Here is a 288,358-nt window from a genome sequence, read left to right on the forward strand (position 1 = left end):
GGATTCTCTACCTACCTACCCCAGCGGTGTAAGGGGATGGGAAATGGGGTTTACGGTCAGTTCATCACATGTTGTCTCTGCCGCTTCATCCTCTTCAGGGGCAGGACTCATCACACTCTTCCCCTGCTCCAGCTCGGGGTCCCTCCCATGGGAGACAGTCCTCCACGAACTTCTCCAATGTGGGTCCTTCCCACGGGCTGCAGTTCTTCACGAACTGCTCCAGCATGGGTCCTTTCCACGGCGTGCAGTCCTTCAGGAGCACACTGCTCCAGCGTGGGCTTCCCATGGGGTCACAGCCTCCTTCGGGAACCCACCTGCTCCGGCGTGTGATCCTCCATGGGCTGCAGGTGGATATCTGCTCTGCCATGGACGTCCGTGGGCTGCAGGGCGACAACCTGCCTCACCATGGTCTTTACCACGGGCTGCAGGGGAATCTCTGCTCCAGCGCCTGGAGCACCTCCTCCCCCTCCTTCTTCACTGACCTGGGGGTCTGCAGGGTTGTTTCTCTTACATGTTCTCACTCCTCTCTCCGGCTGCTGTTTCTGTGTCCCCCGCAACTTTTTTTTTCCTTCTTAAATATGTTATCACAGAGGCGCTACCACTATCACTGATTGGCTTGGCCTTGGCTGGTGGCAGGTCCATCTTAGAGCCGGCTGGTATTGGCTCTGTCAGACATAGGAGAAGCTTCTAGCAGCTTCTCACAGAAGCCACCCCTGTAATCCCCCTGCTACCAAAACCTTGCCACACAAACCCAATACAATGGCATATAGAAATACATGCTTTGTAACTTACCCAGCACAATGATTAGAGCTACTCATACAGGAATAATAGTTCTTGCTGAGACAAGGAACATGAAAAGGTTCTGAAATTGCTAATGGGAATCTTGGAATTGGATTTCTTACAGATTCCTTTAGTCATCTTAGCATTTTATTTTGTTATTGCATACTGAAGCTTACTAGGAAATTAGATTATATATGGATTTTATTTATTATACCCATTGTAATATAATTAAATTTGTATCTGATTCAGTTTGCAAATATAAAATGGTTTTTTTATGTTATTTCAGTTCAGAAAGGTATTAAAGTGAGTGGGAGTGAATATGAGAATATTACTTTCTTTTTTTATATGTACTGTTATCCAGTAATTTTCCTGTCATATTGATTTTGTACATTAAATTGTACATTTAACTTGGAGCAAATTACCCTGGCAGTTAAATGACTCTGTGGATATGAAGCTTTCAAGCCCTTTATTTTTTTTTAAATTTACTTTACTAAAAATCTTTACTAAGATATTTCAGTTTTAACTTTGTTGTTCTCTTCAGCAGTATCGCATGTTCCCTTAGATGCTGTATAAGTATTTATTCTCTAGCATAAATGATGATAAATGTAGTAAAATACTTGTTTTTTCTTTTAATCATTGGTAAAGACGTATTCTATTCAAAAGACACATACTAAGAACATGTCTTTTGAATAAAGACATTTTTATGAGGCTTATTTTTAGGCCACTGCTTTAATGTCCGTGCAATAGATCCTCTGCTGGTGTAAATCAGTGGAACTATATGAAATTACATACTCTGGTGATCTAACACTAGGACCTCCTACCACATCCCTTGAAGATCAGAGAAGAGTAGTTGTACTTTTAAGACTTATTTAACTTGACATCTCAGTCCTTCAAATTTACCCATTATGCTTTCTCCACTGTAGACCTGTGCAAAATAATGATGTCGGACATGAGAAATTAAACCTTTGTTTGTGTCGTGGTTTTTCCCTGGTTTCATCCATACATGACCAGTGTACGTCACATATAGCCAAGGTAATCTAAGGTGTAGCAAATGTGATATTTGATCCAGTGTATCTCACTCTAGTGCCAAATTTTAGCTGATAGTTGGTTTTGTGTTTTTGCTGTTTTTATTGAAATCTACAATGTTTGCAAGTTACAGGATAATCAGAACACGCTGGGAATATACGGGTGTAGTTATAGGAGAAAGACTTTTATCTTCAGTGTCTTTACTACTGCCAAAACAAGTAAGACTGAACACAGCCCAAATTTCAGATCTTGTGGCATTTGCTGGGTTGGCAGTTATGGGATAAAAGTTGTGTTGTTTTCACCGGTGAACCAGACAACTTGAACATACATGTCATTTGCACATGTTGTCAAGACAATTTCAAGGTAGTTCTATGCACTAAAAAAAAAAGTATAATATTTCACTGAATTCAATTCAGTTTACTATTTTTATGCTTAATGTATGAAATAATTATTATGAAAAAAAATGTTTTCCATGACATGAAATAATTTGCTGTTGTGCTTGACTTGCACAATTTAAACACTTTTTTCATTACTCTGTCTTTTTTAGTGATTTTCAATTCAACTGTCTTTATCACCTACTATTCATAACTTTTTTGTCTGAAGGAACTCACCTTGCTTTAGAGACAACGGCAATTGTCTGGTATTAATTCTAACTTTTAAACAAAGTCAAACGGTAGCACTTCTGCTACCAAAATATTATCAGTATATTTATTGTATGCGGTAGGAAAGCTTCAGGCTTGATCTGAAGCTATATTCTGCAGGATTATGGGTATGCATATGCACACCAAAGTTAATCCTACTGGAAATAAAAAAAAAACAAACACAAAAGCAAGTCTTCACATCTCTACATCAGTCTGTACAGCTCAAAGCAAAAATTTACGTTGATATTTCTGAGAAGGTATAAAGTATTTAGATTTTTTTTTTTTCCCTTTTAATGTTAGCTACATGTGTAAGGGCTAGACTGAGTATGGGGCTAGTTTTGCCTAAGAATTAAGTCCTCAAAGCAGACTCTAGACATCAGGATAATTTACTATAAAATACACACATCTTGAAGAAGGGTCAGAATGAAAGGTTTATATAAATGGGCTGTAACAATCAATTGGCTATCATCTTATTCCACCATGTAAAACATATCCTTTTTACTCAAAAAGAGAGCTGGAGACATGCTAGATGCTGTAAAAGCTGAAGCTGAAAGGAAGAGATGCATACTTGAACTCCCATGGTTGTAGGAGAGATTTGATTGTTATACAAATTCTATATTTGATCACCTCCATGTTTTCTTCATTGAAAATGGAAGTTGCAATAATCATATTTTTCAGGAGTCAGATCTTGTTATTGTATGTTAGACAATGTTCTGAATCTGATGACTGAATCAAATGTCAAAAGGTAGAGGACAAACATTTAATTTCTGATTCCTAATTGGGTTTAGGTGAAGACTGCATTGGAAGTGACCAGGAAGCTGCTCTGAACTGTGGATGTTCTAGAGCTGCGCAGATACAAAATTCTCTCACTTGTGTCAATGCAAAAAACGCTTTAGTTTCAGCAACAAAAGTGAGTGTTTGGTATATCAGTTTGAAATTTGAATGACACTGTTTCATGCAGTTCTTCCACAGGCCTTGTGAGCTTAGCCTTAATCCTTTGTAGGACTCTAGAAAATTGTAGTTACTTATTAAGTTTAGCTTTCCTTCCAAGTAACCATACAGTCCTAAAAAGGCAAAGATGTGATATGACGGGTATTTTATTCCAGGGATAGCTACAATTCAGGACAATGGAGGACTTCACTTTTAAAAAATGCCTTGAACAGATTCCCCTGCTTCCTCCTATCTCCTCCTACCACAATCCTTTCATATGCTGATAAATATGATTTTTTAAATGGCAAAGAAACTATAACATTCTTGATCATTATTTGTTTTTTTTTCCCCAGCTTTATAATACATTAATATCACCTCTTCAACCCAAATCAGATCCTAAAATTTTTCTCTCTCTTGTTATTTCTGATTCTAATTAACTTATCATTTATTCAGAATGTGGAGACTTCCATTAAGGCGTTACAGTTGTCATGTAATTGAGGAACACTACTTTTCAGATATTTTGTCCAATAGATAAAAAGTATGTGACTATCTAATACTCAGCTGCAAAGCAATGGAAATGTTCTTTGCTTTTGATTATAAAGTTTTGGGCTTTTGTTTTGGCAGGTTCCTCATTGATATATAAAAGATCTGTAGCCTTCACTGATGATCTCACCAGTGACATATGTCTTGTCCTATTGCCCATGTTTTCTTGTTTTACTTCATCAGTTATGTCATTCTTTGACGATTTTCCTATTGCATTCTCACCACTTTTCTTATCTCTTTCCACATTTGTTTCCTTGTGGCATTGCCTCATTCAGTACATTACATGCTCCAAGTTCCTTGACAGCTTCTAGATTCATTTTTTTTTCTTTTATGTAAAGGTTTTGTTTAGCCTTTGATTTATTTTCCTCTTGTGCCAGTTCCTTTCCTGCTATTTCAGTTGTACAGTGCTCTTTCAGTGGTATTAACAAATCCCTGTGTTTACTGGATTGCACACCATTAGGATTTTTCATAGTCACTTTCTGGGATTTTGTATTCTTCTGTTTCTAGCATTTGTTATTACATCTGGACTTAAATTCTTGTTCAGCATTTGATTCAGGACATGCATGAGTTCTAAATATACTAAGTGAGTTCATCTAATCAAAACTTATTTTTCCAGTAATTTCTCAAGAAAGGTTTATCTGCATGCTGCTCCATGCTCTCTTTCTCCAACCCCCCCCCCATATATGACTTGTCCCTTCTTAAACTGCTTTTTATCATTTCTTGAATTCATATATAAAAAGAAGCATAGTTTTCCGTACCGCTAGTACTTTTATCATCAATTATTGTCAAAGAATAATCTTCTACTTTCTTATGCTTCCATTTCCTCACTCTGAACATGTACTAGATGAGACCAGCCATGGCTACAAATGACATTGAATTTGGAATCTCTACTACAGTTCACCCAAGCTACCCTGAGTTTACATCCTTTCATTAGAAAATGTGCTAGTTTCAAATTCTTCATTGCTTTAGGTAGAATTAATACTTTTTTCCAGAAATATATCTATCTTCTGCAGTGTTAATTTTACTCTCTTTGTATTTTTGTGTTTGTATATTTCTTTTCTAAGTTTTGGAAGAGGAACTAATGATTTTATTGCTGCAAAAACCAAACTGCAACAACTTTTATGCAACAATCATGTTTGATTTCAATGTGGCTGGTTTTAGCTTTTGCCATTTTTTCCATTGTCATTTAGTTTTGACAGTGGGAGGGGGGACTATACAGTAAGCTATAACTCCAAATCCTATGGAAAGGCGGGGTAGTAAAGGATAAACACAGTATCCTGTTAGGAAACACTGCTTTGTAGGCAAAAAAAAAAAAAAAAGTTCTCCTAGATCAATATTTGACGAAGAAAATTTGTTGTGCATGTGTTTAAAATCAGTTTCTAGCAGCAGGAGCACAGTTCACTTGTTCCTGCATTGGGCTGTATCTTGTCATTTTACATGCTGATCTCACATCAATTTCTATTAAATTTTTCATGCATGGCAATGAAGTTGCATTGGCAGTACTTAAATTTGCAGGTGTGGGCATAAGTCAATTCTTCCCTACTCCAAGCTGTAGTTTCTAATGACGGGAAGCTTGTGCCCTGTGATGCAGGAACCTTGTATAGTCACAGAGGTGCAGGTGAGAAAGCAGCTGGATTGGTAGGACAGCAGAGCAAGCAATAAGATGTATGCAAAGGTCAGTCTAACTGCAACCTGAGAATCCCTGTTGTGAATGAGGATTGACCCTATTTTCTTTCGCTCTGCACAAAAGAAAAACTCTTGCCTGCATGCTCTTGCAGTCTAAGAGAACTGAGTCAATACTCTGTCAATGCAGAGGGACCAACAGGAGCCATGTTTCCTGCCTGAAAGCCACAGTACTTCTGAGGTCGAACTGGCTTCGTGCTGAACCCCTGCAAGGCTAGTCCTTAATAGGAGTATCTGGCCCAGAGAAAATATTAGGCACCACTCCACTGCTTTGGCTTTTGCTGTGAATAGTATGTCAATTGTAAGAAAAGCTGTTGTTTACACCTCTATTAATCCCCTGAACAAGGATTTAATGAAAGGTGTTAATTGGAACTTCCTTTAATTTTAATGAGATTTCCCATTGGGAGTGCTAGCCCCAGAAGACACTAGTATCTTTAATGTGCTTGTTCTAATGTTTCTTAAGGCTACTGACAGGATCCATAATGGAAATATGTTAACAGCAAGCAGGATTCCCATGTATCTATAGTAAGCCTGAGGGGTCCATAATCCTTTTCATGTTCTCAGTGTAGGCAGGAAGGCCTTGCTTAGGGTTCATATGAAGCACAAGTAGACATGCTCCGAAGAAAACCAAATAATGAAGACAATTCTGAGAACGTGTTCTTGAGTGAATTTGACTCTATGTTTGTAATATCTGTAAACATGAAAGGATAAAAGGGAGTGCCTGAATGAGTACTTTGTTAGGAAAAGCAAAACTCACTGCAGAATAGGAAAAAACAACTAAAGAACTAAAACAAACTAAGAAACAAAGGGTAAGCAGGTGCAGAACCTGGAAAAAGAAAAAAATTAGGTCTATTTAAACATTTTAAAATTTAAATCCAGAGATTTAAAAGTAAATCTCTGTTTCCTTCTTGTTCTGAAGAACAAGAATATAATGATTTACTCCCCTCCTTTTTGATGCTTCTAACTGCCAAGTTGCAACTGCCAGTGATTCATTTTGATGATGAGAGGGTCAATTTTTAATTGTCTTGTTTTACTTTGCATACCTCTTACATGGGTCTCTACTTCTTCCTTATTTAGGTGGTGCAATAAGGATTTAGGAACTTTATCTATTGTAGGTTTTAGCCTTAAAAAATGAATACTCTGATGAATATGTCCATTGTTATTAGTAAAACAAGCAAACATTTAGAAAACCCAAACTAAAATCAAAGCCATGGGGGAGCTAGACATACATATATAGTAAGAAAGTGCTTCTGCCATGAAGAATTTATATTTTGAAGGGACCAAATAATAAAAGAAATGTTATTATCTCATTTCAGATTGTGGGATGAAGAACAGAGCAATGAAGTGACTTGCCTAATGGTTTAGGACTGAGCTAGGAATAGAATCCAGACTGCCTGACTCCACAGGCAGGTCATTAAAACAGATTGCCCTTCTCTCCTCTGTGAACAATAGGTGAGGAGTACCTGTTTAACAGCCTAGATTTGATGAAATATACACTGTATATTTTGCTTAATGAATTGTGTTTTATCATAATTTTTAAGGAATTAGTGTTGTAACTCATTAATGATAAATTATTTTGGGGTTCAATGTGTCACTGCTGGAATGATACTTCTTCCTAATCAAAGTGACTGTATCATGTCAGAAGACACTGGTATTTATTTTTCAGGGAGTAAGTACCCGAAAGCGCTGCACAGGATGTTCTTTCCTATGCAGCCCTTGTTAACATCTATCCCTGAAACACATGGTCTAAGTCTGAAGGAGTGAAAATAAATCTGTCACCTAATATGGTTTAGAATACAGATGCAAAAGTCAGGGTTTTTTTGGAGTTAGTATTGTCTAGTGTGTACTGCAGAGAACTCATCCTTTAAAACCAGCCACAGTGATATAGCAATATATGTCCTAAGGAATGTTCTTACAATTTACCTCTATAAAATAAATTCTCCAATTATGAATTAGAAGTAGAATTAGAATTCCAGCCCTGCTGGAGGCTGAGTTGGGTAGATTTTAGCCTGAGAGATACAAAACTTGGAAAAACCTGCCTGGAATGCTGTCTTTTTCAACTGACCTTAAGGAAGGTGTGTCCAACGCAAAAACAAACAAACAAAAGACCTAAAATTAAAAATGAAACTAAACAATGTTTAGAACACACTGGAACTCACAGAAGAGAAGAAATTTATTACCTAATTCCATAGAAAGTGTATAGAAAGGTGAGCTGCAAGATATGTAGAGACTGGGATTTAATTGGGACCTTCTTTACTTAGTACATAAGTATCATAAGTATGATAAAAGTTGGAGTTCGCACACTACGTATTCCCAGATATGTCCTTAAGCTGTCTTTAATGAATGCCATTCTCATTAATTTAAATGTGACTTACATGTGGATAGCAATAAGATAATTGAAGAAGTTCTTAATTTAGAAACAGTTTATATGGTTATTCCACATGAAGTAGCATTGCTATAAATTGGTAAAATCAGGACAGTGATATGAATTTTCAGAGATACATTTAACAGCAATAACTGCTACTCTCCAGTGGTGAGTCATGGCTTTAATTCTGAGAGGGTCTTTGTGGGGGTGGGGCGCAGGGCAGGAAAGGAAGGGAAATCCTCACTGTTCTTTAAAGGAGGAAAGTACCCCTGGTTTTGAAGGATTATGAATTTATTTTCCTAAGGCCTACTGACTTCCATCAGAGACTCCATCTGCATGGTAACTAAACCTTTTGGGGCAGGAGCTCTCCTTTTGTTTTGTGCTTGCACAGCATTAACCATAGCAAAGTTCTGGAGTGCCGTAGCAATAAAAATGTGGGATAATGGTAATTCACTGGGAAGGACATTGGGCAGACTATAAGATATATGAAGCTAATATATCCTTTCAAGGACATTATCTCAAAAGAGAAAAATCCTTCCTTCTGCTACTGCTGAGTTCAGGAACTTTCTGTATACGTTGTCAGGACACCTGCCATCCAAAAATTAGCTTTGCGCAAAGGGTTACCTCTCTTCTCATTCATTTGGATAGTTTTCCCTGGGTTCATTCCTGAGTTTGTTTTCAGTTGCCTCTAACTCCCATTTTAATGGTTATGTCTGAGTGACCCAGCATTGCAAAGCAACTTCTGCTGAAATAGGGTTTTTTCCCCATTATCATGTAAAAACTTTTAGATGCAGAGAAATTCTCAGACTTCAATATGAAACCACAAAACCTGTTACTGGAGTTTGTTCCAAAGCATTATGAACTTAAGATTAGAATTTCTACCAATATGGAAGCTGAACTTACCTGGTTTTGGCTTTGTGGCATTTTATGTCAATCTCGTAGAGAAAGCATTAGATTTGTCATTTTGAAATATTTTAGCAGAAGGAGCCCTTATTATAAGTAACATGAACAAGTAAGATCTGATAATGGATTTCTAGCTCTGTCAAAATCAGCAATGTAGTGACCTTTTTTAGAATGTTTAAAATTAGAAAAAAATCTGGAACTTCTTTGCTTTAAAAACAAAAAACCCCAAACATTTGTAGTCTCATTTTGTAGTAAGGCAGGAAAAAGAGTTCCATTTATAGTTTATTGTGTAAGTGTAAAATAACTGAATTTCAGCAAACCTGGCTTCTAGCCAGGCTTTGTATGACCATATTTGTCTAATACAAATAATTCAATGTTTAATATTGTATTGGAACTACATTCTTAATTGTATAGTTCTTTGCGTCTTTCAGAAAAAAAATCCCAACTCAGAACAAATAACTTTGAACAAGTTAGGCATCAGCTTAATGTCTAAGTGTACCGAGACTATGGGTAGCAAACTGAATTTTCAAAATACTAGAATATGTAAAGAAGCTCTCATCACCGCCATCTATACCTAAATCTGTTTTTGAATGTTCTGTTTTTTCTTAGGAATCTAGTTCATCATCTGTTCTCAGCCAAGCACTGCCAACTGAACATTGTATGTGCACATGCAGGTGGGTACAACTTAGAATGTTATAAATGGATTTTAAATATGACTGCAAAGTTTTACTTACACCATGATGGTAATGAAGAGGAGAGAGATTTCTGTATGTTATTTAATGTTACTGCAATGAAACGATCTACTTAAAACATACTTCTGGCCATCCCTCATGATGTTCGCTGCCATTGAGAGAGGAAGGGTCATCCTGTAACAGCAGAAGTTTCACTCAGTGTTTAGTTGGATACTTGGTTGTGGAACCAATGAAAAAACAGATGTGGAAGAAGGTTCTCAACCAGCTAACAGGAGGGAGAAGACCATCAAGTTGTTAAAGCTGAGTCCTTGATGTGCTACCCAGTTTTGTCCTCATGCACTGGAGAGGGAGGATGTGGGTATTTGTTTGAAGAACTGGTGTAAAGACTATTTTGCAAACTGCTCTCTGTGGTCTTCCTAATGGCGTTAGCCAGAGAGCTACTAGTTAGGAATGCTCTCTCATGCATGCAGACTGTATAGAATTTAGACCATATTAGAAATATATTTGCAGTAGTTGAATTTTGATGAAGTTGTTATGTAAGTCCAATTTCTCCCCTATGCCACCAGCTCTTTCTCAAAGAGGTTTTCTCTATTGTTCAATAATAGGTATTTTTGTTGTTTAGGATTATTCAGTAAAACCTTGAGTTTATTTATATGACCTGACAATGGTAAAAATTAGTAAAGACCTTTATGGGTATACTTTTTTTTTCCAGTCACACCTTAAATATTACTCTCCTGAGTAGACAAATTTAATCTGCAAAGTTTTATATCTCCTTTGCATTTTTTTTTCTTTTTCAGTCAACCAGTGGCTCCAGTATAGTTGCTTTATTTGTTTCCTTTATTAAAAATAGACTTTCTACTATAGCTTTTTTTGGTTCTAGTTAAGTTTTATAAAAATTAGTTTGTTACAAATAGTACATATGTGGCTTCATTGCAAGAGAGAAACATAGATAAATTTGCAGTATAGGAAGGGTAGATAGAACCACCCATCGTATTAAAGTTTCCTGATAACTCTTCCTATACAATTGCATTTTCTGCTGCTTATAACTTTACAAAACTCTGATTTGGGGGATTTGATTTCATTAAAAAATACAGCCAAGATGTTTTAGACATTTCCAAGGAGCTGGAAAGATGTGCTGAATTCCAGAAGAATTTCAGATGTCCCCACTGAGTTTGAAATTTCTTCAGAGATGATTGCTAATATTGATGAAATGGCAGGTGGTTTTTTTTTCTCTTCACAACTCAATGAGGTTTTAACTATAGTCAATTCCAGTAGATGCCAAAGCCGTGTTGTTACTGAAGTTAATATTTTAACAATTGACTAATTACCCTGCGTGCCTTCTTTGTAGCGTATCCAGCCTGAAACATTATTATTATTACTATTTTACGTTTCCATTATGGTTGCACACATAGTCTTCAGCTGATTTGTGAGTGTGCTCTGCTGAATACAGCACAAGTACCAGCAATCAGTGTCTGCTGCAAAGTATCATGAAATTCTGAATGTACGTCCTAAGCCCTCTTAAAAAACCAAGCCTTTTCACAGCACCTCAGGGAGAAATCCCCTAAATTGTGATACTTAAAATTACTTCCAATGCTATTAAAAAAATCAGAGTAGTTCAACTATTCCTATTGTTCTTTCAAGTTTTTCAGGTGTAATAAGAGACCTCATGCATTCTGTATTATTTTCTTTAAGTACTATATTTATAGCAGTGGTGATCAAACCTTCAGGGTTCATATCTGTTGTTCCAAGTTATGTTTACCTCTTATGTATATATTAATACGTAACATGAGCAGGAGGAGTCACCTTTGGCTTGTTTTATTTCTTTTTTTTTTTTTTTTTAACAATTCTCTTGTTTTCAGCAGCATATGAGTTCCTATGAGTTTTCCAGTAATTTTAAAATTTTAACTTTTCTTAAAGATGATGTGAAGAAGCCTCCTACACAACTCATGCAGTGGGACATAGAGCTGCTGCTGTAAAAGTTAAAGAACTGAAGAAATCAAAACAGCCAGGGAAATGCTATCTTATACTGACAAAGATTGAATTGCAATACGTTCGTGGTTTTAGCCACAATTTTTGTGATTAAGTTCTTAATCTGATGTAAATCAGGTAACTGCAGTGGAGCTACACTGACCCAAACCAGCTGTAAATCTTTTGGTGATTTCCATATCTTATGCTCTGGCTTCCAAGCCCTCCTGGTGTTAGTTTTATAAATCAAAGCCCAACCAGTGAGGTTTGGCTGTTCTGAGAGATGGCATCATAAACTCTTGTCACTCCCAAAACATCTTACACTGAGCAGAGAGGTGAAATGTATTGACTGAAGTATATAGAGCAGCTTTCAACACTTTTATTGGATATCTAGGATCTGCTCTCTCTTTCATTGTGAAATAGAAATATTCATACATTTATGGAAACTCTTTTCATGATTTTTGCAAAGTGGAACAGTTTCAACAAGCAAAATTTACCCCTACTCAAGGGATAATATTCTGAGAGCTCTGTACATTTCTTACAAGTGGAAAATACCTTGAGATTTATTCAAGGTATTATGGATTATAGCAGAAAGAAGCAGGGGTTTGTTGCTAAAGAAATTGGGTCATCTGTGATCAGAGATAGTCAGAGATTTCATGAGAGAGAAGCATTTATGTATCTGAGTTGCTTTACCAAAATTATATTATGAACCTGTTGTAACAGTTGCTGTAAACATCAGGATTGTAGAGAAAAGGTTTAAAAACATAAATTATTTGTAAAGTAAAAAGTAAGAAAAAAGAAGAATTGAAGTAAATGAGTACGTTTGTATATTTAAAAAAAACAATTTTCATGCATGTATTTGCAATATTTCATAAATATGCATGTTCAATAATAATATAAATAATAAGATGGATGAGCCTTAATTTGATTGAATTTCAGCTTTTACGGTTATCCTAGTAGTAGTTCACATTTTTTGATCTTCAGCATTTTGGACCCATTTTTATAGTCTTTTCCACACTAGTAGGTAATCACTTTAGCAAATAGTTTTGTTGCTGGTGTCAATAGGATTAATCATTTTAAGGATATGCTCAATAAAGAGTTCCAAAACTGAGGCCTTCAGCTTGTGCCTTCAGCACTGTGTGTGACTAGGGAGCTCTCTTGTCTTCCCTTTAAAGAACATTGCAAACTTTTACTAATTTGCTGGGAAAACACTGTTCAAAAACCTAATGCATGTAATAAGTAAACAAGGAAATGTTAAGAAAACAGAAGAATGTTTGTAGAACTGCCAAGCTATTTTAAGCTTTGGAAATGATCTCATAATATGGAAAAATAAAAAGGAATGTAAATTACTTATTTAGTAAAAGGTGAAAAATGACAAGTTGCACCGGTATAATTTTTTTTCCTGATAGAATTCCCAATCTTTTTGATGAATGATTCAAAGGAAAATGTCGTGCTTATCATTTAAAATGACAATCAATGATTAATTCTTTGATTTTTTGAGATGATGTTGTTAGCAATTTTCTCATTCTGGTATCAATGTCTGACAATATTCTGTCTGACCCACCGTACATTTTTTGTGTGTTTGTGTGTGTGTGTGTATTTCAGAGTACAACTCCCGTCCCCACTATCAAAGCATGAGATCACCTTTAACTCCAATCCCTTGTTTATCACTGTGGGTTGTTCCAAACAAACCCCATCTTTTCTTCCTTCCAGCATTTGAAGCCATTTTCATCAGCTACCCTGACAGTCAGATTACTAATCTGAGTCCTATTCTCCCTACATCTATGGTAACTAATTAAACAGTAAATTAACACATATATTAATATATGACATGCCTTGGTAACAGTGCATGAAATCCTGTAATTCTTTTTTGTACCTCTGTTCTTCTTATTTTTTATTCATTGGATTACTTACCAACTAAGACTATAAATTTTTCTTTTATTGTTATCAGAAAAAAAATTTATTGATCTGGGGAATTTATTGCTTAGTAAAAGCAGGAGAATACTCAGGAGAATCAGTGAAGAGAATCTCTTTTCCCTGAGAGTGATATGTTGGATAATTTTGAATTTCAAAAAACATAAGTATCATCTCATTCCTGGAAAAAAATCTTGAGATGTTACAAATTTCTTCTTCAGCAAGCAGGCAAAGTTTGAACAAAATCAAAATGTTTTTGATGAAGAGAAATGAGTCCCAAAGTTAAATTGCGAAGTTTGAGAAGCATATGTTATTAATATAACAATTCTGCTGTTAAAGCAAATAGTGAAATGATAGGTTAGATATCATGTTTTTTGCACAGCCTTCCTGGCTTCTCTTTTTCTTCACAGCTGGCTTCCAGTTGGTTTAGTATTTGACATCAAGTGCATTTCTAAATGAATTCTGAAGAACGACTTGGGAATTGTCAGATGATTGAAGATCAGTCTCGGATGCCCTGAATAAATAGCAAAAAAAGCTTGCATTTGATGCTTTCTGAAATACAGGTATTGGCTGGTAGAGCAGAATTACATTACCATATCAAAATGTTCCAGGTTAAATTTTCAAAGACATAAATGATACCACATAAAATTATATTTTCTTGTTTAAGTAGGATAGCAAATGAAAATTCATTTTGACTTTTGTTCAGTTGGTCATATGTCTAAGGAAAAATTCACCTAAAGTACTTGAGATTTAAAAATCTGGAATTCAGTTGCTAAAAAGTCCATTTAGCAAACTCTACTGCCTTTTGTCAAAAAATGGGCTGAGTGTTTTATATGACACGTAAAGCTCTTTTTTTACATTGGATAACTTGGTGAGTTTCCCATAAAGTCACTAAAAGCCTGTGAAGGTTCAGTAGTTTTATCCACAACACAGTTACAAGGGACACAGTTTTGAAACTGATGCTCAGAATTATGTGTACAGTTCTTTGTCATTCTTTGACAGAAATATTCCATGCCTATTTTGGATATCTTATGACATATTGAGCACTACATATATTTAGAATCAAATCCTTTGGAATCAACATGCGAATGTAACAGGGTTGACATAAAGGCACAAACTCTAGCCTTTCACAACATGTCAGTTGGTAAGATCAGCTGATCAGTAAATTTGATCCAAAGCTTTTAAAGTCACTTTCCTGGACATTTCAAAGCAACCTATTTTTGCACTTACATTGTATAACAACAAAGCTATTTTGGTGTGATTCATATCCTGGTGTTTATAAATAATGTGATTATTTCTGCACCAAATGATGTTTCCACTAAATGCGCAAGAAATGAACAATATATGTTCTTAAATACCCTCATGTTAACATGGTGTCTTGAAATTCAGTAATTGAGTGTTTACCATTCTAACTGAGATCAGTCTTTTATCACTCTCCAGTTAAAGTAACTCACCATCATACAGTGCTGTTATTTTGTACTGCTCTGTTGATTTCACAGACTTTGCAAGGCAGTGGCTACACAAACCTATGGACAGATTACTCTGGCTGCCCTAGCCACCCTAGTTCAATTTGTGCAAAATATTGTCAGTAAGACAATTTACTATGCCCATCAGTCAGACAGTATCCTTTTTCTCGCTTCTTTCTTTCTAACCTCTCGAATGACTCTGTTTTTCAATATATTTTGCTAACATACCTACAGGCTTTTCCCCTAAGGCACGTTATCAACTCATTACTATTAACTGGAATACAGTAACAAAAATTGCTTACCTTATTATCAGGTAGAATCTTCTGATTTTCCTGGTTTTTCTTCAGTTTGGTTTTGGAGGTTTTTTGTTTCCTTGTTTGTTTTCTGGTAACACTGTAAACTCTTCAGCCTAAAGGCAGTGTCTCTCCAGATTCCTACAGCAGGTAGTCCTGATCTTTTATGGAGTTTTGAATATTACAGAATAAAAATAAATGGTGATAATAAATAATAATCTACTCATTTAAGCACTGACTATTACTATTAAGGTGGAGTTAATAACAGTTTTGTGTTAGTTCATTCTGGATTAAAAAAACCCCTAACAATAAAAAGCACATCATCTGTTACTGCAGCCAAATATTTGTAAACTGAAGTTGCTGAGAGCTTAAGTGGTAACAGTCATCTTGCAAACAGATGGGACAGTCCTGTGTTTGTGAACTTTTGCCCTGGGAAACAAGAGGGTAAACAAAAGGAGGGAGGAGAAAATAGAGTCAATGCTCAGTAATTATTACTTATTGCACAGTATTACCTTGCAATTTTTGTTTCCTTCAGGCACTTGTGTATAACAAATCTCTATAGATAGTCTCAGCATAATTCAGACATTGCAGGTAGGTATCATTTTGAAAATTGCCATTGGATGTTTGTATGGTTGTTGGGTTGGCTCCTTTTTCTTAGCCACAGTAAACAAAGTGACAGAGTGGTGTGCTAGACTATTAATGATGTCATAGGTTAAATTACATTCTATAAACAGAAATTTATACCCTGTACTTTCAACTGAACTGAAAAATTGTTTAAAATTCGAAATAAAGAGTCTGTACTTTTTATGTCTTTAAATCTTCTACTTTGAAGTCTAAATCAATTACATTCATAGGGTTTGTGAAGGAGTCTTAGTGTGGCCTAAAATTTAGGTGAGAAGGTAATGTATTTAAGAATGTTGTGCCATAATGTTAAGTGCTCCTCTACTTTAAAGAGTGAACTTAGTTGCAGAATATTTTCGTTTTTTATGTTCTAGAATTCCCTATACATCTTGGATGCCATTAATGCAGGTTGTTGATATTCACTGTTAGTTTTATATTTTACATCCTGTTTCATAACTGGCAATGCCACAGTTTTATGCACAGTGAAATTGTTACCACTTTCAAATCTGGTTTGGTAGGAAATATTTTCTACAGACATTCGTACATGAAATCTATGAGTGGTTTTGTTCATTACCTTATGCTTTCTGAAATATACTTTATTATTTTGCAGCATCCTAACATGCTCATCATATCTCTCTCAAACTCCACGGACACTATTCCTCCAACCAGTACAAACTGTCCACAGGCTATCACCATAACCAGCAAGACACATCCAGTACAAGTCAGCTGGGAACAATCTGAAATTAGTGCCAACAGCAGAGATGCTTCTATATCCAATGCCTCCTGCTTCCAGTACAGGACTTGTTGGGTTCAGTATACAGCCCATGGTGAAGCTGGAAACACAGCCTTGTGCCAGTTTAAAGTAATCATCAAAAAGTAAGTGCTATTTTAGGATAAGGCTTAACAAATTTGACTTGATACTGCTGCCTCCTTCCTAGTTCGGTTTCCAGTGCAAAACTCAGTGTCTGTGTTTGTTTCCATGCACAGTTTGATATTGGGTCCACTATACCAAACAGCATAAATATTTTTAGGTTTAAAAGTAGTTTTCTGCCTAAAAATTTGATGCTAGTGAACCAGGTCTTTTCATGGAGTATCACTTTATTAGTTCAGGGAAACACTTGTTTACTAGGGAATATTTTTTACAAAACCTGTTATTTTACCATTTGCTTGAGTCATAATCAGTTGAGGGCTTTGGTGACCAGTGACCTCTAGTTGTCTTCACTGCAGTCTGATCACTGTGCTTGATGCTGTGGACAGGCTTCTGTAATGTTTGTATTCTCACTAATAAACCCCTGCATTTACACAGTGAGACTTTCCAACATTTTAGAATGCTTCAATGAAATATGCTGAGCAATAATATGATGATATACTCTCTCAAACACACATTTGCTTGGAAAGCTATTGCTGTTGTTGCAGTCCCTCTGTGGAGCATTCTGCTCATGTGGATGCTCTCTTTAAGCACTTTGTTACAAAGGCTGGTCACTTGTTCAACAAAGGTAAGTTTAAAGTAGTTTAAGCTGTGTAATGAGACTCAGACTTTGTGCCAAAGTGACTGAGGTATGCCTAGAAAGGCCATTATGCCTTTCTTCAGCAGGAGAGGGCCAAGAGGGTGGGAGATTTGGTAAAGAACATTACTAAATCTTATTATAGAATCATAGAATCATAGAATCATTTCGGTTGGAAAAGACCTTCAAGATCATCGAGTCCAACCATTAACCATGCCCCCTAAACCATGTCCTGGAGTACCCTGTCCACTCGCTTTTTGAATACCTCCAGGGATGGTGACTCAACCACTTCCCTGGGCAGCCCATTCCAATGTTTGACAACCCTCTCAGTAAAAAAATTTTCCCTAATATCTAACCTAAATCTCCCTTGCCTCAACTTGAGGCCATTTCCTCTTGTCCTATCTCCAGGCACCTGACAGAAGAGACCAACACCCACCTCACTACAACCCCCTTTCAGGTAGTTGTAGAGAGCGATAAGGTCTCCCCTCAGCCTCCTCTTTTCTAGACTGAACAACCCCAGATCCCTCAGCCGCTCCTCATAAGACTTGTGCTCAAGGCCCCTCACCAACTTGGTTGCCCTTCTCCGGACACGCTCTAGCAGCTCAATGTCTTTCCTGTAGTGAGGGGCCCAAAACTGAACACAGTACTCGAGGTGCGGCCTCACCAGTGCCAAGTACAGGGGAACAACCACCTCCCTGCTCCTGCTGGCCACACTGTTTCTGATACAGGCCAGGATGCCGTCGGCCTTCTTGGCCACCTGGGCACACTGCTGGCTCGTATTCAGCCGGCTGTCAACCAGCACGCCCAGGTCTTTCTCTGCTGGGCAGCTTTCCAGCCACTCTTCCCCAAGCCTGTAGCGCTGCATGGGGTTGCCGTGACCAAAGTGCAGGACCCGGCACTTGGCCTTGTTAAACTTCATACGATTGGCCTCAGCCCATCGATGCAGTCTGTCCAGATCTCTTTGTAGAGCCTCCCTACCCTCAGGCAGATCGACCCTGCCTCCCAACTTGGTGTCGTCTGCAAACTTACTGAGGGTGCACTCAATCCCCTCATCCAAATCATCGATAAAGATATTAAACAGAACAGGGCCCAACACCGAGCCCTGGGGAACACCACTCGTGACCCACCGCCAACTGGATTTCACCCCATTCACCACTACCCTCTGGGCTCATCCATCCAGCCAGTTTTTCACCCAGTGAATAGTGCACTTATCCAGGCCACAAGACGCCAGCTTCTCCAGGAGTATGCCATAAGAGACAGTGTCAAAGGCCTTGCTGAAGTCTAGGAAAATAACATCGACAGCCTTTCCCTCATCCACTAGGCGGGTCACCTGGTCATAGAAGGAGATCATGTTGGTCAAGCAGGACCTGCCTTTCGTAAACCCATGCTGACTGGGCCTGATCCCCCTCTTATCCTGGAGCTGCCGTGTGAGTGCTCTCAAGACAAACCGTTCCATAATCTTTCCCGGTACCGAGGTCAGGCTGACAGGCCTGTAGTTCCCTGGATCCTCCCTCCGACCCTTCTTATAAATGGGAGTCACATTGGCAAGCCTCCAGTCCTCTGGGACCTCCCCTGTTGACCAGGAATGCTGATAGATGATAGAGAGTGGCTTGGCAAGGACCTCTGCCAGTTCCCTCAGTACTCTTGGATGGATCCCATCAGGTCCCATAGATTTGTGAGTGTCCAGATGGCGTAGTAGGTCCCTAACTAACTCCTCCTGGATTAAGGGGGGTATGTTCTGCTCTTCATCCTCACCTTCCAGCTCAGTGGGAGGAGTACCCTGAGGATAACTGGTCTCCTTATTAAAGACTAAGGCAAAGAAGGCATTAAGTACCTCGGCCTTTTCCTCATCACTGGTTGCTACGTTCCCTTCTGTATCCATTAAAGGATAGATATTCTCCTTGGGATTCTTTTTACTGTTAACATATTTGTAAAAACATTTTTTGTTGCCCCTTACGATAGTGGCCAGATTTAGTTCTAGCTGAGCTTTTGCCTTTCTAATTTTCTCTCTGTATGATCTAACAAGATCCCTGTACTCCTCCCAAGTTGCCCGCCCTTTCCTCCAGAGATTATAAACTCTCCTTTTTTTCTTAAGTCCTAGCAAAAGCTCCCCATTCAGCCAGGCCGGTCGTTTTCCTCGGCGGTTTGACTTGCGGCACATGGGAACAGCCTGGTCCCTGAGCCATTAAGATTTCCTTTTTAAAGAATGTCCATCCCTCCTGGACCCCTTTGCCCTTCAGGACCGTCTCCCAAGGGACTCTCTCAACCAGTGCCTTGAAGAGGCCAAAGTTAGCCCTCCGGAAGTCCATAGTGGTGGTTTTGCTGACCACCTTCTTTGCCTCACCAAGAATTGAAAATTCTATCATTTCATGGTCACTAAGCCCAAGACGGCCTCCAACCATCACACCTCCCACCAGTCCTTCCCTGTTCGTAAACAACAGATCTAGCAAGGCTCCTCCCCTGGTTGGCTCACCCACCAGCTGTGTCAAGAAGTTATCTTCCACACACTCCAGGAACCTCCTAGATTGTTTACTCACTGCTGTGTTGTATTTCCAGCAGATGTCTGGAAAGTTAAAGTCCCCCACAAGGACAAGGGCACACGATTCTGAGACTACTGCCAGCCGCTTGTAGAATGACTCATCCGTCTCTTCAACCTGGTCAGGCGGTCTATAACAGACTCCCAGCACAATATCTGTCTTATTGGCTTACCCTCTCATCCTCACCCATAAGCACTCCACTTTGTCATCAGAATTGTGTAGCTCTGAACAGTCAAAACATTCCCTAACATAAAGAGCCACCCCACCACCTCTTCTGCCTTGCCTGTCCCTTCTGAAGAGCTTGTAGCCATCCATTGCAGCACTCCAGTCATGGGAGTCATCCCACCATGTTTCCGTGATGGCAACTAAGTCATATCTATCCTGCTGCACAATGGCTTCCAGCTCCTCCTGTTTATTGCCCATGCTGCGTGCGTTGGCATAGATGCATTTGAGCTGGGTCATCGAATCCACCCCTAACATCAGCACGCTGCCCCCAGGCTCATCTCTGGTGCACCTAGTTTTATCCCTTGCCCCCTTCGAACCTAGTTTAAAGCCCTTTCTATGAGCCCTGCCATCTCATGAGCAAGGATTCTCTTACCCCTTTGAGACAGCTTGAGAGTCTACCATCTCCAGTTAACACAGAAGTTTTTAAACTAATTTAAGAGTGTTCTCATAAAGGATTGATAGCTTTTAAGCATTAGATTGACTATCAATCCTATTTGTGTAGCTAAGCACTCTAATATGCAGAAAGAGAATGCTTTCTAGTCAGTAGAACTTTTGAGAAGGTTTTCAAGCTTATTGCTCTAAATTCAATGAACATTTTAAAAATGTAACCAAATGTTCTGAATTAAGGTCATAACATTGAAAATGTAGTTACTATAAAAGCGAAAAAAAGAAAGCTACTTCCTCTGGCTTGGTTTCTTATAGAATACAAAGCATGACTACAAAAGTTCATTGACATGATTGCAGAACATTAAAGAATTTTATTGAGGATGAGAACTACCTCCAATAAAACATCAGGAATGGTTTTAATAGGACTTCCAAAGAGCTTTTTCAGATGTTTGGAGTTTGCATGTTCTCTTTGGTTTCAGGTGTATTAAAACATCCTACAAACATATTTAGCACTACTTAGCCTTATATTCTATAGATATCATCATTTAACCTGCTTTTTAAATTCTGTGGGAATAGTCTTATGCTTATTTCATTGTGAGTTTCAGATGGAAGTTGTGGTTTCTTGGGGTTTCTTATATGTACATGTATTTTAAACATATTTTATGAAAATACAATTTATTACCTGCCAAACTTGAGCAGGACTTCACTTTGGGGAGGAAATTAAAAACAAAGGTTAAGGTGACAGTGGTTTGCTGTAAATGGTTTTACATCTTTGAATGTAGACATCTGAATGCTACAATAAATTCATAATGTTTTTAGTTGGCTTGTACACATTGTTTAGGAGTAAAGCAATAACATAGGTTTTCTTAGTCAGAACAATACTGCACCGATTATGAACAGCCAAGCTGACTGGCTTATTCAAGTTCACTCATTTATTTTAGAAAACTAGTTTGGCTGCTTAACAGGAAGTGACTTCAGTAAGGAAACACAGTAATTCAAACACTAATTATCAAACATATAGTAAGTATCAAACACTCCTTTTTCTAACTCTTCCAACAAAATGCATATGAACTCAATGTAAGAAAAACATTTATTTGCAGTTTTTTGTCTTTAGTAACTCATGTTACATGCAGCATGATTCACCCTAGAAGGTTTATCTGACATGGGGGAGGCAGGGGGAAGAATGAAAAATTCTAAGAGCACCTAAAATATATCATTCAGTTGTAGGCAGTGATACCGTTTCCAGGTGAATTAGCTCAGTCATCTGTTTGGAGGAAACTCCTCCAGCCTCTGGGCCTTCTACCCTTTGTTCCTGATCATCCTGAGACAAGCAATCAGAAGATCTCTAGTTTAGGGACCGTACTGCCCCCAGGGCTGCTGTTGCTTTTTGTCAAACATTGAATTTGGATTGCTGAAATTGCAATGTGTCCTCTAAAGATTGTTGTTAAGACGTTTTAAGGAATTGAAGTAATGATAAAAATTGGAGAGCATTCAGAGCAATTTACAGTCACTGTTCAAAGTTCACACTCTTTTGCTGTCAGTGAGAAGGAAAACAGCCATTAAAGAGTGAATTCACAAAAATACATGACAGGCAACAGAAGTATCTTTCTTAAGAGAAATTCTAGCTTTGGAGAAAGCTTCTGATGTCTACGGGTAATTTTATGTTTTTCCAGTTTTTACTTTCTTTACTTCACACATATAAATTAAAAAAAAAATATCCATACTATGGGTTGAAAAAAACCAGTGTCAAATTGATCTGTATTTTCATTTTGGTAGACAAGTCATCTTCACTCTACTTTCAGTATTACGCATGGCTTCAACATACAACTACCTAACCTCTATGAATAGTGTGACAGATAAGCTCATCCTGTATCTTTGAAGTTGGAAAGAACTCATTTGTTTTATATCCATTTAAAGTATAGCGACCATCTGGGGGGTTTTGTGACTATGAATACATAGCCTCACCAATATGCTTTTCATGCGTGGTCAGCAATGTGCCAGCAATTTTTGTTAAGTATACATTCTGCAGGTAACGTGAAGAAAGCTGTAAGCAGAGCCTAGCACTCCTGTGTCCATAGTTGGATATTTGTCATTCTGGGGAGAAATAGAGAGATACAATAATAGGCACTTTGTTGTAGGGGAGAACAAAAACATCCAAAGGGCTGTGTTGTATGAACAGAGTAAAAATAATTAAATAAATAAGAAAGGGAATATTTTCACTTCTTTTAAAAAATATAATTTGAAAAATAGCTATGTCAGGTATTTTTCCAACAGTTGGTACTTTTCTGTGCTAATTTAAAGAAACAGGCAGAATACAAACCTGTGGCCTTTCGGACTCTCCATTACAGCAGGCTACAATTTGATGACTTCTCAGTGCTTCAAATACGTAGCTGAACACAAAGCAAATGTAATAGTAAAAAATTTCTATTGCAAAAATTATCCTAGCAAATTCTTCTCCTTTCCGAGAGTAGACAGATGAGTTTTTTCAATACAAAAGCATGATTTGCAAATTGAATATAAACCTGAAGTGGTTTACGGATTTGAGTGCACTGGCTAAAAGGACAAAGCCCAAAGCATCTGTTTGCTTTGTGTGGCATCAGAAAACATGAAACCATCCCATAGTTGTCTTATTTTGCCTAAAATATGAATGCTATATTCAAGATTTTTTGATAAAATCTCAAACTATTGCTTATGGTGAGAAACTCCACGATGTTATTAAAGATGTTAAGACAGTTTGCTGTTATATCTTGAAGGGTGTTACATGCATATCATTATATATGTTAACTGTTATCAGATTAAGAGTACCATATAAATTGGGAGAGGTGTTTGTTTAAAGCCATTGAGGAGGTATGTATCTTCCTTATTATCAGAAATTAGATACATTTAAATAACCTGTTTAATTGCAAGTCTGTGTACTGTATAATGTTAAAATAACTGAGACAAACTACAAAGTAGGCATTAGCTGCTTTTCAGCTGAAATGGGACAGGATACTCACTAGAAGGAGTTAACCAACACAGTAGATCTGCCTTGTTATATCCAGTGCATAAATGGAATAGCACAGAAACACTGATAATATGGTTTTGCTGCCGAGAGGCCAGTGTTGTGGGAGGACAGTCAACTTTGTGAGGGCAGCTGGGGCTGGAGCTGTGGGCAGTAACATGAACTACCGAGACAAGATTCTTTAGAGTTCATTCAACGCTGCTGTTAAAGACTCATCATAAAGCTTAAATAGTGGTTTGAAGGAAGTTAAGAAAAAGAAAATCTATCCAAAGCCTTTGAAAGATGGCTCTAGAACATGAGGAAAACAGCTGGTAGGAAAGTAGGAGTCTGGATTTAAAGCAGATATGAATGGTAGATAGGGCTGTGTTATAAGATAGATTTACACTGCTATCAGGGATTTAAAAACAGGGATCTGCACCAGCAATTAAAGCATCTGTGATGAGAATACCTTTAATCTACCAAGTCTGAAATGATATTACACGTTGACAAGAGGAAAATGTCAGGGAAAAATAAACAAGGTATGTTGGCTATAATGACAAAAGACCAGAGAGAAAGGAATATGGGAAATTTTAGCATTGCAGAATTTTGCTTTTTGAGTTCTGTGTTTTTTGATGAGTGTTACATATTTTGATTTTGTGTTCCATATTTTATCATAGTGTCTTAAAATTAATGACCACCTCTCCCGGCAAAATCATTTCTTAGTGAATAACTTCAATTTGTTCTAAAAGTAAACAATTCTTTCTTTCACTATTTCCTCAATATTTGGAAACTGTCATGCAGTAAATAACTTTAAAAAAGATTAAACAGATTAATTTATTAGAGGGGAGTTTAGTTCCTCTATTTCTTCTGGAGTGATGGAAATGGAGTTTAGTCTGTAACATTTGTTTTATTGCCATTCAATTTAGAACCTGATCTTTCATATACTAACAAACCTCTGATGGAGACCCCAGCAGCAAAATGAACAAACAGCAGCAATTCTGCATCCTGTTCCATATGAAGGGCACTGATTTCTACCAGAGTGGAAGTCTGGCATATTTCTATCAGACTTCTTATGTGACATATTTCTCTCATTTGGATGAAGCCTGACAAATGATAAAGCATCATATAACAGAAGCTTGCACAGGTAAGGCAGTCTTGAAAATTTCAAGGGATTTAATTTCTTAGAGTTTTTTGCTGATTGAAAGCTTGTTGATTAATGCATTCAGTTGCTGTTATAGAAAATCATGTTGAATAAGTATGACCTAAATTTAGAAAAGAATGCGTTTGTTTTTTTGCCTCCAAGCAGGCTGCCTCTTGGGTGAAGATTTTGATGTCAGATAGATACACTGAAGTATATTGAGTTCAGAAGAGTTACACGGGAATAAAGCCAAAGTTACTGGGGAATTGGCTTGAGTATATAGCCTTCTTTAATGCTCTTGCAAACACTGGTTGCAATTTCTGTGCTTTTGTGCATTCGTAAAATACACATACACCTACACACAGATTTTTAGTGACACAGTTCCTGAAGGCTTAAATATAAGCTTTCTGCAACATTTTTCTCATTGTGTCTTTCAGCAAACCCAGATATCGTCACTTTCTTTGTCTAGAAAAATGAAAAGCTAGTACAGTACATTTTTACTATCAGTCATGGCTATTTGCTGAATGGTGGGCCATACCAGATACGGAGTCATGTAGCAACTGTACAAGAACAATAATTTTTAGCACAAAATTATTAAACAAAGATTCTTCAAGGACCTAATATAGGGTATGCTGATGTATAGATCCAAGATATGCCCTGGAGTCTTGGAGAGCCTTATATTTTTCTTCCCCATTAGCTACTGATGGGCTGACTGTGCTTGGAAATTTGCCAGAGTAGATATTCCAGAAAAATTATTTATAGTTAAAATGTTTTGTTCCAACATGAGTAAAGCAAGCTAAGAATAAAAACATACAACCCTCTCTTATTCTGGAGGAACGGTGTCCACAAGGGGAGTTCTGGAATGACTAGTCTGGAATAGCTATTGTGGTAAACTGCCAGTGTATGAAGCACTTGCTGATGGGTACCGTAGCGACTTTTTAAAAAAAGACATTAGATGTTGAAAAGAACATCTTGGCTCTTAGAAGAGAGCCAAGATAGACTCAAAGGAGGCAAGAAAACTAGATAAACTAAATATTTAAACAAAAGAGGACCAGAATATGTTTGACCTTGTTCAAATTCACATGAGAGCTGGAAGTCTCAAGGAGCTCTTCTCTTGCAAATATTCCTATATGGCTTACAGGAAAGAATAGGAGGATAATCCAGCACCAGACAGTGTCAGCTAAAAAGGATACCTGAACTAGTTTACTGTCAAGATGGCTGGGTGGTCACAGACCTTCACTGAACTGACAGGTAAAAATGGATCTTTTCCTAAGTATTTAGTGCTGAGAGTTCAGGTCCTGCCTACGGCTTTCTGGAGCTCTGGCAGGACAGGTGCACCTCTGTTGCACTCCCATTGCAGGCTTCAGGTCTGAGGCTCACATCTTCTTGTGTTTGCAGACTTCAGAGGCAGTTAAACTAATCTGCAGATGAATTGACTTTGAATCTCAAAGCAAAGCGGAATAATTTTAATGGCACATAGTTGGAGGGGATATAATATTGTAATTCCCTATCACATGGCCACGCTAAGTATTTACAGATGATGAAGAAAGCTTGCAGAAATAAAATGACAAGTTCAAAGCAAGTGGGGAGAAGCAAGATCTTTTTTGCTGAATTGTGCTTTCTGCCATCACTGAGATGTGAACATGCTGCTCACACCATCTATTTGTTACTGAAGAGATCTCATGTTCTCAATTTTTAAACAGCTATTTATACTGAAAGGCAATACTATACATCAGAAAAAGTCTGTTTGGCCTTTCTCTGCATTCAAAAGAACATACTGGCTCATATTTCACCTATCTTTAGTATATCCCTTGAACTGCATTGTTTGAAAAATAGAGCATGAAGATGATGATACAGTAATATCTGCCAGGATTGTCCTTTAAATTTAAACATCATTCTTGCACAATGAAGTGTAATCTTGAACCTGTAATTATCAAGCAGCAGTGCAATATCTAGACAGTTCAAAGTCACACTGGGTCCAGAAAAGGAGATTCACTACAGTATCCTGAAGATGACTGCAATGAGGCAGCAATAATAAAAATCCTCTAATTTTAGCAACAGTGGAACCCATTTTTGCCAGGTACCCGTCTGTTCTTTCCAGTTGCACCCTGAAGACAGATGTACATATAGTGATTTTAATACATCACATCTTTCATTGTGATGAAAGTTCATTGTGGGCCTGGAAACATAATACAATATGCCTGGAAAAGGTAATAATTTGGGTGTTAGTTTTTTCTGAAAGCACTGTTAATTTGATTTTTTATTGTGTATTTTAATGTACTTCAGAACACATTCTCTCCCTTTGTGGTAACTCACATTATCCAGTAAATGTCAATTATTTGCGACTTGGAAGAAAACTATGATTCTTTAAGTGTATCTTGCTAAACACACAGCCTGTCCATCAGTATGCACAACTATCATGCCCTTGATTAGAGGACACACTCCTATTGTCAGTTTTAAAATCTGATGTTTTTTCTGTATGTAGGTGATGATAAACTTTCAGCGGCTACTCCAAATAAAGGCTTTGGAAGAAATGTATAGGACTTCAAACAAAGATAGTGCAGAACCCATAGGAAAGTTATGAAGAACACAGAGGCTGCAGGGTCAGCTGGTCAAATGCAATTGAGTGCATTAGTTGAAATCTATGGTCTCATAGTGGTTGTTAAGAAGTTGGTGAATGGAACGTGCCAAGAAGGAGTTCCATGGGTAGACTACATAGATGTTGCTGATTTGTGAATGTGACAGCAATACTAATTCAAGGGCTAGGTGGAAGCAAGCAGGGAAAGCTTGATTTTTTTTTTTTTTTTATTTAATGATGCACATCCACATGTATTTAATCCAAATCCATACAATTTATGTACGATTTAGTTACAGTTCAGTGAACCATTTTTAGACTAGTCGTTCTTATTATATTCTTATATTGTTGTTTTCAGCTGCAACCAAAGGAGACATTATTAAAAAAGAAAGTATTTTCAACCTTTAAAAAGATCGTGCTCACTTCTAGACAGTTAGGCTGATCTAGACATCTTATTTAAACCACTTAAAAGTCTATGGGAACTTGTCTAGAAACAGGAGATAGTATTTAAACTCTACAGTAAATACCTTCAACAGTAAATACTGCTTTAACAGAAATAGGGATGATTTCTTTATCTTGGCACCCATTGTAGGGCACTGGGCTGGATGGCTAAGGAGTTCATAATGTAGAATCACTGTAGTTAAAGCCAGATGATATTATGTTGTGAATAAAAGAAGGGGCCAGGGGAGTTGAGGAAGGAAAAGGAAAAAGAGATGAATGTGTAAAGTTGCTACCCTATCTTCTCTTAAGGGTATGGATCCTGCCCACTGATGCTAATGGAAGAAGCCTCAGGCTCCCTTTTAACTTTTCTTTTCATCAGCATGCATGTGCTTGGAAAGCAAGTGAAGAATGTCTGTAAATAGAGGGATATGCAATTTTCTTCTGAAGTACAATTCTTTTGCAATGTTAGGAGACTCTTTTTGGAATTCTTAAACCACTGACAGTCCATATCTGCACAAGTTGTTTGGGTGGTGGGTTTTTTTTTTGGTAGCACCACTCTATAGACTTTGCATGCTAATATTGTCTTTGTGTATTTGCAGTATTGCCACTGGCTCACAGAGTGTTCATACCATCTATGCATGCTTAGTAATTCTATGCTTTATTTATTTTATGCTTCTGCTGGATTAGAAATATGATGAATTCTTAGATTTGCCTGGCTTTCAACTTGCAGCTGCTGCTGGATGTAGAAATTGATGGGGATTCCTTCTCCATTCAGTTGTTTCAACAGCATTAAAAAGGCATAAACAAGGAGTGATTGAGGAGAAGGCCAGAGATTCCACAGCACAGTGAGGAGAGTACAGCCAGAAAACCAGCTCAGTGCATTCTTCCTTGCAGGAAGGCTCAATGCCAGTTATTCCCCAGTGCCAGAACAACTTTACTGAGGAAATGGGTGTGAGTTAAAGACTCTCTGAGGCTTTGCTTCCTTCATTCCTCTGCCAAGTGTACCTCAACTGAAACGGAAAGACAGTGAGTGCTAGTGACTGGCCTACTGCACTCCTTCTGTGGTCCCGGCGCAGCTGGTAGGATTGCAAAAAAGATGCTAGCCTGAAGCAGTATTACCTCCAGTTCCCAAGACCTTTGGAGAGAGCTGGTGGAAGGGAAAGTATCTTGCAGGGCTGTGGATACCCGCTGGGTGCTGGTCTTTGGTGAATACTAAGAAATGAGGGGAGGATTTTATTTGGAAGGAAAAAAACCCATCATGCCAATGCTAGTGAAGTACTGAGGTCTGAGGTGGTGGGAAAGAGAGTAAGGTGTCAAACTGAAAATATTTTGCTAGAACTCACATAAAAAGTGTATTTTACCACTTTAAGCACTCTTATTTCTAAAAAAAACACATTACATGACTTTTAAAAAAAAAATCTTTTTTCTGTTATATAATGAAATAACATAACTATGTAGTGCTGTTATTGTCTGCAACAAAAACACGTTTCCAGGATTCTGGTGTTAAAATGTTTCCATTTTTGCTTTTGATATTTTTCTTATTTCTGTGAAAGTTTCCTGATTCAACTGTCTTCATTAACAATTTCTGTATTTCAATTACAGATCATTCTAATCAGCTTTTTAATTACAGCTAGGGCAGGCTATTTACAGCACTCTTGACTGTTATAAACTAGTCCCTGTGGCAAATAATAAGAAAAAAAAGAGGTAATTAGCTTTAAATGGAAATGAAAAATAGCTACTGTCATTTTCCACTGTCAAAAAGAAATGGAAACATTTTCTATACCTTGTAGCAAATACAGACCTGGGCTGGAAAGGACTGTTTGGGTCAGAGTCCAAACCTTGAAATTACCTGAAATTGAAATAGTTTTACCACAGGTAGTTGCTATGAACATTTTGAAGGACTTGATATTCTAACTTTCTAAATTCTTGTAGTTTGTCCACTGCATCATCTGGATGAATTGTATCACAATTACGTTAAACTAAGATGCTTTTTGTGAGAGAGATGTGAATATGAAAAGCAAGGCAGTATCACTGTACTGTATTACAAACCACAGAATAGTAATACAACTTTATTATGATTTTGCAAGTCATCTCACTGTTAATTTTGCTCTTGTCACAGGTTCTGAAATATCCATGGTGACTATCTATCTGCCCACAAAATACTGAGAGACCCTTGAATAAGGAAACTCATACTGTCATCATCTGCCCAAAAGATGACGGAAGAAGCCAGTGCTTGAAGACAGCTCCTGGAGTCCATTAGGTATGACAAGACAGGAGTTCTTTGTGAATAACAGAAACAAATTGGGCTATGGACACTATTCTGTGGAATATATGGCCACAGATCCTTCTGGGAAACCTAGCCAAATGTGCTTTTGAGCTCTGTTATATGCACAGATTTGGCTCATATTCAAGGTTAGCTAAGTAAAACATGATCAAGTATTTGTGTTCCTAGCTTTTCACTGATGTTTAAGGTCTTATATCCAGTGAAACTTAGGGGACAAAGTCATTATCATTAGTCTAAGTCTACAAAGTTATGAAAGGTAAAAATACTCTGATTTTAAATCTTTCTGTAGCACATTTATAAAAATAGGCACAAAATAATTCATTCTACTTTTTTTTCTTTACTTTAAATCCAATATACCCATCAATGTTTTTCTCATCATGTTTGTCATTGTGTTTAAAATTAATCTCTTTGATAGGTATTTCTGTTCAGTGCAATGTACTTTTTGTAACATCAGAAGATTGTTGTTCCCTACTAACTCAGTATTTTGTTTTCTTATATATTTATATGCATGTACAATGGACTGTCACAACATGGAGCAACAGTCTGTGACTACCCTTCTTCAGAAGGAATAGACCTGATGATCATGGACTTCACTGCACTCTGTCAAAGACACTGCCAGTTTAACAGCAAACCCCATCCAATGCATGGAGGACCTTCAGAAGCCCTTTCTCTGCTACAGGCACATTTGTCAGGTTTCATTTGCAAATATCAAGGTAAGGAACTAAGCAACTACATACCTGTATTCAAGCTTATTTTCTACTTCAAGAATTTGTGCAGTCCTTATGTATATATTTGCTGTAGAACTTTAGGATTCATTCCTAAACTCTGCCCCAAACTCTGGCCACAGGCCCACTGGCAACTTCAAACCATTTCTCTACATAGAAGAGTATGCTCTTCTAGGTCAGACAGAAGAGAACATTGTTACCTTACGCTAAGAAGCAGGAGGCTTGCATTCTTGGGCAACTCTATCTTGTGCAGAGTGAAAAACTCAGTTTAGATTGCCTGCATCCCAGGTGACTGCACTTACCATTAAAACTTGCTTTAACCAGACAGCACCAGGGACCCCAGCACCCATGTTCACCCGTTTGTGGCATTTTTTGGTTTGTCCCTGATTGTGCAACCTGAATTTCCAGAAAACCCTGATCGTCTTAAATTGGGAATTAACAATAATGTGCAAGCACTTTTTCAGAAAACATGCTTTAGAGGCTTTGATTTTTCTGTATTTATATTCTGTTAAATTCACATTAAAAATTGTATTAAGCTTTATGTGAGTTAGCACTAATCGGAAGACATTTTCCCGTTGTAACAGTTTTCATTTAGAAAGTGGTGAGGTTTGTTGAGGGGAAGAAAACTTTGAAATAGTCATTAGGAATGGTAGTTGCAAACATCTTTACAATTTAGTGTGCACATTTTTATTTTGGGTAGTGATAAAACTGAGTTTAATTTAAAAAGCAATCCTATATGTCATTTGTCTCAAATGAAGCATGAAGTCCACGTGGATGAATCTAAATTCTTCATTTAAGCAGTAAGTTGTAAAAGTTATTAAAAATATACAGCTGTGGGATGATAGATAATAATTCTAAACAGGGGGCTGTCAGCTCTGAACTTCCAGTCAGGCTCTTGTTACAGTTTAGAGACAGGCTCCTGAAAAAGAGAATGTTCGCAGTGTATAAGGATGAAGTGACAGGGGAAAAAACTTTTGCTTTGTTTGTTGATTATTATTTATAGGAGCAGCATATGTAAAAATAGACCTTACTCAGGCTTTTCTGGGAGATTTGAAGGGGGCTAATTGGCTTTTTTCTAAGTGTCCAGACCTGTGTTTGCTTATGTGTTAAATGCATTTTGTACATTATTGCTATTTTAGTATAAGTAAGAATTATCCTGTGGTTCCTAAACTCGTTGCTTCTGGCTTGGTATAATAGCTAGTGTCATAGCTCTACATAATCTTCATAGCAGCCTTCAGCAGCCACACGCCTGTAGCCTGTGTAATGTGTGTGTTGGCACATCCACCTGCTTTCTGCCGTCCTCCACTTGCCTATTGTAGTTTCAAGTATGGGTTTGAACACAAATTGTTGTCCCAAACAAAACGTGATATGATGCAGAGCTTTGCATTTAGTTTCAGCTTGTCCCTTCTCAAAAGGTTGATAATGACTCTCAACCAATAGAGCCCACACTGCAGTCCAACACTAGCTACAAAGGAGCTTACTCATGTTCACTAGGGTTTTAATTTTAATTCTGTTACTTTTAATTCCGTTAATTTATCTTTAGTGTGCAGTAGATCAGTTTGCAGGCTTAATGTTAACAATGGGAATTATTCACTTTGGCATGTATTTGGTCTACTAGTTCAAAGTTAATTTTTTATTTTCTTTGCACATTTTTTTTTTTTTTTTTAGAATCTGCTAACTATAAAAAGCTAAAACTTTGGATTGGAACTTTTACTTGATAGTGACTGCCATGACAAGACTGTGTAAGATATACTAGTATGAGTACTTGCAATATTTTCAAAGGACGTAATCTTCGTATCTTGCAGAGTGTGGAACAGTATTCTGTGGCAATAGATGATAGGAAATTGGTTGGGGTTTTTTTTGTTTTGTTTTGTAGTGTATTTATTGGCACGTCTAAATGTTACAAGGCTAGTTGTGCTGTAAGAGCATTTGCTCTTTTAAAATTATGTATAAAATGTAAGAATTGCTGTTTACTCTTATCTACAGAGGTTAGGATGCTATGTTTCATTCTTCTTTCAGGAGCAAAATACTGTGTTTACATGCTTTTAGGCGCATATAGTCCAATTGCAAATGCTACTGTGGGTATCATTTGTGTTACTTTTCTACTGGTGGGCATAAGGACAAAATGTTGTAGGCAGTAACATTTGGATCTGGGGGGACTGGCTTTACTTCTACTACTATTTAGATAAAAGTATAAAATAATTGTTAAATGTAACAGTTTGAACTCTGTATATGCAGATACAGAGAATCTGTATCACTGAGCAGCAGTAAGTGGTATTAGTAGGTATTGGTAGAAAAGAGTAAGCCATATGCTTAGCTGGAGTAATAGACATAAATTAGTATTAGTAGAGTCTGTAACAATTTCCACTGACTGACATTTGGTCCTAGGAACTAGAGATCAACCGAATAACCTGGAATTAAAAGCTCCTGCTCAAAAGTCAGGAATGGGAGTTTGGAGATTGTGCATTTGTTGATTGGACATCAGCACAATTTAAATATGGGTATCATACATACGGTAGTATTAAGACCCTGTATTAAGATCTTTGTGTGTTCAAATATTGCTTGGCTTAATTAGGCATTCTTATTTTCTTTCTTTCTTGAGTACATTTCTTTAGCTTAGGATTGCTTATATATACACCTTTGCTGAAATGAGATTTCAGAGTGAAGTTGTTTTAAAGGCCCAGGACAATGATTTCTTCCTCTTCTCCACCGTCAATCACTACCACACATCCTTTCCTGACATCTAACCTCCAACGGATTCTGTCTCAGTTGAAGCAAACAGAGGCACAGTTTTTCTTCTTTTTTTTTTTGTTTTAGGGTTTTAAAAAATACTGTTCTTTAGCTTACCGAGAAATAGATTGAGTCTGATACAACCTTCCCTAATTCAATTTCCATATTATTTTGAGCATTTTTTAAAAGTCATTCTCTGTTTTGTACATATCTTCCCTTCTAAATTGTGAAGTGACCTTTGCTTTGTTGTCTTCTACAGGGGTTAGAGCTCTGTGTGCAATGAAAATATATTCTCCTTTCTATTATTTTCTTTGTCTCCTAAAACTGCCACCCCACGACTCCCTTCAGCTCTGTAGTCTTTAATGGTTTTTAAAAAAATGGTAATAACCCATTTATTTATTCTTCTGTTTGAGTACTTATTCCCTCTCATACTTTCATTTTCCCCCCAAAATAAATATAGGAAAAAAGTAGCTTTTTTCTTTTTTTTCTTTTTTTTTTTTTTTTTACCCCTGCAGAACTGCCAAATAGCTGAGGTCCAGCCATCATTCTGTGTCCTAAGCACAACTTTAATCCATCAACTGGACACAGGCTACATCCCAACATTATCACTGGTTAAACCCCTTAATCCATCTTTCAGCTTTTTCACATGGACAATGAGGTATGAATTATTACTGCTATGTGTAAAGAGTTTGAAAAGCTTTAGATTTCAAAAAAAGAATAAAAAGTGCAGCGTACTTACCAGCACTTATTTGCTGTTTTGGTATATAATCTATACTGAAGTAATTTATGCAACTTGGAACTATATAAAAAATACCTGAACTAGTCAATCATAGCTTATTCCAGTTATAACTATTGTATCACAGCTTAACAGAACTGAAATTTAATTACCAATTAAGGTGAGATTTCTAGCTGTATTTCTGTCTGTTCTGGGTTATATTACCTCCAATTTGGAAAAAAGTTAAGGGTGTAGGGCCATGGCAACTCATACTATAGCAAGGCCTTTCATAGCAATAGCCAATAAATTACCAAGTGTTAGTTTGGTGGTTTTTTTGCCCTCAGTTGAAGTTTTTTGTGCTATCTTAGCTTTTAATCTTGTATCACAAAGAAACTGTGAATAGAGTCATCATATGTGCTCATTTGTAAACCAAATCTCTGAAATGAGGAAATACAGGCTAAGTGCAGCATTGAACTGCTTTTCATGGCTATAAGCTAGCAATGAATATAGCAAAGAACCATTTTGTTTGTTTACCTAACTAAGACTTTTAACAATTCGAGATTTCCTATACGCCTTTTAATAAAAGTCTGTTGAAGGAGCGGAGTTTGCTGGCACTCCTCGAGCTGTGATCTACACCTTCAGTTCACCCAAACTGAGATGAAAAAAATGCAGACAGGTTATGGGTTATTCTAAAGTTGTTTTGCCAGATTTTTTAGCAGGTATGATAGAAACTCACTCAAACGAGTTAATAAAAAAAAAAAAATTTAAACAGTGTGTTTCACTCGGGAAGCAGGTATAAGCAGTCCAGCTCTAAATTTAACAGGGTTTGCTCAAAGACATAAAAAAACAACAACTTCCCAGTTTTGGATGAATGAGCAAGTTAAACAGAATTCCTGCAGATTGCACTTGAAAAGAGATGCCTAAATTTCTTGTGTCATCACTGTAGGTAGAAGTATACTTAACCCGGTCAGTTTATGAAACAGACCTGCAACAGTGTAGGGAGACCGGTGTGGACCCAATGTAACTACAATTATACTTCCCCACTAGAGCTGCTACACCCATATATTGCTGTGGCTAGTGCCTGTGCAGAAGGGCAAGCTGGGTAAGTGATAACTTAAGTTGTAGATTAAATGCCCACATACTTTGGCATTTCCCCTATCTGTACTAGAGTGGTTTGATCATCAGCTGATACCATTCAAAAGTTTAGCAATTACATGCTGGTAGGCATCTCTCTGAAGTCAGATAGGCTTCAGTATTCAAAGAACAGACTCAATTCTACAGATTTAAAACATACCTGTCATTCATAGCTTTTGTGCAGATGCTATCAATTCTCTCAGGGGAGAGGTGTGGGGGAAATCCCACTCATTTTTTCTATTGCCTTCTTGTAGGTCTTGCAGATCAAAACAGCTTCTGCACACATAAGTCTCTTTGGTTGAGATTTGGTTGAACACCATGTTGAGAGAACTCCACCTAGACTGATGGAATGAAGAAGATATAGATACAATTACTTTAGTCTCTACTCTGCTGTCAGCTCATGATGGAACAGAAAATTTGGCTTCCTAACATAAGTAAGTATAATAACTTTTTATTAAAAGGCAGATTCAGGAGAGAAGAAATAGGAATATGAAGCTTTTGAGTAAATAATTTTAAGTGCAGCCCATCTTGTATTAAGTCACCTATGCAAGCTTCCTCCAGAAATGCAACACTCTACTATGCATTAAAAATGTAAGTATTAACTAAAAAAAACCACTTAAAAGCTGAATAATTGTTAGTAATTCTATGTAATTACCTTCTCTGTGGGCTAATATTTAATTAGAGTCATAGAATCATTTCGGTTGGAAAAGACCTTCAAGATCATCGAGTCCAACCATTAACCATGCCCCCTAAACCATGTCCTGGAGTACCCTGTCCACTCGCTTTTTGAATACCTCCAGGGATGGTGACTCAACCACTTCCCTGGGCAGCCCATTCCAATGTTTGACAACCCTCTCAGTAAAAAAATTTTTCCTAATATCTAACCTAAATCTCCCTTGCCTCAACTTGAGGCCATTTCCTCTTGTCCTATCTCCAGGCACCTGACAGAAGAGACCAACACCCACCTCACTACAACCCCCCTTCAGGTAGTTGTAGAGAGCGATAAGGTCTCCCCTCAGCCTCCTCTTTTCTAGACTGAACAACCCCAGATCCCTCAGCCGCTCCTCATAAGACTTGTGCTCAAGGCCCCTCACCAACTTGGTTGCTCTCCTCTGGACATGCTCCAGCAACTCAATGTCTAATTAACACAGTTAAGACATCTGTGAAAGCCTAGTTTAGACCAGCTTTGTTGTTTCCATGTTACAGCACAAGAGATCTGAATAAATGTAGTAATATTTTATTGATCACAAACGTAATAGTTCTTTCAGCAATTAAAATGCATGATGATTCATATGAACAAAGTGAAAATAAAGCACAACCAAAAAATTTCACATTTTTTCCCTTTCATTCTTAGTGTAAGCAATAAATACAATGCTATAGCTTCTATTTATCTTATTTACATAGTACAATACTCGATGTTGCCTGGTTTCCAGCCCAAAACTTTCATGACATGAAAAGGAGTACATGTTGCAGCATTTCTACAGCCAAATACTGTAGTAGATCATCACAATGGAAAAAATACACAGCAAAAATGCTAACATTAAAACTAACAAACTAACAACAGAGAGGACCCTGCAATGGAGCATTTTATTAACTGAAGACACAGTAGCATGAAAAATAGACATTCCCTCTCATAGAATGCTAACATGCTGGTATTACAGATACCAAATATAAGACAAGTATTGCTGTAGCCGCTGTAGATTGATACAATAAATCCTCACTAAACAACAACAAAAAATAAAGAGCAAATAATAACAGGTAACTGTTTGCATGTTCAAAGAAATCTCACAGCCCCACCAAAACAGAGTTTACTTCCATCCCAGAGAATACAGATAAGGACTACAACATTCTGTAAAGTAGAAAATAAGCCATGAGAAATCAGCATAAGGACTTGAATTTAATTTATTGTGACAGAAAAACATTTGAAGAAACAGACCCTTCCCTTGCTTTTGTAGGAACTGAAAAAGGCGAGGTAGGAAGACAAAACAGGGAATTTATATTTTCCAATGCAAAATAGGAACTAGCCTCCTGAAGATGGGGGAAATGTAGCTCTCCTATGCCATGTAAACCTCCACAGCCGCAAACATTTTCTTGCACATCCAGCTGGATGTGTGTTTCTTTTCCAAAGTGAAGACAGATGTGTGCCTAGAAGCATGCTGTGATTGTCCACCTAGAAGTAGGATGATTTCTGTGTAAAAACAATTTTCCCTTCTAAATTACCATTACAAAGTTTCTCTAACAGAGGACAGGGAGCAATTAGCAACTAGTACTTTGCATTAAATGATAAAAATTTATAGGCTATTAAATTTGAACTGCCTAGCTGAGAGGGAAGCTTAATTCAAAATCTAATATTGTATCACACTCTAAACTGTCATATAGGTTTTAATTACAACAACCCACCAGGTACCATTGAAATCATTGTCTGATAATATGCCATAAAGGACTTCAAAGCACTTTTGAATGGACAGATATCTGCCTGGGCTTTGATTCTCAGCTGGTACGCATTGATTCTGAAAATGGAACTCAAGAGAGATTTATACCAGCTGAAGATCTGGTCCCTCAAGTGTAAAGCTGCTATAGCAGAGCAGGGATTTTCTGCACCACTAATATTTTCAGAACATTGCACAGATTTTAAGTAACACTACACAGATGAGCAAGCAGAGCTGTAAGTAACCTCTAATCATGTTGTAGCAGATACCCCTACTATATTCTTACAATTTAAGAGATTGTGACATCTGATCGCCAGATTTCACACTATTCTAAAGTACAAAATCCAACCAATTTTTCAAATCATTCCCATCAATCAACCAGACAGCCTTGCAGAAGAACAGAAATCTTGATAATAAAACACTTTAAGTTCAAACTCCTGACATAAGAACTGTAAAAAAACTACAGAAATGTGTAAGTGGTGTGAACTTACTTACCGCATCCTCCTAATGTTTTCCTTCTAAATACAAAGCATTTAAAGCCTTATGAAGTCAAACCAATAACCACTGTGACAGCAAATTAACTAGATGCTAATGAAGCTTACAGAAAGGCTACTGCCAAAAATGTTTGAATGTTAAAATCAAGTTGTTCATATACAAAATTATTTAAAACTGAAATGGTCTCAGAAAGAACTGCCTTTAATTTTTTTCACCAGCTTACATGCACCAGATGTGCATTAATTAGCATAATAGTCTATCAACTCCAGCATCTACTTTTCTTCTACTTCATTTTGTTTTTTCCCCACTTGAAGTAGACTTATCTGCAAAGTAAACCAATAAAACCTTTTTCTACTTTTGTGATTTTTAGTAAGACTTTTCTAAACTCATATCATGCCCTTATTCTTGAGCATTTTTGTCATTTCACTTACTTAAGAAAACTACTCTTTCTGTAAAGCATAAAGATTTACAAAAACATAGATTGCTATAAATAAGCATTTTCTCAAGACCTTCCTGACAACCTCCTCATTTTCAGTGAGGCCTTTATTCAGCAGTAGAACCAAAGAAACAACTTATGAAGTACTGTTCTAAGCTAAGTAACTGAGATGATAGATAGATAGATAGAGATTCAGAGTCAAGCACTCCAAAATAATATTAAAATTCTCAATCCATAATGTTTTGAACTTTTATAAGACAAACTTTATGGTGGATTTTCCAAATACTGACATTTACTAATTTGCTTGATTAGTCTGAACGTCATACACTGGCTTTAAATGTAGTATGCTATTTGCATTGTGTTCAGTCTTGCATGCTTTTCTTGACAAAAAAACACCCCACAAAATTAATCAAAAAACTTTGCCCCAAGAATAAAAGAATAAATTATCAAGCATATGGCCAGGGAAATACTTAAAAATAAAACAAAACAGCATGACTACAACAAATTCTGTACATGATCTTGAGTAAATTCCTTAAGCACACAGTGAAGTTCCATCAGCTTCAACTATGTGTTAGTGTCTGGAAGGATTTACAGTTACACAGGTTACTACTTTTCTTTCTGGCAGTAAGGCCTCTTTGATCTTGTCTGTGTTAAAGCCAATAAGAAACTTCCATTAACTTGAGGAGAAGGAGACACTCCCGTATATGCAAAAATAGTTTAAATAAAATTGCTCAAAGCTTGCTGTAAAATAATTACATTGCAGTACAGAAGTAGAGTCTCAGACTTGCACTGGTGTCTCTATGCTTGGTTTAAAATAGTGGAGAAAACAACCTGACCAAACCAAACCATCAATATCTTCGAGTCTGGTATCTCAGACTACCTGTTAGGCTTTTCTGACAGTCAAATACTGGACACAGAATTAACCTGGACAATCTACAGTTATCATTGCACCTACTTTAACCATTTTCCTTTGTTCTATTTTAGGTTGAATTAAGACCATACAGTATGGTATTTACACTCCAAGATTCTATAGGCAAATGAAGTGGCTTCAACACAACACAGTCTTATACAAACTTCCAAGAAAATAAGAAATCCTCCATTGATTCCCGTTGTACAAAAAATTGCCAACTTTGTCTACACAGTAGAAACTGAAGAGGCAAAGTTTGTATCCTTATATAAATGCACATACATATATAGAGAGAGATATATATATGTACAGATGTCCATACTATATAGATACAAAACCACAAACATATGTATATATGCATATATATACATACATAAGAAAAAACACATTGGTTTAGTTTGCATCATTCAGGAGAATAACATATCCCAAGTTAGGTAAAATCTTCTGGCCAGGAAGCCATTAAATCACGCTTGGAGTTCACGAGGGTAAGCACACTGGCATATGCCGAACCTTTGGCAGTCAACCATACAGCTTTTCAGTTTTTAAAACAACACTCTCCATGTCATGGTAGCCCTTCCCATTTAAATGTTCACTGGTGCAGTCGTGATTGTAGCTGTAGCCTTGAACATCACTGATTGACGATACAGTGTAGGAAGCGGTGCGCATAGCATCCGAGTGGCTGAAGCTGTGCTCAAATTGGATTTTGTACTGATTCCAATGTCTTCTCAAAACAGCTTGGACCTATGCCAAAAAACAAAAAGTAATGCATATAAAACACTTGGCAAGATATCACTGGACTTCATTTTTTATGCATGAGTGCCATAATAAATGTGTCTAAGCAAATTAGGGAGTAAGGCTCAGTAATCCTGGAATGTGGGGGTACCTACATGTGATCTGTCACATAGGAGGTTCTGAAAGATTTACAATTTAAGTAGGCATTATTCTTTGGTAAATTTGGTGTGAAATAGTTACATTTTACAATTGTAGTGTACTAGTTGGTCAGGAAAAGCACAGGTTACCCGAGGAGCAGCAGCAACACAGTTTTCTGCTTTCTCCCCTGTGGACTGAAGCCCAGTGTGGACAGATCACATTTACAGGTGAAAAAGGTCATTTCTATTTAGCCTTATATTCAAAAAGCCACATCCTCAGCAGGTGTAAATTCTTATACTCTCAACAAACCATAATTTACATTTGCTATGGTTCTGGAACAAGAAAGCCTTTCTTGATTTCTGACCATACCTTAATCAAATGAATAGAAGAACAATTTCCCAAACTCCGTATTTCCACCAGCGTTAAAAATAAAGCTGATGATAAAATAGCTGAAGGCCCCAGCTGGTTTACATGTCTCCACTGAAAGGATGTTATGTTTATCATAGCCTTCCTCTCCTACAATATGGTTAAGCACCTGTGCATATTGGATTGATGAAGTGCCACATTCATGAAATTCACATGGAATTACTCTTGCAGTGCAGATGCCAAGTGAGGAATGCTAAGAATGGTAATAGCTATTGTTGTTGCTTTTTCAGGAGATATTTTTTTTTTTATGTTAAAAAAAACTGCCCACAGATCATGAATATTTAATTTCCTCTTCAGCCAAACTGTACACAAAGTATTCCTGTGTTGACTGGCAAGGCACTGACTTTCAAGAAACGCTGAGGGGGACATCGACACATTTATGCAGCAGTGCACCCCAAATCACAAGCCTCATTCACAAGCATGACCTTTGTTTCACTTTGTTACATACAAAAGAACTAAACAGTGAACAGTGATTCCCCCAGTTAAATGTTGATATAGTGGGTAAATATTTTTAGGATTTTCCATATGTCTTCAGGGTTTCTTTTTTGTTTGCTTTACATTTCCCTAACACAATGTAGTCTTTTGTCTAATTTTACTCTGGCTTTAATTATGAAAAATAAAAATAAATAGAAGAAAAGGGATGTAATTTTTAGACTTCCTGCAGTCTGGTATCAGAATCCTCTGTTTAAAGGAGAGCTTCATATTTCTCAAAATCCTTACAAAGAAAATATAAAAGGGTAAGGGAAGAAGGATCAACTGAGTAACAGAAGACATTAGTATTTTAGGGCAAAGGAGATGCTCTTTTACTGTTCGTAAAACCATTCCAATCCACTCAAAACATCTAAACATAAATCTACAAACCCTGAAGAGAAATCAAGTTTCTTAATACTTCTGAGTATCTGATCTTATCACTCTTCATATCAAAAGTCTGTATTTCTTCCGAGTCCAAATGGAGAGCTCTTCGTTCATCACAGGAAGGGTTCGATTAACTAATTTGCATTGCATAGCAAGATATAGCCTTAAATCTTCATATGGGTTGAATCCATTTCCTGTAATCCCTCATAAAGCCAAGAGAAGATGCATATTCAAAATTCCATCTTCTCCTAGAAGGAAGCTTGGAATTTATTTTTAAATCATATCAATCAATCTGTGCACATCACTAAGCTATGCTCCATTTGTTCTCCCTTCCATAGTCAATTACATCAATAAGGTTAGTGTTTTCCTGTACACCCCCACAAAAAAAATTACATATTCAGTAATTTTCACTTTAGACAACACAGGCCTGAGATGGGAAAATGTCAGCAACTGCAACTAAATGGCTTAACCCAGGTCAAAGAAGTCTATTGGCAGAGCTGGGGAATAAACTAGACTTGCCAAGTTGCAAAAAAGCCTTACACTCAGGTCCTCTCCCCCACTTCCTCCAGGTTGCTTCAGCAGCACTTATTTGTTCGTCTTATTTTCAATTGTTAATAATATTTGTAAACCAGTCCTAAAGGATATCAGTCCCCATAGCTCAAGAAAGCCATCAGTATTCCTGCAAGACAAGTGCCTTTGGGCTACTTCTAGGGAGAAAACAGTCTGTTTAGCTTGCTCTCTGGCCAGTGACATATTGCTATAAATAGGGCTTCCTGTATGGGCAAACACTGTTTCCTCTATGCCCGCCTCAGTGCCCATCACGCACTCTCGGTGCATTTCTAAGCCATGTATTTCTGGCACTCTTCCCAAAGCCTCTCTGTTACTGCTGAGTCAGTATTTCACCTCTGTCCTGCTACATGTCTATTCTTGTAGGGTGTCGCATCCTTTCAATAATTAGTACTGTCTTTCAGTCTTCTCTAAACCATCCAATCAATCATTTATAGAAGAAGATGGGAAAAAAAATCAATGCGACAACTAATTTTCACCACTAATTATACTCTGTTTAACAATATGCATGTCTAGCAATGAAGGGAAAACAGATCTTTTAGCGCTCTTTCCTCAGCTTTGAGCAGTTGCACAGAGCTGTAAATTCAACTTAGGAGGGGCAGCAATTTGTTACTTTGTTATAAGAAAGGGTATTATACAATGCATTTAATGAAGGAAAGTAATGTAATAAATGTAATTGCATTTCTCAGTCATTAATAGAGGTGCCCATTCCAGCTAGAAGATTCTTGCTTTCTCACCTTATTAGGTAGTAATGGCTCTTTTTGATGAGTTTTCATAAAGGGTCCTTCCAATCAGCTCTTCAACATACTAGTAGCTTGATGTTCAACATGTCACTAACTAAACAGGCTCAGTAGCCAACAAGGAGAAAAAAAAACCCACAACACAGGCTCGCCTGTTGAGAATGGGATTGTATAATCCTGCAGACCAGAGACCACAATCTTTACTGCAACATTTCTATAGACCAGTGGAAGGAAAGAAAAAAAAATCCAAACCCCACAAAGCTTACATGGATAATGTAGGTCATCATTATCACCTGTTATTCATAGCTCAATGGGAATCTTTCTAGTGATTTATCAGAGATCTGGGACAAGCTTGTCCTCTGACTGCAGCCTGTGCCACCCCCCAAGGCCACTCTAGTCTAACTCGAACTGGAAAACCTGATGTGGTAGTCAAACAGCATCTTTGTGGGGTGCTGGGACATAAGCAAAATGTGAGCGTCCTTAGGGAAGCCCTGCCACAGAAAATAAAGATGAAGGGTTTGCATGTACGCCCTTGTATGTAGGAGGTTTGGGACAAACAGCTGCAGTGCTTTTAGTATTTTTAATTGTTAATATCCCACTGGAAAATTTTTGCCCCATTGTCAGTGTCAATTCCAATATCAGCATTCACCTTTAAACCACAGACTTGCTGCGGACAAGCGTTAACACCACACTCTGATGCCTATCATTTTGCAGAGTCTCTAATGAGCTGTTGCTATGACAGGTGATGATAAAGCAGCAGCATCTACACAACAGCAAAGCCGCAGTTGCAGGCTTTGTTCAGGCATTTGGTATGACAGCAACAGACTATAATGGCAACAGAACACACGTGTGCCTGCAGGCTCGCATGCCAGGAGCAGAATCTTGAAGTAGAGAAAGGAAACCCTTTTTTCTGTGCAGACATTTTTTCCTAACTACACCGTCATTCTCCCCATGGATTTCCTTACTGATATAGTTGTTTATAAAGCAATAAGTCCCTTCTTGAACAAGGTGTAATTAAAAATAAAAAGTGAATAGTGGTCACTGAAGCACTGAACACAAAACTGGTTTAAAAAGCATAAACTTCCACTCTAGAGAGAACAAATACAGACATGTATGTTTAACTGACAAAGTCAAGGCATAGGGTCTAAAAATGAAATGTCTAAATTAATAAATGTTCAAATGGCTAAACCCCCCTTTTATCATTTTCCTGCTGGCAGATGTGCAAGAAGTGATTCATCTGTCACCACTTGTAGGAGTTGTGGAAGAGCTCATCTTTTACCACTGATCAGCCCATGGTGAATTTAGGATACTGAATTAGTGGGATGACTCAGGTTTGCTTTTCTTACACAGCAGAAGAGAGCATGTAAAAAATATGAGTTTGTAACAATGGAATATTAATAGATACCATTCTTACTGATTGTATCATATTTTAAAATTAGGGTTTTGACTTGTTCAAGTAACAAAGTAGCCTCAGAAGATCCACAAGGATTAAAGAGCTGAGCTGAGAAGTAGACAATGTTGTTTCATAGAAACTGCAGAGATTTCAAGCGTTCTCCCTCTACCCTCCCATTTTGCACTGGAGCAGAACAAATTCTGTTTGATTTCTTCCAAATATCTGTTTTTAGAAGGCATTCTGAACTATAAAATTTAGAACAGAAAGAGTGTGTGAAATATCAGTGCTGAATGTGGGCAAGTGATCAAATCAGATCCAGAACGCTTAATGATGTGTTCTGCTTTGAATCAAATACATAAGCAGGGACTTGAACCTGGATCTACTTTTTATGTTAAGATCAGATCAAAAACACTGCTCCATGCCCACTAAACTGTGAGAAAGCCTATCTTCATCTTTTCTGCCTCCTTGGCAAAAAATCGTTGAGATGCTTACATTTCGGGGGGGGGAACCTTGAAACCCCATGGTAGTTTCGTTGCAATTCAGTCAACTTCGGACTTAGGAAGAGGAGGAAGGGAGATCTGCATAAATCAATTCTAGTATGAGCCAAATATTTACCTGTACGTAAATGTTACAGTCCAACAACATTATATAAGCACACTGATACAATTTTATAACATCTGATGAAAGAAAATAAGGGTTGACTCACATGAAAACATCTGGCTACTCCCACATATCTGCTTACAGCCATATACTGCAACTGCACTAAATGTAGAACAAATGAACAAACAGATGTGTAGGAATAAGTGTAGGACTGTAATTTTTCCTCTGCCAGAAGTGTTGGAAAAGTACCAGTTAGTTTTTTGGTGAGGTGGTTTTAGTTTTTGGGTTGTTGGGTTCTTTTGCAAGCAAGAGCCATATTAACGATTTTGTATATATATTTTTTTAGCCTTTCTACCACTTTGATCTCTGACACTGTAAGGCCCTCTAAGTGTACTCTCTACAGCTTGGGGGCCAGAGTTCCTAGAGAAAAGTCACTGTGTGCACTCCAGAGTTACAGGACCTTGATCTATTCAAGATAACAGCAAAGCTTGTTAGCTTCAACAGGATCAGAACCATATATTACTGAAATATGGCACAATCCTCTAACATAAGAATAAAAAAGTTTGTTCTTGGAATTGACTGATGATGATTCCTTAAAAGTGCACTTCTTATTCAACACACATTTCTGACCCAAGCACGATAAACTATTAAGTTCTGATTGTTTGAATGGTATTTCTCAGCAGTGCTAAAAAAACCAGTTTTCCAAACTTCAGCCTAAAATTTTCCCAAAGAGCTGTCATAACACGACAGTACCCCAGCAGAGCAACATGTACGCAATATGCTCTATTCCTGCTGCAGAAAGACCAAATACAGTGATTCTCCAGGACAACAGATGCTGTACAGCTTCTGAGACAGACAAATATACCATCTGGGTACTGAATTACATTTTACTTTTACATTATATTTATTGAGAACTCATATCAAAGCGACAACTGTCTTCAATTCCTTATATAATCAAGAGACATGTATATTGCTCAGCACAAGAGTGTCAGTCCTAAAGAACCTAATGATGCCAGGAATGATGGCATAGTCTTTCCCAAGCTCTGCTCTTGGCAGCCAGATTAGTTTTTTAAATTATTTTTTACCTCACAAATTTAGATTTAGAAATTTTTTTAAAAATTACTTAAGAATTACCATCTCTTTAATTGCTGAAACAAACCAAAAATATATAAAATAGGAAAAGTATTATAAATGTATTAAAGACTGTTACTCTACCTCTCCATTAAAGAAGCAGAAAATTGTAGCCACCAGTAGACCCTGTAAAACAAAAATAAAAAAATTCTGCTTTATTTCACATGCATATGGATTTTTCCAGGTTTGAGATAACTAGAGGTTCCTCATAAAATTCAGATATAGATAGCAAAGAAAACATAGTACAAATGTAAACTTGCTGAATTATTTCTAAAAATACGTTACTAAAAAGTATTGGTCCAGCTATCTACCATGATGTTTCTTTCCTTTAAGAAATGAAAATTCAGCATAATGAGAAAGTTAAAGTCATTTATAAGAATATTGCATGAAGGTCTTTAAAAATTAAAATAACAAGATCATTTCTCCTTTATTTGCTTCAGATGCCAACTGCTATCTAGCTTAAGTGAGCAAAAACTGTTTAACGTTTTCTACCTGGTAGTGCATAAGGATGTGCATCACATAGTCATACACTTCCTCAGCGATCCGGCCTTCTGGTCGCCATGGAAACAGCACAAATTCAATGCCAAGTAGTGGAACAAGAATCAGGGTAGCTCTCACTGCTTTCATGTACAGGTTGGATTCTGCCTTGTGGGTGTCTTTCAGCTTGGTTATGAGAACACGAACGATATTTAGCAGGAAGAAAAGATTCACCTGTCATAAAAGAAAATGACACTGAAGATAGTCTGAAAAATAATCCCCCACACCGTTTTGTGATACTAAAAACCAGAAACTCAAGAAAACTCATACTATGTGGATAGCATGGTGATTGTACAATAGACATGAGTTAAAATTCTTTGAAAACACCTTTAAGTAACTGAGAGTGGGCTCTAACATCTATTGCCCATGTCCATTCCTCTAACTTTTTAAGCAAGTGTCCATCTAGATAAATGTCCATCTTCCAGTGTAACAATCTACGCACCTTTCTCTCTTCTATCACAATAGCAGTACACAGGTGAATGATTAGGTTTTTTTTACAATGATAATGTCTTTTTAGGTTGGTCAAGAAAGAGGATGACACTATTCCCTCTTTGCATTTAAATATGGTTCTTCAAAAGGCTGCTTTTTTATTTTTCAAATATGAATTGGACAAATTTATAGAAAAGAAACAAATGAGATTTTTAAAAAATAAAAAAATAAAAATTGCAGTCAAAATGCTGCTACAAGGAACTGTATACTCCTGTAGACAAACAGCAGATTTAACATTCTTACAGTGGTCAACGTTTGACTTTTGGATCAATCAGCAGAACTGCAAATGGGGCAAGCACTGAGATGATGCTCTACATCATTCTCATGCACTACTGAACTTGATTATTTCCATAGCTGTTAAGGCTCTTCTTGCTAACAGAGGTGCATATCTGTTCATTCAGTTTCACAAAAAAAAAAAATCCCAAACTGAAATCACGACTATGCAGACTTTATCTTTCAACATGTAAGCACTCATTGTAAGCAACCACCAAACTAATACACACACACACACACACACACACACACGCGCGTATATGTGTGTGTATATGCATGCACACCCCCCCCCAACAGCCTAAGGATGTGAGCAACCAGAGCAACAGCAACGTTAGGGATGATTACACCGTATTTTCATCTATCATGCAATAATGGCAGCCCCTTATAGAAACTAGAGCTAGAAGAGACCTTGAGAGCTCAGCCAGTTCCATCACCTTGCCCAAGGGCACAGAAGCAAGACAATGCTGCTTAGGGGACCCACTATGGAAGGGACAGACCTGGTCCTGTCTCTTCTTCCAGATAATTATCTGTCCTTGTCAACAACTATCTAGAGACAAAAGTAGGGAGCGAGGGAAGAAGCCAGCAGACAGAGAGACAGACAACTCCCTTCTCAAAAGACTAGGAATTCCTCTTCTAGGGGGAGGTCTCTGTCTTGCTGTAGGACAAGTGCAAACAGGGAAGCCATTTCAGACCATGTGTGCCACCATGTTCTCCACAACCCTGGCGGAATTCTTTCATGTCAGTTAAGGTTTTCATGATAAACAGCTGCGTATTGTTACAGCAACAAGGCCCTTGACAGATATGTGATGCTATTTATATTCTACTTACATGCTATTTAAATCATTTTAACAGGAAATTGTTTTACATAGGAAACTACTGCATGAATTTCTCCTGGAAGTCTCCAGCTACCTTTAAGCTTTGTTTAAGCAACCAAGGTCTTCTGATTTTTTCTCAAGGGATTTATTTAGATTTTATGCAGCCCACGATCCTCATCCAACTTCCTAGAGTACACATAGACAATAAGTCCTTCCTCCATTTCTAAATTTAATCCTTCTCAAATCTACTAGTTCAACATCAGCATGTCTCAAACACAGAGTTTTCAGCCCTCTCGTGTTTTGGTAGCATGGCCAATTCCTATAATACTGTCCTTGAATGCTAACTGAAGATGAAAGTTGCAGCAGCCAGGAGTGAAATACCACCCAGCAAATTATTTCATTTACAACATGCTGAAATGCACAGAATTCTTCTAATTGTTCCACTTACCCACCAAAACCAAAAAGCACAAAAATAAGCACACAAATAGTTTGCAAATAGGTATTAGTGTAAACAGAAAAGATGAATGAGGCAAAGCGGAGGACAGAGAAGAACTATGATTGTCAGTAAAAGTACGCAGCACCAATTTTTGATGTATATCTCCTCTGTCACACATACAGTGAGATCAGGATGAACTGAATTCTTAAAGTGATGGAAATAGGCCTTGACTTTAGCAAAGTAGTGAGTAGATTTTTACATTTCAGCAAAAGAAGGCCAGTGGAACTTCTTGCACATATGTTATCATCAAATTGACTGCGATGGTTTGTAAAGCCCCAAAGGAGTCCTGTTGTGCTAGCTGCAGTATGAACACAGAGTAGAATACCAGCAGCTCCACAGTGACCTGAAAAGTGAACTGGGCAAATGAACAAAAATGGAAACAAAGGCAGAGGAGGCAATCCTAGATAAAAAGAAATGTTGGCACCTGTACTGGGAACTTAGTAGAATTTAGGTTCTGCCTTAAGAGTGGCTGCGAACTTACCTGAGCTTATAAGTCAATAGGTGCCACAGTTCTTGAATTAAACTCTCCTCAGGTCCCTGATATTTCTACTTCTCTCCATGTTGAGTTTGTGCTAAGCAGTATAGTAATCCTTGTTAGCATGTAGGTTTAAATTCTGTTTAAATTCCTTCTTAGGATGATATAAACAGACCATTCTCAGCTCAAGAAACTCAGATATTCTTAGATACTAGCTGGTAGCCATTGCGTGGCTTTTAATATAGTTATGCAGCTTCAGATCTTAGCCTGCTTGAGCCTGGCTTGCTTGGGCAGAACATCTGTATGTGCTCATGAAGAAAAGTTTTGTACCTGGCCTGTGGATGTTCCCAAGGCCAGGCACATGAATGCTAAGCCTTCAACTTATAAACTCCTAAGTCTTGTATTGAGTCCAGCTTGAATTCATTAAATAGGTCAGTGACAAAGCTAGGAGCTCCTGAACTTCCTTCTAGTACATGTTCACTGAGTACACTTACTTCTTCTGCTAAAACAATTTGCATCTATAAAAGCCTGTCAGTCTAAGACACTAATACATAACATTATTATAGGGCAAAAAAACCATCTCTGTAATATTATTTATATAAATAATGGCATAACTAAATCAAAATCTACTCTTTCAGTGGCACCAATGCAAACTAATTCAGTAGTGCACTGGCACATCTGAAATCTACACTGAATTCACTACTGTTTTCACTAAAATTCAAACCCATTGCTTTTTTCGCCTCCTGCATTTTGATCAATATTTGTCTAGTGTAAAAACTACCATCACACTCTACTGTTCCATTCCCACACTATTTCTTTAATTGTGGTTGCTTAGGTAAACGGTTGTAATTCAATGGTCAACTGAAGACAATTCCAATCAAAATTCAACCTATGTCTGCTCCCACTTCCAGTTTCTTTGGCAGGGATCTGACCACAGTTATGTAATAACAGGGACTGTAAAAGCAGCGTTATTGTTAACTTTATGTAATTGTAGGTTTTTCAGTGATGTACAAGAGTTACATTCCCATTGGCTTCTGCCAATTCTCCCTGTCACCCACTTGACAGTCCTCTTCATGTTTTTTGAGATCTTGCTCCTGAAAGTAGAAACAGTGTCTTCTCTCTTGTTATCTAATTTGCAGTTTAATATTGTTGCTTAAATGTCTACTAAAGCAGGTCATGCTTAGTAAAGTGTGAAAATTTTATCTGGCAAGCAAGCTGCTTAAGCAAACGAGGGTTCTGTTCACAAAGCCTAAACACATGCATTTCATCTAATGTCTTTATCCCTGGCTTGTCTTTTCCGAATTGACATATTTTTTTGTTATCCGAAAGGAAAGCAACTCCTTTAAGGTATTTTCACATCACAGGCAAGATGTGTAGTTGTGTTTAATCTTTATTATTCCTACATGGTTTTCAAATAAATTTACTGATGGTACTGAGGCAAGAAAAATGAAAGAGAAACGCCTTCAGTCAGCTCATGAAAAATACAGGAATACCAAAAGGTATACATATTTGTAAACTGCAAAGAGAATGGACACAGATTCTGCCCAAACCAACCCCACAGAGGCGATCATTATGCCCCCAGTAAAATCAAAGGACATTCTTAGTGTTGCCTTGAATGGGGAGAACACTTGACAGTTTGGGGCTGATCCAGTACATTTGAAATCAGTAGGAGTCTTGTCATGGTTTTCAATGTGACTTTGTAGAGGCCACTGCTGGGAAGGAGAAAATGATCTTACATCCTAAAATGAGGTCATTTCATGGAAGATGGTACAGTCTTATAATTTTACACAATTTTTTTTACTGTTGTTATTTAAGCAAGCACTAATACAAATTATATTTCAGCTTTAAAGAGCTTTACTTAAGTGATATATCCATGAAGAGACACCTGGACAAAGGAAGTAACAATCCACAAGGCAATGCAGAATAGCATACATATTCTGGGTGAAATACAGCACCACTGAAGTAAGCAAAAAACCCCTATGCCTTTCTGTGAAAACAGGAATTCACCTTCTGTGTAAATTAGAGAGAAGAAAATTTAGAAAGGATTTAGAAATGGTTTTAAGTTTACAGATTAGAGCACTCATTAAAGTGTCTTTACATGAACATATATAGCAGACCTGACTAACAGGTAATCAGACATTATCAGTAATAATTCACACCCCATGGGCCATGGATCTCAATAATTTCATGGGGACTGCCTCTGGCTTCCCATACAGAGGGCCTCAGGGGTGTCATGATAGCAACACAATCTTCAAAATATAAGTTCACCAGCTAATTTTATTGTGAATGAAAATGGGAGTCACAAGAACCACAGGATTTATGCAATGGTCTTCAGAGAGAATTCGCTATGGACAGAATGCCCTCTGCAAGTATTCATTAACAATTTAACAGAAGAGGAAGTTCATGTAGATCAGAAAGTGCAATTATTTCCAAAAAGTTACTCAATGTTTTCATTCTTCATGAATTTCCTTGGATGAACTGAAAAGCCGTAAAAAAAGTCAGCAGACATGCATACAATACTTTTGCCAGATGAGCTTGAAGTTTCTGCTACAGTAAAAGAGATGACTGTAGTATATAGCCAGCAGCTAATTCTGGTCACACGTAGAATGCCTCTACACAGCAGCATTCTCTACATTATGCATTCATAGATATTAATTATCTGGATAGTTGTGTAAGTAGGTACATATTAGTATTTTCTTTTATTATGCACCTATTTCTATTTAGCAATAATCTACTGACCGACTTTCATAGGTTAAATTCAGTCCTAGAATAACTGAAGTACAACACTGATTTTTATACAGTGGGGTCTTGAGCAAGTTACCTAGAATTTAGTGTCTTCAGTAGTAAACATTTGGCTAATAGAGCTGGCATTAACTTGAAGTGTAAGACAGAACACTGTGCTCTGAGTTCATGAGCACTAATGAAGCAGAGGAGTTGCAATACCCGGGTGGCCAAAGCACACATTGCTAGATTAGTATCAGAACAGGGGCAGTCACACTTACTTGCAGAACTATTTCCACTGGTTCTTTCCCAAGGGTCTGCTCTAGTTTCTCTCCATCCTGTGTTCCCACCCGCAGTCAGTCGTGACATTCAAGAACCCTTGTTCTGAACCTCAGCGAGGTCCAGTCTGGTAGCTCTTCGGCCACCTTAGCACAGTGACACAATGATGCTTGTAATAGGGTCAACCTGGTAAATGGCCTGGGCAGTGAGAAAGCACTCTCAGCTAAAGGAAGGATTTGAAAGTGGCCCTCCAGTACTCCAGGTAACATTTAGTCCTCTCCTTGTCACTAGCATTTAAGTGGGATGATAATCAATATTGCAAAACCTGAGTTTCTCAAAGGACCAGGGGTACAGCTCCTTAATAAGGCCAGGACTTATGTATCTGGTGCATCTAAGGCACCAAGTGTGTTAAGTGAGAGTCCTGTGAATGACAGTGACCTCTACATGTTAGCTGTAGGCTCTTTCCAACTTTGTAAGTCCCTGAAGAACAGCCAGAAAACAAATATGAAAAACAAATTATTATCTGAAAAATGCCTACCAGCAGAGCAGCACAAATAGGTCCATGGATGATGTACAGCAGGTGAGTATCAGAGCTGATCCAACAACTAGAGAAAACAAACAGGAAAAGAAAAAAACATTTGGCATTTTATTATCTGTTGTATTCCTTTTTTTTCTCCCTTAAAGAAAACATAACAGTTTTGCAAAGCAAGTTGAGATGCCACTTACTTGTCATTATAATATAAACTTCTAGCAACGGCATGTATGCAGGCAGGGATCAGTGGAAATCCTGCGAAGAAAAAACAGTGTTTTCTTCATATATAAACCTGGCTAATAACTAAGTAAACTTGCATCTCCTGCAGGAATCTTCTGTATTTTCACCTCATCCAAACTATATACCTGCAGAGCAAATAAAGTAACAGGGACCAATTCCGTTTCTATTTTCTCAGATTTCTTTCCGAGGGGCGTATGGAACCTTATTCCCACTGTCTTGCCAGGAACTTCATCATACCAACATATAGAAAGAAAAGGCAAATCAAATTATAACTTTTTAGAATGCAACAATCAATCTTCATTAACACAGATGTTTATCAGCCTGCAAGCTGCAATAAGGCTAAACAGGTAGGTAATATTAAAAAGGTAATTGTATACGTGACCATAGCTTTAACAGTATGATTAACAATGTTGATCATGTCCTCACTCATACTTGCTGGGTATTCAGAAAACAAGGTCACCTGCAAAACAAACTTGAAAACAGACTCTGGAAACCAGGCCCAATTCAAAATTTAAGAAGAATAGGCAAATTAGTTATCTGGTAGTACCTAATTTTCAGAAACTGCTGAGCACCTATGATCTTTTAACCACATCTCAGCTGTGTCTGTAGCTGGACAGCTAGTGACCCAGGTACCAAGTCATGTTATAGCTGAATGTGCCAATACACCGAAGCTGAGGAGAATGCCCTCACTTGCACTTTGTGAACATGCTGTCGTACATTATCTGAAATGACCAGGTTTAGCTTGTTAGTTTTGATACCGATATTACCTGAGACCTTCAGCTACAGCTATTCTGTATTTGCTTAGTGAACAATACAGGTCAAATGGAACTGCTGGAAAAATAAATCCTTGGCCATCTCTAACTCAGTTCTGACCCTCCACCCTAGACATGGCAAGACTTCTCTGAAAACAAACATTCATTCCTGAATAAACATCTTCGAGATGAGGAACAATGAATAATTACTTCTTAATGTCTTTTTTATAATAGGAGACTATTTTCTCTATACAAAGGAGGAGTCGCTTCCTGACTCCAGAAATGCATAATCTCTCTTTCAGCAGACAGAGGTACATGCAGCTTCCTACGTTAACGTTTCTAAGCCTGTTAAAACACTACAGACAAAGAAGAGGGGCATGTCATCGTTGTTCAAAGCTACCAGCTCAGAGAAGCAAAGGTACAGATGTTCGAATTCTCATGAAAAGGAGGAAGAGATTGCGTTGGCCTGAAAATACAGAACACGAAATTGCATACCCCAGCCAAGAAGGTAATACCACATCAAGTGTTGTTTCTCAGCAAAAACAGCCACCACAATGAGAGTATGCAGGTAAATGCCTTCACACAGCATCCAAAAGTAGTTGCAACCCATTAGGTACAGGTAGATGAACTGTGACACTTTGCAACTAACCTGGAGAAAAAAGCAGAAGACAATATAAATTTTTAAGTTATAAAAATCTCAGAGCTTTATTTGCAAAAGGGAAAAAAATACTACTCAAGTCAAACATTAATGTTTATTCTGTTTTTCACTACAATCACCTTTTTTTATTTAATAGCATTTTCATGGAATTACTATTCCATACTTTATGGTGATAAAAAAGATGGTAACCAAGTCTGTATTTTAATTATTCAAACGTGAGGACCTCGAGATCCTCAAGCATGATGGCAGAAAGCTGTAATGATATTTTCCCTTACTGCAAACTTTGCCACATTTGATCATTTCAAACAATAGGGAATCCTTAAATTATCTGATGGTAACTGCACAAGAAAATGTACTGTGATGAGGGTAAGCCCCTCTCAGTTTTACCAATCACAACATACAACTACTCCAGAAAACGATTTATGTTTTTAAAATGCTTACAATACTTCCAATTTTAACCTAGCCATAACTGCACGTAGGGCCTGTTGAGAACTTGCATAGTAGGTTCTGGAAGGAAGCTCTCTTGTTGGCATATATTTATATTTAGCTTCATTCAAAAGATATTCTTCAGTTGAAATGTTATAACTTATTGTGAAGACTAAAATGTGAGGTTGTGAAAAAGGAGCAATAGTTAACTTGCAGATTAGGACACAGTAGATCCTTTTTTTTTTTCCTCCTTCTAAAACTGCTGTGTTTGATGGATCTATTTCTGGCCCTTAACTTAAAACAAACCAAAAATCAATATTGTTTTACCATGTTCTGCTACCTAACTCACTTGATGATGATTATTAGCAGCTATCTCAAGCCTGTTTTCCAGCACTTTGATGAGCTTTTACAGGAGAAAGAGAATTTATCTTTTTACTTGACTCAGCTTCTGGAGTTTTGCCCCAACTTTCACAGAATTTAAATTTATCTTCCAGGCCTACATAAAAATAAAGCCATAGTTAGGGATTTGTTTGTTTATGTATTTCATTTTCAGGCTCTTCCGTTGCTATAACTCCTAGCCTTTTGGGAGAGGCTACTGATTCACACTTACCCCAGTATTATCAGGAAATGAGAGGGGGAAAAATCAGACCCAAATGGATGGCTTTTTTAATTTTGCTTTTTACTTTTAGAATATAAGGGTCAGCTTTAGATCCTTTCAGGGGGATTAAAAAAAAAAAAAAAATTTCTTCTCATTTCATCTGAAGATGGCAAAGTTAAAGCCATAGGAAATTTTCTGGCATCCAAAATACACTCCAAAGCTTTATTTACTGCTTTTCATTAGTGAATTCAACTGTCATAACCTCACTGACATCATCTAAAATAGGCTACTTTCTTGCAGTTTTTTCAGTGCAGAAGCGATTTGTACAAATTCAGAAGAGCAGTTCAGTATGCTCTGTCTCTTAGAGTGTTTTTACTATTTTGAAACCTCAAATGTGAAATGCCTAAATCATTGTTAGACATCTGTTGTACTATGTAACATGGATACATCATTACTGAACATTTTAACCTAGCTATATACAACATTTCATCAACTATTCATGTCTCATTTATCTCTTCTGTGTTGCTGAAGCTTTTCACGTACAAATCAACAAGGCTGCCAAATATACTTTCACTTACTGGATTAGTTGCAACTAACTCCTGATTGTTGGCAACTGCAGTCAGTGAAATTATTGTTACAACAGAGTTGCAAACAAAAGAGAAAAATAGATTTTTATGCAGGGTAATCCTTTGGCAACTCAAGCTCCTAGAAAAGAGAAACAAGAACAAATGAATACACAGGGGACAACTGTGTGTACTTGGGGACAACTCCGAAATTTTGAAATACTAGAGCTCTTTATTTTATTAAGAAGTCTTACATCAACGCTTTCTTCAGCTCCAGTCCAAATTTAATAGAATGATGTGAAAGGTAACACCTTCCCTTAAACGCCAACAGGAGGCAAAGCAAGTACATTCAGTTTCAATATGCTTACAGTGAAGGATCTGCTTTGTAGTGGCTATCTAAAAAAGATTTGAATAGCGATAATATAACATGTTTCAGAAGACGCATACCTTTATTTTATTGGTACCTGACGAATTTCCCAATTCACTATCACACCTGAACTTGAAGAAGCTGTCTTACCCTATGTTTCCATTTACCCAAACCTGTAAAGATTTTTTGAGGATAATTCCTTTACTCACATTCTTGTCATTTTTCTCCCTTAATCCTACAGCTAAAGAAATACCCAAATAAGTAAAATAACACAAATCTTATTTTGACTTTTGTATATAACTAAGTTATAAACAGTATATACAATACCATTATAAAATGCAATATATAACTGCATTTAATTGTGTTAATTTTCAAGGTTTGCTTTTAATCTTGCAATAAAATTAAAGAGAAAAATATCTTTGGAAGGGCTTGCTTTATTTTAAACAGAGGTTCAATAATATTAAATAATACTAGAAGTTGAACATAGTTGCAGCAAATTTCTATTTGTCTGTCATTCTAGAGAAAGCAGGTCTAACTTAGTGCCATTCCAAGAGGCAGGAGTGCTTCTCATTCAAGTTTTTCCAAAGAAATTCAGCTTTAGAGACAAACACAAAAGAAGACAGAAAGCCTATATGGATATATAAACAATTCAGATCATTGAGATATTAAGGCTTGACGCTCCAAATTCCCAGAAGAGCAAGTAACATCCATTTTGTTACGAAAGCAGATGATGGGTTTACAAAGTTGGGTAAAAATGATCCTTTCAGATTTAAGTTAGGGGGTGCGCAGCACGCACGAGCAAACTGACTCGATCAGAGTCATATGGCATGTAAGTACCAGCAGTCACGAACACAGCCCAGTTTTGCAGGGTTAGCTTTGCTCAGAGAAACCTTTCCCACACGCACAGAGAAGTGATAAAGACTGTGGTACTGTGGTCACTCTCAGGAAATGCTCTTTGGTTACTTCAGAGAAAGCATCTACTGGAGCCTCAGCTGTAAAGAGTCTGTGCTTTATAACCACACCTACCTACCTCCATTTAATAGCCAGCAATATGGAGTGCAGCTGATTGACAAAATGAAATGACTAACCGGAGGAAGAAAACCTATCACTTACACATGCAACTGCTGTTCACTGTTAGAGAAATCAGAAATATATTGACAAGGTCAGCAAGCGACAAGTCTAAATTGTCACACTGGGGAAAAATAATCAAGTTTTCTAGCCTTCTCAAATAGCCCACCTGGAAGGAAAGATAAAGTATGGACATTGTAATTCATTTTTATTTTGGGAGGGCAAGACAGAGAACTTCATATTTTAACTGAAAAATGCAGCTATGGAATAGTCACAAAAGCTGGGAGAGTATACTGAAATCCATTGAGAATGTGACAGACGAAGCAAGAAACAAAATGACCCCGCTGAACAAGAGAGACAGTCAAAAAAGAGTGGCTAGAGGTGACTGCGCTTCTTGGTTGCATTCTTTGGAACTGTCACAAGAGGAGCGTATGAAGCACCCCACAGATACATGGAGTAGGTTAGCAGGTTCAGATATGCATAGTGCAATACCATGAATCAGGCGGAGTTTCTGCAAGTCAAGCCTTGGAGCCCTGAGACATTCTAAGCCTCATGTCCCTAAACATGGGAGAAGGAAACCACTCTAGAAACCAGTGCTGTCATGCAGCGCAAGGAACTACCCTACATGAACCTCTGGTTGCCAAGGGTTATTTGTCTGAAGAAAATAGAAAAAAAAAAAAAAGTCTGAAATACAGAACACAGGTTTGGATATGAATTAAGTGATAAAGCATATTCCATTAGGCTTTTTTAAATTTTATCTTTGTCTTTTGTTTTAATGCCCCAAAATGCATAAAGCTCTGTAATACGCAGTTTTTAATGTTCTTTGAAAAATTTTTTTTTTTTTTCCTATATGGTTTATATATGAAAAGAGAGGCAACTCTAGATTCCAGCTAAGGGCTTTGTGTAAACAAGTCCTGAAGAACTCTGGAATTCTGTCTGCTTATTGTTAAGTTTCAATGCACAGGCAAGGAAAAGCACGTACAGCTAATGGGGCCATCTCTCAGGGTCATCCAGCAGCTGTTCCTGTTGAATATTCAAACACACCCATCCACACCCACCTCCACCCATGCATAAAAGGATTGAAAGGATCACCGGACAAGAAACAAGAAAGCAAGACTGATGACATTTAAAAACGAGGACTGCTTTTGGTAATAAAAGGATTTTTTCCTAAGCCTCCCCACCCTCCTTTCTCTGTTACCCTTCCTAGATTCCTTTTTCTGACTGTTTTTCTTAATGACATAATATCCTTTAACCACTTAATTCTCATAATTATGTTCTAAGAACATTTGAATGACCTACCCCTGGACTGAAACATCTGCAGTAAAATAAAAACAGACCTCCTACTAAATTACCTATTTCCCTTCCTATATTGACTTCTGTATGTCTTGGGCATTAGGGGAAAAATCATTTCTCCAAAAGAAAAAAGGTAACATTTCCAAAAGCCCCCAGATGTGTTTGAGACCTAATTTTTTAAGGTATTCAAATACTGCAAAATTCGACCAGTGAGATCCTCATATGCACCTAAGGGGAATTAGCCGTTCAGCTGAAATTAAGGTAAAGTGACTTAGGAACCTCCTATCTCTCTATCATCTATCATTCAGTTGTTTGCCCACTCTTTAAGTGTAGTGTTGCTATCCTCTGCGAGTGCTGTCAAGTGATTTGACATGATGCTTGATCAACAACAACTCCTTTATTTCAGGTGGGGTTTTTTTGTTTGGTTGGTTTGGTTTTTGTTTGGGTTGGGGGAGGGCATCTTTCAAATTATAGCTCCCCTTTCTCTGAATTCACTGGTTTTTTAAGTTTTTTCTTGCCTTGTTTTTCTTTCTTTATGAAAACCATACAACTATTTTAACAGAAGATTTATAATAAACACATGTACAATCTAGAGTATGTAACAGAATGAGAAAGCAGAGCCACCGCAAGAAGTTACATTTATGTGTCATAGATGAATTTCCAGAGGGGAAGATCAGTGTTCCAAGTTTATAGCCCATTTTATGCTATTAAACCAAGAACTCCAATCCACTTGGGGAACACAAGTCACAAACTGGGCAACTATTTCCAATGAGACAATTTTCTGAAGAAAAAACAGAATTTCAAATGAAAAAATAAAATGCACAAAAACATTTTAATCTTAAAAAAAATTTCATCTAAACACCAAGTACTTGATATTTGAGAAGCAGAAGATATTTGAAAAAAACTGTCATTTTTCCTATAGAGAAAAGTACCACTTTTTCAGTCAAACTTAAAGATATTCTAATGGTCAGCAATCCAGCAAATATCATCTGGAAACTATCAATCCACTACCAGAATAAATTTTTTGGAAACATGACAAATTCAGAGGCACCCCCACACAATAGCAAAAAGAAAGTCCACCTGTTAAAGCTATGAATAATTATACAAGCTTCAGCCGATACATAATACATCCTGGTATTAATCTAGATCCTTAAATACCCTTCTGGTACTAAAAATACTTTAGAGGAACTGTACATCCCAAGAGAACAGCTTGTAGAGGACTTACTTTAGCTTCCTTTAAATTTTCTAATTTCCTTTTATATCCCAACATAACCACAGTCTAGAAAATGTGGTTTGTGGGTCTGGATTAATTCCATGTGGTTCTCTGAGGAGAGATGATCCTTCTACCAGAGGGAGAAAAAAAATCCCCGGAGGGTTAGACAAACATGACATAACGGTAGCAAAACAGATCACCTGCTTTTGCAGCAAGTGCCACAAGCCAAGATGAAATTGGCTTGGTTTTCGTATTATAGTAGAGAAAATTCATGCTTTACTGTCTCTGAACTTTTAAAATCATATCATATTCCAAACCTTTTTGTTTACTCCTGAGAAGTCTATGTCAAAGCATTTGTCCTGCCACATTAGATATTTAGTCTGTTAAACTTTTTGTGACATTTATAGCAACGGTATAGCTCTTAATGCAAAATGAAGCTTCTTATAACGACTCAGAGCCATTTCACATGTTGATTTTGTGGAGGGAAAATTAATTTGGAAATGGTAAGCATTGTTTTCACAGGTCATATGCAAATAAATTGATTAAAAACCACAAATGTTTTGGTTTGTCCTCAAGAAAAGAAGTCAGAAAAAGCTGAAAAGTCATCTTGAATATTGGATTTCATAAAGAGAGGCTACAAAGTTGAAACACTCATTTGTTGGGGACTTGTGGAAATGTTGTCCCAGAACCTGGGGAAATAATGCATATCTAAATTGGAAACACTATATTCAGTCAGATGTGACTAAAAAGGATAATTTTTTATCAGATATCTGCTACTTCTACCTAATCAAAGTCCAGAGCATGAGAAAAGAAAAATCTGAGCTAGCCCCACAGTTGCTAGTGTATGTGCTATTCATATTTAAATGTTAGGAAAAAATAAAAGATGGAGTGAGACAGTAGGGTATAGTGGTAAGAAATAGGTAAGATCATAGAGCAGATCTATATTATCCAATGAAAAATGATGCAGAAATGATTAAACTAGTGCCAGTTAACAAGGAAAGCCTACACTGTGCAGCGCAGCATTTGGCACAGATAACAACTTGTCTCTCTTAGCTCTGCTTATGTGGCAACACTCATGGTTTCACCTTTCTACTAAGCCTCAACAACTTCGTTAAAAAAAAAAAAAAAAAATCTTTCCTGGGAAAGAAAAGTACTTTCACAAAATGTGAAATAATAAGACGACTAATTTTAAAAGACCTGTGCATTATATTACAAGTTGTTGTGACACTGGCAATACACTGCTCAAACTTTCTCTCAAGAAGGTTACATCATAACTGTTAGTCAGTGGATATGACATAACTGTCATAGACATAATTAGGTGAATAAATTAAAAAAAAGGATTATTTTTATTATTCCCATTCCTACTATAGCTCCTAGACTTACTTTCTTTACAGTTTATCATATTTTGTGGCTACCTACTTTGGAATGTTACTGTACCTACCACATGTCAACAGTATTTTTGGTCTCCATTTGCTCTTTGGTTGATGCCTGGCATATCCACACCGTAACTTATTATTAAAAAAAACAAAAACCAAACCACAAACCCCAAGCAAACAAACAAACAAAACTTTCTCATTTCCTATTTTCAATATATTCTACAGGGGTTTTTTTGCAGATTTGGGATTTTAGGTTTCTAAGAAAAGAAACCTAAATTTTTATTACAGTATAATGTTCAAAGCCAAACCAATATAGTGACTTTCTTCACCTTCTTGCTCCATCTAATTTCATTGGGATGGCTGGTCTTTCAAAGTATTGGAACTAGGATTGTTGCAGCCACTGATATTTGGTAGAGGATTTTAAATATACTTACTTAAAATAAAAGAATATGCCAAGAGAAATCAGAAGTGATGCAATTGAAAGACCATGTCCAATGATGGCCAAGTAATACAAATTCAGAGCAGTCTGCAATACAAGAACAAAACCAAGCACCTGTGATGCATACAGAACTATTGTTGATAAAGCACATACTTATACATCTCTTCTGCATATAAAATGACTATAATAGCATTAAGAAAATAAAAACATTACAGATAATGATGAATCAAGTCTAGAATCCTGCAAATCAACATCTTACTAAAACCTCTTTCTGTAAGATACCCAACAGATTTGTTGAAATCATCACTAGAACTCACCTCTTCTTAGTTAAAACATTGGGTTTCTAATATATACTGCTATGTTTTTTTTGACCATTTACATAAATCTGGCTATTTATGCTACTGCACTGGGTAGATTCCTGTCTGAGGCTTGATTCATCTATTAACACAACTCTTAAAGTAAAACATGTGCTTCCTATGTGAATTTATGTATTTTTTCCTCATAGGTTTTTTCTTACCATTTAAAGATACTTCCTTCAAAGCAAGCTGTAATTATGATATTGGAAATTTAGTTTTCATTTGGCATTTAAGGAAGGGCATGAAAAAATTAACAATGACTCAAAAATAGTGAAGACTAAACAGTCTTGTTAAATAAGCCTACAACCAAATTACAGAATTATGAAAAGCTGGGTAGATATAAAAGGTAAAAATGAGGAACTAGTAAATTAGTATTTGGAATATATACAACATGTTATCATTAATTCTTTGAATTAATAAATATATTAAATTCCACCAGTAACAAACCCCTGCTTTCAGTCATGGAATCTGCCACACAAAATTCCACTTGTTGCATTAAATGTAAGATTATCATTTTGCACATATGGAAATGAAGATTTTCAGGTTGAACCTTAGACTATAACAATAAAGCATAACTATATGGATTCTATAGGAAGAATTAGAGCATACATACAAATGCTCATGTACTCCAAACTGTATGTATCCTCTGAACTTATTCCGATTTAAGATAGACTAACTGCAGCTTACTACATATATTGACTTTTGAAATAATGTAAAAAGATTCCAGGTAAAGCTTTAAGAAGGTTGTAAGATGAAACAAGGGTACCTCTTTGCACATGCTAGAATTTTTCAAATTATCATTATTTTTAATAATGTGATAACTTAAAAAAAAAAACAACAAAACAATGCAATAGGTTTAAGTGAAACTTTCATAAAAATTCGGAAGCGAGAAAAAACAAGGGTCACCGCTGAAACGCTAAAGCTTGGCTACATATACATAATGACAGCCTTTGTATGACGGGTCCATATCCGATATCACCACCTCATTCAGTGACCAATTTAGGCAAAGGTGCACGGTAAGGATTTAGAAGATTTCCACAAAGTTTAGAACTGACACAAAACAGTGGTACAGCAGGGACTGCTGATGAGGGCAATAACAATAAGAATTGAACAATGGACAACAGTCACATTTATTGTGCATTATCTAACCCACCTTCTGAGCAAAGTGAAAAGATAATGTTGTTTAATATAACAAGACATAGAACTGTAGCAAGCAGTAAGGCTTTCTTCAGAGCTATTATTCCATTTAAACAATAGCTTCTGATGCATGACAGAGTTGAAATATGCTGGCAAAGCAGCCTGAGGGAAACTAGCTCATTATTCATAAAGAAGGACCTGCGTGGATCTGCTCCTGTCTGAATACTATTCTCTCAGTTTCCAGCCAAATATTAGCAAGAATCAATGAATTATAGCGTTTCTGCTAGTAGAATTAAACTGCCATTAGCGTATTCAATGTCTCATGATTTGAGAAAAAGCAATACAAAAGTACCTCATTATCATCTATTACCACCTTTTCTCAATATGGTTTCTAGGTAAATACCCTAAAGCGCTCTTGACAGCAATAATGCAGGCAGTTAGGATCTCTACTAGATGTCAGTATTCTTGACACAGTCTGCTGTTATTGAGCTCTTTTCCATGAGGTCCAAATTAATTTACAGTCTATCCTGACCTGCATTTTATATTCCTAGTTCTTGGGCATTTGCAGTTTCAATTTACTGCTTCATCCCATGACTGAATGTTTCATAAACATAAAGAATATTAGTGGACATGCAGCTGGGGGCGGGGTGCAGGGGGGGCGGGGCAAATATGCAATTATATCCTCACATATCAAAGAGTATCTCAGAAAGAGGGCATTTGGAGATTTACCAGATTTTTTTTTTAATTTTTTTTTTAAATCTGTTAATGGATGGGCAATTTCAAGATAAACTGAAGTCTATAAAAATAGCATCTATACATATACCCACATGGGTATGCGTGTGTGCATAGAGTCTATCTTTCATATATAGAAAACAACTCTCTCAAAGCATTTTGCTGCCTGGCCTGAGATAATTTTGGATGCTTGCAAAATTTCACTTAAGTAAACTTGAAGTATAGGTTTTCCATTCATGTGAGCAGCTTGGTATCTCAGAAACTGAAAAAATGGCACTTGGGAGCCAGGACACAAGATATAACACAGGCAAAGGATCACAATGAAAAACAAACCCTATCTAACACTTCTCATCATTTACTTCCCTTTAGCCTCCAAAGATCCCGTGGTGAATCCATTCAACTACAGCTTGTCTACACTTCTGTAAAAAAGAAAATATTAGCTCTGCTTTTCACACTGGGGCAAAAAACTCAACCCCAAACATCCAAACTCTACTTAAAGCTACCTAGAATACGTATTAATCCCAAGTAAAACTTTGGTTGTGCACCTGCTGAAAATCTGTCACTGTAAGTTAATTGGATAAACCCATGCTCTCAGCACGTCTTCCAGAGATGTGCAAACCTCCCACAGTTCTGCTGAACTTGGACCCTACTTCAAAATTACAGAGCAAAACTTAAAGGTCTGCTCTTATAAGGCATGCACTTTGCTTACCAGTAGATGACTGTGGATGACCTAGACAAGTACTAGTACCTACACATTTAAAATACCCACAAACAAAAATAGGATCATATTATTCAAGCAGTTGAAATCAGCTGTAAAAGACAAAGCAGGTGGGCTGGGTTTTTTTGAGTCTGTTTTGCACAATTCATCCTTTTTATTCAACATGCTTTCTTCTTTTTGCATTTTGATGTTGCATCAACTGCCCTACTATTGGAGTTTTGAAACTTGTGAAATTTTTCAGATCAGTTTCTTGACATTGCTAACATGCATTTATTCCTTTCCTACCTTCACTTTTTCATGTGTATAAATATTACACTGGGTATAGTTTGTCCACGTCCTGTTGCTTTCTGGATGTCTAAACCAATTCCCACTTGGATCACAGATCTTCGTAACTTTTTCTACAGTCAAAGTAGATGGAAAGAAAAACAAAGAAAGAAAAACAAAAGAAAAACACAACAGTCAGCACTGAAGTTCTACTTCCTGATGCCTAGTATTTAATGAAGAAAGATTGGCAAACAAATGACAGCTTTATTAATATGACTAGAGAGACATTGCTTGTTACTATGAATTCTGAGAAACTAGAGACCATTGCTTTTGCTTGGCAAGGGCAACTGATGATTTGTTTTTCTTAAGAAAACAAATAGATATCCCTCCTCCAATCCAGTAAGTATCAAAATATATCAAACTGTTAGAGAACTACCAAGTGAAGTGACGAGAATATTTAAATGGCTTGTTTAACATCCAAGATCTAAACTGAAGTCTGACATCCTACCTCTGTAAATTAGGATTGGACAGGCAGGAAAACATCAATAGAGAAACTGTTCAAGAACCAAACTGGAAAATTTCTGGGACCGCATAATGATTTCTATCTTCAAATAGAAAGAGGCATGAAAGGACACTGGGAAATACCAAAAACAGCAGAAAGAGACAAGAGTGAAAAATCTATGACATTTTCCACATGCTCAAAGATGCAAAGTTGAGCCTACAGAAACAGGAAAAGATTCACTTGTGGGAGAAACTCTTGTCAACTTCAATTGCTAAATTGAGGTAAAAGAATAAGTCATATTTCTGCTTGTGTGTTAGAAAGAAAAGCTCATCCCTAAGAGGAAAAAACTGATCTAACTTCAACTTCTATTTCCTAATCTACAGAATCCCTCAAGGACATATTTCAGAAAAGAAAATAAGTAACTTATCAGTTTTCTGTGTGATAAAGGGAAAATGCAAATAATGGGTTTGGAGTTATAGAAATTCTGGAGCATTAGTGACTTGAGTAGGGCAAACAGGAGGCATCAAGCACCCAAACCCTCATTTTATTAAGAAATATGTTGATGTAGAAGCCCATGCACACTCACCTGATGGGTTGAAATCCTGAAAGTAGTCAGGACAACGCTGTACTGACACAGTTCCGGCAGCAACATCACTCCAGCACAACCAGCCATCCCATGTCCTGTTACAGTAAGGACCTGCAAACAAGTAGAGACCTGGTAATAAAATAACAACCATTCTTTCACAACACTCTTTCAAAAGTAAGATGTAAGACTGCATAAAGTAAGTTTCTCACTTGCAGCAATGAGAAAAAAAAGAAAATAGAAAGATTTAGGCAGTAGTTAATTAAAACTCCACTTCATAGAAATAGTTCCTTATACGTACATTTCTTCGAACACATTTTAAAATCCATCATCATTCACCTTGAAATGGTCTGCATCTACAATTTACAAACCTCAGATCCAGAGCACAGTAGGCAAAAACCCCTAAATCAATTCAGACCAAATAATGTACATTAACAAAGAGCCTTAAGCTTGCAAAGACCGTTTTACTGAACTAACTTACATTTTGGATGTATACCAAGCCTATACATAGGTTTATTAGTTCACTGAAAACACAGTGGTATCGTAAAAGCCATCAGAAAGGCTGGCTGGGAGGCAGCCACAGCTCCCCTGCCTCAAGCAGAGCTAAGCCTGCTTCGGTCATCATGGACAGACAGTTCTCTAAGTGCTCCAGGGACAGGGAATCCACAGTGTCCCTCAAGAGCCTGTTTCAATGCCTCACTGCACTCCCATGAATGTTAACATCTAAAATAAACCTCCCTTGAGAACAAGCTGGGGTTTTATAAACAAATCCTTTCCCAAAAGGCACACAGAATGACTGACCCTCTCTACAAATTTGAAGATGTTTTTAGTATGTTCCTTCAGTTTTCTTTTTAAGACTTAATAATGCCCCCATCTCAAAGGCTGCATTTTTCAAACATCATGTAATTCCTCCTCATCTGAAGATTTTCCAATTTGTCCAGATCCTTCTGAAGCTGTGATGACCCAGGCTAGACGTAAGCTTACACTGTCATACTCATATCCATTTCTGACCTCCAGACATTCAGTTCCTCCAAGGAATCATTTCAGAAAAGAAAAAAACTCATTGTAAAAGAATGCAATTACCTCTTCTTGCCTCAAAAGCCATTCAGTGTTTCCAGAAGTTATAAAGTCAGAAACAGTGAATGCAGTGACAGGTAGAGCTAGTGAGGTTAGCTCAGAATGAGTTATCAGAAAAAGCATTAATGATACTAACACAACCCTCAAAGTAGGGAAATTGTGTGTATCAAGATACTTTCAATTTTTAAAGGCAGATGTGGCCAGGTAGAGGTATTATAAGAACATGAAATGTAATAAAGTGGTAAGATTAATCAGTCATAATTTTTTAATCTGGATATCTATTTAAATTAACATTTTCTTATCTCATCAGAAATAAAAGCTTTGTGTTATATAAGAAGTGGTGCTATGGACAGGTAATATAACATATTACTTTATGTTCATGAATCCCAAAGTGATGTTTCTAAAAACTCGTACAAATACAGTTACAGCCTGAAAAATCATTGCTACCAAGACAAGAAATGAATGTAACTTAAGGGATCCTGAATTACTGTAATCATGTCTGTGGACCATTTGCCTTTGTAAAACCTTATAAGAAAATGATCTCTACCTTCTTTCCTATGAATAGGATCTTGCATAATTTTCTGGTAGCATTCATACTGTGCTGTCATAATTTTATTCCGTGTAACACTCAGTTGAGCGAAGTCCTCTGTCATATTCTGATGCCCTTCAGATGGTATAGCAGTGGCAAAAAACTACGAGGAAAAAGACTTTTTTTAGCAAGCCATGTACAAACTCCAATATAAACTTCTTAAATGTCAATCTTTTTAAATACTATGTTTTAAATATTATTTTACTGAAGGAAAATTATCTTCAAATCTCATTACTGACAATATGATTTTATGTTTTTCTGGTTAATTTAGCAATTCTTCTTACTACTGAATCTTGACAAATATCTCCTGAATGAGCATGGGGGAGTAACTTTCTGCAAGATTTATAAATAATAATGGAAAAATGCTTAGAAAGCACTGAGACAGTCAGAAGCATATAAACAGCTTTTACAAAATCCAGTAAAATATATCGAAGTTACATTAGTCTAAAAGGCATTTAAATCAGGCCCAAAATGATCCTTTATGAAAAGAGACTTTCCATATACCGTATGCGCTGAAGGTTTTGGCTTGTTCAGAGCTATTTGGTTTCTCTATAGTCTTGCAAACCATGAAGTCAACCCTCAATACAAAAAGGTATTCAAAAGACATGACATCCACTTTTATAGTTAGTAGTAGTAATAACAATAACAACAATAACAATAATAATAATTTAAGAAAGTGGATCTTGATCCAAACCTGAACCTTTTAGGTACATTTTTAAAAGAAGTTAAATATTTTATGGGAAGCTACTAAACTTCACGGAAAAAACAAAGCTGCAGATTGAAATACTGTACCATTGTCATACAAGGGGTGAAATTAAAAGTTCCAAGGATGTCCTCTGCATAGTGCTGCTTATATGTCACTTGTCAACTGTTACTGTAAAGTTCTCTGCTAGCAAAGGATATGCTGGGTTCAGCAGAGGTAAATACTATTTCTGTTCCTTTACCACCAGAATTAAAAGGAGAACAGAATGTAGATAAAGATCCTGCTGTGCAGAAACTACATTTGAACACAAGATTAGTTGTTTCTGCATTTCCATATTAATAATTTCTATGGTATTCTGTACACAGCTGTTAAATCTGGAAGTGATTTAAAAAATCCGTAAGACTCACCATAGTAACTGATAAGAAGAACAGCAAAGATGTGATCCAGGTTTTTGTCATTTTTACATCTGGTGCAGCGAATTTATATTGTAGTTGAATGAACTCAAACTGCCATGGAAAAGAAAGTAGGAACAAATTTAGTAATTCATGAAAGCCAGAACTGATAAAAGACTTCATATTTTCTTCCTGAATTAAGACAAATCAATGGAGGTCCTCTCAATTTTCATTCATGCATAGCGGCGCTGTGTGATATACATGGAGATGTACAATATGATGTCAAAAAAAATGCGCTCAATTCACCAGCAGTGAATTCCAGCAGCAGGGTTTTTCCTGCCCTGCTGCCTCCATTGGCTCAACTAAGACCAATTCTCCGGAGGGTTTGGCTCAGTCAGGTAGCTGGTATCAACTCTAACAGATGTGTAGCAATTAGCCCTGAGATACGAGTTGACTCCTGGACATCTCTGCCTTTGGGCAACCATGGCAAACTGCAGTTCAGTTTCCTCTAAAGTAGACTTAGACTTTCACAAACACACACACACACACTATTATTTCCTGTTCTCTTCACACCAACTGATTTTTGATTTTGCCATTTCTGCAAGAACTGATCTAGTAAGTTAGCCACTTCATCTTGAAGTTACAACTTTGCAAACATGACAATGGCAATGCAAGAATTAATTGTGAGCTGTAAACTAGTTTCTGTATCTGCAGTAGCTGTAAACTAGTTTTGTTATCTGTAGTTTGAAGAAAACAGAACTACCCAAAACAGCTATAATCACCTTACAGTGAAGACTATTCTTGGAATTGATTCTTGAAGTGTAAAATGCACCTAAAACATAAAATATACAAAATTATTTATTAAGCACCTAGACCATCTATTAAGCACAACCCTGCTGCGACAACTCCCTCAAAAGGAAGGGAAACGTCTAAGAGATTTCTCATGCAATATTTCATTGTGTCCTGAGGTTGCCTGAGAAGATCACAAAGCCAAGCCTGGAATTGAGGTAAGAGCTTCTCTTCTGCTTGTGTGGTAGCAAAAGTCCTCTCCACATTTAGATTAAGTTGTTACAACTAAACCACCTTTCAAAATCTAAGTATCTCACTGTACTAGCATCAAAGAAGCTATTACCAGCCAAAATAAAGGGGACCACATCTGAGTGAGTTTAGCTCCCTTGTACAGATGAATTCACTACAAATAATACATGGCTACTTAAGACATAAAACTCACATACCCCAAAGGTCCTTCATATACCTAGCTCAAAAATCCCACTGCTACCGAAGCAAGAGGGCTGTTGGGAGCTGAGTACCTACATGCAAACCTGTCTTCTGACCCAAGCCACATTCTCCCTTGGATCACACTTGCTCTTGTCTTTGGAGGTTTTTCTTATCCAGCAGTCATGTCCTACAAGAGACCAGTGGATGACAAACAACTGATAGTACATTGGCCAGCAAAAGTAATTTTACAAAAAGCCCATCCTTTAAAAAAACCCCTGTCTTAGTCACAAAAAGCAAGCATTCTATATCTACTTCTTTCCTGCTTTTACACTGAGACTAGGTCCTCTTAACACAACAATAATACAATAAAGAGCATTTTGTAGGATATACTGACTACAAAATATGAGATCACTGCTGTTTATTGTACAGCTTAAAGCAAATACAAGAAATGTGTTGTAAAATCAGTTACTGTTGTGCCTGTTTAACCCAGGCTAAAACTGTATCAGTAATCTTCCCTCTATTTTTACCACTGGCATGCAATCCTCTAATACTGATTGCTGGAAATTGCACAGGTAATTCAGCGAGACACTGAAATTCAACTATGCTGTTCTGAAGGCTCTTAAAACACTAACAGGAAGACCAATCAACATACGTGAAATATATTCTCAGTTTGAGCTAATACTTCTCTGGAAAATCCACGTGATGAGAACTACAGTGAATAGAAAATTGTAAAAACCACTGTTAACTAAAGAAAAATCTAAACATCTAGGTGTAGTGACTAAAGATTGACTGAAAACCAAATACAAATGAAGATATCTAAATAAGCAAAGAGGCAATACGATTTGAATTCTGCATGATAATTGGGGCAAGGGAGATTAATTGAAACCCATCACAAGTTTCATTCATTTATAGTTGTGTCTGTTTACCTAGGAAGAGGAAAAAAACAACACTGGCCTTCTAAGGAAATTGGAATTAACTACTTGGTTGTAAAGTAATTGAGTAATCTTCTCTCTTCAAAGTATGCCAAAGCACGTCTGCACAGGTTTAAAACCCAGAAACGATGTGCACTGGACAAGCGAAGAGACCAATCAAGTAGAACATAGCAACCATAATTTAGTGTCTCTTTTTCTGTATATATATACAAGAGTTCAAAATAATTTTCTCTATAATAGTTCCCCAAATCCTTATGCTAAAACAAATGTTGGATGCCAAATTTAAAATGCATATTCAAATATTGCCCTCGCTTAGCCTTGCTTATTTTTATTTACCTAGAAGATACAATATCATATAAACAAAAGCAGAATTTATCTGCTTTGATTCAGAGTCCATGATTATTTCTGTTTCACAATATCAAAAGTCACCCTTTAGCGCAGTTCCTTTAATGGTCCAAATCTTTTCATATCTAGTGGTTTTGTAGACATTTCCTATCAACTATTCCAGTATCCACTGCTAAATTATTAATTCTTCCCAGGAGATGAAAGATTAAGTCAAGTCTATAATTCACTCTATGCTTTATGCTCATTTCTCACAGCTGCTAAGTGCAAAAAACCCATATATATATATATATATATATAAAAAAATATAAAATCCTTTTTTTAAACAGCACTACTTTTGGACTTAATTACAAAATGCAGGATGAAGGTCATTCAGATGCCTATTTGAACTTCAGGAAAGCATTTCTTTCATCACTACATGAATTAATTAACTCATTATTTATTCCAGTTAGTTTGGACAAGAACTTTCACAGGAAGATTAAAAACTTTCTTAAGAATGGACAGCAGCTTAGTCCGTTGATTGAGGTAGCAAGCCAGTACTGCTGAGAAAGTCAGGCTGCTTTTATTAATCATCTGTTCTGATGAAATGCAAACCAAATGTGATTCTCAGAAAGTTCTCTCCGTCTCAGAGCTGGGAGGTATCAGATGCACAAGGAAAAGAAATTAATAATAAAAGAGACCCATTCGTAGATTTCTTTAAATAATAATGCTTCCCAAGTTGTTGTTCTGCTATTAAACATCTTTGACAATTCTACTGTGGGGGAGAGAGGACAACTGTATTGGATTGAGGTTAATTTTAGTGTACTGAATGTTAGCTTCAGGGAAAATATGGTGGCAGCTTAGACAGAATCCTCTGACTCCACTCTGTGACAGTGGGGATCTGAAAAAAAGCCAGCAGGACTGTGATTTTCATGATAGGTATTGAACGATACTGTAAGTCAGTGGACACAACACCACAACTACCAGCAGTCCTCTGGCTTAAGTATTTTCCCAGTAAAAGGTATCATCAGTGGGAAGAGAATGGGGTATTGCAATAGCAAATCAGATCTTCAAAATCTCATTTTTATTTTTAGTGCATGTTGAACTGAAGACTGGGATAACTTAAAAAATAAAATAAAATGGAACTGCTTGTTTTTCCTCTTTATTACATTCTCTGTTACCCAAATTAGTGACACTCCAAAGGCCTATATCGTGTTTGTCATTGATATCAGTGACATCTACTGAAGAAGAAGGAATTCAAAAGGAACTGCAAGCTTAACTTAGCCAAAATAGTCACTGGTATAGCTTTAACAGATGTTCACATTTCTCTTCCTCCTGCTTTCTCCACAGAGCCATCCTGCCTCATCAGCTGTTTCTACTTTTAACCTTTTCCCATCCTCCCAAGAATAAATGTCATCCTTGCTGAGCTTCAGACACTTCCTACTTCAACGATACAGCAAAAGGGTTAGCAAAAGTAGTCAGCAAGAAAAATCATTTTTTTAACTTCAATCACCTGACCACATTTAGTACAAAAGAAAATACACAGGCAGCTTCTACCTTAAGCAGTTGCCCTTAAGTCTGACTTTAAGTCAGAATGCAACTCTGTAGGAGTGGGATAGGAGGGAGAGTCTCATTATGTCATTGCATGTACATTCATACACACGCACAAATGTTTTTCACTAATTGGCAATCTTTGATTTTCCCAGGAAAAGAAAAAAAAACCCAAAACATTTTCAGTATAAATTACATATCTTGCAGTCTGCTATACTCTTGCAACACTAAAGTTGAACATGTGCAAATATAGCCGTATAGCCTTCCTCTCTGACTGAAAATGGGGGCCAGAATGGCTATTTTCTTGACCACCACACCCCCACCCCCCCAGCTGTTGTTCTAGCACTCCCTGATTTTGTTTTGTTGACATATCTCTTAGAAATGGCTATACATGCTATTTTGTTATTTCTGGTTCTTTTTAGAGGGAGGCATACAACTCAAAGTATTTAAAGCCTCAGGCAACGTTTGGTTGTTTCAACCCAATATATAGGCAAAACCAAGAAGCTGGAAAATGCCCAACCCTTTTCAAGCGTCCCTAATTTGAATTGCTGTAGTACGCTGTTAGAAAAAAAACAGTAGTCTCAAATGGAATTACAGATAAGAGTCTTTACTGACGCAGATTCTCTTCTAACTAAAAGGGTTTTGCAAGTGGGCAGTACCAGCCAAACATTAATACATACCAGATTCATTTAGTCCTGAAAGCAGACTACAAAATCTCCATACTTACCTTAGAGTGCAATGCAGGGCAATTTGAAAATCTTCCTAATCAGGTAAAATGCCCTTATTTCTGAGTGAACCACTTCTGCCAGGACTTGGACCAAACTGCTCTGGTGGTATCACATAACAACTCACAGCTGTATGTGTGGGAATTACTCCTTCCTCCTAATAATTATGGAGTTAAAAAGGCTCAAAAATCATAGTTATGGAACAAATCTAATAAACGCTGGGTAGTACAGTTTCACGACACTAGAATTCCCTACTCACAGCCACTCTGAATTAAGACCCAGGCATCAGCAGTTACAGACTCCTAAAACAGGTGAGGCAAAAGATCAAAAGAGTTTGATCCTCCCTGAGGCAATTTTTACAGTACAGAACCATAAGCACTTCACAGCTTCCAACAGATTTCATTGCACTATTCTCTTCATTCAGTTAGTGACAGGGCTTGTGTTTTTTTCAAATATAGTCTCCTTCACTTGAAGGAAGTGGTATATACCCAAATATATCAGAGCTGCGTGTTGCTGGATTTTACCATAAACAAAATTTGACTTACTATCCTGGTTTAAAACACTGGTACAACTCAACTGTGATGCTAATGGAACTGCTATAAGAAGGCATTCCTATCCTCACCGCAGATATTCTTTCAAACCCCCAGTGTGACCTCCTCTCTTCAAATGAGATGGGGCACAGATCAGGAAAAACCGAACAACAAAAATAAAAAAAATGCTCCCAATACTATTTTGAACTCATTAGGAGTACTATGATGGAACGTTGTGTATACCACCAACCGGTAGCAAGCAGCATCATAAAGACAGAAAACTGCGAAGAGCTTTTCTGAGAAATGCAGTGGCTTACAAAGGGATAAACTGAGATCCCTTCTTGCACTGCAGAATCAAGAGGCTTACAGGCTACATGACCTCCACAAGTGAATCGATAATTAGGAAAAGATTTGCAATATTCATATAACCACCATGAAAAGTACTATAGGAAATAAACCCCAAGTTTATAAACACGCCGAGTTTCTTTAGACATCTTGTTCTCTGAACCCACAGCATTGCTCACATGCATGGAGACATTACAAAAAAATGCCACACTGAAACGTTCCTCCTTCTACCTTTCTTTCCAGGAGTTTTTCCTAGGGAGCCATTGTGGCACAATGGCATTTACTCTCTTCTTGAGGATTAAAATAAATAAAGAAGAAACAGAGCAGTATATCTCAATTTTACTGTTCTAGTATTTATTTTATAACTTCATCATGCATTAGGTGGTGGTTAGGCTCAGTATGAGAAAGTACTCACTGTTTATTTCTTGGGCCACATGCTATGCACGTCTCAAGGTCTCAGGCTTATTGCAAGTAGAAAATTAGGTCTAGTTCGCAGAGATGTTTCACATCTTTTATTCTCTCTATTAGCACGCAGATTTTTTGGGGTTTGTTTTTGCATCAGTCTAGTTGCTTGCCAGAGGCCTTGCAGAGATTGCAGAACCATCTGCAGATAAGATTACATGGATTAAAGTACTCCTGTGTATTTTTTTCCCTTTAACAGCTTTTGGCTACCGTTCAGCTAAATTTTGTCTGCTGCACCCAACAGACATTACTAGCAGTAATTGACAACACTCTTGGCCAGTTCTAAATGCCTAAAACCATAAGAACCTATCATAGAGTGATGGTGGTGCTAGTTTTTCTCAGGGAGGAGGGAACCCTCACTATTTTGTAACACTTTTCTTCTTCAGTCCACAGGTTTGGATGACATTGTAAATTATCCTGAGAAGAAACATGGGCTATGGAGGCCCAGTGAAAAACCAAACCAACCAACCAACCAACCACCAGAAAAAAACCACTACAACAAAACCCTCCAAATGAGGGTTTGGATGAGGAAACGTCCACAACATTGTTCCTCTGGAATATTCTGCAATTTCTGCTCTTGAGCAATGTTACTCCTCTCCATAAAGCAGACTGCAGAGCTGACATGTTCTTGTGTCTTTGTCCATCACACCAATTTTGGCTTTTCAAAACAGAATTTCCACTGATGAAAGGTAAGAGTATTTCCTCCTTGCTTTTACATAGACAGGTCTTCTCTCGGCCTCTTTGCTTTCAATGTTTTTCCTACCATTTAGGAAGGCTCTACCCCTCTTTCTCAAATATGATGAACTTTCTATTGACTTAAGAACATATGAAGCCAGCAGTAGCAAATGCTGCAATTGCATGTGGAAGACAGACAAGGACTCAATTAGGGTTATAGTTACAATTAGGCAGGATATCTAACTGTGCCAAATAAATGCATCATATGAATGTTAAAAATATCAAAGCAAAGTAAAATTATTTAGGTTAAGTAAGAGACACAATACTCCACACTTCCAAAATCATTTTGCAGTTTTCCTGGTTATAGTATTTCCTGCCTAAAGTACTGATTATTTCATCTTCTAAACAGAAACTTCTATCACGAGTCTGATAGCGCAATACAGTAAAACTTTCTCATTTCTAACCTGAAATGAGAGAGCAAGAGGTGGCAGCTAGCATAAAACCACCTTTATTGCAGAAATCAGTTCCCCAGTAACACACTTCTTTACATATTTTATCAAAATACAAAAAACTCTGGATAGTATATCCCCCACTACTTACATTTTTAAAATTATAGTATTTTTAACACTGTCTTATACAGTGATACTAACACCCAAAATGCTTCCTTCTTGAGGAACTAATTGTTAAATGAAGGCAACCAAGATTCTGGCAAAGTAAATCTTTACCAACAGACTGACAGGGCTTATTCTCAGAGATGCAACTGTGATTTCCAACAGTTCATAGTTATTAATGCCTCCATATTTTTCAGTGAGTGTATAATTCTGTAAGCACTTGTTATGCTTACTTTACAAACTTAACCCTTTTCACCCCATAGCCCTAACCCAAACTGTACCTTGATGTCTAAAACCAAACAACATAGCTACATATGTTATTAGGCATAACTCACCAAGTTCAGTTCAATGTTCTCTAAGCCATGGCATTTAAATTCTGTAGTATTCATTCAAGCACAAAGAAACTTAGAAGGAAGGCTGCTCTGCTGAACAAAGTCATTTGTAAAATGCTAGAGTGGCCACTATCAAACACCCTAGAAAAGATTATTAATGGAAATGAAGATGACAGCAGAATAATGAATGATTAAATTCCAATAGCTGATTGATTAAGATGATTTAGTGCTGGTACTTCTCTTTTTTCTACCATATTGATTTCCTGCTATAGTAATTAAAAAATGTAGTTAAAAACCTATTCAGTAAACTTTCCTGAAATTTCTCTTCCTCCAAAGGAACTGTTATGCTGTGGCAAGGATGTTCCAATTAACATGTTATTTTAAATACAAGGGGATTGCTCATGACATTCTTTCTTTTCCATGGATTTCACACTATGAAAAAGTTGGAGAGCTCCCACAGTCTTACTAGGTATATTTTAATGCCTCATTACCCTTTGCCAATCTGTATTCCTCACGTGTTCAACAAAAAAACGCCATAATTGAAACTGGGGCAAGATATCCACAGACATACACAGCAAAACTTGACAGGCCACACCCCAAAATTCATAGGGATGGTGTTATTGATGTGACCTCAAACCCAACCACACAGTATAGCAAGGCATCGCAAGTATGCCACTGGAGCTATTGAATCTTCCTGCCTGAGCCCAAATTCTATTGCTTCATTCCAAATGCATACTAAAACCAGTGAATGTCTTAAAGATTTTAGGAGAGGCCTTCAGGAAATGCTGAAGGGTGTGGGGGCAGCCTGTCACTGAGAGCAGACACTTACTTCTGTGCTATGACTTTAAGAGAGAGAACAGAGGACCCTAACCACATGCCCCAATTTAGAGAAGACAAAAATGTTTTCCATCTTGCTTTCCTCAGTATGCAACAAAAGTGTAACCTGGAAAAAAAAAAATGAGTATAGTTACCTAGATACAATTTTATATATGGATGACGCTCTCAGTCATACGATTTAGTTTTAGGCAGTCCTGCGAGGAGCAGGGAGTTGGACTCAATAATCCTTATAGGTTCCTTTCATAGAATCATTTAGGTTGGAAAAGACCTTTGAGACCATCGAGTCCAACCATCATGCATGCCCACTAAACCATGTTATGGAGTACCCCATCTACGCGCTTTTTGAATACCTCCAGCGATGGTGACTCAACCACTTCCCTCAGCAGCTTATCCCAATGTCTGACAATCCTCTCAGTAAAGAAATTTTTCCTAATATCCAATCTAAATCTCCCTTGCCACAGCTTGAGGCCATTTCCTCTCGTCCTATCTCCAGGCACCTGACAGAAGAGACCAACACCCACCTCACTACAACCCCCTTTCAGGTAGTTGTAGAGAGCGATAAGGTCTCCCCTCAGCCTCCTTTTCTCCAGACTAAACAGCCCCAGTTCCCTCAGCCGCTCCTCATAAGACTTGTGCTCCAGGTCCCTCACCAACTTGGTTGCCCTTCTCTGGACACGCTCCAGCACCTCCATGTCTCTCCCGTAGTGAGGGGCCCAAAACTGAACACAGCACTCGAGGTGCGGCCTCACCAGTGCCGAGTACAGGGGAACAACCACCTCCCTGCTCCTGCTGGCCACACTATTTCTGATGCAGGCCACGATGCCGTCGGCCTTCTTGGCCACCTGGGCACACTGCTGGCTCATATCCAGCCGGCTGTCAACCAGCACCCCCAGGTCCTTCTCTGCCGGGCAGATTTCCAGCCACTCCTCCCCAAGCCTGTAGCGCCGCATGGGGTTGCTGTGACCGAAGTGCAGGACCCGGCACTTGGCCTTGTTGAACTTCATACGATTGGCCTCAGCCCATCAATCCAGCCTGTCCAGATCTCTCTGTAGAGCCTCCCTACCCTCGAGCAGATCAACCATCCCTCCCAACTTGGTGTCATCCGCAAACTTACTGAGGGTGCACTCAATCCCCTCATCCGGATCATTGATAAAGATATTAAACAGAACTGGCCCCAATACTGAGCCCTGGGGAACATCACTTGTGACCAGCCGCCAACTGGATTTAACTCCATTCACCACAACCCTCTGGGCTCGTCCATCCAGCCAGTTTTTCTAATCAGCGAAGAGTACAACTTTCAACTTGAGATATTCTATGACTCTATGATACATGTGAAAAATATGGTATATTCCTCCAAAGAAGATTTCTCTACCTCCAAGCAAAATTATTACTGTTCTGAATTAAAACAATGGCAGTATGAATTTATGATTTCATCAGATAGACCTTAACACTTGTATAAAAACCCTTGGTCAGATGTCTGAAGTTTTTTTTTCCCCAGAGACTGCTGCTTAAAGGCTGCAGAGAGTGAACTGCTGCTCTGTGTATCCCTTTCAGTCAGTGTTTTTATCTGAATGACTCTGTTTAATGCTGGTTACCAAGTAATGACCCAAAAGAGATCCGAAGGTTTCTTTGTGAAAACGTTTACAGCATGAAGTCATTTTCTCGACTGGCTAAGTTTTAAAAGTTTCTTATTATTTCTTCATTGACACGTGCTAATTTTACAAGAACAGTATTTCCACAGTTCAAAGACTTTTCTCAAGGTCAGAATAAGGCAATGGGAATAGGAGAATGGGTTAACCAAAATACATCAGGACTTTTGGTTTTTTTCAGAGTGTAGCACTCAAGCTTTTTCTCACTGGCTGCAGCCCAGTTCAGCAGTTAAGTGTATTCTATGAAAACTCAGAGGTTTTATATCAGTTTCTTCTAGATTCACATTTAGAAATCAGAATATTTACAAACAAATATACACAAACATGCTCTCATTCAGTTATAAATAATTCTTTATAAAGTTTTAAAATACAATTTTTTAATGACATTTTTAATTTTAAGGTGAACCATGCCACACCAGCAACTCATGGCAGGATGGGGAGGGAGCAGGTGGCCAGGAAAGGGAACTGCTTATGCCAGCATAAACACAGTGCTGCTGCAGCCACTGCATCAGAACCGGTGTCCTAACTTTGGGTTCACCATTGGTCAATGACTTGAACAGAACTGATGAACCAAATAGAGATAAACTCTCCATAGAAATGTCAGAAGCACTATGGTCTTCTGATTTCGTGTTGGATTTCTTTCTTTTACTTTTTTTTTTTTTTTAAATATAATACAAAGAACTAAAATATCCCCTAAGCAGTTTTCTTTTCACGGGCAATAATTTTGGTCTGGCTGAGAATGAATTTTCAGATGGGAAGTTCATGCCAAATATCAACATTTTCTCTCACGGGACATTTCTGATGCATTTACTATTCCAAAAAAGTTCAGGTAAATTTAAGGCAGCTTTAGAAAAATTCAGCTTGGTATACTTATTCAAAACAAAATAAACCACCAGCTACTTCAAAGCCTTTACCAGGTCAACCTAAGTTACCACAGTTCAGAACATTTCCTCTTAAATTTAAAATTTCACATGCCAAAAGTCAAAAGTGCAAGATCTGGAATATTTCACCCTTTGAATATTAGACAATACATGTTATACTGTGCTAAATTATCAAAACTACTAATCCGTCCTGTAGCAAAAGCCAAGAAGCAGCAGCAGCCAAAACCAACCTTTTGAATTCTAGTGGTCTGAAGCTTGTCTCCTTTGCTTTTAATTAGCTACAGATATTTCCCATATTTCCCATGTTTTTCCATCTGTTATATTCCTAAAATGGCATTTCAGCAGCAAATGTTTTAAATTGGGCTCACACAGAGTATGCTAGTGATAAAGGAGTTTGTGAGACTCAAGAAAGTTAAAAACCAGTAGTAGTTAATCTCAACAGTATGGAAAGAAATTACCTTCTATAGATTTTTTGAAGTCTATAGCTGCATATTGGTATATGCACACCTTCTTGAGACCCACAGAGACACAGGTCTTGGCTTCCAAGACTTCCGAGGGCCTATACTCAGTACAGTGAAGAAGAGCAAAGGCTTGTGGATGACTTCTAATGACAGAAAAGAATGGACACACATACTCAAAGGACAGATTAAAAACACCACAGTGACAAAGCTTTTGTCTTTACATTTATAACCAGAGCTTTTCTTTTGATGTATAATCCTCCTTCTCCTCACAGACTAGGCACAGAAATCACCTTAAGGTAGCCATAAAGTAGGTAGAGTGATAAAAGGTTTTTCTATCCTCTACCTACATCTCCTTCAAGTGAAGACATGTACCAAGATATTGCTACGGCCAATGATATTTTACATTAACATCATTCTCTGTCAATCTGGGTTAACATTATTGTTGACAAATTGAGGAAAATATCATTCATCAATGTTTCAAAGTCTTCTAAATGGGAATTCCCTTCAGCTTCATCCACACCCCACCACACCCATAGGAATATTGACATAAGCACAACTCTGACACAGACTGAAGCATCCAGGAGTGAAGAAACACTTGTTTTGCTAGCATTGCTGTCAGTTTAAAAATTAATTACAGGATCATAGCAATTAACTAACCAGCTTAACAAAATGAGAAGCATTTGTTTGAACAAGAAGCAAACTGCTACAAAGTGACTACACTAACCTCACTTACAGCATTTGCCCTATGCATTCCTCATGCTTATTTGAAAGTGTACACGGAGAACAAAAAACAACCGACTCCAGTATAAACACAAGAGTTTCAAACTTTTCTTGTGTCACATACAATCCCCCAAAAGGCAGTGATGACTGTTTGGACAGCTAAAGCCATATTCAACCAACTAGAACACATTTATGGGGTGATCTTTATCAATTATCTTTGACAACGTGCACTTACTTTTAAAAGAATAATTTCACTTTTACATGAGGACAGTCTTTTAGTCTGAATATGGAGTGTATCTAAGTAGAAATCTTTAGCACTAACTGAAATAATACATTTGTATACCTTTTCCAAAATACGACTTACATAAAATGTCTTTCACCTGAAATTGTATACATCAGTCCTTACCTGAAAGTGAGAAACTAACCCTTTTCTAATTTTCAAATTTGTCCATCAATTGTCTCTTGCAAAGTCTTAACTCTTTTTTTGAAATACTAGAGATTAACAACAGCTGAAAACTGGACAGGGCCAGGTCTAACTGGCCTTATATTTTAGTTGACACCCTATTACATTTTCATGCTGTTAACAGAAATGTGATTCTGTGCCATTGACAGATTCTACTTGCAGAGCTTATGCTGCTGGGAAAGATGTTAAAAGTTTGGAATAGCAAAAGCAGTTGGTGGGTCATCTAACAATTTAGCTGGCATGCAATCTGTAAACCACACACATATTTGATGGTCAAGCGCTGCACTATTTCACATCCTCTGAATGAGGACTGCAAGAATGACCATTACTAGGATTTTGATATTATTGCATAATTGCATTGCATATTACTGTCTTTTTACAATGCATTCCATCTGTTTCTGTATAGTAACACTGCAGAAGAATGAAATGTATCATTGCACATTATCACATAAAATCCTCTGCTCTTTGTGAAGCAGAGATTTTATAGACAGTGCCAGCTGCAATCTGTAGGAAGCAGTGTGAATGTTTCCATGAATTCAGTTAAAGATCATATGCTCAGGGTGTGGCCGTGGGAAAGACTAGTGTATCTTACACACAGTCCCTAAAGTCCAATTAGTGTTCCTTTAATTACAAACAGACTTTTCCATATCCTTTTGCAGTATTCCACCCTGACTTACCTGAATGCAAACCAAAATAAAATATTAACTATGAACATTAAAAATATTACATAAATTGGACACAAAAATCACTGCCTTGATAAACTTGAGTGTCACTTGGCCAAGGTACTTCATGAAGATGAAATATTACATACCAAATGTAATAAAACATTACAAGCACTATAGCTACAGCAGAGGAATGAGAATCAAGCACAGCTATTCTGGGCATAAATTATGTATAAATGTTATTTATATGTAATTTACACATTTAAGCACATTATCTCCCCTCCAAATGTAAAAATAGTAATAATAAAAAGGCAGAAACATGTAATGGAAAATCTCAGTTAAACCTTGTCAAAATTGCAAGCAACTGAAAATTTACACTGCAAGCATGGAAAATATTAGGTGGCATTAATATAGGTGTCCATATTTTCTGCACACTCACATCCTGCATTTATTTTCCTGAAGAAAAAAAAAAAACCCACAGAATTCTCATACTGATTTCGCACTCCATTAAAAAAATCCCTAGCAGAAACAAAATGCATGGAATTTGATGGGATGCTTTGATAAGGAAAATGTCTACCAAAAGTAAGTTAAAACATATTCAGTCGAGTTTGTAATTCTGCAATTCTCAATACTACAGTTCCTGCCATTGGTCTGCCAGTGTCTCAGCTGAAACTGCAGTACTCACATTCACTAGTTTTGCTAACTGACTTTATAGCAAAGCTTGGACATCAAACTTTCAGGCATTATTTACGTCAGACTGAGGTACCAAAAGTCACTACGAAAAAAATAACCTTTGCATGCATTTTTTTATTCTTTCCTGCACCTTTTAACTTAATAAGACACCTTAGAAGTCTCATCCATTTCATGCACATGCATTTTATTCAGAGAGTCTGGACTTGCACCCCTCAACTGTTTCCCTCTCAAAGCTGTATTTGTGTATCCTGTTCCACAGAGCATGCAAAACTTCAAATTCATCTTGCTAAGAAATTTTGTTCACTGCTTGGCAGGGATTTGGAGGGGGGGGGCGGGGGGAAGAATTTTCCAAGTGATGGGGAAAAACAGTACAAAACTTTCATCATCAGTGGCCTTGACATTGCTGGACCCAACGGAAACAACATCATCCAACTGATCCCATGCGAGGGAACCATTCAGAAACAAACAAACAAAAAAATCTGCATTTATTTCTATCAAGGTAGCTTATGCCAAGCTTCCTTTGGTGAAATCCAGATTTCTCCTGCATTGGCTTCCTCCTGCTGTTGACAGAGCAGGATATTTGCTGAAACACAGCAGGGAATGAATGTGATATTCTGAATTAATCAGCATATATGATGGAGAAAGAACTCTGTTCTCTTCTGAAGCTGTAAAAACAGCTATCCCCCCCCCCCTTTTTTTTTTTCCAGAGGAACTATCAAGTGCTTTATTGGTGAGATGCATAACTAGGCCAAGAGCAGACATAAAATTTCTGTACTACTTCTTAACTGGATGCAAGTCTTGCTGACAAATGAATTCCATAACAGGTACGTGTCTTACTGACCCTGTAAGTGATTTTTTAGAAATAAAAATGCTTGGCTATTGCTACAGGTCTACACCACACAAAGAAGAGGTGACATTTAATGAGCTAACTTGTCATTGCCCTAACATCTCCAGGTGTCTCAAAAGAAATAAAAATTTACAGGAATAAAACCTGGTTGGTTTCCTCCCCACCCAGTAAATATATTTCCCTTTCTCAGAAGAGTATTAGAAAACAACTACTGCACTAGCATATTTTATAACTGCTCAATGCTGAGGATAGTGTATAAAAATCACAAAATTATATTTATTCTTCACTTTCTTTTGCAAGATCCCAAATCTTTACCAAGTGTGCACTGCTGAACAGTTGTTGCACATCATTCCAAAACTAGTGGTGTTTTAATGATGGCATTAATTGTTCTGGATATCATATAAACATCTTATAGACTAGGAAGCAAAGTACTTTTTGCTTTGTCTAAGCAAAGCATAAAATGGATCAGATACAGACCCTGGTCAAGAGGGACACCGATAACTTTAGCTATATTTGGCTCGTTCTATTCTAAAAGACAGATATTAATTCAGTAAGGCGTTGAGAAATCAGCAAGCATCATTTGCAACCACCAGACTAAATAAATTCATTCCCATGTTGTTCCTATCAGACAACTTCTAACTTTGAAGTCATTATTGATCCTCAGGCTGTGTCATTATACCACTTTACAAGGCTACAGAGAAAAGAAATAAACCTTTGATGAGTGTTTTTAGGGAACAGAGAACTTTAAATCTGAAGTGGCCATCACCCAGGGATATGAACTCTGAACCCCATTTGGCTGGTCATCTCTGAGGGTCAGACATTACAAGGAGGATGACCCTAAAACATCTGTTGAAAATCAGACTACCAAACTGATGGGAAATTCAGACTAATCCAAATGTGGGAGCCAAATCAGCTACTGAAACTACACAGTGCTACCAAATGTAGAACGATTACACTGTGAGGAAAATGGGCTCAGTTCTAAAATCAAGAAACAAATTAAAAAAACCCTTTGATGTAGTTTTTCCTTTAAGGTCATAGAGAAGCACCAAGAAAGAACTTAAAGGGAAGATGAAAGTAAGATAATTAAAAATACTGATCCTGAATCAAAGAGTTGAGAGTCAGTTGCTATCTTCAGTAAGGGTTTTGTGAAGGAATTCTTAAGCAATGTCTGGCTCTTAAAGACATACCTATTGTGAGAGGTATTTTAACCAGCTTAATATCTGACAGACAGTCCTGAAAATCTAAATGTCTTTCAACTGCTAATACAGGTATAATTTTCATTCATATAGGAGAGAATACCAGTGAGAAGTGTAGTGTTTAGAATCAGTCTATTCTGATTTACAGTATTTGAGAGGCCTACAAAAACTTGCAGATAAATTTTGAAGGATATAAGGAATATGTCCTGATGTGTCTGAGTAAAAAGAAAAATAGACAGAAAGTGATTTGCCCATCACCACATTGCATGTTGTGTCATATCTGAGGTTTAAATATCCACTCAGCAATTAGCAGTGGATTTACCATTGATTTCTGTAGGGATTGTCATCAAAGGGACTGCAAAAAGAGTTAAAGTCCTTGGACTAAATAAAAGAAAATCCAGACAAATGAAAAGTCAGGAAAATATAACCCAATATTTCTGCTAATAAATTATCAGTCATTTATTTTCTACAGCAGTCTTTCATCTGTAACTGTACTTACCTGTCTGTAAGATGGTCTCAGACCAAAAATCTGTTCTCAGGCTATGGTTTGGACATTAATGTCTGTGGTATCGCTAGGGCCACTTCAGATGCTGAGTTTAAGGGAACATCTCCCACAAGATATTCCCAGTGTTAAGAGGTACTTGAGTGAGACAATCTACCTTAATATTCTCTTTGCACCTAAGAAACATGAAGTAGGCTCTTCCCCATGCAGCGAAGTGAAGGCATAATCATTACCTTAAGTGACCTCCTGCGTCCAGCTCTATCCCTTTCTAATCTCTTGCTACCCATTCCAAGCACTCACCCTACAGATTGAATTGCATATAGTAGCACTGTGGATGACAGTTTTTTCAGCCATCTTAATAATGGTTAAGTGATGTGCCCCAATAACCAAATACACCTTCACATTGTGTACTACTTGCAATTTTCAACTGATAACTCAAGACTACCTACTTTGTAGTAAAGTGTAATGAAACACTAGTGCTACATTCCACTAAATAATGGTTACCTGCAATATACAGGCATTAATAAAGGTGACTTAAATACCTGATTTTAACAGTCTGGCAATCAGTCACATTGATTTTCATGATTCTTTCATTTCTCCCCAAAAGCCCTAAGAGGAATTAGAAATCTATTCCTAGACACATAATCACAAAGGAATCGCAGCTGTTCATCAAGCCATCGTGACCAATGAGAATACTGAATGCAGCTCTACAGCACCCCAGACAAAATAAAAGCACCTGAATTACATTAGGTTTTAAATAATTCTTGATTTTTAAAGTGATAACTTCATGACAGCAGCCAAACTCATTGTCACATTATTATTACTAAAAATTATACAATTATAATGCCAGAATGAACTATGGTGAATTAGTAGTCTGACCTGTTAAACATGTGTCAGAGGACAAGAATGTTAAGAAAGGACAGGAACCATAAGAAAATTATTATTACTTGAATAAGAACGTATTCCTAGATTAAAAATGCAAAAAATATTACAATGTAAAATAGAATACAATTTACATTAAAATAGTATGCATAATATATGTAAGAGCTAGATATCCATGTTACACCCCAGGAGATTCAAAAACTAGTATCTGATAATTATCGTTACCAAATATCAATTTTAAAAAGCTGCAGACATAAGATTCAGATCTTTATTTAGATTTTGAAGCACTCTCACAGATTAACAGTGATTTTGAACAAGTCTACAGTCCTTTTAGTTGGGGAAATTTACTCCTAGTGCTGGCAATACACCAAGGATTTCTCAAATCTCTGCACTCAAAACAAAACAATAGAACTCAAAGGGTGTTAACTTCAGCAGCTAATTATAGCTTTTTAAGTACCAGCACCATTAACAATTTTACTGTCCAAAAAATACCCTGGGGACATTCACAACACCTGCGGTGCAGTGGAAATGGACCTGCCTAGCTAATCATGATCACCCTTTCATTTTTAATTGATCTTTTACAATAGCAGAAGGTGAACAATACATATGAATATTGTAGAAAGTGCAAAAACATTAGAAATAAAACCACTACCTCCCATTTTGATTTTTCTACAAACTGCTAGCAGCATAATCAGTCCCTAGTATTAATTCCATTTATATCATGGTTGCAATCTGCAAACACACAGATGTAACTAAATACATCCTGCATCTTGCTAACACTACTCCTCACATGTATAGGTAATGAGAGAGATCGAGACCAACGGCTAAGTTCACTTGCCCGCACATAGGCTCCTTCCTAGTGCCCTTTGAGATGCTGTGAGGGTATAAAAGACATTTGCTAAACCTGGCCCCAGTGTCTCTGGGGCATCCTGTATGGAGGCAGCCAGGCCTGGTGGGCTTCCCAGGCAGTGGCAGATGCCTGTGTACTGGGTAATCACATCCCACCCCAAACACGTAACACTACAAATCCTTCCCCTATTAACGGCTTCCCTATAAACAGCTTAGCTGAAGGAGCAGGAAGAAAGGAAAAAAAAAAAAAAAAAAAAGAAAATGCCAAAAAACCAAAATGAAAATTTGATGAAGAATAAAAAAAAAATACACAGTATGTTTATGTTTTGGGTTTCCTAGCAGTTTCACTAAAGTCACTAAGTCATGACATGCCCGGAGCAGAATGAAACAACTCAAAACCAAAGGTCGTGCGAAAAGGGGGTCACACTTAAAGACTGGATCACCTCCAAAGACTGCAAAGAAAGGGCAAATTGGCAAGTAAAATTTTCAGAGAAATCCCAACAAGATCTAGAAGAGCACAATGAAAATTTTGGGTAAGATCCCAACAAAGAGTTGAAACATTGTCGCGGCATGGTTGTTAGAATCCAGAAGACAGCTGGAGGAACGTTGCAAATGCAACTTCTGCAGTTTTCCAGCAACTGTAATCTATTAGAGTCACTAGGGCAGATGAGTACTGTAGGCTGTGTTTAATTTGTCCTGTTTATACAGGCTTTTTTTTTTTTTAAACAATGTATACCAGAAACATGGGCAAATGCAGAAATACGGAGTCATTTTTGCAGGAAACAGCTCCTCCCAGAGTTTAAGTGACCAAAAGATTCAAATGATCTTGAAGTACAGAGAGGAGGTGGAGATAAGGGTGGTATCCTTTCACAACAAAGATTATTTCTACTTAAGTATCATTATCTGTTGAGCTTAGACACTTGCTTCTGTGATTGTAATTGACACTGCTGGGCTTTGCCAAACAGTTCTAGAAATGGCAGCTCTGAAGGTATAATCTTACAAAAGCAGTACACCAGCGCCCTTCTCTACCTCCCGAACGAGCTCAAAAGAAATATATCTTCATAGAGACAATATCTAATGAAGATATATATATTCAAGGAGAAGTGCCATACTTTGCTGAAATAAGACCAGGCTGTAAATCTAGATAGTCCCATGAACAATTTGTAAGTTCTCTCAAATAAAGTATTTTTACCACAGAAGTAAGAGCTGAAAGGACCAAACAGATCTAGCATAAGGAAAAAAAAAAAAAAAAAAAAGGCAAGCATCCGCATTGCTGTATTAGGTCTAAGTTTTGCTCAAGGTCTCTTCCATGGGCCTTTGGTGACTGTTCAGCTGGAAATTAAGGGCCCAAGAGATTTTTCTGAAAACAGTAAGGGATATCCTGAGTCCCAGCCAGCAGTCTAACAATACAGCTTCCAACAGCCAAAACTGTGTGAATTGTGTTATGAACATCATTCGTTACTGCACTGTGTGCTTATGGAGCCTTCATATAATTGTATTTTAACTATTAAAAGTGTTTTATTTATGAAAGATGCTACACTTCAAGTAATAGGTTCCTACTCCATAAAAATCAAAATATGATTTTGAATTACTTTTTGGTTTTCAACATATTCAGGTAGTCAGCTTTGAAAGCCACACTGTGTAGTTCTAATGTATTTCTTGGGAACAAAAAATTAGGCTGTGAAAAGTCTATTCCATACTTCACTTTCATATCATTTGCACTCTCACATCTGACCAGTATAATGTGGAATTTTCTTTATGATAACCTGTTCTAGCCTTCAAGAAAAAAAAAAATTCAAGACCAAATCAAAATTAGAAAACCCGCCTGGTTTATATTAAATTCTCATTGAAAACCTATGTATCTCCACTCTTTACCATAAAATAGCTCAAGTGCATTTCTCTAAGCAACATCCTTTCTCTCCTACAGGACTGTGACATAGGTGGAGCTGATCACTGTGGGATTGGATTAGTTTCTTGGCAAAAGTTGTTATGACGTACTTGCTGCTACATCCTAAGGTTTGTTAGCATTCTTCGTCCTAGCTGTATCTACCACATCCCATAGGGATAACTAAGGAATCATTGCAGAAAGCTATTATCTGAGCTATGGATTTCAGTATTTTGTTCCTCAGAGCCGTGCTTTTGTGTTATTAGCTGCATTTATGTCCAAGGGATGCAGTGCTTCAGTAACTTTCAGTGTTATTTGCACATTATTTCTTGTTTGTACTAAAAACCATGGAAGTAAGAAAGCAGAACTGCTTAAGTTATAAAAATCTACAATTTCTAAAAGCAAGTCTTAACACTCTTAACATAATTTATCTCCCACACAACTGCTAAAGAGCTATAAGCTGTTTAGAACTGTGAAAATCTGTTTGTAAGTCCTGTCATTTTTTGGTACATCTGACAGTTAATTTGGATTGCGGTCTTCTGATTTAACTGCAGAGACAGACTCGTTGAGACACCTACAAGTGTGAGTCTTCACACATCTATCATTCTCCTTGTGCTACTTCTCTCCTCCTCGCAGCTTGATTAGATATTGGAAATCAACTGCTCAATGTTATTTCTTCAGTGTTACTCCCCTTAAGTCTTCTGTGGCTTGTCAGCTCTCTCAGCCCAGGAAAAGCCTGGGTGTGATCATGACTCTTCCCTGAAAAGCTTTTTCATTACAGGAACTGTGATTATATTTCTTTTACTCTTCTCCATGCTCCATTGGCCCTTACTCCATCATGAGAGAAAACAGTCATTGAAATGTAACTACCATGTTGAGGGTGTCAGAAATTATTAAAATGCAGAATGCTCCATGCTCACATTATTAATCCAACTCTCTTCTCATGTTGATGTTGGAAGGAGCAAGATTAGAGTAGCTGGTGAGTATCGATCCTGTCCTCAATACCAGTTGCTCAAATGATCTTTGTACACATGTTTCATTACCATTCTTGGAGAACTGAAGTTGTAGTCTTAGCAAGCATACTGCCTAGCTGGCAAATATGAATTTTGTCACTATGACAAATAGCATTTATGAGAAAGTAAACTTTAGAAAAATAAAAAAGGAAGTTAGGGAGCAGTGGTTGATCAAGGCTTTAAACAAAACACAAGCATGCCTTCCTTTCTGTGCTAATTCTAGGAGAAGGAAGTCAATACAGTTAACGGTAGATAATTATAAAATACCGTGTTACTTTATATAGCCCAGCATATAGCTTGCATAAACACTAAAGATCTTTCATTTAACTGCTTTCAGTCACTGGCCGGATAATACTATACTATCTTTGTTAGCTAAATTTGTAGTTAGATAAAGATATGTGAGTTTCAGATTAGTAAGTAGTTCCCAAGACCATCAAGGAGAAATTATTTTTTCTTTAGGAAAAGCATTGCAAAGATAAATTCAGTTTCTTCAGGTGACGCATACAGTTTTTTCATTTCAGGAAGCACCATGCACAGGGTACAGACAAAAGTCAAAAGAAGGATACTAAAGCTCACTGGCCTAGACCTGATTCAAGACGGGAAATCTTCCATTCTGAGTGTAAAGGTTCCAGTTCAACTATACCTGTGAAACAGCAGTAAGTATTGTAAAATAAATTAAAAGCATGAGTTGGATTACAAAAATATAATATCCCTGTGATATTCCAATCCCTGAAAACAACATGTCACTGCTAACAAATAAAAAACATCTGTTTCCACAATACTAATGAGCAATTTGTTGTGGAGCCAAAATTTTAAAACCTTAAAAAAAATAATCATCAGGATTGGAGAGAAGGTGACAGTGGGAAAGAGAGAGCTCCATCCCAGTATGTGTAAACAAACTTGCGCATTTTCTTTAGTTTACCGGAGAGTTGGTATGTTTGTCAGTTTTACAACATTTCTCAAGCTACAGTTACAGTTGCAAGGTACAAATATGTATACAATACAGTATGAATATATGGTATGATTATATACACACCATCAGCACCTTGAAACTCCTTAAGCCAGAAGATTTCTGGTCCTTGTGTTATAAAAGTCATAGAATCATAGAATTATAGAATCATTTCGGTTGGAAAAGACCTTCAAGATCATCGAGTCCAACCATTAACCATGCCCCCTAAACCATGTCCTGAAGTATCCCATCCACTCGCTTTTTGAATACCTCCAGGGATGGTGACTCAACCACTTCCCTAGGCAGCCCATTCCAATGTTCGACAACCCTCTCAGTAAAAAAATTTTTCCTAATACCTAACCTAAATCTCCCTTGCCTCAACTTGAGGCCATTTCCTCTTGTCCTATCTCCAGGCACCTGACAGAAGAGACCAACACCCACCTCACTACAACCCCCTTTCAGGTAGTTGTAGAGAGCGATAAGGTCTCCCCTCAGTCTCCTGTTCCCCAGTTCCCTCAGCCGCTCCTCATAAGACTTGTCATCCAATAGCCACTTAAAATTTGTAAAAACTAAGCTATTTACTCAATTAGGTTCAAGAACCAGGAGCAAATTCACAAATTAAGAGCAAAGGAAAACAAAATCAAGTCTGTCAGCAAATATAAGCACATACCTAAACCATCTCAGAGTTGAGAACAGACTATTAGTAGCAAGTCCTCTCTGACCTGACTTATTCTGGAGGTACGTGGTTTCCATTATGCTGTTTTTACTGCAGCAGATCTGCACATTAAGGGGACAGAAAAATTTTGTACAAATTTATACAAGGTGGGGTGGGAGGGTGCTGAGTCTGAAGTCCAAGGATTTGGAATTGATGAACAAATTCAGTTCATCAAATAAGTAGCAGCATAGTTGGAGAAGCCATGCAGCCTTCTGTATACTTAATGTTCTTCCAAGCACAAGCAAGCTCCTAGTTCCTCCATATTATTAACAGAGTGCACACAGGCACAAAAATTTAACAAGTACAATTTTGAAACTAAACTCATCAATGTTTGCTGAACTGAGGGTGATACAAAGATGCTAGCACAGGTCTGTTCCATGCAAAAACCACTAACAGTCTACCAAGAGCTGGATTCCCCCCCCGCTTATTCACAGTGAATACATTTTCATAAGTCTCTCACCTAATAGAGGATTTTATGAACAGTATTCCTATATGCAAATATTTCCTCAGAGCAGCTGCAACAGTACATAGGTGCTAGAGAAGTACATTTTCCCCAGAAAAATATATGTAACTACATAATGATAAATTCTAAAAGAACACCCTAATCCATTTTGTAGTCACAAGGTGTGCTGACCAATGTTTTCTCCCTCACATTCATCACACACGTAAAAAGGTTTTCCTCCTAAAATGCAAATTAATTTAAGCTTATGTGATCATCAAACTATATTTTAGGAGAATATGGATGCTAATGTCATAAATAAAATTTAAACCACACATATCTTACTAGTTTACCTATTATAGAATAAAGGAACCATAAACAGGAGTCACCACTGCATAATATATATTTATCCATATATGTAATGTATGTCAAATGTGTTTTTCTTTGAATGATTATGTTTACAGATTTATATCAGTGAAAGACGAAAAACATTTCCAGTGAGCTCAATCCTACTTCCCTGAGAAAAAAACAAAAACAAGAAACAGCACCAGCTGCTTGGCAGGGCTCTGCTAGAATGATAACATGGTCTCTGAGTGCTCTTGTTCAAGCAATGGAATTAATTACTGATGAATACTAACACAGCAATAGCACTGACAACTGCATCACCTATACCATGTAGCAAACAAGCTGTTTGCTCATGGTGGCCTCTGCTTTAATGCAGAGCTTTTCCAGAATTATTTTTTTGCATTTATTGTACTTCTGGAGTAATATTTGAACTAAGTAGTCGACTGTGTCTAAAACTATGAAACATTTACATCTAGCAAAGATTTGGTAGTAAGGAGAATTTGATATAGCAATAGTGTGCAAACTCATTCTTAAATCTACCTGAAACTAAGCACAGAAAAAACATTTCCTTAAATAATATCCACCCACTAACGAGAATGGAGAATGATCAATCTGAATAAAAAAACATTAACAAGGGAAGGGGACAAAGGAAGTTCTTAAACAGCTGAGAAGACAAGAGTGGAAGAACAGAAGAGTTAAAATTATGCAAAAATCTTTATATAAAAAGTGACAAAGGAAAAACTGCAACCAAAAAAGACCCCAATCCCCAAACCAAACCACCACCCCCCCCAAAACCCCCAAACCAAAAACCACCATACCAAAAACCTCAACCACAAGCTCTGCTGTAATTGTGTGATTGTATAAGTGTCTACACTTTTTTGGATAACGTTCCAGATTTGTTGGTCTGGAAATTTGGACAGGAATCTCATGAGAACAAGCTTTCTGATGATGTTTTAGATACTCCCAGGTTATAAGCCTGCCAGAAATAATGCAAGAGCAGCCTTTTTCCGTAGTATTTTGGTACTTAGATTCCAATTCCAGCAAAAGAGTAGGAACTGCAGAGGTGTGTGAGCTTTAAAGAGGGAATGATCAGTAATAAAACTCTCTTTCCCCATTCCTCACCAATACACAATAAGGTACAGCCTGAATTTTGGGGCAGACATAAGAGGGCTCTGATTTCATTTGAATCACTTCACCCTTTTCTAGTTTTGAAAAAAGTATTAGTTGGTGCTATTTAAAACAAACACCTGACAGGAGTCACAGCTTTATTCAGTTTGTTACAAAATGGTTTTCTAATAAAGATCAAGGATTTCTGTCTTTCTTGAGCATTGTGTTGTGACTTCACACACAGGATTCCTGCAGCTTACAGATATGGCTGGTAAATAAAACAGGATGTTACAAAGGTTACCTTCCTTACACAAAACAAGGAAAATGGTTAATTCATTGAAAGACTGTGAAAAGGGATCTTCTATCAGTAACAAGGATAACATGCTTGCTACATTTTGAAAGAAAAAAACCAAAACCAACAACTCTGATTTTGTGTTAGTTATCCCTTAATGCTGGCTACAAAAATAGAGGTAGTTACATTCCTGCAAATGATCACATAAATAGAATTACTGCACATATATCTTGCACTTCTTTAAAGAGATGCAACTTAGAAACAGGTCTTCTGATAACCATGCTCTCATGCAATCAGGATAAAGTAAGTCAAAAGGTCTACTGGGGAAGAAGGTTTCTGGCTCAATCATCCTTTGCATTATCCATATAGGTTTGTTGAGCAAGGATTATTCTATGCTTTGTTTTATTACAACATATACTCTCAGGCTATATGTGGAAAACACAGAAAGTTCTTCCAGAGGGTTGCAGAGAAGTGAAAATCCTTATCCTAAAGATTTGGGGATAGAGACAGCTTTGGAAGGGCAGCAGTCCAAGACTCTCAGAGCACAGAAAAAGAAATTAAGATGTATTTGGTTGCTCCACAGAGATTATGCTAGATGAAAGAGAGTCCATAGGATCAGATGGAACAGAAAGGAAATGAGAATGAAAAGAATTACACTTCAATCTTTTTTTTGCTGTTTTTAGCTACAAAATAAGGTGTAAATACTGGCAATTTCACAGGAGCAGCACTGTTTTCTCTTTGAAAGCTGAGGTTCTCCAACAGTGGGGCAGGAAAGGCAGTTGAATCTCTTCAAACAGACGGCAGTTGCTTGATAACTTGGTGACCTTCCTGTTAAGCCCAAAGGGCCACAAACACAGAGAATCCATATGACCCGTGACATCTTCAAACACTGGAAGTTGTTACCAAGTGCCCAATGTCAGGAAACAACTGTCTGTCTGTGACAAGCTGAATTCATCCCCCTCTGTGGGACTGGAACTAATTTATTTTTACTGGAGTATGGTTACAATCTCTCTCTTGAGAGAGTCAAGAGAAAGATTTTCAGCAATCCATTGCAGGTTACCTCATTGGAAACCCAACAGAAATAATTTTTAACCACACTTGTGGTCCCTTTCCTGGCATGACATACACCCAAGAAACCTAGTGCTCTTTCAAATGGTCACCCTCTAAGAAAACCCAGCTGATTTAAAAAATCACCACATGCAATCCTTTTGACAGGTTCAATGCTCTAAGCATTTAAGCGTTCACTTTTTAAAGTTACAAATGGATTCTGGAAATCCACATGTATTTCTTGGAGCTTCTTCAGTTCAAAAAACTGCTTACATCCATGCACATAAGATTACATGGTGTTTTAGGAGGAACACATTAACAATTGTGCTGTACTTAATGTGACAGAAATATTGTTGACTGGTATTAATTAGTTGCTTTATTTTTACATTAAGCAGTGCAAACTCCCCTTCCTATACCAAGTGATATATTAATAGTCTTTGTTAAGAGGATACAAATAACATTAGGCATGGTAAATAATTACTGAGCACCCTCTATGTCTTCACCTTTCAAAAGGAGCAGTGGTTTGGGCCCAATGGACAAAAGACATTTTCTCCAACACATACTTTGTCTTCAATATTTTCTTGCCAGACACTAGCTTTTTTTCCCCTATTTGTAACTCCCTTTAAATTGTTGCTGGTTTTGCAAACCCTTGGCCTTGTTTTGTGCTCTGCATATCACCCATATAGTTTCACTAAGTATGTGCAAATGTCTAAGTACACTACTTGTGACTTGAAGTATTTTGTAGGATTGAAGACTCAAAAGCCAAATGGAGTCAGAGAGCTGAAGAAAACCAGTTGGTCTCTAACACTTCTAATGAGCCATTTGTCAAACTGGACAAAAGCTGTACAGTTTGAAAAAGCTTTTGATGAGCAGCATTCATTCAAATCTCATCCACTGACACTTCATGTCACTTAATACCTTTCTTATTCTGCAAGAACCAGACTCACATGTATATTCCTGTAGTGGCCGATTCCCCCACGCCCCTTGTCCTTGCATGCAAAAGGCAGCAGCACTGAGACATGCTGTAGGATACGCAGCTGCCAGACTTCCCCCTCACAGTTCTGCTAACCTCAATACTGACCTACAGTACCCTTAGTTTTCCATTCGTTAAACTCCGTTACACAAATATAGCCCAGTACTCCAAATTAGGCTGTGTTTATTCCAAGAACACAAAAAAGACCATTTTCACATTTAAGAAAATGCTGTGTCTTGATTAATGATTGAGACATTTTCATACAATGCTGAAAACATATACAGTTTTCATCAGCATCCCAAATCCCTGTGGATTGGTTTCTAGTCTATTCTACTAATCCCTGGATCCCAATCCCAAATTCATGTCTTCCCAAATTCGACTGAATCCTCTTGCTTGAACTGCTTAATTCACATCAGCTGGAAACCTTCTTAAATGTTTGCAGCTGTGCCCATTAGTGGGTGTCCTTCAGCTACAGAGTTGTTAATTTAATCACACATCACAGAAACAGTCCACAGTTGCTTCAAAGGCCTACTAGGTGCTATTTCTTATCATCACCTTTTACATCAGACGGACCCTTTGGATTCCAAGTGTTATAAATTGCGGAAAAAAAACCCTGTATGTCAAAAAGCAGCACTGCGAATAAGCTGTTTTCTTGTCAAACTTTAAAAGCAAAATATTTTTCTTTTAAAGGATCTATCTAGACTTTCAAATTCAACAGCCCATCATAAGCTTCTGTGACTTCATTTTGCTAAGTTGACTAGAGCTAATCTGCAGTTTGATAGTGAAAAATTTACTGGCTCTTTTTCTCATTACCAAGGATGATAAATAAATACTGAATACTTACAAAATATATAAATGTATTATAAATATTGAAAAGCAGCTTTCCACAGAGCTATTAGATAAAATTTGTATTTCATCAAATTGAACTTTGTTAGAAAATGGGCAGTTCATAGCCTTACAACACTAATAATAGGGTGCTGACAAATGAAACAAGCTGGTAAATATAAAGCTTGTTCATAACAAGATTGCACAAGAAAATATACTGTAATGACCCTGTCTTGAACATCCTGTAATAGCCCATTGTTCCTCTCTATTACTCTCATTCAGCAATTTTTTTTTAATAGCGGATGCATCTCAGCAAAGGAACCAGTGTAATGTGGGATTGCACGTGCACAAATCATGCTACATAAGAGGTGAGGAAAAGACCCTGGCACACTGAGAGTTTTGAGTGGGCTATTAACTGGACGTGGAGCCTTACAAAACCACCCCACATCTTTGCATAACTTGAGTAAGACAAATAAAAATATTTACCTATAAATGCCTGAAGGATTTGTAAACACTGAGAAGGTAGCAGAATCATTATACCTATGAAGGGCAACAAATTACAAGAAGAATGGGAATGAAAAAGGAAAATCATACATTTAAATTCTGAGAGATCATGGAGTCTTATAGTCAGTACATTCAAAGTTAGCATGGTAACAGAAATAGGAAGAATCCTTCCCTTGTACAGATGAAGAAGAGATGTGGTAATAAGTATCTTCCATGTGTGACAACTGGATGTTTCACCTTCACTCTGTATGAGAAACGATGAGCTAACATCACTTAACGAGATCATGTACTGAAACCCAGCATCTGCTTTTGTTGCCAAATTAAAATACTGAATTGACAATTAATTTAGCCACCCTACTGTGAATTCATTCATACACATAACTCCAAATACAGATTTCTCACCATCGAAAAGAATCCTTCAGTTTATCCAAGTGGCTATGCACGTAAAGAAATGGTTTTTGACTGACCACAGGATACCTGACTCAGCTTTGTCTTTGCAATTAGAAGGTCATGCTAAAGACAGAATCATTCCATTTACTGATTTGTTCACGGCTTACTTTCCTATGGGAACTACATTTTGAGGTTCAGATTTTTTTTTTCTTTGTGCATTTGTCTTTCCTTCCATCATTTTATCTTCCTTGCTTTCTTGCTACTAGACTTCATCGTTTTACTGTTACTTAGTGCTCAAGAAAGGAGGAGTTGGACAACTGTCCTGTCTAGAAGCTGTAAATGTTTAAAAATATAAAAGCTTGGAAATCTAGGAAACACAAGGGCTAAAGAAATTGCAAAAATAAAATAAAAACCCCAAACCTCTGGCTTAAGAAGTCCCACACTCCTGCATGGTATAATGCTATTTTTTAACACTTTGGTTTGGCAAATGTGCGTTCCCTGAGGAAGCTGAGTTATCATGGATAACTGTCTATCTTGCCAGTCTGTCTTCATTGGACAAAATGTATTTCAACAGTATCTTTTCTCCCCTTGCCTAATCTGACTTAGAAAGCTTATTGCAATCAGTCCCTAAATCTGCTTTGAATCTGGGCTTTTTTGGTGCTGACTTCACCCTAACTGTATACACTTAATGTTACACATGGCAGTATACATTGATGTGCTCTGGTACCCCAGTGCCCCCACAGAGACAGCACAAGTATTTTGCCATCCTTCCAACAAACGCTGAATTACTGCCATGTCCTTCACTGGGCTGTAATGTGACTCTAGGAAAAGCTTAGCATGTCAGCAGACTATTTTATCTCTGTAACTCTAGATAAAAAGCGTCCAGTTAAACTACATCGGCTGAATTCTACCCTTGGATTGCATGCACAGTTTTTAGAAGAGGGATCTTCTCTAGAGAAGAAACTCTACCTGTACAACCTCTCCTGAAATAATTGGGGAAGGAAAAAAAAAAACCAAAAAAGAAAAAAGACCTAGGTCCAGCAGCTACCCCAGTGGTTCATGCTAAGAAGTTAAAAACATCTGAATGATGTTTTTCTAGTGCATCCAGCATGCGGGGTGGGGGGACATAAAGGCTCTGGTAAGACTGTGCTGTGACTTCCGCAATCAATCTAAGAATGACATTATCAAGATTTGAAGACTGCTCAAATCCCCTCCTTTAGTCAGAAATTAAGCATTTTCAGTATGAGAAACTAAACACAAATTTAAATGAATACCCAGTGATTGTACTCCAGATAGAATTGTTTGATCTTCCAATTACAACCATTACTTGTTTTATATAAAACCTATATTGTGATAGCAAATAGAAATGAACAAATTTTCTATTTCTACTTTGCTTACTGGTGTGTAATTTGTGTCAATGTTAATTACAACACAACACACAGAAAATGATAGAAGGGATATAACCTTTCAGATCTCCCTTAGTGAAAAATGATGGAGTATGAGATTTCCCAGCTCTGCGAGGTAGGGAGAACACTGCAATAGCGGAGTTTAACTTGATGGGAGTTCTTATTCTCATTTGTGTATTGGTTTCCAAAGTTGCTCTTCTCTAGGACTATAATTTTCCCTGTTTGTTTTCAGCAGAAAGGCTTTTATTTCCTGATGCACATACACGATTAACAGATTAGAAAAGTTTTTTTTTTTTAAATCCTTCTTTACCCACTCCTTCCAAAACAGGGCAGGGAGGGTGGGAACCAAAGGAAAAAAAAAAAATAACAAAACCCCCACAAACCTCACACTACACTGGCATGCACATAACCACAACAAAGGCTACAATTTAGTTCAGCGTTTAAGTGCCCACTCAGTGTTAAGCATGTGCTTTTTCCGATTGCTGCTAGCTACATAGAAAAAAAGCACAATCCTGGTGGCCTTCTTTCAATGTATTATGATGCAATAAACAACACATTTAATAAAAACATGAAAAGTGCAGAATGGTGGCCATGCAGGGAGTACTTGAATAGCACTCAGGAAAGAGCCTTAATTTTGGCTTCCTGAATTTGTTTAAACTAACTTCTTCCCGAATAAATACTAAATCAATTTTTAAAAGTTTACTGATCTTGATACTCTATTACGGTACACGCATCTGTTGTTCCTCTTCAAGGAAGATGACTACGAATTTCAACATATAGTCATTTATGGAAAGGGTTCTTACCCCTGCCTCCCCCTTCCAAGAAACTAGACCTGTGAAGACAGACATTTCTCTTTGAGAGGAAGGATAAGGCAGAGGTTAATTTCATCTGCATGAGCCAGTGTAGGATAAGCTTTTGGAAACATTGTCAAGCCACATTCTTAATGCCTGGCAAAGTGACTCATTCAGAGTCATCACAGGAAAGGAAGTTGAATAGAATAAAAAAACGGAACAGGATGGGGGCTTGAACAGGAGAAAGAAGTGAGAGAAAGGAAACTGGATTGTTTAAAGTGGCCTGAGGTTACAAGTTCTATAGCGAGATGATTTTTTAAAAAATATATGTGTAAAATATATCTATACACATGTAAAAAAAATATATACACATTTATGCACATATAAAAATACATGTATGTATGCACGTATTTATGTAAAACAACTTCTTTCTATTTGAAAAGAGACTTGTATGTGTGGATTGCCTTCCAAAGCTGCCTGCTGAGGTATTTGTTTCAGTACAAGGTGGCATTAACACGGTACAGGAAATAAACAAGAATCACCTGTAGAAACCCACAAGTTTTAACAATTATGCTCCTATTCCACATAATATGGACTCCACAGATTATGGAGTTATACACTCATGTGAAAATCCACCAGAATGCAACACACACATTGTCATACCATGCACTAAAGAAACACTCTGTGCAATAAACAGGACTTTTTTCTATTTTTTCAAAAAAAATACAGCTTGTACTTTCTTGTACTAGCAACAGTGCAACGTGAAAAAGTTTCTCTTCTCCAAATATTTTTACTGTGAAACTTTCGATAATTAGCCACCTATCGTGTCAATTTTAGCTAATTCAAACAGAAAACAATATGTAGACAGTTTCAATAAATACATTCACTTACAGCAGCCTACTGCAGAGCACCTCCTTGGATTCAGTGTAACTGAAAACACATTACTTGTGCAGCTAGAATTTCCAATGACAAAGCCAATAATTTTGGTTCCCAGAGAAGATGACAAAAGCATTTTTTAAGATCATAAAGGCAATATTCACCTGATTCCCAGCTCTTTATGTTTCAAAATTGACACCTGTGAGTAAAGCTTCTCATTGTATAGTCCAATAGTAACTACTGTGTCATTTTTTCATGTTCAAAGGGATACACAGAAAGATGAATACACCTGTTAAATCACGTAATTAAAAAAAAACAAACTTAAAAATTAAAAAGGCATGCATGGTCAAAAAATTATCCAGGAAAAATGTATTAGAATAAATACTTTTAAATTCTACATCTCATCTCCCAAACAAATTTATCTCTGTTTGTGATATAGTCCTTATTTAATCCCCAGAGTGACACCTGCTGGATTTCACTAACAGAAACAAAAAGGCAGATATCCCCATTATACAGAACGTTTCAGGATAATCATTGCAAAAATGTGCCCTTTTAGTCATAAAAGGTTGCACAGTATCATATTTTTTGCTCCGTTTAAGGCACTAAAAATCAATACATAAGTGTGACCATGGAAGAAAGAAGTATTATGTCCAAAGCTCTTATTGATTTCTGAAATATGCATTTTCAAATTTCTATCTAGGAAGGATTATAGAGCACAACGTTGGGAGACAAACTACATTCATGTCTGATAATATTAATAAGAAAAATATTTGTAAAGCCTAAAACAAATGAGTTTTGGTATAACAAATACATTCTTAGTACATCTTTTGCTTTACTTCAATGAAACTCTACCAGCATTGCCAGTATTAAAATAATACAAAACTTATTAAAATCAATTTCCAAGATCTTACCACGGTAATGGAGGAGAAAAAAAGTGAGGGGAAAATCTAATCTACAAAGAGTGATATATTATGCCCATACAAGCATCAAGATTGTGCAGTTTTCAAAGTCAGAATCATCTAAAGAATATGTGGAAAAGATGATATAGTTTTTAGGAACTAGAAAGATATTCAGCCTAAACACATCTGATGGTTTACCACAGTATATGAGGTAGCTGCTCTGAACATAATAATAATTAAAAAAAAAAAAAAATCATTAATCACTGCGTTTTGCTCCTTGTCCTTGGTATTATATGGGAAGTCAGACTGGTACGGGCTTCATTAAACAAAACTCTGTCACTAATTTTGTTTGGGATATTGTTTAAATAAGGCCTGCATGATTCAGCCATAAATCCAGAAATACAACTTTGTTTTATTTTCTAAAATTCAGTTAGTATCTTAATGGTCAGCTACAGCTTAATAGTGGCTAAAACTGTCAGAAAAGTCTTGGGTGACATCTATGCTATATTAAAAGGTAGCAGCTTCAGAGACACATGCAAGTTTACACCAGCTGAGAATCTGTTTTCTTTTCTTGAAGTACTTTGCTTCTCTCATGGAAAGTCTTTTTTTAATGCATTACATTCAGTTAAGTGCATTTCAAATGCATCTTTCCAAGGAAAAGCAATTCCAAATAAATCACTTCTGTTCTTTTGGACAGCATAGACTGCAGCAATGATTGAAAGTGTTTGCACAGAACTAGGGCAGAAAAAGAATGACTTTGCTGGGAAAACGTAAACAGTATAAACAAGCTTGGGAGACTAAGGCAGATATGCATGAGAGAGAACTGTGAAAACAAAACTTTGAAAATGTGAAAGTTTAGCCTTCCAGTTTTGCCCAGATTCTAAAATAGGACGAAAACAAAAAGTATTGCTAAAAACAAATGTTCTAATGGAAACAAATTTAATAAGAAGATCTTATATTGTACTGCACTGGCTGTGGAATTCTCCATTAAGATAACAGGTAAGTAATAGGCTAATTTCTGCTGCTCTTTGTGCAAGCGTATTATACTGAAAACATCCGAATTGCCAACGTGAGTACAAAAAAGAAAAAAAATGGATTGTGAACACCCATGGAAAACTTTCTCCTTTTTCTTTTAAATATTAAAAGGAAACAACATTCAAATGTATTCAATTTAAAATATTAACATTCACGACTAACAGTTTTCTAGACACACGATGAGGTTTAGGACTAATTTACTTTGAAAGTCTCTTTTAAAATGTACATGTTCTCTCTTTAGATGCATTAGGAATAATAAAAGTCAGCATGATGTAGACCCACATGTATTGTGCATATGTACATAGAAATAATATATTTTATATATTATTATATGTCTAATACACATAAACACATACACAAACACACTTCCAGTTTTATGTTACTGCTTAAAAGTTATTTGTTTGTCAACTCACATCTGTTTTGGTAAAGGAAGCATTCAACGCTTCCTTGGCACAGCGGTATCAAGGATATAGTCAATTCCAGAGCTCTGACAATTTGCTACACCAAAGACTTAAAATATTTTCCAGTAACAGAATAGTTACATGAGCAACTAAGAGACTGTTTTCCATAAGCGTAAAGCTTAACCGGGGAAACTACTACATATGAAACCCAATGACATAGCTACACATGCTTTTAGAACAGAGATGACTGTAGCACTGAGGTAATGCCAATATTGTGTACACACTCTGTAGGAATGACAGCTAATCAGAAGCACAGAAGGAATTTTGCTAGCAGATCAAGAACACTGTAAACACATTGGGAACAGATGGGAACAACTTCTTAAAGAGAAATTCTATTTTGTTTTCCTAACTGTAGACTCGGTCTTCTCATTGGAGAAATTCCTTCAATTGCTTTCATAAATAGCTTATGTTATGTTTAGTATTTACTATAGAAGTGACTAGATATATAATGTTTAAATATCACTGTGTGCATGTTATTATTAAAAACATACTGATAACAATAGTTTCTTCCAATTGACTGTGGACTGGTTTGAATCTTTTATCTGCATGATTTCATGGACTCTTGTGGGCCCAATCCTACCCAGCTCTTGCATGTGCCAGGAATGCTATTGGAAGCAGCTGATTAGTTTGAATGCACAGAATATACAACTAAGGTAGTAATTACATCGGTGGCCAAGGAAATGTATCAGTGTGCTTTCTTCCCTCAGTTTTGTTCTTAATTGTACCCTAGTCTAAATCTGGATTGCAATACCCAGACAGCCCACAGAACAATAATGCATTCCTGGAGCAGGTCCCTTTATTTAGCCAGATAAGACATTAGTCACCAAGAACGAGACATGCAGATTTGTGGTTTTCAACCTGAGCATACGAACATTATAGAAGCTGTCAAAAAACAGCTGCCGACAGACTGCAGAATGCAAGTGACTGGATGGGTGGTGTATATATAATTCCTTCAACAGAAAAATACCCACGTTGAGGAATATCTTGCCCTTTGAGAGTCAGTGGAAAAATTCCCACTGGCTCTTAGTGGGCCAGGATTTCAACAGTTGTGTTGTATCAGGAAAAGCCAATTCAAAGGGACAAACACTACGTTTCTTAACGCAGAGCAAGACTCCAGCTGATCAGGAATTCAGAGTACGGTAACATTTGAAGTTGACAGGACATACATCATGCAATTCTTGAACTTGCAATGCATGTTGTGTATTCAGGTACTTAGTTTTGTCCACTAAAAAGTGCAGTCACATTGTTCTACACTGCTATTCTGCCACTGTCTTTTTGCATAATCTGCAAATAATGTAGATTCTGGCATTGAACCTGTAAACACATACATGCCTGACACTTCTGTGTGGGCAGTCCCACCACAACCTAAACCAGTTACTTGAGAAGAGCATAAATTAAGAATCTAAATCATTTAGCTGAAATACTTCTGAAGACAGTTGTTCCTACTGCACTGATCATTAAAACAGCATCAAGACTTTTTATCTGAAGTGTCATCTCGTCTGATTTAGTATCACCACGTGCCTTTTGTGCTGGAGATTTTCAAAGTCAGATAAAGACTTTGGGATTGCTCCTATATGCAGTCAGGTCAGTGAAAGTTTAAGCAGGCTACAAAAGTAAATACTGTGAAAATACCGATCATTATTCTTAATTGAGAATTTCAGACCATATTGCAGCATGCGTACTTGGAAAGAAAACACACGGATTCAGATCTGGTCTTACTCATATTTATCCAGATCTAGCGTGTCTCCTTTCAATGTAGGGAAAGGACCTCAAATTCAGAGCACAACAATCGGGCTTTTAGCACATCACTGATCAGAACGGGTTTAAACCGTTCTATGCATTATCACTGCAAATGAATGACAAGATGCCCAGTATGCACAATATGACTGGAAAGACTCTGCGTTGGCACAACTGTAAGAGCAGGAAAATCTGACCCCAGGGTATCTGGCATAAGTTTATTAAGGTAGAGAGCAAAAAAACCCCTCAGCTATTTTTATTATTATTTCAATCTCAGCCCCTATAAAACGTACGGATGACTAAATGAATCATTGTAGATCAAATCCAAGTGTGATTTATAGCCTACGCTATTTCTTAACTATCCTTCAGAAACAGGATTTCTTTTCCTGGTTCTGCAGATCCACTGCTTACACACACAAGCAAGTGACTAGATGTAGCAATCTCAGTAAAGCAACCGTATTTGTAAAAACAGAGGATCTCGCATCTCTTTTGGAAAGCTGAAGAAGTGGCAAGACTCTTAACTATCTCTCAGCTGATACTGGAAGGCACAGAATCACACACTCCCCACTGTTTCTGAAGGAAGTGAAATAGCGGACAATTACCTTTCAATAAACCAGTTCGGTGTTTGTGGGAAAAATCTCAAACAGTAACACCCTGGCACGCGTACAAGCTTCAAACTCGAGCTAACTTTTTGTCAAGCGAACAAAGTCCAAACAAAACAGAAGCTTTATCTTTTTAGTTGTGTAATTACAACACAAAACCTAATTATGAAATAACTCAAGTGTGACCTCTTTCCGGTACAATAATGTCAATAAGATTAAAGGAATATTTAGTAAGAAAATCCACACCACTTTATCACCTAATTCAGCCTCTCTTGAAAGAGCTCCAGGTGTACTGAATTAGTCTTAAAGACCCTTTTCAAACCAATGAGCCTCTAATTCTCTCCAGATGCAAAGACAGAAATTCGGTTAGCTAATATTAGAGGTTTTAGACAGAATCCTTTAAGTGCTGCTCGGGGTATTTTTATCTCCCTTTCTACCTATTTATTGCCGATTGCTTCCTCAAGGCTGTACTACAACACCACCGGTTATAGAATCAGCTCAACATTTCGCTCACTAAAAATAAACGAAGCTTTTCCTCACGCCCCTTTCTCCCCGCAGATTACATATCACACGCTGAGGTTAACGCAAAAGCACGCACACACGCGTAACCGCACACGCATTCAGACGGCGCAAAAAGAGTGTTCCCGGGTTAAAACAATGAAACCGTTTCGATCACTACTCACCACGCTGAGTTTCTAGGAGAGCTGTTCCAGGATAAATCAGCTGGAGCTCCCTTTTCAGCGAGGCAGAAAGGAGCGATGTTTCGTTCCCTCCCGCCCCGGCCAAGGAAGAGACAGAGCTACGCGAGCCTGATCCTCCCGCCGGCTATAATCCAGTTACCGAGGCCGGTGGCTGCAGGGGGAGAGGTGCCCCGGCCGCGCCGCGCCGCGCCGCGCTCCGCTCCGCCGAGAAGCGCTGCTGCGGGCAGCGCCGGCAGCCGGTCAGATTGTCAGCGACGGCCCCGAAACATCAGCGCTTCCTGTGACATCACCCTGACCCCGCCCGCAGCCCGCGCTAAGTTACTCTTCTTTCCCGAAGGGCACGTCCCGGGGAAGCCGGGCTGCTCGGGTGCTTCCAGGCAGGAGAGCGGAGCTGCCCGAGCCCCCAGCGTCGCCGTCTGCTCCTCTCGGGACGCGGCCGGCCCGCACCTTGCCCGCGGTCGGCGGCAGCTCGCCCGCCCCGCTCCGAAACCGGTCGGAAAATAGCTCGCTCGCTCGCTCGGCTGGAAAGGAGGAGACCACGGGACCTGTCTTTGCACGTATCGAGCCGGTGCGATTCGTCCTCCTCCTCGAACTAGACCCAGAAAATAAATCACTTTGGACCTTTACTCAGGGACAAGTAATACACAATAGCTGCATTCCTCCTTAGTGGCACTGACCTGACCCACCTCTGCCAGAAACTGCAGGGGCTGCGTTACGTCCTGTACTCTAAGTGCTGAAAAGCTCTGCGGAGAAATACTTTCGTTCCTCAAACGTAAAACTGCATTAAAGGTCAGAATCAAATTCGCAAATTCAAGCAAGAGCATAGGTTAAAGCGCCGCTTTGTTTTACACCCGAGAAAAGACCCTGTATTTAAGTAACCAACTCTTTGAAATACCAAGGGTAGAAAAAAGGCAGCAGGAATATCACTATTGCTGCACACATCTCTAGGCTGCATTTTTTTCAAATGCCGGTGATTCGAAAGCACAAGTATGAGCTTCCCAGTTTGAAAACCACCATAACTGAAGACAAACCAAAACTAATGGCGGTCCTTCTACTAGCTTCAAAGAACTTTCTATCGGGACCTAAAAACGTTTCTTTGAGAGCGTTTACCACTTGTTCTTTGCACGATTGATACCTGTCCTACAGACGGAATCTGGGCTCTCCGAATCAATAGACAGTCGCTGCGTGCACAAGACAATACTATGCTGAACAAATAGGGAGCTCACGGAGCATTAAACTCAAATACTATTAACACCTCTAACACCGGTACTCCTTAAGGAAGGCCATAAGGACCTCTGAAAGGTCATGGTTTCCTAAGTGCTTATCAAAATTATAACCACTTAATTCGCTTATGAAATAAGATAAAGTATTCTGCTTTCTTCTCACTACCTGTTGCTCATCCACCTTTTTCACCAGCAGAAACATTTGTGGAACAAGTTGTGAACTGGATAAGGGAATTCATCTAGCCATTGAAAATCTTTCCTTCAAAAAAACCAACCAAACAACAACAAAAACCAGCAAGAAACCCAAAACTAAGAAAAGAAACCAACCTAGAACAAAAAACCAACCACAAGCCAGGGTCAGGAAAAATCGGAAGAGGGGAAAGAGGGGCAGGAATACTTTAAATCCATACGGCCACTGGATAATATGAATTGTTAAGTCACACTCCAGGGTCAGTAAAAGAGCAGGCATATGCCTTTAATACTCATTTGGCATATGCGATTGTTGGTGCTTCTAGGACCTTACATCAACGGGAGAACGTTTGAATTTTATAATCAGCGAAGAACTAAGAACTGGCACTCTAAGCTTCTAGGCAACGTAAACAGACAAACCCCGGGGATTAGCTCTGATTCTGAAGAGTGATAGAAATTAACCTCTCTGAAATAAGCGATGTCAGCTCAGGTAGTAGAATTTCATCAGAGGTGAGCCTGGTTGCATTATTTTAGAGCAATTAGGTCTAGGCTATAGGTTACAACATGGTATGTTACACATTGTAACCCGGAAAATAATCCACGTATTCCAGCCCAGCGCACACGTTCAAGGCAGGCGTCTGAACTGGCTGGAGAGATTTATTACATAGGCCATGTTTGATTTGGCATGTCAAATTCAAGTGGAGTTGGGTGGGGGTTTGGGGTCTTTTATTTTAGTTCCAAAGTCTTACACTCTACTTCTTTAGCTATCATTGGAACTCTCCTACTTCTACTCTACAGGTATTTGAGACATCTCAGCTGGTGTAATTTGCACTTCAAAGACGCAGAAGGCCCCCACGCTACTTCAGCTACCCCTCCTTCTGGCTGAAAGGCACGTAAATTACACCGATACAGGCTGCCCTGGTTATCAACAGCGTGGGTGTGAGCGGTTCAAAAGGGATCTAAATGAGCACAACTGACCGTGCTTTAACCAAGGAAAGCTTAAAACCACGCAAAGGGGAAAAAAACCCCAAAACCCAAACTAATTCCACCTCTTAGCACAAATCTCGACCTGATCCGAAAAGTTCAAGGATAAACACGGTTTTGCAAATAACGAGACCGCTCCTCCTCATCCCCACGGTCGGCTCCGAGAATCCCTCTCTCTAGCGTTGCAGCTGTGACAAACGCCTGCCGGCAAGGGGACGGCCGGGGTCGGCTGGCTCCCCCGCGCCTCTTCCCTCCGGACAGGCAGTCCAGCCTCGGCCGTGCCCGGGGCAGCGGGGGCGCTGGCCGCCGCGTTTCCCGACCGCGTTGCGTTGCGTTGCAGAGCCCTCGCTGCCCCTCTCCGGGGGTGCCTTGCCGCGCCCTCCCCGCCCCGCACCGGCGCCGGCGGCGCCCCCGCGCGGCGGTCGGCGGGGCAGCGCAGGGAGCGAGCGAGCGGGCGGGCGGGCGCGCCGCGGCCCGTCTGCGCCCGCCCGCGGCCCGTCTGCGCCCGCCCGCGGCCCGTCTGCGCCCGCCCGCGGCCCGTCTGCGCCCGCCCGCGGCCCGTCTGCGCCCGCCCGCGGCGCGGGGCGGCCGTCCCCAGTCCCCCGCCGCCGTCTGCCCCCCATCGCGGCCCGGCGAGTCGAGGAACCGGGAACACCGCCTCGAGGCAGGGTGCCTAACTCACGCGCGGTCAGTGACAAAAGGGACACGTGAAAAAAACCAAAACGTGACGCGCGACTCGCAACGTGGCACGGCTACAGGTTCACAAGAGATCACGGGAGAGACAAAACCAAGGGAACTCCTCGTGTTTGGCCTACGGTATAGTATTGCCTATGAACAAAATATTTAGGCTTCCCGTATAAACACTCCATAACCGTAAAATGTATATGCTGCTTTACCTGAACCTGGCTCTTTCTCGAGAGAAGATGGCACCGGAAGCAACCAGTTACAAAATATAATCCTCGTGTCCACTTTAATATGTTTGAAAGGTAGAATCTAGAAAGGTGAAGACTTTCTCAAAATGTAAATAAACGTACCAGTTCTGAAACACTAGATGGATGGGAGACGCAGGGAGAAACGTTGGCTCAAATGAACGGGAAAGAAAAGAGAAGCAGGGGACAGAAAGTAAAAAGGAGAAAAAGGAGGGCATACCAGTAAAAATGTGAGGGGAAAAAAAGAACAAATAAAAAGACTTTAAATTCTTTCTCAAAGACATTTTGCTTCATCACCTCTGTGGACTAAGGGCACATACCACGTTATTGCAGGTCAGATGATACAGGGAAGCTCATCAAACCTCTGTAAAATTGCTTCCGCTTGTTGGCTCCCATCACACAAAGTGGGAGAAATTTCACACCACCCTGCATATTTCCTCCAAAGCAACCGGGGCAGATTCTGGAATGAAATGACAGGGTGAATGGACTCTAGTTAACTAGAAATGTACAGCCATTCTAACACCTTAGCATAGCTTCATTTTCTGACCTCTTTACCATTCTGCCATCTGATTCCCTATCTTTTCCCTGTGTTGTGGCTCAATTATCCCCCCTTATACATTCACCCTTTAATTACCTTTGAGAAATGCACAGGTCTTTTTATCTTATTCTTGCATTTGGTTGTTCTGCAGATATTAGCAATACAGGAATGAAAAGTGGTGAATGAAGTAGAAGGGCACAAAAGAAACTTCTTGTGGAGTTGATGAAGATCAGATCACATTGCAATTTGGACTTTTTAAGGGAAAACTAATTCAATGCACTGTAGAGCTATAAAAAAAAAACCAAGATAGGAAGACAGCTGGATAACTGGTATGGTGGCCAAACCTAGGACACACACCAAGAAGAGTGTGCGCTCTCAGATCAAATCTCCAACTGTAATCAGATCAGTTTTTATACAGTCTACAACATTTCAGTCTTCATTCTCATTGGACTAAGTAACAAGCCTAAAAGATGAATCATTTTGTAATGTTTTCTTAGTCAATTGAAGTAGAGGTACTGTTGAGATGCTATAACTATAAAGTCTTTTCCTTGTCTCGACAATGACGTAAGAGATCCCTCAATGGATCACTTTTTAAATCACTGTTACTACAAAATGAATGCACGAGAACTTTCTGTGGTATAACGTAAGTAGGGGGTGGCAAAGTGTGGGGGAGTACCTGTTAGTCCTGTCCTAGCTACCACAGTCCTGGAAGAAGAGAAGACCTCACAGTCCTGGAGAGCGACTGAGCACACTCAGTGAGGAGACCCTGTTAGTTTGCGAGAGAGCTCAGCAAGCAGGAGATTTAGAAGGCTGAGGAGCAGCCACACAGCCAGGTTTCTGCAGGGATGGAAAGGATGTTTTTTCCTAGACTTCCAGGGTGGATTTTGTAGGTGTTGAATCTAGGCAGCCAGGGACAAGTCGCTGGACCAAGAGGGAGCCTGAAGGAGAGACATTGCCATGAAATGACACAGGGATCACAAGGCAATCTGTGTACGAACAAATGCAACTATTCTTTCCTAGCTATCTTTTATATCTATTGTCTCATTCAGAATATTCTGTATTAGAAAGTTCATCATTCTAGTTTATGATCTAATAAAACTTAAGAGTTTACAAATCCTTGTTAGTGTTCTTGGTGGGACAGCTTTAAGAAACACCATGGGCAAACCCCTTCCCCTTCCTCCCAACCCCTGCAAGGCTCTGATCAGAGTCCCATCACAACTGAAAACACCACAGTCACAGCTGGGCAGAGGACACTGCCTCAGAAACAGCTCTGTCCCCATCACCTTTATTTGGGCTTGATGCTGAGGAAAAACTCTCCTTAAAGAAACACTGCCCTCAATAACACAGATTCATATAAACACTAGCATTATCTGAATGTTGCACTCCTGCTGCTGAAAAATGAGTTTCATTCTCTTTTAAGTGACAGCTCTAGAAGATGTTTTAGTTTAATGTGAATCATGGTCAGATACCTCAGAATCATGCTAGGGAATACTGCATTTCTTTATAAAAGGATTTTAACAGGGTGTGTAGGATAGTACTGCCTATCTGTCAGACATCAGTGACAGAAGGCAGGTATTGCAAATGTGTTACTTACCCAGCACATGACGCTTTCTTTTTGCTTTAATCTGAAACCATAGACTCAGAATGTCCTTACTGAGTCACTGAGCTGCTGGAGAAGCTAAGTTGCACATACCTCAGCTCTCTCTCCACTCCGAGGTACATCACACCATCCAGCAGTTACGTTAGTTTTAATACGGGCAGCCCAGGGGAAATTATTACGACCAATAATGGAAGATTAGGTATTTTTACTGCATTCACCATAAAATTTATACAAGAAAAGGTGCAGACATTTGCGCACTCACCTACATTCCTAGCCAGGCAGACACAAGCCAGTGTCAGTGTAGAGGCGGGGTAAATGTGGCATTAGTGGAGTGTTCAGCCCACTGGTAAGTCCTGACTCCTGTACCTAGGGTGCCTAAAGCAACTCCTGCTTTTGGCGGCCACGTACACTACTGTGCTAAGGCAGTTGCTATGCTACAAGCAGAAAGGCCTGGGAGCAGCTTAAACCTTGGGTTCTCCACTTGTCTGCAACGACAAGTTCCAGCTGGTCCAAGTATTTAGCCTACTGCTCTGCTCCTGCGCAGTGCAACCCACATCTACAGACTCAACTCCTCGTGCGTGGAGTACAGATGATACCTGGAGAGTAAGGTCAATAAAAACGATGAACTAGAATGAGAAAATACCAAGCTGGAAGTGAAACTGGCAGGTAACAACACACCAAATTAATTCTGTGTAGAGAACTGATGTTACTACTTTTCACCAGTCTATGGAGTTCATAGGTTTCCTGCCAGAACTGCACTTGTCTGATTTATATAGTTATTGCATTGTGGTGCTCATACATTTTATATGAGAAGACTCTACATAAATATTTTCTGATGTACATTTAGTTCAAAGTTCATCAGGCGTATAAAACATAGGTTTTCTGAAATCGCACGTGCAAGTCCTAGTGCACAGGCAAAGGCAGCTTAGTCCAACAGATCATTTATTATTCTGTCATTGCTGTCCTTGCTCCTCGCTGTAGTGTCTCAGCCCCTCACATCTATTTCAGCTACTTATTTCCACACCACCTCTCACAAACAGCAGTGTAACTATCCTTGGTGGTTTTAAGCATAAAAAGAAAACATGTGACACATTAAAAAAAGATTTACATCATCAAAGAAGGTAGGAAAGTTTCAAAAATATCCTGCTATCTTTTGTTTCATAGGCAGCAAGGTGCTTCTAAAAACCTTAATAGGAAACCAACTACCTTTTTTTTTTTTCCTTTCCTTTAAAAAAATCTCATTATAAAAGATTTACCTAAGATCAGAGAAATGCCTTGCAGAAGGGTGGGAACTGTACCACTGTTTCATGTCAGTCTTAAAAAACCCCACCAAAATCCAACTAAAAAACCCCTCAAAGTCAACTGGAGAGTAAGCATAGTGTTATCTCTAAAGCAACTGTATTTATTTCCATGAAAGGCATTCCTTCTGGTTTTTGTAAAAATTTAATACATATTTCTGGAAATTATTAACTTGCTAGCCATGAGTATAGTTCAGTAACAAGGGTAAAAATCAATGATCCCAGCAAATGTATTTTTAAATCTTTGCAAATATCTGTCACATTGCTTCACACATTTACAACTTTAACATTCTCTTCATGGTTTTTGGTGATTTTCTGATCTCACATTCATTTCACAACAGTGTAATTATATGCACTTTGATGGAGTTAAATCTAGCTTGCATAACCTAAAATAAATCTGATTAAAACAAACCCAGTGTCTATTTCCTTTTTATAGCAATAGACCTATCTTTTAATCTATGATTGAAGCAATCATGCTTGACAAGTGATTACTCTTTGACAAGAATTATGCTTTCTTTAGCACAAAAATAGATGTCAAAAAAGAATGGGGTAATAAAGTAAATTTGAATCTTGTCTACTTTTTAATTATTATAAGTTATACACCCACACAGTCTGTTCTGTCCTGTTTCAGCTCTGACAATTATATACAATCAAGCTACAATTTAGGAGCCTTTATCAAAGTAAAAGGTGATGTTTATTAACATGAATGAGGAATACATAATGTAAATATAAGTGGCTTAATAATATGTAATCAAAATAATCAGTACAGTAAATACATTTAAATGTTGTACACTAAAGGTTTGCATTCACAGGTGGATAGTAGTTTACCACACATTTCCATAAAAATCAAAGTTGTATTCTTTCAGGGATTATTTCCTCGCCCAGAGCCTTTACTGACTGTTTCTTTCTTTTCTTGTTGATTTTTATTAATCTTCTTTCGCCTTTTTTTTTATTGAATCCTAAAAGGTAAAATGATGAAAGAAAGATTAGATGCTGTGTGAGTGACACATCCAAGATTATCAGAAATAAGAGACAAGTCTTGTTTTTAAGAAATATTCTTTAAAAAAAAAAAAGAACAGAGAACACTGTCTTACCTAAAGTCTTCATATGCCTGACCAATGCCAAGTTGTCTTATTTCTGTTCTTGTACACTGTATTTTACTGTCCATCTTTCTCTCTAGCTCTGTCTCTCTTCTGATTTCCATTTTCACTTTTCTAAGACTTTTCACTATTACATTTTATCAGGCCAATGCTTAGTACCAAAAGTTTCAAGAATGTTTCAGCCTGCATAATATTTACCTCTTACGGCAGTCTGTGGCTGTATCACTACCCATACCTTTCTTGCAGATCCTCAGACATGACTTTCTGGAGGTGAAATTATTTTCATTCCCACCACAACCACTGTAGCTAAACGGGTGACATCTTCCAGTTGAGTAGTTGTAGAAAAATCTTAACTCTTTGGCTCTACAAAGCCCTCTGTCCATAGGGGTCATGCACAAGGAAGGGATAGGAGGTGGTTCTAGAGATACAAAGAAAAACAAGGTTAGAGACAACACTGCAGTTTACCAATTTTCTGTTATATTGATATTATATATTAGATTTGAAGCTCACAGAACTTTGAAATTTATATGAAATTTACTGGCAAATTTAATTCTGCCCTCCTGAAAATCCAGGATACTTTACATAAGCATCTGTCTTTTTATGATTACAAAAAATACCACAGCAAATGTTACTCTCTCTTTGAATTCCAAAAGCCAGCAAAAGCTTACCTGAAAGTAAGGTTCATTTCCTATATATTTAGTGATAAAATTGGTATTTCTGTGATAGAAGATAGTACGCGAATTCAATTAGAGAAGTTTCAAGGGAAGTATTTGTAGGAAGTGAAGTGAAATAAATTAAACTTGGACAGCTTTAAAAATACGGTAAAAATTTATGATCATTAATGAAGTGAATTTTCTTAATTGCTGCTAGACATTCTGTAATCAGTAGAAGGTAAAAGTACCCAGCATTTCCAATGTAAGACTCAATACCTTAATATTGGGTTTGTCGTATGAATACAGAAAGCTTGACCTAAGTAATAGAAGTCGGTCTACTGGAAAACACTGAGCAATTATCAAGAAATAGATTGTAACTCTCAGAATAACAAAGGACTGAATGTGAAGAATAAGTGCACGAAGTGACTGAGATGCTAGTGCTTTAGTGCTGCTGTCAGGTTTTTACCATTCGAAGGAGTAGGCTCATGGTTTGTTTCTTCAGTGTCGCTGCAAGTGATAGTACGAGAACTGAAACACCGGAAGATGAACCTGAGGTATCCGAAGTACCTGGGCACTGGAACAAGTTGAAGCAGCAAATCCGTGCCAGAATTCCCAAACCTGGAGAAACTCCATCATCTATCACCCTGGAGTGACTCATATACAAAATTAGAACTGACACAATTGCTGCACAGGATGCAAGAAATGGGAGCCATTATATCATCAGTTACGAGGGATCTAAAGGAGCGTCATTTTTATTCAAGAGTAGCAGAATTGAGATAGCTGAGATCTGAATGCATAAACGGAAACTTGAAGCTAGTCAGATGGCCTTCTTGAAGTTACAAAGCCAGGTAGAAGTGGCTCAGAGGAAAAACCAAGTAAAAATTTTAGGGAATAATTTGGGTTATAACAGAGCTGGGGACATCCTGTTGTCACAAAAGTAGGAAGCAGATGAGTTGCTGAAAGCAAGAAGTTATTAAGAAGAATTAACCTGGGCAATTCAAGAGACTGACAAGAAAATATCCAAAAAGAACATGGACATCTTACATGTCTTACACATATTACACCTGCTCAGAAAGGTTCATCTGCCAAGTATAATAGCTGAACTGGAATGGTGAAAGACTATGAAAAATTGCTAGGAAAGAAACAGAACGGTGATTTATGGAGAGCTAAGACAGCAAAGTGAAATTAATGATATATTTGAAGCTGTGTTAGCAACATCATACTATTTAAAAAGAATCCCGAAACGCAAAAACCGAGTCATAAGTTCATTTTCCAAGATATATTAAGTTAGTTTCAGCTTATAAAGCAAGCACTACTTAATTTCTTCTTATGACTGTAACATTATTGTAAGAGTAAGGTTCACTCTGGATCCAGAGTAAGAGCCCACAATGTAATACAATTTATATTACATCTACTGTTTTATTTATAATGAAGATGGTAGTTAAATTAACTAATGCAATACTTTTGGTACCACTCTGAGAAGTCTTATGCCTAGAACTAATGTAATCTCTCTCTAGCTAGAGAGGATCTTAGCTTTCAAAGCATATGTTCAGCAACATTAAAAAAAAATGCTTACCTAATTTTAAACTGATAATTTCTGAACCTAAAAAGAACAAAGCAGAAAGGCTTGCCAGTGATGAAAGGGCCAAATAGCATAGGTTTGTTAATTATATAACAGAATTTAAAGCTACACTTTGTAAAGTAGATTACTTATCTGGTATGTAAAATTTTCCAGAGACACTCCATAGGCGCCTCATGAAGGAGTTCTCACAGCAACTGTAAGATTTAGGGGAGCCATGGAGCCAGTGATGTGGTTACTGGTGAATAAGGACTACCTATGTACATACAATGCAACTGGCAGGGTGGCAAACAAATGCTTTTTAGAATCCCTCTTGTACTCTTTCTAAAAATTGTGGTGGTGTTTGTCTAGCTCATTACTAGACAAATGTCCCAGATACCAATCACTATACCTGTTCATCCTCAAAATATCTGCATATTCTTTACACTCACAGAAGCAACCAGCCCATGAAGACAACCTCTTAGTTTTGCCATATCAAAGCCATTTTTTTCCAGCAAAACAGTATATTAAAATAAAATGACATAATTTCCTGTCTGTTGAGGATCATAAAAAATATGAATTGATTTTAATATACTGATCACTAAGACTTGTTAACTTTCAGTTACTGTAAATATAAAATATGTACTGTGTCATGCCCAGCCCAACATCTCTATTGGCAGGACAATCTATAAACCTGTGAGGTAGTATGTTAACACAGTCACTAGGAGCATTAGATCCAGGTAAGTTTTCTCTGTTCAGCCCCAGCTTCTAATGCTGTACTTATGTATATGATGTTACAGTAAGTTTAGATATTATGCCTGTTCTTGAGTTTCTCAAATGTTTTGGTTTTAGAACTTCATTTTTCTGAGAGTTGTTGAAATGTTTTATCTCCTGCTTTTTCTATGGAGGAAAAAAAGAAGAAAGAAGCAAATCCCATAACCTGCAAAACTACACAGAGGAAGGAGTACACACTGAAAACAGTAAAAAAAAAAAAGCAATACATGTCCCACTGTCAGAATTATGTTCCCTAATCTAGTCATTAGAGGTCTATGAATTACAGATACCAACTGTATTGAGAGACTACTTGAGATAGAAATGCTGTTTTTAACTCTACTTTTTTCTCAGTTTGGGTTACCTTTTAGCAATTTTTTTCACAGTGCAAGTAGCATTACTCATTACATTACATAACTCATTACATGTTAACACTAAGTGGATTGTATGAACCTAAAAATTAATAAATGAAACACTTTCTAACTTTCTTATACATGCAACTACACGGCCCATCCTATCGCCTTTGATGCAATTTCTACAGAAATGAACTGGTTATTTACATTGACAGCAATAAGCCTTAAGAATCTGGCTTCACCCTTGTGTTCATGCTATTCTATTTATCCAAAATATCTGACTTAAACAGGTTTTCAATATCCAATAGCATGCTCATAAACTTGGAGTTGCTACGTATATTATTTGCCAAAAATACGCCATATAAATCAGGTCATGAAGAGGCATGGGAAAAAAGAATTTACAATTCATATAGACAAAGGACAAATGAAAGCTTCCAAGCTGAGTTAGTCAAACATTTCCAGGTGTAAAGTTTTCTTCTGGAACATGCCAATACAATGCAATACAAAGTGTTCCTCAGAAACGTGCCAATTCCACCAAAAACTTTTGAAGGAAATTAGAGCTTGGAACCCATCTCAAGTGGAGCGTGGGAACTAGAACTCCTGCCACTAGCTCTGCAGGAGCTTCTCAAATGGGTTTCAGGCTTTACAACAGCAAAATACAGCACAGATCTTTCTCTTATCTTTCTGGTACTTCTTTTTCTTGATGATGCAGATGTTTGGACTGATTTTGTTTTGGTGAGAGAATGAGAACCAAAACTGCAATATTTTGTTTCTGAAAAAATAGGTAAACTAATTATATGAAATAAGCAGTAGATAAAAAATGCTATTATTCTTACCTAGAAAAAGACTACTGTATCTTACCCTTCACTGCTACCTAAACAATCTTTAAATGTGTATGGTTTAAGATGTAATTCTTGTAATACAGCCTTTTCTTGAATCCCAGACACCACTCTCTGTGGTGTGAGCAGATGACACGATCATACTTCAGAATGTCTGAAATATGCATATTCAGATATAGACTCATATTTATAAAAATAATCCCAACCCTGTATTGCACCAATAATTGTTATCTCTCAGGCTTAGCTGGGCTTGTGTGACAATGAACTGTTAATTGATCACAGTACAAAAGAAGTTTGAAATGATCTTGGTGAGCTGGATGAGAAACAATGCTTACTGCATTCTCTTTTGCTAGACATGGGTGTGTGACATTCATGAAGCTTCCGATTTATTGCCAGATTTTTGATATATGCAGGCTTCAATATCTCATTTCTGATTGCAGCAAAGAGAAAATAAAAGAATCTTCAAGTAGACAAGCTATTACAAAAATAATGAGTCATCTGCACTTAATGGTACTCTGTAGGTATAAATTGGTGCAGATCCATTATAGCAAATGGAACTATGTCAATTTATATCAGCAAAAGATATGGCCCTGACTTTGATAAGTAATAACAGCAACTGCCTGTGTGCCATTCCACATTTGCTGAGTTGAAAATTGACTTTTGATCCTGCATCCCACTTAGATCTCACAAATCAAACATAGGGTATAGCACTCATAATTTCCTATCGTATATCACTTTGTATAATCTGAAAATGAAAGGTTTGATTCTTGGATTCACTTTCTCTTAACTTTCCCAGAATAAAAGTTATTTTAACTCTTGCAGCAGAGTAAGACCAGAACAATCTTCATTGTCTGCAGAAAGTTCATTGCTGAGAGATAGCGCTGGAAGTTTCATGTTTATATGCAGAAGAAAAAAATTTGTTTTGTTTGGCCATAGAAGAGTTTAATTTTCTAAAGATCAAGAACTTTGTTGGAAATCTATTAATCCGATATTGTTACAGAGTTATACATACCACCAATAATTTGTATTTTTTCTTGAAATCAAGATGAATAGCATTTCAGTTGTGAGGTAAGATACAACTCCTTGCAAATTTTTTTTTTAATGGTGGTCATGTATTTAAAAAAAAAAAAAAAAGGATACATAGCCAGGCCAATATATATGCAAAATAGATGTTACAGTGGCAGACCAGCTACTTTGCCTGTGCTTGAAAAGATGGGCATCAGCCACTCCATCCCAAACAGTCCATCTTGACCTCATATGTGCACAGCCAGATTTCTGTCCCTCGCTGAGGGCCATGGGGAGTCACAGTGCATGTTTGCGTGAGATGGCTCTACCTTGCAACTTCAGTTTACACCTCTGCCTCTAGTATTAGCAAGAATGGAGGCTATGTTCTCCACATCTCTGTGGAGAAATCAGCTGTCAGTTTTGGCCCTACTCTTTCCTCCCCCTTTAGTGGGATTGCACAAAAGCACAGGATTTTAGCCCACCCCAGCAACCTGAAAGGTACAGGCTGATAAACAGAATGGCAGCAGGTAGCTGCATGGGACAGGCTAGTGTAAGGCAGACAAAGGTTATATAGTAGGAAGAACCTGTGGTGTCTTCAGACTTTCCACTGAAACACACTGGTCCTTCCAAGGTCACACTTCTTACCTGACCCATCCAGCTACACTGACTCCACCCACCCTTGTTCCCTGACCCTTTCTTCCACCAACCTTCAATTCTTCTCTTTCTCTTACCCTCACCTCTCCCTCCCAAAATCTGCTCTAGCAGAAAATTCACAATTGCTGACACAAGCAAGAACCCCTCCGTTTCCTCTGAGAAAAACATAGTGAATCATGCCCCTTTGCTTGTATAGATTGCTTGTTTTGGGAATCTGGGGATTCATATTATGAATAAAAACCTTCAGGGAACATGTATGCTCTTATGTCCCTAGACTTATTTCCAGGCCTTCAATCATTCAAATATTTTTCAGTAAAATAACTTGCCAGAAGCTTTACGGTTTTATATTCAGTCATTTTAATAACAGAGTGTATTGATGCTCTGTATGTGGTAAACAAACAATCCAATTATCACCAAAACTTACCTCAACCCGACAGCACATGTGGATCACAGTGCAAGGAAAAAAAATACAACACACATTCAAGCTTTATTAGTCATACCGTTCGAAGCAAAGAGCACAGGAATGTTATCCTACATGCCCATTATCTTGCACATTGTATAAAACACAAAAACCTTAATGAATCTGTAAGCCATCACTCAATCCCCAAAAGTACAAGGAAGTGTAAATACAAAAACCCAACAGAAATACTTGGTAAGAATGCTCAGGCTTTTTCCAACTGTTTCTTGTTTCCTCTTGCATAACTGTGGATCATAAAAATGACATGCCTCAAATTCAATCACCCTTTACAGTGTGAGCAAGTACCAGCAATCTATAGTGGACAGTGTCCAGCTACAGCAACTGTTAAAAACTAGCCCTCTACAGTAAAAGTACAGATTCTCATCTGCATTATAATACATAGCGCAAAAATACCTTGAAGCAGACAAAATTAATTCACACTCACTTTGATTATACTCAAACCAAGAACTGAGTTTAATATGGTCTTAGTGAAAATAAAAATGTATTATGACAAATATACTGTGCCATATTCCAAAATCCAAATATTGTACTTTTTTAATGGGTAAAAGGAGCTTTAAATTGGCTGCCAATTAGATCCCCACAAAAATATTAATTTGACTAAAAGAACTCTGCATCACTGCTTCTGCTCTTGGTCCTTAAATTTTTGTATTTATCAGACCTACAGGAAGTGCACAGTTTCAGAAGAGGACAGGATGTGGTCAGTCTTCCACTTTCTGATATTTATGGAAGGTCTGTAAATAGCAATATATTTCTTTGCTTTAACTTTCTCTACTTATCAAAAAATTTGACATAGATGTAAGCCCATTCTTTAGTCTCAGACATGTTGGAAAATGGGTGGAAATGGAAAAGCAATCCAGAAGGCATATAAAAGACTGAGAGTTGAGAACTGCAAAAGTGAATTCTTACCAAAAAAAATGGGAAACTGGTTGCGCTCCTCCTTTGGGGAGCTACTGTTCAGAGTATTGGACTTCTCGTCATTTGGAGCAGTTGGCAACAAATTGACTAAAAGAAAAAAAAAGGGAGGGTGAAACAGTAAGTGACAGGTTATCTAGACACAACAAAGCTCTGAAAATAAGCTATGATTAGTACTCATTTGCCTTGCTCCATGCCAGTATTAATACCACAAAAAGGCAGCATTTCTTCAAGTCCCAAAGGCATAGGAAACTGATGTGCTGAGGCAACTTTGGGATGGATTCCTTTTTCTTCTTTAATTTTACTGATGTAAGATTTAAATCAAACATGGTTTGGGAAGGTTATTTTTATATTACTAGCAGACATTCTAACCTTTGCAATTGTAAGCCTTTTTCGAAATACGTATTACTGACAAGCAAATGGCTATGAAGCTAGTTTTAATGTTACTGACTTCACTGTGCTTATGTATTTCAGCTAACATGCATATCTTCAAATAAATGGGAAAATGAGTGGACAAGCCAAGGAGTGTCTGCATTAAAAAAGGATAACTATAAACAGCAAAAGCAAATTCTTACCAAAAATCCCAGGGAACTGGTTGGGTTCTTCTGCTGGGGAACTACTGTTCACAGTGTTAGGATGCTCTTCAGCTGGAAGAATTGGCAATAAATTTGCTAAAAGAAAAACAAAGGGAAAACAATAAGGAAAAAACACAAGAAACAATTGGTATCAATGTTTCAATATCACTAAGGTAAAAACTTTGATCTATTTAAACCATGGCAATGCCCCCTAATTCTCTCTTTCTTCTTGGGTATTCATACAAATTTACATAGAGGTGTTATTTCAGATTAAAGTCAGAAAAAAAAAAAAACATTCTGCAACTTTTAATCCAGAAGGTAAAAGTAGAATAGGAGCCCAGGAAGAAATGCTTCGGCAAAGGTAGGGGAAAAACACATCGCTCTGTATGTATATCTTTTAAAAAAAATATTTACAAAAGAACTATAGTGGGTCTTTCCTATTCTAAATGTGAATACACTCAAGTTCCCCTTGCCAAAATGACAGATTATGAAACAGTCCTGGAAAAAGGCCCACTAGAGACAAGCAAGACAAAAGGATCTGGAGGGTCTGGGTGGGAAAATATATTCACCCTATGAATAAAATGAAGTATTTTGTGAAGGGGAGAGCAGTTATGAAGGTTGCTATATTCTGATATAGAACAATTCATAGGAAATAGTAGGATGAGGAAGTAGATGAATGATCTATGGTGTTGTGGTTTAACCCCAGCCAGCAACTAAGCACCACGCAGCTGCTCACTCACTCCCCCCCCCCCAGTGGGATGGGGGAGAAAATCAGGAGAAAAGAAGCAAAACCCACGGGTTGAGATAAGAACGCTTTAATAGAATATAAAAAGAAGAAACTAATAATGATAATGATAACACTAATAAAATGACAACAGCAATAATGAAAGGATTGGAATGTACAAATGATGCGCAGTGTAATTGCTCACCAGCCGCCAACCGACACCCAGGTAGTCCCCGAGCGGCCATTCCCTGCCCCCACTCCCCAGTTCCTATACTAGATGTGACGTCCCATGGTATGGAATACCCTGTTGGCCAGTTTGGGTCAGGTGCCCTGGCTGTGTCCTGTGCCAACTTCTTGTGCCCCTCCAGCTTTCTCGCTGGCTGGGCATGAGAAGCTGAAAAATCCTTGACATTAGTCTAAACACTACTTAGCAACAACTGAAAACATCAGTGTTATCAATATTCTTCACATACTGAACTCAAAACATAGCACCGTACCAGCTACTAGGAAGACAGTTAACTCTATCCCAGCTGAAACTAGGATATATGGTCAGTCTGAATGGCTGCCTAAGATGCACAGCCAAATCACTCAGAAGTGAGAGACAGGTTTCCCATAATTCTTTGGTGGGAAGCTAGCAATGCACAACAAGGAAACAGTAAAAACAAGTAAAATCAGTAAAAAGTCTTGTGATGAAAAGAGGTGCCAATATAGGAATGTCAAGACTTGGTTTGAAAAGAGTATATTCAGATATACAGGTTAAAAAAATAGACATTAGCATTTTATGATATTATAAACCCAAACAGCTGGCAGATTTTAGATTAACTGTCATGAGAAAAGTAAAAAAGTAGGAGTCCTGTAATATTCATTAAAGTTAATAGTACTTGCAATTTTTTTAATTTATATTTTTCATTTTTCTATTTTTATTTTTAAAAAACCATGTAATTACTGTTAATTTCAGATACAAATTATTGGCACCTCAGGGTACCTACCCTAAGTTGCCTTTTTTTCCATGCAAGGTATCTTCAAAACACAACATTGTTTATACAAGAATAAAGCTAAGAATAACGAGGACAACAACTTACAGTTGCCTTGGCAGGTAGTCTGGCATTCTTCCAAATCCTTGAAGTTGTTCTGGTTTCCTAGGCACCCACCATACTTGAATACTTCACATGATTTTGTCTCTTTGTTATAGAAATACCTGGAAAAATAGCCTCGGCAGATTCCAGGGTCTTTCTTATGAAAGCAGAAATTGGGCTTTTCTATGAACAATGGTAAATGATGAACAGGGTGGGGGAAGAAAGGAAAAAAAAAAAATCAACACACATTCCAAGACAACAATAGAACTGAAGGAAGTTTATAAAATAAACCTGTAACTTTGGACTAAAGACCATACAAACTGCTGCTTTATTGTACTGCTTTTGTTCTATATATAACACTGCAATATTATGCTGGAGCATTAAAGGGATATTTTTATTGCTTTTTTTCCTTTTCAGGTAGCCAGTAAATTATATCTTGGAAAAAGAGGACTAATGATTCCTTTAAGTGTCCTCCTACATAAGCTCTAAGATGAAAATCAGTTTTTACTCTGAATTAAAACAAGACTTGATTCCCAGCTGGATCATTTGAACTAAGTACACATTCTTGTCATTTATGTAGTTGGTTTAGTCAATGTTAGTGTGAATTATACAGAAAGCAATGTTAAAATAGGAGGAAAAAGGAAATAGTTTTTAAAAAAGAACAGAAAAAAGAAAATCTAACAACGCATTTTGTCTGTGACAGTCTACTGCTATAAAAGGATACAGGAAATGGAGACAGAGCAGCTATTCTAACTATCATTTTTCAGTCCCAGTTCCTAGTTTGCAATCAGTAACTATAATATCAACCAAGAAAAAGTTAACAAATGAATACTGCATAATTTGACTGAATATCAAGGCATGATATCATGGCTTCTGGCAAGGAAGAAAAACACATAGCCGTATAATAATCCCCAAATGTCAATTTCTCACCATATTTAATTTTTCCCTCAAAATTATATTCTTAAAAGAAAATCATGGAAACAATAATGAAATATATATGGAGGTATTCTCAAATTCTTGCTAGTAGATACTTTGAAATATGATTCTTGAGTGAGCTGACCTGCAGAGAAAAGTATATTTAGCCATTATATAAGACAATCATATCAGATGTCACATATAAAGGCCTTCCTTACCTGTGAAACTTATAGAATATTGAGACTAAAACAGTGTGCAGAGGGCTGCCATTTTAATAAAAATGGCTATAGAACAATTACTTTGAAGTCCCTAACATTTTTGGACTAGATTATGGCGTTGTAAGGAAGTTAATCCTATTACAGCTATTTTAGCCAAGTATCTATTAAAAATCATGGCTAGAATAAGAATATTACTAAATTCAATTGATGCACATCATATATTTATATAAAACATTATAATAGCTCAAAATTAGTGTTTTTCCAAGAAATAATTGTCAATATCCTGTATTTCAATTGTTATAAAGCTTCATGGACAGCAAAATGTCATTTTCAGAGATCACATGTAGAATTAAAGCATTAAAATGTTCTTGCATAAAGTAACAAAATCAATTATTTTAAGCACTCCTGGATAGCTTTTTGATTTTTCACTACAAATTTCATTCTCTGCCAGTAAGTGTATGTATTCTGCAGTTCAGATATTTCACGTTTCTTACTATTCAAAGGCAGCACCTATTGTGTTCACAGATTTACAAAACTAAGTTCACAAAGACCAACAAATATGAAAGGTATGGGCAAGGCATACGATATGCTTTCAGCTGAGAACAGAAATGAGACAGTTATGTAGACAGGTAGCAGGCAAGAATCTACCAGAGTGGTATCTATTCCATATATCATCTATTAGGAGCTCACAGATAACAGGAGCTACAGAAACAATACTTTGATCAAACATTGCAAAATATTGTGAAATAACAGAAAAAGATTATTAGATAGATATTAACTGAGAAAGGATGGCAGATAATAATAAGGGTATGTAAAGTAGTCTGCAGGATTATGACTGATTCTTAAAAACAGCTGCTCTTAATTTAGAAAATCCTTATATTAAAATGATTCTTGCAGAAAAAGGAAATAAAGTCCAAAAATGTTGAGCTCACAGCTAACTTTTATAGCCACTTTTGAAGAAAGAGGTCACGAAGGCAATATAATCCTAACTATACAAACTAGTATTATACTTTTAAATGCCATGTCTTTCTTCAGAGACTCAGTATTCAAAACTACATTACTGGAAACAATAGTAAACATGTAATGACGTTGATGACAGCCACGAGCTGCATTTAACAGGGTATGTTCTGTTTTGTCATTAAAAGCAGGGAACTAGGGTCGGACCTTAAAGGAAGTAGTGCCAAACGTCTGCAGCATCTGTGGAAAATCAACTTTAGTAACTTCCATAGCATAGAATCATGATTAATTTTTTTGTGCATTAAGAATGGAAAAGACAGTAGAAAACAGGAAAAGAAAACCATCATCTCAGTATGAAAATATTCCAAATACCATTCTGCAAAGATAAATTATTTAATTAGTCTATTTCAAAATGTATCTGCAAATATTGGTATTTCTGTGAGGAGTTAAATGCACACCAATTCAAGAGGAAGCAAGTAGGAGGGATGAGGGAGGGTAAGCAGAGAAAGAGGAACTGACTTGTGAAAAAAATTTACTCAAGCCTGTATTCAGGCAACTCTGGCTACCAGCATTTGGGCCCAATCCAGATAAGTCTCTAATGTGGAAAGAGGAAGAGTAGAATAAGTCTTCACAAGCTCTATTGCAAGCATCAAACTTAAATATCCTTGTTAGGAACACAGGTTACCTTAAGAGACCAACAGTGTTTCAGACAAGTGATTCTCAGTGCTTAAGCTTTGGCTATTTAGGAAGTCTGGGTATCAGGCATTTAAATTTCTGTAAACGGTTTGCCCCTTCAGGATTGGGAAACTTGCCCCCTTGCTTAATGTGTAATTAGGGGATCTGCCCTAACCTCTGCTAGGTGCTACACAGGCAATGCTTGAAAAGTTCTGTTTCAGATTGATTTTCTCCTATTTCTGCTAACAGCAGAGGAAGCATTTAAATTATTCTCAATACACACAATAAGAGTTCCACATCATGGCTAATTATACAATGCTTGAATCTCTGCAGAGTCCTTCTTTTCTCTTTATTGAAAAAAGAGAAAAAAAAGTGTCATGATGTGTTTATTTTGGCGAGAAGAGATTGCAGCTACCATCTTCAGTGACCACAACTGTCCTCAAAGTCTTTGATGAATACAGAAGAAGATTAGGAGTAAGAACTCACTTCAGTCTGACATTGCTGGATTTGTTAGGAGATAGGTTGGAACAACACATAAAGAATTTATCAAAAGAAGCTAAATCCCTTATCATTGTATAAAAGTCTTAGATTACTACGTAAACTTAATTACCTTTCTTAATTTTTGCTAACATCATCTTCCGAGGCAATTCTGCAATATAAATAAAAAGAAAAGTATTTAGCAAAAGCAGACATGTTGTCTCACCTGTGACACTAGGGTGCTTAGCAGTGACGATGAGCACTGAGGAGGAAGAATACAGCATCTCTTCCCCTTCTCTCCTCTCTTTATTAGGGGAGCAGCACAAAAGCTTGTTCTGGAGGACAGAAGTATCATTTCCTTTGTATGAGACCACCTGCTATATTGGAAACTTGAGGATATGAAAGTACTGGAATGAAATTATGCCAATATTGAATTGAACAGAGAAATTCCTCTTCATGTGACTGGAACAATAATCCTGTATTATGTAATCGTAGTCCTCAAAAGAGGAGTAATTAGCAGACTAACTTAACCCAACTGCTGTAGCTACTGGTACTGCTAATAGCTTTCAAGCTGATCTAGTTAGCAATAAAGACCTCTCTCATGCTATCCAATTCTTTGCTATGCTATGTAGTGTCTGAGTAAATTTTTCATTATGCTGTTTATGATATTAAAGCCCATTCGGCCAAGCATCTACAACTACCTTTAGGGTAGTACAGATGACAAACTTGTTTGCACTGTTCTTTCAGTGCATGATCAGCAGTGATGAAGTTGCTATTGTCATTTGTAATGGAGGAGCCTGGGTTTTATTGTACTTGCTCAAGAAGCTGGATATCTGAATTCAACCCCACATTCCATTTCAGCAACTGAAAACAAACCTTCTTCCCCTTCTAGGAGACTGCCTAATCATAAAACTACAAAGGAGTCCAAGGGGAGACTGGCTCAGCCAATGTGTAATAAAGGCTGAAAATTTTTCAGCAGCTGAGAGAAGTGGCCAAGAATAGCTTATACATTTTCTATTACAGAGATATTTTGCAAAGCACATGAAATAGCAGCTTCTGGACCTCACCTAAGTCATCTTAATCACATTGCTTCATAATTCTTGTTTTGTACTTGTGCTTTTCTTAATAGCATTATAAAATGCTAGTTTCTCCTTTGCCTACTGAACTCTTGCATATGAGAGAAGGGATAGAGTGGTACAGCTAATGCTTTGCTTGAAGTTGTCTGCTGGAAAGCAAATGCAATCAAACATACTATAATGAAGCAGTACATTTGCCTGACCTCAGCCATCTTACTTAGCTACCACAGCCCCCCTTAAGAAGACACCAATTCCCTATAGTACATGCCAAGAGTACCAGTTCAGTAGCAGAAGCACGTTACAACTACTTTGTACTGCTGACGGCTCTTCCTGCATCAGTGGATACACGTCTTCCAGAGACCTGCTCATAAAGCCTCAGTGTAACCCATGGTCTAGCCTTCTTTGAAATATGAAATGAAAGAGAATTGAAAGGGAAGGATGGATTTTAATCTGAATTTAAATCACATGCATTAGTCTCTCATGCCACGTTTCCCAGAAGGCCTTTAAGTCATACACCTAAAGGACATCACTACAGCCTGTCTGTGACCGTGTGTGAGATACAGTTGCTCTGCCCAGCTGGCAAAGGTGAGGGATACAGGAGTGCTGTGCCCTATCTCAGCTTGGAGGTACCTACTAGCAAGACCTCAGATGAAAACAATTCATGCTGGAAAGTAGAGTTGCTGCTGTGCCCTTCCTTGTTATGGAAGCAGTAACAGAAGATACATGACCCATCTGTATCCTCACCTTTTCTGTAATTTGCAATTTTAATAAGGTGTGACCCCACACACACTATTTATAACAATCTCTTCACAGTCCAAAATTGAAAGGAGTTTTAGCAGTTTATTCTCCACTCATTCCAGAGCAAGTGTTTCTAGCCACGCTTTATATAGTGATATACCTTTCGTGGCTCCTATTTTAAGAGGTGCAGATGATGACTAATAATATTTTAGCATTAGCTGTACTGCCTTGTGTGCTATAATCCTACTGCAGTTTTTTCTTTTTCTTCTGGAAACATGCCTGTGTTATATTTTCAAAGCAAATCTATCTGGTAGAAATTCTGTCATGATACATTTTCCTTGCATCTCTGGGACAATGCAGCTGGCATCCTTAAACAATATTATTTAAATACATGACATGCACTTTAGAGTGACATATCATTTGTTTGAACATATTTCCAGTGCTTCCTATTAGTAGGAGGCTGTGCCTTCAGCATTTAAACCCATGACTTAAAGCATGGCTACTAACATCAGGCCATTTTACTAATTTCACTCAGCTGTCCCCTTCAGGCCAAAATTAGCAATCATACTTTGGCATATGATCTCTACTCCTCTAGCACAGAACAGGAAGAATTTATTGTGAGTTTATGCAGGCCTAGAATATTTTAATCTTACTACCATGTCAACAGTGTCTTTTTGCTTCTCTTTTCACTCAAAAAGCCAAATCCACAGCTGAGTTAATTTCTTCTTTGTAAACAAACTGTATTTCTGAGTAGATCTGCTGTGTAAATAACAGACATTAGAATTGCTGTCACGTCCAGAACCTTTTATCAGTAGGTTTTTTCCCATGTTAGAAGCTTAAGTAGCCTAAGAAATATATTCACTGCCTTGAAAATTAGGATCTTTGTGCTACTGATGACATTTGTGATTCTACTCATATCCAGTAAACAAGGGAGCATATAGGCAAACTCCTCTTAAAAGTAGCAGCCGATTTCTAGGAGACTTGAGTCAGAACTAGGCATCCTGAATCTGAACACTGTCTTAGAGAGTCTTGGAGTGGCCACCTGTAGTTGGGCTCTTTGAACTCTCTTGTACTGGCTTTAGTCAGTTCTGGGAATTACTTAATTCTGTCTTTGATGGCTTCTTCATTCACAAATTTAAAAAAGTTTTTCTTATTTAAGGAGCCTGGCAATTCACTCATGTTGGCTCATTTATTCTTGTGTTTGTGCTTAATATTGGAATATCAGACACTTTGACTATTCATATTATATCTTCTGAATTTGTATGTATATCGCATAACTTCCCTTCAGCTTATTTTTAGCAATCTTGACCTTCACATTCTTCACAGTGATAACTGAGTATCTCTTAGATTTTTCTTTATTTTTAAGCATCTTCCTATCACTCATACTCTCTTTTTAGTCTGATTTCTAGAGTTACTAAATAGTGATCTTCCTGCAGTAATAAATACTGGAAACATTAAGTAAGATGAATATAACCATATACTACAAGATTGCACAGACAGAGCCAGATTTAACAAAAAGAACCTACTGAATTATATGGTTTTTTACTGAATTATGTCAGCAAAAGCAGGTTAACTTATTAGTTTACTTTGTTTTATGGCTGATGGTCAACAGCATACTGTGCGTGCCACCAAACCATTTTATCTGCTGTTACTCATTCAGAGAATACACAAATAATAAGCCTTTATTGCTCCAGTTCCTCACAGCAGATTCAACACTTGCAGAGTCCTGGATCACTATTATGCATACACCAAATACTGTACTTGGGCGGAGTACCAAGTTCTCATTTTAAATAACTTTCAGTTTTATTCTATGGAGTTACGCCAATTATATGCCAGTACAGGATTTGGTCTAGAAGATCTGTTCCAGATATTGATCCAACATATATGTCAGAATCAAAATAACAGTATTAGTCAAAATAGCAATGTTAGATTGAAGAAATAATTTTATAGATCTTCACTCATGGCACCTGATCATGACTTTTGGGCACTTTTCATTCCAAATTCTGTATCTATCAACCCTGCCTTTTTCAGTTTCGCCCCTGTCTTAGCCTTTAAACTGGAAATTAGGACAAACACTCCAAATTACCAGGAAGTTGCGTGGTTTGGATGAGATACTGGCAGCTGCAGTCCTGCAAACAACCTTGCTCCAAGCATGGCAAAATGCTGTGGGTCCAGCTGAAACCCAAAACCAGATATGAGATGTAAAGTACCAAAAACCTGCCCGGTGACAGAAAAAAGAAGAGCTATCTTCACATCCTAGATCCCAGGTCTTTCTGAAACTGAATGCTAATCAAGAAAAATAACTTTCCATTTTTGATCTTGAAAGATTGTATTCATTAAACTTTGTGGACCCATAACTAGTAACAGATTAATCACAATTTTCTCAACAAAACACTGTAGAAGTGAAGAAAATGCCTTCTAAGGAAGGTTTTTCTCTTAGAATGACATTGCGAACATTCATTTTAAAACTTTTATGTACATATTAACTGTGGAGTTTAGCAGCAGGCGTCATTAATTTCTGTGCTGAAAATTCAATAAATACAGAAAGAAACTTTTAAGCTGGTTGTCCGGGGGTGGGGGGGGGTGGGGAAGAATAGAATTTAAAACCACGATACAACTTTATGACTCAGGGAAGCCATATGACAAAAGGAAGAATTTTAAGTCTAGAAAGGCCATTTGTCAGATAAACAGACAATTATGATGCAAAATATTAATGCCAAAATTTGAATAATTTTTAACTCTTTAAAATTATATTAATCTGTCTTGAATGCTCACAAAAACATCATCATTCAATTCTGACAGAGGTACATCTTCTGGATAACCATACAGAATAATTAATATTAATTAATACTCAAAAATCTGCCCAGGCTGGGTTAAGTAGAAGGACATCAGTTTCTTTAGTCATAAACTTTTACAGGGGTGATGACTACCAAATGCTAAATGTAAGTCTTTTATACCCAGCTTGGTTGTTGGCAACCTTCAGCCGAAATTGGAAGCAAGACTGCCTTTTAAGACTCAAGCACTACATCCCTGCCTTCTCTACCAACAAGTACTAAAACGGGCATATTCTGGTCGGAGAAAATGACCCAGATATAGAGATATCAGAATTATCACTTAGGCCTTGACACAAGAAATCTGAAATGCGTTACTGATTGTAAGCTGTGCTATAACCAGCACAAGGCTATTTGCTCTCCTTAAATATTGTAGAGTTCAGTTCCTGAACAGGATGAACAGCTAGAACTTTTGATAGGACGATTTGTAGAAATGTAAGAACAAAGCATCAGAGGTAGAAAAGGAGCAAAATGTCATTTTTCTGTTAGTTTTGTATACTGGTCAAGCACAGCCCTGATGTTCTATTCCTTTGTAATGAATTTCTGCTTTGTTTGATTTTCTGCCAAGAACTTTCATCCAGTAGTTTCTTATGAAGATTTAAAAACATATTACTTGAATTCTATCTTACTTTTGTATCTATTTTTTTTACTCAGGTATGAAGAATCCAAGACAGAAATAGTATAGTCTGGAGAAAGAACAATATTGTAAACAGCTTTTATCCTAACTGATTTCTAAAGAAACAAATACAGCTACATGAGCACCAAAATAGTAATCTGCACTTCTAGTAGTATCTGAGACTTCAACATTAAAAGAAACCAAATCGCTGATCTAAAGATTCCCTCCCTTCTCAGCCAGTTCAGTAAGAGTCGGCTTAAGACCCATTTCAGATCCAAGTAGGACAGAGTTTCATCGACTTTGTGTGTGCTTGCATTTAGGGCAGGATGTTTATATTCAGGAAGATGCTTTTCTCTATATCTTTTTTTTTTTTTTTTTTACTTGAAATGCTAGATTACGTTTTTTACTAACTAAGGAATTATGATTTCCATACAATTTTTCCTCAATGGGATGTCATTTCAAGATATACCTTATTTTAATATCATTAGCACTACATTTACCCATATATGACTCCTGAAAACAGAGTGAGATTGTGACTGATTCTTGCCACTTCTTCCCTGGTGCACATCTGGTCTCTGAAGCTCATGAGTGGATCTTGCCAGAAGCCATCAAAAGATAAGTTTCAAATTAATCCTTAAAGTAAAATGCACCAAAAAACTGCCATTCACTTAAAGAACAGAGTGATCTGATCTTTTTCACTTTGAAAAGTTGTTAGTGAAATTTTGAAGTGTTTTTTCAATCCTGATAGAGATAGTTTTATAAGCATGCAAATGTTTGAAAGCAAAACATAATTGGTCAGAAAAATAACTGAAATCTGCTTTCATTCTAAAATTTAAGGTTCATATATTTGGTTTTGGTTTTTTTGTTGTTTTTTGGGGGTTTTTTGGTTTTTTTTTCCCCAAGTGGATTGTCTGTAGTGCCAGATATAACGACAGAAACGTCTGGTGGTGCCCGCAGATCAGAAAATAGGCGTGAATGGTAAATAATGCCTTGACTTAGTATTTAGTGAGTAAATAAAATGCATGCAGTCTCCTTGCTGGAAAGATCAAAGGGATGAAGACCAGGGATACCTTTTAGGAAGGATGGGTTTTCCTCTGTTAGCTGTTCTTCCAGTATCTTCTTTATCAGTGAAACTTTGCTCATGTACAAGACTTCAGGTTAAATTTTGCTGTTATTGACACATACAGTCCCATTGAGGCCTTGTTCCACTCAGCCACACTATTCTGGCTCACTTTGTGTAGGTAAGAAAGCTGACCCGCTTTCCTCTGTAAATCGTAAATGCCATTGGAAATTGTCATGCTAGAAGTGCATAATAAATGTGTATACTCGTATTCTTTCCCTTTCTGTGTCTGGACTGAATACAGAGGGAGAAAATTCTGAGTCAAAGAACTGAATTACAGACTTGAGAAATTCGCAAAGCCTATGCTGGACAATGACATGTGTTGCTGTTGCATTGGTTTGTATTCAAACAAATTGTTCTATTACATAAACACATCTCCAAGGAAATGTCAGCTACCTATACCAGTAACTGAAAAGTAGTACAAGGAAACACAGAACATGCAAAAGCTTTTAATAATTTTTCCTTTCATTTTAAACACCTGTAACTATTTGCAAAACTTGATCAACCTTGTGGAAGTGTAAATAGGTATTAAGACTATATAGTTCATACAGACAGAAGAGAAGAGATTATACCTACTAGTCGAGTAAACGCCAGACACCCTGAGCTGTACTCCCTGCTCTGATTGTAGGACAGTCTGTTACCTTACTACCTTTCTTTTTCTGTCGCTAAACGGGAAGAAAAAAAATTAGTCATTTACAATACGTGGCTTATTCGTAAGATCAGTTAATGTTTGCAGATTCTAAGGATTAGAAGCTTTATAACTAACCAACATTACTAAAATATTAATTAGGGTAACATGCACATCAGCCCCAGCCATTACTCTGGCACCAGGATGGGAGACAGACACTTAATTTGATGTCTAGAATAAATCTAGTGACACAATTCATGGTAATTTCTGTCAGGAAATACACGTGTTGTGAAACAGACAATGTAACAGATTTAAGGCCTGATCTAAGTACTATGCAGATGTGAATTCTGGAAGGGATGGGAGGTGGGTAACAGACATTTACATTTATCACAGACAAAGCACAATGCTATAAATCAGCTTGTCTTATATGTATATATAGTCTGTTCGGGTCAGAAAACCCAAAAAGGAGCTTCTGAAATAATTTTTCTAATCTGAAATTTCTGGCAGTATTTTTTGTAACATACATAAACTTGCTGTGCTTGAAAGTGACCTATGTTAATTCTAGAAAGTAAAAATTTATATCCTGCAAACCAGCTCAGTGCCTATAGCACATCAGCAGATTTTCAGTTCTATGGAAAGGCCCAGGGCTAGAATAAATTATGAAAATAGGGCAAACAAAGTGACACATACCGAGATCTGCATAGAAGTAGAATGCTGCCAGGGCACATCTCTAACAGGTGGGAGAGACTAACAATTTTAATCTGACTGTGCTGCCCATCTTCAGAATAACCTGTAACCTGTTCTCTACTGCAGGATTGGCCAGCATCACTGTCCTGAGCTCAGTAACACTTAATGACATATTTTGCTGCTGGGCAAGGCATATGTGACTGAAAAGTAACTTCTGTTGAGAATGAATCCTTCTATCTTACCTCAAAATGTAAATAAATCAACATCCAATATATGAATCCACTTGGGAAAAAATCCCCATACAGTTCGTATACTATATGAGGGTTATCACACACCTTTGAGGAGCTCTTGATTCTGCAATTTTCTTTCAAATTCTATTGTCCCGTCCCCCCCCCAGTACCTCCCTCACTATCACTTCCTGTTTACACAGCCAGACACATTCCATCTAACTCCCATGAAAGTCAGATCTGTATTAGGTATCCAGAGGAAACTGTCAATAAGGCTTGAATTCCTTCAGTCTCTAAAAATACAAACTTGTCAAATTTCTAGCTCCACTAGCATTAACTTCCAATTTGAAGAATCTTCTAACTTTCATACACTCCTGTGAGGAATAGGAGTTGGTTACTTTCATAAGGTTGAAAGCCTTAGTTAATTACAAGGATCATTTTTAATAGCAAAACCAGCATTCACAAGGCACTTTCTGCATATTCTGCTGTGTATCATATTTTGGATCTCAGTTTCTCTTTCAAATTATTAATTGATGAGGTTTCAACAAAACAGATCTCCTATGACAAACAGCTATAACTGACATTTTTAATGAGAATTATTTACTACTGTAGTTCTAATTATGTCGAATCCTAGCAGATGTCCAAGATTTTGGACAGCTTCTATCAGCTTCTCAAGTGAAGGAGAAACCTGGGATCAAAAATTGGGTTACATACTCTGAAAGCAATACAGAACATCTGTGCTGCCCACCAGCTTAGACCAGCCTCAAAATCAATTTCACTTTAAGAACTCATGCAAAACAGGGCTCTAGCTAGAAAATAAGCTTTCTTGCATTGGTCTCTCTATTCCACAGGTCCACTAAAAAAAGTCACACTTATCTTTGCAAATCCTGAATGTTTGCTTGCACAATGTAAAATAATTCAGATGACTACAGCATAAGATAATACCTGGGAACATAATTAGAGGCATCACATTACTATATTAATAGGAACTGAAGAGGGCTTCTACTTCCAAAATTCATACGGTTTGTGGATGAGAAATAACAGAAAGAAGAACTGATAAGAGGATAAGAGAATGGGTACTGGCCTGTTACCACACACTTCTTCTGACATTCTTCCAGTGTTAGAAAGTTGTTCTCATTGCCACGGCATCCACCATATTCAAATATTTCACACTCACGGCTTTGAATATTGAAGTAATAGCGCAGGTGGATTGCTTTGCATGGACCTTCATCTGCTTTCAGGGCACAGACTGAATGCCCTAGTTTCAGTGGTGGCAAAGCAGCACCTGTAATACAGAGGAGAAGCAGAATAACTGATATTGAGTTAGTTTGCTTCACTGCACATCATAGCTTCAAAAACAGCTTGCTTGTGTCTTCTGCTAGAAAGGCACTGCATAACATCTGGCTGTAAAGCTCAGAACACACTAAACATAGATGTAAAAAGAAAATAATGATCTGCAATAGAAAACAAATTCCATTCAAACCAAATGTGCGGTTTCAATTTTCACCAAACCAGCTCATATCATAAACTACCTCCTCATCATAGATGTCTAAATAGCTATGGATAGTGCCTTAGTCAGAGGAGCTTGTGAGCAATTCTGAACAACAAATACATTGAGAAAATCCTAGTAGCTCCCAGAGACACAATGACTACCCCTGCATAAAAAAGGCAGAAAGCAGGTTCCTTGTGCTCTCTTCCAAGCACTTCTAATAGTGAACATAGCTCACAAAGACATCTCATAGCAGTGTGGGATGAACTAAGCAAGACAGCCCTGCAGAGGGCACCATTCCCCTATCAGATTACACTTTACTGGTACATAAACCCATCCAGTACAATTGAAAGGTCACCACAGTGTCTTATTTTCTTTGACCCCACTATTCTTGCATTAGAGCTTTCAAGAGCTAAGACGTACACAGCTAGAAAGTTGAGGTGAAAAGAAACCGTATCTTTTCAAATCGTGCCATTTCTGTTTTTTTCAATATACATTATTACGTCAGGGAATGTTTTGTAAAAATTTTCACCTAAATTGTGAAGAACGCTAGCAAAGTTTACACTGTCAATGTCTATAAGGAAATTCTAACTGACCATCCAGTTTGTGATACTGTTCCCTTATAAATATATGGTTTAATATCTTTTTCTGTTTTGCTTTTCCAAGGAACTATTTTACCCTAGAGGATTTTGAAAGCTTTACAGAGTTTGTGTGCTTGCAATAGCAGCCGGAATAACAGACCTGAAATTTTTCATTCATTCTCCCAGAGCTAATCAGAACATTGATGTCTCTTAACATGTATATGCAAAAGTATCTATCAGTGCTCTCTGCAGTGGCCCAGGAAACAGGAGAGAAGAAAGAAAGAAAGAAAGAAAAAAAAAAAAAAAAAGGATGAGGACGTGAGTTTATGTGATCATTGCACAGCTTCCTACTACTAACTGGATTAAGCTTCCAGTTTTAAATAAAAGAATGCACAAAAATCAGGCTTTATGGCATGGTAAAACCAAAATTTTTTGTAACTACTACCTACCTGCTCTGTGGATATCTAATGTTAACATATACAATTGGCCTTATTCTATAATCTTTAAATGAAATGTATAGCTGAGACAAATCCTCATAAGTACTGAGGTCAATGGAATTTTACTAATTTTATTCCACTTAAGCCGCTTATAACTATTAAACCTACAGGTAAGAAACAATTTTCATCACTAAAATATTTTAACTCATAGCATTTAAATCCTTGAAAAATTAAACAACCTTTATTACAGGTTAATTACAGGATAATTACAATTATCATCAACACAAAAATTGTAGCACATAATTAGATCTTCCAAAATTGGACAATTCGGTGTTAAAATATGGATTAAGATGACTAATTTCAAAATTCTTATTAAATATTCAGTCCCTAAAATAGTTTGTGACTGTTTCCTCATCAGTGAAATTATATTTACAGATTTCAAAATTAGGAAAATAGATTTGAAATATTATTGAAGACTGTTTAATAGGAAATGTGGATGAATGAAAAGAAACATTTTTAAGAGACGTTAGATTCAGTAAACTTTCTACGGAACTCAGCTTGCCAAACAGATTTCTGAATTTTGTTTCTTGGCAGTTTCCTTATCTGGGTCTTCCCGAGTCCATGAAGAATTAGGATTTAGAAGTCACAAGGGATTCCAAGTTGGACCTCAAAGGTCTAACCTTCTCCAACAGGTTTCAGAATCCTTTGGAAGGGATTTAAAAAGGCTCAACTTGAAAAGTTGAGAGGATACTGCATTGCGAAATGAAACTTTGGAATTCCCCTACTCAGTAATAGGGAAAAAATGCCTTCAAAACATCAAAGTTCTCAGTAACTTTTGGAATAACTCCTGAAATGGTAAAATCAAACATTCAGAGCTCCACAGAAACTGATCCAACTCAATGCGGTTGGGGTGAGGTCTGGCAGCTGGTTTTTAAACACATTATTTTCTTAGCACACGAGAAATGAGGTCTCTACGTGACCTGTGTCAGTGACCCAGTTCAGTCTAGAAGAGGTTGTGAAAACTTAGAAGGTTTCCTAACTACTGGAATTTCAGACATAGGGTTATGTCAGCTGATTTTGCTTGCTACATTATGCCACACCGGTGTTGTGGGCTATCAAAACAGAAACAGTGTGCAAGCGTAGTTGCAAAACAACACAAAGATGATGAACAAATGGCTTAGTAGAGTTTATCTGAGGAACTTTCTGGTCTCAACTTCTAGCCTAATGCCCATCAAACCCACAGAACTAAATCATTGTTTTGCTTACCTCTTAAGGCCTTTCCTCTGCAGTCACAGTGACACTGTTACCACTGTCAGATGTACTGACATCTGCTGCAAACATAATGACTGTGTCATATTTTTTGGCAATCAGACATATATTTTCTTACGAGTGCTAGAAAGTTACCATAGACAAAAATCTGTACCCTGTGAAACCTCCAGGGGCCAAACCCTCCAACTTTGAACAATAACCAAGTGGCTCTGAAGAAACAAGGCGCAAAGGGTTCCATGGGAACTGATCATTCTTGTGTCTGGGAACAGTGAAAGAATTTTTCCCCATTATTTTACACCTGGGAACACTTAACTCACACAGATGGTATAAAATTAGCTTTCCTTCTCAGATTAGAGCAGCAGATGAGAAGGCAAGTGTGAGTGTTTGGCCAGTAGATCTGCCTTGATACAAATCTGCCTATACTCATTTCGTATGTCACATGTGGAATATACCTTGAGAAAACGAATTCTTAGTACAAGGCCTCCTCCTCTGCTCTTCAACACTGGAACGAATTGTTCCTACTCTGTTTTAGCTCCTCTGTGAAGAGCACAGTATGTGGCATTTAAGAAAGATGTCTGTCAGGAAGGTCAGTGAACATTCTTCAATAGAAACATGGGAAGTTAAAACTGGATGGAATTTTAATGGAGTTTCTCATTCAATTTTTGGCATATTTCTATGGGATAAATACCTTAAGACCTTTTCTGACAGATGTCCAAATTGTTCTTAAAAAACTCCAGTGAACTAAAATTCTCAGCAACCTGAAGCAGTCAGTTCCAGGATTTCACTACCCTTCTTACAAGACAGGTCTTTTTTGTAATATACAGCCTAAGTATTCTTTATTGCATATTAAATCATTTTGTACTTCCTTCAGTTCATAGAGAGAATAATTTAAAACCATATACATATAGTAAATTTGTTTTCATTTTCTAATCCACCATTCATGTCTTGCAATTCCAGACTGCTGCAGAAGAGAAAGTTGCCTCTTGCACTCCCAGCCTTTACTTGGGGCTTTCCAGGTTCAGCTCCTTCCCAGGCTGCTTGAAGTGTTCGTGGTGCAGCAGCCCCCTGGCACTCACTGCGTCACTTCAGTAGCCCACCTCTGGTCTACTTTCTTTCTTTCAGAAGACTATTGTCTCCTCTCAATTATCTCTATACTAAACAAACTCCTTTCTTCCAATCTTTTTATTGGCCTTGCTTTCTAACCCTCTTACAACTCTCCTTTGGATCTTTTCCTATTGGTCTGGATTACTGTTAAAGTATGCTGCCCAGAGCTGAACATAATCTTCTACCTGAGGCATTATCAGTGCCAAATAGAGTGGAATAATTATCCTTTTTTTTTTTCCTTAATACAGCACAGTTACTTGCCATCTTTTACAACAACATTGTATTATTTTTGTAATGCTCTGCAACTTCCACTTACTTTCCAGCAAATACAACCTTGTTATACAGGTCTTCTTTCCACCTTATATTTATGAATGCATTGATTCTCCTTCTTAAGTATAGCATGTTGCATTTGTCATTTTAAAAGAAAATTAGTTTAATCCTCCACATTGGATCTGGCCCTGTTGGATATTTATTACTCATCCAGTTTAGGCATCTGGTCCAAATAAACTTAGAAAATCTATAGAATTATAGGACTGTACTATCCTAGACCAAGAAAATTGAGTTTGTTTTGCTAGAAATACATTAAGTAATGGTTACAGCTGATGCTCACTGTCACAAAAAAGTTATTACTTGCCATAGTAAAACCAAAATAAAGCAAAGCAAACCCTCCTCTCCTCTCCTTCTTCTCCTCCCTGCCCCTCAATATTTTAATTTAATGACTTCATTACATCAGCTACACAGGTTTTCATAACAGAAGGCACTAAACATCCACTGCTCTGTCTTAACAATCTTTCCACTCCATAGTTTGTGGTAAGTGCAAAGTAATGCTGATGAAATGGCTTACAATGAGCACAAGTTTAGTGCAGATATTTTATGTCACTACCTTCTTCCTCCATTCCTTCAGTCTTCCTACTTTTGGCAACTGTCAGAAACAGGATACTGGCCAAGACTGTTCCTACACAGCACAGCCTTTCCCACGTTTATTGTCATTCGCATGGCAACTTTTGCAAGTCAAGACATGGCAGTTTAACACATGAACAGCCACTATTAACTAACATGCAGTAATTTCACTGAGAGCGCTCTAATAATATGCAGATAGTCATGCTGTAGCCCTGAGCACATGGACCTTATGTGATCAATGCACAGCACTGTTGTCACATTACTAGTAATCGGTATAGTATTACAAAACCAGAAGTGGTGAATAAAGTGTCTAATCCTCTTACATTAATACAGATAAAAACAATACTTTTACCCCAGCTGTAGGCATAATAAAAGACTCTAACTTGACCTTCACGCTCTTAAGGAAAATCTGCAGGGCTGGTTGCTAAAAATACATACTTTTAAATAGAAAGTGAACCCATTTCTGTATTATACTTACAGCACAATAAATATGAAAGACAACAGTATTACTGCAGAGTTGCTTTTCAGAACAGAACTATATAAATTAAATTGGGAAAATAAAACTTGGTCAGGAACCTTCCTGACTTTTTATGTAAGATACTTTCTGGTTTTGTTTGCTCAGGTTATGTGTTCTCAACCTTGTATGAGTTTCTGTGGTTATCCTTACTTATAAAGATACACTGTCATCTTGCCAGGCTTTCTTGTAAATGCCTCTCTTTGATAAGTGATATCAATACTAAGCACCTTGTCACTAATGGATAGCTGTTTCTCCTCTCTCCATCTTTGTCAGTTTGACAGCTTTCCACCCGCATGCTGTTCAGTGCTCTTCCTACCCATGTGTTTCCTACCCTTTCTTTAAGCAGTCACATTTATTCTTGATAAACTTTCACATACGAATAAAAAGCACATTCAACTTGTGAGTCATTTTCTTCAGGCTTTGGAACATCAACTAAAATGCTCTCAACCACATAAGGTATTACTGAACGATATGCATAAACTAGTTATTTTTATATCTTTTATTTTTGTTATTACCCTTATTTATTGGTGGAAAAATGATAGGTTTTGCCGGAAGAGAATAAATTGAGAATCCTTTTTTAACCCATTCGACTTGACTTGCAACCTTAATTATTACTGTAATTTAAATACTAATAGACAAAAAAACCCTCTTAGATTCAGAAAGCACTTGTCATACTTTTGGATCGCATGGGGTACGTTACAAGTAATGGATGCACACAACTTATTTTATCCTTTAATACCTGAAATTTATTGAATTCTAGGGTAAAACATATCAATGTTTTATAAGCATCTAACTCAGAAAATAAATGCTATCAGTGATATTGCAGCCTACAAAATTGCTACAGTTAAAATCACTGAGACCAGAATTTCACTCTTAAGAAACCACAAATATAATTTTAATTAGTACCAATCTAATCATTTTATAGAAACAGAGTACTGCAAAAATATATATTTTTTTTAAACACTGTAACTGAGTCTTCCATAGTCACAAAAACAGGGTCCTAGTTTAATTTCTAAGTTTCACATTTGGTTGTTTTTCACTTTGGAATACAAGCCCAAAAGTTCAGAGCTGATCCTCATACTAAGTTACTGGTTGTATAATCTTAAATAACTGGTTGTAAAATAACCAGTGCAGTGATAAAATAATGCCCAATAAAAAGACTATTTAATTTTCTTGAGATTATTTTCTTATTGTCTTTTATAAACAAAATAGAGGAAAAAAAAATTAATCCTGCAGATTTCTTGTTCTGGTGACAAAGTGTGTTATTTTAACAGGCAAGACAATTCGGCCTTCATGAACTGCAAGCTTAGGCTAAGGATTTTTATAAAACTAAGAGTGGCAGGGCAGAGCAAAGATAAATGTGACTTTGCCCTCAAACAAGAAGGGCATTTATGTACTTCAGGGTTAAAGAGAAAAAAAATTTATTCTATATGAAACAGTCTTGACTACACAACCAATGCAAAGCATATGCTTAATGCAGAACAGTACATATCTTCAATTGTAGTGATTAATTGTGACATGGTTCTAAAGCACTACCTTCATTTGTAGTATGGTTGTGATTATACACAATTAATATTTTTGTATCAAGGAACGCTGCTGCAAAAGTCCGATAGAGAGAAATAATTTGGATGGAAATCAGACAAGACATGGGCAGGTTAAGTAGAGTGCCAACATGAAAAAAAGGTTCCCCTTAGCTGCACTCCCAGTTAGGCTTCAAAATCAGACCTGTCAAATGGGAGAAGTATCCACTGCATAGTTCTCTGCAGGTTAAGAAAGACATCACAATTTCAAATCATTTTCTCAAAGGAAAAAAAAAAAGTATTTTAGTACAGCCCCAAAAGTGTATTTTTCCCTCATCTGGTTTCTCAAAATTGTTTGGGAGGAAATAAAAATATCTTTTACAATGACACCCAGTATAGAAGTTTAATCCATCTTATTTCATTTCAATGAAGTGAAAGTAAACAATGATCTTACAATGGTAAGAATCTGAGAACCTCCCCAGTTCTAACAGTCATGCTTCTAACTTTTTTTTTTTCTTAACAAAAATCTCTAACTGGTGAGTTTTTATTTACCCAGCAATATCAAATCACCTGGGGCTATACAAAGAGTTTCTTCAACACCCAGAAAAACAACTAGGGTAGTAACTGCATCATCTTTAGACCAAACTTTGCAAATTAACTGTGACTCAAGAGAGCTGTGCACAGGACAGAGTAACATCAGTCTACAATGTCATTCATCATGTTTCTGCTCTATTTGTATGGGGAGATAAAACCTGAGTTTACTAGCTGTATGTTCTTTTCCCTAAACATTGAAATTTTCCATGGGTCCTAAAGCAGAGCTTGAAGGGAATAATCTTGATATCTAACACAATGTTTGATTAGGATTAGAAGTTCCAAAAAGCATGGGAAACAAGGCTTTATAGAAGACAATTTTGGTAGAGCTTAATGCAAAACTCTGAGCATCTCCCTGTTAATTAATCTCCCTGTTTTCTAATTAGAAACCAGTGCATTTCAAAAGTTTCCCAGAAAAATTCTCAAGTACAGAATTACATCTACAGTGCATTTTAACATAGTGGGTTTTGTTGTTTGAGATAGATTTGTGTGTCATTTTTGTAACCTCTTACCCAGAATATCCTCCTCATCGCTGTCATGTAAGTCAGTAGTTGCATGTCCAGTGATACAGACGAACAGCAAGATAAAGGTTAAAGGTAAGGAACACCCTTTCTTTCTTCCTTTCATCTTTCCTGTATAACATATAAATGACAATACATACTTAAACCAAACTCCTTGAGTGCGCTGCAAAAGTCATTAACAGGGTAGTGCGTAGCCATATGGGTACATATACAAACTGGGAGCTTTGGAAATAACATGAGCCATGTTAGTATAATTATATTGCAAGCACAATGAAAAACAAGACAAGATTTATAGATGTGCTCAGTTGACTGCAAGTCTCCTATCCCACCTCCAGTACAGATCAGAGGCATTGCTATTACTTTTATTTTATTTTAAGCCACAGTTGAAATCACCTCCCAGAATACATAATGATATAAAATGTAACACTTTGTACTTTTCATGTCCTGATCAGTTTTACACAATGTATAGTTAGCTGGGATGTCCAGTCCTTCCAGATAAGTTTTACTCTGTCTGCAGACCCTAGATTCATTGCCACAAACATAGGATTCTATTTTTAACAAATATTTCACCAATTTATAGTTACCAAGTTCCTGGACTTTTGCATAAGTTGCATTTCACAGGAGTCAGTAAACTTTTTGCAACATGAACATCAATGCTTTAAGAAGTATTTTGTATCTTGTAGATCCCTTTAATATTGAAAACCTCACTTAAGTGCAGATCTATTATTTTTCACATAGGATCAGTGCAACCGTAGTCATTCATACAAAGAAAACACTTGTATTCCATGGCAGCTGGCATGTTCAAGTTTCCAAAGATGAGGCTACGCATGCACATATGACAGTACCTCTGGAAAACTTTTCCTTTAACTTTTTTAGAAATACATATTTTCCAACTAACTAAAAGTTCCTTAAGGGTCTCTGAATTCTAATCAGAGAATAGGCTCAATATCTCCTTTAGCTACCAAGAGACAGATAACCTAAGATATCGTCTTTTCTTAAAGTATGATACTAAACTTTGGCTAAGTTAATGAATATTAACTTAATAGAAATTAAAGGTCAAAAGACTAGGAAGTTCCTAGTCTTCAGACACTGTTTTGTCTTTAGTGTTTTTGTTTACCTGCCTGCGAAGATAGCATGTCTGCATCACGTAAAACAGTGGGGGCAGGAAGGGCTATGGGAGTAGATCAGATGACCTGTCACTGTGCTTGGGATACAGCTTTATAGCAGGAAGGCTAAAGAGATGATGCTGAAGTGGCAGGTGACATAAATAGAAGTCATCTTTAACAGATTAAACTTTTCTGAGTGACATATCTTTGTCTATGAAGTTAGAAGTAAATCATACCTATGGTATCTAAGAAAACATTAGCAAGCAACGATGTCTCAGAAAAGTTAAATCCTCACAGAAATTAACCAATTTGACACAGCCACACTGTGCCAGAGCCAGAAGGTGCAGTTATATCTCCAACACGAAATCAGAGCCAGAATTTTCATTTCTCTCTTGACAACTTATCAATTTTTCCCTCCTGCATAGTCAGTGTTTTCCTAACTTGCAGCATAAGTAGTAAAAAAGAAATGTGTTCTTAAAAATAAGTCTTGGTGAAATTACAGACCAGACCATCAGTAGCACTAATTATTTGGATAATTTTTTAAATTCACCATTCCCTTTAGAAGTCTTCAGTATATATTGTAGTGAAAAACAGAGATTTTTTTTTTTCTTTTTTTTTTTGTAAAGGAACAGAATTTTGGGATCAAAGGAATTTCTATTTTAGCCAGAAAATATGACAGCGTTAACTTTTTCATCATAATGCTTTCCTGCTAAAATAAAGAATGCATTTGCCTTTCATTCATTCTAATCTTAATTTCTACACTGACAAATAAAATCCTTTGTCCTCGTAAAGTTGGCAAAATGTTTGGCAAAAAAATTCAGACCTCATTTTGCCCTATTAGTCATGATTTTTTAAACAAACTTTCCTCAAAGACTATTTTTTACTTCCATGAACAAATTCAGAAATTTCTGCTTTCTACTAGAGACGTAATAGCTACTCTTGGAATAGAAACCAACTTGTTACAAATTCTGAAACATTATGTAAACTGAGAAAATGTGCAAGAGCTACAATCGCTCATTTTCAGGTATTTTTCAAAGAAATAGAAGTAGTGTCCTTCTTCATGTTTCCAACTAGAATTCCAGTTTTACATTCCTATATTATTTTACATATTAAAACTTAATCTAATAAGGTATTATTTTTCCCCTTTCCCCAGTGACAAATTACTAGTGATCCGTTTGCTCCATTCAGAGTGAATAATCCATAAATAATTTTTCCCCAACCTCTTTACTGGAGGAATTACTTATGGGCCTCTTAGCTGACCACAGGATATCCCTACAGTATTGCTAAAACACACGGGGAAAAAAAAACATGGCACTGTGCTATGGATTTATCAGTTATCAGTCCACTCTAACATGCCAGACGTTTAGACCTAATTACATTCATTAATGCTACTGTCTACATTTACTTGTGTACCCCATCTGCTCTCATTTGCCTTAATTTTTTGTCAGTCTGTTTGGAAGTCTCTTGTTTATATGTGATAATTATATGCTAGTTAATTATTTCAATTTTCTAATGCCATCCTCTTCCCAGCTGTTGTCCCAATGTCATCTCACCACTGAGTTTTTAAAATATTACATCATTAAAGGAAAGGAAGAGTGTTTACTGAAATGCTCATTGCTACCCACGGAATACTTTTGAGTTACAGCATCCAACATTAGCATTAGCGTACTCTCTCTTTGGGATATTCTCAGTATTTTGTGTCATTATTCAGGTAATTTTCAGTTTTCCAGTCAATCAGAGAACAGATACTCCCTCTCCATCTTCTTCTGAGTACAGTACATATTATAACTTTGAAAGCAAACTAACTGTTCCAGACCAAGGGCAATGGCCAACCTTGACATTACTGTCACAGTTTCAGGAAGTTTGCCCTGAATTTGATCAGCTTCTGTGAAAGTGGATGAAGTTTAATGCCAGAAGATCCACAGAAATAGATCTCTTTATACACTACCTGGCAAAAATAGCGTCTTACACTTCAGATGCTAGAAATAAATCATGTATGTAATAAGCAAACCTTTTAACATAGCAAAATAATACCACGTAAAACACAAATCCAAAATAAACCAAGAAAACATCTTTAAAAGGAATTCTGTTGACTATATTTCGGCACAAAGTGAATAGAGGTAACAATGTTTCTTTTTAGCTTTCATAGTCCATTCTATGATTTCCAGAAACAGACTACCTCTTATGATGCACTTGGCCTAATACCAGATTTTCCTCCATGCAAAGCTTTGTGGTACATGGCCTTGGAAGAATTTTACTTTTTTTATCCAAAGGTTAGTGAAACAGTTACAGCAAATCTTTTTATTCAGCCCTCATAAAAAGTCCAGTCACGCTTTAAAGGAGGAAGAAGAAAACACTGTACAAGGTAACTGCAAGTTGTCTAAGATTGTCTTTACGATTTGAGAGACAACTGAGTTATGATGTTAGTTTGATATTAACTAAAATTAAAATAAATCCACAACTAACAAAAATTGTATGGGCAGAAATATTAAATAAAAAAATTCAAACTGCATAAGAATAAGTACTTAGCATCATAATGTAAATAAAGGTGGTGATAGTTTGAGATCATCTAGGCTGAATAAAAGCAGAAATATCATCAAATATTCAGATTTGATACTTAGTAATAACTTCCACACTACGCCTGGCTCCTGTGAGCTCACGGGAACAAAAAATTACAAAATATACTTTCAATTTTAGTTTAAATGACATGGGAAAGGGGAATTTTCTAAGCACATTGTTTTCCTTAGACATTTTAATTTGTAATCATTGGCAGAGTTGTGACCCTTCATAAAGGAACCCGCAAATTATCCACAACCTCAGTTGCCCATGGATTAATTCCAAGTTTGCCCCTGGGCTCTCATTTTCTATATTTGAGTTTTTCAAACATGATGGCAAAACTCTCACTAGTTCAGGAAAATTCTATTTGAATTTGTTTTGGATCACTCCAGTTGAGGCCTTGGTTCCTTCTTCCAGGAATCTGCAGAGTATGGATTTAGATTGCAAAATATAGTAATCCATTTTTACTGAACCATCCAATATTCCCAAAAGCTTGTTTCCAAGTAGAAGAAAAATATAGGAAACAATCAGCCAGAAATGGAAATACTCAATAAGTTTCTTTTTTTCATTTGAAAATAGAATTTCGTATATCACGAGCTACCATATATAATTGTCACTGTGGGGTTATGAAGATAAATTAGTGCATTTGTACAGAGAACAAAAATTTTACCAGGGTACAGTATTTCTATTCTTCCACTCAACTCCTACATTTCCCTTAAAAGAGTATCTTGTCAAAAATAGGGCTTCTTGATGCTTGGGCAATTTCCCAAGAGGAAAAATTTAGGCTGTATAACTGCATGTCTGTCTTACTGCAAAGTCTACTGACAAAAGACAATCTCCTTTATCTTCTTGTTAACCTTCCCCCAAGGTCACACGTTCCCAGAACATTGTGTCGGGTATGGGTGGAGGTGGGTTGAAGGGGGTGAAGGTGTTAGTACTGAATTGCTTAAATCCTTCTGTAGTTTAATTATTTCTTATAATTCCTAAAGGAAAAGTGAATCCAAGATCAAAGTGAACTTGGCACTGCTTTTTCAATTAAAAACCCCAAACCCTCTAGAAAAGTCCAAGATTTCTGATTTAATGTTCAGCTGTCCAGTAACAGAACTTTAAAGCTGTAAGCCTCTTATGATACTGATTTTATTTCCTTTTTTTAATGCACTGTTTATTTTTTATTGTATTTATATGGAAAGCACAATTCTAATTTAGGAGAGCCAGGAATCAGTCCAGCATTAATACTGGCTTTTCTCTACATCAAAGTGTCATTAATGCAAATTCCAAGAATTCCTAAGACATTTCCTTAGGAACTGCACTCTACTGCTACCAAACTACCTACCTTTCAAGTCAGACCTTTTTATATCTATAACAGACAACATCTAAGTTACTTGACAAAGGAGATCAAAGGTCTATGGGTAATAACTGGCACTGATTTATTTACTGGTTTAACTAAATGCTTTCATTTGTGAATAATGCCATTAGCTTCCCTCAAGCTGGAATATAGGTAGACAAAGCAGACCACAAGCAATCAAGGAAGTTCCCTGTAACAGATCCTTATTACCTGGTCTTATAACTAGACATTTTTTATCTTGCCACCTAAACACAGAAATACAAGAAAGCTCTCAAGGCTTTTTTTTGCTGAAGACAGACAAGTATAAAACTCTGTGTGTTCTCCATGCAGTTTGCAGCCTTTGGAGCCAGATCTTTTATATGTGTGTGTGTATATATATATATATATATGCATGTTTGGGGTTTTTTTTGTTTTTTTTTTTTTTTTTTTTACTTAGCAGTCTCTTCAACACCAATTTCTATAATTACCAGAACATTTAGAGGCAAACATTTCTTCGCACGGTATTTATCTCTAGCTAGCTAACAGGAAAAAGCAAAATAAAAGCTAGCATTTCCAGTAGTAGCCAAAACCAGACAGCTTTAGAAAATGGCATAAAGTGGCATTGTAATGACTATAAAAGTGACTCATTCACACTGACAGCCCAGGAAATGGAAGCGCACATACAAAAAAAACCCCCCAAAACCGGCAAAGGATATCAGCAAATAGAGGAATGAATAGCAGGAGATAGGATGTGCATAGTCAGAGGCTGAATTTAGCACAGCCTAAAATTAAAGATATAAAGGTCTAATTAGTCAGGATTATAGCACCTCTGATGTAAAACCAGACCTTTTTCAGTTCACTATACTTCAGAGGCATTATATTTGCCCTATGATATCTTGTACTACCTACTAGACTTACAGAGATTTAATTAGACATACCTGTAAGCATTGTCTCCCAGCTGGCAGTCAGTGAGTTCCCTTAAAAAGTATTTTACTACATGTGCTATTTTGCAGCTGTTTGAAGGATCATGTTTTCTCATTTACTCTGGAGTAAGTATGAAGAATGAAGTAAATAGGAATTCTGTCACCACTGCTCTGATGTAAACTGAACAAAGAATGATGATACATGCCCTAGCTTTCTAAGTCCCAGAGTCAGTGCTGGTCTGTCATTCAAACCCGCTTCCACTAGAGCAAAGTCTTACAGTGTCATGGTAACTTAATAAAAAGGGAGGCAGTCTACTGTGGGTCATCAGCACATAAACATTACTGATTGAAAGCATGAGCTATTGGAATTCCCCCCCTCAACTTATCTCCCTCCTGTGCCCTACAGTAGCAGGCCTAATAGTGTCTATCAGTTCTGAGACCAGAGACTCCATCAGATTCCTCCAAGAACTTCAAAATTCCTTCTTGTTATGGTAGAGAATTTCGGTTGGTTACCTACCTTTCATCATTTAACACAAATGTTGACTTGCTGCTGCACTATTCCAGTCTCTTAAATTCCCAACTGAAAACTGGGAAGTGAAAATTGGCAAGTGAAAATTTAGAAAAACACAGGTCTTCATTCGCTTTTATGCTGAAAAGTTGTATGACCTGATGTCACTGTTTCAGATTTAAACTCCCACTTTAGTTCTGTTTTTATTAAGGTTGTAAATGCTGCTTTGCTAACACAACTGATGAACGAATTTAAAAAAAAACCTTGCTATGTTTTGAAATTGAAACAAAAAACCCCTTTCACTTGTGCTTTAAAACTGTTTTCCCTCTTCCAACTTAGCTCCAGAACCTATTTATTCCCTTCTACTAGTCAGCTCACACCTGGCACCAGGTTCTTTTGCCATCCTGTCTCCACTCAATTTCTCTCATGACACAGCTCCAGACCCTTATTTCCTCCTCCATTGAGTTATTCTTCTTACCTCGCTCAGTCAGGGCCTCACATCCATGATATCCATCACCCAAGAGCTGGGAACTGGATATATTGTGGGAGGCAGAGTGATGGTGACAGTATGTCTTGGCAACAGTAGCTGGCGAGTAATTTTCCTAACTCCCTGATCATGCAGTGCAGACCACCTGATGCAACAGTCCAAGTGAATTATAAACTCTGAAATTAAGAGTGTTTTTTTAAAATAGCTGCACTTTTTACAGGAACACTGGATTTGCCTACATCAAATCATATAACTACTAGTGATACCTTTATGGAGAATGACTAATTATTTTGTAGCTACTTCTACTAGCCATAGGGGAAAAAAATAACCCAAAATAAAACACATGGCACAAGATCCAACATTATGAGCGTATCATAAAGGACATACTGAGAACATTATTTAAATTTCAGTTTCCACCTCACAGAAGACTGCTTCAAACAGAAATAAAGAAATAAGCCAGTTATTTATTTAGATGTGGCAACTGCATCTATCCAACTTGCCACGCCCCAACCTGAGGTAAATCTCTACTCCATGTATACAGCCTGTTTTCATTGTGACATAGCTTTCAACAGGGAAAGGAAATATTCTTTTGCTCCCACCAAAACATTTTTTAAATGTGGACTAAAGCAAATTACAAGTTTACATAATTTCATAAATCTTAAAAAGCAAAACACCAAACCCACTGCACTCAAACCTGTACTACTTGGGCACAAACTGCCTGTTTCTAGCAAAAATATACGTCATATAATCCTATTTTCAAAGAGCAAATGCCTTCAGCATCCTAATAGCTACTCTCAGAGCACAAAAGCCACTAACAAAACAGACAAGCAGCAATACTAGTTATGGTTTTCGGAATCCAGCATAGCAGTCCCACATGAGCATTATAAAACCTCTAGCCTGTTTTTTTTTCCTAGCAGTTTGGACTGGAAAAGTATAGTGTATGTTTTCAAATCTCAGCTGTACTTATTGATAAATAGTCACGTATTTAGAGGTCAGTTAACTTACCACAGCCTTCTTTTCTAATGGAGATGGTCATTTCAGTGCTGTATATTTGTTATCAACCCAGTTGTGTGTAATTTCACATTGTACACACTAGAGAAACACAACTACTCAATTTCACTAAAGTGAAGCTGTCAGTTACTGAAAATGTAACAGGCAGGCACAGGAGGAAACTACTTGCCAGGCTGATGCTTCTTCTGACTGATTTTGACCATACCTATTAACCTTTTGCAACCTCATCATCACACAGATCACATTTTGCACACATACCAAAGATCAAAATACAAGTTTCTTCACTTTGTCAAGCAAGTTTAGCCCCCCCTGTCTATCTTCCCAGCCAGAGACACCACATGTATTGTTACTGCAATGGATGTACAAGCTTTGGATCATCACACAGCTCAAACACTGTAATTGCCATCAGTGGGAATACCCCCAGATTCAGACTGCCTCAGATTATCACCCTGCAATTACTTAAAACCAACATAAAATAACACTGCCATAGAAAAGAAAGGGTCGTATTCCCTTCATCTCCCACCACAGCGTAGATCGTCCTGCTTATTCTGGTAGCAGGGCCAGTTTCTGTGGACCTACAGCATTCATCAGATGAGTCTCAGAGCACAGTAAACTTCAGCCTCATCTTTCTACACTACCTTTTCTGTGACTGATGAAAGCATAAATCATTGTCCAGAACCTCATTATGTTAGAGACTGTATGAATATAGAGGAGAAAGACTGCTGCTTCTTTGGCATATTCTCAGCCAAAGTAGAAAATGTTTACAGCAAATGCTAATACCCTTCTGCAGACATTTCTGTGTTCATAAAAACTGCACCAGCTAAGTATTTCCTTCATACAGTAGTTGTATTTCTCATTTACTTGCTGCAATTGCTATTTTCAATATAATTGTTTTAAAATCAGTTCTCTTGGAATACTCTATTTTCTGGAAGAAGGTTGAACTTTCTTGTGTCCAGATCATATCCTGGTCAACATGTTCAAATGCCTAGTTTTATTTTTTTCAGTAAACAGTAAATCAGGTGAACCAATTAACTTCAGAGGTATACTTAGTTATGAATGGCACACATCAGGGAAGATAGCAATAATACTAAAGATGGAAAATGAACAGCTGTATTAACAGCAACAGGAAATAATTAAGGAAACTGAACAAAGGAGTTGTGAGAGAAAATTAAAAGGACTAAAAATAAGTCTATTTTGCTGTGAAATAACTATCAGAGGAAAGGAATTATACAGTTCCCCATATGGTTTTGCTTCATTCTGCCCCCAGGGGCACTCTGTCCCTGTTGTAAAGTAAAAACAGTTTCATAAGAGAAACACACAGAAGTAGGCAATTTGTCCCTGTTTTTTAAGACAGTTCTCCCTGGTTTCACTGTGAAGAAGAGCTTTAGATACGAAGACCCCATCAGCTTCTCCTCGTTCTTAGAGAGAAAATATGACTGTTGAGAATGTAGCCCAAACAAAGAGCAATAGTAAGTACTGGAATTAGACAGATTTTAAACAGTTTGCTCCAGAATTGTGTATATGAGAGTCATGTAATTTTTGAGGCTATTAAGTGCTACTGATGTTCTATTTTTTGGTTTCAAAATTTCTTTTCTTGTTCCTATACACATGCTCTGATTCCCTCTGCCAGGCATTCTCAGAACATACTGAATGCACACCAACAAAATCATGATAGTTAGAAAGCACGTCAAGCAGCTACCACTTTATTTTAAAATGCAGAAGAGAGTTATTGCCAGAATCACCTTATTAAAGTAAATGTAGATGCTAAAGCAGCTTCCCAGAATGTGAAAGATGGTGCCAAAGTCTCTTTTTTTCCAGAGAAGATTTAATATTCATGTTTCCAGAAACTACCTTAATCCCATTGATATATCCATGAGAGCAATCTGTGTTCTCTGCCCTAAAAGTAATTCAAGATCCACAGAGTCAGAAGAATAGCATAAAGGATATCAGTGCCTCTGTACTGCAGAACAGACAATCTGAGTGCTAGTATCTGCTCCTGTTTATGCACTTGGAAGGGTTATTGGAGAAACATGTAAACAGTCCTTGAAGCTAGATCTGGAATCCAGTAGCTCTCCTTCTGCAACTGTGGGTCTGGTCTAGCTAGAGGTGAGATTTCAAACTCACTAAAGGCTCTGGACGCGTTCTCTGAAAGCCTGTTAGGAAGCTTGTTATTTTACACCTTTGCTTTGTTTCCTAGACACACTATATCTTGGACCACTTTTCCCCCAATCTCTTAACATTTCCTCTCTGATAGAAACTCTCCTTTTTGTACACTGTCCCTCATTGCCCTTCAGATCTGACACTGAACCCTAAAACAGATACCAACAATTTATAAGTTTTTACCATTAGACTTTCAAATTTAACTCTCTTTTGAGATTAAGGATAAATTCAATGTCATTAATTCTTCTACCTGTCCTGAGCCAAGAAGATCATAAAAGTTTAACTTACAGTTGTTCTGCATTTAGAATATTAGCTAGATGCATAACAATTCAGTTTTCATTAGCAATATTAGTAAACATGGGCACTGCACTAAGAGGCTAGATGCCCTTTAAAGGTCACATAACTACACCAGACAGTTGAAATGCATTACATCACCAGATTACAAACTATGCAATGCACAATGTAATGATAAACAAAGATTACTGAAAGTCAATTTAAAGTACACTTGGAGATTCTCCAGCATAAAAGTTAGAAAAATTTCAAAGAAATGGTTTTATCAAGCAATTGCCCACATGACTACTTTTTAATGAACGGTTTCACGTGGGACGTATTTGACAGGAGAAAAGGCTGGAGCGGAACGCGTTTTAATCATCTTTACCTCCTCAACATTGCCCTGTGTGCACTACACACAAAGTAAACTTGATTACAATTCTCAAGTTAATCTTAAACAATAATTCAGATAAATTTAGTGTGGATATAGATACTTGCTGCCTTCACAATCACAAACTCTCTCCTAGTAGAATTAAATAATGAGCCGATTATAAAGGGAAAAGGCTGACATTTTTCCAAAGTAGGTGCCTAGCAATTCCTACAGCATGCCTTTGCTGTTTGTATCTATACTGACAGCTGGACTTCCTGTCTTTGCGTCTGTCCATAAGACATTCAGGAAGGAAGCTTTATATCTTTACATGTTTTCCATGAAGTCCTTTGATGACTAATTTCTAAAGTACGGAGTCACACTGACCTTTCACATACTTCCCCCCATCCAAATTGTTACTGTTCTCCCTACTCCACTTTTCCCATTGTTACATGCCTTCTCCTCATTTAAACAGTATTTAGATTTTCTAAAACATAGTTAGCTAAAATTTAATTTTTTTTTTAAATACAGGCTAGTATCACTGTTTTTCATTACACAGTTACTAAAAATGAAGTTTATGTCAATTCAATTTCAAGTAATATATTGCAAAAATCACCAATAATATTCTGGGTTTTCGAGGGCTGGGGGTGGTGTGCGTTTGTTACATTGGCACTACTGTAAGCCTCATTCACTACACTCCTCATTGCTCAAGGGTTTTTAGTTTCTTGAGAATTTCAGTATACATTGTGAGTGAAATTGGCTTATAGTAGCATCAGCTTAACTTGATTCTCCTAAAATGTTCTTGTACTTCTCAAAATATTAATTGCTTCAAATGTTACATGCCTTAGAAAGATTTGAAATAGCCTGGCAGACCACTCTGCCTGAATCAAGCCTCCCTTGGAGCTACTGTAGTGGAGAAATTGCTTTAAAAAACAAGAGCTTTTTTCCAAACTCCAGCTATTGATCAAAATTAACATATTCACCTTTAGGATGGTTTTCTTTCAAAGAACTGTCTTGGAGCTCAAAATACCTTAGTCTGAGATTCTGACAACCAAAGATTAGTTATATTAGTAATCATAAAAGTATATTCATTGTCCTACTGTTTCAAATTTACAGAGAAAGAAAGTCTCCCTTTTTGCAGCACTCATTGCTGGACTTTGAATCTAAACATCTTACTACTGCATCTACCACATTCTAAAGAAAACATACCAGTAGACACTCCTTTCTGCCAGCTAAAGAAAAAAAAACCAAACTCTTATGTAAAACTGAAAGTCTGTTATACTCACCCAACTCCTAGCAACAGTTGTTGAAGAAAGAAAGAATTCCTGAATATGATCCTCCCCTACTAATTCACGTTGAAGGGGTGTGGTGTAAAACTACAAAGGCAGGATTGCAACCTGATCTTCCTAGAGCAGGCTCCTGCCTGCGGATTAATCAGTTAGTCCTTGTTCTCGCTTTTTGTAGAGCACATGCGTTCACTCTGGGTAGAATTCAGAGATCTGCAGCAGCTGCAGGGACACTTCCTGTCTGAAGTTTTCTGATCTCCCTGCAGTTTAGAGCAACTGTTTTCTAAACAGCCCTAGCTCAAATTAAACGCGCTTTTAAAGAATGAGAGACAGTCTGGATGATATTCTATTCATTATACCTTGCAGGCTTTGATATGGCTCCTGAGGATGCCATATCAATTGGCTATTTAAGAAAGATATGTTGTGGTTTACTGTTGGTTTTTGTTTGTCTGTTTGTTTTTAAATAAAGCCATGCTATTCACTCAAGATCCAGGCTGCATTCATCACAGTATCTGGAGCTGTAGTACAAAGGCTATTCTGCCTTCAGCTAGAACATACCATCTATTTACAAATCATGCTATTATGTACTAAAATTAAAGTTAAGCATCATTAAGAGTACCATGGCTGAATACAGGGACGGGGACTCTAGGTGTAAGACTGAGACCTTATAACTTGTGGATGTAGAGACGATTGACCAGGATCTTAGTCCAGGACCCACAGGATGAGAATTTCCCAGATAAGGAATTAAACAGCAACAGAGGCAGAAGTAACAGCTGAAGAACAGTAAACTTAACACAGTTAGTAGCTGTAACTAATTGCAATTATTTCTGGGCAAAGACAAACAGGTGAGTTAAATCACTTTCACTGAAGATTTACATTCATCTGCTCATCACCATCCTGAAACAAATTGGAAGTTTCTCATAGTCAGTTAACAGGTTAACTATCTCTTAACACAAACCAAAGTGCTCCTGGCAGCTAGAAGCACTCACAAAGGGGCAGTTTAAATGCTGGGGGTGGGGTTCTACCATACAGTTACTAATTACCAACTCCTAGCTCAGATAAAGCAAGGAGCAACCCAGCTCAGGAGAAGTCAGTTAAATGAAAATGGTCAGCCTGTCATCTGTATGACACTAAGCCTCTGAAAAACAAATTTTGGGGGCCCATGTGTTAAGAATTAGTATCTATCAGTACTATCCATAAATCTCTTCAAGGGTCACAAGTAAGACAGCCCAAAACAGATATACAAAAATGACACCACGATTTAAAGAAATCTCAGTCTGTACATTTACAATAGAAACAAAACCAACTAGAGTTCCAAAAAATGACATAATTCCTCATTTTGCTTTTCTTAGAATGCATCTATGTGGATGAACAGAGAGTTTCAAACTTGCTCCACTCTACAAGTCGTTCACAGATGAGCTGCTTTATTTTTAGCCATACCAGATGCTGAATGGTCTAAATTTACTAGTCCATGCAAATATATTCTGCATCTAGGGACTCAACCTGGTCAAAACTTCAAGTGGGCTTTTTTTGGGTTTAATAAGAAATATGTATTTTTTTAAATGAACATAAAAGAATTTTCAAAGTTTGTGTCATAATGTGTTAGCATCATTCCTTTTTTTCTCACAAGATCTCACTCAAGTCACTCAGATTTGGTGTGCAAAATAATAAAGTAATTCTGAAAGAAACAGTCCACACAGACATTAAAAAAAAGAAAATGCTAGACTTTTAAAAGACATTTTTCTTCTTATGGTCAAATAGGTTGAGAATCACATATAAAGAAAAGTACTTTGGGGAATATATAAGAGAATGAAACCCCTTATTTTGATTAAAAGTTAGATTAAGAAATCTTTGGTAAATAATAAACCAGGACAAGAGTAAAAATAACACCATGTGCATGAAGAACACATGTCCAAAAGAAAAATTCAAAGGAAACAGTATTTCATTTTAAGATGAATATTTTTGCTTTCTATTCTGTTAATGTCTCTCCAGTTCCCGCATGCAATCCTCCTAATTTAGTTGTCAGGAGGGTCTCTGGACTGCTTTGCATTATACCTATAACATAAAAGGCTTCAGCTGAAACTGGAATCAAACCTTGAAGACAGAAACAAAACTGTTTTGGACCTTTAGTGGGATCAAAGAATTCCATTCAGCTATGTCCTGGCCTAGGCAATCAGACTAACCTCTGGCTTGCCCTGAAACCTGCTGATATCTTAAGACAGTTGTCAATAGTTACAGGTCCACAGTGAAAGAAGTCCCTACAATTCTAAAAAAATATTTTTTGTGCTTTTTAGAAGCGTCTTTCAAGTTAAGCAAGATGAAATTTGTGAGCTCTAAAACTAGTCACTGAAAAGCATTTTTCTAAGGTCCTACGGGAGTCTAGAAACCTCTCAAAAAGTAAAACTTGCAAATCGCAAAACTCACCAACTTGGCTTCTCCTTAAGACATCACCTAACTGTGGTTATTTTTATTAAGCTTTGTTGCTGTTCTGAAGAACCCAAGAATACTTACTTAGGGAATTTCTAACCTTTGAGTACGTGGCATTATCATTATGTTCTCTCTTCATGTTTATTTGTCACATATGCTATATGAATCAATTGCCAATACAAAGATTACAATTTGGAAGATTGCCGTTTCACATGACTTCTGAGGTCAACCCACACAGTCAAGCTCTGGCCAGTTATGTAGTAGGAGGAACTGTACACATTATTGAATCAGTGTGAGAAAAGACCATTTATAGTACCTGTATCAGCAGGCTAGCTACCAAATTCTGCTTGTTTTTCATAGATTACACTGGCATGCAGAAGGGGCAGTACTAGCCTAATATTCCAGCCCCCTTTACAAGCTGCTTTCTGCTGGCCTGTTTTGAAATGACTCATGTTCGGCAGTCAAAGGCAAGTCCAGAGACCATTTACATGATCTTTCTTCTGTAGCTCAGGAATTACAACCCCAGAACATCACAGATTGGAGAGGGGCAGAAGAGGCCCAGAAGAAAGGTCTGAAGGTCAGTAGACAAGACCAGTACTACTGAATGCATTCCAGATCACTCACATCACCGAGAACTTCCATAAAGAAATTTGACACGAGCACAGTTTATACTGCATTTCTGTCAAAATAAAATTGACTTACAGCTCCATTTTTCATGACCTCTATACCTCATTATGTATCAGTAAGCAGATATATACACAAGTACAACTGAAGTAAACTAAAACAGAGAAGCCATAAAAAATGCCTTGTACAAATTCTTGCAATACTCAAAGGTACTTTGGCTCTGGAGAGTTCAAAGCTGAGATGATTAGATTTTAGCCATCTGACAGTACATGGAATTGTTACCCACAAATTGGGACATCAGGGAATAATTAAAAAAAAAAAAATGGGGGAAGCTTTATGCAAGAGGTCAGCATCACTACAAGCCTGATGAACGAACAGACACTGCTTGAAAAGGCACACTGGCTGCCATCTGACCACAGGAAAAATCCTTCAACTCCATGTTCTCAACTTGTAGCTCTTACTGTGGAGCTCTTTCTGGTGATTTATAGCCCCACTTTTTCCAACAGCAAAACCAGGAGAGAACGTGCCATCCCAGAATACCCCCTAGCTTGGAGCTCTGTCTTGACTACTGGTCTGCAGAAGGTAGGCGAGGATAACAACCCTAATGGTAAAAGTCTTAGGATTTGAAAAATGCTTACAACCCACAGGTCAAAAATGACTGACTCTTTCTTGAGTCACACCAGTGACTTTAGGTCAGATACTCCACCCTCCTCACTCCGTCATCTGCCATGGTACTACCACAGCCTATGTTTCCACCACAGTGTGGCAAGCTATTTATTACTGGTTTTACACTGGGAGTATTGTTAGTGCCAGCAAGACATCAGGAAAATGGAAGACAAGGGCTAATAACTAACCTAATAGTTTCAGAGGACTGGGGCAGAATCACTGTCCCCTGTAATGTCTGTCATCAGTTTGGGTTGGTGGTCATGCTGAGACTGAAAGGGATGGAGGAAAAGACAGTGAACTTTAAATTCTCCTATACTGTGCATCTTTGTTTGTACAAAATGGATGGGCTTTAGCAGAATACATTATACTTAAACATAGTGCTAAATGCACGGTGTTCAGAAATGAAGATGATGCACAAGTGTCCAATCTTGTTATTGTTTTACTATACCAGAGCAGAGATAAAGCAGCACAAAACTATATGAAGTTTTGTGTGTGCATATATAATATATATACATTATTTTTTTGAGCTCTATCGTCCCTGAAGCAGGATTTACTACATACCACAGTTGGAAAAACACATAAGCATTTGCTTACACAAGCTGTTCTTCGGGTCATAACACAATTGCCTTTCTCAGTGAGGGTGTGACATTACTTGATCTTTAACATAGAAGTTTGTGATCTTTTGTTGCCCCCTAGTGATGCCATTTCATTTTTTCCACTGCTTAGTTCTTCAAAAATTTTCAGAGGCAAGAGCTTCCCGTCTCCTGCTATCAACAAAATAAATCATAACAATACTTCTACATGGTGCTTGAATTAAGTGAAAAAGCATGAGTATTTCTGAAACCTCATAAGGAACCAGATAGCAAGCTTACAGGAAAAATACCACCAGCATAGTTGGCTTGCCCCAGTGAGCTTAAAGTCAGAGCTAAGATGTAGCAGTCGCTGTCACCACATAGGGTAAAAACTCCCAAAGGCCTTTTCCTCAGCACAGACACTAGTCTTCTGGTTCTGCAGTCAGCTGATGCTGCTGTGCTTGCCCCTGGAAAAAGTTTGTATTCTTAAGTTATCCTTCCATCAAAACCAGGACTAAAAAAAAAAAAAGTCCTCCTTTTATTTTATTTTTTTAAGCTGAACACTGTTTATCTTCTATCCTATAGAAATCCAGTATTGGAATACTAGCAGAAAATAACATTACTTTGTGGATACCACATTAAGAGGGGTTAAATACACAGTATTTTTAGTAACATGAAAACTGCTTAAAACAAGCGGAGAGAAGCAATGCAACTGTGACTAAGGCTTAAATTTTTCTTCTTTTCCTGGTACCATTAGTCAAACCATTGCCTCTTACCTAAGGACAAATGTGACAAACTTTCACATTTCTTATTTTGAGCTGGGTAGTTGTTTCCTTTCCAATTCTTTTAATCAGTTTTTCTATGCATTTCTTTTTGCTTTTGAGCTTATGTAACTCATATACTTATTTCTTCATTCATCTGTTTCTTAACAGTAAAAAAGTGAGCAACTTGGAGCATGCTTTGAAGTTGAAATACTAAAGAATTAGTTCCTATCACTACCTTTTTGAAAAGCCCAGAAATAAGCTACTTGTGTAGTATGATTACAATAATCGGAAAGTACAGAATGTATCATGTAACATTTTGAATAATGTGGAGATTCCAAGACCCGGTTCCAATCAAAAACCTTTCGGATAACTGAGAAAGTAGGGGGTCAGGTCAGTACCAGATGCTACTAATTTTTAGAGCCAGAAGCTATATGAGGTCTGAATTTCATTACAAAGCTCACACTGACTTCAGCCAAAAAAGAATAAGGGACTTCTTACCTTAAAGGGCAGTAAGCATTTTGTCAGCTTCCCTACACAAGGAAGGTTTCTTAATTCTATTTGGTCTTTTTATTTCATTAATTTGATAAAAATTGAAAGATTTTTTCCATCATACAGCTTCATTTAGTTCTGAGCTAGATCATATCTGAAGCAAAATATAATACAAGTATTACCTACTGAATTCTGTTGTTATTGTTAAATAATAAAAAAAGAGTATGAAATGCTGCGTAGTCTTGTTAAACAAATTGCCTCACTGGACAAGGCACTTGGTTTAAAATAATTTATTCCTCATACAGCTCAGCAAATGTCTTATTCTGAAACAGATATGGATTAAACAAACATTTTACAATTTTTCTAGATTACCTATTTATCATGTTTTGCATTCTTACGCAGTGTCTGTTTATCCTTTCAATGAGTCCCGTGCTTCACTAAGGATCTTCGTAAATAAGCCTCCCTTTCCATTCATGTCCTTTAGCATCAATTCCAAATGCAGATCAAGTCTAGAACAAACTGGCTTAGTCACTGGATGTCACTGTTGCAGCACTAAGAGCTTAGGTATTTTAACAAAACAGGATGCAAGTATACTTGTATGTATTTTATTCCTTCATTATTATTAAAGGGTTGCATTCCTGCTCAGGTTGAAGTCAATGTGAGTTTTATTACAGGTTTGAGTATTTGGAAGTGTGAAGCCTGAGGATAATTTAGGCTTTCAGGGGAGACTATTCTACCAGTGGCTTTTCACTTAAGTTTTAAAACTCTGTTTCTACTTTAACTTAAAGATGTGCCTTTTCTTAGTTCTTTGTTTCTGCTGCTCTAATAAGAGTTTTATTTCTGAATGTTTTAATATATATGCGGTGTACATAATTCTGGTACTACATATACACACACACACATATATACCTACCAGTACCAGAATTATATACATATTAATGTATATGTATGCACATATAGCATCAACATAATATTTCTAAAAATATTCCAAAACTATTTTCTTGGTAGGTTCATGTAAGCAATAAATTTAAATGATTAATTATTGCAAAAATAAAACACCTACCCTTTGCCTTAACAAGCCTGAGGGAAAGCTTAACAGTAAGAGAAACACCAATCTACATGTACATAATTTTGAAAATTGAATAACTTAAGCATGTGCGTAAGTAGCTTACAACGTCAGAGTCTTGCTTCTTACCGGGGCTTTTCCAAAACCACTTGAAATGTATTGTGTCAGCACCAAAGTTATCAACTAGAAATATACTATCACAGTATTATCTAACTGTTTCCAACTCTCATTTAAATGAAACAAAATGAAACTAAATGGAACCTGGTTTTAGATAGACAAAACAAGCAGAATTTCCTATCCATTGGACTTTCTACTGACTTCTCAGAAAGCTCTGAGCATGCCTGTACTTCCTTTGTCTTGACAAAGGATGAATAGAAGTGAAAGTTATCTTCTCTACAAATTTGACTGGGAGACACTAGTTATAGATGCTCCTACGAACAGAACTTAGGTCACCTTCTGTGCTGTTTTGGTTTTTTTAATATGCCAGCTTCTCACAGGTTGAATCCTCCTCTATGGTATGGCTGGGAAATAAGGAAGGTACAAGAGATGCTCAAACCATGACATAAGGAACAACAATAGGAGTTTCACAATATGCTTTCAGAAAAGTATTTTGAGAGTATGAGTAAGTGAAGGAGATGGCAACTGAGGACACCACCATCTGGTGCCAGATCTAGGAAGTCTGAGGAACTAGTAACGAAGCATTTACTAGCGGACGTGCCAAACCTGTATCCACCCCTTAGCCCCTGCTGCTGCAGTGTCAGACCTGCTTCCTTCTGTTCACCCCACCTCAACACTGTGCCGTACCCTCTTGCCAAGAGTGGCTTTCAGCATCGCTGCCCCAGGTGTCATTTCTGATCTATCACCTGCTGACTCCTAATGTCTAAACCAGACATAGAAAGGCAATCCAAGCAAGTAAGCAGGAAACCTGTTTCCCAACCCTACTGGGCTGCTAAAAAAGAAAACAAAGCATTACCAACAACTACTGTGATAAAGACCTGCACTCTCTGGACCTGGATGCTTCCTCACCAACCCACTAGCTTGCAGCCTGCCAGTTGTTTATTTGGAGAAGAAAAGGCTTCTCTAGGAGATACAGAGAGGACAAAAGTTGTTTGGGAAATGCCACATAAGCTTTGGCTGTCTTCAGCTGCTACCCTGTATCTAAGACAACATCTCTAAGCTCAACAAGCTCCTAAAGTGTTCTCATGAGAAGTCATTAGACAACTAAAACCAGCCAGTTGTTCCTGTGTGACAGTTATTGTAGTGCACATGCTTACCAGAGAATGGAGGACAATTATTTACACAGTGTTCGTAACTCCTAGAAGGCACAGAACAATTGTCTGCCCTTTGCCATGTTCCTGCTCTCCAAGAAGCTGGGAACAAATTCCTGTTTCTTTCCCAGATGACAGAACACTAATCCATCTTCAGCAAAACTCATGCTGCTTAGCAGTGAGAAGAAAAATCCTGTTTTTTCCAGTATTATTACTATTTTTTCAGTAATAGAGGATAAGTAATAAAGAATGAGCAGATTAGACATAGGTAGGAAGTCTAAATATCAGCCTGTACTTCAAGAAAGGGGGAAGTACTGGATTCAAACTGCAAAAACTAGAGCATGGTTGAAGTCCAGTATCATACTGTTTCAAAGCTAATCATTCAAGAGAAGACTATGCCAAACATGGAATATTTTGTACACTATAATACTGAAATTCATGATGCGATACTAACAAGTTGCTTGTCACAGGTCCTGCAAGACTGCTCTAGGTGGGAGACCCCTTCCAAACTCATTAGGTAAGAGCTACCTTAGATGACTGCTATACATCAAATTATTCACTAGTAATATCATTTGCTCCTTCCTTTAGTAGCAAAATGACTTCAACTAATACACTGGATTCAAAACATCTCTTATGTGCAACAGTTTAATGGCGCACACACAAAGCAACAAAAAGCCAAAACAGATCCTTTGCAAGATTGCCTGTCTCAGGAAATAGGAAATGGAACATAACGCCTTTCACAAGAGTCTTGCATTTGGGCTTGATCGTTTCAAAATGAAGAGTAAATATCTGGGATGCTGACCAGTCAAAACCACTTAAGTGTGTGCCTAACTCTAAACACGTAAGTAATAACGCTGGAATAAGGAAGTACTTTTAAAAGGAGAAAAACACATAAGAGGTTGCTACAGAAAATTGTACTTCCTGCATCATTCTTGCCTGATCTATCAAGGTCAGACAAGTTGGTCTGGATGAATGAATCAGCTGAAACTGTATCCATAATAGTTCTTTAATAGAATGACAGTTCATGTGTAACATTTACTAATAGTACTACCAGAGAACAAGACAGATAGGAAACTGAGAGTGTAGTCTATGGAAGATTGACAACAATGTAATGATCTTGTTTCACTCATTAGAAAAAAACAGTATAGGTGCTTCCTGGGGACTAAGTAAATCCTTAGTACAGCATAATTCAACACAATTGTTCAAAGTACTCACAAAAGTTGTATTTACAATGTATGGAAACCTGTATGGCTTCTATGGAAAAAATCCAAGTTTAATTTCTGTAAAATCCTAGTTTGATGAGTGGCAAATTTTTAAATGGCAAGAATCTCCCACTACAATATTCTGATGACATTTCCTGAATGAGCCCATTTTTAATAAGAAAACATAGGGAGAACGAGGATTTTTCATAAAGGTCGTGTGCTGTTGGTAAAAGAAGATTAACAATTACTCAATATTTTCCTTTGATCCTCTGCAATCTCTTTCCAGCACCACACAAATCTCCTCTAGATTTTGGCAGAAGCCTGACAGCTTATTTAATTTCTTTTCTGCATGTAGGATAGCAGGGGTGGTATTTTTTGCTTCTTTGCACTACAGGGTAACAAAACCTGCCCAGAGCCAAGACACTGTAATACAAACACCCTGCTCTAATACACTGGATAACTATTCTAATAGAAGCATACAAATTTCTTTCACAGAATAAGCCTCATACAGATAAGTTGCAATTACTCTACACCTATGTTTCAAGGAAGCGCTTAGTACAAACTACTTCCAATAATTCAAACACTGAAACAGTTTCCTCTCAGTAACTAAATGTAAGCTGAACAAAGGTTTCTTACAGTCACCAGAGCACTCTGTTGGACCATATTTAATTAAAGATATTTAAATATTCCCCCAACAGACTTTTTTCCTTTTGTTTTTTTTAAATTTTGTTGCTTGTTGGAGAAATAGCTGATATATAGATACAAGATATATGTTTATGGTGGCTTTTCATCATATCTAGAAATTCACATAAAATTAAACCAAATTTTTTTTCTTCAAATACTTTGTAATTATAGAAAAATTTAAAAAAAAACCACAACAAAACCACTTACACAAAAATACTACAATTATTTAAATAGAATAAGGAGCTTACTTGGAAACTATATGCAAAAGAAAGTATGTTACTATTAGATTGATGGAAAGATTTCCAATTTCAGATGTTTTTGATGGAAAGCTAAGTTTTTATTATATACTCTTCGCCCTGTGCCCCACCCCCACCCCCCACTGAAATTCTGGAATACACTGACATGCACAGATTTCAGTCAGGAATGAAAATTAAGAGACAAGCTATGTATTCAGAGAGACAGATTCTGAATACCAACTTCCTTTAAGAAGGCTCTGTTCATTCTGTTGTTTCTTCCAGTTTCATTTTACAAAAACTAGTTGTGAAGTAAGGTCTTGTCCATTGTGCAGATGGGTCAGAATCTAAACTGGGTTAGTAAAATAACCAGCCAGCCTGTGTGATCTTCAAAGCAGAATATCTCAGGTTAATCTTTCTTAGCCACCATTTGCACTACAACATGACTCATGCTGGTAAAATTAAACTCAATGGGACACACTGACTGAGTCTGGAAGATTGGCACTTGTCTCAGCAGGTCAGTTCAGCAAAGGGAATGTCAACTAAGGAAGCATAACAAATAGCTGAGCAAGTCAATTGAGAAAAGCACCAAAATAAATAAAAAGTGTGAAATTGGAAGCTAACTGGCACCACTTTTGCTATAAAGGTTACCACCTCCAGCAGTGAGAGGTTGGCTATATGCTAATACATCTGTTTTTATGAACAGAGATGCAACCTTGATCTGCTGTGCAGAAATACAGCAGTCAACTAGTACATGTGTTTCACATCACATTTCTTTTTATGCACATTCATGTTTGCATATATGGATGTAATAAAAGGGCACATCAGACACAAAATGTGAATTCTTTCAGCTCTGAATAACTTTTGTTGACTATGTTTTCTTGTTAAATGCCTACTTCTGTACATGCAGTTCTGCGCTCCTGAGTTCTTGTACAGACTAGAAGTGCCAGGTAAGTACTGGGAAGAGCATTGTTGCAAGTCATTGAACACAATGACGAATTCAATACACTCGCCTCTGGGACACAATGGCGATTGCAGTATCATTCTGTACTTAGAAAGATGTCACAGATCTGTAGCATATGAAGCATTGTAAGGATTGAGCTATAATAGTACGCAGTGTATTTCCTACTGGTCAGGACAGAAGAACTTCAAGTTTTAAGGGCGAATCATTCTCAGAAGCTCTTTAGGTTAATTTTGCAGACTATTGGCATAAATATATCAGTTATGCTTTAAAGAAATAATTGCTCTCCTTTTGTATCCTGCAGAAGGGAACCAGGTGATCTCTATTTGCGCATAAGTACAGAAATCTTGTAACTGCACTCACTGCTCTACCATTTCATGTATCAGCTCCACAAAGTATCACTCTGATCATTTAATTAGAAAGGTGACAAATGACTACCTGCTCTCTTATTTTTGTTTCCTTACTACCGAACTGACAAAATAGTTAGAAGTGTGGATGCTTTGTAAATAAAAGAGACTTGAATAGGTTACAGACCCAGAATAGTGTTAGAAGTGTTCATACACTGAAATGCAAGAAGAAAATGAAGTTTTTCAGGACTTGTTCCAAAGATGTAAAATGACGTGTTGTCCTGGGTTCAGCTGGGATAGAGTTAATTTTTACAGGAACCTGGGAGGTGGGGGGGCATAGCCGGGGCAGCTGACCTGAACTAGCCAAGGAGCTATTCCATACCATGTGACCTCATGCTCAGTATATAAATGGGGAGCGGGCCGGGGGGAGGGCTCTCGACTTTCGGTGGCAGAGCGTCGGGTTCCGGGTGGTGAGCAGTTGCACTGTGCATCACTCTTTTTGTATATTCTTTCATTAGTACCGTTGTTGTTGTTGTAACCTTTTTTTTTTGTGTTGTCCCAGTAAACTGCCCTTGTCTCAACCCTCGAGGTTCCAGGTTTTTTTTCTTTTCTCTCCTCCGTCTCCTCCCTATCCCACCGGAGGGGGTCAGGAGGAGTGAGCGAGCGGCTGCGTGGTCCTTTGTTACCGGCTGGGCTGAAACCACGACAGTCCTTTTTGGCGCCCAACGTGGGGCACGAAGGGTTGAGATAACGACAGATCTGGCCAGAGCGTGTTGAAACAAATTTGTCATACGCATTTCTTATATTAGATAAATAGATGTTAGTCACAATGTTGATTCATTTGTTTACATGGTGGCATTTTGTAAGTTCTTATGTGCTCTATGTATTGCCTGTAGTTACGTTTCTCACCTCTGGGAGAGTGATTGGGATTATCATTTTGCTGTACTGGGCAATGTTGACTTGTGAAATGATTACATCACTGGTCATGAGGTTAAGCTGGTATCTGTATGAGGCAGTGATATCATTTCCATACTTCGGGCACCTTCTATCGGATTTTATTGGTAATTACACTCAATCCATGGGGAAGTTAGGGGGGGATACTTCCCCCCATCCGTTCGCCTCCCTTCTCTCCTTCCGACTAATTACAACAGCTTTTGAGAATTTTGAATATCCTTGGGATGCGCAAGCCAGTGTGCTGTTAGTGCTATGCCTCCTGAATATGTTTCAGGTCTTGTTTAGGGCTACAAAAAGGCTCTTTAAGAGTACCACCCAGAGATCTGCCCCAAAGCTGGATATTCATGGGTGGCACAGCATGTGGGAGGATATGGGCAGGTATCTAGAGAACTTCTCACCTCCAGTGGCTTGGAAGTTCACTCCTGAACAACTACAGAACCCTCATGAAGTGGTAGAATATTTGAAAGAAAAATGCTGTGGCTATTCCAAAGACGTACAAGTCACTGCACTGTGCTGGGCCCTGGCCAGTATCTACCAAACACTACTTGATATTAGGCAGCACCCTCAGGGGGAAAAGGGGGAAAAGATGGAAAACAGGACAACAGGCACCGTGGCTACCCAAACCCCGACAACAGGCACCGTGGCTACCTCAACCCCGACAACAGGCAGTGTGGCTACCCCAACCCCGGTGACAGATACTGCAGCTAAACCAGAGAACCAACCTGTGCCAGTATCAGTCGCCCCTGTACAGAAAAAGAAACACACAAAGAAATCAGTTCTCTTAGTGAGAGATGAAGATGAACCAGGGTCATCGCGAGAACAGGAGGAAGAGGCAGAACCTGAAATAATTACCCAATCTCTATCCCTGAGTGAGTTGCGTGACATGCGAAAAGATTTTAGCCGCCACCCAGGTGAGCACATTGTTACCTGGCTGCTCCGATGCTGGGATAATGGGGCTAGTAGTGTGGAATTAGAGGCTAAGGAAGCCAAGCAGTTGGGATCTCTGTCTAGGGAAGGGGGCATCGACAAGGCGATTGGGAGAAAAACACAAGTCCTCAGCCTCTGGAGGCGACTTCTGTTAGGTGTAAAGGAAAGATTCCCCTTCAAGGATGAAGTTACATGTCACCAAGGCATGTGGACCACCATGGAGAGAGGTATCCAGTACCTGAGGGAATTAGCCGTGCTGGAGGTGATTTATAATGATCCAGAAAATGCACAGTCACCCACAGATCCAGATGAAGTCCAATGCACACAACCGATGTGGCGGAAGTTTCTACGAAGTGCACCACCAACCTATGCCAACTCATTGGCAGTAATCTCCTGGAAAGAAGGCTATGGACAAACGGTGGATGAATTGGCTGTCCAACTCCGGCAATACGAAGGAAGTCTCTCTTCCTCCCTATGGGCCTGTGTCTCAGCTGTAGAGGAATTGTCCCGAGAGTTCCAGCAATTCAAAGTGGATATGTCCTCCTCCCCACCTGTACAGGCCCGCATCGCAGCTATTGGGAGTAAGCACTCCTCTGCCCAAGAGAGAGGAGAGAGAAAGTACACACGACGGGCTAACCTGTCGTTTTACCTGCGTGACCATGGAGAGGACATGAGGAAGTGGGATGGAAAACCTACCTCAGTCCTGGATGCACAGGTACAGGAGTTGCGAGAAAAAGCAACCAGAAAAGAGGATTCTTCTTGGAAAGCTGCTGCTCCAGTTTCCCGTGAGCAGTCCCCCAGACGCAGTAGACGGGCTGATCCCATTTCTGATCCTCTTGAAGGGACTTCTGATTCACGTGTGCGAAAAGTGAGTAACGGATATTCTAACCAGGATTAGAGGGGCCCTGCCTCCAGCCAGGTGGAGGAGAGGGACAACCGAGTCTACTGGACAGTGTGGATTCGATGGCCTGGCACGTCCGACCCACAGGAATATAAGGCTCTAGTAGACACTGGTGCACAATGCACCCTAATGCCATCAAGTTATAAAGGGGCAGAACCCATCTGTATCTCTGGTGTGACAGGGGGATCCCAAGAGCTAACCGTATCGGAAACTGAAATTAGTCTAACCGGGAATGAGTGGCATAAACACCCCATTGCAACTGGCCCAGAGGCCCCGTGCATCCTTGGTATAGATTATCTCAGGAGGGGGTATTTCAAGGACCCAAAAGGGTACTGTTGGGCCTTTGGTATAGCTGCATTGGAGACGGAGGAGATTGAACAGCTGTCTACCCTGCCTGGTCTCTCTCAAGACCCTTCGGTTGTGGGGTTGCTGAAGGTTGAAGAACAACAGGTGCCAATTGCTACCATGACGGTGCACCAGCGGCAATATCGCACCAACCGAGACTCCCTGATCCCCATCCATAAGCTGATTTGCCAATTGGAGAGCCAAGGAGTGATCAGCGAGACTCACTCACCCTTTAATAGTCCCATATGGCCCGTGCGGACATCTAATGGGGAATGGAGACTAACAGTAGATTATCATGGGCTGAATGAAGTCACGCCACCGCTGAGCGCTGCTGTGCCAGATATGTTAGAGCTTCAATATGAACTGGAATCAAAGGCACCTAAGTGGTATGCCACAATTGACATTGCTAATGCATTTTTCTCCATTCCTTTGGCAGCGGAGTGCAGGCCACAGTTTGCTTTCACTTGGAGGGGTGTCCAGTACACCTGGAATCGACTGCCCCAGGGGTGGAAACACAGCCCCACTACTTGCCATGGACTGATGCAGGCTGCACTGGAAAAAGGTGAAGCTCCAGAGCACCTGCAATACATTGATGACATCATTGTATGGGGCAACATGGCAGAAGAAGTTTTTGAGAAAGGGAAGAAAATAATCGAAATCCTTTTGAAGGCTGGTTTTGCCATAAAAGAAAGTAAGGTCAAGGGACCTGCACAGGAGATCCAGTTCTTAGGAGTAAAATGGCAAGACGGGCGTCGTCACATCCCTATGGATGTGATCAACAAAATAGCAGCTATGTCCCCACCGACTAATAAAAAGGAAACACAGGCTTTCTTAGGTGTTGTGGGCTTTTAGAGAATGCATATTCCAAATTACAGTCAAATTGTAAGTCCTCTCTACCAAGTTACCCGGAAGAAGAACGATTTTAAATGGGGGCCTGAGCAACGACAAGCCTTTGAACAAATTAAGTGGGAGATTGTTCATGCAGTAGCTCTTGGGCCAGTCCGGACAGGACAAGATGTTAAAAATGTGCTCTGTACTGCAGCTGGGGAGAATGGCCCTACCTGGAGCCTCTGGCAGAAAGCACCTGGGGAGACCCAAGGCCGACCCCTGGGGTTTTGGAGTTGGGGATACAGAGGATCCGAGGCTCGCTATACTCCAACTGAAAAAGAGATATGGGCAGCATATGAAGGAGTTCGAGCCACCTCAGAAGTGGTTGGCACTGAAGCACAGCTCCTCTTAGCACCCCAACTGCCAGTGCTGGGCTGGATGTTCAAAGGGAAAGTCTCCTCTACACATCATGCAACTGATGCCATGTGGAGTAAGTGGGCCGCACTGATCACACAACGAGCTCGCATAGGAAACCCCAGTCGCCCAGGAATTGTGGAAGTGATCACGGACTGGCCAGAAGGCAAAGATTTTGGAATGTTGCCAGAGGAGGAGGTGACACAGGCTGAAGAGGCCCCGCTGTATAATAAACTGCCAGAAAATGAGAGGCAATATGCCCTGTTCATTGATGGGTCCTGCCGCATTGTGGGAAAGCATCGGAGGTAGAAGGCTGCTGTATGGAGTCCTACATGACAAGTCGCAGAAACTGCTGAAGGAGAAGGTGAATCGAGTCAGTTTGCAGAAGTGAAAGCCATCCAGCTAGCGTTAGACATTGCCGAAAGAGAGAAGTGGCCAGTGCTCTATCTCTATACTGACTCATGGATGGTGGCAAATGCCCTATGGGGGTGGCTACAGCAATGGAAGAAGAGCAACTGGCAGCGCAGAGGTAAACCCATCTGGGCGGCCGCACTGTGGCAAGATATTGCTGTTCGGATAGAGAAGCTAGTGGTAAAAGTACGTCACGTAGATGCTCATGTACCCAAGAGTCGGGCCACTGAAGAACATCAAAACAACCAGCAGGCAGATCAGGCCGCCAAGATTGAAGTGTCTCAGGTGGACCTGGACTGGCAACGTAGGGGTGAGCTATTTATGGCTCAGTGGGCCCATGATACCTTGGGCCATCAGGGAAGAGATGCAACATATAGATGGGCTCGTGATCGAGGGGTGGACTTGACCATGGACACTATCGTACAGGTTGTCCATGAATGTGAAACATGTGCTGCAATTAAGCAAGCCAAGCGGCTAAAACCCCTGTTGTATGGAGGGCGATGGCTGAAATATAAACAGTGGGAGGCCTGGCAGATTGACTATATCACACTCCCACGAACCCGCCAAGGCAAGTGCCATGTGCTTACAATGGTGGAAGCAACCACTGGATGGCTGGAAACATATCCTGTGTCCCACGCCACTGCCCAGAACACTATCCTGGGCCTTGAAGAGAAAGTTTTATGGCAACACAGCACCCCAGAAAGAATCGAGTCGGACAACGGGACTCACTTCCAAAACAACCTCATAGACACCTGGGCCAAAGAACATGGCATTGAGTGGGTATATCACAACCCTTATCACGCACCAGCCTCCAGAAAAATCGAACGATACAATGGACTGCTGAAAACTACATTGAGAGCAATGGGGGGTGGAACTTTCAAACATTGGGATACACATTTGACAAAAGCCACCTGGTTAGTTAATACTAGAGGATCTGCCAATTGGGCTGGCCCCACCCAACCAAGACTTCCACATACTGTAGAAGGGGATAAAGTCTCTGTAGTGCACATGAGAAGTATGTTAGGAAAGACAGTCCGGGTTAGTCCCCCCTCAAGCAGAGACAAACCCATCCAAGGGGTTGTTTTTGCTCAGGGACCTGGGTACACCTGGTGGGTGATGCAGAAGGATGGGGAAGTTCGATGTGTACCTCAGGGAGATTTGATTTTGGGAGAGAATAGCCAGTGAATTAGGCTGTATGATATTTAACTGCTAAATAACCTGCCAATGTACGTCATTGTATCTATGGTGTCTATATGCCATATCAAGGGTATTACTGTAAGAATTACCCAAATGACTGAAGGATGGACTTTGAAACTAAGCCAAGTACAACAGTGATAGAACTTGAACTGGCGCCCAGCAATTTCCTCAAGATCAGCCTCTTCGACCTGCAGGCGAAGGGTGTGGGTTGCACCAAATGTACCGGCCACAAGTTCCAGAGGCAGCATACAACAACCTAACACCTCACACCATCTCTCTTATCCTGAAGAACTGTTACAACAGATGGAGCCCCAGAGTCATGGACTAAATAAAATTGATGGACACATTGGAGGGATAGCCCATCGACTAAGGGAATACTATTTGTGTGTGTGTGTGTGTGTGGGGTGTCCATATACATATATATATATAAGACAAGGAAAGTGGTAGTAGTTGATTGGAAAATGTAAGATCTGGGCATGATGTAGATGGTATAGAATAAGGGGTGGATAATGTCCTGGGTTCAGCTGGGATAGAGTTAATTTTTACAGGAACCTGGGAGGTGGGGGGGCATAGCCGGGGCAGCCGACCTGAACTAGCCAAGGAGCTATTCCATACCATGTGACATCATGCTCAGTATATAAATGGGGAGCGGGCCGGGGGGAGGGCTCTCGACTTTCGGTGGCAGAGCGTCGGGTTCCGGGTGGTGAGCAGTTGCACTGTGCATCACTCTTCTTGTATATTCTTTCATTAGTACCGTTGTTGTTGTTGTAACCTTTTTTTTTTGTGTTGTCCCAGTAAACTGCCCTTGTCTCAACCCTCGAGGTTCCAGGTTTTTTTTCTTTTCTCTCCTCCGTCTCCTCCCTATCCCACCGGAGGGGGGCGGGAGGAGTGAGCGAGCGGCTGCGTGGTCCTTTGTTACCGGCTGGGCTGAAACCACGACACGTGTACACAGGCAAAAGCATTTTTAAAATTCAAGGTTTTTCTTCATTTCTGTTAGTGTGGTGCAGGGAATGGAAGATGAGGTCAAGTTTAACAAGAAAGCAAATTGGAGTGTTCTTCAGAATAATCAGTTGTTCATGAGAAAAAACAAATACTTTGTAACATATGCACAAGAACATACAATAATTTAATTAATCATTTTCAAGCTAGGCATCTTTGACTCTACTACACGATTTTCTTTCTTAGTATGAAGACCATTAGTTCAATCAGTGCTATTGATCAGGATGTGGGTTTTTTGGTTTTTTTTTTGCAGGTTAAGTCAAAATTTCAGAAATAATGAAGAATGCAGGCATTATTATGATTGCTTTGTTCCATTTAAAACAGAAAAATCTTACTGGTTTTTGAACTGTGCTTTTTGGATACAAACTGTAAGCAGGTGTACAGGCCAGTTGGAAAGCAGAAGAAAAAAAAATTAACCCAGAAAGAAGTTACAATTGCTCAAAGCAAGAGACACATTTATTTAAAGATTAGTCCCTAGGGAGATTTTGTAAGTATTTTTGGAAATAAAAATATTCATGCTAAATTAGGTCCTCCCTCAGTAAACAGCATTTTTTTTCTGAAACTAAATTGCTTTTTGCTAAACATAGCTGATTCACATCAACAAAAGAAGGCCCTTTGATTTTTACAGAGAATATTCACTTTTCTTATCAAATCTCATTCTCAACTATTAATCCTTTGCTCACGATAGAGAGCAGAAAAATGATTAAACCAAGTATCTGTGTGAATAATGGGCTACCAGTTCTTTCTGCTTATGAAATTAAGGGGGCACTGAATAATCAATTAAGTGATCTATTGAGTGGATACCTTGCCTGGGCATAAAGCATATCAAGGGGCATGTGCTTAAAATACCAAACATTAAAACAGTTTCTCGATGATTTATTACTGCTTTTTGGTAAAAAGAATGAAACTTCACAGTATTTAATTTGATTACTTGTTAATGATTTTGCAGAATTATTTGTGACTCAGGTGGTAGCTTTTACTACCATCAAAGAGGGAAAATGATATTTCTTCCTTAATTGTTGCATACCAACCTACTCTTTGTGTCTTTGAAATCAAAGTAAGTAAGTGCAGCTCTGTAATAATAAACATGTCTATACAGAGTACAACGAGCCTGGAGCTTTCCTCCTAGCTTGCAGATGGTCCTTTATGCTTTATGCTAATGCCTGCAAAGTGTCTAGAAAGAACCTATTTACCTTTTATTTCAAAATGGACTAGAAAAGAGACACTCTGCTCAGTGTAGCTTTATCATTAGGTAAAAAAAAAAAAACCTGCTCTACTAGAATATACACATCTAAGGTTAAACAGTGGAGTACGTTACCAGATGAAAATAGGATTTGTGATTTGTTTACTCACTGTCTGATGTTTGCAGATTTTCTGTTTATGTACTTTGATTTTCAAAAAGATTAAAAAAAACAGAACTGTTTCTTCAGATTTACTTTAAAAAGTTGTCCAGCTATAAGTGACACAGCAAATATTCTGTATGTGTGATACTAAGCAATGGCTGTGGAAAAAAAAAAGTCACTTCTCCACTGAGTATAGGTTTGTAAAGTATACATAATATGAAAGAACCACACTAGTACTCTGGTATTACAGTGGCTACTTGTGAGACCATCTCTTCCTCCAAATTAACCAGAGTTTAAATAACGCTGAAATCTGAATATTTACCAGCTCACAGGCATGGAGATACTCCAACCTCCTCAGGCAAATCTCTGCATGTGTTTGGCTCCGGCAGATTTTCAAGTCCACTGCTCAGAAAAGCAGCTCAGCCACTAGAGAGTGAGGAGGTATTCCCGAGGGCTAGGCTATGCTAGTGCATGGTCAGTATCTTATGCAAATCATTAACATCACAGTTTTGTAGCATTTGCCCAATACTTTAAAATTTTTCATCTGCATATCCTATAATTTTTTGGAATTAAACATATTTATCAAATTACAGGGGTGTTTCAGTAAACTGCACCATATAGAAATCCGCAAGGTACAACTTCTCTGTAGATATAGACTTTCCTATTAATCCCAAAGTATGCAGAACTTTGCCAGTAGCCAGTATTTACAGCACAACCATTTTTTTCTAGAATGACACAAATAATATAACCTGACAGGGAACTATGTTTTAATTACTGCCATTGGTATAGCGTTTGAAAACATAATCAAAACAAAACCAAAATTAAAACTTGATGACTTGGTATCTTGGCAGACTTCAGCAGTAAATAACTCACAATTGCTCTACGCTCACAGATGCTCTCCTTAGAATTCTGGAGCACTCAAAAATATATTGACTGCTTTAAAAAGTTTTCTAGAGGAACTTCTGTACCTCTTTAGAAATAAAGCAGTTACTACTTTGGTCACTATCACCAAAAAATTCTCCCTTACTCCTAAATTTGTCTCTACATTATTATTAAAGTCTTTGCAACATAGTTAATGCTTTCCACACAGTGCAGTCTCCAATCTTAACAAATTCTTCTGACTATACATACTTAATCTTTGGAATCTGCCACAGGAAACATGTATGATGTCATGACTGACTTTAAAACCAACCCAAATTATAATTCATGGGTCTTAAAAGCACAAACAAAAATGCCACATATAAAATATCCACCAGTTCATCCAACAAAAGGGGTTTTCTACATGAACATCATTTTCATTCTGCAAAGCACTTTTTGCAAGATCATTTTCCATGAGCTCTATGTGCAAGTTTATACATGAAAACCCAGTATTTTAGGACCTCCACTAGCATGGATCATTATGTTTAAAGGTCATCTTCAGCCAGAATGCTGACATGTCATTTCCTTAGGACTTGTTCTTCCTATTTTTTTCCAGTATTAAGAAAGGTTGTCACCAAGAGTCATCCATCTAGAATGACACACATACAAGAAAACTCCGTTTAGGGAACAGATATTATTTGAGAATAAGAGAAATTCCGGAAACGCAGGTTCTCCTCACAAGGTCCTATCTTCTGTAATTTTGAGAACTTATCACCAAACCTTTAAAGTAATTCGAAGGCAGAAGAGAAATGAAGATGATTCCACATTTCTAACATCATATTTAAAGAAAATGTGTGAATTGATTTTACAGTTTTTCCTACCCTGGAACCAGTTGCAGAATTAGCTCAAGGAGAAGGCATTCCACCACTTAGCTTCAAGTATGTTCTAGATTTATTTTTCTAGTTCACTGCTATATTCTATTATCTGTTCTATTCAATCACTAAAACTGCTTCACAAAGAAGCAGCAATCATTCATTAGTCTAACGGTAGTGAATAAAAGGTTTTGTCTGCAGTATACTTTTAGGCAAATTGCCCTTGTAAGATGGCATTCGGCTCATTTAAATTGAAGACAACAGAAAGAAAATTCTAAATGAATACTGCAGCTAAGGGGGATATAACCCATTCGTGTTTTGCAGGATCAATCCACAGGTCACTACTCAACTTGCCTGTACATTTCGTGGCTGACAAAGAGAAACATCTTTCTTCTTAGCAGAATGACTTTTGCTAACTGTTCCTGCCTATAGTTTTAGATCTGAAGAAGAGGAAATAAATACCTGAAAGAAGGAATCTTTTTTTATGTTATATGAAATGCCCTGTTTATCCATGGCTGCTGCAGCATAAGAAGCAAAAAAAACCCCAACTCCTTTGTTTGATATAATCTATTTTCTTAGGATAAGCAATGGATAAAAGATTTAACTCTATTTTCTACAATAAGAAGGTCAATGGATTCCTATATTCATATTACTATCAATTCACTTTGAAAAGTAAAAAGAGGTGATTGAGGAATACATTTCTCTGATTGCTAAGTCCGCACCCTCCCCCTGCCCAGTCGCTGTATTTTTTGACTGGGTTTTTTTGTTTGTTTATTTGTTCAGGTTTTTTAAGTCTGAATTATAACCATACAAATTCCCTGGTTGGGACTAAGTCAGGTCTTAATCAGTTATACTGAGTAAACTTCCACAAAAGACAGGCCTTTCCAGACAATCATAGAAAAGGGAAAAAATAAATAATGTAATTGAAAAAGAAAAGCAGTTATGCAGCAGATTAAGCACTTAAGAAGCAGCAGATTAAATGTATCATTAAATTAGAATCCACTTTGATTTATTCATGTTGTTTATATTCAAAATGAACTCTGTAAGTGTTCAATGCATCCAGGGATAATGCAAGGGTTTTTAGAAACTAGGTATCAGTTCAGGACTTTTGAATACGCAGACCTAATTAAGATTAACTTCATTGAGTCCGACCATTAACCTAGCACTGCTAAGTCCACCACTAAACCATGTCCCTAAGCACCACATCTACGCATCTTTTAAATACCTCCAGGGACAGTGACTCAACCACTTCCCTGGGCAGCCTGTTCCAATGCTTGACAACCCTTTCGGTGAAGATATTTTTCCTAATATCCAATCTAAACCTTCCTGGTGCAACTTGAAACCATGTCCTCTTGTCCTATTGCTTGTTACTTGGGAGAAGAGGCTGACACCCACCTCACTACAACCTCCTTTCCACTAGTTGTAGAGAGCGATAAGGTCTCTCCTCAGCCTCCTCTTCTCCAGGCCAAACAGCCCCAATTCCCTCAGCCGCCCCTCACAAGACTTCTTCTCGAGACCCTTCACCATCTTCGTTGCCTTTCTTTGGGCACACAGCAAGATACAGTTATTTAACAAGCTATAGAACAAGCTATCCTAGCTGGTAATACAATATAAAGTTTTATAAGACAAAATAAATTAGAGAGAAAAAATTGGAAAAGAAAATAACCATTGATATAAGGGTAAGTATAAAGTATAACCACTGAGGAATTAAGAAGTTAACCCTTCAGCATTATCTGATGCTGTGAAAGTACATAATAGCTCTGCTTTGCATGAACAGGATTTGAAAGTAATAATTATACCACAGGCTTTGAATCAGCATGCAATATGAAAATTGAAGTCATTAATAAGCAATTTTATTCATAGACAAGAGATGATGTAAATGGAGCTAATCTTAAGCAAAGCAAGTCAACTCTTGTCACTGTGCAGAGGGTGAGCCCATGCACTGCTTTCTGCATGCTTAATGAGAAAGACCAATCTGGTGGCCAAGGAATTAAGTAACTTCTGTGCCACACAGCTCTCAAGCTAAGTGAAAAAGAGGGTCATAATGACACAGTTGTGGACAACTGCAGCAGAACTTCAGGAAATTTTCTATTCCATTGGAATAATATGTTGCTTATTTCCACAGACTCCACAAGACTATACAAATACACATTCTATTTCAGCAATGCAGAGCAGAAAACTAGGCTCACATTCCTTAACTGGTTATTTTTACAAAGGATGTTTTGAAAAATGTGCTCACATTGCTGGCTAGTTATGAAGAACCACATTCTTGATACACAACCAAGCTAAAAGGTAGTTTTCTTTAACTCTTTGCTGGATCCTTTACACAAGTAGAGGATACTGTGAATTTCAATAAACATCACATTTATGAAGCAAAGTCTCATGGGTTGTTGCTTGTCACCATTAATGAGAGCAAATTCCTTGAATCAGTGTTGTAGCTTTGTTGGCTGAGAACCAACTTACACACTTTTATGATCAGAGAGAAATGTGTTTTAATTGCTAGGCATTTAATTATAGATAATGAGTCCCAGTGATCATCAAACAATGAATAAAGAAACAGTATTGCTTGACACAGTCTAAGAAAAGGGAAGATACTGACAAATCCTGCTGACATGGGGTGTTCAAGCTTACGGATAGAGGGTGTGGTATCTTAAATATTTCTATGGCTCCTAGAAGGCCAGAAGACATGATGAGTTCTACAACACAACTACCATTTTTCAAGCCTCATTAATGCTGAGACATCAAACCAGGAGCAGAACAGACTAATTCCCGGTTAAGGCTCCAACATTCCTCTTCCTCAGTCTTGGACTACGGTACAAGGTTTATAACATAGGTCTGATCCTGCACAGGCTCCCCAGTGGGACCGTTCCTACTCCACCCACAGCAACATCTGTTCTTAACAAGGCATTAGAGAGCACAAGGAAAAGGAGTATTTCTGGTTTCAGTTAGAAAAGCATCAGATACTTGCTGGTGAATAACCTCATCGTTTTTATTTTTGGTGCTGGAGAGACCATTTAACTCCCCATTGCCACTGTGTCCTCAGCCAGCATTTCAGCTGTTTCAGACATTTGTATTCAACTGTTAAAAAAAAACAAAACAAAAAACAAACCACAACAAGCAAAGGCTGCTAATTCTTCTTTTAGTTTTTAATGGCATAAGTTGACAGCTTACATATTTTTATGTTTCTTCCTTTCTCCTCTGTGTCTTCAATACCTTTCCAAACCTGTCTTTCTCTGACAGAAGATCAAATAGTGACATTTACAGCAGAAACTTTTGTCCAAAGAAAAAATAAAGCACAATACAATAACAGTAGCACAGAAAATATCTGTAGAAACAAATGATATCTCTCTCATATAATGCTGCAGGAATAGATATTATAACTAGATATCACTTATTACAAAACATGGAGTTCTGCAGTGATGTTTCCTCATATCATCTGGCATCAAACTTGTTCATTATACTAAAAGGGACAATTTCTTCTGTAGTTCTGACAACTCCCCTGACTACAGCACTTCCTTCTGACCAGCAAGAACAAATCCTTCTTTCCTCTTCTTTGTTTCCATTAAAGATAGAGATGGAACAAGTGTCTTACAGTTAGTTTATCCCCACCCCAATTTCTAATAAAATGTGTAATACACTTAAACATGTCCATGCTTGAATTAGTGCCAGTGGAAATCCAATCCTCGTTATAGAAGTAATTTCAGAATAGGTAATAGAGTATGCTGAACTGGTTTAACTATAGCTCAACAGCAAGTAACACCAACACTTCACAATATGCAGTGACTATGTAGTAGCAACAGTATCATTTAACTATAGTTTAAAGGTAAATTTTAAGCCAATGGGATAAGAAAACACTTGGGTAACAGTAGCTGGACTCTGAGGCAAATTTTAGGTGATTTTTACATCTGACCATGATAATTCTAACTATTGAGTCGATAATTTTTCATTAAACTGCCAAGAAGTCACTGAAATTAACACACAAAAGTCTGACAAATACAGTTTCTAACACTTAGCGATAACAACAAGCCTGTAATTAAACCTGGAGTATTTGGAACTGGAATAAAGGCATTTCTTCAGGAAACACAAAGCGTGTGAGAAACAAAGAAAATTTCTTCCAGTTTACATACATGGAATGAACTTTTTGGGTAGCTTATCTTTTATCATTATTACTTTATAGACTTCAGCTGAAAAGTTTGAGCCTGCAGAGTTTTAACCTGTGTTTCAGTTTGTGTGTCTGGAATGTAACTTTCCTATTAAAATGCAACCCATGCTGCTAACTTCAGGGTTTACCTACAGTGTCACTGGACTTTGAAATTAATTCCAGAGCAAAATGTGAAGCTTGAATTACTTATAAAAAAAACCCTTGATACTTGGAAAAAGCAATAAACTATCAGCTAATTGGGGCCAAGATTTCTTAAATAGCCTTTTTTTGTCCACAGATCACTGATCACTTCAAGTACTTTCAGCATCTGATTTACCTAAATTACAGTAGAAATTATATACTAATGCTAATTTATAACAAAATAAATTACAAGGTCAAGAATGAAAGCTGGAATTTTAAAGAAAGACTTAATGCCTGGCCCCATACACTTCTATATTTCGGTATTGAAGTAGCCAGTGTACGTGTTGCACATAGCATTGAAGTAAGTTGAAAACCAGAAATCAGTTACTTTAATTTCAGTCTCAGTCCTAAATGGCACCTCATCATGGGGGGAAGTCCATTAGCTCCAGAAAACCAGCCAATGATTAAAATGCAGATGAAATGTTACAAGCACATTTTGAAAAATGCATTTATACAAGCCTTCTGCCTTCTAACATACAAACACACAAGTAAATACTTGCATACTTTCCACATGATGTGGATTTCCACATATGATTCATATGTTATGGATAAAATGTTACAGACTATGCCTTTGAGTTCTGAACACTTATTTGATTTCAACACTACTGTAAGCTTTGACAGGAATATCACATACCATCTAAACAATATATAGTTTACTATATGCTATTTCTACATATACACTATTTCTTAAGTTAAAAAAAAAACCAACAGAAAAAACCTTTAGAAGTTATTTCTTTAAAAGTTATTTTGGAGTTATTACTTTTGATTTTTTTCTCGGACAAGTTAGCAGGAAGATTCTACTTTATTCAAATACCTCTAATAACTTAGCAATGGTGTAAAGTGACATAAATGTCAAAAAGAAAGTAAAAATTATTTAAGTTTTGACAATAAAAGTCATAATTTTAACCCCTGAGACCAGTAGCTCCCGCTGAGATGCTCATTACACAGAGAAAATGGTTTGTGCCTCACCCACCAATAACAGCCCAAAAGAAAGGAAAGACAGTCCTAATCCCAGAAAGCTATCTGTAAGCATGTCATACCAAGAGCACTGACGGCTTGAAATTAAAGCAGATTACCCCACTTCTTTTCTTAGAACTCTAAAGTATTGAGCAAAATCCACTAGAATAGACTGAAAGAATAAACCTGGAGGAACAGATTTCCAACCTGAAAAAATAGGAAAAGGGAATACAAATAATAGCACCAGCTTCACATTGACTCTCTATGTTTTCTTTTGCATTATCAGCTGTACCACACTTTGGCTTTTGCTTCAAATCATCCTTTTCCACATCAGCAATTCAACAGAATCAGCACAGAAGGTGAAAGACTCAGAACACCAAACACACCTTCTATTCAAATATAAAAAATGCTGCAGAAACCCAAAAGTTATTTAAAGCAAGTGGATGACATCACTAGACAGAAAAATCATTAAAAATGTTGAGGTATTGCAAAAAATAATTGGTATAAAAGCATTTCCTCCCTGGTGTTTTATTCTACCATTTTATGGATAATCTTGACAGTGTGACAATCTCAAAAAAACTTCCACTGTGATACTTTCACTAAAACAATGCTGTCATTGATGAGGTCACTTAATGATTTGCTGGAGGCAGATATGTATGTACCCTGGTGTGCAATACTACCGTATTGTCTGTCTCCACTATCTTGGTATAAGAACGTGACCAAAATATAGAGGTGAAAACACATTACAGAAGCACGTGAATAATTTTTGCTGAAAGGCTAGGCCCCAGTAGTCACAAGCAGTTAGCTCTAGAGCAACTCAGCTAGTCTTCAATACCACCAGTTCCTGAGTGACAGGACTGAAAAACTGGCTTTGCACCAAGAAAGCTAGTCAGATTTTACCCACCTACTGAAATGAAAGCAAGATTGAGCTCTAAAACCCCAGTAAAGTATACCTTTCACAGATTAAGCCCTGGTTTGGGCCTTTGAGGCAAGGACTCTACTATGCCCTCCCACTGTCAAACGGTTTTATGAATTCTTCTATTCTGTTGTATACTTAAAAAACTGACATGCTTAAATTCTGAAGAGCCTATTTCCTCTGCTTTGCAACTGAAACATGCACTACAGCTTTTACTTTCTCTTCCATTCTCCAAGGAGAAACTTGCAGGGTTGCTTTATTAACTAATAGATTATAAAAACAGAAGAAAAAGCATTTTCACCATCTAATTTGTCCTTTTGTATAATTCTGACCACAGAGTTTTGTTAATTCTTCTACTAAATTCAATTGCTGGCCATACGATATTTTTGAAATACATATCTAATCTTGATTTAAAGGCTTAAGATCATGAAGAGTATTCAATGTACTTTCACAAATACATCTGGTGGCTGATTATCCTCACCACATACATCTTATTTCTAAAAAGAATTTACTACTCCTGGTTCTCAAAAAGGTAGCCTTGTTATGAAGTCAGCTATCAGAAATTTCTTCCCAAGCTATTATAGCTGGACAAAGACAACATAATTTTGATTGTTATTAGAATACACATTATTTCATTTCTCATCTTTATTCGTTCATTTCCTCCCCAACCAATGACCAGCTAATAATTAAAGTTACCAGCAGTATTGTGAGTGGCACTACTAGTGCTATCAAAATTTTTCAAATCAATCTACCAAAAATACAACAGAGAGCCAGACAAATGTGCTAGCTACAAAATAATGTTGCAATTAGGTAATTTCTCTGCATTTTATATACATGCTGAAGTAAAAATCCCTCAGAAGTCAGCTGCTCAAATAACAGTACAGCTTGAACTAGGAATTTTGGACCAATTCAATTCAGTACAGTCCCAAATAATATCCACTGAACGGCTCCTCTGTGAGTGAATTTTCCTCCGCTATTAATTGGCGAGACGCAGCAGACATCCCACACAATAAAACAGACTCACTAACTTATTGACAGGCATTTTACCTGGATTGGAATAAAACATTAAGGAGTTATTAAGCAACAGCGGAAAGGGAAGACAGAAATATATTAATGCCTTTTGCAACTCTCACTTGGGAGCAGATTCCATAGAACCACAGAAAAGGAAAGCTATAATAATTAAAACTCCATAGTGATTATAGATTTCCCAGTACAAATCTGAAGTTATGACTGCTATATTATAAGATACTGGTGCTATGTTTTGTAAACATTCTTACTTTGAGTTCAGCTATTGCAGTATGTCTTCACACAAATACAGTTAAAGGGCTTACCACAAAAAGAAAATAAAGCCCTGTCCTGGGTTCAGCTGGGATAATTTTTACAGGAACCTGGGAGGTGGGGGGGCATAGCCGGGGCAGCCGACCTGAACTAGCCAAGGAGCTATTCCATACCATGTGACATCATGCTCAGTATATAAATGGGGAGCGGGCCGGGGGGAGGGCTCTCGACTTTCGGTGGGGGAAGTGGCGGAGCGTCGGGTTCCGGGCGGTGAGCAGCTGCACTGTGCATCACTCTTTTTGTATATTCTTCCATTAGTACCGTTGTTGTTGTTGTAACTTCTCTTTTTTTTTTTTGTTGTGTTGTCTCAGTAAACTGCCCTTATCTCTACCCTCGAGGTTCCGGTTTTTTTTTTTTGTTTTCTCTCCTCCGTCTCCTCCCTATCCCACCGGAGGGGGGCGGGAGGAGTCAGCGAGCGGCTGCGTGGTCCTTTGTTACCGGCTGGGCTGAAACCACGACAAGCCCTTAAAAGAACTTAGAAGAAATGTGAAAGAGAAACTTTCACATTCTTTGTGCATCAAGATGAAAGCTTCACACAGCTGCTCTGCACTGTAATCCTATTAATGTTGTTCTTTAAAAAAAAAAAACAAAACACAACAAAACCAACCAACCTCTCTCTAACCTAAACCTCTCTCTCTGAAAGGCTATTAAATCATGTCTACATATGGATTAACAGCCACCTAAAATGTCATAGGTGGATTTGGGAAGGAAAACATCCTTTAAATGTGGATATGCTGTACAAATAGAGATGATATTTCATGAAACAGCTTTCAACCAGAAAATGCCAATCTATTGAAACGTAACCTTTTCTTGGGAATGTACCAAAACAATGCTACAATCAAATCTACGCAGAAAGCCAGAAACTGAAGACAGATGCCAGAAGTGCCAATATCTTAACAATTAGAGCCTTACTTAATGGTCTCAGGCAAGTGCTCTACTTACCAGTCTGCTTTTAATTTTGTCCTTTTTGTTTTGTGACTTAGAAATTTAACAGCAGCAGCAATGTGAGAGATCTGGGCTTTCACCTGCCACAGCAGAAAAAAATTCTGAAACTCTGTTTAAAAAAAAAAAATTAAAAAAAGCATTAAATAGGAAAATCATATCTGTAATTAGATAAACATCTCTAAACCTGTCGTTCCTCACACAACACACAAAATTCTTTCTTTCCTCCTTTCAGACCTTCTGAAGAGCTCATACTTAAGCTCCAAAAATTATAACTTATCCAAAGCTGGAAAAGGAAATGTGTTCCTCCAGCTAGGTACTTCATTATTTAAAAGGATCATTTGTCTACAGCAGCAAAAAATTATTGCTTTCTGATGTATGTCATACTTATTACATGAAGCCGTAACAGCAGAGTACCGAATACTTAAAGTGTTATCTTTCTTTAGCATTATCTGATGATGTTACTAAAACTGTGGGAGACATCTTCAGTATTTATTTTCTTTATATTTACATTTCTAGCATTAGGTGATGAACAGGTTTAGAAATTACTGGGAGTTGTGACAAAGGTAGTGAAAAATCAGGTGACCTTTTGCCTCCCTCTCTGCCTGAATTTACTGTTAGGATTGGGGAATGGAAATGTAGAAATCCAGGTATGACTGTAGAGATGGCAAGAATGGAAACTATGAAAGCAAATTAAGTTGGCAGGACCAATGTCTCGAGTCATTGTTTGGTGAAAGACTGGCACGGGTTACAAGCAACGGTATCACAGAGTACCTCATGCATGACGGAAAGAAGGAGATGTATAATAGCAAAGAAGTGATTGGGACAGTAGCAAAAAAGTAATAGGGATTCTTAAGGGAACTAAACCAGAAGCTGAATACCAGTGCATGTCTCTAAATAATTAATAATCATTTTGCAACAAATAAAGTGTCCTTTTACATCCTGTCTCCCTTGGACCAACGTTAAGGTGAGAAAAGAGAAAAAACAAGAGACATTCTAAGAATGGGAAAGAACAGGAGCTGCCATAGAAAATGCAGGACAGGAAAGCCCTGTCCCCTTTGGGCAGGTGTCTGGGTTGGACAGACAACCATTGGTGTCAGGAATGGAGCTGAGTTAAGGTGAACATGGAATGGGGACACAAAAAATGGGGCAGATAATGGCTGCCTTATGCAACCCAAGGGCTCATAGCATCAATTTTCTACACTTTAGCTCAAGCTAGCAGTTACCGCCACCACATCCCACGGTTGCATAATAAGTTTTTGTATCTTTTCCCTTCACAGAATGCCCACAACCCTTATGTGGTTTCTCCTGCTGGACTAGACAATGTTTGGAACATTTCTAAAGCTAATCCTGTTACTGCTTCTACTCAGTTTGTAGCCAGCTGTGCTACAGACCTCCCTTTTCTGATACACATGTAGGTCAAAACAACCAAAATTGCTGCCTCCTCACCAGTATCTTTCCCTGAAGTGTAATACCTTCACCTGACACAGAATGGATTGCGGTCAATTTACTTTCTCTGCCTCTGACACAAAAAAAAATGGTTGCTCTTAATAACCTTGATACTTTTCTAACCTTGTTTTACTTTAAAATACAATTTGTTTGCCATCCTTTCATCTCTCAGGTTGTATTTACATCTTTCTCCAACATGAAATGGTAAATGAAAATCCTCTAGTGACCTTCTCTGAATCTTACTCATTCAATATGCTTTTGCTGTGCTCTTTGTTACTCCTGTCTAAACTGAATGAACTTGTCTTTCTGATCTCTTTTTTCAGGGAAATCTTTCCTTGTTTAATCTTCCTGATTACCCTCTTGTGTCCTATCTGACTGACAGTAAATGAACTGGGCATTGTATTTAAGGCAATGCATGCCTTCGATTTACATTGTTTGCACTGTATTTTCATCAATTTCACCCCATTCTTTCATTATTATAATCTAAAATACTTTTAAGTCTTTTCATCTTGTTTTCTTAATAACATCATCTTAGAACAACTTGTCAGTGTTTTGCCTCAAGTACCATTTCCTTCTCCCTTATTTGCACACAAAGCCCATGTCTTCACAAAGCAACCCTGGAGAAATTACTGCTGATGGGATTGGCCGATACTGCTTTAAACATTAATCTAAACACAAGTATATTTATTGCCTGTTATTTCTTGGGGGTTTTAAGGAACACTTTAGACTTCTCAGAAAATTTGTTTTAGCAAAGCAACAAACAAACCCAGAAAATTCAAAGGTATTTTGGAACCTTGATTACATACTATTCCTTTCCCGCCTTCTCTCTTTCTAAAGAGTTCATTGTCACAGAAGGTAGGCACACTCTAGTCGCTCTCTTCACTTCGGAGAAGATGCTTTTCTATATAAGCCTGGCAGACTTAAAAAGCAAGTATTCCCCATCACCCATAAAATGTTGAGACAAAGGAAGTGCCTGAATTTAGAAACTTTTCCACACAGCTTGGAACTATATAGCACAGAAACAAACCACTGCAGTCTGGCATTGCTTTGTTTGTAGCGCTATGAAATATTTCAACTGATCATAAAAGAAATGCTACTGTATAACAGCTACCCAAAATGTCTTCTCATTTTGGAAACTGTTTTGCTTATGCTGAAACCTGTTCTACAGGAAAACAAATTATTTCAAACCAGTTATTTGCCTGGCACAAATAAAAATAGAGAGACAAACACACTTTGTCAGATTTCATTGAGGTATTTATATCTGCTAATAAAAAAGCCAAATATGATCTCTTTGCTTATTTTTTGGATAGAGAAGTGTGCTGCAGGCTGCATGAAGAAATAGACTATCAGGGAGGTTGGTTTCTTTGAAGACTCAGAGATGGAGACTGCTGCATCTATTTATCTGTATAAATTGGCTCGTATTTGTAACAGTTGGTAATGACAAATAATAATAACCCGCAATGTCTTTTCCATAAAGTTGCTTCCAACTTAAATAGAATGAAATTTTACCCTTCTACCAAAGACCAAAATTAAAATCTACTAGAGATCCAACAACTGCTTTTTTGTTTGTATGCTGAACGGTGTCCTCGACTGGAATGCCACAGAGTGAGAAAATAACCAGCTTACAAAATAGCATATGAAATATAACCCATGTCCAATTGTGATCACCCAGAATACTGGTCATTCTTCCTTTATCCCCATCCACCCTCATCAAAAACTCTGCTTTTTCATGCGATAGTTTGACTGGATTCCTTCAGGAAATAAAGTATCTTTGTTTCACTTGAGTTACATCACTTACTATCTTGAGTTCTAGCCTCTCTTTAGCTGGCTTACTTATTTAAATCACACAGCTTGTTGCACTGGATTTTTCTGGGGGAAGGGAGGAACACATTACTAGTGTCTGGAAGCCTCGTGACTTTTTCTGGGTAAAAAGCAATCCCCATAAGGTAAACACCTTAAGCTTTTTCAGTAGCAAACTTAAAAAAAAAAAAAAAAATCAGAAAAGGCTTAATTTCCTTTGATGGAACTCATTGTTATATTCAGTTTAAAATTTGAATATATCCTTAAAGAGGAAGAGAAATTAATTTATCTTTTTACTTTCGTGCTTGAGGTGCACCATTCTTGATCAAAACTAGAAAGATTTTTACAGACTATATAATAAAATCTTGTCAAGACACATGTTAAACAGGCAAGGAATAACAGAATATGCGGAAAGATTACAAAAGATTAAATAAATAATTCTTGCTTGAAATCATGTGGTACCACAGCTATAAATTGTTATGTTTTTGAAGTGAGGTAGTATAAGATTTATTTTGTTGTTCCTGTGGAAATTGGAGCAGAAGCATGCTCCTAGAGCATGAAAATAATACACCATGCTAGTAAAAAAAAAAAAAAAATTGGCTAGGTAACGCATGGAACAGTATTGGGAAATATAAGCTGTGCAGCATGAACCAAAATCAAGTCAAATCTACCTAGCTATATTTTTTAGAGACTCAGAGCAGTTAAGCCTCATCAGATGCAGCTCCTGTCTTCTGTAACGGTTACGACAAACTGCCTTTTCAATTCCTTCAATCCTAGACTGCAACAGCAACTGACAACACCAAAAGCACAGCCTTTGAAAAGGCAAAATATGAGGTGCATCAATTTGCAGCAATCACTTAGCTGTGACGCAAGATTACATTACAAAGGAATTAATATTCCCATTGCTTTCCTGTTGCTTCATCCAATCTCTGCTGTGTTCTGCTTACAATGAAGTTTGACCTCACTGTGTAGAGGGGAGAATTATTAAACAACAGTTTTGCATTGTAGGTTCTCTAATGAGACCTAAATACAAATTACAATTAAGTTCTTAGCTGAAATAGTTGAGAAACAAAAGTTCAGATGAAGACAGTAGGACTCTCCAATTTTGAGTGTGTCGGGAACCTTTTCTATTTCCCACTCCCATATCCCTAGTCTTGTACTGCTTAATGACACTGGTCCACTTTTTTTTTTTTTTTTTTTTTTTTTTAAGGTGTTTGGGATTGGATGTGTCTTGTGTTTGGTTTTTTTAAACACAGTAATACATATATGCCTGTGGTGGGTTGACCCCGGCTGGACCCCAGGTGCCCACCAAAGCCATTCTATCACTTCCCCTCCCCCTCAGCTGGCCAGGGGAAAGAAAATATAACAAAGGGCTTGTGGGTCAAGATAAGGACAGGGAGCAATCACTCAATCAATTACTGTCACAGGCAAAACAGACTCGACTTGGGGAAAATTAACTTAATTTACTGCCAATCAACCAGAGTAGGGTAATGAGAAATAAAACCAAATCTCAAAACACCTTCCCTCCACCCCTCCCTTCTTCCCAGGCACAGCTTCACTCCTGGATTCTCTACCTACTCCCACCAGCACAGGGGGACGGGGAATGGTGGTTGGGGTCAGTTCATCACACGTTGTCTCTGCTGCTTCACCCTCTTCAGGGGCAGGACTCATCACACTCTTCCCCTGCTCCAGCATGGAGTCCCTCCCACGGGAGACAGTCCTCCACGAACTTCTCCAATGTGGGTCCTTCCCACGGGCTGCAGTTCTTCACAAACTGCTCCAGCATGGGTCCCTTCCACGGTGTGCAGTCCTTCAGGAGCACACTGCTCCAGCGTGGGTCCCCCACGGGGTCACAAGTCCTGCCAGAAAACCTGCTCCAGCATGGGCTCCTCTTTCCACAGGTCCTGCCAAGAGCCTGCTCCAGCGTGGGCTTTCCATGGGGTCACAGCCTCCTTCGGGCACCCACCTACTCCAGCATGGGGTCCTCCACAGGCTGCAGGTACATACCTGCTCCACCATGGACCTCCATAGGCTGGAGGGGGAGAGCCTGCCTCACCATGGTCTTCACCACAGGCTGCAGGGGAATCTCTGCTCCAGCACCTGGAGCATCTCCTCCCCCTCCTTCTTCACTGACTTTGGTGTCTGCAGGGTTGTTTCTCTTACATGTTCTCACTCCTCTCTCTGGCTGCCATTTCTGTGTGCCCTGCAACTTTTTTCCTTCTTAAATATGTTATCACAGAGGCGCTACCACTGTCACCGATTGGCTTGGCCTTGGCCAGTGTTAAGGATGCACGCACAACCAAATCCAACAGGCGTTAAAGCTCAGATTTATTCTTCAGTAAAAAGTTAGTTAGAACTCCGGTAACATTTTATAAACCACGGGCTTAATGATGTAAGTGGAATTAGTACTACACAGCCAACTTAAGAATCCTTAAAAGTGATAACTCAAAATGCACATATCACTCACTCACCTAAAAGATGAGGGCTCTCTACCTTGAGGAGTTACCTCAGGCGGTGCCCTGACCCAAGGGAGAGTCCCTGACTGCAGACCTGCTGCCCCGAGGAGGACTGATTCCAACGTGTCCTCCGGCAGGACCCCGTTTATACCCTTGTTGAATCTGATCTGTTGTCATTTTAATCCCTATTGGCCAAGAAGGTCACCTCTGTGTACCTGGCACATCTCAATTCGCCAGTGCAAATTTCAACCTGTGGCTTCTAGGGTTTAGGTTTTTTTCCTCTTCTCCCTGCCTGGAAAAGTTTCATTTCCTGCTGAGGGGAGTGTACTGCCACACAATCCACCCCATGACCACAGTCATGATTCGACTGGTTTCCTTGGAGTGGTGGTACAGTCACCTCTTGCCTCCAAAGTTAAAAAGGGAGCACAGTCTGATGAATTTGACACTCATTGTGGGCCATCATTTCATTCTGCTCTAGAATTAAAGTGGAATATCTGACACAGGAATATCCAGCATGTGAACAGGTTTTAAGGGAGTATACTTAACCGTTAGTACAGACTTCACTACCAAGCATTTGATAGAACTTATTGCAATACAGATTACAGTAATCATAACTACAAGCATTATTAAAGATTAGAGAAGGCTGCTCACCCACCCCATGAAAGAAAATCCAAACATATCAAAACCTTTTCCCCAGTCAGTTAGTCCCTGGTGCAGAAGCAATTGCCTCTAGGTCTCTTGCCATTTTCTTTTGTTGATTTAATCTTGAAGCTACATTGACACATTTGGATTGAACACAGCAGTTGTCCACCAACAGATTCAAACTTCACATGTACCCTTCTCTTTCGCAGATTTCATAGAATCATAGAATCATTTCGGTTGGAAAAGACCTTCAAGATCGAGTCCAACCATTAACCATGCCCCCTAAACCATGTCCTATTTCGATAGTCATTTTACCGGTGTGTTATAAGTGATTGTTCAAGAATCCCCAAATTATCAGATGTAACATTGGCTAAGGTTGATAGTTGTAAACTCAGTTCTGGAGTGCTCTGTCAGTGTTTTCTTGGGTACCATACATAGTCACCCCTATGGAATTTCAGGGCATGATGTAGTACCGTTCCAACACCACCCCGTGATCTCATGGGCTAGTTGGAGAGTATAGTCGCATCTGGTGACCAACTATAAACAACATGAGTATAGCCTCCTCCCCCATACAATCTGAAACTCCAACTATAATTGTTACAATGTTCCCATGTGAGCTCAAGGGCTCACAATACTGATGTCCATAATTTTTGCCATGACATTATCATACAGATCTTCACCATTATCTCTACCAGTAGAAGCAGTGGAATAGCTTGTTTCTCCATGGTCCTGTAGTTTTTTTTCCTCTTCTCCCTGCCTGGAGAAGTTATGTTTCCTGCTGGGGGGAGTGTACTGCCACAGCCGGTGGCAGGTCCATCTTAGAGCCGGCTGGTATTGGTTCTGTCGGACATAGGGGAAGCTTCCAACAGCTTCTCACGGAAGCCACCCCTGTAACACCCCCGCTACTAAAACCTTGCCACACAAACCCAATATAATGCTATTATAAGGATAAAAATAAGTGACCTTATTTGCAGAGCACTTTGATAAGAAGAGCCATATGCAGGCTGTTGTTATTCTGAGTTTGTTTTCAGAGTTGAGTTTGGTTTTGGGTTTTTTTCCTTCATGTTAATGGTGGTCTGTGCTGCTAATACCAACTGTCTGGAAAGAGGAAAAGAAATTTTTTAAAAAATCATTTGCTTCTTTGTGTGTGGTCAAACAGACAATGAACTCACAGAAGAGATTAAGGGATGACAAGGAGATGGGTCAGCCTACATTCACTGTGCAGATCTGCAGAAAACTTTGGTCAATGATAATTTCACATTCAGAAATACAAGGTAGAAAGCCCAGTCAAAGGCCAATGCTGCTGCATTTATCAATCAGCCAGAATGCACAGGTCTCCACTTTATAAACTAAATTGCACATGGAACTGCTATTAGCAAGTTATGCAGAGAAACTGTACAGACACAGCAAGAAGCTTCTGCTTTGTAAAAAAAAAAAAATTACAGCCCATGCAATAAGTATTGTGTCCATATAGGCAGAACTACTTGCCCTTCATTTATTATTTCCTTGCACTGTTGATAACATAAAGCAAATTCTGACATCCTACCCAATCTGGATGTGTGGCACTACTTACTTTATGTAGAGAACAGGGTAGACAAGGAACTGTCTTAACTGGGCTGGAACACAGGTTTTCTGAATGATGTGGAAGAGACACTACTGAGCTATATTTGACATGCAATGTATATCTCACATATTTAGGGTCTATTTGGACCATGGTAGTACAGCAATGATTACTGAATGTACATAAATCCACGAGCACTATTACTAGCCCAAAAAACATAGGCAGTCATAGAAGAGCCCCTAACAAGTTCTCTTCCCCTCAAGTAAATCCAGTGCTAGGGTCAACTTAGAGTGACAATGACTCTGAAGAGCCAGGCTGTACAGCATATACTATGTTGTTGAATTTCTGTAGCAATATTTAAGCCACAGCATATTCACTCAAACATAGCACAAAATGTTGTCCCTTCTTCCCCCCAATCAGATCTTCTCCATTCCAGGAAAATACAAAATTTAATCCAGATGAATAGTTTTTACCTTAGACCTAGTAATGTATTTTAAGGTTTCAGGTTTTGGTATGCATTTTGTGTGGCATACCTGAGACAGTCTGACTTAGGATTAAAACAAACAAACAGAAAACTAAACAAAAAACCTTGTTTAGGCTATATGTAAATTCCAGGTACTGCACAAAATATTAAAAAGAAATTCTGTTGGCACTGGCATACTAGTACATTTTCTATTCAAAGAACTCATGCATTTGTTATCTTTGAGATACTTTCTTTGGCAGACCTAGGCAACCTGAGTTCTCCTATCTTGCTCATTTAAAAGGCCAGTAATTGTACCACTCTTGCCCAATGCCAACATATGAATCGCTCCATATAAATGAGAGACTGGATCAAAATTGTACTACATACTTAGAACTCTCAGGCACATTTGCCTAAGTTTAAGGGTGAGCACCAATTCTGTGTTTTTAATCAGTAAAAACACACTTCCTAGAGTATAGAATATCCACCTATTAATAGAGGAAATTTTACACTATGAAAAACCTTCTATTTGTCTCCCAGCCCTTTAGTTACACAAAGTGGCAAAAACTTGCAAAACTTACACTATTTTTTAAAATTGCATCTCATTAAGTTTTGTCATGCTCTCCAAGCATTCATTTTCATTCTACATAGTTCTTCAGTAATACAGAGTGTATTATAACAATTTTTTGACCCAAGGTTGAAAAATCAAAATATTTGTAGCAGCAGCTATGCAATTGTCACAAATAGTCTCATTTTCCATAAATATGGAGTCCATTTGCTAATCCTGGTCACAGATCTAAATATATTCCTTTTGAATACCTATAGGTGGTGCTGAAATACAATTGTTTCTTAAAAAAAGTGACAATCACAAAGTAAGTCTGTAGCAAAACTATCCATGAAGATAGATAGCCCTCCTGGTTGTGCAGATTTACTTCAAGGAAATGTAGCTGAATCAGAAGTCAGATTGACATGCATTATTTGTGTTTTCCTCAAGTACTTATTACAATAGATTTTCTCATATGGCCATGTCTTATAGCCAAGACTTTCCAAGACTGAAGTTGCAAAATATAAGGGTATTTTCTAATTGTTGGAAATACCCAATAACAACAACATAAACTGTGAAAATGTAGCTGTCATGAATATGGCATAACTACAAAGAAAAAGAAACATAAACATGTTCCCCCAGGGAATTTCCCTTTCAGGTTGCACATTTCATCCTGATAATCATAAATTTTGCCATTCGGTATAAATTATGACAATGCAGCTACTAATAATAGCTCTCTGGGCATCAGCCCTGTTTGCTGAAATGAAGCAGAACTAACTAGCTTCTCCACAAACATATAATGGAAAAAACCAAAATCTTTGCCAGGCATAATTAACATGTGGTAACTTGATAATCAGCACCAAATGAATCCATACTTTCTGGTTTTGAAAAAACACATCATAATTCCACATTAGTGATTATTTATAGAAAAACTGAAGTGTTTGCAATTATGAACATACTTTATGGTAAAAGTCAGAGCTTGAGCCATTTCCTGTAATGCTAATACTTTACACTTAATTTCCAAGCTCTAATCAGCCTTTTAAAATTATGAAACTTAAGAAAACAAGTTACAGTAAGAAAATAAACAACTTCAATAGTTCTAGAATTTTTTTAAAGATAAATAAGGCACAGTAAAAAAAGTATGTCAGCAAAAACTTGTATAAATAATTAAATGCTTATAATGTTTGTGAACAAAGTTTTATGCCCATCACATCAAACAACTGAACAACATAAAATATGAAGGGGAAGGTAGCTACAGAACAAAAGTCAAAGGATGCAGAACATCAAATTCCCTCTCCCTCCTCTTGCAACATAAACTGCAAGCCACAGATGCATTTTCTCTCAGTGCATCACAACACCCAAGGAATGAAACACAGAAAGCTGCATTTACCCCTCAATTAAAAGAAAAGAGCAAGAAAGAAATTATACGACTGATACATTAAGTTCCTAAAAGAACAGGAAGTTTATTTGCTAAAAAATAGTATGGAAACTGACACTTGCTTTCCTTTAACTGCAAAGTTAAGCTACTTTCAGAAAAAAGTAGGTTGCATGGGAAGTAGAGTTCACACAAAAAGGAAGAGTCTTTACACTGGAGTTCTTCACAAAGATGTACACCACCCCCCTTTCACTCAGCATGTTCTTTTGATTAAAATGTAATCCATTGTTTCTTCCCCCCCCCCCATCTTCCATATGTTAACCACTTCCTTGTAGCTAATTTGGAAGTTTAAATACAACATAATATGTTTAAGATGCAGTAAGGCAGCACACACAGACAGGTTTAAAATGGAATACAAATTCCATAGAGACCATGCCACCGCTTCAGAGCTAATGCAGGCTCTTGCTCTAAACATGAAAGGACATTATCTTCAGGCCTAGTTTTCAAATGAAAGTATAAACAAGTATTAAATTTGGCAAGGTCGTCACACTGCAAAAAAGTTGAAAACCTGCACAGGACGAACAACTCTGTTATTTCCTTTGGCAAATCTTAGAATCATTTCGGTTGGAAAAGACCTTCAAGATCATCAAGTCCAACCATTAACCATGCCCCCTAAACCATGCCCTGGAGTACCCTGTCCACTCGCTTTTTGAATACCTCCAGGGATGGTGACTCAACCACTTCCCTGGGCAGCCCATTCCAATGTTTGACAACCCTCTCAGTAAAAAAATTTTTCCTAATATCTAACCTAAATCTCCCTTGCCTCAACTTGAGGCCATTCCAACACCCACCTCACTACAACCCCCTTTCAGGTAGTTGTAGAGAGCGATGAGGTCTCCCCTCAGCCTCCTCTTTTCTAGACTGAACAACCCCACCTATAGTTGCCCACCTCTCCTCAGAGATCTTTTTGCATTAGAGGGCATCTTCGGTATTCACTTTTTCTTCCTAATGTCTTCCTGAACCTGGTGTCACATATCTTAGTGGCAAAAAACAGGATTACAAATTGGTAGTAGTAGAGAAAACTAAGTCTTGAGAAAAACAAGAGAACGGTAAGTAGTGAAGCCCACTAACTAATTTCCAATCTTTGACAAACTTCGATAAACCTAGAAGCAAGTCTAAAACTGATTTACACTGCTTAAAGAAGCTGCAAAAAAGTGAACTTTCTCAGAATAAAAACAGTTCTAAGTGCATTGCTCTTCCAGCAAAAGATAGAGTAGACAGCACAAATCAGACACACTGTGGTTAATATATATACTTGTTCTTAACTATACATCTATTATATAGTTTGATTACACAGGGAGCATTTAAGGTAATATGAATGAGTCATTAGATTAGATAGAGGAGCATTATTTGGCAACATTTAGATTAATTGGAGTTGTTAGGAAAGGACTTCAAAACTTAGGTTGTACAGGTATAGTGCTAATGAATGCTGTGGCATGGATCAATCATTCCATAGGCAGACAGCAATGCATCAAAATGCAGATGTTTGTAATGATCTATATGTAATAATTGAGTCTGAAGCTCAATATTTTCACTAAAATCAGAAAAACTAAACCAAAACAATTCCACAACAAAGTAAATTTCAAGCCCTACTAACTCAGGAAGATACAGCTGAACTTGACAGTTTCATTTTACATTAGGTATCTTTCAAGGTTTCCAAACTTGAAGGTTTAGTAAATTAACCAGTATACCACTCAGTGGGTGGTCTGCTCATAGCCTACCTACATAGGGTAACACACTGTTTGTATAATTTTTGGAGAGCTATAGAATGTAGCAAGTTTGAAATTGAATGGTGAACTCCCTCAATTGTTAGGCAATATTTACTGTGGTGTCACTTTACCTCTACTTCTATGAACCTGAATTTGGGTCATAATGTTTTTCATAATGGCATCATCTCTCCCCTGCAATTTTGGATATATTTAAACAGCATCTTTTACCAATCAGCGGAGAAAGAAATCTGGCTATCCATATAATCCAATTGTATAAAAATGCAACAGACTTTGGCATATATGTCTGGCTCTTTTGATATGAGCAAAATTTAATGAAAATAAATGTTGATTTTTATAGGAGGGCCACAAAGATGATCAGGGGGCTGAAGCACCTCTCCTATGGGGACAGGCTGAGAGACTTGGGGTTGTTTAGCCTGGAAAAGAGAAGGCTCCAGGGAGACTTCATAGCAGTCTGCCAGTACTTAAAGGGGGCCTGCAGGAGAGATGGGGAAGGACTTTTTATCAGGGAGGGTAACGATAGGACAAGGGGTAATGGATTTAGGTTAGATATTAGGAAGAAATTCTTTACTGTGAAGGTGGTGAGGCACTGGAACAGGTTGCTCAGAGAGGTTGTGGATGCCGCCTTCCTGGCATTGCTCAAGGCCAGGTTGGATGGGGCTTTGAGCAACCTGCTCTAGTGGAAGGTGTCCCTGCCCATGGCAGGGGGGTTGGAACTAGATGGTCTTTAAGGTCCCTTCCACCTTAAACCATTCTGTGATACGTTGGAAACCTGGTTCAATGATGTGTTTTATCAGTTTAGCACAGAAGCCAACTATGAACTGGCAGCTACATGTTCCAAATACACCCTAAAAAGTCAAATGCAAGAACTGGCCTGTTTAAGTATAATATCTGTAAAAAACCCAATTTAGTTATGCGAATTATATAAATAAACCAAGACAACCACCACGCATTAAAATGTTTGTGGTAATCTGGTGTAGCTATATACCTCTGAGGGTTCATAAACTCATCTTGAAAGAGTTTAGGCTTAGAGGAGCCTAAGTTAACACCTTAATTATCTCATTTAATTGCCTGTTTATAGATTATCCTTTTTTCTGATTGACTCCCCTTCCAAATATCATATCTTACATGAACGACCACTCCTTCTCCTTTGGCCCATTCTGTGTATCCTAGTTGTCTTTAACAGCATGCTACTTTTTTTGTACTTCCCAATATATTTAGGGTGGGAAAAGAAAACATCTGGCACATATGTAGCCTTGCATCCGAACTTGAGGGGAAACAACCAGATCTGAGCCATCCACACCGAAGTTGAAACTGTATCTAAACTCCCACTGTTTTTCCAATGATAAAAGAACTAGTGATCTCATTTGTCAAATTCTCACTCCAGACAGCTCAGATACTAGTGAATGGAATATCCTTTCTTTTTCAATGTCCCCTAAAGCTGCTTGGTACTGGAGAGAATTGAGGTAAGTTATTATTCCTACTGTATGCTATCCATAGATCAGAATCTAGAGTTTAAGTCTTGCTGTGCTTTTATTGCCAAAAACCAAGTCAAGATCACAGCTCTGTTGACACGGGGTTTCAAAACTTCTTAGGACCAACTACATATTGGTACTAGGAAACCAGTTTTTATACTTCGATCTTCATATAAAGATAGAAGCCTCAGTGAGGTTTGCCCCTCTCCCTTGGGAGCTGGTTTGAAACTGAAGCTCTTACCCTTGGCTCCCACCCTAGCTACACTACAGCAATGTTGCAGCCATGCCTGTGCCCAGTCATTGATCCCAACCCAAACGCTGACTTCTCTCTTGACCTCAGACCAACCTCATCACTAAGCAACTTGCCTGGCAATCACTGGGCTGTATCTGACCCTGGTTATTCTCTCCAGACCTGATCACAACTCTGTCTTGCTGACTTGACTTCCCAGCTTGACCTTGCACCTGCGTCATCACCACAGACTTGTCTGATGATCTGGACTCTTCACTGACCCTGGCTGCCATTACCACAGCTGCCCTGCTTATCTTACTGTCATACTGTGGGACTGTACTGGTGAGATTACTGCCCTTGCCCACCTTATTGTTCTTGTCTCCCTGTTTCTCTTCCCTTGTGGAACAACCTGCCTCTTCAGCTTCCTGACAACTTGATGCATATTTTCTTCAGGGGATGTTGCATTTTACAGCTAAAAACCATATTACAGTCTAAAAGCCCTCTACCTCCAAAAGGTGGATGTCCTATTCTCTCCCAGCCTCCTACCTTTCTTCCTCCCTTTGTTTCTAGCCATCACAGCCACCCTTCTTATGCATCCTTCTGTCCTCACTCAACTCACTAAGGCTCAGTAAAGGAATCAAGTTTGTTCAGAGAAAAGGGAGGTGATCACATACCCCGGTGGATGTGTGAGGGAAGGAAGGAGTAGGGACTCTTAGACTGCATATGATGGTATAACTGAAGTGTTCATTCATCCTATCATTTCCCATTAACCCAGACCGAGGTAAGACTGTTGTAGCATTGCGTTTATGGACACAAAATTTAGTTTATAAGCTAGAAGTGCTCCCAACAGCATATTTAAAACTGTTCAAATGTTCATGTGAGTTATTGTTTCCTTTTTTTTTTTTTAATTCATGATATCAACACCTAGACAAAAAGGTGTTTTCATGCTCAAAGCAGACCCACTGAAAGGAGAAGCATTTCTTTCTTATCTTCAAGGAGTTTATCAGTTTACATATATGGCAAACAGATGCTGCTACTCTAGTTTATTAAACATATACTGTGATGATATCTAGAGAGGCACAGAACAGACATGTTTGACCTTTACCATCCCTTATCTCTTCTGCCCTACATATGTTCTGGTTGCAATACCTAAAGAGCACTTTGTGGTGCTGGCAGCTACTGTTTACACTGACTAATGAAAACATGCCTTTCCTTCCCCTCCTGCCACAAAGAAGCCAAGAGCTTTCATGAGGTACAAAGCAAAACAAAGACATTGTTTCTGTAATCACTTCATTAATAACTTATTCCCAGCCATACACAATTCTGGTCTCTCTCCTATCAGGATGCAGCATACACCACATGTTCAAATTATTTTAAAAACTTGCATACTTACTATCCTCATCAGTTAAGTCACTGAACACAGCTGACAAAGTTGGTCATAGTGAAAGGCACTGTAAGTTGACCCTAACATTTCCAGTATTTGAGAAAACCCCCATTTCAATGAAAACCTGACCTGAAAATGAGCACGGCACATGCATTTCCTGCAGTTTCCATCTGCACACCAGCTGTGACTGTTCCAGTATTTCAGATACTGCTCCACCAGCACATGCTGAGTGATGGGCAGGACTTCTCTTCTGAAAAGCATCTATAATGTACAAAGACAACATTTTTAGGTGGCTTCAAACATGCAAGTAAACTACTAGGTTTTCTACACACTTAGTAAAAGTTTGATCACAATACTGGTAAAGCACCCATTATTTAGCACTGCTCCTTCCATAAGGCCGTATTAACCTGAAAAGACAACTACTGAACTTAAGGCAACCCCCATTTTAAAGTTAAAGAAAAACAAACAAACGAACCCAAACCCACGCTAAAAACTCAGAACAAACCCTCTTTTCATAAGTCAAAATGCAGTATTCCCGAAACACCCCCCCCCCCCCCCTTTTTGGGCCCGCTAAAAGATTTTCACAGCGAGTCGGAGTACGAAGGCGCCAGCGTTCCCGCCTGCCGGCACCCACCTGCCCCCAACCACCAAGCCTCCCGCGCGCCGCACCCGCCCAGCCACGGCTGCGGCGCTGCAGCCGCTCATCTGCTACCGTAATTACCCGTGGGTAAGCAAGAGACTCTGAATTTAAGAGGATCCCCAGTTGCTTAAACTGAACCACCTGTGCTAAGGAAGTTGCCAGCCTTTCCGAGTCACTACGGGCGCGTTGCACAGCCTACTCTTCCCGTTGCTGGCGGTGCAGGTTCCTAACGGCGACACCGCGCGCCTAAGCCCAGCTCCTCAGGCTCAAGGTTCCTCTGGGAGAATCGGGCCCGTCGTCTGAAACAATATAGGCAAAAAAAGTACAGGCAAAATTGCTTGCTGAGCAATATAGACAAAGCAATAAAGCTCAAAAAATTTGTAGAGATAAGCATGAACACAGGAGAGTCAGGCAAGCAAGCCGTCATGACTGACTTGAAGCTGGCAAGAGAGGAAGAAAGCAGAAAGTGTTAGACATACACTGGATGTACCTCTGTGGTCTGGTGCAAGGAAGCTGGTAATATAGATCTTCCTCCAGAAGCTGGGAGTGTCTCCCTCTGAGGAGGCTGACCCATTAGCCAAGAATGACTATACAGCTCAATAGTCAAAACCTACCCAGTCAACAGAAGCATTGGCCTAGATGTAGGCTGTAATGCTCTTCAAATTGAAGCGACCAAATGACAGAATATGCAAAAAAGGTAAAACAGAGGTCTCTTTCTCACAGGATTAAGGGTTATTTTTCAAAGAAACAAGGTTTCAAAGGACAGGATAAGACTGCTAGTTGTTTTGACACCTCTGGGAAGGTGGTGTATTTTACACAGAACAGAGAACAAAGAATACAATAGCAGCTACAATGTACTTTATGTAGTTCAGTTTGACTTGTCCTGATGTTATTGTTTTCTCCTGAGTTCTCTGAGTTTCTGTGAGCCATGATTAGTTCACCTGATTGTGAGCCATAATTAGTACACCTAACATGAATATCAGCATAGCAATCAGCACAGCAGTGTGATCCTGACCATGCCACAGGGACAAGCTGCTTCTTACAAACACATTTCAGGTGACACCATTTAGCACAGTGGACTACAGCACTCAAATGTCTGATGAATAACTGAGGTGTTAATTATACAAATACTCTGATGATTGGATTTCATACATATCTTAAAGCTTTAATAACATCTCATTATTTTAATAGTTGCAGTTAGTTTGGCTCCACTACATAGGCGGTATTCTCACAATGTGTTATGGTTGTTTATAATGTTCAAAGCACATTCTGTCATTGCTCTCTGTTACAGACCAGCTCTCCTTAGAAGCAGTTCAGTGGAAGAGTATTCCAGGGGTAGTTAAACACCATTCAGTACAGTGAATTTCAGCCAGTTCTTGAACTACATATTTAAACTCCCTTCAGCACTTCTTGTTTCCTCCATTTTTATCACTGCCCCTGGGCTTGATTCTTTCTCCTGCCCATTCAGGATGATCTCCAAAGTATTTGAGGGAGACAATTGCCTTGCCCTTTCCCTTCTCTGCTTTCACCCCACATCCTCTTGTCCAATCTGCAAATGAGATAACATTCATGGGTTCTTTGGTTCTGAACAAGGGCTTTGCTTTCCATGCTTACAAATAAAAATATTTTCAATTTGGGAAAACAAAACATATATTTATGCTTACGTGCTTAAAGCGGCTACATGTGCCAGAGAGCATACACTGCCAGGTGCGTGGAGATCATACTTTTAGGAAAGCTGGGTCAGATTACTGAAAGTTGAAAACTGGCTCAATAACACTCAACAACCCTAATTAATTCACACCAAGGAGGGAATAATCCCTCCAACCTCATTTGCTTTCTGTTGGTCAGCAAATAATGGTACAATTGCAGTTGTGCTGATAATACTGTAAGGCTCTACACTCATTTTTGTTTGTTTGCTTGCGTTGGAGTGAATTACTGTTTAGTAATTACCTTGCCAGAGTCTTGAGTCTGGAGAAATCTCCCATACTTAAATAATCAAGTGGATACCTTTGCATGTGTGCCTGAAAATCCAAGTAGAAGCATAATGCTTATTTTGGTGAAAAAGTTTAAGAAAATTACAAGAAATTAGGAAACTAAATAAGATTTTTGTACTATCCTCTAGGGCAGCATATGGACTTAGCCCATTTCAGCAGGTACCTGAGTGAGGAGTGCAGAAGATTTTGAGTGGGAAGGCCTGAGGTACCTCAGGAAGGACAGCAGAAAGGTTTGGGTGGGAAGCCTTGAGATACTTTTGCAAGGACAATTCCTCTGTGTTTTGGTAGGAAACTACCTCAGGAAGGTGAGCAGAGGGGTTGGAGATGGAAGCACTGAGGTACCTCAACAGGGACAGCAGAAAGGGTTGTTTGGGAAGTCCTGAGGAACCTCAGCAAGAAGAATGGAGGTACTTTTGCAAGGACAATTGCTGTGTCTACGTAGGAAACACTGTGATACCTGAGTGGGTGCAGCACCACGGTGAAATGGTGGTTTGATGAAAGCAGTTCAAGTGTTTTGTTGGGAAGAGCTGAGGTATCTCAGCAGGGAGAGCAGAGGATTTTTGGAAATAAGCATTGAGGTACCTCAGCAGGACTGCAGCAAGGTTTGGCATGAAGCTTTGAGGTACCTCAGTGAGGAAGGCAGAAGAGATTGAGTGAGAAGCCCTGAGGTACCTCTGGAAGGACAGCAGAAAGGTTTGGGTGGGAAGCTATGGTTTACCTCAGCAAGGACAGCAGAATAGTTTTGGTGAAGCCCTGAGGTATGTCAGTGAGGAGAGCTGAAGGGTTTGAGCGGGAATCCCTGAGGTGCCTCTGTGCAGCGAGCAGAATGTTTTGAGGAGGAGTGAGGTGGTAATACTGTGTTAAGGCAGGAAATACTGAGTTATCTGAGGACTGAAACAGCATTTGGGTGACAGCTAGTACATAACTGATATAAAGAGTATACCAGCTGATTTACTGGGCAAAAAGATCTGAAGAATTATACGAGAAATCTAGTGACTCCTCTGGGTGAAGAGGTAGCATGGAACAGGTAGCCCTTGAAGGAAGAACAGTATGAGTAGGAGCAAAAAGCTGAGGAAAATCTTTGCTGGAAAGGGGAAAGAAAATATAAATTAGTGTGTGAGGGGACAGGTCTAAGCTGGTAAGTGTACAAAGCAGAAGGCAGGATGAAGATTTCAGTAGGAAACGTCAAAGCAGCTTTCTTGACTACTGCTGACAGCTCTAACTCTAGGTGCTAGGTAAAATATATTAGAGCTGAATCAAGAGCCATACCTCATTGTTTGAAGCAGTTTAGAAAAAAATAATGCTGCATCAAGGAAAGAAAACAATCTCATCAGACTTTTCAGACCAGCTGGGGTCAAGCATTTTGAATTATACTTACAAAAGCAGTAATTCCTAAAAAATTGAGAAAGTAAGCCTTAAGCTCCCAACTTAAAATTTTTACTATATCCTTACAGAACAAGAAAAAAATACAGTCTGTGACAGAAAGAAAATTTGTAAGAAAGCAGAGCAAAATGAAGAAGAAGGAAGAATGGCACTTGGGGCACAGGGACTAGCCCATAATCAGGGCACAGGTCATGTAAGAGCATGGCTGGGCCCATTGATGGCCTGCCTGCCTTTGAGCCGGGTGACCCATGCTGTAATTGGGCCTGGGGTCTTGGCCTGGTTTTGGCCCTTTGCTTTGTTGCTCCTGGTGCTGCCTGGGGAGAGTGTCAATCCTGTGAGGAGGGTCAATTGCACTTTGTCCTCACTGGAGGGGGACACTGAGCTCTCTGGAACCCATTGCCTGCCCCGTAAGCAGGGTAGAGCCCTTACCCCCGTAGTTTCCTGCCTGTTGGCCACGTGGCCGGGCTAAGCACTCTGTTAGAAGTGGGGTGTTTTGCAGCATTGGCCAGCATGCAACCTGCAGAGCTCCCTGTGGGTATCATGAGTGGCCTAGCCTCCATGCTGCCTGGGTGCGGGTCTGACCTCATCCTCTTGCTTGTGGGCGAGAGTGTCAGTGCCTTGATGCTGGCTACCCTGGCTTCTCTTCCTCTGCTGGGAAGACCTTTTAGGTGTGTATGCTTGTGGCTGCCTGCGTGTGTGCATGTGCCTGGCTGCATGTGCGAGCTTCTTTTGACTGAGTTTCAGAATCGCTGCAGCACAGAAAAATGAGGCTTCCCAACACCAGGAGAAGAAACCTATGTGCTAGCAGATAGGTCCTGCCTCACAAGCTGAATGGAGGGAGAGTTCAGGCTTGCCTCTTCTTCCTGTGGGACAGACCTAGGCAGCTTTATAATAGTCTGGGCAATGAGACCTCCCTGTAATTAGGGCCTCACAGTCTCTGCCTGTGTGGCTGGCTGTCCTTCTGGGAACTCAGTCAGTGTGCGAGCCCTGTAAGCAAGACATCAGTAACACACCGCGGAGCCCTTGTGAACCTGCAGCAGCTCGAGTGCCCTGTAAGCAGGGCTCAGGGGCTGCAGTGCTGCAGCCTGCTGCTTTAGCTAGCAATGACGGCTGCCCCCGTAAGTAAAGGGCAGGTGGAGGAACTGCTGCCACCTGCAGGGGCAGTCCAGGATTTTGTACCGCTTTTTGTCTTGTATGACCGCTCCGCTGCCAGCAGAGTCAATGTTTTTACCTGGGCTCCTTAAGACACATTGTGCTGCAGCCAGAATGGCCAGCCCATCCTGTGAGTGTGGGCTGGAGCCTCCCACTGTCGGGACTCGGTGCTAGTACTGAGCTGCCAGAGTGACCCCCCCTTGTCAGCAGGGTGCTGTGCATCCCCTATACCCAGCTGGAGGTGCTTGGAGCAGCCCCCTGTAAGCAGGTAGGTGACTCCCGCCTCAGGCTTTCAGAGTGTTGTGGTTTAACCCCAGCCGGCAGCTAAACCCCACACAGCCACTTGCTCACTCTCGCCCCCATACCCCGGTTGGGATGGGGGAGAGAATCAGAAAAGTGAGAAAACTCATGGGTTGAGATAAAGACAGTTTAACTGGTAAAGCAAAAGCCATGCATGCAAGCAAAGCAAAACAAGGAATTCATTCACCACTTCCAATCAGCAGACAGGTGTTCAGCCATCTCCAGGAAAGCAGGGCTCCATCACATGTAATGGTTACTTGTGAAGACAAACACCATCACTCTGAATGTCCCCACACTTTCTTCTTTTTCCCACAGCTTTTATTGCTGAGCATGACATCATATGGTCTGGGATATCCCTTTGGTCAGTTGGGGTCAGCTGTCCCAGCTGTGTCCCCTCACAACTTCTTGTGCACCCCCAGCCTATTTGCTGGCGGGGTGGTATGAGGAGCAGAAAAGTCCTTGATTCTGTGTAAGCACTGCTCAGCAATAACAAAAACATCCCTGTGTTACCAACACTGTTTCCAGGACAAATACAAAACACAGCCCCATACTAGCTACTATGAAGAAAATTACCTGTATCCCAGCCAAAACCAGCACAAGGAGGCAAGGGGCAGAGGTCTGGGGAGCAGGTTGTACCTTCCCTGTAGTCAGGGCTAGGGCCCTGGCTCTTTGGGTGGCCTTTTGCACTGTGCTTCGCTGCCTGGCTGTCGAGAGTCATTCCTGTCGCTCTGGGGAAAGGTAGAGCTCACTGATGCCCTCCATCTGGACACTGACCTGCCGATAAGGAGGGTCCAGGTCTCTGCAGCTTCCTGCCCACCTGGTAGCCTGGTTGGTGGGAGCACCCCTTAAATCTGATCAAAGGAGCCTTCTCTGCCCTTTGAGACCAGGGTTGCCTTATAATTTAGGGACTGGCCTGTGCCCTGGGGTCCCCGGCATGATAACGCTGAGCCAGTGCACAGCAAGCCCCCCATAAGCAGGGCTGAAGCCTCTTCTGCCACTACTTTTCCTGCTCCACTGAAAGTGCCCAGAGTGCCAACCTCAACACCAACTTGAATTCTGCAGCTGCAGCTCTCATCGAGGCAGCTGGGCAGCTTCCCCACATCGAGGCTGCATCATTATAAGCAGTGGCTAGTGAGTTGAGCAAAGGGATCTTGGTCCCAGGGCATTTTGGAGTGACTGGGAGGAGGGTGAGAGTCACATGGGGATTGTTCATATTACTGAGGTCTCTGGGGTGGGACACTTATCCTGTGGCTTCATGCCTTGCTGCTGTGCAGTGCTCTACAGAGAGTGTGGGTGGCCTCTGTGGAGGAGGTATTTCACAATGCCTATGCTTGTGGGACAGTGGGGCAGCCCTTTTTTTGTGCAAAGAGCACCTCAACCTCCCTGTAAGAAGGGTTCAGGTCTGTGGGTCATCAGTGCCCTCTTGTCAGCCAGCTTAACAGCCTACCCTTGCCTGTGAGGCTTTGTGTCACAAGACTCAGCTTTGTGGGATGCATGGAGCCTCTTGTAACCTCGACCCCAGAGTTGACCCTTTTGTCAGGGTTTGGCTCCCCGCCTTAGGGGCTTCATGCCCTGTTGGCATGCAAGCCAGCCTGGCAGCCCTGTAATGAGGGTGGATGCCATGGGCCCAACACCCTCCCCTCCCTATGGGAGGAACAAGGCGAGCCCTTTGAAGGATGGAACAATGTGGACAGCTTTGTGAGACAGGGCAAGAGATATCCCCTCTTTGTACCATGGTTTTGGCTGCTTTAGTGAGCAGGACAGAAGGAAGACTCTGTGAGGACGGAAGAAATTCCTTCCTATCGTTGCTTCTGGCACCACCATGTCCCTCCCCTAGAAAGCGTGCTTAGAGTCATAGACCTCTGCTCTCAGCCTTGTTAGAAGACAACATACTGCCCCGGGGACTCTGCAGCTGTTCCTAAGGGTGAAGGAGTAGAAAGCACTGCATAAGCAATAAGACAAATATCTTGATGGCAACTATCAAACTATTCAGAAAAAAAATAAAATTCAAGCAAGTGTTTTTGGCAGTAATGCACTGGTATAATGGATTCCCTATTTATTTAACATACTTGCTACTCTCAGCTCTAGCAATAATCAATAATCCTCCCTTCATAGTCTCTGTACAAATTTTCCTCACAGGGAATGCATTTATAACTTGTATTTGTTTACAGTTATAGAGATGTGAGTAAAATATACTATACCATTCTTCATAAAGTCTGTATGCCACATAAGTTTTATGTATAACTCTCAGTCATGTAATCTCCCATAACTCAGGCTGTGAAGAGCATGACAAAATTCACCAGTTGTTAGTCCCAGTATTAAATACTGTATGAACATATGAATAAACAAAACAAATCCATGTTATTCTTGTCCATGCAAAGTACACATGAAGAAGTAGTTCTTCAAGCCCTGAGAACTTTATTAATTTATTTTCTTTAGATAATCTTACTCAGTGTGTGCTCACTCCCTTTTCCTGATGGTATTTGTGAGCCCTTGAAGAATCACTGACTTCGAGACGCAAGAGTATAAGGGGCAGCACCACCGTAGCTCAATTAGCCAGTGGCATAATGTAAGTATTTTCACCCTGGCCAACTGTTTACTGAAAATTATATTACCAACCTGGGTTTATACCTAGTATAAGCCTCCTGTTCAGTTTAGGGGTAATTTTTCTGTGGTTTTTTACACATCTAATAGAGTACAAAGAAATGCAGGGAAGACTAGTAATGACCTCTGCAGAAGCAAGAGAGTTGCCAACACTTTCCTTTCTCCAATTGCAGGTTAGATTCCCATATTCTTAACATGTTCACTTCTGCTTCTTGAGAACTGGTGGGTATCTTGAGAGCTATATAATGAATCCCTAAACAGTGTTAGAAACAGCAAAGTTGTATGTTAGTCTCCAGCATTTCAAGATGGAGCATAACAGTTGTTCTGTTTCCATTAGATACAAGACAGATATCACAGTGACAAAATGTTAAAAAAACCACTAAACTCAAGCAGCGCACACATTATTCCAAAGCTGAAAATCTATGTAGCTTCATGCTAATGAAATGTGTTTTAATGTTAATATGTTTGTAGAAAAACTATTGTGGAAATAAAGGTAAAAGCATGCTGCTATGGGACCCAGACTGGTATTAAAATGTAAGGGCTATTTACGAATCAAATACTAACAATGTCACATGGAAAAGGCCCAGGATAAAACACAGTTTTAATGTATTTATCCTCTTCCATACATGCAGAGCTAAGCATCGCAACAGTTTGATTAGAATATAATGGTGAATAAATAAGTTTGTATTTTTCTTCATTCACCAAGCATTTCCCAATTACATGACACTGACACTAAGTTGGCCACTTTTGCTGTGTTTGCTGGTTTTGATTGATTTCACATGAAGAATAATAAATACAAACGATCTCTTTCATATTCCTTCTCAGCATGTTTGAATATTACTGCTTTTACTCTGAGAATTTATTCTGTTAGAAGAGAATGCTTGTGCCATCCATACATTTCACTGTGGGAAACACGAGTTAATGTTATTATCAAATTACTTGGTATGTGCTGTAGAAACAATGCCATCTAATTTTGCGATAAATATGACCTACAAGAGGGAAAAGAGAGAAGTCTCTATTTTCATATTATGTTTTGAAACAGCAATGAAAATGATACTCTAAAAAGTAGTAGATCGGCAGTCTTAAGGAATAGAACTCCTCTGTCTATGAAGATGATGGAGGGGGAGTGCTGTTTTCACAGTACTCTTCATTCTTGCCCAAATCATTTAACAGGAGCTATTGATAGCCATTTAGTCATTATTGTTCTCTGTTATATTTAAACTAGCTATACGAAGGATAAAGTTACAGTTGTTACAGAATTATCCACTAAGTCATCTCTCCAGAAATTAGTTTTTCATAGCACTAGTGCTTGAGATAAACAATTGCTTCATTAATGTAGTCCTCAATTTTTTGCCCTTTAATTTTTCTTTACTTAATCAGGTAATGCTCAGGTTGAATGAGGCTACCTTCTAAGGGATCATCCCATCAGCAGGCTTGTCCTCATTGGTTTTTACTGAAACTACACCCCCCCCAGAGAAGGCACTGCTCTTGGTTGTGCAGTCTCTCATACACAGTAAATCTACCAATTAGACAGCCTGTAGAAGGTCAAGCAAGTGAATATTACAGTTATTCTAGATTAGGTAGTATTACATGCCCCATATGAACACACAGGGTGTACACACAGTAAAGAAACTATCTCAGACTATCCTGTGTAAGAAATGAAAGCCTCATTAAATGGAATAAAACAGATTTATTTATCTTGTCTCTTGAGATGTCCAGTAAGTCAAGGTGAGTGTAAAGTGAGTACAATAAAAGTGATCTATTTATCATCCAACATAGCCCGTGCCAATTTAGTAATCTCTTCTGTTCTGCTGGCTAGTAACTGGTGATTTTCAGATGTTTCTTGGTTCCATATAAGACCCTTTGAAATAATATGGAACTAAGAACAGCTGATGATGATGCAGCTTGGGAACATTTGCATAAAAATTAGGTTGTGTGTCAGTATACTAGTGAAGAAAGTATCTTTTGTAGAGTTTTAATTAAAGATTGAATGACAGTTGGTTAGAGTACACCTTTTAAACAACTTTTCATATACCATAATGCTGGTATAACTTCAAATGCTTAACTAACTTTCTGACATTAGCGGAAAAGTGTACTATAAAGAGTATAAATTAATATGGCTTTAGATTTATTTGGTGGAAAAATTGCTGTGTGAAAAATCCATTGTTGAAAGTGATTATCAGTTACTGATAGGCATTTGAAGTGAAGCAAATCATTTGAAACTAGGAAAAATGGTTAGCTCAACTTTGTGCAAAATAGCTTATCCGGTATAAAACCAAATTCTGCCTAGACTGCAGAACATTATCTATTTTATCTCTGAACTTACAAGGGATACTATCACCGTTGCTGAAATTCCGCCTTTTGTCAAGGGATTTATATTAGCATTTAAAAGGCAAACATGCTGGCTTTAATAGTACTGCATGTTAACAAGTATTTTTTGCACTTATCTATGCACCACTTTAACTAGACGCTAAAGTAAACTTGTATTTATGCTGCATGAAAAGAGCAGTAGCCATGTCATTTTCCATGAGGTATTAGAAGATAAGGATAATCTTTTATGATTCATGGTTAATAGAAAGATCCCTTTTTTCCCAATGGAAAACTGCTATTATTTAATTTAAAACAAAAGCAAAGAAAATTCAGTCTGTCTTTTCTTTCTCTTTCAAGATGTTAGATAATGCAGTGAGTAAATTACTATTGTGGTACTCAGGATGACATCACAGACCTATTAACTGAGATCATCATTATTTTGTGTGGGATAAGGCATACAGTTTCTGCATTTTGGTTTCCTTTTAGCAAAATGAAGACAATATAACTTTTCTATTTTTCTACTGTATTGTTAGAAGAATTAAATTGAATGTTGTATTAATACATCACTAACTACATTTATAAAGTGATAATAATAACATAAAGACTGCTATACCTGCATTAAATTTATAGAGGATATGACGAATTCAGATACCATGGCTACCCTAAGAGAGAGACATTTCCTAATCTTCCATGAAATCATATTGTAAATTCTTAGGGGCAGTTCCTACTCCTAGCCCAGTAAGTAGCATAAAGACTTTTTGCCCAACATTCATAATGTTGAGAATTTCAATTAATTGTGTATTGGTTGAAATGCTTTTAATAAACACAAAATACTTTGTTGTGTGTTAAATTTAATCCAGCCTACATATATCTAGAAGGGAGCACAGTTATTTGGAACAAAAAGTGGGTGGAGTGAAAAAGACCAAGTGAGTGATAAAAAGCATTACATGAGAGTTAGGCTATAGAAGAAAGGAAATATATCTATGTATGAATTTTTCTCTCTATTAGAGCATGCACCTGTGTTCTATAACGGAACTAAAATTGGGGGCAGAGGGGAAGAGAACTAAGGCATGTTATTAGGTTAAGGTTGGCGTAAGTAAGCTACAGAAACAGAATAATTCATAAGACAATAAGACATGACAGTTCTATTAAGGCTAACTTGATTTTTCTGTAGCTTCTTCACTGCCTAAAGTTCACATTAATATTTTCTGACTTTTAACCTCTTTCCAGGGCAAATATTTTCATAGACTTCTTGGTAGTATCAGCAATCACTGATCCTGGCACAGGAACTGAGGAACAAAAGATTTTGTATCAGAGATGTTGCCAACATTATATTTCCAAATAAGTTACATGTGATAATCAGACAGAAATTCATATTTTCAGGGATTTTAAGTAGGAAATTTGCCCAGGTGCTGGGAGGTAATATGTTTGGCTATTTATTTCCTAGATCTTCAGAAAGAATTTGTATATTTAGTTCTTAATTTTTTATATCCTATTAGCTGAAGTTTAACATTTTTATGCATAGGTTAACAACAATGGACAGTCCTGTTGGATATCATGTCATGAGGAAAAGTGGTTAATATTGTTGCTCTTTATCTATCAATTACAATGTAAGAAGCAGAATGAGGCATTCTACTGACATTTCTTCCTCATTCTGAAAAATCACAGGTTTAAGGCTATTTAAGGTACTTATGCTGTTGGACATTGCTGGCACAAGAACAAATGAATATAAATTATCTATGGTTAAATGATAAACTAACATTAGAAAAATTTTTTAATGAGTAGAGCAAGAACAATCTAGAAATGCCTTCCCATAAGACCAGGAATATGGAAATGTGTCTAGATTTAAGCAAAGAATTAGAGTAAGTTTATGTACAACTTTATGTGCTGGCAGAATGAGAAGATTCAGAGCCTACAAGATCCTACAGTAGACTATATTGCTATATTACTCTAGAGGGCTATATATTCAATGAGTTGAAAAAAAGTAATTTCCATTTTTGATAGCAACAAAATAGGAGTGAGCATAATTAATTTTTATCCTGAGTGTGGAAGGTTTTTTTCTCAATTTTAATTTGAGTGTTTCTAGGATACCCCACGTTTAGACTTAGAAGGAGAAAATCTGTGATAGCCTGAGCCAATGAAACTAAGCCTCATGCTCACTAGCAAAAGTAGGATATTAAATTCAAATAACTTTGCCTTGGATAACATATGGCAAAGCATTCTCTTTTTAATTTCACTGCTCCTTTAAAGCTACATATAAAGATAAATCGATTGTAAACTTAGGTAGCGCACATGTATGATACATATTTGGCCTTTTAAAATAGTCATCATATAACTCAGCTTTTGCACAGTGATACTGATTAATGCAAACTGAGGTCATATGTGACCATACACAAGTTGTGTAAAATTCTGTTAACTGATTTGCCTGAAGAAAAAGTTCAGGATCCAAAGACCAATTGGTTCAGTTTTAATAGATGAACACCGGAAATAGTATCTCTCTCAAGATATTATGTTACTATTTTCTCTACTTGTCATGCACACATTTTGAAAGGACAGAATTATTTCTGTATGTCTACCAGAGCATGATTCACTGCTAAACTTCTTGACAGCTACTGCTAGTCCATTTTATCGCAAAAAAACCCCCACCGTGTCATTTTTAACTTTTATTGATCTCACCTGCACCCTAATGAAGATCAAAAAGTTAATTGCTCTAGTAATTGCAACTTTGATCAATAGGAAAAAAAATCTGTAATTTAAAAATGTTTTTCTTTATTATACACTAAATTAAGTCATCTTGCTGTTCTAGAAAGAGTGGGTCTTTTATTGCAAAGAAGCAACTGATCAAATAGGTTTTCTTGTAGCTTTCAGGTAGTAATTATACTTTAGTATTTAACATATCACAACAATTATTTTCAGTTCTGTAAAGTTACCCGTCATTCTTCTGTGGAGCGCTGGATTACAACATGAAGGAGGGAAAAAACTTAAATTAGAAGCATGCTCTGTATGATTTAAAAAAAAAAAGACAAAAAGAAAAAGTGGGGGTTTTTTCCAAAGAGCACTGGACATCATTGAGAAAGGTCTAAAAGGTCTAAGAGGACAATTTTAGAAGCAGTAGCGTGTAACAGAACAAATGAAACATTTAGGATTAACATTAGGAATGTTTTACTAACACTGAGATTGCTAAATTCTAAGCAGTCTCCCTGAGGAAATGGCTGCAGCCCATTTAATAGAAACTGGATGAAGCACTTGATAGCATATCATAGCAAAAAAGTCTACATTGAATGTAATGATGAAAATGTGTTTGTTCTATCTTTAAATATCCGAGAAAAAAAGAAGAAAAATAACAGACTTTTGTAGCACATATCAGAGCTTCAAGGATGGATTGAGTAGATTGATTTGCATACCCAGAAATATATAAGCTCTTCCTCTGTACTTGTGTGCTTCAAAATACTCCTGTGCTTGAAGGCAAGTTAAGAGATTTGCAGGTCTCAAAAGAATCAATCTCAACATAACATTCATAATTTTGTTTTGAGGAATCATTTCAGATGAATGACTTCAAGCATCATTATATTAGATATTTTGTAATACTATCCATACTGCAAAATTTTATCTTTCAGTATAAGTATACACAGTCATTAATTTCATCCAGCTATTATACTATACTCTAATGTTCTGTTTTCTATCACAGAAATTTACATTAAAAACAAAATTAAAAAAATCTTGAATTATAAAACTACTGAAGTGACGCTTGAAAATCAACTTTCTAAATATAGGTTTCCACTCTGTGGTAGATAAATCCTATTAAAAAGAAAGGACAAAAGGCTAGATTCAAATGTTCTTCTCAAGAAAGTGAGTGTTCTTTCATTGTGTGTTGTTTCTATAGAATCACAAGAAGTGTATGAAGAATACATGCCAATACATTATTCTACTTAAGGGAAGATAGACCTCTAACATGAACGATTATTTCTCTGGTAGTGATTTTCATTGACCCCGAGGGATGGTTTTCTTTTAATTGCACCTAATGAGCTGGCTAGAATATCAGTTCTCTCATTTCCACACAAATTACCTCTTGTATAACTAGAATGCTGAAGGGATGAGAGAGAGCATAAACCAGCTCCAATTTCCACATTACCAGAGATATCAGAAAACAGCACTTTCATTTAGGAAAGATTTTTTTAAATTAGAATTTTACTGTAAAATAGTAGAAAACAACTTTAATGGATAATTTCTCATGGGCACATTCTCAAATTTGTATGTAAAGAAGAAAAAAGGAAAAGGAAAGGTGAATGCATATAAAGTCTTATTTTTAGATGCATTTATACATTGCTGGATGACATCTTACTGTCCCTTCAAAGCAAGAGATCTATTTTTATCATTGCCCCAGTGGAGGGTTACTAACACAGAATCAGCCATACCCTTACATGACGAAGACTGTTTTTACTCCAGTGAAGCTGCTCTAAAGTAGACCAGCTGAGGATATGATTTTGATCAAAAATCCATCAGAAGTCAGTGAGACAGCACTATGGCTATTAGTTGAGTTATAATATAGAGTTAAATGTCTTGCCTAAAATCACACAGAAATTGTGTGATCTACCATGCTACAGAAATGCATGGTAGCCAAAGTCTGAATCCAAGTAATTTAAACTTTACCATCAGCATCACTGACATCAAATTTAAGATCTACTACTTTTTTTCTTTTCTTTGCATAAAGATCAAGCAAAATCACAGTCACTAAAGAACAAGCCAAAAGCTCACATTGATCACTCTACACTTTACTGGGGAGTAATTAAACCATAATGAAAACCATGAAAACTCTGTAAAGACATGTGAACTCAGACAGAAAAGTACCCTGAAATACAAGAGAATTCATGTAAGAAATTTAGACAAATTGTCCCAGAGACAGGTATCTTCAGATCACTTCTTGTAAAGGATTTAAACTATATATGGCAGACTTTTTTTTGCCTACTTCAGTGGTGGCTTCAATGTGAAGGTACCTGTGAAAGACAATCCTGTGGGATGATAACTGTCTTGTTGCTTTAGTTGATGGTATGGAACTTTAAATGTTAGGTGTCTCTTGGAAAGAGTCTGGTGTCATACTATTGATCATTTTATTTGTGTCTTTGAGTATGAAATGAAAAGCATGTCTCCTTCATATTATAGGCAAATTTCTCTTCCTTTGCATTTTAATTTCTGCTATTATAAGGTGTTCTTGTTCCTAAATTTCTAATGAAGGTCTGCATGCGACAAAGCCATTCATAGCAGCCTGCAATTTAACATCACTTGTTACAGCTTTGCATTTGGTTAGGTATCTTTTGCCTCTACTGCTTTTCTTAATTAATTGATTATGGTTTTCCAAAAGCCTGTCTTTACCTGAATACTGCTTAGATTACTTAACTTGCCATTCATTAAATCGTGTGTTATGAGATGTTTTAATGTTAAGTATACTACATCTAGCAAAAGCAGAGTTTGCATAAATGATTGTCTCTCCCACCATCGTAGTTTCTAGTAAAGAAGAGAAAGAGGATCAGGGAACTGTGTTTATTAAATTAAAATAATACAGTATTTTTTCCAATCAGCATACAAATGTGTGTTTTGTCTCAGGGGAGTAATTCTTGTTAGGTCACCAAAGCCATTCTCTTTTACTTGGTGTCATATGATGACAAAACTCAGCTCAGTCATCCACTGTTCATCTGAAGCAAGCCTAAAAACAATTAAAAAGTACAATTCCTCCGAAAGTGAGATTTATATATCAAAATTATATTTAGCTCTAGACTTTAGTATAATTTTTTCTATCGCTTTAGGACTGCATCTACAACTACTAAGTAATTCTGAGGTTTATATTCAACTTTCAAATCTTGCACGAATACTATAAAATAATCTCTGTATTTCCAGGACTTGCAGGATCCCTTTTAAATTTGATTATGTCTAACTTATACTGGCTTTCTATAAATAAGGGCATGAAATCTCCTATAATTGAACTAAATGCACAGTCTCCTCATCTATTTGATCATTTTACCTCCTTGTTTTTGTTAGAGTCTATGAAACAGAAACGACTGATCTTGACTTTTGACTAAAAATACTTCTCTCAGCAGCAGCTATCAGCTATCAGTTCTGTGCTCGCTAAATACTTCATCAACATTGTCTTTAAACTTACTTAGCTTTCCAAAACCTTTATTAGTATTTGCAGTACTATGTGGACTACATTTGTCCTGGTTTCAGCTGGGATAGAGTTAATTGTCTTCCTAGTAGCTGGCACAGTGCTGTGTTTTTGAGTTAGGTACGAGAAGAATGTTGATAACACACTGATGTTTTCAGTTGTTGCTCAGTAGTGTTTAGACTAAAGTCAAGGATTTTTCAGCTTCTGATGCCCAGCCAGTGAGAAAGCTGGAGGGACACAAGAAGTTGGCACAGGACACAGCCAGGGCAGCTGACCCAAACTGGCCAAAGGGGTATTCCATACCATGTGACATCACATTGAGTATATAAACTGAGGGAGTGGAGGCGGGGGGATGGGCACTTGGGGACTAACTGGGCGTCGATCAGTGGGTGGTGAGCAATTGCATTGTGCATCATCTGTATATTCTAATCCTTTTATTATTACTATTGTCATTTTATTAGTGTTATCATTATTAGTTTCTTCTTTTCTGTTCTATTAAACCGTTCTTATCTCAACCCATGAGTTTTACTTCTTTTCCTGATTTTCTCCCCCATCCCACTGGGTTGGGGGGAAATAAGTGAGCGGCTGCGTGGTGCTTAGTTGCTGACTGTGGTTAAACCATGACAACATTATATAGAAAGTGCTTCAGATTTTTAAGTTCTGATACAAATACTGCAATACAGTTTACCATATCAAAAACATAGAGGCATCTCCTGGGTATTGGTTTACACACATTAATGAGGACCCTCGTTCTGCAATCTGTTGTAAAATTTCCTATTCATTTCTCTGCTGAATGTGTAACTTTTGTCATGTGTAATTATGTTTTGTTTTCATTTACTTTTAGCTTAAGCATTATTGAAATATTCCCAAAATTTGGGAGAAGGAAAAACAACTAAACAAAGGATTGGTGGAAAAAAAAATCATGCTATGAATGAATAAAAGCAGAGGATTATTGTAAAGACTTGTTGCAAATTCACCTATCCCTGCTAACTGTTTATGGAAAACTGAAGATTTTGAATGAGCATGATTCAAGCTTTGGAGAAAATGAGAGCATCTATGGGTATATATTTCACAGCTAATGAATCAACTGGAAAAACAGATGTTTAACTGATTGTACGTATGAAACACTGCCTTAGCAAATAAGATTAGAGGTCTTGCTCTGTTTGAAGCAGACTTATCAGCTAAAATGTTCTTCACTGACATAAGCAGTGATAAAACTGCAATCAAACTGTACCTCTTCAACCTACCAGATTTTAGAAAAAGTGGTGACATGAAACCACCTATCAAGGCAATGATGAAAGTGAGTATGAATTTATTCCAGAAAGCAAGTCAGATTACATTGCTGAAGAATGTGGTCCCTATCTATTCATGTAGTGATTTGTGCAAGTGATATCACTCCCCGCCTGAGGCATGATAATCATAGAATCATAGAATCATTTAGGTTGGAAAAGACCTTTAAGATCATCGAGGTCAACCATGCCCACTAAACCATGTCCTGAAGTGCCATAGTGCGATATAAAAACTTGTCATGTAACATTCTTCATTTATAATGAAAAGCAGGAAAGTGAAAAACAAAACTTGGTCCTAATACAGTAATGTATTTAACGTGCTTTTTGGAATAGTATTAATCTGTGATATGATATCCATCTATGACACAATAGCTGACATTTTTGATACAACAGGCATCAAAATACATTTCCTGCCCTCAACAAACTTTAGCTCAGGCTCATTCTCAGCCAGAGATGGTGTCTTTATAGTCAGCACCCTTTGATGCATGTTTTTCTTCCATGAATAAATCTGGGCCTTCCCAGTTTAATTACATGCCCTGTGTAGCACACCTAAGACACATTTTTGATAGTGCTCATTTATGATGTTTGTCAGTAGCAGTACTACTACACAGCAGATTTGTGTGGAGTCAGGTAGTGCCCTTCTGAATAAGAATCATTACATGTTTGGGTACCAGTAGGGCAGATGTCTTTTGGGAGCATTAATGCCTCTCTTATTGGAACATTTTTCAGATACCTTTGCTTCAGGGAAACTTACAGAAAACCTCCTATGTGAGCAGCAAACTCTGCAGTTCAGGCAAATTCTGAATCATTGCCCCCAGCTGTCCGCTTCAGTAACTCAGGGAGACTGAATGCAGACACACACAAAAGGCTGTCATTGACTATCTGGGAAAGGGTTAACTAGTCTCACAAACCTCAACAGCTGGAAGAAGACTCAAGAGGAAGGACGGACCTTGATCTCTCTTATTATTTTAATTAAAATACAAAAATTACAGAATATCTTCCCTTCCTTCAAATAATTTATCAAATTAATGAAACTATGATTACTTCCAAGTATTCTACAGTTTCTTTCTTTACAGCTATTTAATTTTTTTCTTTAAAATGTGTCCTTTTAAAATCAAGTACACATCCCTCCTGTTCAGAATGTGCTTATTAAAAAACAAGCTGTCTAAAATATCTCATATAGCTTAAAATTTCAGAACACCCTATGTCTGAACAGGTACGTTTATCAGACCTGAATGCTCTATTGATCCCTGTGCAGAAGACACAAAAGAAATTAAACGTCAGTTACTTAGAAACTGGAATTGATCAACCTCATATATAATTATACTTTGAAAACAAAAATAGGAAGAAAGTGTGCCTTTGACATTAGGTGTTGGGCTGCAAAGGGGCTTATAATAAATAATGGAATTTTCTTTAAAAGTTGGTTTCATATGGCACAGAGAAGAACAGGCATACTAGATTAGGAGTCCTGTCAGCTCAACACTATCTCCAAAAAAAGATGGGCCTCCACAAGTAATGATCTGTGTTGTTAAGGACCACCACACTTCATTTGTTTTGGATCTCCCATTAGCTAGTTTAATTTTATGCTTCTTGTTTTTTGCATCTGAAATGAAAGTAAGAGTTGTTTCCTATTTGCCTTCTCATCCTTCTATTACTAAAAAAAAAAAAAAAAAAAGGTGCTTATGCTATCCAGACTAATCCATCTTGGTAGTATGGATTAAATTAATTTAAATTTTAATTTAAATCTGTGGGTGCTGTTCCACAGTATTTCTGCTTATTCATCCCACTACAGGCATGACCTTGCCCATGAAATACATAGAGGAAAACTTACAGAAATTCATTGATGAGAAAAACTTACAGTAATTCATTGCTAAGGTTACTTCATGTCATAGCTCATTTCTGTTAGCCAAGCTTTGCTCTCTCTGGTAATGAAAAAAGAGGCTTGCAATTTGTAGGGAGTACCATTTCCTTCAGCAGCTCCCAAGAGTAGTGCTGTGTTGAGGAAAGGTAAAGCTCCTCCAACAGTTTCAGGTAATCTCAGATGTTCTTGGTAGGGTAGAAGATGAATTTTGTCACATTTACTAGAATAAAAGGGAAGACTTCTCATGTTTTTCAGTCTGTCAGAGATTAATCTGTGCAAGAAAGGGAGAGAGACTAGCAAAATCTGAGTGACACAGTGAGAGAGAGGCTTGCAAGGGAGCTGAAAGTAACCTTCATTTTAACATTCCTGTGCCGTTTTTTTAATACAGATCCAATGTAAAATGGCAGCTTCAGGAAGCATTAGGAAATCTGGATAGCTCAGGCTCATGTGCAGTTTTGCCATTTCAATGTATGACTGGCTTATATATGTTTTTGAGTGTTCAATCCACTCCATTTAATCACTTAGCATTATATCTAATTCTAGGCAGATAAACAACTCCACTAAAGTTGTTGATAGCATTGTACACATGGTTTCATACTTGATGAATAGGAAGGCTTTCCATGAGAAAGAGAACTGACTTGGTTTCAAATGTTGTTGTAATCATTTATCTTCATCAATCATATTTCACTGACAGGAGAAGTGGTAGGACTCTTGTGGAAGATCCACTCTAGGAGGTCTTTTGTAGCTAGAGACACACACACAAAATCAAAGATCTGTCATATACAGAAATAGTTTCAAAAGATATTGAAACTGACTACTTGAGAGAGCTATTTTTTAGGTTTTGTCTTTCAAAGTAGGTGAATATCTTATTTTTATTGCCACTGGAGATCCAAAAGGACATCTGGTGTGCCCAGATGCCAGTGCAATCAGACCATGCTCTCAAAAGAGAGATGTTAGCTGTCTCTTCCTGTGGTATGGTGTGGGAAACAGAAACAAACTTGTTTTCTAATTCTTTTCAAAAATAATGTATTTTTGGCATGGTGTCAGAAGAAGTATAATTTAAGACACCAGAATCTTTATTCAGAACATAACCAAGAAATTAGTTTTATTTTGGATATATTCATATAAGTGTAAGGATTCAGCCTGAGAATTATAACATGTATTACTTAATACCTATTTTATGCATTTAGATAGCATAGTAAAAGATTAGTAAAAGAGGTTAATTTACTACACCACAGCCTGGATTGCTAACAATAAATATGATTGATGAGGACCAGCTCATAAAGAAGCAGAACTATAGTCAGCATAGCCCTTGTGAATTAACTTTCAGTTTCTCCCAAAAGTGAAATAGCTTATGTGTCCTACTTCAGCCAACTGGACTCTGAAAGATTTTATCATAAAGTCTTTCATGTACTGACTTTATTTTTCTTCACATATTCTTGTTTCAGCTCAAACAGCTGTTTATAAAAAAAACCCAACCAAACCTGAAAAGAAATTTTATAAAACAGTTGAGAGATTCATTAAGGTACATAAATTCATTTTTAACTCCATGCCCATTTCTTGAGCACTGAACTGCAAATATTATAATTAGGCAATAATAATCTGTGTGAAAGTCATAAGAAATGTAAAACATAAATAGCAATAACCACATGACAGTTCAGAACTTTATTACAATGGATGTGCCTAAAAATGCCATCCCTAAGGAACAGCTGCACTGTGACCTAGGAAAATTTAGGAAGGCACCTTCTCCTCGGATTCTGCTGAAGAGCACTTGGCAAGGAACAGCAGGACTGAAAATGTAAACCTGTACTTCACTTCTCCATTCCCCAGATCTCTATGTTCTCCACAGACTAGTTCAGACTCCAGTAGTTAGTGTTGACCTGTTAAGAAGAGTTACAAAACTCTCTAGAAATTGTTGAGATTCAAGAACCTTTTCTCCTGCATCAACATCATAGTCTGTGGAGAAGCAAGAGAGCCATCCCTATCAACTTGTGATTTATTCATGCCAAGGAAAGCAATTCTCCACTAATAGCTCTGCACACACACCCAAACACACCCAAACCATGTTACTATAAGCAGAACAAAATAAAAATAGAGACAGAGTACCATCAGCTGAGAGCACAGACTAAGAACCAGATGGTTATTTAAAAATAAGTATGAAGGGAAATGCAAATAATTTTATTGAAAATCAGTAAAAGATTATGACCAGGGTAATTACTTCCATATATTCGTAAATAACTACAGTAATCATACATTTTACTTGCGGGTTGAGACCTGCACTCTATTTGTAGTCTTTCTGGTTTTGCTTATTTTACATGCTAATACTTAGGATGTTTTGCAAGTGTCTGCAGAATGTCCTCCATGGGTAGAGAGATACTCATTCCCTTCTTCGTTTTGGTTCAGCATATACAGAACTGCACAACTGATTAGATGCACAGTAACTATATTTCACGTTATTTCTTTAGCTTCTTCTGAAGTCTCTGATTTTTAATAATGTTATTGAAAAAATACCCAGAATCATGACTGCATTATGTGCACTAAAACCAAAGTACAAACGTAGCACAAAATTTCCCTGATTACTAACAAAAAAAGTCAGAGACTATGGCAATAAACTGATGGCCCAAATTTTTTTAAAAAATGGTTTTTCTATTACAGTAATAAGATTTACCTTTTATTTCCTCACCAGTCCCTAAAATGCAGCCTACAAGCCTTAAGCTGATACTGCAGCACAAAGCCTCAGAGTCGTGATCTCAGCAGGTACAGCTACATGTTGCATTACAGGTATGGCACAAGTAATTGCACATGAGCTATCTGAGATGAAGCCAGGTAACCACATTAGCACAGCAGTAGCCTGAGGCAATAAATTGCCTGATGGCTTGGATGTAGAGCTGCAAAAGGACTCCTAGACCAGTCTTTCGTTAGGGTGATCTTAACACCAGTTCAGACTTTAAGGGGAGAGATATGAAAGAAATGGGAAAAAGTTTAAAAGATGTCAATATTTCCTTGTCAATTCACTGAACATAACTCTAGCAATGGGCTTGGCATCAAAACAGATTGAGAAAAGAAAATACGGTGTTTACCAATGCCACACAGGGCTCTGTAGAACAAGCAAGAATACTGGCAGAATATGGTGAATAAATACAGAAACCTGAGTTTACCTTTAAGCAGTTGCTCTAACAAGTTAGACTAGGCCTACTTTAAAGCTGAACAAGGATAAAAATTGATTTTGTGTAAACAGAAACAAATAGGAACCTGAATGGATGTACCAAGCTAAAGTGCGCCCTTTTAAAAACTGTGGAAAAAACCATTCACTACTATTAAACTACCCAGCGAACAATCTACAAAGAGGTCAGATGGAAAAACTCTGGGTTTTGGCTCCAGAGAAAACCACAAGATTATAAAAATAGATTGCAGCAATCACTCAACTTTAATGAAAGATGTAGAAGTAACATAATCAAAAACCTGAAAGACCAGCTTTCACAACGGGATGAGAATCTGTAGTGAAATATTTACAGACTCTTTGTAAAAGGGACATACACTGTGTACAGCAAGACTGAACAATATTGCTGACAGACCATGAAGATTAAATTCTAGCACTGCAAATGAAGCACTCAGTAACACATTTTTTTCTGGCACAGTTAGGGAGACCAGGAGCTGCTGTTCAGCAGAGGCCCAGAGCAACAGCATAGCTCATACAGATTCTGGTGGAAATGCCTATGTGCCATTTTTATGGCTCAGAGGAGTATTTCATACTAGCATTTTTATGGATTAGTATGTGCAAACTGTTTGCATTGACCTGGACTTCTGGGAAAAGTTGTGTAGAATTAAAAAACTTCAAGCCTGAGTAAAGCCTTAAGAAGTTGGCTTCATCTGCAACACACATGCCTACAAGTACTGAAACACTGCGCTGAACTGGCTTATCATCGCAACGCTGCAATTCTTCTTCATTTTGCAGCTTCGTTTATTTGTTTTAAGGCAGCCACAGGTTTACTCTATAAGTTTACCTAGTTATAGTCTGTGCCATTTCAGGGAAAACTTGATTCTTCTCTGCCATAAGAGCTGCAAAACTTTTAAAAATTTAAATGCCTTCTGCTACAAAGATGTATTACATTAGTTTTAGCTGCTGACAGAACATATAAAACCCCACACGTTTTCCATGTCACAAAAAACTCTTCAACAACAGACAAGTTTCTATTACTGGAATACATCAGACTCCTGAGAAATGTTAAGAAAGAGCAGGGAACAAGACAGATTGGTGGCTATAATAAAAATACAGTACTAATACAGCAAATTCACCCATGTATCAATACAGCAACTGCTTTCCTAATAGATATATATTATTTCTGAAAATGTATCAGCCTGTGATATTCTTAACTGTGTTGGTTTAAATAAGTACATAGGCAGATACAGCATTCATTCCAGTTATCCGAAATAGTACCAGAGTTAAAACAAGAAATGAAACATCTCTTAAGTCAGGAGTCAGAGAGCAGTACTCACACAGTTAAGAAAACAAATCCAAAAGGAAAAAAAAAAACACAACACATCCATCAATTCACAAGGGAAAATTTCTGTGGACTAATGTGGGAGTTGGACAAGAAAAATATAACAAATATACTCCAATGTGCTGTCTTTATTCTTTCCTGTGATTGTGAAAACAGCCTTTTCGGGAGGTTACAAAAGGTTGTGTTCACACTGTCTGTCTGAAGGGCAAGGTTTGGTGTGTGAGCCAGCTCTCACTTTCAAGCTGAACTTTTCCCATGAAGTTAGTCAGTGTGTGCCCAAGTCTAACCTAAGCACACAGAACAACATACAGGTTTCTGAGATTAGGATTTGCACATGAATTCAAACCTAAACAAAATGACAAAATAAAAATAATTTTCATTTGACCTACATAATATATGCAAAGACCTACGTGCAGAAAACACACTATTTGGAGCATATAATACTGTTTATGATAATAAAAAGACAATTTATGATTTAAAAAAGATGCTTTATGATAACAAAAAAGCATTGTCTCAGCCTTTGTTATTCACCTCCAAGCACCTAAAATGGAAAACATAGTTGTATACAGGAAGTATAGGTTTTAAAAGTATTTCATAAACAATAAAACATATATACCAGTTCAAATGCCAGAATCCCTGCCGTTATGACCCTCTGAGCCCCAAACCACCAGCCCTGTGCAACAATACTTATTTTTTTAATCCAATAAACTTTATGATTATTTCCATTGTTGACCCTTAAAGTTAATTGGGAAAATGACCCATTTTATCTTGGTTGCATTCTAGAAAAACATTTAATGCTAACCATTTAATAAAGATTTAAAATAATTTTAATAAAGATTAAAATCTGTGGTTTTTATACTAAAATTGCATGATTGCAGATTCAGCCCTGTGTTGTGTGCAAGCAAATCTCTCACTGAAGTAAGTCTCTCAGTTCATTTGGCAGCAAAAGATAGACAGGATTATGCCCACATTGCTTTTGGAAAAGATTCTACAATCTTTCTGCATTAAATAAAGGAGAAATCCAATCTTTCTATTTATATCAGTCAATTTTTTTTTCTCACTTTGCTTGCAAAATAGGACCATGCAGGCAAGTTGGATGATATATTGCTGCACTTAAGCTTACAAAATCCTTTGCAATTTTTCTCTTTAGTTTTAAAGAGCAGATTTTTCTCCTAGATACATGTTAGCAGCTTTCCCAGAAGTCGTAAAAGTCACATGCTTGTAATGGAGGTAAAAGGTTTTTGCTATAGAGCATAAGCATACAGTAGAGTCTGTGTGTGTTTTGGAAATTTTAGATGCCTGTGTACAACTACAGTTTGTGACACTGGTGCAATATGCTTCTTGGAATTTCTGTGGTTAACTGTGCCAGATATTGTAAAGTCAATCTAAACTCATTCACAAATAAACATACTCATTAGTTTAAAAAATATCCTTTCAGTTTGGAATATCAGGTCTGTATTCCACGCAGTTTTCCAAATAAATCACAGCATTTCCACATAGCATTTTTAACAGAAATAAAATTAAAAGCATGAAGTGGGCACAATAAAAAATAAAGGCGTTATTCACCAAACTTCAAGTTGGAAAATGAGACTATTTGCAAATAAAGCACACAAAATTGACCTTTTTGACCGTAGATGAACTCAAACTTAAGCCCCTTTTCTGCAGCTTTGAGAGCTAAGAAAATTCTTTAAGGCAAATACCTTATAATAATAAAACCCTCTGTCCCAACCTTCTTTTTGAATGAACTGCTGGCATGTTCCTCTGTGGTACTAGTTCCTTATCTGCTGAATCCCAATTTGCTGAACAGTATCTGAGGTTTCTCAAGCAGTTCAGAAAGCTGAAAATGAGAGGAGAATTTAATTTAATGTTCTAGTCATCACACTGAATCAGAAATGCCTCACAATGGAATAATACATAGCTCTCATGTTACTACCTATCCCATAACTCTGAGTTGCTGGTGGCTGTTAAAAATCAGCAGGGACCTGAAATTGGCATGTGTTAGAAGATGTCACATTTAATGTATGTGCAGTCACATTCCAAACAAACAGCTATACTCAGGAAACAAGCAGCTATACTCAAGAAACAAACTAATAATTCTTCTGATTAAAAGTGTCTGAATCTGTACTTAGAGTCCACTTTGGACTGCAAAAGAGATATTCCTTGGAAAGATTGTCTATACAGTCCATTAGTTTTGTTTAGACATTCAACATGTCCACAAAATCATAGATCTTGCCCTTTGCTGGGAACTCAGTGCAACACTGAGGGCAAGATTCTGCTTTTTACGGCACAGTATTGCTGCACTGTAAACAGCACTAATTGTCCAAATTTTTCAATTACTCTAACTACATCATGGCCACATTCTGACACAGCAATCAGATAAATTCAGCAAGCAAGAAGCAGCTAGGTCAGATAAAAGCCCAGTCCAAAAACAACTCCAGTTTGTTCAGAGTTTGAATCTCAGGCAAACCTTGATCTACACCTTCATGTCAAGCGCTACGTAACAGCTAAGGGACACTGTGGGGGATATCCTCCCACCCTAAATAGGAAACCTCCAGTACATTCCTAGACAACCGGGGGCGGGGGGGGGGGGAGAGGAAATCAACCTTCTGAAAACCAACCATTTGGCAACTTTTCCTAGAAGCAAAACAAAAATATTTATTCCCTGAAAGGTAACCAGGAGCCACTTTCTGTGCTACCTGACTGCATGTGTCCATTCTGTTTGTGCTGTTCATTATGCAACACCTCGGAGAACTGGCAAATACCAGGAGGGAGATGACTAAAGAGTTATTATAGAATCTCCACCCTATGTGATTCGTCCCAAAGTTGCACTAAATCTCAGGGTTGATTGCCAAGCCTGGAAGATAGTAACTTTTTTAATAGCTTAAAGTAGATTGAAAGCTTTTATGGCTGAGCTATAACAAGAAAACCGCAAAACTGCGTAACTTATTAGCAAACCAGGTCAGAGTAATTTTCCTTTTGTTAAAAGATGCATTCTTGTTCCCTAAGACATAATTAAAAAAATTCTATAGCATCTTAGTACTCATTATGTAAGTTAAAGTAAGCTTAAACTTAGTTGTATTACATTTAAGATCTGTAGCCTTTCATATAACTATTCCGACTTTATGGTTCTAGATAAAATTTCTCACACATACAGCACAAAGAATACCTTTGAAACAAAAAGTTCCCAAGTAAGATTTAATGCTTTCAGAACTCAGTTGCTTATAAATTGATTTTCAGTGATGGTCAACACATGATGTTTTCACTGTAATTAGTATAAGCACAAGACCAGTGAATCAGATCATTAAATCTCATTGGTGATAATCTAGGAAAATTCTTATCTACTTCTATCTAAGAAAAGAACTATCAGTTCCTCTTCTCTGTGTTTCTTTAAAGGGATATTAAGATGTTACTTACTGATAATTCTGGTATAAAGAAGAGAATAAACATATTGACATTTATTCTGGAAAATTAATATACCTGATATCCTCAATGTATTGTCTTAAGATTTACCAGTTTATCTGTACTTTCTTAAAAAGTAATTGTTTTCCCTGTGTGCTCAGATATGATGCTATGAAGCAGAGTTATATATGTGAATGTACTCACTAATTCAACATCCCATATATTCATTTTTCTTTGGCTAATTCACAGTGGGGTCACACCATTCCTTTACTGACAGACAATATTATTAAATATTTAGCTCACATAGTAAATAATTGGAGCATTTCTGCTGTAAGTGTTAATTTAGTCATGCTGGTGATTCATGCTGATCCACGTGAGAAAAACTGTAACTAAATTCACACTTTAAGCAACAGAAATCAGCAGCTGAATCAGAAAAAAAAATTGCCATCTAACCTACACAGTTGTGGAGAGATGGAACACAGGTGCCTAAACAAGTCATCATATTGGCTTTATCCACATTTTTATTTTTTATGGATTTCCACTTGGGATGCACAGTAGATTGTTGGACTTTATCATGTTGCTTCCTTTTTCAAATTCTAAGTATTAACAAATAGTATATTGCTTAAATCGAAAAGTGACTTAGGCATTTTAAATTGAAGAGGTTTGGGGACTGATTCATAATTCCACATATGACCATGTTTCATTGAACTTGTTGTGCTTGGAACATAAATATGACAGCAAAGACTTCATGGGCTATTGACCCATGACAAATTCAGACTATTACCTAGAGGAAAAAGCTAGTATAACAATATGCAAAGTCTTAAGTGAGCTGGCTTTCATTAATACTTTGTAACAAACCAATCTCAGATTCTCCTGCTTCGATTCCACATTTACTCAGCCTCTTTAGGGTAACTGTGTTATAATATAGCTTGAATACAACTCAGAAAGCTCTGTCTAAACAGTGTTAGAAAATGGAATGGATTTTAATTCTATAAAGCCACAAAAAGAAAAATAATTCAGCCTACACGTAGTCTAACATACTCTCTGCGGCACAGATGAATTTGAATGTTGTATACTAGGAATTGACATCTCATTCCCTCTCCTCAGCGTATTGCCTTTTTTATATTCAACTGTAATAAATGCAACAAGCAAAATAAATACTACAAGAACACTCCAGCCATTTTTCTCCATGGTGTAGAGGTAAATCTTTACCTGTCCAGCATTTTTTTTTAAACTAGATGCATAGCAGTTTAGGCAGGTGCCTAATCTCTCTGCAAGGGCTAATAGCTCCTGACAAGTGAGGCAGCAAAGCCTCTTCACCTGATACACATTTTCATGGTAGTTGAACAGACTGCAGTTTCATTTGTTCAATTTTTGGTTTATATTAATCAGGAAAAATATCAATACTACATGTATTAACATCTATAGATTTAATAATTTTTCCTAATTCTCACCTTTTGCAGAAAACAATACTGATATTTGAGCTATTTTGCTATAGTTTCCACTAAAAGTAATTTTGGCATGAGGACTATGGCAAATATCTGGAAAACTCAGGAGAATATCTGATGCTGCTTTCCATAAGAGGCTGGTGGAAACATGCTTGGATTCACTAAGGTCCATGGAGTTACAATGACATATAGCAGCAAAAGACTGACACTTAGGTGGTGGGAAGTGGAATTAGGAAAATACAAAACAAAGATTTTCCTAGAACTCTGCAATCATTAATGCCATCTACAACTTGACTATCTATAAGTTGGTGTATATTTTGCTATATATTATTTGGATGTGTCCATTACACATTCCTGCTGTTTAGATAGTGAGAACACTAACCCTATGTAAATGACAGTGAAAACATGGCTTAGCAGCACTACTTTTCATAGAGACATTTTGAACACCTTTTGTTGCCGGTTAGATGTCCCTCTGTGCATAAATGTTACAAAAGAAAAGATAAACTCCTGTTTCTCACTTGATTGCCCTCTGTTGAACAGAAATCAGTTCAGTGTTAATTTGGGTTTCTTTCAGAATGAAAGAAAAAACATTTTTAAATAGTTTGGTCACCTGCCCTGTGGATGGTTTCTTCATCCTTTTCACACACATTCTGCAGTCATGGTTTGTGAACACTGCTAATCAACACAACTACCATCTGCCATTTCATTTTCATCAGGAGGTTGGTATACTGGGATTGTATAATCTTGTTTATGTATTGAATTTTTTCTTGAAGTTAACATCCTTCTACCAAACAATCATGCACCTGACCTTTCAAATTTAAATAACTGCAGAGTCATTAATGAAAAAGTAGTAATTTAAAGGGAATACAAATAGATGTTTGAATATTTATGTACCTCTGAACTAGAAAGTGATGATACAGCACTCATTGTCAGAGATTTTTAATTTAATTTGTGGAGTTTTTAAGTTAAGTTTCACCAGATTAAAAACAAACAAGAAACAACACAACAAACAGCTACAACTACAATTTTTTGTAGCCATTTTGGCTTGACTCTCCCTAACGTGTATGTGAGATCACATCGGTAACTTATAAATTACATAAAACATTACATTAAAAAAAAATATGTAAGAGGTCGTGCAATTGTGGAGGGGGAAGAACAGAGAGAAAGACAGGAAGACGTGAATTGCTTAACCACAAATTTTCATTGGAAAAACAGCAGGTGCCGAAGGGTAATAAAAATTGCGTAGAAAGCCAAAATGAATACAAATGCTGTGAATACACTGGAAGTGTCTGGTGGTTCTATTCTGCAATGAGTTTACTTGACAAACATTGCTCTGCAGCTAGCATAAACTATTCATCAGAATTAAATATTTAGTTCTGCCATATCTGAGTTATGGGCCTTTGCAAGCCCACCTTTTAGTAAATTGCCAGTTCTAAAGCAGTACCACAACATCATTGATCTACTATGGCCAAGTGGTGTCCCCATCACAATCTGAGGTCTGCATTGTGCAGCAGAACACTCACAAAAGAAGTCTTGTGGTTTCAAGATTTAGGTTATCTTTGAACTGTATTGCCACTGTGCACAATTAGAAATAAAATATGACATCTTTAGAAAGCCAGATTATAAAGATGGATGCACTTTAAGGTCAACTGAAAATGTTTCACTGCAGTGGCACTTGTTTAAGCCTCTTGAATAAATAAGCAACAGCTCAAAGCAAATATTATGGTTAAATGAACAGCTCTGGAATGTGATCTACTTCAGAACCTGAGGGAAGTATTAATGTGGTGGGAGACATAGCACTCTTCATGTATTTAATACTATATACGTCAAAGTACGACAACATATACATCAAAATAGCACACATGTCAGAGAACTTGGATAGTACCAAAATCTATAAGCAGAGAATTGTGAAGGATAAGACAGCTAAAAAGAATTTGATTTGTTCTAAGTAGAAAATTCTTGATTTCTGAGAAAAAGAAAATGCACAAAAGTTTGTTTAAAACAGAAAATCTGTAATGTGTAACTAAAGGAAAAATCAGTGTTTGTAAGCTATGAGTGTATAAAAATGTCAATATATTCAGGAAAAAGGCATTCCCTTGTTTTCTTCTTTCTGAAGAAAAGTAAAACTTCCTACACAGAGCAAGTGTGAGATTTAATCATAAAATAAACAAATGGAAAAATATTTGTTATTCTAACTTTTGTATACAGCAAAGTCAGCTATGTTCAGCTTTAAAAGACTGATTGACTTGCTCTTGACTCTGTATTATAAGTGTATTAATTGTTCCCTTTAGAACTGCCTTTTTTGACAAAAAAAGTAAAATAGCTTTTGCATGTTTTGTACTACAGTTGCTCTAAAAATCCCCGGCAAACTATTTCTCTTTTTGATACTCTGAATTGACATGGCAATCCAAAAAAGTACATATATTACAGCAATTAATAATTACAGATAGTTCTACCCAAGCCCAGCTGTCACAACTGCAATTCCCTCTGTTGAGATTAAGGAAAAATATATGAGTTAGGCCTGCAAAAATTAAAATAATGTTAATAATTAAACAGTTACAGTGGTAAAATGTAGAAATGCAAGACATAAGAACAAGTTGTAAATATACCCATATTAATTCCATATTTCTTTTTTAGTCTAAAATAGTTTAAAAGACATAGAAATAATTGCCTTAGGGAGAGTGTATGCAGGAAAGAATGCATTACTTAGGTCATGAATTTTTTTCTACAAATTTGTATGCTGATGATATTAGATGTAAGAGTCAATCTTAGCTGGAAAATGCAGGTCAACTTTCTTGGCCTGAGTTTCACACTTTTATTTTTCTATCCAATCTACAATAAGTATAGTCTTGCATTATCAGCCTTTAGTAATCCTCTTTTCATCTCCTACCTCAAAGTGTTTAATTTTTTTTTTTCTTGGAGTATTTGTCATAGTCTTAGAGGTTTCTAAGCCAAAATAAGAGATCAATAGTTTCCTACGTCAGTATATTTGTTAGCTACCTATTATCTAATACTACATCCAGTTTGATAGATTTATTAACGTATTTTTTCATTGCAGTCTCAGTATTCTAGAATGGAAATTGTCTATCTCCCCTTCATCCTTATTATGACTGAATTAATTTCCGTTTTCTTCAGATATGGTTATTTCCATTTCCTCTAGTTATTCTGTCTCCATCCTCGTGCTCCATGTTATCACCCTTACTGAAAACTGAATTAATGTATTCCTTTAGTTCAGTAGCAATATCTTGATCAGCTCTAATCTCATCCTCATTGTCAAAGCATAGAGACACCATTTTATCTTATGACTATAAGACCATTTTTATCAGTTTTAATTTCCCTCCTAAAATATAATTGTGTTTGTCTTTTAACAATTATTGCTTAAGTCTGATAGCCCCTCACCTTTAAGATATAACTTTCTGGAACATATCTTTCTCTGTAGGCTGCTTGTTTTTTTCCTAATATCCTTTTGAGGATGGTAATTCTTCCATTTAGCATTGCAGCATTTCCCTTCAAGGGTCCCTTCCCACCCCCTCCTTGGCTACAATACGTGTTATTACCACCATTATGCTCCCACTACAAATATTTGCTACGTGTCACTTGTAACAGTTGCCAATGATTTGACCAAATAATTGAATTGTTTTAAAACAGAAAAAAATAGAAACATGTAAAATGCACTCCCTGCAATAATAGCAAAACAAAAAATATGATACCACCACACCATCCATCACAAAAAATTATCATCATACAGATGACATTTTTGGATGAATACAGAGGTATAAAACATCCAGCACTCAGTTAACAATTCTGGGCTACATTTGGCAGGTTTAATAATGAAAATTGTTTTGAGTAAAAGTGCTGCTTTTATTAAATAATGTTTTCCAGTTTTACAAACATGATTTCTCTTAATTTTTTCATGTTGTAGCAAAACACTATATTAAAGTTGCTATAAGAAACCCTTAGAAGCTATTTTCTCTGAACTAGAGTGATAAAAAAACCCCACACTGAAAAACCAAACCACTGCAGCAATCAACATTGTAATATATCTTCTCTCTTTGTTACTTGTCTTTCCTTTAGACATAAGGCAGCAGAAAATAACTTTGCTAAGTTGAAGTTGTTAAAATATCAATAATTATAGAAATAACTACATAGTTTTGACTTAGAACTTTATATTTTCCTCCAAAATAAAGCATTTTTACAACTCTTGTTCTACACATTTAATCTGACTTCTGAAAAGAAAATAGCAACTTACATGGACAAGAATTTATCAAGAGATGAGGACAAATGTTTGTATACCTTTTTTCCCCACTGTGCTAGCTCAAATAGCACTTTCAGACTAAATAACTCCTCTTTTTCCCTGTATCAGGATAAAGACAGTGTATTGCACCCATCTAAGAAGAAAGAAACTTTTCCTAATCTTCCAGAGGAATTGGTATCCTTTATTACATTAAATAGAAAAGTTCTCTCTTACAAAACAAGAATCCTTGCGCAGGAGCTGTGTAGCTAAGGTCTCCTTTAAGGAACGCAAACAGCATCTCCTGACACTTGAAAGAAAATAAAGATGTTGAGGCAATGGATATATTGCATTTAAATGTGAAAATCTACTTTTTATCATGATCTGTAATGGAGACCAGATCTGGAGTATTAAGTCATAATCATTCTCCAAAGCTACATCTTTGTTATTTCATACTGAAGTAGTGCTTCTCCCCTTCCTATGAGGGGCCAATATCATGCACCTAATGCTGCGGCCAACTGTCTTTCTGGCTGAAATCCTTTATTTTGCTCCTTCCAAATATCTTGGAGCTATTTCACTGTAACAGGCAGTTTTTCTTAAAATTGAACCAGCCTTAGCTTCTGCATAGAAGGTAATTTTTCAGTTTGAACTAATGGTATTTTTAATGAGTTTGTTGCTTGATTAGATTCCCAAGATAAAATCAGTTATGATGCACAAGATATTTCACTGTGAGAAGCTCTGGAAGTAAGAGGAGTTTTTGTGAGTGTAACTTAGATTTTACTGCAAGGACCTTTAGGTCCCAGATCTTATTTAATAGCTGATCTTCAGTATTTATTCCACTTTTGCCCAAGTAAAAAATATCAACAAGCATGGCAGGGGAAAAGGTTGGGTTTTTTCTTTTTATTGCTATTTTTAACATTATGCTTGTGACTTAAATGCAATTCTGCATCACTACAAGAAAATAATGCCCATATGTTTTTAAAATAAATATCTAAGGAGATTACCTAAAGAAGCTTTTGCAAGCAAATAAATAAATATCATATGAATAAATACAGGAGGATTCTATGAATTTCTTTAAAGGTCCATCGTGTTGCACAATGACGCCCTAGGAATTGTCAGTTCTACTGGTTTCAAACCAAAGTACAACACTGCCTCTTCCCTCCCCTCCCCTGCCACCCCCATCACTGTACTAATACAGAAACCTGGTTTTGAGAATATACCTTTCTGAAATATTTCTCCTCAAGGTACATTGTTAGGGTTTTGTCCCCTATTTAGATTTTTGCCATAATAAATCTTTATAACTTCAGATGCAAGCAGAGGTGCCTTTGCTGAGGAGAACCATGGGAAATAAGATGTAAACAAACAATCGAAGACACATCTACAATAGCATTTGTTTCTTATACTTTGCAATCTTGTATTACTAAATGAACATCTGAAAGCAAAACTAAATAGAAACAGAGTTAAACTTGCTATTATTCTATTTCAAGAAAGAAAAAGATCAACAAAAAGAGAAGTAGGGAATTATACAGCATAGATTTTTAAACTTGCAAATTTCAACTTTGAGAGATCAGAATCTCTCTAAGCTTTTGGCCATTATTAAGAGAGATATCAACTAGGCAAAATGCCTGCAACATTGGCAGGCCTCCTGCCTACCTCCTCACAGCTCTTAAGTACCCTGCTCCTGTTCAGCCCACCTTTGCAACTGACTTGCTAGTTTCAGCCTGAACATATTTAGAAATTGGGTTAGCAAGAAAATTCCAGTGTGCTCTTTTCCTATTTATCAGAAACATGTGCATTGTTGTCTGGTTTTGAATGTAAGATTTAATCTCTAAAATCTTACACATTTTAAAAGAAGTCTCAAAACCCAGTAAATGATTAAGTGACCCTCAGATTAGATAAACTCTGCAGAACTTTGCAGTGATGCTTATATATGGAAATATCATCCATGTGCAGTCTGTGATAAAAAATTCTGAAATTTATTGTTCTTTTTAGCCTTTCTACAATATCCTTGCATTTTCATTTAGCTTCTATTCTTCAGAGAAGCTTACAATTAAATTCATAGGATTTCTCCAAAATCTATGGAAATACATTAAATTCCTATGCATTAATCCATGAGAGATATCCCACAAGAGTCCAGAATGCTGCATTTGATGCACATCAAAGCTGACTTCATGCAAGTCATTTAAAGAATGCATAGCACACTATTTCTGAACTGAAGATTATGGCCCAAACTGACAACGACTTTATAAAGATATTCTGTTTGGTTACAGAGTATCAGTGTTTTTCTCCCTGTGTTGTATTTTACATTTTTTTTGTTTCAGTACAGACTGTGCTGGGTAACTGATAGTTACTGCACTCTGCTCAGTCAGGTTCATCCCCAAGAATACTGCAACAGGGAAAAGCATGCAGGGAGGGCCTAACAGCAAAGTTCAAGGTCTCTACAGCAGCACAGGCTGATTCCAGAAATTGAGAAGACTGAGAAGCAGTGATATTCTTCCTAGGGACTCAGAAGGGATTCAAAGGTTTGCTGTAATCCGGGAAGGAATTAAAAAGTTGCTAAGGGGAGAACAAACCTGTAGGAAGAGAAATACCCTGAAAAGCCACAGTAGGCAAGAGGAAGATTTCCTTTGAAAACTTTTTATTTTTATACATTCTCATTAAGAATCTTCTCTATTTTGAGAATTCTTTTTTCCAATAGCACTTTTATAAAATTTATTTTTAGAACGGCATGCTGAAAATCCCATGCCCCACCGTATAAAATCATCCTCACTACTTATTTGTACACATACATGTCTGTATTTCCTAATATTTATAATGTGTATATATATATATTTATAATTTTTGCATTTATCTGGAGAGGAGCATGCTTTTTTAGGACAGATATTCCCAAAGCAGCCTTAGATATCTTAGTCTCTATAGACACTTTATGCGCTATTTAGGCGGAAAAAACAAAATTTACTTGCACAGCATTTACTTGCTCATCAATCTGACAACATCCACAGAAGAGGCATGCAGTAGAAAACAAAGAGCACCACAATAATGCAAAAATCTTTCTGGTTTAGTTCATTTAATGCATGTCAGTGGTTTAAGTTAAGCTAACTGACTTTATGTGCAGTTATGTCTACCTTCTGTAAACTGAATTTTTCAACCTCTGCTAGACACCCTGAGTCATAATCTGAACCCAGAGAAGAAAAACATGAGAAATAACCCCTCAATAAAAACATTCTAAATCCAGATTTTGAATGCTTGTTATATACCGCCTTTTCACTTATAAATTAACATATTTCCCTCCATTCTACCCCCAAGTGCTAAAGGCATATTGGGTGCACAGACCTCATTAAGCTGAAGATAACATCTTCCCTGCTATCAGAAGTTCTCTGACACTTTAAACCTGGTACTTTTTATAACAACTAAACCCCAAAACATTATTAAGACCATCAAAGACGCTATGATCACAGGAAGGGGTGATTTAATGAATCACTGTAGAATGAAGCTGAAGTAACGCTCCTGTATTTTTACACCTCCTTCACTAGAGGGTCTGACTGGGAATTGCGAGCTAGATGTAATTTTTTCAGAAGGTCTTTAGGAGTATAGTGCACAGGAATTGAATCTCCAGCTGTTGTTGCTAACCAAGGGTTTTTATCAAGTCCCATATACTGAAAAGATGTCCTTCTAATATGATGTTGATATAAAGTCATAAACAGAACTACCCGACTACAGCCTATTAGATAGACAAGACCATATCCTAGAACAGCTAAAACTCGTATCAGTTAGTATTCATACTTCTTATTCTGTTCCAATAATCAGTGACAAAGAATAAATGGTGAAGGACTGTCAGTCAAGGAGAGATTTACACTGAAGACTTGTTTCCACCATAAAACTCATTAATAAAACAAGAGTAGAACGACAAAGGTGTTAAATCAATATTATAATTAGCAGGGGTCAGTTAGAGAGTTTTTGGCTATCAGGTTCAAACATTTCTACTCTCAAATAAAGACCTTCCTAGTGACAGCACATTCAATACCAAATATCTAAATGCTAAAATCCTATAAAACAAAGTTTGCCTTGCTTTTAACGCTATTATTTTTGTCTTTACAATATACTACAGCTCAGATACCATAACACCTTTTCTTTACAATATTATGGATTTTAAAAAAACCCACCTTTTAACAGTTTTTTTAACATTTATTGGGGTTTTTTTTGTAGAATGTATAGTTTTTATCCAAAATCTTTAAAAAAATACACTAAAACCCACCAAATTAACACAGAATTAAGCAGTCCTACGGAATACTAAAATGCTCATATATCAAATCTGATTTCATGAAATCTTTTGAAGAATGAATAGGATAACATCCCCCAAGTAGAGGCAAAAATACAACTGAGAGTGCTTCCAAGCAACTAACCCTGGAACCAACTAATTATTAATATTACACGTTTATTTCAACATTTAAATTCTCTACTGTTGCATTTGCATTTCTTGAGACCATTATCATCTCAAAGCTAGGATACTATGGAAAAAGGGGAATCCAGTTTAGACATTTTGCCCTTGGAGGTAAATTGTGATTACATTCAGGGTTGTTTTTTTTTCACTAAACTTAAAAAAATGCAAAGATAATGAAATTAAGGAAATGCAATGGGGCAGCCCATAAATAAACATCAGTTTCTTTTTTAAATCTTGAGGGTATTTCCATGAGCACAGAACCATCCTCAGGTTTTAAATTTCATTTCCTACAATGTATTTTCAAAGAATAATGTTCTGTCAACCAGAATCATGTAAGAGAACTTCAGTACGTACAAACTGTTACAGCTCCACTGACAACACAAACGTTTATATGGGGCACCCAAGACACTTCAGATGGAAAACCACTGAATTTCCTTGCATTTCTCCTATCAACCTGACCTTCAGTTAGTTTGCAGAGGTGCCAAGATCATATAATCCACAATACCATATGCTGCTTGCTTTCCTGTGTTTATAATTAAGTTACACTTTCAAAAGCTGTAAAAGATTTTTGATTTAGTTATGCCACTATGCTTGCTTCTGCAATTACAGCATTTCCTTTTTAGACTCTTCTGGTCTTTTCATCCCATTCCAGTGCCTACTACAGCATCTTAGCAGGATGATTATTTTCCGAGGACCTTAACTAAGGACATTCACTGCTCATATTCAGATGACTAGTTCATTAATAGTCCTATGTCCTTCACAGAAACTTGTTTTTATGTTCTAACCATCTTTCCAGAGACCAGAAACATAAACCAGGTCATTATAAGTTAATTCAAATCAATGTCCAATGACTTTCTAAGTTTCATTTCACACTTGATAGCCTTAGCGTCTGCTTTTGGCAACAGTTCTACTGAAATACTCTTTTATCAGATATTTTGGGAAGTTTTTTCATCTTTCTGAAACCATTTCTAATCAAGAGGGCAGCAGCATGAACACATACCACCATTTCATAGGAAAATGCCTGGAAGTTGGAATTCTGTTCAATTTAAACATCTCTGCTGTAAAGCTTTTCTAGGATTTACACTGAATAAATGCAGGACAGAAAAATTTCAATAAACATTTAGGCTTCAATTTCATTCAAAGCATGCTTTCAATTTTGTTTACTTTCAGGATTATGCTAAGGAGCAACACCATTATGAAAAAAATGAATGCATTTATTGCTTACATAGGTAGTAAGCATATACCATACAAGGATATTCAACCTCACAGTTTTGGTACTTGCTGAAAAGAACTGGTCTTGTGGTTTTGGAATTAGTACTTGAAGAACGGATTAGTGTAGTCTGCTGCTACGGCATTTTACTTTCTTTGTGTTAAGTTGGGCAGTAAAACTTCCCTTCCTAACAGGATTTTAGTGACTAATGACTGCCATACTCCTCAAAACAAGCATACCTTAGTCTATTCTATTTGGAAAGAATAAAATTTTAATCTGGTGGTGTTTCTCCTCTAGCATTCCCATATTAAAAGGATAACCAATTACCTCTTTCTTGATTTTGGTTTACTAAATAATGATTGGCTGAAAAATTTACATTTTTGTGGTACAATTTGAGCTTTACCTCCAGATTTGTTTTGGTTTTTTTTTTTTCTTCTCTCCTAATGTCACTATAGGCTGTTGAGATGCAAAGCTTTATTTCCCTGAGCTGTGTATGTCTGATATTTCTATCTTCTGCTTTCTGGGTGCATCTTCAGAGTTCAGGAGCTATGCATTCATAGGCTGTCTCAGCAATATGTTACCCTGCTACATTTCAAATCTTAAGAAAAACTAAGAAAAGCAAGAAAGCGTATCCTCCAGCTTTGTTATTTTCCACTGAAAGTGATCAGAATTCTATTAAACATCCTCGATGGATGGATACATGAACAGTTTGCCAAGTCATACCCAAATCCTCATGCATATGATTTTCATTAACTTTTACATGAGTAAATTTACTCCTGAGTGTTTTAAGGTAGAGCTCTCTTGTACATAACAGCTCACATGCAACATTGGCACTCAACATAACGTCACGCTTGTCCTGAAACATGTCCATAAGAGATATTCCAAGAGACATACAAGTGGTTCATATCACTGTGTCTTTTAAATTAAGGAAGCCATGATAATCACACATATCTCCTTCTGCAGCGTATCTTACTATCTTCATGCTCTGATCGAATCAGTGCTTTTCACTAGCCAAAAAAAGGGAAATCAGGCTTATCCACTTTCAAAAGTGTACTTAAGAGAAATTATTTATCTTCCTTTTTATTTAATTTAGATTTTGCTTCAGTATCATAATCCTAGTGACACTCCTGTCTTGCAGAGTTCCTCAAAAATCCATACAGATCTCTCTTTAAAAAAAATAAACAACTTGGAAATTAAAAACAATTCCCTACCTCCTTATGTATCCTTGCATAAAATCACAAGCAGATCATTCCCCCTCCCCGAGATTATTGTGAAATTCCTGACTCACTGATATGTAAACAGCTATTATTTAAAGAAGATTCTGGGAAAACAGAAGGTGAATCAGAACTGGATAATCACATCATTCAACTTAGATACTTATTTTAAATTACCCAAATTAGGTGGTTGGAACCAAGAGCTCAGGGTCTCTCTCAGCCATGGATAAAGCTGGTGCTCTCAGCTGGAGAATTTAAAACCCAGCATGGTGTTTTGAATGTTTAGTCAATTTCTGCAAATCTGAAGGAAAAGGGTTGGTACAGTCCTCTGGGAGCTGTACTGAAATCTGTTGGTTATTTCAGATAACCTCTACTCATCTCACTCCTTTACCCCTTATTCTACAGCATTTCTGCCCAAGTCACTTCTAAAATGAAGGAACGTAATTTGTTTTCATTAATTCTGTTCTTACTCTTCTAGACAAACCTTTAATTATTTAATGATAGTCTGTCACTTTTATTTGGTTTCAGACTCACCCAATTAAGAATGGTGGTTTGGATCTGAGCTTCCTGAGGATTTTATTTTCCCCAAACAGAAGAATCACAACCTTTATTTAGATGCTGTTACATCTAGAAATCATCATGTTATCTCAACAAGACAAATTCATGATTTAGTACATAATGATACCCAAGTAGGCTGTTCACACAAATTTAGTTAGTGCTTACAAGCATAACATGAATCAGTGTGTTGGTTTATTATTGTGCTGCTGTCTGTATTTTTTCCTGTTTAAGCACACTTTACATTGCTAAATGTTTGACTGACACTTTCATATGCTTAATTTACACTTAAGCTCTACATAATTATACTGCTACCAGTTCTACATTCTGTGGTTTTTTTCCAGTTTCATTTGTTTCTTATAGTCTAACAGTCTTTGCTTTCTAGATTGCTGTGTTCTAACCACTACCATGTTTCTGCGGAAACAAAGGGTTTTCAGCCTTTACAAAATTTTGAATCTTTCCTCTATTCTGTGTAATCCTTTCTTTTCTGATATTTGAAACCTTTGAAATAAGGTGCACATCTCCTCAACTATAATCTGAAAAATAATTCAGCAGGAATTGCTTCATTGATTCATACAAGCTTCTCATAATATAGCCTCAATGGCAAATATATATAAATGAACAATATTAACCTGAATGTTATTTGATATAAAAAGTTTTGGACACAACTATTACAAATGTTATATATTACTACTCTATTACTTGGATTTAAAATCAAGATCAGAAGCAGAACAATCAAAAGTCTTCAAGATGAAAATATGCAGCTGTCTGAAGAAACACCCCCAATTCTGTTTATCATCCAATTCTGCTCCCCGCCCCCCCCAATGCATTGTAAAATTAGGCATCCAGACTGCAGTGATGAATTAACCCTGTAAAAGTGGAAATCTAATTGAAAAACACTGAATAACAGCAGATTATGCTTTGGGCTTTCTTCTTCCTACAGAGTATAATGATTTGTAAACTGTAGCTTATTCTAAAGTTATGTTTCTGATTACTGACAGCGTATTCAAAGACTATGATATAAGACAAGGTCATAACATCACCAGACCAGAACTCAATACTTTAAGCAAATAAATTCCAACTCCCCCCTCTTTCCTCCTTTGCCAGTTTACATAAACCATCGAGTTTCATTGTCCAAGACTTCACAGAAATATTGTTTTCAGTAAAAGTATTTGAATGGAGAGGTGGTGGTGGGGTTGGTTGTTTTTTTTTTTTCCAAACAAGAAGGTATAGAAGAAATGAGAATCAGAGAAAACAGCCTTCTAACTGGCAGAAAGCAAACATGATCACCCACTGTAATTTAAGTTCTATCCATGTATGTGCTTTACTGACTTTTTTTGTTTCATTAACTGCCATATTTGACATCTGTCTATATATGATCTGGAACCCAATCATTTAAGCTTTTTCCTGGACTTTCTCATTTTTACATAAAGTAGCTCTTCCTGGTTTCTCTAAAGTGTTGATATTTCATTTCAAACCTAGCACAGACTTTCTAAGTATATATTCCTAATTTCAAAGGGATGCATAAACCATAAATATCTCAAAACCCACTTTGCTTTAATTTAGATATTCTTGTGCCTAAGTATTATATCTAATAGTGATGTTCAGGAAAAAAAAATACCCATAAAGGAACAACATACTTTAGAAGCAATGGGAACCAAGTAACATAAAAATAAAAAAAGAAAAATCATAGATTTACCCTTTTAAGATACAGGCACTAGGCTTTATGGTTAATGAAGCATTCCTCTTCAACTTAATGTCTTGGAAAACTATTCTGTTAAATTAAGGAAACATACTATAGTGAATATTTCTCTGCATGTTACTAATGAAGAGCAAATTGCTCTGCTGTGTAAAGGTTCTGTCTTCTTCTACCTTGTGTTAACCGTGTGTTGGCTTCTTTAAATAAAAGGTTGGGTTTCAGTCACCATTAGACTTCCCTGTGAACAATAAGGCTGCAGCACAAAAGCGGGAGTTTAGGCCTCAAGATATCAAGATTTTCATCAAGGAGATTTAAAGCAAACAGTGCATCCACAAAAGATTTACTTACGTATAAACAGTTTTGAAATAATTTAATATACATAGAAGCCTTATTTATTGTGAGATTTTTCATAATAAAACCTCTAAACTCTTTCATGCCTCTGGAGCATGAAAACTCCCTGCCTCCTGTGAAAAACCTGTTGTTCAAGGATAAGTAATTTTCAGGAGTCTTCTATGCTGATTTTCTTCCAGGCTGAGGAACCAGATGGCTTTGATCTACTTATTTGTAAAAGTCTCAATTCCTTGCTACTTATTACTCATTAGGTTTAGTACTGCAAAACTAGTACCATTAACTAGTACTGAATGAGCAGGGCTTAGGACAGCTTTGCCTGTGGAAGGATTCTTACTACTGTGCTGCTAAAAAATTAATTAGACTTTTAATTAATTATAAAACATATCCACAGCAGAACTCTTCTTTTAAACTACCATGACAATGCAATACAATGCTTTTCAGGACAAATACCAGCATAACACTGAATTTTTAAAACACCTATTGTGAGAGTACTGTAGCAGGGAATGTAAACTGTGATTCAGTAGACAGATTTGCCATATGGTAAGCTTTTAGTGCCAGCATTAATTGAATCCCCCAAACCAGCATTTTGCTTCTCAACAATAGAAAAAAGAAAAACTACATGTATGGAGAGAAGAAAACCAGCATCAATTGATGTCAGAACTGATATCAGTCTAAATTATCTCTATGATATCAAATATTCTTTTCTGAGAAAACTATCCTTGCAAGTATTTTCTGTCATAAGTATTAGGTATGTACAGATGCTTTCAAGCAGTAGTGAAGGATTTTAATGCTATAATCTCCAGTACTTTTGCTTTGCTTCTAGCACTTGCTGCTCTATTGCTTTCTCTCACCTAGCTAACAAAACAGCTTCTCAGCAACTCTTTTACAGAGGACTCCCCTGGGCTCTGACCCTTTTGTTTCCCTCGCTTTATTGTGGGCATATTCCGCAAGGCCGGAAGTAAAGACATATTCAATCTTACCATGTCACAAATACCAGATCTATAGAAAAGTATCAATTATATCTATACATATTGTGGAAAGTACTGATATCCTGGAATAGATCATGTGCTACATAGCAACTTTTATATCCCACTACACAACACTAAGTTTCTGTAATATGTGCCCTCTACAAACATCTGGCTGCAAAACAAGCGAGCTAGTCATTACCCATTAAGTCTAACTGAGCAGAACAAGGTCCCTCTGAGCTTTTCTTGGCATGCAAGAAATGGAAATGCTTCTGTGAAGCCCTGACCTTGCTGTCCCAATGCATTACATAAAAAAATTCTGTTGACTCCAGTGGAGTTTTGTCCAACTCTTGATAAAATCATAGGTTTCCTTTTTTTTTAGAAAGTGCATCTGTTCTAAGTACTATCCCTAAATACATCTGCTACTGTACATGTCAAACCTCACTTGTAGTATTCCTTAAGCCTCAAAGTGGGCAACTGCATTTAATTTTCCTCATGACAAAGTAAAATATACCAGAACACCTTCAACATTTTCAGGAGATGGTGCAATATGGTACTGCTAGCTTAAGACAGAGTTCCCCACCAAAAATCAATGCTTACTTCAGATACGTCAGGAAAAGAATCAGTTACAGTTTCTAATTTTCTCCATATCAAAGGGACTATGAAGCACAGCAATTCCTATTAAAAAAAAAAATCTACTGATGCCTTCCCTGTCTTTGTTTTGTATTAAGAATGCTATATAATGAAAGCTTAAAATACATATTACAGGATGACTCATACATGTGCTGTATAAGTAAGACTGTTTTACATGGAGAACAAAGTGTTATCTGCTCCAAAGAGCAAGACGCTGAAAAAGAAACTCTTAGAACACACATTCAGCATACAACAGACACTAATAAACAGCTCGCAGATTCATGCATTTTAGTTAATCAGAGAAATGTTGGATACTCAGTACTGGAGACTTCATTCATACAATTTTTATAAGAGTTCTGCATGCATGATCAACATTAGAAGGAATATAGCAAAAAAGGAAACATTTCTCTTTAAAGCAATCTTTTTTGGCAAGGGGGGGGGAAGACTGAGACATCTTGAATAATTAAAAATCAAAAAAATATAGGTCACGCTTTTCTGAATCTTACTAACTTTTTCTGAACTTTTTTTTCCATAACTTAAAGGATACTGAATTAAGGTTTCATTTGGATACCCATTAAAACACATGGATCTTATCATGTTTCATGAGTCCACTAAACTGGAATGTTAAGTATCTTGAGAAAAGCCAGTCCAGTGACATTTCTGTTTTGACCCCAGGCCGAGATAGAAACTAGAGAGAATTAGACTATTTAAGTGAATATTTCAGAATTTTAAAGGAGCTTTAGTTTGGCTGGAAAAAAAAGATGACTGTTCCAGGCATAAGGCGATCCTATATTACAGGAAGTGTTTCATACATCTGTATTCATTCCAAACTTTCTTCTGTATAATAAATCTGTCTTGTTAATGCAAAATCAGCCCTGGGAATGCCTGGAGATGTTGGAAATGAAATAAATTTCTATTTTATTCAGAGGAAGAAAATACGAAGAGAGAAGGCTTTAGAAAACCTACCCTTGTGGAAAGGGTCAAGAAAAGTAGAAATAACCTAAATATAGCTTACTAAGTGGAGAAGGAGAAAGAATTGAATCAAGAAACTAGTTTGCCATTCACATGAGACAACATTTGTGAGCTTGTGTCCTTAACAAATATTGGTCTTTCCTTTCCTTTGACATAAACAACAGCAACCATCAGGATAAATTAATTTTATTCTCCAGATTTCTTTCCCATTCTTGATGTGAGTGTTCCCCTACATAGAGTCTATTCAAGGACATTTTCAGTTTCATCATCTCAGAAGTCCACAACAGACGAACATAGCTAGCCCCAGGGTAGAAACTGCTCCCACAGTGCCAAACAGTTTGGGTAAGCACTATTTTTCAAACTGTGTCTCATAACCCCTTAGGGAGTAGAGAAGAATTCAAATGGCATTGTGAAGGATTAGAAAAAAAAAATGTAAGTAGAAAAAAATGTAAATAAAAACTAGAAAAATTGAAAGCAGTGGCTCAGCTCCCCTGGACTAGGACAAGGGGTTGGAGAGTGAAGAGTGTTGCAGTTTCTTGGTTGTGGATGTCTCTCTGAGCCAGGAGTTGCTGACTTCTTTTACCTGCTGATGATATTCTAGGTCAAGGGACTAAGTATGTATTGTAGTAGCCAGAAATTACACCTGGTTCTGATTCTGCTGTGATAAAAAGAGTGGTGTCTTGACTAAATACTGCAGGAAGACAAGTAAACCAAGATTTGGACTTTTGGAAATTGTGGGAAATTCTGGTATAAAGGGAACAAGAGGTGTGATCAGTAGGGCAGTATAAAGACAGTAACTGTTTTGTTTTGTGGACATAGAAGTGGACAGAGCCTCAGTCTTCTCCTCTCCCTCGACTTTCACAGCCCCTTTTCCTGTCTGTGTTTGCACAGCCACAGGACTTGCCTGCTTAGCCTTGTGGGCTCTCTATCAACTAAGGAGAAATGCTGACCTTTGAGGTAATTGAGTCCAGCATTTTTGTCTGAGTTAGGCAACATCATTCAGAACAGTTTGGGGGTCAGTTTGGTCAGCAAACCACCTGAACAAGGAGCACAAGGAATAAATTATCCAAAATGAAAACAGAAAATTAGGCCTATGAGAGAATTGATCCTGGAAGATGATGGGGAGGAACAGAATTTATGAGTTTGGGAGTAGAAGTTGTGTTTTTTACCCATTTCTAATAATTCGTTTTCTTTTCAGAATTCATAGCTCACATGGGTTTTGAGGGAATGATACAAAGAGGCAATGCTTGGAAACCAAAACTGAGAAAAGATTTCTGTAAACTCTTTAAACTGGAAACTGCTGGGTCAAGGACCACTCTAACCTGAACACACTTAAAGAAGTTTCTTTCTTGTTGGAAAATAAGCTGCAATTCATAATTGTTTCCAAATGCATTAAGCAGACAGCACATTTCCCAAAGAGCATATTTATTTTACAAAAATCAACAAACTATAGTGGGAAATCAATCAGCCAGCTTACAATATTTTAGTTTTTCTGCAGCTGAGAATAAAGGGCTACCAGTTATTGGAATTGGTTTTGAGTGATGAGGAAAAAATCTGTGTATAGAGTAAGTGATGAATATATTCTGGTAGCAGAATATTCCACATTCTTATTGAAGTTTATAGAAATATTAAGATTTACAAACCTGACACTATTACAAGATAAACAACAGTTTTGTGTAAAGAATGTTTTTTTAATGACCTTTTTTCACTTTGAATGGGTGCATACACTCAGGTATACATACCAGCACTTAAGCCTCAGATACATATTTATTTTTAGTTACTTTGATACAGCTCTGAATATTACAGAGCTGGATAAGAAATTGCAAACAGTTGCCAAACCCCAGTGATTTCATCGGGAAGGAAGTTTAGTCTCTGAATCAAGTGTAAGGCTATAAACACAGTATCTTTTTAGTTTTAATGAAGAGAAATAAGTTCCTACTCAGCTTGTGCGTGAGCTTACACTGTATACTGACTTTCTCTAAACTATACTTCATGGTTGAACATGGAAATTTTTGGTCTAACATCACTTTTTTCAGAGTTTAAATCCAATCCCTTGAGCCTTTCTGGAATACCTAGAAATTAAAAAAAAAAAAAAAAAAAAATTAAAAAGATGGTTCTGCCATTTTTATCTATCAATAGCAAATCATTAAGGGGAAAAAAAAAAGCAATTGAAACTCAAATTTCTGGCTAGTGTCAATGGGAACTATTCAGTGTACCAAACGAGGGGAAAAAAGTGGAAAAAACCACCAGGAGCTGTAAGTTTGTGATTAATACTGAAATACCCAATCAAATTTCTACCTAATTCTACCAAATTCATTGTGTCACTAGAAGCAAACACTGTATCCAGTTTCCCTGACACTGCAGTCAGTGGCTAAACACAAGAACAAGTTCAGACTGAAAGCAATTTAAAAAGTAAAGTTCATTTGTCTTGTAAAATGCAAAGTTCAGTTCTTATAATTCAAATGGCTTCAAACACTGATATCTTGTGCTTTTTGCAGGCCAGGAAGAGATATAAAAGATTCTGTGGGCTAACTCTATTAATCATAACTTCCAAAGAAATGAAAAACGTGCACTTGAATATTCCATTGCTCTTCCCTGCATTTATTCTTTTGACAATTGTTTTTCTTGAGAAAGCATTTATAAAGCTCTAATTATTCACAGTTCCATTTATAAAGTGAGTCTGAGGCTCCAAAATGGCTAGTGCTTTTTATTGTTTTATGATACCCATTGTACCATTTCATTAGGCATTGTACAAAAAGCGAGTCCTCTGCCCACAAAGCCACAAGCTAAATGTTCTTGACCCTGAAGTATATAAAAGAGTTGAAGGACTGCTGCAAAAATAGTATCAAAATACTCCAAAGAAAGCTCTGTATACTGTTTCTTTTCCTCCTAAACAAATCAATTCTAGTGATACAGAGCAGTGTTTGGAGACCACCCACCCGCAAGCTGACCAATTTCCCCACCAATTCATCAGTGAAAACGTATGCAATAGTCAGGTGTACCAGAGGCTCCAAGTACCATCACACTGCTATCTGAACGTGATAACTGTAACTAAGGAAAGCTTTGCTTACACTAACTGGGGCAGGAAAAGTATTCAGCCCCAGAGGGCTGCCTGCAAATCCCTCCACAGTGCAGAAAATCACCAAGAACCCTACAGCAACATTTCTGTAGGGTGAAGCAGTTTTCTCAACAGCTTGAAAGCCCCTCTGTCCCCATGCTGTCCCCTCACTGACATTTATTAAAATCACCTGCAATATCATATCTTTTCTTAAAAATAATTTATTACAAAGCTAAGGCTCTGCTAGGTGCCTTCAGGCTATCTTCAGCCTATTTTTTAAGCAATTTATAAAGTAATATATATTGGAGAAATGTTCCTAAGATATAAATGCATAGGGAAAGTAGCTGGCATGTTCTTTATCCCAGCTTAGCACCGAGGTAGAATGCTCAGACCTTTGTTGCTTAGCACACTCCCCAGAGGCCAGGAGATGTTGGTTTGGACACTGCTAGCAGGTATAGGAGCTGGGTCTCCTCCACTCTGGAACAGTGCTTTAATCCTGAACATACTGCTCTTCCTCCAAATCCATTGTCTTCGAAAGCAAAGAGTTCAAGAACTCCTTCTTTGGAAGAAAGGATATCAGCCTTCAAGTAAGGCAATCTTGCAGGAGACGGAGGCTATTTTCTTGACACTGGAGAGAAGCTGAAATCTCAGCGGGGCACTGACTTTCAAACCCCTCTGTATCCTTGCAAGATAGCTCCAAGGAGCCTTCCTCGTCTGATAACTGGCCTCCACTCCATCCTGAGGTGCCACGTCCTCCACTGGGCACTATGCAAGCAACTGGGGTTAGGCATACTACGTAAAGTAGGATTTTTAATCATCCCATTTCAGTAAGGTCATTTTTGTACTCTGAAAAATTATCATTATCTAATTTAGATGCATTAAGTTTGGGCCATATCTTCAATGCCTCTGAAAGAGAATGGTTAGTGTGCTATATACGAAGAGACTATTAACTCAGATTAAAGAGGGAACTTGGCAGGTACAGCACATATACAGGATGAATTTTTATTTTGAAGCTAACAGCAACAGTGAAAATTCTCATTTGCCCAAAAGGTGATCATGTCAAATGCCATCATATCAGATCACATTAAATAGCAATCAAACATTATCGGACACTATTTCACTACACTTGCATAGCAGCAACTGAAATGACAGAAACAGAGTCATTGCATAAATGGGAACATACTGAAGTTATCTGAGAGTGTGAGCAGGTGTCCTTAAGTGTAATTAGCACTTCACAGCCCTTTTGTTCCTTCAGACTAATATGCCTAAAATTATCAATTTATAACAGCATACAGCTGCTGAATAGATCTCCCTGCATCTGCCATGCCTATCAACCCAAAATCATTCTCAGTTTTGTGAACCAGCTTGAGAATTAAGAAAATATTAATTCAAACAAGAGAATGTGTACTTCAAATATTTCTTAGCATTGTTCTTTTCCTCTAACATGCTAGCTGACAAGTTAGGCTAAGTTTTCTAATGGTTTCTACTTCTCACATTTCAGAAATAATTAGGAATACATTTCACGTCTCATTCTCCCCAACATCCTTTTTAACCTATTTTGAAACTGAGCAATCAAAGCATCATGTAGCAGATGTAGTTGAATATTCAGTGTCTTGAACAGAGGAGGAGGAACAAAAAAAAAAATCTTGATTTATGGTCAAAATCTAATTTTCCATCTATACTCAATTCTTTTCCCGTTTCAACCTTTATGTAAGACCAAAGAGGGCTCATATTTTAAAACATTTTAAGAGAGAGACATGGCCTTCTGGATTTTTTTTTCCTGAATTCAACTCTGACTAGACCGTTAGGTACTGTCAAGCTAAGAGTCAAACCTCAATTCCAATACACCTTTTAAAGCTACAGGTAATGTGCTTCCATTTAAATCTCTAGGTTAAGATCCCTTTAAAACCAACCATTCAACATGAGATAGTATTTAAGCTTTTGTTCACTCACTGCTATCCCTTCTCCCAGAAAAAACATAAAACACAGACCAATGAAGAACTCATTTGTAAATAGGCTTTAGTCAACAATCTGTTTTTCAAGAGAAAAACAAAAGTGTGTATAAATTCTGCTACAAGAGGAGATTTGTCAGGGAAGAGAGAGAGATCTGCTCTACCACAGGATGAGTTAGCAATGAGATGAAAATTAGAAATACAGGTCCACATTTTCCAGTAAATATTACAGAGGAAAAAACAAGATTTAGAAATGTTACAAAAATGAGTTACCAAAAATAAACATGAAAACAAAAATTACCAGAAACACCTGGCAAATGAGTTCAAACTTATGTCAATATTGCTAGTGTTGAAAATAGAAATATTATTTTGTTTCAATTTCTTAGTTTCAAAATATTTTGTTATTAAATTTACTTCTATTTAAGTTTAACACACTGGTAAACAAGATACTGAAGAGTTGGCTCTTTTCTCTGTGCTGTGACGAAAGTTTTTATTAGAGTGAATTTGCCATGAAGCTGTTGGGGAATTCAGAGCAAACTCTCCAGCTGCCACAGCAGCATGCAGTGCCAAGCTAAACCTGCTGGGCTTGAGGAATGGAAAGCGGATTTGAAGTCTGTTAGGTTACATCAAGAAAACTGTAAAACAAGTCTGGTTAGTCTATGCATGACTAAAGATTTTATCCTGCTTGAAGAACTTCCATTTTCTGATGTTACAGTTCCTTGGGAAAAGATACCCTATTTGTAGCTCTGGTTGTTAAACCTTGAGTTCCACAAAAGAAAACAACTGTAATCCATCCCATAAAGGAAAAGGCAAATCATGTACTACTTTCAAGTAGCTATAAAACAGTGTGTGTTAGCAACTCAGTAAGCCATTAAATAATCTTGTTCCTGGTTTGAATTCCTTAGGGTCCCATTTAAAAGAAATTAGGAGCTTTTTATATGCAGAAAACTCTGAACTGCATGCTAAAATAATATGTTAAAAATTATATAAATTTAGAAGCGGTTGGTTGACTAAAACAGCTTTGCCAACAATGCATTTATAAATTTATGGGTTGTTATTAGAAAATACTAGAGCTATTACAAAAGTATATGGATGCATTAATCAATCACAGCAATTACACAGCATTTTACATCTTTACAGTGCTGTGCAGAAGTGTAGTACACAAATATCTTTCATTATTAGACTTTTCTTGTTTAGCTAGATGCTTTTCTTCCCACTGCTTGTGGCAAACCTCACAATTGGCTATTCCCTCAGACTCATCCACCTTTTTCCAGCTGTCCCTCACATTAAGCCACTCTCTCATTTAACCCTCAATGCCACCTTCTTGCTTGTTGCCTCAGTCTACAAATTCAGCACACCTGCTGTAATGGAACCTCCCACAAAAATTCTCAGGATGATAAAAAGGTAAAGTTTCCTGGGAATTCTCTGACTTTGTATGAGAAAATACTGATTCATTGAAACAAATAATTTTCAGAGCACATAAAGAAAACGGGAAAGACTTTTTCCAGGCCAGGATAGAATCTTTTTGTCAGACATCATATACAACAAAACAGACCCACAAGAAAGCTAGAGCCATTTCCTGAAGTATACAATACACAGGTTCAAGTCAAATAGAACCATGGATTGCAGGTTTTTAATCTTATTTAATCAATTTATTTAGAGACAATTAATCTAGACATGTCTCAGCCAACAACTTAAAAAGGCTTAAGTTTCTTTTTAAAGCAAACTAGGGAACTTCAAAATCTCAAAAATTATGAAGCAATTTCAGGTCACAAACTATTAAACTTTCTTTGGAGAAATAAAACCCCAAACCTGTTCTATTAATGCTTAAACTAAGTTCCTTTTGCCTTAAAAATTTCTTTCAGGCTAAAACTTTGTGCTCATGACATGCAGAGAGCAGCTTTTTTACTTCAAGTCTTCTGAAGTATTCCTTTAACATAAAAGATAAAAAAAAGATGAGAATTTATTGACAATAAAGAAAAAATACATTGTTTAGTCTTTATTTACAATAGACATTCTCTCAGGCAGACAAATACTACAGGTTACATTCACTCAAGTAACACTTGTTTCTGTGAAAGGAATTTTCCTAGGAGTCCCTAAGCAAGCAGTAAGTTAGTCAATACAATACTGCTTGGATACTTTTCTTTCCAAATTGCTTTTGCAGAGTGGTCAAAGAATCATAGCTCCATACAATCAATCATATTCTGGAAAAGATAAGCCTTGCCTTGTCCATGTTCTTAATCTCTTAAACACAACAACACTTGTTTTGAAACTATTTTATGTGAAAAATCATTAGATTGTGGAAAACTAACAGGGATCGAAGAACCCTTGATTTAGACTACATGAGACATTTGGATTAGACTACATATGGGATTGCTCTATGTCAGCAAAGCAAAGGCCGTATAAACCTGGAGGAAAGCTCAATGAAGTTCTATACCAGACTCAAGACAGAATAGGGTCAGTGCATAGACCTCTGACAAAATGAATTTGGCTAGGAAAGTAAGAAACCTCCCAAGGAATCAGCATAAATAAATCTAACCAAATAAGCGGTTCTCTTCAGTACTCTTCTGTTTTTTCCAATGCAAATTCCACTCTTGGCAACCAAAACAATACGAGTCCAAATGAAATCATTTATGGACAGCCAGCTGTAGCATATATTTCTTTACCTAGACTCTAGAAATTGAAATAGAAATCCCATTCAGTATATAGAATGACCAATATGAGATGAAATGCAGACAACTGAGATTTTCATACTCAATAGAAAAAACATACATATTCTATAAGTCTCATTGCAATTTAAGTAGTGCCATCGGGATTTGTTACTGTGATCGTGGAAAGAGCTCCAAATTTGTCAATCAGCTGACTTGGTATCAAAGGATTAAAATATCTCATTCTACATCAGAACTTCTTTGTGTACAGCCTACACAGGCCTATCCACATCTGAAATGTAAAAATACCTCCACAAATTGAAACATTAAGATAGGCATAATTATATATCACCTCCCCTCCCCCTCCTTTTTTTTTTCCCCGAAAGTTCTGGGAGGTCCTGACATATAGACCAAAATTAGCTAGAAGCTTGAATTTGAGACAAATTTCATCAAAATTGCAAATTCATTCTATTACATGCAACAGCAAGAGTCATATTAAGTATAGTGGGATCATATCAAAGAATCTGAAAAAATAGGATTCCATATCCCATCTTTGCAATTTTGAATTGCCCACACGTAAACCTAGATCACATTCTCACAAGGAGCTCCATCTAGGTCAATCCCTTTTGAATCTGTGAAAAGTAGACTGTAGAATTGAAGGCTTCTCAGCTATACAGAACTGCTGCAAAACCTTTCCTGAGATTCCCCTGTAATAGACTGTAGACACCTTAGTTCTCTCACTGTTTTTTGTTACATACAATCAATTCATCAGTTTGCCTTTGACGACCCAAATACTACAAATCTTCCTGGCATATACTGATAACAGCAGAACTGCTTTTGAATAAATAATATCTTTGCACAGCTACAACAGCACCCCAATTTTTTTAAATGGTGGTAGATGTTGCTCCCTTAAGCCAATACGACCTTATGGGTAGTCTTCCTTGCCTTCCCCATCTCTGATCCAAAAGCAAACACTTGCACAACTCCACTGATTTGCCAGTTCAAATATGAAGAAAAACCAATTCCCCACAGTTAGTAAAGGCTAAATATCATCAAAACTATCATCCTTTTATCTTAGGCAAAACACACTGAAGAAGCCTTGTGCCATTACTATGAAGTGCCCAAGTTCATAATTGTCAGATAACAATTTCCTGTCCTACTTCTAGCTATAAGGTATCCACTTATTGCAATTTAAATGAATTTATTCTGGCTGTCTGCTGCTACATCAGCGTTCCAGTTAAACTACGCTGTTGCTTAATTTGAAGAACTCCACTGATTTCAGGTGCTAGGATAAGGAGGGCTTATTCATCCTAGAGAGACAAAGACTGCCAGAGCAATGATAAAAGAGACTGGAAAAGGTTAAATGCTATCAAAAAAAGTGAAGCAGGGAAAAAAAAGACTGGAAAATAAAGCATGATAAAAAACCAGACAAGGACTAGAAGACTGAAAAAGACACAGCACTCCTTATATCACTGGTTAGCCTCTAAGAAAGCAACTCTATGCTTCTATAAAATACTTTCCCCCAAAGAATACTTAGTTTCTGAACAGGGACCTGTCCAATGCTTTTCTGATGAACTCTATGCAGTGTTTCTCTTCTAGGTGCCAGCTGCCCAAGGCTTAACATTTTAACAATTCCAAGGCTCCCAAATATGATCTTAGGTGTAGACACTTGAAGAGAGTTGAAGGGAGAAGAAATCAGTATCAGATCATAAACGTACAGAACCTGCATCTCTAAGTTGATGGGACAATGCTTTGCTGAATGCCAGAATATGCTTTTACTGCTCACAGAAGACAACAGATACTTCAATCTCATATCAGGGTCCACTTGCTTTAGTTTTAGGCATACTAGACCATATCTACTGATCTTTGGAGTTTACTTAGATAGATAATGTTGCTGACAACCTGAATAAAGATCTACATAATTAAATGACAAATATGATGGGAATATGCAAGTCTGAGTTGATATGGCTCAGGCTGGATTTCTCTGATTTCAGAATGAATGCCATAAGCTGAATAAATCATTTACATCTGCACTATTCACCATCAGAGACATCAAATCCCATTAATCCTTGTTAAGTAAAAAAAGCCTCCCTGTCAATTCCTCTCTTGTGTTGAAAAGCAAGTTCAGTGAAACTGTTATCGAGCCCTTGAGCATTCATGCACCTGTGCAATAGACCTTAGTAGGAATTTTGCTACCTATTCCAAAACTCAGTGACTTATGTGGCAGCTTGGACTAAGAAAAAAAGCATACGTAGAAAAATATTAAAAGGTCCTTTACAAGATAATGGATGTTTCTTCTGTTTACAGTTTTAATATGCTTATCTTGTTAATATTGATAATTGATAGCCTACATACTGTTCTTGATTTGTGCAAGTGTTCTCTTAAACTCACACACATGTTTTATCTGACAAAGTCTGTGGTGAGTGATTGGGCTGACGTCGGCCCCAATCCAAAGCTTTTCCTTGATCCTCCTGACTCCTGCTCCTTTTACATCTAACTTAGTAGAAAGTCTAGCACTGCATCTCAGCTAGCAGTAGCAGCTAAACTCTGCAAGACAGAAAAAGGCAACCTCTTAAACTGCCTGTACCTACTTGGCGACTCCTAGAGCAAAGTTAGAGCAGTTTGCTTAAAGTGCTACTTGACAATGCAGCAAGAGTGAAAGAGCAGCTTAGGTGAAACAAACTATTCAACTCGCTGCTGGAACAGAAAACTATTGACAGATCATACAAAACGAGGAGTAGGCTTGGTGTCTCAGTGGAGACATTAAACAGGACTATGTGGGCACTATGTCAGCATTCCCAAAGCCACCAACAAAAGTTCTTTAAGCCAAATCACTTGACTGTGCACTAAGTAAGGAAGGATCTCAGAGGATCAGTAATATTGAATAATGTGAGCAATGGCTTTCAGAAGCCAGTATTTAGTGTTTTTCTTAGACTGAATTTCTGATGATTTTTATACTATTCCACCACCTCCTCTGATCTAGAAGGCTTTTGGCCATAAAGTGCAAAATATTCCAAACTATAAACAATGTAGAAAAGTGAGTGGTACTGGCTGATGTTCGGATGTTAATTTAATTGAACATGAAGACATCGGTAGAATCACGCAGCCCTGTCATTAGTATCGCTTTGTTGAAAGAGAAGTCAAAAGCAGAAGCCTTCTGCCAGAGGACTACATGTAGCCAACAGAAACCCAAACAGTAGCGCTTATTCAGTCCAAAAGAACCTTTAAGATGCCTGTCAGCTTGACACACAAATGCTTTGTATATTAATACATTAGAAAAACAGAAAGATGAGAAAATGCAAAAGCGTCAATAGACTTTAGTATAAAATTATGAGCTTATTTAGCGCTCAACTACTTTGTTTTCCATAACAAATCTGTATATGATGAAAGCCATCTTAAAAAGCATATCCACTGGAATAGTGTGAGTAGACTAGCACACACAACTGCACTAAGGCAGCATAGGAAATTGCCATCTGTAAGAGACAGCAGAGGTTTGTAACTGTAGAGGCTTAGCTTGCTTACAGCATGAGCTGAAGAACACTTGATCAGTGAAGGTACTTTGTTAAAAAAAAAGCATTGTTCTTATCACATTTGGGACCAAGGAAAAGCATGCATATACTCAATTACAGATGGTAACTGGTTAAGCTCTGCAGTTTAGTTGTGCTTGTTTGTGTCTGTACAATGGAGATATTCAATCCTACGTTTGAGACTAATTAGATTAAAACTAAAGAAAATTTGAAATGTATCTTTATTCCTTCTGTTGCCAGGAAGAATTATAAAAGCACACAGGCAGACCACTGCTGTACTAGTCACTATTACATTGTCCAAACAACAGTAAGGTAAAAAAAAATGATGCTGGTAAGAAAGCATTGAAACCACTTGAGATTTAACTCTTTGCATAGAAAAGAATAGCAGTCTTAAATTTCTTATTCATATAAATTTTTGTGCATTTATATCTTTTTATTTTAATGGAGCATGCTTATTAATGTTCACAAGGTTTATAGTCACTTGTTTTTCTCAGTTTCAACATGTTTTTTTATTCCTGCATTTCAATAAAAATAGTGACCCTTTTTGTGTCACAAACGATAAAAATCTGGGAAATACAGAAAAATATATAGAGAATAAAAAGAGCAATTTGTAACCTATCATAAGGTATGTCTAGTGAAAGCTTAAATTTGTATTGTAAAAATTTTTAAAATACTTTAATGTGTTTAGATGGCTAATGGTGCAGAGGTGAACAACCAATATTGTGCTTCTCAAGTGAAATGAGGCACTGACATTGAGGGAATTTTCTTAATAGAAAGGGAATTATTGTTTTTATATCCTTCTTGGAGCGATAAAGTTACTTTAACAAACCTGAACACAGAACACATTTATTTTATCCTTTATTCCCTGTTGAACTTCAATGTGTTACATTTTGGCTTAAAGTAGCTAAACAGGAAGGAGGTTCACATAAAAATTTCATGTAAATTACCTGTTCCATGAAAAGAAATTATCATAATGGCAGTAATAAACATGTTGGTTGGTAAAGCCTTTCCAGGTCTCCACTTTTCAGTAAAAAGCAATTGGAATTTTAAAGGAAACTTTTGACAATTTTTGGGGGGGTTCCATAGTACTTTATAGAGACATTCTCTGTATTATGCCTACACACTCTACGCATATTTCATATAAAACCAAATTGTATATATATATGTTCCTTCTGCTCTTACATTTGTTTTTGACAGATGAAATACCCCTTCTTTCTACTTCCATCTTTTCTTTTTGCTTTTAAAGAAAATACTTTAAAATAGCAATGTTACTTCTGTTATTGGCTATTTTCCTCTCAATGAGATAAGAAATCACTAGCACTTACATCTGGAAACACAAGACAAAATGAAAGCTTCATTATGAAAAAACACAGGGAATGCACATTTAGCCACCCATCTGGAAAGATTTTCAATGTTATTAATTATTAGAAATAAATACAGAGTTTGAAATAAGGTTCATTTCTTTTTAAGTCAATTTCTAGTAAGAAATAGGAAAGATGAGTGTACTGAATTGATGAAGAGCTGCATTTTTAGCTTTTTAATATCTTCTCATGCTCCTGAATTTTCATGCATGGTCCAATACCAATTGCATTGCTCTAATTTTTTGTGCACTCTGCCCTTAAAGGCAGTAGTCTATTGAGATAAAATAACAGAGTTGCCAAATTCTTGTCATTCTTTCAGCAGAGGTTTTAGCTTGTGACATGAGTGACACTGACAAAGTGACAGGATAAAGTTTGGTACTAACAGCAGTTTTAGAAGTGTTTGCAGGTACATTAGTACCTGATTCACTGGCCATTTTTGTGAAAACAGTCCTATCTGTTCCCAGAACCCTGAGTTTATTCTCCTTTATGCTGCCAAATACTTCCTTAACCTTTCTTTTTTTTTTTTTTTTTTTAACCATTCTGTGAAGGAAACTCAAACAAATTTAAGAATTAATTTTTTTTTTTTTTTTTTTTTTTTTTTTTTTTTTTTAAGAAATACAGAGGAGCATGGAATGGTATTTCTTAAGCTCCAGCTAGCATTAGTTCAAATTCCTACTAGTGATTGAGGTTTGGGCTTAGAAGCCTGTATCCAAATTGAAGAAGATGAATTGTTGCTGAGAATTGTTATCTGCAACATACAAAAAGGTCTGACCAGCTTCTGCAGCTGTGCTAGCCACAGTTTACCCTTTTCATTAATCAAGCCCTAAAATGTTCAGCCATGTCCCAGAGTATTTTTCATAGCATATATAAAATGAGATTGGAACAAGCAACTACTGTTAACTGCTATAACATAAACTACTATACAAAGTCATCTAGTACTTGCACATTCAGTTAATAGTTCAGACTTCATCTATAAAGTCTTCAGTTTGTTATTTATAGTTTATAAGCCTGCAAGATACACACATACATATATACACACATCTATATATAATTAAAAAACGAAAAGTGAAAGTTAACTAACTTTTGGCAGCCTCTTAAAAACAATGAAATGACACAAAAAACTTGAAAGCTATGTGTAAATTATATTCTGTCATGTCATTGTTCTCCTGCAGACATACACACAGAGGGCAAATTTAGCCTTTTAAAAAATTTTGCTTGGGGTATTTTTGTTGTATTTAAGGTGGGTAACTTAGAATAAAAAAAGAGATAGTTGGTGGTTACTGCCCAGATAGCAGGGGACAGACGAGCTTTTTGCTATTTTTTTTCCCATTTTACAATTTCAAGCTTTCAGTCAGCATGTCAATCTGCTCACTCTGGTTAATGCTTCATTGGGAATGGAAAAATCAATTACTATCCGAGGTAAACTGTACAAGTGTTAGCATAAAGTACAAGAACACTTTTGCTTGAAGGAGTCCTGTTAAGGTTCAAGGGAATCAATATTTTCCAGCAGGTCCTGCAAGTCTGATAGACCATATCCACTGATTTTAGGAGGTAACGAAACTGCCGGTGGCCTTGCTGTCATGATCTATGGAAATGACATTCATAAGCACTGGGCATCCACGAGCAGGTCTCCTAGTGATTTCCTCATTCCTTCTACCAAATTAAACCACCAAGTAGTGGCTTTTCTTTTTTACTCTGATTTCTTTTATCTGTCTTTAATTGTTAACTGAAAACAAGAAAAAGGGAGTTTTTACTTTTTGTCAGGTATCAAAAATTGAAATAATCTGATTTATTTGAAGAATTTACTGTTTAGCTAAGGTATTTTGCCCAGCCAAAATGCAGATTTTTTTTTCCCGCAAGAATGAAAACGTTTCATAAAAACAAAAAATCTTGCAAAGATTCAACAGAATATGTTCTTTCATGAAAACCATTGAAAAGACTTAGGAATTGACAAGAAAGAATTATTTAATGATCTCTGCTTGTATTGCTAATTAAAGCAATGAATGGTAACTGCTTTCCTGAAAATGCATTTCTGGAACATAAGTGAATAAAGTCATCTCAGTAACATTACTAAGTCATATAAGTATATATGACAACTTGTTTTCTAGATCAACTTTCTAAAAATGCAAAAACCTGCACAGATTTCTAACCTACAATAATTTGCTAATGAAAAACTGTGCTAAGTGGGGAGAAAATTTCAAGGCTTCAGGGTATTTTGGTTTTTATGAAGTCAGTGACAGTTACAAACATTTTAAAGGAGACACATAAGAATACCTTAGTGGTGTTGTCTTTAATAACCCAGGATGGAAACATGAATGTGCTTTACAAAACGGTCTGACTCTGAGTGAACATTAGGCTTCCTAAGGCAGGCAAAGTCTGATCTGTTTGTGGATTTTAGTAAATTTTTTTTCAGTTTTGAATAACAGAGGAAGAAAGTTATTCCAGGGCTATAACTGAGGACAAAAACCTGTCCTCTAAACTTTGTGTTCATAAATATGCTAATCTTGCTATCATGTTGCCTAAAAAGGAAGCAGCCTTTCCTTTACAGCTTCTAACATGCTTTGAGGTGCTGTCCATTTAGCTGGTTTATATATAGTATTTTAAACCATAACATAAGAGCATCAGACAACACTGTCACTGTCTTCAAAAAGAAGCTTTTATTGCTGTAGCCAAAGTTTAATAACCATGCTGGAGGAAGACAAGTCCAAAGCAGAGATGGGAAACCTAGTATCCCAGTAACATCTGGTGCCTTTTTCACAGGTTACAAAAGTTAAATTGCACAGCTCTTTGGAGAACCAGTTATATTTGCTTCAATATCCAAAGACAATGCAAGCCACAGAGAAAGACAGAAAGGTCAGGGATCCTGATAAATCAAATATTTAGAACAGTCTATCTCTTTCTACAGTACCTATCAAAAATTTACCAGAGCCCTTGGGCAGAAAGAGACAAGGCACCTATTCCACTACAAGGATCACTTGGACTAAATACCCCTGACAAATTTATTCCAGCATGAATATTTATGACATCTGGCTGTCTGAAAGCAACCAACTTTAAAAATAGGTAAATAAATCTCTGGTAACTTAGCAAGTGATACAGCTGGGAGATTTGATACTTCTTCAGTGAGAGCCAAATCTGATCCAGGGACTACTAGAGATAGTGGAATCCTTTCCTTTTAGTCCAGGGGGCTTTGGATCAGGCTCTTGATTTAAGTTTTCATTTTTTTTTTAATTTTTAAATAAAATCTGATATTTAAAATTTCCCATGATGCTTAGGGACAACATGACAAGTATGATTCAAATGTATCATAGGAAAAACTGTCCCCCCCTTCCTGACCTAATATTTAAAAAAAGAATAACTTTTTTCCAAGTTATACCTCCATTGCCAAAACCAACAAACAATACAAATCGTGTTAACTCAGTCCACCTGATCCCAACATAGTATCTTTGTTTCTGAAGAGAAAAAATTAATAATACTTAGTGTTTTCTATTTTTCCTATTGTACTTCCCTGCTTCTTTAACTGAAGCAAGTCAGAGCTGATAAGGAAAGCAGATGACAGAGAAAAAGCAAGAAATTCTTCATATTTCTCTTATTCTCAAGTTTGAGAGTATATTATTTTCATACAGACTCCTTCCCCACTTATGGGCCTCTCATACAAGAGAGCAAAACACATTCAAACCTCAGGCTCTCAAACAGGCCCCAAAAGCAGGGCTGTGGATGATTCTCATTCCTTTCTTGCAATAGACAAAAGCCTTTTTACTTTTCTGATCGTTCTTTTTAGTAGTGCTTGTATAACCCTGCATTTTTGTTTCACTGACTCTCTGCTAGCACCAAGAAGCATCCCTCTTTTTCCTGGACAGTTCAAAAGCTAAATCGATTATGCTCATCAGCCTCTCCAAATTAACCTATTCAAGTCTGAGTGGTTGATTCTTCTGTTTCTAAGCTTTCATCTACAGGGAGATTTCACCTTTGGGAATTTAGTTTAACTGGATGAGCCAAGCATGCTTCCTCATTAATTTATATTTCTGCTTCTGATTTTAAAATCACTACAGAAATTAGGCCTTCCTAGGGACATTCTGCCCCTAAGCCACAGATAACTAAATGCCACATGTTTTCCACCACATCTTGACACTAACAATCCTTTGAGATGCGTATTACCATATAACTAAAACCTGGTTAATAGTTTTGTTTCAAATGTGATTCTGGACTTGTACCTTCACTTGTAAAAATCTTGTCTAGAATGAAACCCTTTAAGAATTAGAAACCTTATGAAAAAAAGTACTTCAACAACTTTCTCAATACCTTTAAACTACAGTATCATATATAATGTTGTTATAACATATGAGCTACAGTACTAAGAACTTCAGAAGCGGACCCTTTCCAACTTGTCATTTTTTCCATTTTCAGTCACCTGGGACTCCAGAACTATTTGAAAATGGATCTCATATTTTGTTATTCCCAAAACTGCTATCTGGAATTAAAAAAAAAATTAAAAAATTACCACATTAGCAGAAATCTAGATATAATTTCTCCTGTTTCACAGAAATTTACGAGCAAAAGCTCATAGAGAGAAAAACCTGTGTGGCTTCCCTACACAGGAAATAAATTTAAAACAAAATAAAATAAAATAAAACCACTATATTAAATTCTTCAGGATGCTATCATTATTTCAAATACACAGAAGTTGTAAAATAACAACAGTAATCTTTCTTATTGTAATACCACAGATACCGCATAAAACTTTATACTAGTCCTCTGGTGTAGGCACAGGAGTACAAGCACTTTATACATGCAGTTCTTAGCACTCACAAAACCCACATTCCATGGCAGTGCTGGGAACCTGATGACATGGCAGTCAAGGATTTATTCTCACACATACAATAGCTTGTACACAATGTGATTACAAATATACAAGCAGGACTGATGTAGTTCCAGAGAAGGAACATTTTGTGCTTCCACCTATTTCCACAAATCAAAAAGTACTATGTATTTAAAGTAATCTTAATTGTTGAAGAGTTTTATTTGTTTGTTTATAAGTTAAATTAATTAGAAGATAGGTTTCTTCCATTTTTCTTTACAGTTCCAGTTCACAAATTGCATTGCCACTTTGTATTCCTGCAGTAACCGGTGAAGACTGTAACACAAAGGGCAAAACAGGAGCCAAGAAAAATTAGCTTTAACCCTAATTAATTCAATGACTCATTCAATGAAACAACACCAAGACATCCAGCTCAGCTGGAAAAAAGGGGTCACAGAACAGACCTAGCCTGGGTAATTCTGCACTAAAGAAAAAGGGTTATAGAAATAAATAGTGAATTAGAGGACTTTTTTTTTTTTTAATGAAAAGCCTGAAACTATTTTCAAATTAAGACAGGTTTCATTTGGGTATTTCAACATTTATGTATTTCAACTATGTTGCTGTACAAGAATAGCTGCAGATTCTCTTTATCCTTCCTGTGTTCTGTGTTATCTTAACGTTTGATCTTGCATTGATCAATGTAAGGCATGACAACGATCAAAGGCATCAAGATGCTTCAGAGACAGACTTTATGGAAATATGGGGAGATATCTTTTTAAAAAATTGATTCACATAGCTCTACATTCTCTAGATTCTTTCCAGTCAAGAACCTAGATTAGCATATCTCTGGCTGTAGGGAGAGGCAAAACCCTGTCACCCAAACGCCTAGTCTTCTAAAAATGAATGGCACTTTGTCATTGACTTGTAAGACCACAACTTCAACCAGTTTCTCTATCTTCTTTTGATTTATTGTGCAAAAACACATTTGATTCCTGATACCTAAGAAGGCAGAGTAATTATGTTATAAATTTTCCTCCATTTTGTCAGAACAATATACAATGTTACATTATATGGGCATACCCCTACAAGGATGAATCACTGTATTCAACAGAGTTCAAATGTTTTACATAGCTTTTTTTATTAGAACAGTTGAAAGCACGGTAGTTGTATGCTTACATTAACCAGAAGCGGTCATGTTCAGGACAGGTATGTATTTGACTTTCTTCGGGCTGTGATTTTTATCTTTTGGAAATGTATTCACTGCCTTTTCCATGCATTCATAGCTATTTGATATTACAGTAGCATTTTGCCTGCTTATGATGCAATACGCCAATGCCACAAGATTATAATTAAAATGACAAGAATTAAAATACTTAGTTACATCCTAGAAGCTAGAAGTCCCTTCTGTATAACATTGTCATACAATTGTATGGCTATCAATTTGTTCTTCTTGCTTTAGGAAGTTAGGAGAAAAAGTAAAATGGGAGAAGGAAAGAAGTAGAATGATAGCAAGTGAAATGAGATCATTACAATGATCAAAATTGAAAGGTAATAAAAGGCCAACATTTTGTCCATCCCAGGCAGAAAAGGATTCAACCTTGAAAAAAACCAACAAAGCTCAAACACTTAAAAAGAAAGCAAAGATTTCTGTATTTTCAAGGGCTCAAGTAATACCACAGGCAAATACTACACAAAACTAAGTTTCTCAATCTCACAAGGCCATCCAAAATCTTATTTTGACAGTCTAAATATTACACAAGTTATTCACCACCCTTTAAAAAAAGAAATTTCAGGAGTTTGTCTATTATTTCACCTCATATTAAAACACTAAGTTAGTTTTTAAAAAATCATTAAATAATTATATAACTAAGTATTAAAATTAACATCCATTCACAGTTCCCATCCTGACTCTCAACTACATCTAGCTACAGATAAGGAAAAAGAGAAATCCAGCCTGCCTGGTATGCTACAGCAATGAATATCATAACAAGAAAAATTCCAAAATCTGTAAAGCAAAAAAGAAGAACAACACCTCCTCCAAAACACACAAAAAAATAAAGTCCAAATCTCAGCACAGCTGATCCTTAAAGGACACCAAGAGAGGAAACCACCAGGAATTTTTATCCTGACAAATGACAACATATTTTGCTTGCTTGTACACAGTCCTGTACAAAGGACTAGACATATGCAAAACCAGCAATAAAAGCATGAAATACAACAATTGCTCATAACAAGAGCAGTAAAGGTCAGAGTAGTGACTATTCCCTACTCTCGTCACCATTATCCTGCTGAACACACACCACCTATTTTTAAAAAACTGTATGAATCATTCACCAAAGACTTCTCTGAACACTCTATGCTATTTAGAAAAGATGGAGCTTTGACTATCTTCTAGAGAAAAAAGTCCTGTAAGTGGCCTAGGGCACAGTTCATTGCTTCTATTCATCCAACACAATGGGGTACTTAAGGTGAAATGGATTGGACATATTAGTTTAATCATATCCTAAAGCACACAAGGCAGTATTGCTATAGAAGTAAGATTATGTTTTTTCTAAGAAAGTTTCAGAGAAAGGCCAAGACCTTTATAAAATGGGATTTTAAGCCCCTACTGAAAATATATCTGCTGTCCAAAAAGAAAACAGCATCAATGAAGATATTCCTACAGGCTGTTTATTGATACCAGATTAGCTTTAACAGTTAATCTCCCTGAAAGGCTATTAGAACAGTGATAATGACAAAAGCAGCTCTCCATACATATTAACTGTTGGGATAGTAGTACAAATTCAGTTGAAAAATGTTAACACTTAACTTGCTATTGCCCACATCCAGAGAAGGCTTAATTATACCAGTAAGTATCTGAAGTAAATCACCTTTTTAACTGGGCTACTGCTTAAGATTCATGTTAGTGATGTTTTTTCTTTTCTTTTTTTTTTTTTACAAGCCCCTCATTTTGTAGCTAAATAAAAGATGAATCAGTGTTCACTGCAATCAACAGAAAGTATGTCACTGTAATTGATATGATATGAAAATAAGAGGGAAATACTCTGACTTCATTTGAAATTACACCATTGATCCTGAGGTACTGTTCACTCCCTGTCCTTGTGAAGTCCCTATCACTTGTTCCTGAGAGCAGCCAGCACTATTTCATAGTTTAGTTACTTTATTAGGTGCTTTCAGGCATCAGTAGATGAAGATATAAATACAACTACACAATTCTGCCAACTCTTCAAAAATTGTTCTTTAAATCAGAAAAAAAAATCAGGAGTATGTGACCTCCCCATATTCAAAGCATATTAAGTTACTCCAGGACAAATCTGAAAGAGATATGGCCTAAAAAGGCATAAACTTAGATGGCTTCTGCGCTGATCATTCAATCTTACAATAGCTTATTTCTTGTTTGCAACATCCAAGTGGTTTACTTCTGTACTGCTTCAAGCGGACTCATAGAAGTAATTATCTTGCCAGAATATCCAGTATTCTCAAGCACTGGAACATGGATTTTGTAGGATTAGTTCTTTAACCCCACAAGCTTCTGAATTTGTTACATTCAAATGAAATCATCCTCAGTGGAAGAAGAAGAGACTAATAATAAACATTAATGCAATACATTGATAGACAGGGAATGCATATGTTAGTAGGCAGATTTGCTAGAAAGCTAATCAAATCAAAGTCTAAGTTTGCAGTCACGTATGTATAAGCATTAAAATCAATGAACCATTCAACTCAGTTGATTCAGTTATCTTGATAGTCTTACCAACTTCAGTACTTCTCTAGTCCAAAAACTCAAAGATTACTCACCCTGCTTAATTCTGTAAGGGTTACTTCTTGTCTGGCTAACATACACCAGCAGAATAGATGAAACACAATTTGTATCAGAGTCAAACATTTCTTAATTCTGAGTCTTGATCATTGAGGTGTTGAGGGCAAGTCAATAGACTCAGTGGGTTTTGATTCTGTTGCCGAAATCCGGAATAAAACTCCTTAACAGCAATGAGAAGTTAAGAAGCAGGCACTCCTTTATTGCAGCGCTGGGCACACGGGGGATCGCTCCACCTATCGTGTGCACCTGTCTTGTCTAACAATACAGTTAAATACACACCTGTTATACATATTCATTAAGTTTCTGGGAAATGTTATACATAATCATCAACTTTCCAGTAAATCATTAGCATATGTATATGTCTCTTCACGCAGGCGCAGCAAAGGTCTCTGGTGGTCTTCAGAAGCCCTCTGGTGGTCTTTCATAGTCTTCCTCACTTGTCCGCTTCTTGACCTCTTTTAGCTGATTCTGCGCAGTATGATTCTCATCACTGTCTATATTAGTTTGCATAAAAATGTATACTATGTTCTCTTTTGAAATCCAACCTTTTCAATGATTGGTCTTTCAGTTTGTTATCAAAATGGGAAAGGTAGGGAGTTTCCAAGAAGCAAATCTTCTTGGCTTCTTAAAAGAAAATATAAGCCAACGATAATCAGTTAAAAGTACAGTACTGCACATTCTTTAAGTTCTTTATCTACTATGGTTACACATCACAACTCTATATTCCTAATATTTCAGTTATAATCAGATTTGATTTCTTTTAAAATGTAACATTTCCCCCCTTTGAAAGTTTTGAAAATCACTTCAATACTTTCACTATAATTCTATTGATCAGTTACTATATATTGGAGGAGGTTCTGTGATTCTTTGTTCATTTTGTTGTTTTGTAACAGCTTGGATGATCATGTGATTAAAAGAAGTTTCACGAGTCAAACGTGTTAGCCGATTCATCATTCTCCAAGTTAGGATATATAATATTGCTGACAGAGTCAAACTGATCAAAACTAATATCAAAAGAACCACGATGGGGTGACACAACTTGTTCAGGATGTCTGTAGCAGTAGTTGACCATCCGAAAAGTGTGTCCCACCATTTATGTTCTGTATCTTTTTGTATTCTTTCAAAAATTCGGTGTATTTCTTTCACATTGTTATGAACAGTTATTAAGGGGTTTTTTTGTCCATTTCCCCTAATTTTTTCTAAAATCTCAACTAGATCCTTGTGTTGTAGTAACTGTTTTACCAAAGCGAGATTCATTCCGATGGGTATAGGTAGTAATTCATGAATCAACATGTAGTTAGATTGCAAAAGTTGGTGAGACGTGACCGGGGCCGAATAGGAAAAGTCACATCTTACAATCTTAGTAAAATTGTATGTCACTGACCATTCTTTCAAATTTTTCCTTGCATTTAATAATCTTCCCAATTTCTCATCCTCTTCTGAATATTTAGGTTTTTTCCTTTGGTATTACAATAGTTTTTGTAAGAATTAATGCCATTTGTAAGGTATTCCTTTTGGCTGCTTCCCTAGCTGATTTATCTGTTAATCTGTTCCCTACAATCTCTTTTATATTCCCTGATTGATGTGTTTTACAGTGCATGATTGTTACTGCAGTTGGTTTCCGAACTGCTTGTAGTAAATGTAAAATCTCCTCTTTATATTTAATGTTGGACCCCTGAGAGGATAATAGTCCTCTTTCCTTCCATAAAATCCCATGGACATGGACCACGCCAAATGCATATTTCGAATCAGTCCAAATATTCACTTTCTTTTCTTCACTCAATTCTAGAGCCCTTGTCAAAGCCACTAGTTCCGCCTTCTGAGCTGAAGCTGTGTTTGGCAAAGCATTGGCTTCTATAACTGATTTTTCAGTTGTTACCGTATATCCTGCATAGCGGATTCCATTTTCAACAAAGCTGCTACCATCTGTGTACAATTCCCAGTCTGGATTGTCCATAGGTACATCCTTCAGATCCTCTCGACTGGAATATACATACTCAATGGTAGTCAGGCAATCATGTTCCAGTTGTCCTTCTTCCTGTATAGCCAATTGTTTGGAAAAGTATCCAACTGGTTGCTTCCAACTTCCCATCTTCTGAGTCAGCACTCCCAGTGCAATGTGTTTGTTTCTCATGTACAAATAACTGGAAGTCTTTAGTCAGATCCGGAAGTCCCAGGGCTGGTGCTGTCATCAGGGCCTGTTTTAGATTCTTGAAAGCTCTCTGCTGATCTGGACCCCATTCAAATGGTGGACCTTTAAGAGCTTCATATAAAGGTTTAGTCAACAGACCATAGTTCATTATCCATAGCCGACACCACCCAGTCATTTCCAAAAAGGTTCTCAATTCGTGGGTATTTCTCGGCTCTGGGATACTGCAAATTGTTTCTTTGCGGTCTGTTCCCAACTGTCTTTGCCCTTGTGAGATTTCAAAACCCAGATATATCACAGTCTGTTTTGCTATATGGGCCTTAGTTCTAGAGACTTTGTATCCGCTTAACCCCAAAAAGTTTAAAAGATCAATTGTTACCTTTATACACGCTGGTCTCTCCTCTGTTGTTATCAACATGTCTACATACTGTAGGAGTAAAGGTCCAGGTTTGGGACCATCTCGTTTCCACATCTCAAGTTCTTTTGCTAATTGGCTCCCAAAAATTTTTGGACTGTTCTTGAATCCTTGCGGCAATCTTGTCCATGTCAATTGTGTTTTTCATCCTGTTTTTGGATTTTCCCACTCGAAAGCAAATAATTTTTCGACTTCCTTCTTCCAGGGGTAAACCACTGGTGATTCTCCCCTAGAGTTGTTAAAAGTGTATATGGATTGGCCACTACAGGATGTATGTCTTTCACTATCTGATTTATTGCCCTCAGATCCTGTACTAATCTATATTCTCCTGATGGCTTTTTCACTGGTAAAATTGGAGTATTATATTCAGATTCACACTCCTCTAAGATTCCATATTCCAAAAATTTATCAATTAATTTCTTGATTCTCAATCTAGCCTCAGGTTTAACTGGATACTGTTTTAATTTCACTGGTTTCACATTTTCCTTCAGTTCTACTTTTACAGGTTGATGTCATTTTAGATTTTCCAGGTATCTCTGTGTTTCAAACTGTAGGGATCACAGCATCATCAACTTCTTGTGGCATCTCCTGAATCTTAACCTTCTCCTGTATCATCAATATTTCTCCTGTCTTTGATTCTGGTATCTTTAAAAGAATTTCTTCTCCCTCAAAAGCTATCTGTGTATTCAATTTGGATAACAAATCTCGACCCAACAGGGGTATCGGACATTCTGGTACATACAAAAATTCATGTGTAATTGCTTTATTTCCAAATTTTAAATCAAGGGGTTGAAAGAATAGTCTATTTTCTTGTTTCCCAGTCGCTCCAATTATGTTCGCTGTTTTATTTTCCAATTTCCCTTTGTAAGTATTCAAAACAGAATATACTGCTCCCGTATCAACTAAAAATTCAACTTTATCATTTCCCAGCTTAATTGTAACCAGAGGTTCAGCTGGGTTCCCCTCCGGTCTCTTTCATTCATTTAAAGTCATCATTTTTGCAGCCTCTTGTTGACTTATTTGCCTTTTGGGGCAATCCCTTTTCCAATGTCCATCCTCCTTATAATATGCACACTGATTCATTCCGAGGGGTGCATTAGGTTCCCGGTTACCAAAGTTTCTAAAACTTCCTCTTCCCCGAGCTTGTCTTCTTCCTCTTGCTGCATTCCCTGTTAAGACAGCTATTAATCTACTGTCTCTGATATTTTTTTTTCTTTTTTTTTTTTTTGTTTTTTCTTTCTTCTCTTAATTATTATAGACTTTCCATGCTGTTTCTAACATTTTATTTAAATTTCTTGAATCCTCTCCTTCCAATTTTTGGACTTTTTGCCTTATATCAGGTGTTGACTGCTTCATAAAAAAAATCAAAGCCAATTGTTGTTCTGCTTCTGTCTCCAATTTCAAATCAGTATATTTTTAGTGGTTTCCTTCAATTTTTCCAAAAACACAGAGAGAGATTTATTTTTATCTTGATTTATTTCATATAATTTAGACCAATTCAAAGCTATCGGCATTGCATGTTTTATTTCATACAATACCTATTTTTGATATCGAGTTAACCTTCTCCTGTGTACAGGGTCATTTGGATCCCACTGGGGATCTCTCGAAGGAAAACTCTGTTCCAAAGTTCCAGAAAGCATTCCATTCATAAGTGTTGCCTCTGCTTGTGTTTTTCCAGTTTTATTACCATCTGTTTTTCAGTACTATCCAATAAATTATTCTCCCTGACTCAATACTCCTTTCCCGTGAATGTGAGGGAGAGAGATCCTGCTCCTCCCTTGGTGGGGTTATTTCTAATTCTAGTTCCATTTTATCTTCTTTTGGTACCGTACATTTAATGTATCTCTTTCTAATATCACAAGCTGAACAACAACTCTTAGTTTTCTTATTTTCTGAAGTTAATGTTATCACTAAATTGTCTCGACTAATTAACTTGTATTTTTTTTTTTTTGCCAATCCGTTTTCTGCCTCAAATAAAAAAACAGATCCACATATGGCACTTTACTCCATTTACCCTCTCTCCTACAAAATAACATTAAATGTAATATAGTATTATAACTTAAAGTTCCATTCATTGGCCATTTTTCCTGATCTTCCAAAACATACAAAGGCCACCAATGATTACAATATTCAATCATTTGACTCTTACATAAATCATCATGTAATTCACTCCAATGTGCCAATAAACATCCCAATGGTGATGTTTTTGGTATCTTTTCATCAGTGGTTATATTTCCCATACTCTTTCTTACTCTTAAATAATTTGGCTAATGCCATTATGCTTATATATCAAATACCAAATACACCAAATATCAAATACCAAATACCAAATACCAAATATCAAATACCAAATATCAAATACCAAATAAATGCAAATGACAATTGTCTCAGATACACAGATGTCCAACCCAGCAATAGCTTTCGCTTATGACTTACGGGTAGACTTATCCCAGATACACAGATGTCCAACCCAGCAATAGTTTTCGCTTATGACTTACGGGCAGACGCCTAGGCTTCTCCACAGACGGGTACCCTCTGAGCCCCAACCCTGCGAAGCTTTCGCCGCGCCTTACAGGCAGGCTATCCGAACAGATTCCAGAGAAGTGCCTTACCCTTTCTCCAGGGAACGTTGCGAGGAGCTTTGCGAGTCGAGAGCGATGGTTCCCCCCCGAGAATCCCTCGGTGCCGGCTGGAGTTCAATCACCACTCGATCTCGTCCAGTCTCACTCGCAAGGTCCCATCTAGGTCGCCAAAACTGTTGCCGAAATCCGGAATAAAACTCCTTAACAGCAATGAGAAGTTAAGAAGCAGGCACTCCTTTATTGCAGCGCTGGGCACACGGGGGATCGCTCCACCTATCGTGTGCACCTGTCTTGTCTAACAATACAGTTAAATACACACCTGTTATACATATTCATTAAGTTTCTGGGAAATGTTATACATAATCATCAACTTTCCAGTAAATCATTAGCATATGTATATGTCTCTTCACGCAGGCGCAGCAAAGGTCTCTGGTGGTCTTCAGAAGCCCTCTGGTGGTCTTTCATAGTCTTCCTCACTTGTCCGCTTCTTGACCTCTTTTAGCTGATTCTGCGCAGTATGATTCTCATCACTGTCTATATTAGTTTGCATAAAAATGTATACTATGTTCTCTTTTGAAATCCAACCTTTTCAATGATTGGTCTTTCAGTTTGTTATCAAAATGGGAAAGGTAGGGAGTTTCCAAGAAGCAAATCTTCTTGGCTTCTTAAAAGAAAATATAAGCCAACGATAATCAGTTAAAAGTACAGTACTGCACATTCTTTAAGTTCTTTATCTACTATGGTTACACATCACAACTCTATATTCCTAATATTTCAGTTATAATCAGATTTGATTTCTTTTAAAATGTAACAATTCTATAAGTGTCATAATATAGTCGAAATAGCAACAGTTCAATCCTAAATTGCTACTGAAAGCAGTGACAGTATAAAATACTTTTATGACTGGAGAGTAGGAGAGATGCCAAGTGCCCAGTTAACTCATTTATCATCCAAAAAAATTGATGTTGATTCCATGATTGAAAACATTTCCGTAAGTGACCTGACCAATGGAGGAAATAATATTTTAAATACTTCCTGATACAAGATTTACAAAGTTACTAACAGATTCAGGCACAGAACTTTAGTATATGGTTTAATGCTTCCCCTTCATTGAGGAAACTGGTAAAAAGAAAAGTAAAGGAATACTTTCAAAACTGACTACCAATTTCAGGATTCTCCGAGTTGCCAGATTACTGTATCTTGAAGGAACTTGAACATTAGTACCAAATCCAGCAAATATTACCTTTAACATAAATAGCTGTTGCCTAGTTTAGAGCAAGTATCCAAATCCAAACTTAAGAAAGAACTTTTAGGCACCAGCTGATAGTATAACTTTCTGTAATGAAAGGTGCCAGCTGAATTCGGGGTAACTAAATGCAGCTGAAAACTATTGCTTTGCTAGGTATCATAACTCTACAATTCATAGGACAGGAACTGGTTGTGATTCATTAGTCACATTGAAAAATAATTGATTCCATACAATTCCATTTCTAACAGTGGAACAGTTCAAGGAGAAGGATACTCACCTTTCAGAATAAAGAGAAAGCAAACTGTGCTCCAACAGACTGAAGAGGTTACAGAGTGAATAATAATTAGAGCTGAGAAAGCTTGAAATTATTTTCTCCAAATTGTTTTAGGTGAAAAAAAAAAAAATCAGGGTTGGGTTTTCAAAATCATCAGGAGTGGTGCCAGTTACTGTTTTTCCCTAGTAGCTGAATAGTTTAAGAGCTCTTTTAAGATGAAGACCTGTGCTGAACTCAGCCCTTAGTCCAAGAGAATCAGAGCTGAAATCTTCCATTTTATAATACTGTCCTAAACAGTAACTTACAGGACTCAACTTTGAGTGAGTCTCCCAATCCCCAGCATTGGTGGGTTTCCGTTTCTTACTGCATGTGATATCAGGAAAGAAAATCACTCCACCTGCACCCCCAGGGCAAAGACATGTCCAGGAGATAAAAAACCTGAATAAAGTTGAATCCTTCAGCAAGAGAATTCACATAAACAACCAGACAGCTGCCATATCACATTGAAATATTACTAGTGGGGACAACATCCAAATCTATGATGCAGTGCTAAAATATTCAGTATCCCATTATGAATCCCTAGAGCCATTCATACTTTCATTTCTGTCCACCATACTTATTTCAAAAAATACATGTTTTGGAAACAAAATCAATCTGTAAATAAAAACATTATACAAAAACTGTTAATGGTGCATTGCCTTAGAAGTTCCTGTTGTGTTTTCTCATGGAGTCTAAATTGCAGCAAACAAAATTACCTTGAGAATTGTGAGTTGCTGTATGTGTTTTGCTTCTGACACCTTTATTATAGCCAGATAATTCAGTAGCACATGCTAGCATGTTATCATATAATTTCAATACCTCATTACAGTAATTCTAATTTATTGCACTAATAGAATGCTTCCAAGATGTTGAGTCAGCCCACCTTTTTCTGTTCATTACCAAATACAACTAGCAAAGTGAAATAATTAAAAAACAGGGTAATGTGCTATTTAATATTTCCATCACATGAAACATTCCTGGTTAATTCTTTCCTACCTCACTTCTACAGTCAAAACATAACTAAAAATGTAGCTTAGTTACAAAGGACCAAATAAGATTTCTACATTTTCAAAGGCTGAGGGGCTCTTCGTCTCCGAGTTTTGCTTTTTGCATTACATATAGAACAGAAAGCCTTAACACCAGCCACTTACTCATACCACTCAGACCCCAGAGTGCTCATATATATCTACTTAAAGATACGTTATTGGATGCAGTACACATGGCAAAAGTTTACCACATTATCAGAAAAAGGCAGCCCTATTTCATGTACCAAAATCTTTGACTAGAGATTTTGTGTTTAACGTAAAATTTTTAATATTTCTGGGGCAATGACATCTTCTGTACCTGAACTGTGGTTATCCTATAAAGCTGATCTGCTTCAGCGTCAGTATGCTATCAAGGATTACACAGAGGCAGGTAGGGATAAAATGCTGGTCATGGTAAAATAGTTGGTGAAATTGTCTTGCCTCCTGTTTGGTTGCAGGGAAAGGAGGAAAATGGTAAGTGAATGCTTCCAATAGGTAAAAGTCCACGTTACCAATGTTTCCAAATGCATAGGGTTATTATGTAAATCAGTTTCTGGCAACTCTAAACAGCTGTTACAGTTGAAAACACAGTTTTCATAATTTGTACCTAATAGCAGGAAAGTGGAAGGTTAAAAGCTTACTCTTCAGGTAGGTAATGTCTTATTGCTTGTTATTGATACACTGTATTCATGAAATTACACTTCACGAGCATAAAACAAAACAAAAAAAAATTGACCCACTATATGCTAAAATACAAAAGGTGTAGAGGTAAGTAAAGAGCTAATGCTCACAGTTTTCCAGGTTATTAAAAACTAAAATAATATTAAATATTTAATTATGAAAATTAAAACAAAATAAATAACTTTTTATAGGGCAAATATACAGAATTTGAAACTTGTGCTACAAAACACTGTAAAGACAATTTGGCTTTAGAAAATGGGTAGAAATATTGATAGAAGTAAAATCTACCTAGGACTTAAACAGAGACTCTTTTTTGGGGGGAATGCTCTCATTTACAGAATGTTGGGGAGACATTCAGGAAGGAGTACACCTCTGCTTCCCTGTTCTGTAAGCAGCTTTGCGCACCAACTACTTGCCACTGAGACAACACACTGTTAGCTGGATAATTTTTTACACTCATACAAAACCTGCTGCCATCTAAAACTGATGTATGGGTGCTTGGTTATTAAAGAGTATAAGGTATATAGAGACAGCCATTGGATAAGTTTGCTGTCCTTACCTGTTAGACACTGAAATGCCTTAATGTCAGCCTGCTGAGACCCCTTAAATCTGGAAGAACTTAGAATTAGATTTAAATGTTTACATAAAGAAATGTTCTGATCACATCCAATTTATAGCCTTCTAATGGAAAAGAACTAAGGAGCCTTCTCACAATTTTGCCAACTTTCTAAAAAGAAAAGTATTCTCACAGTATGTTCTGAAAACTTTCATACAGACACTATCAAATGACTACATTATACCACCAGTTGGACATGTTATCTGTCCATCTGCAGTTTCTCCCTGGAAAGGCATTACAGCAATTTAAAGAGGGTGGGTTTTGAGGCTATATTTCATTTTTCCATAAACTCTGATATGGCAAATCATGGCTTTGCAATCTGTACCTAACATCATAAGTAAAGGGAATTAAAGTGGGTGTTCATATTTAAGAGAGATCTATAGCCTATCTATATATATCATCCAACTAAACCAAAAGATTTTGAGATAAAGCAGAAAAAAGATCATATAGAAGGACTTGCAACAGTTACAAACAAGTAAAATCCATGGAACTATACTGATATGGTCTGGATCAGAATTACATATTTTCTTTATTTAAAGAGAAAAACCAGAGATGAGTTTAGCAGTCTTTTTTAAGGACTACTTGGTAAACTAGTTTAAAAATGAAAAACTTATGTTCTAGCCTTGGTCAATTACCACCAAAAGCTATTGCTATCAACTGACTGCTTGACAGCTCCTGCAAGTGAGCCTGATAGCCTCATCCCTTATGCTGATGAGTAGTAAATGCCCATACATAGCATAGAACTGTCATTGCAAGTGCAATCATCTGGCTCGCTCGTTCCAGCAGCAAATCGGAAACCAGAACGGACTCAGACACTGACTCTTGTGTGATCCTGAGATTATTAAACACTCCGAGCTGTAACATTGTTCCTCTGGGCTGAGGTATAATTGTATAGAAGAGGGAGCTGTGGGAGGCTAAGTGGAAGTGGCAATGCTTCTGTAGCCACTGGCTATAGTGCATCTGTTACCTTCTGCAGACATTATAGCTTCCATTTTGACATACTGAGTCTCAGAAAGCTTTAAGAGCAGGCTCCTGTTCTGCATTAAAATGGTAGCATTCTGTGGGAAGAAGTATGAGTACGCAGTTAATTGGTCAGATTCAAGTACACACATTTAAAATTGTTCAGTTAAAAGGGTACTATGTTTTAGCTCCTTGCTGACTTTCAGAAGAATGGGAATGACTCAGGAAGAAAGATACAAATGTGCAGACATACAAAAAAGACCGACTGATGTGAAAGATTGATTATATTTATTGCAGCTGAGCCTTCATCATGGTACACTAGGATAATTTCATCTCCGTAGAATATTGACACAGGCTTACACAGAATTAATATTTCAAATAATTTCCTTGTTCTATCAGCATGTTTCTGCATGTGTTACTCTTCTGCATTTAATATAGTTGTTTGTATTGGCCTGAAGGAAAAGCTGTAGCTAATTTGCCTAGTGACCCTAATGAATGAAACAAATTATTCTATTTCCTTGAGCAGCACTCTGATTCAACAGCAATTTTCTCAGCACAGCAATTTCACTGCAGTTCCAGTACACAGAAATATTTTCAGTCAACATTTAGTCATTCTTACAAGTGTTATTAAATACTGTTAGTCATATACCAGCCATCCGTATCTTACAACACTCACTTCAATCTTGTATTAAGAAATTGTTACCAAAAGAGAAAGTAACTCCCAAAATACACTAAGTATGTTCAGAGAGGAGACACTGCTTTATTCTATGCAGGGTGCAAGGTGGAAGATTTCCACAAATAAAGCACACCTACTGAGGTTTTCAGTCCATACTTATACACTACAGTTAAAACACCACACCTATCTAATACATATGTTCTGCCTAACTACTGCACATTCATTATGCTGAGCAAGCATGATGTGTTGTTCTTTTGAGCAATCACCCCAGAGTCTTCTACACCGGCACAGGGGTCTCTGGTGATCTTCGGTGGTGGTTTGGGGAAGACCACCCCTACTTCTTTTGTCTTTTTATGGTCATGCATCATCTGAAGACACCAGGGTTCTTGTTTTTCTTGTCAACTCCTCATTTCTCAATGCCGAAGGAGAATGTATGTCCTTGATTAGGAAGTTTGTAACTCTGAAATGTCTGTTATCTGGTGCCTGGGCCATTATCCAAACACTCCTTAAGCATCCTCTATTGAAAGCAGAGTCATAGTCTAGATAAGCTTTACCTTGAGTACATGTAATCTATATGGTCCCTGAATAGCAAGCACAGCTGTTAATCAGGCTTGAGGCAACAAAAAAAATGTGTTATAGGGAAAGATGGGAAAAAATAGCAGACTAATTACTGAAAATCTACGAGAGTCTATAAACTGAATAAGATTCCATAGGGTTAGCTTTGTTGTACATTGTTTAGTATTTATATTTGAGGTTTGAGTATTTTCTACAGTGACAAACAGATAACATTCATTCATCCAAAATCTTATGATTATAAAACAAGACAAAGAGAATGAATGAATGAAAAAAACTTAACATTTCACTTAATTTATCCTCATGAAACCAGAAATACAATTGCTAGTTTGGAAATGATCTATAGGGCAACACACTTGTGAGATAGATTTAATCTATAATCACATTAAAGGAGGAATTCAAGGCCAACTGCTGCTTTTCTCTGGAAGTTAGTCCTCGTCATCAAAACCAGTTTGTGGTAAATAATAGGTATGATAAAATCACTGTTCCTACGCTACAAGTTTTTTCCGTGCCAAACTAGATTTCTGATATTGTTAGATACCTCTCTCTTGGAATTCATTATTTGACTATTCCCTCAGTGTTTTGGTATAGGTTTAAAAAAGTTAAGAATAATTCATGATTTGGACATAAAATTTATACTTCAAAAAATTTCTCTTTTATCAGGTGGCTGGTTGTTTTTTAAAACCTTCACGTATTATCACATAACTGTGTTACACTTTTAATACACAGGTGTTATTTCCCCAAAGTCTTTGTTTTAAACAAGTCATCTTACATTGAAATAAATACAGCTTAAAGTGGGTTTAAAATTCAGCTGTGCCCAGACTGAAATAAAATTATCCCTAACTTAAGTAAAAAAGGAATTCATACGCAAGCAGTCATGTGTATGCAGCGTACATGAACACAGGGCAAAAATCTTGTTCCAAAATGTCACCTACTACTGCTAAGATACGACTTTATATATGAACCGTACAGTGTTTTTATGACACTGTATCCTCTCCCACCCTTCAGTCCTGCCTCTCCACAGCCCTTCAGGCTACACATAAAAATGCCACCCTAATTCAGAGAGATGACACTTTTTAAAAATAAAAATTGCTTTTTCTGATTCCCACTGTTAGAAAGTTTGACTTGAATCATATCTGACATCAAATTCTAGTCCCAACCTATATGTTGAACACATTTGAATAGCTGAAGATTACTTTTGTGGAGTGTGAAAATACTAGCAATAAATGAGGGGAAAATTCCAAATTCATCTACCTCTAAATGACAGGTATTTGCAAGGTTGTTCTTGAGGGTATCTTCATCTCTTTTTAGACATACTAACTTGCATCACAAAAACACTGTCAATGTTTATTACTGAACAGAAGTCTATCATTTAAAGCTTTACAGACTACTGAAATTGCAGTTTCTGCCTCATCATTGTTTGACAACTAAGACAGAGGTTTTACAGATGGCTTTGAATTTAAGCTTTCGATGGATCGCTTATGTAGCCTATACAGTTAGATCCCAAAGAGGTGGTGTACATATACAACAAAGTTCCCCTATCACATGAACATATCTGAAGTCCTCAGATGTCTCAAAGCCTTAATATCCATTTAATACATTCCTGATATTAATTATTAAGTGGCCACCATGGTAAAACAATTATTTTTTTATTAAAAACTGTAGCATTTGTTCTAGAAGCATTTGCACATGTAATAATGCACCTTAAAATGCATTACTACTTAACTGCAGTGTGGTCCTAGTAAATGATAATCAAGTTAACCTTCACTTGAAGATATGGAAACTCTTTCCAATGGTTTGTACCTTCCCTCAAGTACTAAGATGTAAAATAGGATATATACATATATAATAAAATAGACTTTGAATCATGATTCATAAAGAAATTTTATGTACCTTGCAAGCCAGTGAAAACCCTAGATCAATGCACATTCACCTAACCAAGAGCACAGTGCAAGCTTACATTGCATGCTTTGTGAAGAAACATGATTGCATCCTGCTGCAATTTCATTTAAATCTCAAAAGTAAAGTCTCCCTGCATGCAGGAAAAGACTGAACATCTGGTCATTTCTGACATCTGTAACAAAGCAAAGGGATGGAAAATGACCAGACTATCCAGACTCACTTGTGTTTCATGACCACTTCAGGGCAATTGGTCACAGTGTTGACAAGGGTCTGAACGTGCAGCTAATGCAAATCCTTTAAACTTTTGTCGCAAAAGACACGCAACAAAAATATCCAGACAGATAAATATTGTTACACAGCCTTACCCCATTGAATTGCAGAGCTAAAGACAGGCACAGGCATTTCAGACATTAGATGGTGAAGGCTCAGTTTAGAATTCTCTGTGTAAGGCATGCATTTTGAGCGGGATTTATTTGTCCTTTCTTACACTGACACTTAAAGACACCTGCATTTTGGAATTCTGAAAGTTCTGCTTGTTCTACTAAGAATATGTTTAAGGCACTTTAGTCCATCTAACCAAAGATAATTGGAGCTGTATCAACTCACTAATCAGTTTCTTCTAACCACTTAGGATGAATGCTAGTTTCATGTTCCTTCAAAGGTTCAAGAATGTGACTGATAAACCTGGACTAAAACCCAGCTATCAAAACTTTTCAGTGTGAAAGTATCACGGAAAGTTGGTCCAATATTATTGATAGCAATATGACAATTTGAACAGCAGATACTAATCCAACCTGTGCTCTGAAGGAAAACTATTTGCATGATACAGAAATACATATACTCAAGAGTACCGATGCCAAGAGAATTTCAGATTAAACTATCCTAATATATTATTGGTATATCACACCATTTAATGGGATTTATTATCAGATTTTCTCTCAGAACACTGAGTAAATATTGGTATGTACAGTTTACTAATTCTTATTTATACTTACTGTTTGATTCAAAGAAAAGGATTGAATTTCACTTTGTTCACCCCTGACGTGAACTTCCAAAGATAAGCAAGCTGGCTACAGAAATTTTTTTGCAAGGCACAGCAAAATGAGAACATCTTGGTAGTCCTACACAGGCAGTTTTCTGCTCTCTTTACTAAGATATGCTTTAGTTTTATTAGTGATAAACTGCCTTAATTTAGGGTTTTGTCTTCTGGATTAACGACACAGTACTGAAAGGCCTTAGGACATTCTGAAAACCCTTTGAATGCTTCCCATTCATACAACTCACACATGTTCCTGCTGACAGCACTTGCTCCTTGGAGGGAGCATAACCCAGTTCTCCCACTGCAGCCATTTGTAGTCCTGATATTTAGTGGACCTTTGTGACCATCAGTGTTTGTTGGCCTTTTCCACTCTCTTCAGTGTTCGCCAGCTGTTCTTGGCACTATAAATTTCCCTAGTCTTTGCCAGTAATCTCAACTATTCCCATACTCAACATAGCTAATATAAACAGAATTAAATTTTTAATTGCATTTGGCATTTTTTAAGATTTATGTTCACCCTAAATATGAATGTCAAAGGAAAAATTATCAGCTGTTAATGTCTGCAGACTCCATGCCTAGCTGTCAGAAGTAACCCTGGACTCTGTCATTCTCCATCCCAGGTATTTAAAATATAATTACTGAGCTTTCAGAAGGCAGGAAATAGTAAACAGTTGGAATTTCTCCCCCACCCTACCCCGCAACATAACTGTGGGGATAGCATTATGGCTCCTGTCAATTTTGGTGGGTAAGCCTGGTGTCTCATATGTCACCCAACAGAAAATTGCCACAGAAGGTTGCTCTTTTACAGAATTATCATACTGTTCCTCTCTATTAAGACTGCTTGAGACACAGACTGAAAGACAAATACATAAACAAATAAAACATTTTTCTTCAAACATATGCCTATATCAGGTCATGCGATTCAAGCCTCTGAGTTATTTCAGTATGCCATTCTTATGCCGCATATATAGAAATGTCTTCATGTACAAAAACTGACTTCAGAACTGGTATTACAATTTATTAATTAATGCATTTATAAAAGCCCTGTCAGAAAAAACAAAACAAATTATATTTTTTTCCCCCTCTTTCAGAGACCATTACATTTTTTCAAATGGGGGTTAAGAGCAAAGGTTCCTGTAAAATTTTTATGGAGTTATATTTTCTACACATGAATCATGCTCTCCTTTATTGCCTTGAGACACAGTTGAAACAGTGTCCAATGACCCTTAATAACCAAGACACATCCAAATAATTTGTTTTCTTGTCAATGTCCACTTGTGTTATTCTCTGTTGTGAAAGCAAAGACATTATGCTTCCAAGACTTACATATTATTTTTTCAAGAATTGTTTGGTTTTACTTTTGGTTGGCTGGCATGAACAATTCCTATTACATACCTTCAATCCCACCTGGTTTAATTAATGTTTCTTCCTAATGTTTAATTTATTCTATATTTCCTTTTTTTTGGTAGGTTGTATGTACATATGTAAACATGTCGAAGTGAAAAATAGGAGAACTCACTACACGTTAGCAGCTGGAAGGCTTTTAATTCTTTTTTCCTCATCTTATTCAAAAATACTTTATATAGTACACATCAGTAAGCTGTCTTTTTATTGGCTTTTGTAAACCTTCAAACTCAAACACTTTTAGACAATAACTTATGAATGGAAAGGTGAACTCAATTACCTTATATAACAGGACTAAAGTATTGTAAATCTTTCATATGCAGGTCTACAATTTATAATTAGTCGTACAAGCTCTTCAGCTAGAAAACACAGGACAAAGTGACCATAACGGAGAAGATTTTGCAGTTTAGTTTTACAATTTTAATTTGCAGTTATTACATTTAAATTCTTCCAAAGTCCTGTCACAGTGTTATGCTACGCTATGCCTTTATGGCAAACAATTGTGTCCCACATTAGGGCTCCATGTGAAGGAAATTATGCACAGTTTCTTTTAAAATCAGCTTAGAATGTAAGAGCTATTATCAGAAGCAACAGCCAAAATCAGGGACAGCTGCATTAACTATTGAAAGGAAAGAAGAAAAATGAGACATTCCAAATCAAAAGCCTGTTAACAATTTTAGAGTAAGTTCAGATGGTAACCATGGCAAAAATCCAGTCTCTGCTTTTAGTCTGATACCAATTTCTCTAACAGAATGTTCAGGAGAGGCATAGTTGTGAACTGCCTGCCATGCTGTATATTAAAAAGTCTGCAAACCTGACAAAAATAACATAATGCATTGGAAAGCATACTTTTGGTCCATGGGGGTTAATTTCCTTCTTCAGTTGACTTGCAATTAAAAAAAACAACTCTTTTTTTCACCAGAGACCCATTTTCTTGCCATTCCCTACATTCTTGGGGGGGGGGGGGGGGGACAGGACGGGGGGACAACAAACCCAAAACTTTTACATCAAAGAATTCCTTTTTACTTTAAGAGCTTCCAGAGCTGACTTACAAGTTATTTTTATGTTGCCAATATGAAATTTGCCATTTCAGACATTTACAGCTAGTGAATTCTGTAGACATGCCTTTCGTAATTTTTCTTTTTTATCATGCCAGTCAGAGTCTGCATCCAGAGTTTTTAATTCTTTTGATACTTATGGCAAATTCTGTTCTTTGCTTTTCTACTTTATTTCCAAGCCCCCAAAATAGTCTAATTGGAAAACATTTCATCTAGAATTCAGTTTGCCCTGGATGGATTCTCTCTTTTTACCTATTGTTGTTTCTCCACTGATGCATTCTCCTCTGATGCATTCTCCTCTGCAATGATGGACTGTTTAGACTGATCGCTCACTCTATGAAAGTTACCAAGTATGTACCCCTGTAGGCCCCCTGTTACTTAGAAAAGGGTCCAGGCTTCCAGCCCTCCAACAGTTTTAGCTAAACACAGTAAGAATATGCCAGCAAAGTATTTCATCATTTTGCAGATACAAAAGCTGAAGCAAAATTTGAAATGCTTGATCCAGGTCACAAACACAGGCTTAGGTAAAAAATTTAAAACTAAGCCTCCCTTCAAATCTAGTCGACTAACTAGATTTCATCATGTCAAATGTTGAATGTATAGGTAGTAAATTGGTTCTGTTTTTAAAGCAAGAAGAGAAATAATGTTCACTGAGTGCTATTGTAGTTTGCCCACTGATTTGAGTCCTCAATAATCCAGAGACAGGGGATTCTCATTTATCATCAGACTATTTTTCATTATTTAATCTTCTTTATGATCTCAATCTGGTGTCCACTGAATTCAAAAGAAACAGATCAATGACTCCAAGGAGCATTCCATCAGCTGCAGAACTGAGATAAGGCTCATTTCAAAGTATAGGCAAACATCAGAGTCTGGGTGTGAGGCAGCATCTCGATCAGCCTTCGCACCACTGAGGGAAGAGGTGTCAAGTTGGGGAGTCTGAATGCAGTCCTGCAATTTCCAGCCCTTCTAGTAGATTAAGCAAAATGCATATGCTCTCTCCCCACTCCCCAGCTGCTATGTATCAGGTTGTTTACATGCCCTGTCTGGCGCAAGTGGGAAGAAACATTAGTCTTTATTCTGTACGCAGCCTTACCCCTGTTAGAGTATTTTGCACAATTAAGTACTACTTACAGCAGTTTTCCATGACTGTTACTCTTTGCCTACTACAAAGAGTATTTTTACTGGAACTTATTAGGGGATCATATACTGAATAATATCCTTCTCATAGCAGTCTTATTCCTATTATCATACCTAAGAGAACACATAGTGATACAGTGATATTAATAACCTTAAAACCAAAATTTTAGATTGAAAGAGCTATTTCACTCATGCAGTGCTAGTAAACAGGAATAACATACTAATGCTGTGCATATGTGCAGTGTATAATTAAATATTTTATCTAACCTATTTAAATCATTAAAATGCAGACTTTACATATAAAGCAAAATCATAACTCTACACTCTTCTCCCCCAGAGTGCCAAACAAAAAAAGCAGCTGCTATACTTATTCATAACAGTTAAGAATAGGCAATTCTTCCACTTAAATAATAGGAAGCTTTATTTTCTTGCACTTTGGGCTTGCAGCCAAGATAAATAATCTGCATGGAAACAGAAACTATTTTTTCCAGTCTTGAAAGATCTATCCATGTTGAAAAGGAAAAGTTGGTGACAGAATAGCAATGAAAGCTTAGCAACCACAGCCTAACGCTGTACCTGAAAACGAATCATGATGGATTTTAAAAAGGATTTTGATAGCTAAAGCTAAACTCTCAGGCTTGATTCAAAAAGTATAGGAATTTAATGAATAGTTTGACAGATAGCACTGGAATCTACAAACTTCAAGCCTATTAATTTTGTTGAAATATCAAAATATTTCTAATTCAGCATGTGTTTGAGAGAACTAGTCTATCATTAGATATCACTGAAGTCTAATCTGGAGTCATAAACACTGAAACATGTATATCCTAATTGCACAACACTGATGTACAAAACTTTTTTTAGATACAGGGAATCTTGTACATTTTGATCCCTTACAGCGTGGTTCAAATTCAATTCAACCATAACACTGTCTTTTATTGGTTTATAATGCTTCTTGAAGAAATCCAAGAATTACTATTAATTAAACATTTAAAGAAATGTAAACCCTTATTGATATGTATTCAAAATGTAAGCTTCAATTCATATTTGTCTCAAAATTACTTAACTGATTTCAGTGAAGCTACCTAGATTTACACTGTATAATTAAGATTAATTCTAGACTCCAAATGGTGCCAAATTAACAGTCCTTTAGACAAAAAAAATGTTTATGTTTGTCTGGCAGGGAGAGCATAGAAAACTATGTGCTATGGTTGGTCTTGAATTTCATCATTGTTTTGCACTCTTGTCAAAGGAGAGACTTGTTCTAAAGACGGCATAAAACTACATACTCACTGAGGTCAGTGAAGCCAGAATTTTACATAAAATTGTTTACTCTCAACCGATGAAGTCCCCAGGAAGCACGAAACTAATAAAAGTTCAACCAGTTGCAGCTGTACCTTTACTACTTCTGGTCCACAACTAAATACAAAAACATTTTACAAAGGCAGTAGCTTCCACTAAAAAAATAAGTTGTAAGCTTATTGTGTTCTGAGCCAAAATCAAAATAAATTCCTCAATGTAAACATGTCTATTATACTAACGCAGTTTATTCTGGAACCTTCATAACATCAATACCCTTTAACAGGAACTGTTGCTTTTCATTGACCATCTTTATGCTACAGAACTTGTTTAAATCTTTGCCAACTCCTCTTGATAAAAAATTACTGGTAACCTAAGGATTTTTCCATAGTCTCTTTGAATATTATTAAAAAGATTTCTTGGTGTGATCTAACATATTCCATCTTCTAGCAACTGAGTTAACAATTACTTAAGTAACTCAAAATACTGTTCCATAAGCCCATAACTGAGACACGGGAAAACATATTTATATTTTGAAGTGCCACCAAGAAAATATTGGTCCTTTCTCTCATGGTGATGTTCCTGCAAAGGCTGTAACTGGCACAATTGCTCCCTGGCGTGTTTGCATTGCTAAGAATCATGTAACATGCCTGTTTTGCATTTGCTTCTTTGTTGGGGGCATGACAATAACTCTACGACTGTGGGTGCAAATAAGGTAGCAGGGACAAAAAGAAGTACTTAAAAAGCACACTAAAAAAATTCTCATGTTTCTCTGCATAAAGTCCTGTCTGCCTTAGAAGTTAATCAGACTATTTAAAGAACATGTAACATTACTGAGTACAGTTGAAAAAAAACTATTGACCTTGGGAAACGATATCTCTTCTTGTGACACAAGCATCGCTGTTTATACAAATCTAGATGAATGGAGTAAAAGAACCAGAAATTAGAATATTTAGAAGTATAGCCTATATTATTGATAAAATTAGCAATATAGGAAACTGAGGCACAAACTGCATGAGTCACGTGATTTAAGCACTCCTGTCATGTTAGATACTCCAGAGGAGAAATCTTGTAAAGCTCAAGAGCATAAAAGTGTATATTCTATAAAAACCACCTAGACCTTATTGACAGAATGTCACATTACATTTATTGCACACAGGAAATGAAGCATCAATAATCTCTAATCCACATAAAGGACTTGGGGTGAAAATAGATTTAGGCAGACTAATTTGTTAAAGCAAGGCTGTATAGTCAACTTTTTAAAAGCCACACAGGAGTTATGGAATTTCATTATTTCTATTTAGATAAATGGTATCTCTGTGTTATACTCACTAAAGTTTTGTTTAACTACAAAACAAAACAAACAAAAAAATCATGTCAACCAGATACGAAATGGGACATAATGTGGTCAGACAACAGAAAGGCAACAAAAAGACACAGCAACAGAGCAGTCAGACAAGATCTGGATAACAAAACCACCAGTAACAGTATTTCTTCCCCCAGATCAATGCTAGAGCTATTCTTTACACCTTAACTTAGGAAATAAGTTGTATGACCTTGACAAGAAGTACCTAGAGCAAAGAGCAATGTTTCCTGGAATAAAAATTTACAGTAACAGCCTCAGACATGGTTCAGGAAGGAAGACCCGGCAGGCAGTCCCAGGGGTGCAGCACAACTAAACACCAACACAGAGGTGGTGTGGCATCATGAAGCAGGAACTGGGGAGTATCGTGGTAGGAAATGCAATAGCTAACATGTTGGATTACTCTGGCTGCCAATACACTAAATTTCTGCCTCGTGTCATGAATTAGTCCTTCCTGTGAACACCAGCCTGGGATGCAAGATTTGGTAGCTATCAGTCTCCCTGTGATACTTAGAAGTAGCAAACAGTGCTGCATAGCAAGATAATGGTAGGGCAGAGAGATGAAAATACAACTGCCCAGTCTACCCCTCAGGGCTACCAAAATGCAGCAGCTCAATATGCCCATCACTCAGAGAAACACTTTCCCCTGAAACTGCAAAATCAGTAGGGACCAAGACAAGACTCAGAAAGGTACAAACTCCACAACCAGAATAGCTCAATGAGTTAAGCTACTCTATGTATTGAAGATAACTTGTTATCTTTAGAGCCAAAATTAAATAATAGACACAAGGATCTCCTGGAGGAAGCCCTTCTGCATTGAAGAAAAAGAATTGACAA

General features: G+C 37.5%; 2 protein-coding genes across 8 annotated transcripts; both read right to left on the reverse strand.

The window, feature by feature from the left end:
* Positions 1-36,419: 36,419 nt before the first annotated feature.
* On the reverse strand, positions 36,420-113,362 carry CALCRL (calcitonin receptor like receptor). Of its 4 annotated transcripts, XM_052793706.1 has the most exons (16): positions 111,772-113,362; positions 110,586-110,847; positions 110,006-110,196; positions 109,692-109,831; positions 68,726-68,824; positions 67,574-67,718; positions 65,953-66,063; positions 64,886-64,998; positions 61,653-61,744; positions 55,917-56,043; positions 54,152-54,305; positions 52,859-52,919; positions 52,671-52,737; positions 46,540-46,758; positions 46,132-46,173; positions 36,420-40,206 (listed from the first exon to the last, which is right to left on the reverse strand). In XM_052793706.1, exons 5-16 carry the CDS (start codon positions 68,774-68,776, stop codon positions 39,985-39,987), a joined length of 1,404 nt encoding a protein of 467 aa, XP_052649666.1. In that variant the 5' UTR covers positions 68,777-68,824; positions 109,692-109,831; positions 110,006-110,196; positions 110,586-110,847; positions 111,772-113,362; the 3' UTR covers positions 36,420-39,984. The 4 variants fall into 4 exon arrangements, with proteins under 4 accessions (XP_052649666.1, XP_052649668.1, XP_052649667.1 ...); XM_052793708.1 differs by lacking the exons at positions 109,692-109,831; positions 110,006-110,196; positions 110,586-110,847; positions 111,772-113,362 and adding an exon at positions 109,339-109,448; XM_052793707.1 differs by lacking the exons at positions 109,692-109,831; positions 110,006-110,196; positions 110,586-110,847; positions 111,772-113,362 and adding an exon at positions 106,029-106,434.
* Positions 113,363-113,478: 116 nt separating this feature from the next.
* TFPI (tissue factor pathway inhibitor) lies at positions 113,479-156,445 on the reverse strand. Of its 4 annotated transcripts, none has more exons than XM_052793711.1 (10): positions 155,598-156,445; positions 143,591-143,710; positions 135,755-135,982; positions 126,881-126,919; positions 123,512-123,688; positions 121,706-121,801; positions 121,125-121,220; positions 115,027-115,134; positions 114,143-114,325; positions 113,479-113,766 (listed from the first exon to the last, which is right to left on the reverse strand). In XM_052793711.1, the coding sequence occupies exons 2-10, from the start codon at positions 143,703-143,705 to the stop codon at positions 113,654-113,656; spliced, it is 1,155 nt and encodes a 384-aa protein (XP_052649671.1). In that variant the 5' UTR covers positions 143,706-143,710; positions 155,598-156,445; the 3' UTR covers positions 113,479-113,653. The 4 variants fall into 4 exon arrangements, with proteins under 4 accessions (XP_052649671.1, XP_052649672.1, XP_052649670.1 ...); XM_052793712.1 differs by having other exon boundaries at positions 135,755-135,955; positions 155,598-156,436; XM_052793710.1 differs by lacking the exon at positions 155,598-156,445 and adding an exon at positions 151,509-151,775 and having other exon boundaries at positions 135,755-135,955.
* Positions 156,446-288,358: the final 131,913 nt, after the last annotated feature.

The sequence above is a fragment of the Harpia harpyja genome, chromosome 7 (assembly GCF_026419915.1).
Source record: "Harpia harpyja isolate bHarHar1 chromosome 7, bHarHar1 primary haplotype, whole genome shotgun sequence".
Lineage (NCBI taxonomy): Eukaryota > Metazoa > Chordata > Aves > Accipitriformes > Accipitridae > Harpia > Harpia harpyja.

Bases quoted from the DNA above. Each gene is read 5' to 3' on its own strand.
- CALCRL (XM_052793706.1), bottom strand. From the start codon at position 68,776: ATGACAAAAACCTGGATCACATCTTTGCTGTTCTTCTTATCAGTTACT. The intron at 67,719-68,725 runs GTGAGTCTTACG...TTTTCCTCGTAG, and splicing joins TCTTCTTATCAGTTACTATG to TTTTTTGCCACTGCTATACC. The intron at 46,759-52,670 runs GTAGGCATTTTT...CTTTTATGACAG, and splicing joins CTATTTGTGCTGCTCTGCTG to GTGAATCTTTTCTTCCTGCT.
- TFPI (XM_052793710.1), bottom strand. From the start codon at position 151,539: ATGACCATCTCCATTAGAAAAGAAGGCTGTG. The intron at 135,956-143,590 runs GTAAGAGGTTAC...TCTGTATTACAG, and splicing joins CGATGAGGAGGATATTCTGG to GTGCTGCTTTGCCACCACTG. The intron at 121,802-123,511 runs GTAAGTTGTTGT...TTTTTCTTTTAG, and splicing joins GACTACCTGCCAAGGCAACT to CAAATTTATTGCCAATTCTT.